Consider the following 288,358-nt stretch of genomic DNA (forward strand, 5'->3'; position numbering starts at 1 on the left):
TAAAGCATTCAGCTGATCAGGTCAAACCCATCTTATAGTCTCCCTGTCTGAAAGTTAATTGATTTTGGACCTTAATTACATCTGCAAAATCATTTCATAGTGGTTACCTAGATTACCTTTTTAACTTCTTTTCCTTTTTAATGAAGACAGTTGCTTTGAAAGATGCTATAAGTATTTCCCTAGGTAGTATGTGCTACATGGCATGTTTTGGGGATGGGGATGATAAATGGAAACAATGAATGGGTGGACATGTTTAAAAAAATTGTGAATTCACTTAGGACTAGATTCAAAGCAATGTTCTATAGCTAATTTAAAACCAAAGCATTTTATATCTCCTTATTTTGTGTAACATCTTTATTGACCTTAATTCATGCATCATAAAATTTACCCACTTAAAGTGTGTGTTTTGAAATTAATTAAATTTAAATATAATTCATATACTGTAAAAATTTACCATTCTAAAGTGAAAAATTCAGTAGTTTTTAGTATATTTAAAATTGTGCAACCATCACCACTAAACATTTTCATCACCCCCAAAGTAAGTCCTGTTCTCTATTAGCAGTCACCCCGTTTCCCCTCACCCCCACTCTCTGGCAATTCTCTAGTCCATTCTCTGGACTAGTTCCAGCATTAGAGCTTTAGAGCCCCAGCACAGTGATGAACTGCTGTGCCCATATAAAGGATGGGACTCCAGGGGGTAGATACCAAGGAAGGCAACAAAAGCTGCTTTGGGAAGCTCTGCCTAGGCCCTGGAAGGATGGGCTGTACATGAAAGGTGTGAATCTGTGGCTTGACACCTCTTTTGCTGTGTGTGGCCCACTCCCTGAGGATCTGCCTGCGTCTGCATGTGTTTTCCTGGGTTTCAACACCTTACATAGACAGAATCATACACTATGTGGTCTTTTGTGACTGGCTCTTTCACTTAACATGTCTCAAGATTCATTCAGGTTTTATTTTGTGGCATTTCATTCCTTTTTATTGCAGAATGATGTTAAGTTGTCTAGATATACTATATTTTGTGCATTTATGAGCAATTAGGTGGTTCCCTAATTGCTTTGGCTTTTAGGCTATTGTGAATAACTTTGGCTATTATGAATAATGTTGTGATAAACATTCATATACAAGTGTCTGTGTGGTTGTATGTTTCCAATTCTCTTGGCTATATAATTAAAAGTTTTATTTCCAGGTCACACGTTAACTTGACATTTAACATTTTAGGGTCTGGCCAAACTATTTTCCGAAGTGGGTGAACAATTTTTATAGTCCCATTAGGGACGTGTGAGTGTTCTCATTTCTCCACATCCTCCCTAAATCCTAACACTTACTGTCTGTCTTTCTGATTTCAGTCATCACAGTGAGTGTGAAGGATATGTACTTGTGGTTTGGGTTTGCATTTCCCTACTAGCTAATAATGTTGAACATTCATTCATGAGCTTAGCACCCTTTACTTATCTTCTTTGGAACTATTTAAGTTCTTTACTCACTTAAAAAATTAGGTAGTCTTTGTACTGATGAATTGTAAGAATTTTTTATATGTTCTAGATCAGAGGTCCTCAAACTATGGCCCACGGGCCACATGAGGTGGTGTGATTGTCTTTGTTCCTGTTTTGTTTTTTTTACTTTAAGATAGGTGCAGTGTGCATAGGAATTTGTTCATAGTTTTTTTTTTTTAAACTATAGTCCAGCCCTCCAATGGTCTGAGGGAGACAGTGAACTGGTCCCCCGTTTAAAAAGCTTGAGGACCTCTGTTCTAGATAAAAGAATTTACTGGATATACAATGTGCAAATATTTTCTCTGTAGGCTGTCTTTTCACTTTCTAAAGCATGTTGCTTGAAGACATTATTAATTTCTATGAACTCCGACTTATATTTTTCTTTCATTGTGTGTGCTGTTGGTGCCATATTTAAGCATGCATTGCCAGATCCAAGGCAATGCAGTCCTATCATATTTGCATAGCAATAGAATCTAACACGAACACATGAAGACGTTTGACAAATGATGACCAAGATGCTTGTATTATACAGGACCTGAATTCGTTGAGATTCAGTTACTGAAGGAAGGCATTTCTTTGTGAAAAGTTCTTTCAGGAGGAGAAGTCACTACTCACATTCATTTAGCTAATATCTATTGAACGCCTTGTACATTCCAGGTAGTGTTCCAGGTTCAGAGGATAAGGCCGGGACCAAGACCAATTCCCTGCTCTCCTAGAACTTCTGTAGAGTTGGACATGAAATGCAAGAGCAACAAACATATAATGAAGTTTCAGATAGCAACAAATGATCCTGAAAACACAGTGGAGTCGGAGGCAGCCCTGCTGTGTGCATGGGGCTCCATTTCGATTGGGTGTGAGGGGAGCACTGGCTGGAAGTGACACATGACTAGAGCCCCGAGTGAAGAGAAGCAGGCCGCTATGATGAGGTCTGGGACAAAGCTTTGGAGGCAAGAGAAATATCAAGGGAAAGCAGAACACAGTGGTATGTACGAAAGGGCAAGCGGTGCTCTGTACGTGACCGTGGGAGGGGCAGGTGGAGCAGAGTGGAGAGGGGAAGCTGACAGGTGAGAGACCGCAGAAAGTTACTGGGGTTCAGCCATCGGCCTCTTAAAGAACTTTCTGGAAGCCCTGTGAAGAACAGACTTAAAAGGGGAAAGCGAAGGAGCATCCTTTAATTATTATAAAGCAGTCACCTTATCCCCAGACTTCCCCACAACTCCTCAGTCCTCAGAGGTAACCGCCTACCTACCTATGTGAAAGTGACCCGCCCACCCCAAGGTTTCTGGCAATTACTGTCTTCAGTTAAAAGCAGGTTCCCCAGTCTGCTGCGACCGGCCGTCGGGCCCCAGGAGGGAGTGTTCCTCGCCCAGGAGAGGACGCCTTCCTGTGATGGGTGCAGGGGCTGCTTCCCAGCTATCGCCTCCTCTCCCCCAGCGCTGCCCCCTCCGCCCCGGAGCTGCCTCTCTCTTCCCTGCCTGTCCCGGGTGCTCCACAGGCGCCTGTCTCCGCAGTTCCCTCCATCGCGCTCTCAATCCCTGGCCGTGCCTTTTCCGGTACTAGCAAGATTTGAACCGAGCCTGTTTCTACCAGGCTTTCACGAGCAGTTCGCCCTTCCAGATCCAGATCCAAAACCCACCCTCTGGCCCCCGGCCCAGGAAAGGGGGCGGGTGGGAGCCGGGCCTTATCTGCGGCTCCGCCTGCAGGGGGCTGAGCGCGCCTTCTCCGCCGCCGCGGGGACACGGCTCGGGCGCAGCGCTCCCACCCGCGCCAGCCCGGGTCTCGCCGGATTGGGCTTGCCACCCCCAGGGACATCTCTGTGGCCCTGGCGCGACACCTAGCTGGCTGCGACAGTAACCCCGAGCCTGCGTGCCGCACCAGGTAAGGCGACACCTCCTACTCCCCTCTCCTGCCAGAATGTCATCTGGGGGCCTGGTTCTCCAGGGACTGCAATGTGGCACTGAATGGTGTCCAAAGGTGCAGTTTTCTCCCTGCGTTGGGGCTCTTGGTGAATTCCGCGCGCAGGCTGGAGGCTGCGAAGTCAGCGTCTGTCTTGCAGAGTGGCTTGGTGTTAATGCATCTTGGAAGCTGCGCTGGGAACTCTGCGGTAAAACGTTGAAGTGCTTTGCTTTTATCTCCTTGGAAGGGTCTCCAGCGTCCACACGTGGCGTGCCTGCCAGGGTGACAGGGAGCGCGCAGAGCCGTCGGTCTGGGGCTGTGTGGGCTGGATGGGAGGCTCTTTGAGGTAGTTGCGGAGTAGACGCACTCCTGGAACTTTAAAAGAGTCAGAACTTCAGCAGCATCCGGGACCAATTACTCCGAATTTCTGGGGATAGGACTTTGGGTATCAACATTTAAGAAAACGGTGCCCAGGTGAATCCAGTGCGTAGTCAAGCTTAGGAACCGGTGAGTTAGAGTAGCGATTCTCTGAGTGCTCTTTGATTAGCAGCAGCGGCGTTACCTGGAAACTTTTCGAAATGTCAAATTTAGGGTTCTGGCTCCACCCGAGTCCAACAGAACTGGGCTGGGGTCCGCCAGTCTGTTTTAAGGAGCCTTTAGGTGATACTAGTCCAGGGCTAGCTCAAGTTTGAGAGCTATGGAGTCGGATCTCAGTTAAAGTCAGGGAAAACACCTGCAAACACCCCCCTCCATTGAGAGGGGAGGAAACCACTTTTCAGAAAAATTTAGGCATTTATCTGTAAGATTTTTCACATATATAAAAAAAAGTCTTATTGTGGACTTTAGAGGATCCTATAAAGGATAGAGACATAAACCATCACCTTGAGTAATCTTTATGTAGAGTTTTCATACTTGTTTTAGGAGAGAATAGGAATCATTATTTTTCCAAGAGTTGAAATTAAGCCAAGGAAGAACTATACCTAAGAGCCTTCCAGCTGTAATAACATGAATCTTTGACCCCCATGAGATGATCCCGGATCAGCACTGTCATCAGTGGAGGCTACGAGAATCATATGCAGCAGCCCTTTCCCTCCCTAAAGCAGTTGTGTGCGTGTGTGTGAGTGAGTGTTAAGGGATTCGTGCCAATTCTCCCAAGTGATGGGGGATTCAGCACTGCAGGTCTCTGGGTCTCTGCAGGTCTCTCTTAAAGTGAAATTGCCTCCCTTCCCCCCTTTTTTCTTTTTATAGAGATCTGAGGTTTCAAAATTCTGGCTAAAATAATCCCAGCTGTTTCTAAGCCATTAATACAAAAATAGAATGACTTTGCAAATGGGCTTAAATGGATTAGAAATCTGACATTGGATAAGAAAATCTAGAATAGGCTGGAGTCCCAGCACATGTGTGCTGCAAAGAGTTCAGTGCTAACTTTACCAAGACTGGCTGTACAGGGGACAGTCCTTTTCCAAGCTGCTGTTTTCTGTGCCAGTTTGTCTGTGGTACAGAGGCTTGTTAAGAGATTAGGTGCTGAGCTTGTGCTTCGAGAGCTGGGTGAAATATAGGTACCCGTTAGAAACAGGGATCTTGGGCGGAGGCAGACCTGGATTCCAGACTTGCTTTTCTGTTCCTCTGTGCTCTTTCTTGGACAGTTGCATAATTTTTCTGAGCTTCACTTTCCTCATCTGTAAAATGGGAACTGTAGCAACACTATAATTACCTCATAATTCATATTGCTGGAGTTAAGTGAAATAATCCTTCTAAATTGTGTAGCATAGGAAATAAAATGGTAGATCAAAATACAAATACATGTACATAAACCAAAAAAGCAAGACCCTAATCCTCAAACTTCTTAAAGTAAAAAAAAATACTTTGTTACAGGGTTAGATATTCCATACATATGCCAGCTGCACCCTTACAATTAAACAGAATTTTCCTTTTTACCAGAATGTGAACATACAGGTATTCTCAAATTATCTTTGTAATTTTATTGCATGTTTTACATGGAACTTTCTAGAAAAATTTTTAGTAGATTAGCATCGAATCAGTAGCCTAGTTTTTATCTAGTCACTATCTGTGGTTATAGATTACACTGTCTGATAGGTTTTATAATCTATTATCATTCACACTTAAGTAGGCTTAAAATTTGGCTCTTCAGAGTACCATTCTTTATGGAAGAAAATTCAAATGCTGAGAGAGAATCTAAATTGGCATGGTATGGTCTTCAGGGGAACCAGTTCAGACATAGGTCCTTGATAGAATAAAGGAAACCCTATCCTATTACATCATGGTTTGTTCAAGAAAATATAAGAGAAAGCAAATTGAGGACACAGAGCTTGAACAAGCCTAAACTGGCAAAAAGGGTGGGTGAGGTAATTGAAGAGTCCTTTTCTTCTTTAACTGTAACAATTTCAAAATGTGTCAAAGCAAACACCACACACACACAATTCCTTTCACATTATTTGATTGGAACCAATCTGTATGATCTTTTTAGGACCAAATAATTAAATAAAAAATATTTATGATGCCAAATTCTGTTATTTGAAATTAGTCTTGATTCTCTTTAATTTTAGTAATAAGTTAAATCTTAGATTTTTAACTAAAAGTATCTTTTTCCAACCCATCTAGCATTTTTACATGCAAGAGGTTATAACTTGCCTATAAACAATCTTATGTGACTTCTGTAAGAGTGAACATAAGACAAGTTCCAGCATATGAGCGTCTTAGTAACGCCTCTGTTCAGAAAATTAAGTCTTCATTAGGATATTTTTAACATTACAATTTAGTGTTATTAAGTTGCATAGAATTAGAATTTGATGTTTACTAAGTCAGATGTAATTACAATTTATTCTAAGTGGGTTTTTTGCTTGGCTTACTATGGAATGAAGAGTAGCTACTAGGATGCAAAAGGAAGATCAGAGCCACTTCTCTCGATGGGAAATTTGAAGGCATGTGGAACAACTTCAGACTCTCAGTAATCACATTACGTGTTCTGGATAATTAACTGAAGAGCCAAGAAAATCTGTGATGTTGCAATTCAGAGTGACAGATGTGGCAGCCTTGCTTGCAATGAGTGGTTAATTAGGAATGATCGATATTGTAATGCCACGCAGTGACTTCGTGATTCTCTGTTTATAGCTATAGGGCCCAGAGCGGAAATAATCACCAAGAAGTTAGCTTAATTGCACTTGGTTTACATAACCTGGCTCACTTGGAAAGGTTTTGATGAGAGTTACCTGGCATTCATTAAGTTCACTTTCAGGGCTCTCTTTGTTGCATAGTGGATGGTTTTTCTATTAAGGCCAATCTTGAAACCCTTGTGAATAAAACATATCACAGGAAACAAATACACGTTTTTATTTTGTATTTATTATTTTTGGATTATGTTTCTTAGCATGCAATAGTAATTATTTTTTTTTTTTTTTGAGACAGAGTCTCACTTTTCTGTCCTGGGTAGAGTGCCTTGGCATCGTAGCTCATAGGGCAAGTGATCCACTTGCCTCATCCTCTCGAGTAGCTGGGACTACCGGTGACTATCACAATGCCTGGCTAGTTTTTATTTTATTTTATTTATTTATTTTTTAATTAAATCATAGCTGTGTACATTAATGCAATCGTGGGGTACAATGTGCTGGTTTTATATACAATTTGAAATATTTTCATCAAACTGGTTAACATAGCTTTCATGGCATTTTCTTAGTTATTGTGTTAAGACATTTATAGTCTACATTTAGTAAATTTCACATGTACCCTTGTAAGATGCACTGTAGGTGTTTTAAAGATGGGGTATCACTCTTTCTCAGGCTGGTTTCGAACTTATGAGCACAAGCAATTCATCCAACTTGGCCTCCCAGAGTGCTAGGATTACAGGTGTGAGCTGCTGCACTCAGCCGGCAAAAGTAATTCTTTAGCTTGATTCATTATCATTCATGTGAGAAACAAAATTGGAATGTTTATTTCTGGCATGTGGTCCAGTCTCACAGGAAAAAAAAACTGACCATGGAGGCTGAATTCCCCAACTTTTTGCATAGACTCACAGTGAAAGAAACTCACTCTTCAGCCATAATGCCTATCCTTGAATCCTGGCCCTATCTTTTTCTTGTTGTTTGTGCTCTGACAAGTTACATGAGCACTTTGTGCTTCCGTTTCCTCTGTAGTACGGTTGGGGTGATAGTAACTATCTCAGTGGGGTCGTTGTGAGGAGTAAATGAGTTAACATCTATAAAGTTCTTAGCACAGTGCCTGGCTCATAAAAAATACTTACTAAGAATTTGCTATTACTGCACTTTGAATAATAATGAATGGGTTTGAGCAGAAGCTCTCTTTTCTTCACCCCTGAAATGGAGACCTAAAGAGGAAATAGTAATTTAGGTTACTAACAGAAATGTTCACTTTATGATTTTTCTTTTTTTATGTAGTGGGAGCATTTGTTTCAGAATAAGTGCTTCCAGTTTCTCAGGAAGCACAAGACTTAGAACATGTCTAAAATTCCCAGTTGATGCTGCTGTGTCTGGCCAGCAGACCACAACTTAGAGAATCACTGCTTTCGCTCACTGGCCACCAAACTTGACTGCATGCTGGAATCACTTGAGCACATTTAGGATGCTTAGAATTCATGAAAAGGAATAAAGTTCTTTTGTCTTTTGTAAACATGTCTGCATGTTAAATGTATTCCTGGGATTTCCATGGACTCATAGCACTTTTAGGATGGTAAGGGATTTTGGAATTTAAATGAGGGAAAACAGAGGCTTGGAGACATAATTCTTAGCTAATAGTTCATGAGTAGTTAGTCATGACACTGGACTAAACTCACATTCTCTGTGTTTTACTCTGACTATTTCTTATTCAACTGTCTTGCTTTCTGAAATGTCAAGTAATATTAACAAAGAGGCATGTACCCCCAGCTGCAGAGTACCATGAGTTATGTCTGTCCCACCTACCCCAGTTTGATTTCAGGAATATTTATTTGAAACATTTCTTTAATTAAAAAGTACTCAAAAGCAATATGGTCACAATGCCAAGAAAATAAAGCTATAGCAATTAGTTGTGAAAGGATGATTTTTTTCCACCTTTGTCTTTTCTTTTCTTCTTCTTTTTTTTTAATTTATTTATTTTTATTGTTAAATCATAGCTGTGTACATTAGTGTAATCAAGGGGTACAATGTGCGGGTTTCATTCAGTTTAGATTTTTTTCTTTGTTGTTTCTTTGGTGATTTGATTTTTTACTAATGAAACACTCAGAGATATCTTTGAACATTTCAGGAAACACTGACAATGTTCTTAAGTCAAAGTTTGGTGACCTTCTGGGAATCCTGCCAGTTGTATGTGTTTAATTCAATGCTTCGTTTTAGTTTGGACTTGTTTTGTTTTGATCTAGGTCAATTTAGCCATGATTGCAGTGGCGTGTTACCCGTTAATTGTTTGCTTGTATAGTTATTGGTATCAAGAAAAGGTTAAGGACCAAGAAGATTTCCTTTTTTATTTACTGGAAGTGAAAAGAAGTTCTAGTGAAGTTGGAGCTTTATAGAAAGTTTGTTCTTTTAAAAATATTCTTTAGAAAGTTAGTGTTTTATGTTTATTATGGAACAGGAGTAGATAAATAGTCCAAATGTACAGAATCTATTTTTATGGTAACTTTCAAGTCCTTAGGTGATTCTATGCTTGAAGTAACTTATTAAAATATTCTTTGAAAAATTTAAAATCTTGTTGTATATGTATTTTGCTGCTTTATTATTTATTTCACTTGCAGGGTGTGTCTAGGCACATGTTTTGTAGCAGAATCCGGAAGACAGAATATTAAAGATAAAACAGGGAGGAACATTCCTCATAAGTGTCCAACCATTCATCAAATAGCTACCTGCCTACCACAGGCTTAAAGGGGATTCAGATAGAAAGTTGCTAGGTTTAGTTTAGTGAGTCAATTAACAGTCAATTTGCAGGTTTAAAAATATTTTTAATGGAAACTTCCTTTAATTTATTATGTAAAAATACCAATTTGTAAATATGGATTGAAAAACTGTGAAAAGCAAAAATAGCTCCGATTTAAACTTAGAAAACCAAGCATAGTATGACAATATCACGTGATTTCTTCTAACACCATTTTTGATTCTCATGTGACATAACACTGTATATCATCTTTAGAAAGGGTTCAGTAAGATTTGAAGTAATATCTTGGCAAGGAATGGGGAGGTTATCCCAGAGAGAAGCATTGTGAAGAAGAGAAATGCAGGTAACTCTCCCCAACGTCCCTCTAGAATATCACCCTTCACCTTTGTCGGTTTGCCTTTTGACCTTACAGCTCCTTTCCTTTCCCTTCTCTGTTCATATCCCTTGTTGGCTAGCAGCTCCGGGCTAAGGTTTGGAATGTTAAAGTGAAATAGCAACTGGGGAGCAGGGCTGACATGTGTCTTAGTTAGCTTGCTCTGCTAAGACAAAATGCCAGAGATCAGATGGTGTAGACAACAGAAGTTTATTTCTCAGAGTCCTGGGATGACTCAGGTCTTGATGGGAGCTGTCTTCCTGGAGTACAGTCAGTGGTCTTTCGCTGTCTTCACACGGTGAGAGAGAAAGCAAGCTCTGTGGCCTTATAAAGACACTATTCATCCTGAGGGCTCCACTCTTATGATTTAATTACCTCCCGAAGGCCCCATCTCCAAATACAGTCATATTAGGGGTCAAGCCTTCAACCTGATTTTTGGGAGGGTACCTCTAAGTTCATAGCAATGTGGTTGTCTTACCTAGAGTGGTATAGTATGGACAGAGTTCCTACTTGGGTCCACACAAAATGAGGAACGAGCAGGGCCGAAAAGTGAAAGTGAGATGTAGAGCATTTTAATGGAACGTAGAGGCACCTGGAAGCTAATTCCATCTCTGGTGTTTTTGTAGTGGCAGCAAGCATGAAGTAGGAAATGTGAGCAGGTGGGTACCTGTCACTACACGATGTGTCATTTCTGTACTACCATTTCAGTAACAATAGCATGTCAAGTACTGAGTAATATTCTGAGTACTGAATGAAGGCCAAGAAGGCCTTGGACCAGGAAATGGTCTTTCACCCTAGCCTGCCACTAGTAAACTACTGACAAGCTGATAGCTTAGTAAAGGAGACTTAGACGTGTATGACCGTAAAGTTTTCTTTCATTTTGCTGTTTGTGTTTTATTCATTTTCTTGGTTGAAAGAACCATTAGAGGCCATCATGGAATATGTAAAGAATCCCATCTTGGAGCACCTCTATATGGAGTTTACATCAATGTGGAGTAGCACAGTCCCAAGGGAATTAGCCTACTGAGAAATGTCGAGATAGTTTATTTCTAAGATTTCCATGGACATCTGTCTTGGTTTATTTTCTACTGCTATAATAAGATGCCAGAGACTGGGGTAATTTATAAAGAACAGAAATTTATTTTCTTCACAATTCTGGAGAGTGTGAAGTCTAAGATCAAGGCTCTGGCAGGGTGGGTGGTCTGCTGAGGGCTGCTCTCTGCTTCCAAGATGGTGGCTTGTTGCTGTTTCCTCTGGAGGGGAAAAATGTGTTCTCATAAGGGGGAAGGCGGGAGGTGGAAGGGCAAGGTGACTGAAAGCTGCATGAAGCCTTTTTTGTAAGGGACTCACTCCCCCTCCTGAGGGAGAAGCCCCTATGGCCTGATCATCTCTTAAAGGCCCAGGCTTTAGTGGAGCTTGTGTGAAAAAGCTTGGTAGTAGGGAGAAATCACTACTTATAATAATACCTACTTTGATGTAATTTTAGTATTTTTTTTATCATCCAGGAAATTAGAATCAATTATTTTTAGGCTCCACATCTCAGAACACTGGAAAAAGTGTGACTATTTTTGCCCTTTGATTCATTCAAACTTAGTTCATTAAATGAATGTGTAGCCAGTTACCTCCGTAGAATAGAGGCATTTGTGTATATGTGTTTCCTTTCTCTAAACATTTTCAACTTTTAGCTGGATAGTGTAGTGTCACCTTGGACAATTTTTGGCCAGTCCTATTACAGTATTAAAGACTGAGCTTGAATAAATCAGTAGGTCTGTGCCTTTTAAATGTTTCTGCCCCATTCGGGATTTAGTGGCTAAGTTAAATTCCAAATCTCCCTTCCAGTAACCAGCCGTATTTTTAAGCTTTGGGTTTAAAATAGCCCATGTAGGATTAGAGAAGCAATTACAATTTTACATATTCAAACTTGATTCGAATCTAATGACTTAATTTAAAAAAGAAGTGTGTGACTGCACTCACTTTTATCTGCTCTTCCATCTTATCCCCAAGGAGTAGCGTGTATCTGGAAGTTAGCTGAAGAAAAAATGTTCTCCCTTTCTTTCATTATTTTAGTATTGCCAATCCTTAGATAATGCAAACCTTTCTTACCCAAGGGAATGTCCTCAGATCATCAATTTACAAGAGACTGCACATTTTCTAAACTGCAGTGCAGCAGACTTGTAGCCCTGGTTCTCTAGAATGCAAGACTTTGTTGTCTGTTACTGCAGATTCTAGAGAATTTCAAATGTTGGCTTTTTTCCCATTAAAATCTTTCTTCTCCTGGGGTTTCTATTTTCTATTGATATGTTCTCAAGTAAAAGGGGATGGGAAAAGGGGTATTCACTATTTTCAAAACCTGTAAGAATGGGTTCCAGTTTTTCAAGCCATTATTTTCAATAGGGGGTTGGGAAGTTTTAAATGGAAAAATGCAGAAATTTTGATGTATCAAGGTAGGCGGAGCAGGGACACTCCTTGTGTCCTCCCTAGGACATTCATATGCACCCTTAGAAACTCTCAAGGAAGCCATTTGTGTGTATTTTATCACTTTCTTAGCAAGGAGATGTGGCTAATTGTATGAATATGTGCTGTATGAAAAACAAGTGAAGCAAGGAGCAACTTGAACTTCAGCAGCTACCAGGTTCTTAGTAACTGGGGCAAGCCTTGACTACAGGTTCTTTATGAGACAGTTGTGAAATGGGCTACTTCACATACAAGTTCTAGAAGGCAAACTAACACTCTGTATAATTGAGCTCCAAACGGATTAATACTAGAGATAAGTACTATTAAAGGTATGGTGTGTTTTTCTCATGATTTGCTTCATGGAGAAGGCGGGGGTTGAGCTGGCCTCTTGAAACCTGGTTCAGTTTAGACACACACTCAAGTCAGTGCAAATCACAGGGCTGTAAAATATTTTACAAATAATTGTTTGCAATAGATATTGATTATACCAACAATACTCAGTGTTTTAAACCCCTCCCAATAGTATAAATATCGGACTTACTCTCCAGGGCCAGACACCTTCAATGATAGGAAATTTTCAGTTTTAGAGAAATCTCCACTTATGAAAATTTAATTTTCCTTAAATTTCCCTTAAATTTAATTTAATTTTCCTTAAATTAAACTGAAAATTTCCTCCCTGGAGTTTCCAGGATTTAGACCTAATTCTGTACTTGAGAGTGACAGAAATAAGCCTCATTTCTTTTTCCACGCGGCCAGTATTTGAAGACAGCTAATACGCTCCAAGTGGAACATCATATTCTAAAACCATGTGTTTTCTGAGATGGCTTGTAGTTGTACAGGGAATGTTGACCTGTCTCCATTCTGCTCAGCCTTCCATGGACACATTCAGTTTTTATTCTTTCTGGCCCTTAGTTGCTGAATAAACAAGATGTGGCCCTATTCTTATCTTACTGTAGCCCAAGAACAAATTAACTTTTTTTTTTATCCTATTTTCTTTTTATTTTATTATTATTTTTTATTAAATCATAGCTGTGTACATTAGTATGATCATGGGGCACCATACACTTGGTTACAAGGGTCTATGAAACAAATTAACTTTTGACAGTCACGTCATACTAATTACTTCAGTGTACCCTCTGCTGACACCTTTTAGTGTACTCCCCCATGATGCTGTTGAGCAATTTATTCCTTTTGAGCCATCTACATTCCAGATTTCAGATCTCAGACTCCTGTGTTGCTTTTGAAATTTTTCTTGTTGGACTTGGTCTATTTATTTAGTTAAGATTTTTTTTCATCCATTCTAAAGTCTTTCATTCTATCAGCTAGACTTCTTTCTGGGTTTGTTTTGTCTGGAAATTTGATTTGCAAGCCATCATTGCAGTTATTCAAACTACAGATGACCAAAGAATCAGACAGGGCAAAGGGCAAAACACTAAAGGCATAATCAGACAGGGCAAAGGGCAAAACACTAAAGGCATCAGGTGTTAACTCCTTAATTAAGGAGCCATTTAATTAGTTTTACATCCAGCTTACCTTTATCCATTTCTATTTTTGAAATCTCATGAGCATAGAGTTCCCCTGATAGCAGCCTCATGCTCCTGTTAAAGAAGTATTTATTTTCGCTCTGTACCAAGCATGGCAGAATGTTCAGTGACTCATTCCTTTTTGTAAATTTTGTAAGTGTTCACTACTGTTGGTTCAGCTATGTGTGAGGCTACTAATATTTAACAATTAGGATGCGGTGGCGCCTGTGGCTCAAGGAGTATGGCGCTGGCCTCATATGCTGGAAGTGGTGGGTTCAAACCTGGCCCTGGCCAAAAAAAAAAACAAAAAAACAATTAGGCTCAAACTGCAACCAACCAGACTGGGCACTGGCTCTGTCAGAATAGATGTGCGCGCACAGTCTGCACAGTAGCCCTGCTTGGTACCAGCTGATCACGATGGTTTTTAACCCTTAGGCTTGTGAGTTTACTGGAGGTACCTATGCTCTTGATATTCATAGCTATTTCTGTTCCCTCTTGCCTCTGTTCTTTTTTATTACATACAGCTTACACCAAGTTTCTGTAAGTTTATGATTTTTTTCCCCCAGACCCTGAGGACTAATATGTAAGTTACAAATTAAGGTATGTTTTGAGTAAAAGATCTAGGAATAGACATGGCTCATTCTTGGAGCTGGATATAATTTGCCTGATAGGAACAGAGGGTTTAGTATGGTGTTTTTCAATCATTTTTTTCTCATGGTACACTTCAACCTATAGTTAAACTTGCACTGTACCCTTAAATTATGTAGATTAAAAAAAAGAGTAAAAAAAGAATATATTTATGTGCTTTGAACTTCTTTCGAAAATAATTTGATTAATGATATTTAAAAATTTTCACTGAACACTGGTTGAGAATCACTGGTTTAGTATGCAGAGAAGTCGGAAATGTTTCCGTAGGCAGCGGCTGGAATCCTGGGGTAGAAGCAGTGACCATAGCAGTGGAGGTTGTTGTGCTTTTTGGCTGAGAGGCAGTGGTCAGCTGGCTGAGAACACATTTATCAAAAGCCTGCCAAAACCAAAAGAGTCCCAAAGAAGATGACCAATCAAGAGAAAGGATAACTTTCAAGACGTGACTATAAAAACTCCTGAGAACAGTGATTCTCATGCAGTGGGTGACCTTAAGCAGAGGGAGGTCCAGAAGAGAAGTATGGGAGTATGGATGAGGGAGCCATTGGTTTGGGAATTTGAGGATGAAGACTCAAATCTTCCTATTTTATTACTCTACAAATGAGCATTTCCATTATTTATGGGGATGGAAGCACCACTCTATTGCATTTTAGAAAAGAAGTGAACAATGAGCTTTTGAGGCTGTAAGAGGCATATAATGCTTGGGACGTATGGTGAATGGAGGACAATGGGAAAACATTTAGAAAGGACAGAAGATTTAAGGAAAGAAACTTATCCTTTCTGCCCTTTTAGTTCCAGTTTTGCTATTATAAAACAATTCTTTATTAAAAAAAAAAACAACTCATTTGTCAGCACTATTGTATAACTCTCCTAAGTACTATACCTTGCTTGGAAAAATCCTTGTAGCTCAATTAATCAAGTGCTTATTACTTTGTGAAGTACTGGCCAAGCAAAACTGTACAGATTTGTGCCCCTCCATCTTTTAAAAATTCATTCCTATCCATCTGTAAATGGGTAAAGGAAGAGGGATTTTGAATATAAAGAAAAAGGAAGAGGCTAGGTATAAGAACACATTGAGGAAGTATGGAAAGCATTCAGTAGTTGTTGTGATTGGATTTCAAGTAAATCCTTCCAAATGTATCTTCCTTTATGAAGGCTATCATTGGTATTAATGCATTAGCCTTCTTCAATACCTGAGCTAGGGCTCTCTTCTGCCCTGAATTCTGCCTTGAACTTGTTTTACAAGTTGTCATTACTAGAAATGCTGAGAGGACAGGCGAAGATTTGGTATGTATGATTTAGGCTTTCAGCCTTGTGTATTAATACATTTCCTCCATGTCATGAGGGCAGCACGGTGTCTGACACAGCAGGTGATAACTGTTGACTGGTATGAACACGGTGTGCATGTTCTTCAAAGTATTTGTGTAAAAAGTGATGAGTCCTTATAACAAAAACAAAACACAACAACAACAACAAACAAAAGTGTCTGTGTTGAGCTGGGTAAGATAAATCAATTCCCATGTCCCAGTATGACTTTCTCTTTCAGTCTGTTGGCCTGAGGGTGTAAGAGTCTGACTTCGGCTGTTTGGGGGTCTGTCACTCAGATTGTCAATCTTGCTGCCTCTCTATTCTTTTGTTTTAGAGAGACTATCCCTAGATATTTAGATAGTTTATTATCATACTATTTGTATAAGTAAGATGTTGAAAACATCCTAAATGTGCACTATTAGAGAAAAGATTGCATTTGGATTCCAAAACAGTGTTAAAAATGTTTAGCAATAACTTTGTCGTTAGATATAATAAGTAGAAAATACAGAAAACATTGATATCAAAATATATGGAAACTATGTTAAAGTAGAGAAAAATGGATATAGTTTCATAAATTATGTCTCAGGAAGTTTATCTTCAATAAATACGAAATATTCATTTCTTGGTTATGTTAAAGGCTTTTACCTTGACTTCCATTTTATGTATTACATCTATTTTCTTTTATTAGCATTTTCCTAGCAAATTATGTTTGTGCCTCTTTATTTTCCACATTTTCTGAGATTTCTTTTATTTTCTATATTCATGGAGTTTAAGGCAGGTTTCTTGTAAACAGCATGTAGACAGACCAGAATAAAACACAACGTGGAATTCTTCTGAATTCTAAATAGGCGAATGGACCCTTTACACTTTATCACGACTGAATGCTAATGTGTTTGGACTCATTCTTTGCTGTTTACTTTATGTTTTCTGTTTTTACTATGCTTTGTTGTTCTTCATTATAATTAGTGCAACTATTTTTTTCTGTCTCTGTTTGGAATTCCTTGTTTTCATTTTCTTCTACCAGTTATCTCTGGAGGTTATACTCTTATTTACATAACAGTGTTTACCATCACATTTCTATGTATCAATTAAAATATGTTTTCCTACTAATAGCTGGTTGGTATCACCCCCCAAGACAATTATCATGTTTACATAATTTGCATCACTTTCCCTGTGTCTTCATGCCTTTAAACTCACCTACCTACCTCCCAGTTCTAGAGCTCGTATTTTATTTCTAGAATGTTATTTACTTTTTTTGTGGTAACAAATTTTGACTGAAGTTTATCTTGGGAAAGTTGGAGGAGGGTTGTAAGTGTGTTGATTTAAAAAAAAATTCCATCTCAAACATAGCTCTTAGTTTTTGTCTTCTAACAAAAAAAATAAAAAATAAATTAAATTCCTTTGGAGAAGGCAGAAAGTAAACTTTTGACTTCTTTAATGTTTAAAATGTTCAAAAATGAATATTTCCTTGGTTTGGTCTAAAATTATTTTCCTGTAGAATACTGAAGATTTCGATCTATTGTTTTTTAGCTTCACTTTTGTGACATAAAATCTCTAGATAATCTAAATTTCATTTTTTTAGGTATCCAGTCCACACTCTCCCCTCCAGAAACCCTTAGAATTTTTTGCTATACTGTTTATAGTTTTTAACCAAAAAATGATGGAAAGAGGCCTTTTTTGGATCATTTAACCTGCTTAAAATTTGTGAAATCCTTTTAGTGTGAAGACTTAAATCTTTGCTTTGCACTGAGAACTTTTACTTTACCTTTTCCTCTCATAGTTTCTCCATATGTTTCTTATCAGTTTTTCCTTCTCAAAATTCTTTGTAAAAAATATTTTGTAAAATCTGTGCTTTTTGCATTATAATGTGGTAGAAGTCTTCAACTTGATTTTCCATCTAGCTATTTTTCTCTTTAACTATGTTCATTTTTAAGTTTTCAATTTTTTAAAGACAGTACTTTATTCTTTCTCTTTTTATTCATTGGTATTCTTACATATACATCCAAGTATCTCTAAATATAGTAATTACATTTAATTGAGTTGTCTTCTTTTTACTGTTATTAATTAACTCTATTTCTGTGGTGTTACTGGATTTGCTGAATTTGTGGTCTTCCTGCGCGATGCTGGTTTTGATTGAATATTTGTTCACTTTTATTTGCATGCCTATCTTTGTGCTTTCAATCTTGTGTTTAATACTATATGGATTTTTTTTCATGTTTACTGTAGCTTGCCCCCAGTGATTGCCGAGTTGGACAGTGTACAAGTCCCTCTTAGACACAGCTACCTCATGCTTCTCTTGGGTTGTGCATAGTGTCCAAAAGTCCGTTCTTCCATATTTATACAAAGCATTTCCTTCTCAGTCTGAGAGGCATCTACCTCTGTCAGGGTCCTTTTCTTCCTTCTGCCCTCAGAATCCTTTTTCTTCCAGCTCTGAGTATTATTTTTCTTTGATCTTCCCATAAGAACAGAATACTTCCCAGTAATACAGGCCATGGGATTAGGATGGATCATGTTCAGTGTTAATCTGACAATATCCTAAAGTACCTGTAACTGCAGAAAGGAACAAAAGTCATTTTGGTGTCTGCTTTATTATTTCCGCTATAAAGTGAACATTTTGGACCAAATAGTATGTGGACAACTGCTATTGCTCCCTTGGACCATTGGTTAATATGGCTCTGGGGATCTTGTTTACATTTTCTTCTGAAAAGCATTTGGATGACATAGTAAAATAAGAATATCTCCTTTTGGAGAAAGTCTGTCTCACTGTAATTCTGAAACTGCACTTGGCACTGACTTGAGAAATGTCTGTTTTCCAGGATGAACAAAGTCCAGTGCAGCTGTTTCTGCTTTAGACCATTGAGTCTGAAAGTCTGTACAACAGCATGTAACCAACTGACTTTGGAATGAGCAATGAGGCATGAAAGTTTCCCACCTCATGAGTTTCTTGCTTTGTAGAAGGCAGATTAGATTTGATAATAATAATCATCTCTTAAGTTTATATAACAGGATCCCCTTTAGGGCTCCTTTCTGCAAGAATTTTTATAAATATTTAACGACAGTATTTACACCTATAATTCAGTTTATCATACTAGTGGAACATAACAGGTTAAAAATATATTTTCAAACATTGCATATTGCTCTTGTTTTCCAGACTAGAATGTTTTTCTAGTTCTTTTGAGTTGGTCTTACATGGGATGTTTTCATTACTTACCCAGTCTGAAGTACACTATTGAGAATTTCTAGAATTCCAGGAATAGTTTTGTTCAAATATTACATATAAGAATCAAATACATTCCTATGCCCAACTGTACATTTTCTCCCTACTCTCCATCATTTCAAATATCTGTAATAGTTCTGTCTCACCATCCCACTTGGCAGATAGTCAAAATTTCATGGTGGTATTTATTTGTTAACATTTTTTCCCTGTGTGTTGAGAACAGTTTAAAATAGTTTAAGAAATCCTAGATTTTAGGATTCAAAACCAAACATTCAGTTGGATTTGTGTAGTACTTGCCATTTAAAATCAAGCATATTTTCATGAGATTCTTTTTAGTATTGTTAGCAATAAAAAAATCAAAAAAGAATGAGCGGAATGTTACTGTGCATATCTTTGGATCTCTCTGAATTTAATAGAAGTATTGTAAAATGTTATTTTATGGAAAATTCATAATATATTCGATATAGTAGATCCAGTTTTGACTAATGGAAAGAAATGACTTTTGTTTTAGAAGGCTAATTTTTGTTTTTTTTTTTTTTGAGACAGAGCCTCAAGCTGTTGCCCTGGGTAGAGTGCTGTGGCATCATAGCTCACAACAACCTCAAACTCCTGGGCTTAAGCGAGTCTCCTGTCTCCGCCTCCCAAGTAGCTGGGACTACAGGCGCCCACCACAACGCCCGGCTTTTTTTTGGTTGCAGCTGTCATTGTTTTTTGGTGGGCCTGGGCTGGATTTGAACCCGCCAGCTCAGGTGTATGTGGCTGGCGCCTTAGCCACTTGAGCCACAGGCGCCGAGCCAGAAGGCTAATTGTTAACCTTGTGTTTTATTGGTACACATAAAATACTTTAGAGGATAAACCATAGCCAATTGGAAATGAAGAGACCCTTCAGCTTACTCATCTCCTCACCCCCTGGTTTTGCAGAGGAGATGCTGGCGTCTAGCCAGGCTTGTCTTCTTGCCCCAATTACTGCAAAGTCTTAGTGACCTTGCTGAGTCTGGGATACAGTAGTGTAGCTCCCAGTACAATCTTCTTTTCCCTACACCTAGCTGAGTGAGACTCCAAGAAGGAACTGGCTCTTCCGACTCATCACTTTTAAAGAAGTTATTGTAACTGAACTGAATATAGCATTTCCTTTACTAACACATGCAGGATGTTTATCATTTTTCCATATCAGAGCTTCCTTTTACATGGTAGAAATCTGCACGTTAGTTATTTTTGAGAGGATAGCTTTTTTGTTTTCCGTTCTTTAAATGCAGTTAGTCATGCTTTATTTGGTTCTCTTGAATGTCAGGATAGTAGATTATATTAGTTCACATTGATTTCCTTTTCCTCAGGAAACCTCTCCTGGCATCCCTAGTAAGTGGCAGTGGAACCATCTGGGAGGTGAAAGAAGACAGGAGGGTGTTTTGTTATTCTTGGCTGATTAGCAAACCATTTTTCTGTAGAAACAAAAGGCTGACTTTTGAACTGGCAGTGCTATGAAGGATAGGTAGGAAAAAGTATGGCAATGCATTTATTTGAGAGAAGGATAGAGAACATTGAAATTGGTTGGAGCCCCTGAATTTAAGTAAGTAATTATAGATTTTTCATATGGGTGACAGAAAGTAAGAGTTCAGATGAATTCATTTGGGAAATGAGGAATTCAAAACTAAAGTCATGAACGTTGTACTTTCCGCATAAGAAAACATAGAACTAACACATTTCAAACTTGTATTTTCTTTGTTGAAAATAAGAAATACAGCATTAGAAACTGGTAATTACCCTGTTTCCCTGAAAATAAGACATCCTCCGAAAATAAGACCTACTTACAGGAAAGATAAGACGTCCCCTGAAAATAAGACCTAGAGCATCTTTGGGAGCACACATTAAAATAAGACACTGTCTTATTTTCGGGGAAATAGGTAGTAAGCCTGTGACAAGGCATTAGATACTTGTACAATTGATGTTTTGAGATTGGTTGTGGTTTTGAAGTGTCTTTTCTTTCCTTAAACATCAAAGAATAAGCCAGATAAAAAATCACCACCTTATAAAATATGAAAATATTTTATGTTAATAGCAGAATAAAAATATTATATTACCATTTATCCTAGCCCAGATGCTACTTAAATTAATGTAAGGAGTGTGCCTATTAACAAACCAATAAAATGAGCCTCTCTAGTATGCACTCGAATGTTGATAGCAGCCCAATTTATGACTGCAAAGATGTGGAAACAGTTCAAATGCCCTTCAACACATGAATGGATTAATAAACCATGGTATATGTATACCTTGGAATACTATTCATCCATAAAAAGATGGAGATTCTGTATCCTTTGTTACAACTTCGATAGATTTGGTAAACACTCTCTTGAGTAAAACATTACAAGAATGGAGAGATAGGCATCACATTTACTCAATACTAATTTGAAACTTGTAGGTTAACAGCAATATGCTCACATGAGAGAAAAACTCAATTGAATCCAAGAAGTGGGAGGGAAGGGGATTGGTGGGTTCCTTCCCAGCAGGAACCACGGATAGGTGTATGGCACACTTCTGTGCAAGGGACATAGCTACAACTTAGACTTTGCCTTACACATGTAAGCAATGTGGCCTAATTGTATGTATCTTCTTGTTAATCAAAAATTAAAAAACAGAAATGGTGTTTGTTCTTTTCTTATCGATTAATTTGAGTTCTCTGTAGATTCAATCCCATTTCTTTGTGGGCAAGAGACTTGCACAGAAACTTCTGTGAAGATGATGGGCGAATGGCCAGAAAAACATGAAAAAATGCTCATCATCTTTAATTGTCAGAGAAATGCAAATCAAACCCACTTTGAGATATCACCTAACTCCTGTAAGATTAGCCCACATCACAAAATCTCCAAACTATAGATATTGGCGTGGATGTGGAGAGACGAGATCACTTCTACGCGGCTGGTGGGATTGCAAACTAATACAGCCTTTTTTTTTTTTTTTTTTAATACAGTCTTTTTAGAAAGAAATATGGAGAATTCTCAAGGAACTAAAAGTTGACCTACTGTTTGATCCTGCAATTCCTTTACTAGAAATCCTTTACTCACTGAGCTACAGGTGCTGAGTAAAGAATTTGAAGAATGGAAAAAAAGTATCCAGTGTATTCAATACTATTATGGAACCAATATATAATCACTTACAGAGTCATACAAATGCTAAACACAAATCTAGTCCAGAAAGGAGGGGAGTGGAGAGAGAGTGGAGGGGGGAAGGTGAGTGGAGGGAGGGTGTTTGGTGGGATTTCACTGAATGTGCACAATGCAAGGATACATTTCAGTACAACTAGGAGTATATTATAAATGTCTTACCACAAAAAATAAGTAAGTGAGGTGATGATTATGTTAATCAGTTTGGTTTAAGCATTCCACATTGTACATAAATCATCACATTGTATCCCGTAAATGTATGCAGTTATGATTTAATAAAAATTAAGTTAAAAAATTAAAGAAAACCTGCTTTGAAAGCTTGAAATTTTCTATTTTAGGAGAAATAAAAGTAATGATACTCTTAGTAATTGGAAGATGCTAAAATTGAAGTTGCTTCGTGATATTTCTCAATTAATTCATTATTGAGAGAACAGAATACTAAAGTAAAATTTTGACTCAGGTTTTTCAGGCTTAAACAATGGAAGATGCTCAAGTTTCCTCTCGTTTTTCATAGTCATCATAGTTCATTGGACTAGAATAGCCCAGTATGGAAATTGCAATGTGTCTATATATCTGACTCAGCCAGTGACCCCATAGAATAATCACTTTCAATTTTTTTTTTACAGGACTCCTAGGTAGAAACCAATTTTACATTGTGACACATCTGTATCTATTTGATATGTGTATATCAAATGATAATTCATGATATTATTATAATATGTACCTTTTATACATGCAATATTCTCTGACATTTTCCCTTTCCTTCCATTCTATTAAACAATATTGGTCATAGACCACTAAACTGAATTCACAATCTACTGATGGATCATTATTTGCATTTTTTAAAGTTTCAAAATATTTTTTATTACATGAAGCACTTTTGTAATGCTTGAGTAGGGCTGTAAGTATGCACATAACCCAAATAGTGTTCACTGCACCTGTTAGGAAGGTTTTTGTCCCTCCCCTTCACCCCTCTCCCCCTGCTTGATTTCCAATGACTAGTCTGTCAGTACACACGTTGTGTCCATCAGTTAGTTCCAATTTATTAGGAAGCATGTGTGGTGTTTGTTTTTCCATTCTTGAGATACTCGCTTAGGATAATGGTATCCAATTCCTTCCAATGCAGAATTTGTCTTTTTATATGGCTGAGTAGCACTTCATGGGGTTGTGTGTGTGTGTATTTATACACACACACAACATCTGTGTGTTGTGGATTGGCTTATGTTAATTGATTTATGAATTAATTGATCGGCACAAGGATTGATTCCAGATCTTTGCAATTGTTCTGCAATAAACGTTTGAGTGCAGGTGTCTTCTTGATAAAATGACTTTTCCTTTGGGTAGCTACCCAGTAGTAGGATTGAATAGTAGGTGTACCTTCAGTTCTTTCAGAAACCTCCATATTGTTTTCCACGGAGGTTTTACCAATGTGTTTTCTCACCAACAGTGTATAAGTGTTCCTTTCTCTCTGCATCCAAGTCAGAATCTGTTGTTTTTGGGCTTTCTAATAAAAGCCATTCAAACAAGAGTAAGGTGATAGGTCATTGTGGTTTTATTATTATTATTCTTTTTTTTTTAGATACAAAGTCTCACTTTGTTGCCTTTGGTAGAGTGCTGTAATGTCACAGCTCACAGCAACCTCCAGCTCTTGGGCTTAGGCGATTCTCCTGCCTTAGCCTCCTGAGTAGCTGGGAGTACAGGTGCCTACCACAACGCCTGCCTATTTTTTTGTTGCAGTTTAACTGGGGCTGGGTTCGAACCTGCCACCCGAGGTATATGGGGCTGGTGCCCTACTCACTGAGCCACAGGCGCTGCCCAGTCATTGTAGTTTTAAATTGCATTTCCCTGACGATTCATGATGTTGAGCATTTTTCGTGTATTTTTGGCCATTTGTTTTCTTTTGAAAAACTTTTATTCATATATTTTGCTCAATGGGTGGGTTGTTTCTTTTCCTGCTAATATGTTTGAGTTCTTTGTAGATTCTGAATATTGTTATATGTACAGTTTGCAAATATCTTCTCACATTCTGTATATTGTCTATTTGCTCTGCTGATTATTTTCTTAGCTGTGCAGAAACCTTTTTAATTTGATCAAGTCCCACTGCTGTAATTGCCAGTGGGATCTCAGTCATAAAAGTTTTGCCTACGCTGATATGTAGAACAGTTTTTTCTACATTTTGTTCTAGAATGTTGTGGTTTTATACCTTGTACATGTAAGTCTTTTATTTATATTGAATTAATTTTTGTGTGGAGTGAGCAATAGGGGTCCTGTTTCATTCTTCTGCATGTGGCTATCCAATTTTCCTAGCACCATTTATTGAAAAGGGCCTCACCTCCTCAGTATACATTGTCTACTTTTACAAAGATCAGTTAGTTGGCTGTAGGTAGATGGTTTTCTGTCCGAGTTCTCTACTATGTATTCTGTTCCATCAGTCTACGTCTCTATATTCACACCGATGCCATGCTTCTTTGTTTACTATAGCCTCGTATTATAGTTTGAAGTATTGTGACACTTCCAGATTTGTTCCTTTTGCTTAAGAGCGATTAAGCTATTTGGGCTCTTTTCTGGTTCCAAATGAAGTGCAGAATTATTTTTTCTAGATCTGTGAAGAATGATGTTGGAGTGCACTGAATCTGTAAGTCACTTTGGGTAGTATGGACATTTTAACAATGTTGATGCTACCAATCTATGAGCATGATATATTTTTCCATTTGTTTATGTCATATTCAATTTCTTTCATCAGTGTTTCATAGTTCTCCTGGTGGAGATCTTTTGCCTCCTTGGTTATGTATATTCTTAGGTATTTTATTTTCTTTGTAGCTATTGTGAATGGCATTGAGTCTTTGATTTGACTCTTAGCTTGACAGTTATCAGTGTATAGAAATGCTGCTGATTTGTGTACCTTGATTTTGTAATCTGAAACTTTGCTGAATTTATTGTTAATTTCAGGAGTTTCTTGGTGTGGTCTTTGAGGTTTTCATCCCAGGATGCAGGGATGGTTCAACATCCATAAATCAATAAATGTGATTCAACACATAAGCAGAAAAAAAGCAAAGACTATACAATCACCTCAATAGATGCAGAAAAAGCACTTGACAGAATCCAGTACTCTTTCATGACAAAAACCCTGAATAAAGTATGCATAGAAGGAACATAACTTAAAGTTATAAAAGCTACATATGATAAACCCATAGCCAGCATCATGCTGAATGGGGAAAAGTTTAAAGCATTTCTACTAAGAACTGGAATAAGACAAGGGGTGCCCATTGTCACACTTCTATTCAACATGGTGCTGCAAGTACCAACTAGAGCAATCAGGCAAGAGAAAGAAGGGCATCCAAATTGGGAAAGAGGAGGTCAAATTATTGCTTTTTGCTGATGATGTAATCTTGTATCTAGAAAAGCCCAAAGATTCCGTCAGTATTTCATTTTAAAAAAGACTACTCTTAAAATCTCCTTACAGTTTTTTTTTTTTCTGATGCTGTTGTTGGAGTAGGAGATGTATTTGTAGTTATTTGTGATTCTTGTTTAGTTCTGTTTATCAAATAAATTTCAGGTACATAGTAGGATTACATCTCCTGATTCCATGCTAGTACTAGAAAATGAGTTGAATGGCAATTGACATATATTTTTGGACTAGAGCATTTAATTCCAATGTGAGACCCTTTAGAGCTTTTGTCTCTGTCATGGTAAGTGTCTATTCTCCTTCCACTAGATCTTAAAATGAGGAATGTAGAGCAGGGCCATTAGCCAGCTGATAGTGGACTTATGGTATGAACAAAAAATAAGTCTTTGCTGTTATAAGACACTAACTATGAGTTTTGAATATATTTATTATTCAGCATACCCTAATGTCTGCTGATTGGTATAAGATAATTAAATTATGTGTTCTGATAGTAGTGGAGAGCATCTCCTGGTGAAATATTAACTTCACCTAAAACATGTATAGATTTAAAAAATGTTTATCTCTAATTGTAAAATAATACATATTCTTTAGTGAAAACTTGGAAAATACTAAAAAATTAAAAAAATAACATATCCATAATTCTATTATCTGGAGTAACGATTTTTGACATTTCTACAGAAGATATATTTTATGCAATTAGTTTACTATATCCGTTCTGCATTTTGTTTTTTTTCTCTTGCTTTTTTATGTCTTTATGTGTTCTTGGAACACATGAATTTTTTTGCTACTCCAGTACTCCATCATGTGAATGAGCCAGCAATGAACTATTCTTATACTGTTAGTTATTTAAGTTTTGTTCAATATAAAGAGTTTTATTGGGTTAAAATCTTAGCCTTTGACACTCAAGAGCAAACAGTAAACCAGAGCAGGATCTACCTCGACTCGCTCTGCTTAGCATCCATTATCTCTCCCCATTACTCCAGTCCTGGCACATAAACAATAATGAACTTTAAAGACAAAGCCCGGTCCCCTTTGCATAGAATGCCTTCATGTTCTGTTTCTGAATACCCTCTCCATCATTCATTCCTCTCACTCCCCATACCTCTTCCCATCTCTCCAGGCACGTCAGTCCAGAAAGGCTGTTTTACTGAGCACATACATCATGAGTTTTAGTGTTTCCAAGCATTTTTTTTTTGACATCCTTCTGTCATCTTCAGGTCATCTAGCAAATCCCTGGTTAATCAGGGGTCCTCAAACTGCGGCCCGCGGGCCACATGAGGCAGTGTGATTGTATTTGTTCTCGCTTTGTTTTTTTACTTCAAAATAAGATCTGTGCAGTGTGCATAGGAATTTGTTCATAGTTTTTTTTTTTTAAACTATAGTCCGGCCCTCCAACGGTCTGAAGGACAGTGAACTGGCCCCCTGTTTAAAAAGTTTGAGGACCCCTGTAAATGAACATTTAAGTGAAAGTTTACCTCCTCCTGGGAAATGTACCCATTTCCTATCAGACAAGAATTAGGTATTCATTCCACTGATTTCCCATTGAACTTTACACATACTTCCATTAACATCCTTTACTATTATAGTTGCATATCTGATATCGTTCCACCAAAATCCCTATACTTGTTGAGACCATTACTAGGATTTTTCATCTTTGTATTTTCGATGCTTAGATGATCACCTGAAAAATATTAATAGTAGAGGACTGTAAATAATTGTTGAATGAATGGATGAATAGACAAATAATAGTGGTAAATTATATATTAACTTTTATCTCTTGGAGACTTTTTCCATCTCTCTTACAATCTAAACAACCAAACTTCATGTAATCTTATCAGAACCAGCTGTTAAGACAGGATCTGAAATTCATTTATGCTGATGTATAACTGATAATAGTTTATGTCGCCTGAGAGGATTTCCATTTTACAAGGATAGAATTTTTAATGTAAAGAATGAAATCTTTCTTAGTAGAATTTCAGGTTTAACAAGCATATGGGATTAGTTTTAATTGGGGGTTGGGAGTGGGGCTTAGGAATTTTCTCTTTGCTCCAATTAATACCCTATAGGCTCTGCCTAAATATGAGACAGATTCTGTTGCCTACTGGCTCACAGAATTAATTAGGATGTCATATTACACAGCACATTCAATGTTGTTTCTGTTACACAGCATAGATCATATAAACTTCACATCTGGTAAACATTTGTACATATAATGTGCAGTTGCCAAGAATTGTGGTTTCCTGGTACATCCCACTGATTCTGAGTCAAGGTCACAAAACCAGCATTGCAAAGTTTTGGTGATCTGGAACTCTATTCTGCTTTTACTTATTAAGAAAAATTGGTCTCAGTTTTTTAAAGACCTTCCATGTCACCAATATAAGTTTGGAAAAGAATTTGGGTGATTCAAAGTCTGTTATGCTAGTCATTGGATCCCCCTACAGAAACTAACCTTCCAAGATGAGAATCTTATCTACTTTTTCAAAATCTGCAAATAAAATGTTTTTCAATTTTTCTCAGTAACCCGTTTTCAAGGTTGGTAGTCTCATCGAAAGTTTCATGGTCGTACCAACTTAACTCCTCCCTTATTAGTTTTGTCACTTTGTTCTGTTCTTTGCAGAAATGAGGAACATATGATTTTCATGTAAACTGCAATACCAAGGATACCAAGCAGTACATTGTACCATAAAAGCAAACCAAACAATGCCATCACATAAACAATTCAAGATAAGTTAGGAAAACAGGGTTTTCCGAACACAAGGCAGATCTGCTGCTTAGTAATTGCTCCCAATGGAAGTCTGATAGTTTGGTATGCTGTTCATATTCTCAACATCTCCAGTGAATTCCGTCCTCAAATGTCAGTTTAAATTCATATAACCGAACTGGTTTATGCTATACTGATCTAATTCATGGAGTTTTAAAAATATTTTGTCGTGGACAGCGCCTGTGGCTCAAGGAGTAGGGCGCTGGCCCCATATGCCAGAGGTGGTGGGTTCAAACCCAGGCCCAGGCCAAAAACTGCAAAAATATTTTGTCGTAGCTACCTTTTCCCTCTGACATTATGAAGGAGAAGGGCAAATATCTATTATTTTCCAAAAGTAGAATCATTAGTAGGGGCATTAAATGATGAGGGACATTTTGTAAAAAGTTATGCTGCTTTTGTTTCTAGAAAGGAATACTATAACATCCCTGTTTTTCCAGGTGACAAAAACAAAGTGACTTACATTACTATAAACTTGACCATAAAAGCTACCGTCGAGGGCATTCAGCTATGCCTTATCCTATAGTTATTTTTCTTCTGGATGGCATATAAATTAATTATTGGCAATATTTCTAATGTTAGGCTTGAAAAGTAAAATCCAAGCTAGGTGGATTCTATAAACAATTCTGTTTACTATTTGTACTCTGTGGATTCTAGGGAAGAGTATTTGAGATGAAGCGAAAAGACAAACTAGCAGGCCTAATACTGATTGTAACTTCTATAAATACAAGATGATAAAGGCAGGATGTTCTGTTAAGTGATTAATATATTTCAAAATTAAAGCCCACGAATATATTTAAAATTTTCAAAATTTTGCCTCTGATTTACATCAGTGGTCCATCCTTGCCATTTGAAGTCTTTTTTTTCAGAAAGGCCTTTTGATGTGAAAGTCCTCACCAGATTCTTTTCTGATGTAGGCTATGTTTATTTCCCATTGCATACCCCCAAACAGCACAGGAGCTGAAAGTTGACCCTGATGACAACCTATAGGCAGCGAAATGCCAGATTTCTGCTGTTAGAGGTTGTTTTTCTTGCCTTCCTTCCACAATTACTGTTGATCCCCTCCATTGAGCAGAGAACTTAGCTACCTACAGGCCTTCAAGTTTCCTTACTTAGGAAGGAGTAGCAGGCACTAACAGTGAAGGTATGAAAGGGGTTACAGATTTTGAGTCATTGTATCACTAAGCAGCAGGTGTTCAAAATCACTGAAGATCACTTGACCTAGTAATTAGTTTATCGCTTGGGATCTCAAAATGATTTAAAGAAATGGACATTCAGCAGAGGGGAAGTTGTTTGCTTTAATAGATGCCTGCTTTTAACTTGCATACTAGTAAAGGAACATGGAATATTTTAGGGATTTTGTGGGGGAAAATTTTAAATTTATGGTTTTGGCAGAGTCAGTGGTAATTAAGCTAATTGGTTAAAATGATCATTTTCAGAATTTGAGAGAAAGGAAATTTTTTTCTTTTTTCTTTTTTTTTTTTTTTCTCCCTGGCAGGTCAGGATTTTCCTTTTTTCCCTCTGTTTATTGATTTATTTTTTAGTTTTATGTTATAGTTTACATTGCATGGTATCTTTCATTGCTGTTCTCACTATCATTTGAAAGAGAGGAAGGAAAAGTGGTTGGTGTGATTCGATTCACTAGTTGTGATAGACTGAGCAGTACTTTTTGTTAACAGAATGGGGTATTTTCCAGCTGTAGTATTTCAGTGTAATTGTCCAGATGAAATCTACTCTGTCATTATTTTTATCTAATGGCCCGTATGATACATTTTCTTTCCATTAAGGGACTTGGTAAAGCAGAGCAATGTCAGGAAATGTCAGCTCATTGTGTCACTGTTTTTGTTTTGGTTTAGTTAAATCTGCTAATTTTTAGTGATGCAATTCTTTTTTGATATAAATATGATTAAAAAAATTTGTGCATGTCTCCCTTATTCCAAAAAAAAAAAAAAAAAAAGGATCAAGACCTGTTAAATAGTACTACTAACATGAGGTATATAGGTATTATAATAGCATTAAATCAGTATTTAAAAATTTTAATTGTGTACAACAGAGTATCAACTGTAGCATGCTTTAGCTAAAGAAAATTGTAAAACTTCATCCTAAGTAATGGAGTTCAGTTTTACATGGTGGTTTGTATTCTTTAATTAAGAAATAATTGCTATCTACCTACCCCGTTTCCCCGAAAATAAGACATCCTCCGAAAATAAGACCTACTTATAGGAAAGATAAGACGTCCCCTGAAAATAAGACCTAGCACATTTTTGGGAGCACTCCTTAAAATAAGACACTGTCTTATTTTCGGGGAAACAGGGTAACATTTCTATGTTCAAGATTGTGAAGAGTCTGAGATTTTTCCCTACTTGTAAGCTAACAAGTTAATCTGCCACAGTTTTATAGATGTTGGCAGACTGGGGACTTTGGGGTGTGAGGCAAAGGGCTTTGTTACTCACAACACAGAAAACAGCATGTACTTCAGGTTTGCATTGGTTCTCTTTGCTCCTCAGTCCTGTGGGGGATTGATGTGGCAGGACCCAAGTGGGTGCTGTGTACACCAGTGGGTTTGTGCCATTTTATAAAAAGGAAGCTAGAAAACCTTCCTAATATTTGTACTGAAGGAAAAAAATTACCTTTATCTTATAGTCCAGAAACAAATCTTCCCTTATCCTGGGAGAGAGAGACTATTTTACATGGATGTAGGGGATATTTCTCAACATTCTTGGGAAGAAAGTCTTGAGTGTAAGCTGAGACAAGATGCATGGAAACTCTATGCCAGATTATTTTCTAATACTTTACAGTGAAAGGCAAAATATTAATGTATTTATTAATTTAGTTCTCATAAGATAAAACTCTTTTTGGTTATTATCAAAGTGAACCATGGTATGATTTGTTACTCTGGCAATAAGAGCTAATGATAACACATTCTTGAGCACCTTTGATTTAAAGGTAGTTTATCATGAATATATTATGCAAAAATAGTTCTACATAGATTAAAATTTCTATGTTTTTGAAATTAGAATTATTCTAATACCTATAAAAGAACCAATGTGGCAACTGTAATTATCATCAGAAATCCTTTATTGGTGCCCTCCCAGAAAATTTTAATTTTTTTTGCCACATATAAAGAAAATTACGTGAACCTGGTACCTAAATTCATAGAGGAAGTTAATATTATTTTTATTTTTTAAATTTAATGACTCAGTTATTTGGAAATCAAATAGGTGTAGTGAGTCATGTTATGGAATGAACAGGATTGCTTATGACATCCAAATAAATAATCGATAAAATGTGAAATAAGAAAGTATAGGACTTTCCTTTAATACTGAAGAAACACTTTCATTTTTTGGTAGCAAGGGAAAGATAGAATCAAGACAATAAATAAGCAAAGAATATTTAGCCATAAAATAGATGGAGACTTTACATCTTTTATATTTACCTGGTTGGAGTTGAAACACATTCTTAGTAAAATATCACAAGAATGCAAAAATAAGTATCCAATGTACTCAAAATTAACATAAAACAAATATATAAAAAACTATATGCCACCACAAAAGAAAAACACAAGTATATTCTAGTGAGGGGAAGAGGGCAGTAGGGAAGGGGAGGAGGGAGAGTGGCGGGATCTCACCTACTGTGTACAATGTGAAGGTGTTCAGCACGCCCCCCTGGGAGAAGGGCTCAACTACAACTTGAACTTTACCTTAGAAATGAAAGCAATGTTACCTAAACATTTGCACCCTCATCTTAATCTGAAATTTCAAAAAAAGGGGGAAAAATGCAAAGAATATAGGAAAAAATGTGTTGACTGTTCTTTGATTTATTGATGTTACTGTCAGTCACTATCAGCCTGTCTTCAAATGAAACACAACCAATACACTAACTGATTATCATGGAAAGTGATATTAGAAGAACTACTGTTTATCCAGAAGTGATTGGGACAATAGCAATAATAAAAGCAGGGCCAGGGATTCCGAAATATTTTTCTGAATAGACCAAGGATATCTTTTCATTCAGTATTGCTCCTTGTCAGCATTTAATAAAAATTAAATACACAAATGACTCACATGATATCTCATTGGTAAGGGAAAAAAATCTAAAGATGATAGATGTCAAGGACATAGAATCAGTTCACTCACCCACCATTGCTAAAATCACCAAGCCAGCTTTAGTTTTTTATGATCTGGAAATACTGATCCACTTAGAAATTCTCTCAACTCTTCCCTAGGAGTCCCTTTTTGTGAAGAGTACAAGATTAAATCGAATAAAAATATATCTGATTGACAATCTCATGAAAATCCTCTAGGCTGAAAGCCAAGGAATCTTTTTGTACATGATTTTTTTTTGAACCTTAACTGTAACCAGATGTATTTTCTTTTAGTCCTATCCTACTCAACTGATTTAAATGAATGATTTTTCTTCTCATGGGAAATCTGCATTTCATCACAGAGATAGATTATGTGTATTAAATTTATTTACTCCATGGAGAAGAAGTGCCTTTTCTGTATTATATTCTTTGAGTATACTAAAGGCCTAAAGGCTTACGTAACAATTTTATCTCAGGAATGAGATCCTTGAGGATCTCATTGGGGATGTATGGACTGAGAAACATAAAAAATATAACCATCATTGTAAGTGAATTAAGTATAATCAAAGTCCTCACAGGCAACATTATTAACTCCCTGTTTTACAGTTGTCTGTAAAACTAAATTAAAATAACAGGAAAACAACTTTAATTTCATAAATCTCTATTTTTTGCGGCTTGAGAATAAAAAGCAAATGTAAGCATGACTTTGTTTCTCAATTTGCTTTAATTTTTTTTGCAATATCCAATCTATTTCAAAAGCAATACATAATAGAGCTTGCTTCTCAAGAATGGAAGAAAAAGTATCCAATGTACTCAGCCCAACTATGAAACTAATTTATGGCTTTCACATAAAAGCCAGTTATAACCTAAGAATGTGGGGGAGAGGGAATGGAGGGAGGGGGGAGGATGGGCAGAAGGAGGGTGATTGGTGGGATTACACCTACAGTGCATCCTACAAGGGTACATGTGAAACTTAGTCAATGTAGAATATAAATGTCTTAACACAATAACTAAGAAAATGCCAGGAAGGCTATGTTAACCAGTGTGATGAAAATATGTTAAATGGTCTATAAAACCAGTGTATGGTGCCCCATGATCACATTAATGTACACAGCTATGATTTAATAAAAAAAAATAGAGCTTGTGTCACCTCTGATTCTGAGAAGGCTAACCAACAAATTCAAGTCTTTTCAAATGTTTTAAGCAAACTGATGCCTTTTATCTTACTGCCTTATTGTTTGGACAGAAGATTATGAACATGGTGGTTGATTCCTAGTGTGGAATCTAGGACTTATGAACTTTAAATTTGGTTTCATTCATTCATGTCAAATTATCAACCCTTGAAGCAAGCTTCTGTTGATTAAATCAGTAATTTTTAATAGGGGAAGTTAGTGCCCAGATACCTTTGGCTATATCTGGGAATGTTTTTTTTTTTTTTTTTAATTTTTTATTGTTGGGGATTCCTTGAGGGTATAAAGAACCAGGTTATAATGATTGCATGTGTTAGGTAAAGTCCCTCTTATAATTATGTCCTGCCCCCAAAAGGTGTGTCACACACTGTGACCTCCCACCCACTCTGTCCTTCCCTCTCTCTGCTCTCCCCTTCCCCTACTTCCCACCGTGTACTAGGTCATTAATTGTCCTCATATCAGAATTGAGCACATAGGATTCTTGCTTCTCCATTCTTATGATTCTTTACTAAGAATAATGTGTTCCACTTCCATCCAGGTGAATACAAAGGATGTAAAGTTTTTTAATGGCTGAATAGTATTCCCTGGTATATATATACCACAGCTTGTTAATCCATTCCTCGGTTGGTGGGCATTTAGGCTGTTTCCACATTTTGGCGATTGTAAATTGAGCTGTGATAAACAGTCTAGTGCAAATGTCCTTATGATAAAAGGATTTTTTTCCTTTTGGGTAGATGCCTAGTAATGGGATTGTAGGATCAAATGGGAGGTCTAGCTTGAGTTCTTTGAGGGTTCTCCATACTTCCTTCCAAAAGGCTTGTACTAGTTTGCAGTCCCACCAGCAGTGTGAAAGTGTTCCTTTCTCTCCACATCTATGCCAGCATCTGTAGTTTTGAGATTTTGTGAAGTAGGCTGTTCTCACTGGGGTTAGATGATATGTCAGGGTCATTTTGATTTATATTCCTCTAATAATTAGGAATGATGAGCATTTTTTCATATGTTTACTAGCCATTAATCTGTCATCTTTAGAGAAGGTTCTATTCATTTCTCTTTCCCATTGATATATGGGATTGTTGGCTTTTTTCATGTGGATTAAATTGAGTTCTCTATAGATCCTAGTTATCAAACTTTTGTCTGATTCAAAATATGCAAATATCCTTTCCCATTGTGTAGGTTGTCTATTTGCTTTGGTTGTTGTCTCCTTAGCTGTACAGAAGCTTTTCAGTTTAATGAAGTCCCATTTGTTTATTTTTGTTGTTGTTGCAATTGCCATGGAAGTCTTTCATAAAGTCTTTCCCCAGGCCAATATCTTCAAGTGCTTTTACCATGCTTTCTTTGAGGATTTTTATCATTTGATACCTTAAATTAGGTTATTTATCCATCTTGAAACAATTTTTATGAGTGGAGAAACGTGTAGGTCTAGTTTCAGGCTTTTACATGTGGATATTCAGTTCTCCCAGCACTGTTTATTGAATAGGGATTCTTTCCCCACAAGTGTATGTTCTTGTTCAGTTCATCAAAGATTAGGTGGCTGTAAGACGTCAGTTTCATTTCCTGGTTTTCTGTTCAATTCCAAATGTCTATGTCCCTATTTTTTTGCCAGTACCATGCTGTCTTGACCACTATGGCCTAGTAGTACAGCCTAAAGTCTGGTATACTGATGCCCCCAGCTTTGTTTTTATTACTAAGAACTGCCTAAGCTATATGGGATTTCTTCTGGTTCCATACAAAACGAAGAATTATTTTTTCCAAGTCTTGAAAGTACCATGTTTGTATTTTAATAGGGATGATTAAAATACCATACCAATACTACAGCAATCCCTTGTAGATTGCTTTGGGAAGTTTCGACATTTTAACAATGTTGATACTTCCCAGCCATGAGTATGGTATATTCTTCCATTTGTTAATATCCTCTTCTATTTCTTTTCTTAGGGTTTCCTAATTTTCTTTATAGAGGTCCTTCATGTCTTTTGGGAGGTATATTCCTAGGTAGTTCATTTTCTTTGAAGCTATTGTGAAGGGGGTTGTGTCCTTAATTACCTTCTCATCTGGCTGTTATTGGCATATACAAAGGCTACCGATTTAGATTTAAATCTAAAACACGTAATTATAAAAATCTTAGAAGAATGTGTGGGAAAAACTCTTGCTGATTTTAGACCGGGGAAGGATTTTATGATAAAGATTTTAGCAGCCATCGCAACAACAATAACAATTAATAAATGGGACTTAATTAAGCTGAAAAGCTTTTGCACAGCTAAGGACACAACAAGTAAAGCAAAAAGACAACCTTTAGAATGGGAAAAGATATTTGCAGAGTATGAATCTGACAAACAGTTGATAAGTAGAATCAACAAAGATTAATCAACAAAAAACAAGCAAATAGTCCATCTACCACTGGGCAAGAGATATGAATGGAACCTTCTGAGGAGGACAGATGATTGGCTAACAAACATTTGAAAAATTGCTCATCATCCTTGATCATCCGAGAAATGGAAATCAAAACCACCCTGAGATATTACATTACCCCAGTGAGAATAACTCCCTTCCGAAAGTCTCAATGTTACAGATACTGATGTGGGTGTGGAGAGAAGGGGACACTTCTACACTGCTATTGGGACTGCAAACTAATTCAGCCTTTTTGGAAGGAAGTATGGAGAATCCTCAAAGAACTCAAACTAGACCTCCCATTTGAACCTGCAATCCTATTACTGTGCATCTACCCAGAAGAAAAATAATCATTCTCTCATAAGGACACTTGTACTAGGCTGTTTATTGCAGCTCAATTTACAATCACCAAAATGTGGAAACAGCCTAAATGCTCACCAACCCAGGAATGGATTAGCAAGCTGTGGTATATGTATACCAGGGAATAATATTCAGTCTTAAAAAAAGATGGGAGACTTTACATTTTTTTATTAACCTGGATAGAGTTGGAATACATTCTTCTTAGTAAAGTATCACAAGAACGGAGAACGGAGAAGCACGAATGCAATGTACTCAATTCTAATATGAAGTCAGTTACACACTCATATAAGAGGAAAACTCAATTCAAGGTGGGGGATGGGGGAACAAGGGAATTGGGGGAGGGGAGGAGGGAGGAGGTTGTGGTTACAGTGTATGGCACACCTCTTGGGAGTCGGACCCAACTATAAGAGGAACTTTACCTAGCAAATGCAAGCAGTGTAACCTAATTCTTTGTACCCTCAACGAACCTGAACCAACTAATATTAAAAAAAAGAATTTACACATTTGATGAAATGTATACTACTGAATATTGTATGTTTGCTTAATAGAGAAAATACTTGTAAGTGGCTTTGGAATATGTAATCATGACTCACTTTCTAAATGTACAAATTTGTTTTCTCACGTTCTTAATTTTCAGAAAGAAATGATTCTGTGGTTATTTGTTATTTTAAAAACAAAAGATATTGAGGCAGAGGAGTACATAAAATTTTCATTGTTTAAAAATATAAGCAGGTATAGAAAAATTCAGTTTAGCTCTCTGTGTTAAAAGAACGAGTGTCAAGAAATTATAATGTAAAGAGTTCTATAGGTGTTAGAGAAAGGAATTGAAGTGCAATCTTCTCTTGATCAGAGGCTGTGAATAATGCTGACCTAGCTTTGGCTGTAACTAGTGAGTCTCATATCTGTCTGATGTTGCCTCTAAGCAAGAGCCTCTGTTGATGATTCCAGTGAGAATTATTTGACTAACAAAGAGCAGAGTAAAAGAAGAAGGGGACAGGATTCTCAGCACATCTTTATGTTATCCTGGCATGAATGAGATTTTAAAAGACTTTCTTGGTTAAGAAGGAAAGTCATGTGTGTATGAGCAGAGGAGAGAGATCTTTTTTCTGTTATTTGTATATTTGGTTGTATCATCTTTTGGCCGTACTTGGTTCATAACTTCAAAGCTTAAATATGGATTTCCTAAAATTAAATTGCTCTCCAAAATAGTAATGTTTATTTTCTCTGTGGAGCTGGATGGTATCTGGTTTGGTTTGGCTGGACCGTGGCCACTAAAGCATCAATAGGTCCCACCTCCCAGGGGACTATATAGCCTTCTGCAGCCACATTCTGTACGCTTTGTCCTAGCCAATCATTCCAACCATGTGTGGCCCTAAAAGAAGTCATCTCAGAAAGTGGAGATGGATTAGCCTAAATCTATGATCACTGTGAAAAAAAATGAAATTAATCTTACAAGTGATGGGTGAACCATTAAAGTATTTAACTGATTACCTATAATATGTAAGGAATTGTGTGGCTTAGCAAATTATTGGTTTTAAACCTTGCCCTCAAGAAATTCACAGACAACTAGGCAAGCAATTGGGAAATACAGATATACACATTACATTACCTTATAGGAAAGGTGCTTAAAATGGGCAGATAATGTACTATGGGTATTCACCAAAAGGGGCTTCCTTTTAACCATAACCATCCCTTGTTTTTGCAAATCCTGGTATTAAAAATTTAAGGGAAGGGACGAAAAAAATATTTATTTGTTTCTTACAGTGGGTTAGAGACTGTGTATAGTGTTTTTATGCCATCTTAGTCACACTCTGTCAAGGCAGATAAGGTAGATTCCTTCCTATTTTAGAGAGAATTAAGATTCAGAGAAAATTAAGAAACTTGCTTTAAGTCACACACTGAGGGGTAGAATGAGAATTTAAACCAGTTTTAACTGAAAGCCTGTAGTTTTTCAACTGTGGTTTCTAGCATTATGCATAGGAAAGTACAAATGTACTTTGATGTGGGAAAATCTCTAAAAAATATTTTCACCTGATCAAGAGGTAGTTTCACTACTAGGTGAGGGTAGGGGACATGTCCTCAGGTAAAAGGTGTGGGCCAGGAGTGGGAAGGGGGTGTCCAAGAAAATGCAACTACAGCTACAGCTAATACCAGTCTTTGAAAACCAGTTATCTGGGATAAGTGAGAGTACGGGAGGAGGAAGGGAGTCCCCCCGAACTCTCGGAGAAATTTATTGTAATGGGATGAAGATTTAGCAGGAGGTGAGGAAATAGAGGAAATCAAAGGAAGCTCTCTGTCTCCTAAGGTTTGGCCATGAAAGGAAGGGGAAAAAACGAGCATGCAAATACAAAAGTCAAGGAAAGAATAATACGTTAGGAATTAATTGTAAGTGTCTCCATTTTGGAAGGGCCTGTCATATGTGTAGAACATGGGAGGTTAAGGATCTGTGACATACTGGAAGAGAGTTACGGGATCTGATGAAGATCAAGGTTGTATGACTGGTCATTTTTAATTCAGAGTTGATTGTTCAGGTACAGCTTTGCCTGCCCTTTGGTTCTTTTTACTTGTTGTGTCTAAAAGCATTGAGTCATGCAAAAGAAATTCATGTGAAGCAAATTCAAAGACTGGAGCCAATTTCTATTCAATATTGGGGTATTTAAATAGGGTAAATGTTTACATTTATATAAATGTAAAACATAATACAAAAGTATTTTAAAAATCATTAATATAAAACAGAAACATTTTTTTTTTTTTTTTGCCTAACGACCACATACTGTGATCAAACAAATTTCTTGGCTGTTTGGGATAGGGTGTTGAGTCTATTTTGGTTATCATGATTCAGTACATGCTGTTAAACCCACAGGCTGCTAGTCTAAACGAGGAGATTCTTGTCCCTGTTCTTGCTCCAACACTGGAATCAGAGGACAACCATATTCTAGATTCTATTTATTCTGGCACAACTTAGATCATTGGATTTGCTTCCAATTTAAATGGATCTCTTTGCCAGGTGAAGTTGGTAATAATTAAAGAAATTAAAAATATTTTTAATTCAGGGAGATATTTTCTATATAGAAATATAGTACCTATCTTTAGCTATCATTTGAAAATGACCATCATAAGATGGGTAAATTTTTTCAGTTGCCAAATTTATTTTTATAGTGAAAATTAGCCCAATTAGCCCAAACTGGTCTGTTGGATTTCAACAGACCAGTTCAGGGTTTCCATGGAAACATGATTTCATCCCATCTCTGAAAACCATTTTCTTTTTTCTCCTTTATCGTGGTACTTGAAACCTTGAAATATTTTCCCTGTGATTCCTGCTCCAAGAAAAGAAAAACAGGCTTCTAATTAGACAAATATTCACATTTAGCTCATTAAAGTTTGACTCCAAAAGGCATTTTCATTGAGGGAGATAAACAATGCCCGTAGCCTAACATCTTTCCTATTAAGCTAACACTGCGTATTTGTTATTTTTGTTTAGTCTTTTTCAATACTTTGGTCACTGTCTAGTCACAATTATTCCAGCTATGTTAAAATTACTTCATAGTTCTAATACCCTTATTATTTGGCATTTATCAGACCTATAAATCTTCAGTGAAAGAGCTCTAACATTCTTCTTCATTTTTACTTTCTTCCGAGTGTCCCTTAAAGCCTGGCACAAGCGGGGTCTCAGTAAATGTTTATTGAATAAATGATGCAACTAGTATTTGAGTATCTTCTGTGGGCTGAGCAGAGCTAAGGGCCTTGTAGGATACAAAGATGTATATAAGACACTTTTCTATCTGTGAAGCAGGGATTTAAATAGGGTAAAAGATCATTGAAATGTATGTGCTTTCTACTTGTTATTCAATCTCACATATGCAGAGTTTTACCATTTTATCTTGTTTACAACCATCCTATAAGGACTGTTGTATTATACGGTTTCTTTAGAAGAAGCTATGACCCGAAATGGCATAAAAGATGCTTTGTTAAAAAACAAACAAACAAAAGGAATACATGTAAACTGATTTTACTGTTTGTCATAGCTTTATGGAATATCAGATTGGTCAGCCCTCTACTTTTTATAGAAAGCAAAACCAAGTCCAAGAGAGAGTGCCACCTAACTTTTCCTTCCCTGCTTGCTTAGATTTCTGTAATGAGAGTCAGGCTAACTCCCATCTTCCAAAATACTGTTTAATATTCTTTAAGCCCCATAATGCTTTCACTTTTTCCTTTATGGCATATAGGTATATATTAGTGAATAAAAATAATTGTAATAATGTTGAATATATATATTGTTCATTTCCTCAAATGTCTTACTGTGAAAACCAAGTCTTTCACATCCTTGTACAAAATATTTTTAGATATCACTGAGACTTTAAGTACACTATTAAATCAGGCGATAATGATGTTCAATATCAGTCTGTTAATTTCTGTACCTTTTCTTGGTCGATGTTTTGTTTCTTCACTAACTCCAAAGTCTGACTTTTCCCTGGGTCTTCTCTTGGGTTATATGTAAGTGCTATGCATTTTTTTTTCATGATTAGTTGTTTTCCTTGAAAGGGAAAAGTTTTACATTTAGAAAGATGATTGTAATGATTCTTCTACTTAAATGCTAAGTCTGCATCAATATATCATTATCCTTTTTTAAAATGTTAAATTAATATATGGGTACAAATGATTAGGTGACATTGTTTACATTTGTTATTAGGTAAAGTCCTAGTTGTAGTTGAACCCTTGTCTCAGGAGGTGTGCCATACACCCCTACATGTGCCCATTAGCTGAGAGCTTACCAAACCCCTCGTGCCTCCCCTTTCCCCTGTTTGAATTTAAATGTGTGTTTTCCTTGTGTGGGTAGATAGTCGTTCATCAACCACATCCTAAGTTTCATAGTAGTATTTAGTCCATTGGATGGTTGCTTTTCCATTCTCATGATATTTTATTTAGGATGTTCTCCAAATCTATCCAGGTAAAACACTACAATTCCTCCTGTAAACCTAGAGCATCTCAGGGTAGGATCAGATATTATATTTGTAGCAAAACTGTGATATAAAATCACTTATGAAGTGGTTCATATTTACAGTAGGAATATTATTCTTCAGTGGCTGTGCTCCTCATTAGCAATTAACACTAAACAATGTACAACAGCAATGGTGCTCTCACAACAGCAATCACAGAGCCATGGTAATTAAAAATGGAAAAAAAGATTATTCAAACCTTTAAAAATGAACGTAATGACAGAGTACAAGTCAATTATATGGGGCTCCATGGTATCATAAAGCATGGCTAGGAAACCCTCTAGTGCAGTGGTTCTCAACCTTCCTAAAGCTGCAAACCTTTGATACAGTTCCTCATATTGTGGTGACCCCCAACCATAAAATTATTTTTGTTGCTACTTCATAACTGTAAGTTTTGCTACTGTTATGAATCGTAATGTAAATATCTGATATTAGGTGACCCCTGTGAAAGGGTTGTTCAGGTCGTGACCCACATGTTAAGAACTGCTGCTCTAGTGTATCCCAAGTACGATTACGATTTGAATATAAGTAATGTTAATGAAATACTTAGCACTACTAATCTTATTCATCCTCTTAGAATTAAGAATAATTCAGGTTAGACCAAGTCTCTTAAATTTTCCAGGAAATCTGGGTTGATGCCGTATTTTCTTCCAGTGCCCACTTGACAATTTCACAATTTTTGAAACTCATCAAACTTAGAGAGATCTGAAAAAATACTCACATAACTGCCTGCTTAGAATTGCATGTGTATGCACATTTATTGAGTTTTGATAAAAGTGGTACAGATTGGGGTGTTTTATTAATTAGACAATTTTAAATTAGTTCAATCTGAAGCTGGGGGCTGGGAAAAGGGGTGCCTTAGTAAAAAAAAAAAGTACCTTGAACTTTAGAGAATGACTTAGTGAAATACCATTTGTTAAAAAACATGTTTACAAGCACACTAGTTTAATTATGTACATCACACATTTAAGCAATACCTCCCCCTAAAATTTGGTTAATTAGTCTAAGAACACTGCAGATCAGCGGAGGGTTTTGTTTTGTTTAGTTTTGAATTGAGCGAATATTTTACTCTGGGCTTTCTTTCCTGCCTTGGCATTTCTACGGGACATGATCTGTGAGAATCTTGCTGCTATTATCCGCACCTAAGATTTTGTTTCTGACATATTTTTTAGTGACTCCAAATATTAAAAAGGTTTAAAGAGAAAATTAAAAACTGTATTTACTGTTCATTTTAGAAAAAAATTAGAAAAGAATAAAATGTGTATTCTGAATACAAATTCTTTGTTGATTATATATGTTAGAAAAATATTTTCTCCCATTATTGGCCTGTCCCTTTATTCTTTTTATATTTTCCATCTTTCCATTTGAATATTTAAGAGCATAAAGTAAAACATAGCCATCATGATACTTTCACACACAGTGAATTTTAAAAAAGGGTGAATATCATCTAACACATTCCATGTTCCATTTTCCCTGTCAGGAGCCCATCGTAGTGCACAACTGCATGTAACTGATATCTTTAAGTCTCCATCCATTTTGTTCACCATTTACTTATTGAATAATTCTAGAATTTCTAGATTTCACTGATTTCATCTTTTTGGTGTCATTGAACACATTTCTGATTTTCTTATAATTGGGTAGCTTTAGAGACTTGGATAGATTCATGTTTTACTTTTTTTTTTTGCAAAAATAATTCCCAGAAGGTGATGTGCCCCTCCTCCTGTCTTTGGAAGAATGTGTCCCTTATTTTACTTTAATAAATTTAAGGCAGTTGAGTGGGTTCACAGATGTTTTAAATTTCTTCTTTAACCTTCTATCTAATAGATTAGCAGCCTCTGGAAAGCCTTGCCTAGATTCAGTATTTCTGTATGGGTTGTAAAATATGATTTTATATTTCTATTGTTTTTCTAGAATGTATTATTTCCTCATCAACTGTTTTATTACCCTGAACAATCGTCCATGTAGGAAAAGTAGGATTGATGCTTGATTCTTTCTCTATTTGTGCCCTAGCAACCTTCAAAGGTGACCCAAAGTGTTTTTTTATATTTATCATTATGAACTCATGTATTTAATAAATATTTTAATCCATTGTGATTATTTTTTAATGATCAAATGATTGTATTGTTAGTTAATGGGAGCCTTTCCCATTGGTTCTCGGATCCCTGTGATTTAATCCCAGTAGTTATTGAATGTTTTCTTGCTATCAGAATGAATGAAAAGCTTTCTCTGCCTCATATCAACATATGCCCCAGCTCTGGAATCTGCTATTTTTCCAAAGATCCTTGGCTTCTTTTATGGAATATGGTATTTTGGAAACCACAATTGGAGTGCCGGTTACTTACTGATGATTTTATTCAAATCACTTGAACATAAATGGCTCATTTCTATCCATTTCCTTTCACATACTGTAATCCTAGTGTTCTAATTCAGACAGACCGGAGAGAAAGTCAGGCATGGAGGGCAGGTGCAACATACTTATTCAGCTCATGGGAGGCTGGTGAGGGAGGTCTGCCCTTATCTGCTCCTGGCAGCCAGGAAGCTGAGTTACACAGAAAGTCCACATTCTGAGTTCCATAATCTGCACAAAGGGAAGTTCCTCACACCTCATACCCAGAGATAAGTGGCAACATGGATAAGATAAGTGGCAACATGGCAGGCAGCAGTTACACAGAGTGACTTTACTGTACGTGGTTATGGCTACCTAGGAACACGGTGAGCTCCATGTGTGGGAAGGCCCAAACTCAAGGCCATGGGTGAGAAAGCCCAAACAACTTTCTCTGGCCCTCAACATTGTCTATGTCGTTTATTTTGGATTTGTCACCCTGTATTATTATTCCACTTTGAATATGCTAATATTGAATTTTCTAAGTAGGCAAACAATGCACATCTAGAAATCCCATCACTTGACTTGCTACCTAGGATTCTTTCTGGATGAATTAGAATTAGAGAATTAGTGGAAAATTTTGACTGGAGTGAGATATTTAAAGCTTTATTAGTTTTCCCTTTGGAAGTTGATGTCTTTTCTAATACTTTATTGTCAAAGTGAGAACTAAGTTGATTTAAAGAAAGAAATTAGACTAAGAAGCATTAATATTAGAGGAATTTAGGAACAGAGAAAAAGGACACATCATTTACAAACACAGTTTAAATCACCAACAGAATCCCCTGGCCTATTTTCCATGGATTTGCTGGCACAGGTAAATAAAATGCATTGCATTCCATTTCCTTCACTATCGTTTACTGGTCCCAATTTGGAGTGATTATATAAACATGTATATTCTTCTATTGCTTTAGAAGTTGCTATAGCTTGATTGGATTTTTAAACAGCCCCAGACAACCAAGTTACTGCAGTTTCCTTTTTTCTGTGTGCTTTCAGTGGATACTATGATATGAAAGCTACAAACTAATCAAGAAATTATTCACCCACTCTATAGAGCGAGAGCAAATTCTGGAAATACCAGTTTAGATTAGATGGAGGTATGACAGCAGTTAAGAGACTGCTCCGGTAAGGATTATTGTAAGAGTAAGTGTGACCTGAGAGAGGCGTCATCAAGAAGATGGACAAAGGGAAGGGTAGAAGAGACGTTGGAAGTAGAAAGAACAGGATTTAATTAAGCCGGCATCACAGAGTGTCAAAGATATGCCCAGTGCTATTTGAGGCACTAACTATGCAGTGAAGAGAAAGAATGTCCAAGTTCTCCTCCTCCTTATAGGTCATCAATTATAATGGAAGATAAAAATGTTGGATGTGGGCGGTGCCTGTGGCTCAGTGAGTAGGGCGCCGGCCCCATATGCTGAGGGTGGTGGGTTCAAACCCAGCCCCTGCCAAACTGCAACAAAAAAATAGCCGGGTGTTGTGGCGGGCCCCTGTAGTCCCAGCTGCTCGGGAGGCTGAGGCAAGAGAATCGCGTAAGCCCAAGAGTTAGAGGTTGCTGTGAGCCGTGTGACGCCACGGCACTCTACCCGAGGGCGGTACAGTGAGACTCTGTCTCTACCAAAAAAAAAAAAAAAATGTTGGATGTGTGCTCCTGGGCTTTTAGCATCAACAAAAGGATAGAAGCAAAATGCTATTAATGTAATTGTGAGAAATGCTGTGATTCCCCCTTTTTCTCCTGAAAACAAACATTGAATTTGTTGGTTTTTAATTAATTGCCTGGCACTTCTGTAATGTTTTTATTCCTATGGCTTTGGTTATCTATTAGGTTGTTAAGTATGAAATGTCCTATTTCAGATCAAAAGTTTATTATATCTCAAGAAGCAGTACAATTAATCAACGTGTTAAGTAGTTAGCTAGATATGAACAGGGTGGATGATGGATGAAGTTAGGCTATTTTGGACTGGTCTGGGTCAGGCTGACCCCTATTACAGGAATGAGGGTGATTAAGACCTTGCAGGTGGGCTGTTTTGGGGTCAGAGTTAATTAAAACCCTGGGAGACTTCCAAAAAGCAGTTGATACTCCTCAAAGTTGTGTCTAAAACTCCAAACTGTGCTTTCTATGGGGCCTGCAGTCACTGGGATGGAGCCTGACTTGCTTTGTAGGTTGTTGATAAACGTCCCTTTTCTCGCTTAAACTTTAGTTGCTCTTTAGTTGACTATCTCAAGCCACCACACTGCTCTAACAAAAGTATGCACCTAAGCTATGGACACAGGGTGTCCTCTTAACAGGTATCTCCTATATGCCAGCTGCAAAGAAGCCTAGAGAGAGAGTGATGAAGAAACTGCAAAAGGCGTTTTCCACAGCTTGTTGAGAATTGAATATTTTTCCTTGCAAGAAGTGGTCCAATGCCTGGAAGAAGTGGCAGTCACTTGGTGCAAAGTCTGGTGAATATGGTGGATGAAAGAGAGTTTCCAAGTCCAGCTTCTGTAGTTTCAGCAGCATTGTTTGTGTAACAGCAGTCTCTTGCAAGAGAATTGGCCTGTCTTTATTGATCGATCACAGCTGCTTAATTGCAAGCAACTTTGTCATTTGATACATTTGGCTGCAGTAGACTTCCACTGTTTTTGACTGACCAGGTTCCATGAAACTGTAGTGGGTACTCCGGTGCTGGTCCACCAAACAGACACCATTCGCTTTTTTTTTTTTTTTTTTTTGATAAGGATGCAGTTTTGGACTGTGTTTTAGCACTTCATCTTTATCCAACTATTGTGCTGAATACTTGGGATTGTCAAAAAGAATCCATCTTTTATCACACATAACAATATTAGATTAGATGGAGCTATGACAGCAGTTAAGAGACCGCTCAGGTGAGTAGTATTGTAAGAGTAAGTGTGACGTGAGAAAGGCATTATCAAGGGGACGTGACTGTTTTGGAGCTCTCTGTTCTCTGGTTTCCTTGTGGACGTGCTGTTGCTGACATAGGGCATAGCCCTTATAGACTTTATGTCCTGGGACAGCATTTGCTTGCTCTCCTGGCTCAGACCCACCATTTGCTGGATGTCATACTTTTCTCTTTCTTGATTTACATGTGTACTTTTTAATGAGAATGTATCTTTGGGTATCTTTTTAAGGTCTACTTTTTAGGTTGCAAAAGTCCTAAGTCATCATGCGACACATTTGTCTTTGTTGCTTGACATCCTTTGGAGCATAATGTCATGGTGAATTGCCATTAAGTGTGCACCCACCTGTTTCTCCTCCCCGCCAGACTTCTCAGCTCAGGTGTGGGGAGAATGTTTTGTTTCCTTAGTATGTAAGACAATGGGTAATATAGTACTACAGTTTCTTTGAACCTGTTAGCCTATTTATAAAATGGAGATTGTAATTACCTGTCTTGCCTGCTATACTAAATTTTTGTTTAGTTAACCATAAATAGTTAAACAAGGTGGCATTGATTAATTATGTATTTCTTTCTTTCTTTTTTCCTTTTTCTTTTCTGCAGCGGCATCATCACTGCGACCTCAGATTCCTGGGTTCAAGCAATCCTTCTGCCTCAGTTTCCCAAGTAGCTGGGACTATGGGCTCACCATGATGCCTGGCTAATTTTTCTATTTTTAGTAGAGATGGGTTCTTGCTTTTTGCTCAGGCTGGTCTTGAAATCCTTCTGCCTCAGCCTTGCAGAGTGCTAGGACTACAGGCATGAGCCACAGCACCTGGCCTGATTGATGACATATTTCTGGGGATAAGACTTGATTAATGTAATAATTCCAAAAGTTATAATCATAATTCTATTGTTTTGATAATAACTCAAACAGATCAAACTCTACATATACATGTGCACCCCCCACACACAAATACACATGATTTTTCCTCAAGGTTTGCCAGCATTTTGCTCTTCTAAATTATATTCTTTTCTAACTGATTATTCCTTCTAATACCTTGATGTCAGAACATAGAACACTGTAAATATGGATGTGTAAAAGAACAGGAACCAGAATTTCCGTTTACCCAGGTTTTCCTGCTTTACTATTTAGCTCAAAGACAGAGCCTGTAAATAAATATGAGTTAGTGTCTCGTGCTGGTACTATTTTTAGTCTTCACTTTTATTTGAAGATTTTACAGCCAAGCCCAGAAACACAATTTTGAGATGATATCTTTCCTGACCATCCCTCATTTTGAAAGCTTTTGTTACATTCATGGCAGCTCCTCAATGCCAGTCCCCAAGCCTGTCCGCTGATATATTGCACCAAAAGATATATTAATAGCAAGGAGATGAGCAACTTGCATTCATTTGTGTCTGCTATTCTGAGAAAGTTACTCATATATCTATTTTGATTTAATAAATTATTAGCAGTGACACACGTGAATATGATATAATGCATAAGGTAAGGGAATGGAAACAATATGGAAGGCAAGAGGGGTCAGCATTGCCTTTATTCCCACTTCTCTTGAAAACAAAATAATTCTTAAGCTTTATAGCAGCGGTTCTCAACCTGTGGGTTGTGACCCCTTTGTAACAATGAAAATACATCGTGGCATTAGGAAGGTTGAGAACCACTGCTTTACAGAGCTCTGGTTTTGAAAATGGGATGGTCTAATTATTCTGAAAACTAGATCATGCTTAAAACACTTTGATAGATGCACTTTGCATTTAAGATAAACAATTCTCCACTTGACACACCACTGTGCCGCTCTTGCTTAAGTTCAGCCCCTGCTAGGCTTTCTCTTGAAAGAGACCTTCCGTCTTTTCCTGGATTGAGCAAACTTACTCCATCAATGGAATGGAAAGTTTGTCCCCAGGTCCCATCAAGTGTGGCTCTTTCATGTTACTTATGGGTCAGCTCAAGTGTTACCTTTCAGAGAGAACTTCTGTGACCTCCAAATCCAAAGGGCTCCTTCCTTTCCTCCTGGCTTTATGATATGTTTTCATTTCTGTAGACATTTGCTGCTGATAGTATGTAATTTATTTAGTTTCTGGCACATAAACTGCATTAAAGCACGTTCCTTATCTAGCTTGGTCACCTCTGGATTCTCAGCATCTAAAAGTATGTGTTACGTGATAGAGCAGGTACTTCTTAATAAATGTTGGTTGTGAATGAATATAACAGAAGAACTCTGATGTCTGTGAACCCTATTTTAAGCTTTGGAACTGTTGCTTATCAGAGTACACGATGCAGGAAAACCATATGACCTAAGTAAGTCTTATTTTCTTCAATAATTCTCAAAATTCAACGAACTAAAATTCTTTCAAGGCAGTTTTTAAATTATACATTTTCATAAACACAGTCCTGTAAGGACAGAAATGATGGATCATTATTTTCATGGGTGAAAGGGATATTACAGATAATCAGTTTCACCTCCTTTTTTTTAAAAGAAGGATGTTCTTTATATTGTAATTAGTTAATGGCGGTGTTAAATCTATAACTTGGGTTACCTGGTGTATATTTAGCCTAGGGTATATTCCATATTAACAGGTGAGCTCAGTTTAAATTCCTCCATTCCTATATCCTGGAAAAAGTGATTTCTTATTTTTCCATTATTCATTAAGAATGATTTATGTAGAATTAAAAAAGCCAAAATTTTCTAGAACAGAATTTCATATTTGAGAAGGTAGCACATATTCCCATATGTTATAGAGGCCCATTCACTAGACGTGAGGTGAGGAATTATGGGTTTTCTGTTGTTAAGAACTCAAGTATCATTTACCGAAGACCCTGACGCTGCGATAATTACCACTACCAGCAGGTTCTCAACAATTTTGCGTGCAGGGTAGGCCCAATTCTCATGAATTGCAGCACTGTACCTGTGTCTCTGTGGTAGGAAGGGGCAGAATCAGCATCTGTGCCAGGATCTTGGACCCAAATGTTAGCCTAGCCCTTCAGTATCTGTAGAGCCACTTTTCAGTTGGTGAACAAAGGAGACTTACTCAGTAGTCTGTTTCTTGAGGGGAGCCATTATTTTCCAACTTTGCTCCCTCCTGCCACCATATTTGTTATTCCAAATTTCTATGAAAACAATATTTAAGCATGCATATTCTAAAGCTTTTTGAAAAACAGAATTGAGACAAAGTTTCAAATGACTCATTTTAGTTTCTTATTGAGAGGATAGATGAGCTCTGATCAGTATGCCCTCATGGTGTGTGAAATGGCCCTAAAGCCTGGCCTGCTCAATCTCTTTCTCTTCTTGTTCCCCCTTAATATGTCGTCAGCCTGCTGATTGTACTGTAGACATTGCTGGCCTGTTATTTTTGGTCTTCTTCTCTTTTTACTTATGAGGGGTTACACATCCCTCCCCCCATCTGTTGAGGTATGATTGACAAATAAAAATTATATATGTTTAAGGCGTACTGGCATGAAGTTTTGATATGAGTGTACGTTATTCAGTGGTTAACACAATCCAGCTATCATATCCATGACCTCACCTAGTTATAATTTTGTATGTGTGGCAAGGACACTTGAGATCTATTCTCCTAGGAAATCTCAAGCAGATAGTAAAATACTATTGACTAGGGTCACCATGCTGTATAGCAGGGCTCCAGAACTTACTCGTCTTATAACTGAAAGTTTGCATCTTTGGGACCAGCATCTTCCCCCTCACCCCATCCCGCAGCCTCTGATAATCACTATTCTACTCTCTGTTGCTATGAGTTTGTCTTTTACTTTTTAGATTTCACATATATGTGAGATCATGCAGTATTATCTTTCTGCGTCTGGCTTATTTTACTTAGCGTACTATCTTAAAGATTTATCCATGTTGATGCAAATGGTAGGATTTCCTCTCTTCGTAAAGCTGAATAATATTCCATTGTGTGTGTGTTTGTATGTGTGGGGACATGTCACAGTTTCTTTAATCATTCATCAGTTGATGAGCATTTAGGTTGTTTTCATGTCTTGGTTATTATAAATAGTGCTGTGATGTACATGGGAGTGCCTCTGTGTTTTTGAGACAGAGATTTTATTTCCTTTGTGTTATACCCACGCATGATATTGCTGCCTCAGGTATGGCTGTTCTATTCTCAAGTTTTTTGAGGAGCTTCCTTACTGTTTTCCATAATGGCTGCATCAATTTACTTTTCCACTAACATTGTAAAAGTTCGCCTATCCTTACCAACATTTGCTATCTTTTGATTTTTGTTAACAGATGTTAGGTGATGTCATTGTGATTTTGATGTACATTTCCCTGATGATTAATGCTATTGATTATCCTTCACATAGTTTTTGATCATTTATATGTCTTCTTTGGAGGAAATGTCTATTTGCCTATTTTAAAATCATGTTATTTTTTGTGTTTGCTACTGAGTTGAGTTTCTTACATATTTTAGATATTACCCTCTTATTAGATGTATGGCTTCCAAATATTTTCTTTTTTTATATTAAATCATAGCCGTTTACATTAATGCAATCATGGGGCACCATATACTGGTTTTATAGACCGTTTGACACATTTTCATCACACTGGTTAACATAGCCTTCCTGGCATTTTCTTAGTTATTGTGTTAAGACATTTACATTCTACATTTACTAAGTTTCACATATACCCTTGTAAGATGCACCGCAGGTGTAATCCCACCAATCACCCTCCCTCCTCCCCTCTCCCTCCCCTCCCTTTCCCCCTTTCCCCTATTCTTGAGTTATAACTGGGTTATAGCTTTCACGTGAAAGCCATAAATTAGTTTCATAGTAGGGCTGAGTACATTGGATACTTTTTCTTCCATTCTTGAGATACTTTACTAAGAAGAATATGTTCCAGCTCCATCCATGTAAACATGAAAGAGGTAAAGTCTCCATCTTTCTTTAAGGTTACATAATATTCCATGGTGTACATATACCACAATTTATTAATCCATTCGTGGATCGATGGGCACTTGGGCTTTTTCCATGACTTAGCAATTATGAATAGGGCTGCAATAAACATTCTGGTACAAATATCTTTGTTATGATGTGATTTTTGGTCTTCTGGGTATATGCCTAGTAGAGGAATTATAGGCTTGAATGGCAGATCTATTTTTAGATCTCTAAGTGTTCTCCAAACATCTTTCCAAAAGGAATGTATTATTTGCATTCCCACCAGCAGTGTAGAAGTGTTCCCTTTTCTCCACACCCACGCCAACATCTCTGGTCTTGGGATTTTGTGATATAGGCTAATCTGACAGGAGTTAGATGATATCTCAAAGTAGTTTTGATTTGCATTTCTCTGATGATTAAAGATGCTGAGCATTTTTTCATATGTCTGTAGGCCGTGTGCCTGTCTTCAGAGAAGTTTCTCTTCAAGTCCCTTGCCCAGCCTGCGATGGGATCACTTGTTCTTTTCTTGCTTATACGTTTGAGTTCTCTGTGGATTCTGGTTATTAAACCTTTGTCGGAGACATAACCTGCAAATATCTTCTCCCATTCTGAGGGCTGTCTGCTTGCTTTACTTACTGTGTTCTTGGCTGTGCAGAAGCTTTTTAGTTTGATCAGGTCCCAGTAGTGTATTTTTGAAGCTGCTTCAATTGCCCAGGGGGTCCTCCTCCTAAAATACTCACCCAAGCCGATTTCTTCAAGGGTTTTCCCTGCACTCTCTTCTAGTATTTTTATAGTTTCGTGTCTTAAGTTTAAATCTTTAATCCAGTGAGAGTCTATCTTAGTTAATGGTGAAAGGTGTGGGTCCAGTTTCAGTCTTCTACAGGTTGCCAGCCAGTTCACCCAGCACCATTTGTTAAATAGGGAATCTTTTCCCCACTGAATGTTTTAATTGGCTTGTCAAAGATCAAATAACGGTAAGTAGCTGGGTTCATCTCTTGGTTCTCTATTCTGTTCCAGACATCTACTTCTCTGTTTTTGTGCCAGTATCATGCTGTTTTGATCACTATTGATTTGTAGTATAGTCTGAGGTCTGGTAGCGTGATTCCTCCTGCTTTGTTTTTATTTCTGAGTAATGTCTTGGCTATTCGAGGTTATTTCTGATTCCATATAAAACGAAGTATTGTTTTTGTTTTTTCAAGATCTTTAAAGTATGACGGTGGAGCTTGAATAGGGATTGCATTAAACTTGTATATTGCTTTGGGTAGTATGGACATTTTAACAATGTTGATTCTTCCCAGCCATGAGCATGGTATGTTTTTCCATTTGTTAACATTTTCAGCTATTTCTTTTCTTAGAGTTTCATAGTTCTCTTTATAGAGATCTTTTACATCCTTTGTTAGATAAATTCCCAAATATTTCATCTTCTTTGGCACTACTGTGAATGGAATAGAGTCCTTAACTGTTTTTTCAGCTTGACTATTGTTGGTATATATAAAGGCTACTGATTTATGAATGTTGATTTTGTAACCTGAGACACTGCTGTATTCCTTGATCATTTCTAAGAGTTTTGTAGTAGAATCCCTGGTGTTTTCCAGATATATAATCATATCATCTGTGAAGAGAGAAAGTTTGATCTCTTCTGACCCTATATGGATACCCTTGATTGCCTTTTCTTCCCTAATTGTGGTGGCTAAAACTTCCATTACAATGTTAAAGAGCAGTGGAGACAATGGGCAGCCTTGTCTGCTTCCTGATCTGAGTGGAAATGATTTCAATTTAACTCCATTCAATACGATATTGGCTGTGGGTTTGCTGTAGATAGCCTCTTTCAGTTTAGAAATGTCTCTTCTATACCAGTTTTCATAAGTGTTCTGATCATGAAGGGATGCTGGATATTATCAAAAGCTTTTCTGCATCAATTGAGAGAATCATATGGTCTTTGTTTTTTAATTTGTTTATGTGCTGAATTACATTTATAGATTTACGGATATTGAACCAGCCTTGAGACTCTGGGATAAAACCGACTTGTTCATAATGTATAAGTTGTTTGATGTGTTGCTGGTTTCTGTTTGTTAGGATCTTGTTGAATATTTTTGCATCTATATTCATTAGTAATATTGGTCTATAATTTTCTTTTCTTGTTGGGTCTTTGCCTGGTTTGGGGATCAGGGTAATCGTTTGCTTCATAGAATATGTTGGGCAGTCTTCCTTCTTTTACTACATTTTGGAACAGGTTGAGTAATATAGGTCCTAATTCCTCTTTAAAGGTTTGGTAGAACTCTGATGTGAAACCATCTGGTCCCGGGCTTTTCTTTTTAGGGAGGTTTGTATGGTTGATGCTATTTCAGAAGTTGATATGGGCCTGTTCAACATTTCCACTTGATTCTGGCTAAGTCTTGGAAGGTGACGTCCTTCCAAGTATCGGTCAATTTCCTTCAGATTTTCACATTTCTGAGAATAAAGTTTCTTGTAATATTCATTAAGGAATTTTTTTGATTTCTGAGTAGTCTGTTGTTATTTCATCTTTGTCATTTCTGATTGATGAGATTAGAGATTTTACTCTTTTTTTCCTGGTTAGGTTAGCCAATGGTTTATCTATTTTATTGACCTTTTCAAAAAACCAACTTTTTGATTTATCGATTTGTTGTGTAATTCTTTTGTTTTCAATTTCATTTAATTCTGCTCTAATTTTGGTTATTTCTTTTCTTCTACTGGGTTTGAGGTTGGAATGTTCTTCCTTTTCCAGTTGCTTGAGATGTCCCATTAAGTTGTTAACTTCCTCTCTTTCCGTTCTCTGGAGGAAGGCTTGCAGTGCTATAAATTTCCCTCTTAGGACTGCCTTTGCCATATCCCAGAGGTTCTGATAATTCATGTCTTCATCATCATTTTGTTCCAAAAAATTTGGCAATTTCCTTCTTAATCTCATCTCTGATCCAGCTATCATTCAGCATAAGGTTATTTAACTTCCATGTTTTTGTATGAGTATGCAGATTCATTTTGTTACTGAGCTCAACTTTTATTCCATGGTGGTCCGAGAAGATGCATGGAATAATTTCTATTCCTTTAAATTTACTGAGGTTAGACTTGTGACCTGAGATGTGATCAATTTTTGAGTATGTCCCATGGGCTGATGAGAAGTATGTGTATTCAGTTTTTTTTGGATGAAATGTTCTGTAGATGTCTGCTAAATCCAAATGTTGGATGGTTGGGTTTAAATCTAAAATTTCTTTGCTCATCTTCTTATTGGAGGATTGATCCAATACTGCCAAGGGAGTGTTGAAATATCCAACTATTATGTAGCTGGAGGAAATCAAGTTGCTCATGTCTGTTAGAGTTTCTCTTATAAATTGAGTTGCATTCTGGTTGGGTACATAGATATTAATAATTGAAATGTCTTTATATTGAGTATTAACCTTAACAAATATGAAGTGACCATTCTTATCCTTCCTTACTTTTATTGGTTTAAAGCCTATTGTATCTCCAAATAAAATTGCAAACCTGCTTTTTTCTGATTACCATTTTCTGGAAATATGGGCGACTGTCCTTTCACCCTGAGTCTATATTTATCTTTTAAGGTAAGATGTGATTCTTGTATGCAGCAAGTATCTGGCCTGAGTTTTTGTGTCCAGTCAGCCAACCTGTGCCTCTTTAGAGGACAGTTTAAGCTGTTCACATTAATGGAGAATATTGATCAGTCTGGTAAAATTTTGGGCATCGAGTTTTTCAAAAGTCCAGTGGACATTTTTAAGCCTTTTGCCACTGTGGAAGTTGGAATTTGATCAAAAGTACCTGAGTGTGTTTACTTTTGTGGTAGAGGATTGGGCTGGTCATTATGGAGTATAGGTCTGAGAATATCCTGAAGAGCTGGTTTGGTTATAGTAAATTTCTTCAACATATGAATGTCATTAAAGTATTTAATTTCTCAATCATAAATGAAACTCAGTTTAGCTGGATACAGGATCCGGGGTTGAAAGTTATTTTGCTTTAGGAGATTAAAAGTTGATGACCACCCTCTTCTGGCTTGAAAAATTTCAGGAGAGAGAGCTGCAGTCATTCTAATATTCATCTCTTACATCTGGCTGCTTTCAGAATTTTCTCCTTCATATTAACTTTAGTGAAGTTAATTATGGTATGCCTAGGGGGTGTCTTACTGGGATTGAGTCTTGCTGGAATTCTGAAACTGTCTGCTATCTGAATTTCAGAATCTCTTGGCATGTCTGGAAAATTCTCTTTCATAATTTCATGGAGAATGGCCTCTGTGCCCAGCGAGGCTACTTCATCAGTTTCAGGGATTCCAATGAAGCGGATATTAGCCTTTTTTGAATTATCCCTGAGCTCTCTTAGATCCATTTTTGCTCTCCATTTCTCTTCCTCTTTGAGAGTTTGGGAGCGTTCAAAGGCTTTGCCTTCAATGTCAGAAATCTTTTCTTCTGCTTGCTCCACTCTGTTACTGAGGGATTCTACTGTATTTTTCATATCTTTGAGGGCTGCAAATTCTTGCTTTAGTGCATCAAAATCTTTGGTGGTTTTGTCTTTAAATTCGTTAAATTCTTGGGACAACTTTTGAATTTCTCCTCGAATTTCTAATTCCAAATTTTCCTGCATTCTATTGATCTTGTTTGCAATCCAAATCTCAATTCAATTTCTGACATCTTGGCCAGCTGTTTATGAATGGGATCTTCAGTTACATCTGCCATATCTTTCCTTGGGGGTGGGGGGTTGATTTATTCTGGTTATTCATGTTACCAAAGTTTTTCCGCTGATTCTGCCCCATGATTGTTTTACAACATTTGATTTTTTTCCCCTGGAGCTTTGTCGAGGACCCGTACAGTGTTATGGCCTGAGAAACTGGGGAGCTGTTTGGTGTGGCGGGGCTAAGTGGTTCTGTCTTGTTTTTAGCTGGTTTCTGTTCGACCCTAGTGAAACAGCTACTCTGTGTTGAAGTCTCAGCTGTAGAGACATACCAGCAATTAAGTCACCACGCCCCCCACAGGCAACAATTGGAAAAGGAAAATCAAACCTTCCTACATCCATGCACCCAGGGCACCACTTGAATTGTCGTCAGGTGATTGGCTCAGTTCAAAAGGTCCAAATCAATTGTCTCAGTCAACACCTGTCTCAGGTGGGAGAGTTTAAAAGGTCTGTGGCAATTGGATCACAGGGGTCTGGTGACGACTATGATATGGCTTGCTCCAGTGCTGCGTGGAGTCAGGAGGAGGCACCAGCAAATAGATCAGTCTGGGAAGGTTGATGCCTCCTTCCTCACATTGCACCTCTGTCACACCCAGTCACTGATAGCCCCGCAGTTGGTTGACCCAGTTGCCTGTAGTGAACAGATACTCCAGGGGTTTGCACCTGCCTGAATCACAAGGAAATCTATTTCTGCTCAGCCAGGCTGCTGCGCTCTGCCTGTATCTAGCAGGGGGAAGTGAGGCCTGAAAACCTCAGGCGCTTGATGGAGGCTGGGGGGTGTTTACTCAGTTCCAGCCCCGCCCCTGATTGATGTTACTAACAGAACAGAACAATTTTGCGGGAATTTGTTTCTGTCCCAGCTAAATTCCCCTGCAGAAGAGAAGCTGTTGTGAGTTCCCAGAGCCTGCGCCTCAGGTCCTGTCTTTGTTCCTGCAAGTTTGTATTCAGTTACCTGTCAGTTCTGGCCTCCTGTCTTCCTTTGTCTATAGGCTGATGATCCCCTGAGGGCCGGGTGCGTCTTAGGCTCAGTAAAGCGGTCCTCTGGGTCAGCCCTGCCCTGGGAACTTCCCGGGTCTGTGAGTGTGTTTCTAGTCCCTGCGCTCCACCCAGGTTGGTACCGCCTCAGGCAAACCCTTTACTCATGGGGCCTGCATTTCCGTCCCAGATCTGTTCCATGGTGGTTGCCACCTGAGTAGATGCCCAGCCTCCTCTGATTGCCCAGGGAGACAGGGGGTGTGGCTTCAGAATATCCAGGAGTGAGCCCTATTGTTGCTAAAAGACGGCTGCTTCTCTTCGCCTCAGGGCACTGCCGTTCCAGTGTGGTTCCCTCTCAGCCACCTGTCCTCTCCTCACTCCCGTGCCGCAGAATCAGCACTGACCAGCTGCAGTTTAGGCATTGTCCACACCCCTTGAGAAATCACCCAAGAATCTGGACTTCTGGGGGACAGGCCTCCAGACCTGAGAGTGAGAGTGGAGGGGAGTGCTGGGAGCTCAGAGTTGCAGGTAGAGAATATATACAGTTTTATGCCTGGGAGGAGAAACCCGTGGCACCCTAGTAGGGGAGGTAGGTCCAGTTTTTGGAGGGTCTCTTCTGTGGATTGTAGTGGGAGGACCTTTGATCTCTGCTCATTTGTTTGTGGGGCACTCCTAGCCGTTCTCATGGGGGAGGGGACTCTCATCCACTTGTTGATGGGTTTTGTAACTTTTGTTTATATCCTTGGGGTCGCAGCTCGCCTCAGTGGGGTTGATGTGCGTTCTTCAACTTTCTCTCAGTGTAGCTCCAATCCATGAGGATTCTATTCTATAGGTTGCCTTTTCATTTTGTCATTTTGTTCCTTTGGTATGCATAAACTTTTTAGTTTGTTACCTATATTTCTGTGAAATCCAAAAAGCTCTCGCCAAACCCAATGTTATGAAGCTTTCCCTCTGTGTTTTCTTCTAGGAGGTTTTGGGTTTTTTTAAAAATTTCAGCTTAATATAAGGGTACAAACTATTAGGTTACATCTTTTGCATTTGTTAGGTAGAGTCCAAGTTGTAGTTGAGCCTTTCAGCTGGAAGGTGTGCTATATACCCCTACATTATGCCCATTAACTTACCAAACCCTTTTCCTCTTCTCCTCAGCTCTCTCTGTCCTCTACCCTCCTCTCTCCCCCTGCTGTCCTTTCCTTTTCCCGCTTCTAGGAGTTTTGAGGTTTCAGATTTTGTCTTTAGTCCATTTTGAGTCGATTTCTGGTGTATGATGTAAGATAAGCATCCAATTTCATTCTTTTACATGTGGATGTCCAGGTTCCCCAACACCAGTGATTAAAGAAATTTTCTTATGAAAATTCTTCTTTTTCCATTTTGTATTCTTGGCACCTTGTGGTGTTGATTTCTGGTGTTTAATGTAAGATAAGCATCCAGTTTCATTCTTTTGTATGTGGATGTCCAGGTTACCCAACATCAATGATTAAAGAAACTACCCTTTTTCCATTTTGTATTCTTGGCACCTTTGCCCAAATGTCGATGGGCTTATTTCTTGGCTCTCTATTCTGTTCTATTGGTTTCTCAGTCTTTTTTATGCTGGTAGCACACTGTTGTGATTATTACAGCTCTGCAATGTAATTCACAGTTAGAATGTGTATACCTCCAGCTTTGTTCTTATTCAAGATTGCTTTAGCTATTTGGGGTTTTCTGTGTTACACAACAAATTCTAGGATTTTTTTTTTTTCTATTTTTGTTAAGAGATGCCATTGGGATTTTTATAGTGATTGAATTGAATCTGCACATTGCTGTGGGTAATTTGGGCATTTTTAATGACATTAATTTTTCTAGTATCTGAATGTGGATACCTTTCCATATATCCCTTTGTTGTCTTCAGTTTCTGTCATCAATGTTTTATAGATTTCAGTGGACATATTGTTCACTTTCTTTGTTATTTTTCACTTTTCTTTTTGAATATATTGTAAATGGAATTGTCTTCTCAATTTCTTTTAGGATAGTTGGTTGTTAAAGAAATGTAACTGACTTTTGTATGTTGACTTTGTATCCTACAACTTTATTGCATTTGTTTATTGTTTTAGCATTTTTGGTAGAGTCTTTAGGATTTTTTTGTAATAAGATCATGTCATCGATGGGCACTTGGGCTTTTTCCATGACTTAGCAATTATGAATTGGGCTGCAATAAACATTCTGGTACAGATACCTTTGTTATGATGCTATTTTTGGTCTTCTGGGTATATACCTAGTAGAGGAATTATAGGATTGAATGGCAGATCTATTTTTAGATCTCTAAGTGTTCTTCAAACATCTTTCCAAAATTGATTAATAAATTGTGGTATATGTACACCATGGAATATTATGCAGCCTTAAAGAAAGATGGAGACTTTACTTCTTTCATGTTTACATGGATGGAGCTGGAACATATTCTTCATAGTAAAGTACCTCAGGAATGGAAGAAAAAGTATCCAGTGTACTCAGCCCTACTATGAAACTAATTTATGGCTTTCACACAAAAGCTATAAACCAGTTATAACCTAAGAATAGGGGGAAGGGGAAGAGGGTTGGGAATGAGGGGGAAGGATGGGCAGAGGAAGGGTGATTGGTGGGATTACACCTGCGGTGCATCTTATAAGGGTACATGTGAAACTTAGTAGATGTAGAATATAAATGTTTTAACACAATAACTAAGAAAATGCCAGGAAGGCTATGTTAACCAGTGTGATGAGAATGTGTCAAACAGTCTATAAAACCAGTGTATGGTGCCCCATGATCGCATTAATGTACACAGCTATGATTTAATAATAATAAAAAAAAAACAAAAAAAATCATGTCATCTGCAAATAGAGACAATTTTATCTCTGCCTTTCCAATTTGGATATGTATATATATTTTAACCTAATTGACCCGGCCTGACTTCCATTATTATATTGAATGTAAGTGATGAGATTGGGCACTTTTGTCTTGTTCCTGGCAGAGGTCCTCAAACTTTTTAAACAGGGGGCCAGTTCACTGTCCCTCAGACCGCTGGAGGGCCGGACTATAGTTTAAAACAAAAAACTATGAACAAATTCCTATGCACACTGCACATATATTATTTTGAAGTAAACAAAATGGGAACAAATATAATCACACCGCCTCATGTGGCCTGCGGCCCGCAGTTTGAGGACCTCTAGGAAAAGCTTTTAGCTTTTCACTGTTGAGTATGATTTTGTTTGTGGGTTTGTAATATATAAGCTTTATTATGTTGAGGTTTATTCTTTCTATGTGTAGTTCATTGAGTTTTTTAAATTATAAAAGGATGCTGGTGTTTTTCAAATGCTTTTTCTGTGTCTATTTAGATGGTATGATTTTTATCCTTCATTTTATTGATGTGGTGTATCATGTTTACTGATTTTGCATTGTGGACCATACTTTCATCCCAAGAATAAATTCCACTTGGTCATGATGTGTGATCCTTTGAATGCACTGTTGAATTTGGTTTATTGATATTTTATTGAGGAATTTTACATTTATATTCATCTGGGATATTGGCCTATAATTTTCTTTTCTTGTAATATCCTTGTCTGGCTTTGGCATCAAGGAAAACCTAGCTCATAAAATGAGTTTGGAAGTACTTCCTCATCTTCAATTTTTTGGAAGCGTTTGAGAAGAATTTGCATTATTCCTCTTCAAGTGTACAAAGAAAAGCCCCAAACAGATGGCTTCATGGTGAATTCCATGAATTTTATGAAATAAATAAATAAACCTCTTTATTTGCTAAGACTAAAGTTCTGGAAATTCTTCTACAAAGCAATGCAAAAGTGATAAGTGAATGTTTAAAAGTCATATGGTTCCTAACCCCTAGTTAATAAATAAGTAAATTAGCAACCCCACATAGGAAAGCATAACGCAAATAATTTCGTTATGAAATTATTCATGGCTTCACCATGAAGCCATCTGTTTTGGGGCTTTCCTTTGATGGAAGATTTTGATTACTGATTTAATGTCCTTACTAGTTACAATTCTATTAAGAATTCATATTTCTTCATTATTTAGTTTCAACAGATCCTAATTTTCAGCTTGGTGCCTGTAGCTCTACGAGTAGGGTGCTGGCCACATACATGAGGGCTGGCGGGTTCCAGCCCAGCCTGGGCCAGCTACACAACAATGACAACTGCAACCAAAAAACAGGTGGGCATCATGGCAGATGCCTTTCCCAGCTGCTCAGGAGGCTGAGGCAAGAGAATCGCTTAAGCCCAAGAGTTTGAGGTTGCTGTGAGCTGTGACACTATGGCACTCTACCAAGGGCGACATGGTGAGACTCTGTCTCAAAAAAATAAATAAATAAATAAAAAATAGATTCTAATTTTCTAAGAATTTGTCTATTTCTAAGTTGTTGGTATATAATTCATAATACTAATTCTGTGGTATCAATTGTAATACCACTTAATCTATAATTTATTTATTTGAGTTTTTATTTTATTATTATTTTAATTGAACTGAAATAGTCATTGTTAATATGTACATATAAAATACTCTTGGTTAATGCTACTGGGGTTGTAATTCTGCCTACCTCTCCTCTATCTCCACCATCACATTTGTTTCAGAAAGGCAGAGATACTGGGACTGAGATTCTTAACACTGGAGATTGTATTTCATGTATAAAGTGCACCATTATCTTTCCTTTTTGGAAAAAAACGTAATGACAGACAAAAACTGGAGTGCCTTAGAGCCTAACTGCTCAAAGTTTGGTCTTTAGCATAAATCAGCATCATCTGGGAGCTTGTTATAAATCGTCTTAGTTGTCAATGTTTTCTGTTAGTTAGAATAATTAAAACTGAATATTTATTTCCTATAGTTGTGGAGGCTGAGAAGTGCAAGGTCAAGAGGCCAAATCTAGGCGAGGTGTCTTGCTGGTGGGGCTTTTTATGGAGTCCCAAGGCTGCACAGGGCATCACAGGGTGAGGGGGCTGAGCCTGCTAACTCAGATCTCTTTTCCTCTTTTTGTAAAGCCATCAGCCCCATTCCTATGATAACACATTAATCTATTCATAAAGACAGAGCCTCATGGGCCAATCACTTCTTAAAGGCCCCATCTCTTACTACTGCTATGTTGAGGATTAAGTTTTGACGTTAGCTTTGGAGGGGACGAACATTGAAACCACAGCAGAAATGAGGATTCTTCAGCCATAAACGAAACATACTACATCAGAGTATACATTTTACTAAGATCTCCAGGTGATCCGTATGTACTTTAACATATGAGAACTGGAGATACTAAGGATTACCTGATCACTCTGAGGAGCAAGACTTTAGAATGTTTTGGTTCTAGAAATTATTTGCGTTATGCTTTCCTATGTGGGGTTGCTAATTTACTTATTTATTAACTAGGGGTTAGGAACCATATGACTTTTAAACATTCACTTATCACTTTTGCATTGCTTTGTAGAAGAATTTCCAGAACTTTAGTCTACTTTAGCAAATAAAGAGGTTTATTTATTTATTTCATAAAAATGCTTGGTCCCTTCCCCTAAAATCTAAAGCTGTTGGATAGGGTCACATTTCCCAGGTGATTCAAGCAAGTACTAAAATTTAATGAGCCTAACCTTATATGCGTTGTACATAAACATATGCATGATTAAATGTCAACATACCAGTTTGTTTACAAAACTTGGCAATAGCACATCTTTAGTGCTTTTTCATCCCTTCCACTTTAATGATCATCAATCTAGAATACAGTAAAATTAGGGAACTAACTTTAGCTCAAGAATTCTGAATGAATTGTATATTACATAGAAATACTGAGGACGTTTTTGGTAGAGAAGCTTAATAACTTAATTTTGAGACTTTTGGGGAGGACATTGGTCAAAATTTACTAGTACATTGTTGTTGCCATAGAACAGTACAACCTAGTGATGACTTTGCCAAAAATGCTTCTCCACTGACAGTTTGAACATTTATAACTCTTTGCACAGTGCGGCCGGCCTAATTTGAAAAATGACAGCAATTCTGTGGGACTGATTATTTTTCACCAAGCAGATGTAAAGCACCTGGATTCAATGGCCTTAGATAAATTCATACAGCTGAAAAGTGACATCACAAATGTAGAATATTGCTACGACTCAGCAAACTTACAATACTTGTGCCACTTTCCGGTCAACTTCTTCTATCAAAGGCAAAGGTTTCTTAATTTCTTACCCTACAGATTAGTTTTGTCAGTTTTGAGACTTCAAATAACTGCATCGTACTGCATGTATGCTTTTGTGTGTGTCTTCTTTTATTAAATAAAATCTATTTCAAATGTATTCATGGTGTTTGGTATAAAAATTGTTCACTATTTTTTTTTAAATTGCTGAGTAGTATTCCATTGTGTGATTATACCATACAACTTATATATTCATTCTCTTGTTGATAGCATTTGGGCTATTTTTAGTTTGGGACTTACTTTAAACATTGTTAAAGCCTTTTTCTGTCTTCCTTTTTCTTCTTTTCTTCCTCCCCTCCCCTCCCCTCCTCTCTTCTCCTCTCTTTTTTTTTTTTTGAGACAGAGTTTCCCTCTGTCCCCTGGGGAAGAGTGCCTTGGCATCATAGTTCACAGCAACCTCAAAATCTTGGCTCAAGAGATTCTCTTGCTTTAGCCTCTGGAGTAGCTGGCATCTGCTACAACACCTGGCTTGTTTTTCTATTTTTAGTAGAGATAGGATCTCACTCTTGCTCAGGCTGGTCTCAAATACCCGAACTCCAAAAATCCACCCATGTTGACCTCCCTAAGTGCCAGGATTATAGGCATGAACCACAGCTCGTGGCCTATGCTAAAACCTTTTTTATGGACACATAATTTCATTTCTCTAGGTTACATACCTAGCAGAAAGAATTTTTGATTGCAGTTCACAAGAAGTTGTATCTAACAATTCTTTAACATGGTCAGTTTTCACTCTCACCAACGAAGGATGAGTTTCAATTTCTTCGTATAATCTTGTAAACATTTGATAGTATCAGACCTTGAGTTTTAGCTATTTTTGTAGATGTAAAACGTTATTTTATTGTCGTTTTAATGTGTACATTCCTGATTACTAGTGATGATGAGTCCCATTTTATGTGTTTATTGGCAATTTCTGTGTCTTCTTTTGTAATATGCCTATTCAAAATCTTTTACCCATTTAAACCAATTGGGTTGGTTTTCTTTTAATGGTGGATTTGTAGCGTTTAAAAAATGTATATATACGTGTATATGTGTGTATGTGGGTGTCTGTGTATATATACATATATACTGGATATAAATCATTTATCCAGTTGATTCAACATCACTTTATTATAAATATTTTCCTTTCCCATGTAATTACCTGGACACCTTTATGGAAAATCAGTTGACCATCCAAGTATGTGCCTATTACTGGACTCTACTGTGTTCTAGTCTTTGCCTGGTCCTTTGCCATTACAATACCTTACTCTCTTGATTACTGTAGTTTTATAGTAAGTTGCTAGGTTTGGATATTCGTGTCCATACATCATCCATCTTACTCACTAGATCCTTTAGCACATTTATCATAGCCATTTTATGAATACTTTTTGTTACTCCTGATAATTTAGATAATCTCTGGATCTGCTTATACTCAGTGTTTTTCTCTTGATCAGAAATCAAATTTTCTTGCTGCTTCTCACATCTTGGGAGAAACTTGGGAGTTTTATTGTCAGCACCATCTCCAAGTTTTTGGATTCCTGGGAGAAGTCTATATTTCTTTTTAGTTTGTCCCCTGGCTTTCTGCTTTTTGAAATCTCCCTCTTTACTGTAGTAAAAGCCTAGAGAGCCCTGGGTGGGACTTTGTGCCACTCCGCTCCTTCCACTCCAGCCTCCAGCAATCCACTGCTTTGTATTTGAAGCAGAAGTCTCTGTGTACCTGGGCAGGAGAAGGTAGGGAGAGGTTCTCTAGGCTGTCCTGCACTGCTCTCAGCTTTCTATGTACTACCTGTCCATATGTTTGGTTAAGGCTCATGGGAGAGAATTGCTGGCTAAGGGCGCACTTGTTCTGTGGCTAGCACCCCTCGGGATTGTAATCTGTTGCACCAGCTTTGAGTGTCTCCCACACACTATGGCAGGTACTTTCTCAGGAGGATTCCCTTTCTGATAGGTATGAAAACAGTTGTCAATCTCTTCTATCCTACAAAAGGTTCACAACTTCTGGAATTTAATTTGTTTATGTTTCTTTAAATCCTTTCATTTCTGCCAGATTTAAAAAGACTATGGTTTTGTAGTTTATGTGGTGTGTTTTAACTGTTGCAAGTGAAAATCTCTTGCACCTTTCCACATTCTAACCAGGAATGAAGTCCCTGGACTTATTTTAGAAGGTATATTAAAGCCATATCATTGAGTTTATGAATTAAGTGAAATATATCTTGGGCTTATAATTCACCTCATTTAAAAAATTAAGCTCTGTCACTCAGGTTTATCATACAAATATTTTCACCAGATATCCTTTGAATATTCTTTATATGCAAATTTACATTTTAAAAAATGTTTGTTACCATTCATATATTAAAAAGAATGTGATAAGGTGCTATAGGCTATGCCAGAAAAAAAAAAAAAAAGAAAGAAAAAGAAAAATTCTAGTAAATGTTTTGAACCAAGGTTAAAGTTTAAACAAAAGTGTATACTTTTTCTAAGTCTTCAGCTTTTCTTTATTGTCTTTGTGCATTTATATGTAAGATTTGGTTATTTTAGACACATCTAAATTCTAAGGATAGTCATAAAAATAACTATACTCCAACTGGGTATTATAATTTAAAAATTTAAATGTATCTGTCTTCATTTATCTGATATGTTTAACTTTTTCTTCCCTCTATATTCCTAGGAATCCTAAAACCAAAATATCAGAACAGAACAGAAACATGGCTCACCATCTTACGTTTCCTTGCATAGTTCTCGTCCTGCTGCTTCAGAACTCTGTAGCTGAAGATGGAGAAATAAGATCAAGTAAGCATTGTCAGCACTGTCAGTTTTTTGTTATCAATACATTTTTTTCTGGAACTCAAACTAGGAGAGTTCAGATGATGGTTTTAAGGATCTCATTTTCATTGTCTTTGATGTTCCAGTTCACTAAAATAAATCAATTTCTGTGTTGCTCATTAGCAGAGAGAAAAAGCTTCTCTCAGAGATAAGTTTGAGATGATTCTATGATAATAGTTTATTCAGTTAACTCATTAAGCATTGGAGTGAACAGAGTCCGTGCTTAGCACTTCAAAGCTCATTTAGATAAAGTACCTGCCTTATAGGTTGGTTAACAGGACTGAGTGAGATAATCCAGGAAATGGCTTAGCATAGGACATCTCCGTAAACTCTGACTGTTATCACCATCAGGAAAGCTGGTGTTACAGATCAGGATTTGTATTAATTGCAGTTCTGCTACCCAGACCATCATTTACAGATAGCGTACTTCTTTCTAGAAGTTTTCTGATATTCACATTTTATAACTTATAAACATGCTGTTATAAATTAACTATGGTTTCTCTGATAGTTAAATCAGATATTTTGACAATTTGATTCAACTTGGCTGAAAATCTATTGAAACAATACTATTTAATGTTTGTGTAAAACTTTATAGTTTTATCTATCCAAATACTCTATAAGGTAGAAATAAATTTTTTTTCTGTTGTTGTTGTTTTTTTTTTTTTTTTGGTTGGTTGTTGGTTGGTTGGTTTTCTGAGTGAGAGGAAACTCACAGAATGTAAGGGGCGTACCTAGAGCCACGCAGCTGTGAGAAGTGGTAACTAGTATTTGAACTATGCTTTTGATCTTCAATCCCGTTCCTTTTCCATAATGTCACTCCTATGTCTGTGGAGGAAGTCTCTTGGAGGGGGGTTTTGTCTGGGGCTTATAAATGGCAATACTTGCTTGTGAACCCATGCTCTTGGCTAACCTTACAGTTATGAAATACATGCTCTGCAGCTCTGTGACAGGGAGAAGGTAGGAAGAGCCAAGAATAACCCTATGAGAGCTAAAACCACCGAGTCAGGTGGCACACCAACACTATCAGGTCCACACAACAATAAGTCTCATTATTCAGGAACAGCCAATACAGAAGAGCTCTGCAAACACAACTTCTCTGTCCTGTCTCCTCTCAAAACATAAAGCATAACATAAAAGCATAACATTTTAATCCCAGTTCAACTTCCAAAAATAACAGAAGAATTGCATTCCCTTGGGTTAGCAAATTTGCCTCTGGGCAGAATGCCATTTCTGCTGTCCCTGCCCTGAACTCTGGCAGAGGCCACCATGGCAGAGACTTTTGGAATTGTGTCCCTGCTACCCTGCTGAGGAAACTACCACCTATAGGAGAGCACCTTAGGGGTAATGCCATGAGCATTCAGTTACATTTTTGGGGACAAAACCAATGTTTTGATAATGTTTTTTTTTTGGTAACCTTTTAAATGTTACCTACCCAATAATATTTATTTAGGGTGGTGACTGTGATGAGTGAATTAAGATAAATAAAATTGGGACTTCCTGTGAGACTTGTCAACATTCTAGATACGTAAATAGACATAGATAAGGAAGGAAAATCAGGAGAAAAAGGCAAGAAGATTGATTTATTCCTAAGGAGACGCAAAATTACTAAGAATATTAGTCACCACTAGACATTTTTTCTTTAGTATCATGATTTCCTTGCAATTATGATATTCTATTTACAGATATGTACAGAAAAATAAATCACTGTATACCTTTAAGTTGAGCATCTAAGGGATACCTAATGGAAGGGACACATAGTAATGTAAGGGATACTGTTAATAGGAGTAAAAGCATGAGACTTAAAATTGGCTGACATATTACCTTTATGTGCTAAATCCAAAACAAGGCATCAGTCTAATAAAGTCATTTCATATGTGCCATAAGCAATAGCTATTTTCAATGCTTTGAGTGTGAAAGTTAAAGGACAAAGTAAATACAGCCGCCCCTTTCCATGAATCCTGTTGGCCATTCCAAGTGGTTAGTATTGCCCCAAACCAGTTTTTTAGCCTACGTTTGTCTCTTATCTTTGAGGCTTTGCATTTGCTACTTACTCCCTTTGATTTGAAATCCTCCTCCTCCTCACCTGGCTGAAGCTATTATTTTAGTTCTTTTACAGCCTGTCTACTTTTTGCATAAAACCTTCCCTGAGCTTCCACAGTTAGATTGTAACACTGTCGTAAATGTTCTCATGATATTTTGTATTAAATACTTTGCCTACCTGTTTAGTGGTCTGTCTTACTAGACTTTGAGCTTGTTGAGATATCTAATATATATTTGAACAGAGTATCTAGTGTGACATCAAGAAACACATACTGGAGGAATGAAACAAAGTTAGAGACTTGCTGTGGGTGCCATACAGACAAGAGAGTCAAGGTTTTTTTTTTCTTTTATTTTCATAACTACTTATAACTTGTTCAGGTGTAACTTGCGTGAAAGACTGTCCTTTTCTCCCCATGATAGAATTCTAAAACAGTTGACCACAAGTGTTTCCTGGTATCTTGAAATAAGAATCTTTACCTCTACAAAGCAAGAAATAGTGGTATACCCCTGAACATAGATTCAGCACAAGCCAATAGTTTGACTATATTATTGGCTAAAGATGACATATCAGATTTTTAGAAACTCATCTTGGATGTAATGCAAGAGTTGAGTCTTTAGCGATCATGGTTCATTTAACTTTTATCAACTATACCAAAGAGTATACAATTTTATTGTATTGGTTGAGTCCTCAAGTTGGCAGGTTTGTTTTATTGTCTTTTCTTCCTATTCATCGGTTTATATGTATTTTTTGTAAATATTTTGTGTTAGCTTAGGCTAAATATATTTCATGAATAAGTTAAAATAAGCAGTGTCATTAGAGTGTAGCTTAAAATCATGTATTTAAAGCCTCCCCCATTTCCCTTTCATATAAAAGACGTGTTCTGCTGGTTTTCTTTTGTGTATAGGTTGTCGGACTGCTCCAACAGATTTAGTTTTCATCTTAGATGGCTCTTACAGTGTTGGCCCAGAAAACTTTGAAATAGTGAAAAAGTGGCTTGTCAATATCACAAAAAACTTTGATATAGGACCAAAGTTTATTCAAGTTGGAGTGGTCCAGTATAGTGACTACCCCGTGCTGGAGATTCCCCTTGGCAGCTACGATTCAGGAGAGCACCTGCTGGCAGAGATGGAATCCATACATTACTTAGGGGGGAACACAAGGACGGGCAAGGCCATCCAGTTTGCACTCGATTACCTTTTTGCCAAGTCCTCACGATTTCTGACGAAGATAGCAGTGGTTCTTACCGATGGGAAATCCCAAGATGAAGTCAAGGACGCAGCCGAAGCAGCAAGAGACAGTAAGATCACATTATTTGCCATTGGAGTTGGGTCAGAAACAGAAGATGCGGAGCTGAGAGCTATTGCCAATAAGCCTTCGTCTACTTATGTGTTTTATGTGGAGGATTATATTGCAATATCGAAAATAAGGGAAGTGATGAAACAGAAACTTTGTGAAGGTAAGTCTTAATATCATTTAGAAACAATAATGATACTTTTATACATCTCGGTGTAATCTCTTCATCAACCCTGGTGTAGATAATTACATTTTAAGTCACATTATTTATAATCACAGAATTGCTATAAGCGTAAATATTTGTGTTATGTTTATTCTGGATAAATTTTGTTTTTAGAAATACTTATCAAATCTAAATATGAACAATGCAGTATTATTTTACATTTATTGTCTTTCCTTTTACTGACAACATGTTTACTGCACAGATGTTAAGAAAAAAGAGAAAAGAATGAAAAAATAGGAGTTTTTTCATATTTTTCATTCTAATCTTTTTCATTTGCAGTGTATCTTAGAGTTTATCTTTCTGACTAAATCAGGATACTATTTTATATATATAATTTCATACTCTATTTTTGTATTATAACCAATATTGTGTATATGTTTCATACTCTGTCAATATGATAGACATCTATAATTTAACAATTTCTCCATTTTTGAACACGTAGTTTATAGATTTTGTTGATGTAACTAAGAGTGAATATTCTTATACGTAATTCTGAGTGGGAATCTGTCATCATTCAGAAAAAAGGGTCAAATTACTGACATTCACTGACAAAGATCTGGAAAATGTTAAAAATTACACTTGAAAAAGGCTTAAATTCTCTTTCAAAGAACATTTGAAAATAAAGTACTTAATTTATTATATAATGGTTATATCAGGTTATAAAATCTAACTTTGTGTTCATGATAACTACATTGCATGATATGGGAAAATTCTAATTTTTGTTAAGTACTAATCCCGTCAGGGCATAGATATGCCTATATTCAGATTCTTTTAGGGGAGAGTAATCTGTTCATATGCTTTATTTTTAATATTATAGATACTTAATATGTCGTATACTTAAAAAATAACATTTATATGAAAGAAAAAAACATTTTCCCCCTACTTTGACTACAAAAACTCCAAAAGTATTCGGTTCGTGTTATATAGAAAAATTCCTTTATGTTTGGGGGCTGGGAAACAAGTTGTATCATTAATTCCTCTATTTTTTTCACATTTGCTTGAGAGATATGGTAGAGAAAAATATTTAAGAGATTTTCTTTAGATACTTAAGAGAGTGTCAAAAATTAAGCATCTCTTATAAAACTTTAAAGGTACTGTAACAAATGCTAACATTCATCGAAGTTATTCTTTTTATGAATCTCTAAAAGTAAAACTGTGTTGATTTTTATCATCCTGAATGGGCCAGAGAGATTTGGATTTTGTTTAATATGTTGCCATATTAGTCATAATTCTTTGGTTTTGGAGCCAGCGATATTTTACCATTAAAACACTTTTCCTAGAGAAATTTCAGTTATTCATTTTTATCCAAAAATATAGACTTAATCAATTGAAGATGTTTGTTCAGCACTCTCTTCAGAGACTTTTTCTTTGGATATGTATTTTGGAAAATGCACTCTATTTTCAAAATTCTAATTACACATGAAAGAGTAGCTGTGTTTAAAAGAGTTAAAAATTCAGCTAAAATGTACAATATATAAAAAAATGAAACTTGAGATCTTGCCAAATACTTTTCATCCACACTCAAAAGAAAAAGAATGTAAGTAATTTCTGTGTCTGTTCAGTTCATATGCACGCTGTACAATAGCTGTCTTTTATATATAGATTTTGAAATGAGGGCATTCATATGGTTCATTTTTACACTTTTTATACAGTATTAGACTGTGATTAATGCCCCAAACCAATGTCTTGTTGGTTCAACTCATTTAATTTGTATTCAAATCATTTGACACATTCAGGTGCTTTTTGAGGAGGGGATCCATAATTAAATTTCTATTTTGAAGTGCTTAATATACAAAATTACTATTTCCTAATAGTGTTTTTTTACTCTAGTGTGGTTGATCCACAATTTGCAAAATGTTATTTACCTGTTTGTTTCACACAGTTTCTTTCATCTTCAGGGACCTATTGTCTCTGATATTTTTCTTTTTTATATTTATTGTTTGTTTATTTATTTATTTATTTTTGAGACAGAGTCTCACCACGTCACCCTTGGTAGAGTGCAGTGGTGTCACAGCTCACAGCAACCTCAAACTCCTGGGCTTAAGTGATTCTCTTGCCTCAGCCTCTGAAGTAGCTGGGACTACAGGCCCCCACCACAATGCCCCGTTATTTATTTAATTTTTTTGGTTTCAGTTGTCATTGTTGTTTAGCAGGCCCATGCAAGGCTCAAACTTGCCAGCTTCGGTGTATGTGGCCGGTGCCCTACTCACTGAGCCATGGGTGACGCGCGGCCGGTATTTTTCTTATATCAGGACCACAATTACATGATGAGCAATGTCTTTTTGTGGACCTGTGTGAGAGTCTATTACTGTTTTTGCTATGCTTCTTCCCCTTCCTTGTATAAAACATATAACCTGAAATCTACCCCCTTAATAAAGTTTTACGTGTACCGTACTGTGAACTATACCACAATGTCATACAAGAGATGTTTATAATGTTTTATCTTGCTTGATTGAAATTCTGTACCTATGAAATAAAAATTTCCCATTTTGTTCCTTTCTAGCTGCTGAAATCACTCTTCTATTTTCTGTTTACATAACTTTGACTGCTTTAAATCTATCTTAGAATTTGAATCATGCAGTATTTGTCCTTCTGTGACTAGGTTATTTTGCTTAGCATAATGTCTTCAAAGTTTGTCCATGTTGTAGCATAGGGCAGGATGACCTTCTTTTTTATGGTTGAATACTACTTCATTGTATGTTGTATGCCACAATTTCCTTACCCATTTATTCATCCTTAGACATCATTACGTTGTTTTCACCTCTTGGCTATTGTGAATAATGCTGATAGGAACATGGGAGTACACATCTCTCTTCAAAGTCCTGTTTTCAATTCTTTTGGATAAGTACTCAGAGATTTGCTGTCTCATATGATAGTTATGTTTTTATTTTTTGAGAAATTTCCATACTGTTTTCCACAGTGATTGTACCATTTTACCTTTCCATCAGTCATGTCCAAGAGTTTCAATTTCTTCACATTCTTGCCAACTTTTGCTACTTTTTTCCCCCTCTCTGCCTCCCTCCTTCCCATCTTTTTCTTTTTTTTTTTGAGGGGTGGTAATAGTCAACTTACTATGTATAAGGTAACACTTCCTTGTAGTTTTGACTTGTATTTCTCTGTTGATCAGGTGTATTGAGCATCTTTACATATACCTGTTGATGACTTGTATGTCTTCTTGGGAGAAATGTCTAGTCAAATCCTTTGTTCTTTTTTTAGTCTGTGTTTTTTAGTTATTGAATTGAAAGAGTTTCTTATTTGTTTTGGATGACCCTGATGAGACATATGGTTTGCAAACGTTTTGGCCCATGTTTCAGGTTTCCTTTTCACTCTGTTGATTTTTTCCTTTCCTGAAAAGAAGACTCAGTTTGATGTAGTCCCACTTGTCTATTTTTTATTTTATTGCCTGTGTGTTTGGTAGTAATCCATATAATCACTACCAGACAGATGCTATGAAGATTTCCCCTGTGTTTTCTAGGAATTTTAGTTTCAGGTCTTATGTTAAGTCTTTAATCCATTTTGTGGTGATTTTTGCATAAGGTAGAAGATAAGGCTCTGATGTCATTCTTTTGCATGTGGATACTCAGTTTTCTCAGCACCATTTGTTGAAGAGACTATCCTTTCCCCACTGTGTAGTCTTGGAACCCTTGTTAAAGATAATTCCATTGATTGATGTGAACAAAAGTTGTTTTCTTGGTTGTCTAGCCTATTCTGCTGGTTTTTGTATCTGTTTTTATGCCAATACTATACTGTTTTGATTACCATGGCTTTGTAATGCATTTTGAAGTCAGAAGGTATGAGTCTTCTAGCTTAGTTCTTTCTGAAGATTATTTTGGCTGTTTGGGGTCCTTTGAAATTCCATATGAATTTTAGAATTACTTTGTCTATTTCTATAAAAAATACCACTGGGATTTTTTTATAAGAATTTCATGAAATTGAATCTGTAGATCACTTTGGATAGTATGACTGTTTTAATAATATTGTCTACTAATCTGTTAACACAGGATATGTTTTCATTTGCTTGTGTCTTCTTAAATTTCATCACTATTTTGTAGTTTTCAGTGTAGAAGGCTTCCATCTCTTTGGTTAAATTTATTTCTAAGTATTCCTTTTGATGCTATTATGAATGGGATTGTTTTCTTATTTTTTTTTCTAATTGTGTGGTGGTATTGTATAAAATCACAACTGACTTTAGCACATTGAATTTGTATCCCACAAGTTTGCTGGATCAATTTATTCTAAGAGTTTTATTTTGCGTGGGATCTTCCATATGGAATCTATAGGGTTTTCTATGTATATGATCATGTCACCTGTGAACAGAAATAATTTGCTTTCTTTTTTTTTTTCTTGTTTTGGTTGCTTTTTATTTTTGCCTAATTACTCTGGTTAGTACAATGTTAAATAGAAGTGAGAGTAGACGTCCTTGTTTTGTTCCTGATCTTAGAGGAAAAGCTTCTAATTTTTTACTATTGATTATGCTGCTAGCTGGAGGCTTTTAAATATGGCTTTCATTATGTTAATTTCCTTCTATGGCTTCTTTGTTGAATGTTTATATCATGATGGAGTTTTAAATTTTATCAAATGCTCTTTCTGTATCTTTTGGGATGATCATGTTATCTTTATCCTTAGTTCTGTTAATGTTATGTAACATTTATTGATTTTATATGTTGAAATGTTTTTCATTCCAAGAATAAGTCCCATTTTATCATGGTGTACGATCCTTTTGATGTGCTTTTGAATTGAGTTTGCTATTTGGTTGAAGATTTTTATATCTATATCCCTAAGGGATACTATATATTGGCTTATAGTTTTATTTTATTATAGTGTCTTTTTTCTGACTTTGGTTATCACAATAATGTTGGTCTTATTTCAAAGGGTTCATTCCTATTCAATTTTTTGGAAAGAGTTTAATAATGATTGGTATTTCTTTAAATGTTTGGTAGAATTCACTAGTGAAATAATCTGTTAGTAGGCTTTTCTTTGTTGGGGTGTTTTGTTACTGATTTAACCTTCTTATTATAGGTCTGTTCAGATGTTGTATTTCTTCATTTTTCAGTTTTGGGAGGTTGTTATGTTTTCAGAAATTTATCCATTTTTTCTAGGCTGTCAGTTTGTTGATATATAGTTATTCATAGTATTCTCTCAAAATCCATTTTGTTTTTATGTTATCAATTGTAATATCTTTTCTTTCATTTTCAATTTTTATTTGAATCTTCTCTCTTTTTCATAATTTTGCTAATGATCTATTAATTGTATTGACCTTTCCAAAAAGAAACTCATAGTTGTGTTAGCTTTTTTCTACTTTTTTTTTTGGTATTCTCTATTTCATTTATATCTTCTCTAATCCAAATTATTTCTTTCCTTTTGCTAACTTAGGACCTAGTTTGTCCTTCTTTTTCTAGGTCCTTCAGGCCTAAAGTCATGTTGTTTGAAATCTTTCTTCCTTTTTAATGAAGGTGTTTATTGCTATAAACTTCCCTCTTTGTAGTACTTTTCCAGATCTCATAAATTTTACTTTTATTTTCATTTATCACCAGATATTTTCTGAAGCTCCCTCTGATTTCTTTGACTCAATGGTTTTTCAAGATATTTCTACATATTTGTGAATTTTCCAGTTTCCTTCCATCATAAATTTCTAGTTTCATTCTATTGTGTTTGGAAACTATATTGGTATGATTTCAATCTTTTTAAATATTTGTTTTGTGACCTAACATGTACCCTATCTTGGAGAATGTTTCATGTGCATTTGAGAAAAATGTGTATTCTGTTGATATTGGGTGGAATATTCTGTATATGTCTGTTAGATTCATTTTGCCTATAGTATTGTATTAGTCCTCTATTTTCTTATTGATCTTCTGCTGGGATGCTCTAATCATTATTGAAATCTCCTACTACTATGATGTTCCTATTCTTTTTCCCCTTCAGTTCTATAAATGTTTGCTTCATGTAAACACTTTGGTGTCATGATGTTGGATGCATATATTTTTATAATTGTTATATCTTTCTTGTGAATTGATCTATTTATTATAACAGAATATTCTTTGTCTCTTGTGATGGCTTTTTACTGTGTGATATAAGTATAGACAGCTATTCTATGTTTTGGCTGTCATTTGTATAGAATATCTTTTCCCATTCCTTTACATTTAGCTTATGTGTACCCTTAAAATGAGTCTTTTATAGACAACATATAGTTGGATCTTTAAAAAAATCCATTCAGCCTCTTTATGTACTTTGGACAGTACAATCCATTGTATGTAAAATAATACTGATAAGGAAGAATTAATATTGCCATTTTACTAATTGTTGTCTGTCTGTCCTATGGCCTTTTGTCCATATTTTCTATTTTGCTGTTTTCTTTTGTGATTCCTTGTTTTTTTCTTTTGCTTATCTTTCATGGGCTTTTTAATGTGGTTACCATGGAGGTTACATAAAATGTCATTTAACAATTTGTATGAAGCTGGTAACAACTTCAACTGGATATACATAATCTGTGCTTTTACTCCCTGTCCATTACGTTATTGATGTCACAAACTGCATTTTATATTTTGTGGCTATTAACATATTTTTATGCTATAGTTATTTTTTATGCTTTATCTTTTACTTTTATACTAGAAGTAAGTCCTTTTTGTACTGATTGTAGTATTATGCTATTCTTTGTCCATATATTTACTTTTACCAGAGAGTTATATGTTTTTATGCTTTTGTGTGGCTCCTAAATGCCCTTTTCTTTCAACTTGAAAAACTTTTTTAGTATTTCTAAATAAGACAGGTCTTGTGGTAATGAACTCCCTCAGCTTTTGTTTATCTAGATTAGTCTGTATTTCTCTTTATTTTGAAGGAAGCAGATATAGTATTCTTGGTTGGCAGGTTTTTATTTTCTTTGAGAAGTTTGAATATATCATCTCACTCTCTTCTGGCTTACAAAACTTCTATTGAGAAATCCCCTGACAGTCTTACAAAGGTTTCCTTGCACATAACAAATCTCTTCTTTCTTACTTTCATAGAGTGTTCTTTTTAACTTTTAACAATTTGATTGTAATGTGTCTCAGTGGATTGCTTTGGTTTCAACTCAGCATATATTAGGCCTCTTGAATTTGGGTGTCCATATCCTTTCCCAGATTTGGGGAGTTTTTGGCATTATTTCTTTAAATAATCTTTCTGTCCTTTTTTTTACTCTCTTCTCTGAAACTCCCCAAATGCTTGCTGATGTACCATACATCTTTTAGGCTTTCTGCACTCTTTTTATTTTTTTCTTCATTTTTGTTCCTCTAAATTTCAGCTGACCTATTCTTGAGTTTGATGATTCTTTTTCTTCTGCTCGATCAAGTCTGCTGTTGAACTCCTCTACTGAATCTTTCAGTTCAGTTATTGTCTTCTTCATCTGGAAGTATATCATATATTTATTACTTACATCAGTGTTTTTCAACCTTTTTTATCTTATGGCACACTTAAATTAGGTTGATTTTAAAAAAAGAGTAGTAAAAAAAGAATATGCTTACAGTGCTCTGAACTTCTTTCAAAAATAATTAATGGTCTTTTCACATTTTCATGGCACAACAGTGCCATGTTAGGGTTAGAGTTAGGGTTAGGGTTAGGCACACAAGTTGAAAAATCACTGACTTACATAACTGAGTATATAACATTAATGATCTTTTTAAGGAAATATTTATAAATATAATTAGTATATATAAATTAATCATGGATGAGATGTTAGTCCCATCTGAAGAATTTTCATGAGTAGGTAATATGCAGGTTACATTTTAACCAAGGTGATAGACTCAATGATGTTTGCACTGCAAAATTATAAGTTGCTTGATCTGGAAAGAACACAAAGAGTAGCAAGTGCCTTTTACCCCTCACATGCTGGAAATACAAGAAAGGAATCTTTTAATTCATCTTCAAGATATAAGAAAATTAAGAGTATTGTCCAAGTTAACATGTCTAATTAATAACAAATCCTCGGTGAGAAATATGAACATTGTTCCAGTGTTTTCTTCCTCTGTAGGTATTAGGTTGCTTCATGTTGGAAACTTCAGTATTTGCTAACTTAAAGACATTCAATTAACACATGTTCCCCTTACATTTTTCCTTTACTTTTATCCCCTTTTGGGGAGAAAAAGACAGTTGAGACTCTGCTTTCAAATGCCTAAAATACTTTCACATTTTCTCAGAAAATATATTTGTATACATACAGAGTTTTCATAATTTTTATATGCCCTAGTAATTTTCTTCCTTGATTTTTCTCTTCTTTTTGGAGTAGTTCATGATTAAACAACTTTACTTATTTTTGCCTTGTAGAATCTGTCTGTCCAACACGAATTCCAGTGGCAGCTCGCGATGAGAAGGGATTTGATATTCTTTTAGGTTTAGGTGTAAAGAAAAAGGTAAAGAAAAGAATCCAGCTTTCACCAACAAAGATAAAAGGATATGAAGTAACATCGAAAGTTGATTTATCAGAATCCACAAGGTAAACGTATGTTGACACAACATTTTTTAAAAAATTAATATTAAATCATAGCTGTGTACATTAATGCAATCATGGGGCACCATACACTGGTTTAGAAACAGTTTGACACATTTTCATCACACTGGTTAACATAGCCTTCCTGGCATTTTCTTAGTTATTGTATTAAGACAATTATATTCTACATTTACTAAGTTTCACATGTAGCCTTGTAAGATGCACCATAGGTGTAATCCCACCAATCACCTCCCTCTGCCCATCCTCCCCACCCTCCCCTCCCTATAACACAACATTTTGTATATGTCTATAGATATCTTAAGAATGCTTTACACTTACACATGTTCTTCTTTTTTCAGCAATGTTTTCCCAGAAGGTCTTCCTCCATCATATGTATTTGTCTCTACTCAGAGATTTAAGGTCAAGAAAATGTGGGATTTATGGAGAATATTAACCATTGATGGAAGGCCACAAATAGCAGTTACCTTAAATGGTGTGGACAAAACTTTGTTATTTACAACAACCAGCATAATTAATGGATCACAAGTGGTCACCTTTTCTGATCCTCAAGTTAAGGTAAGGATGCCTGGGATATACCATAATTATAGTATTTATGGGAAGTATCATTGAGTTTGTGTGTGTTGGAGAGAGCTATAATTTTAATGTAACTAGAAAGATTTTGACTTCACATTTTAATGTTGCTCTATTGAAGAAAAACAACAGAGGAAGGAAAATTGTTTCTTAATCAGGGACGGGGCAGAGGGGAACTAACATCTTTTGAATACCTACTATTAGGTGTCAGGCACATTTAATTATGGTAGCCATCTAATGAAGATGCTACTGCTTCCATTTATAGACAAATAAACTAATATTCAAGGGTATTAAGTTCTCCCTCAAAGGAGCACAGCTAGTAAGTGATGATATCAGGAATTAAATTTTGGTCTGGTTGTTTTTGAAGTCCATGGTGGTCTCTTTTATACTGCATGTCCTGCAGGATATTGAGATAAAGACATGTCTGCTTGAATATTATATATCTGATAGAGTCTGAGCATGGTGGTTCACACCTATAATCCTAGCACTTTATGATGCTGAGACAGAAGGATTGCTTGAGGCCAAAAGTCAAGACCAGATTGAGCAATGTAGGAAGACTCCATTTCTACCAAAATAGAGAAATTGGTAGGGGATGGTGACACACATCTGTAGTCTCAGCCACTCAGTAGGCTGAAATAAGAGATTGCTTGAGCCCAGGAATTTGAGATTGTAGTGAGCTTGAGATTTTATGATGATGCCACAGCACTATAGCCCCAGCGACAGAGTGAGACCCTGTCTGAAATACATACATATATACATACATAACGTGTAGATACTGGGTACAGGATCTACCCTAGTTCGGAGGACATTTTATTTCCTAAAAGGGAGTATGGGTTTAAATACGTATTTTAAAGTTGAAATAAACTTTAAAAATTTTTATTTTCTAAGTCATGTTTTCAGAATACAAATGCAATAATAAAAATGATTAAGTTGTGTTAATTATTGTAATCATGGTAGTCTAAAGGTGTATAATTTGGGATGTACATGGTTATATATAAAAGTTATACATTTATGCAATTTCTTCACTCAGTAAGTATATTAAATTAAAAAATGTTTATTGTATGCTGTCTTCATGAAAGCCAGTATGCTAGGCTAGCCAGTGAGTAAGGCATGTTTCTAATCTTTAAGGGGCTTATTTATAAAAAGATATTCAAGACGACTCTTACCAAATAAAATACAAAGCATTAGTGGAATGTGAAAAGGAAAATGGTTCTTTCAATGTTTCTTGAACATTGGAAGATGTTTAAACTCTTCCAATATTGGAAGATTTAAAATATTGGAAAATATTGGAAAATTGTCATAAATGAGCTATTTTTGCACTGGACCTTGAAGGATATATATATAGGATTTTGGTGGAGAGAGATATAAAGGAACATTAAGTCAATTGTTCAATAATTGGCAGTCACGTGTGAAGTGTAGTAAAATGCAGGGTCTTTATTTAGAGAATATAAAGTGTTACGCCTATGTTTGGAGTATAAGATGCAGGGAAGAAAAGGCTGGCAAGGTGTAAGTACTATCTGTGAGGGGCCTGGGAGGCCATCTGATGTGGTGTGTTTGTTCAGTGAATGCCAGGATTCCATTAAAAGGTCTTGATCATGGGTGTATCATGGACAAAGCAATCCTCTCTTCTCTTTTCCCTTCTTTTCTTCGTGACAATAGTTTCAACTTTACTCTGGAATTATGCCAAGTCCTGAGGATACAGAGATTAATAAGAGGGAGCAACTCTACTTACAAAACTCTAGTGAAGAGAGATGAATTCTCGTGGCAGTATGAAGGATGCTTTGGAGAGGAACAGGAAAGAGACAGGGATATATCTGAAAATTATTGAAATGGAAGCAAGATAAATTAATCTAAATTATGGTAGTGAAAATGGAAATGGAGAAGTGGATTTGAATCATGCCGAGGAGACATATTTGGTAGAACTTTGTGTGTGACTAGTTATTTTGATTCATGGAAAGAAAGTTTATTTTGTTTTGTCCTCTGTTAAGCTAAATTTTGAGACATCCTAACAAAATTATTCTAAACCAGTATTAGAATTATAGGGTGCACATGTAGGAGAGAGGTCTGGGCTGTTGAAGTGGATTTGGAAGTTGTTGCGTAAAAGTTATAATTGGCCTACAGGAATGCATGAGAATGAAAATTGTGAAGGGCAAACCTGTGAAGGAGAGGTCAGGTTGAAGGAGAGGAGCCCTCAAAGAGAGGGTGTAAGTGAGCAACTGGAGAGGAAGAGTAAAGATGAGCAAGATGGTTTGAATCATGGAAGTTGAGTGAGAATATCAAGGAAGATGGACTTGTTATGGGGTCCACAGTTGCAATGAAGGAAACAGAAGAGGAATAAGAGAACCGGTTGGATTCCAAGATCAGTGACTCATTTGTGACTATGAAGGAGTTGGTTTAGTAAGTCCTGTGGCCCAACCACTTCGAGATACATAAAAATAACTCAGAAAGGGATCAACAAAAGAAAAGATTGTTAGGGATTTTATTTATGGATCTTCTATACTTTCTTCCAACAGACTGTATTTGATGAAGGCTGGCACCAGATTCGTCTTTTAGTAACAGAGGAAGAAGTCACTCTGTTCATCGATGATCAACAAATTGAAAACAAGCCCTTACACCCAGTGTTAGGGATCTTCATCAGTGGGCAAACCCAAATCGGAAAATATTCTGGGAAGGAAGAAACTGTGCAGGTAGATAAAGGATGATTCGGTTTTTGCATTGTATCAAATGACACTTTTGCTGTCTATGCAATGGCATTTACCGTATTTAACTGTGTTTAACTTAATCATGAATTCCCTTAGGATATTTAACAAAAGTGTGGTCAGTTCATTAGTGAAATTATACGTTTATATGTATGAAAATGGAAAATTGAACTCTTCTATTTTATAAGCATACTTAGAAAAATGTTCCCCTAGATTCAAAGTAGGATTCTACATTTCCAGGAAACATTAATTTTATGTTTCCCAGGAGATACATAGTTTAAATAATGAATTTGGAAACGAGAATATAGTTTCCACTGTAAATGGAGGCTGTAAAAATTTCTTTGCAGCTGTGAGGATAAAATTAGATTAATACATGGCAGGGTTTTCCATAAACAAAACTGTTAGTTAAAAATAAAGTGATTGTAATATGTGCAAATCAGACCGAAAAAGGTTTTGTTTTGTTTTATTTCAACTTTTTTGATATCTCTTTAAACTGGAGTATCTATGTTTGGCTAGAGAAGTGCATATGTAAAAGCCATTTTTAGAATAATCCTTCTTTTTAAATGGCATGTCTCCCCCGCTCTGTTCCTAGAAACGGAAGATGTCATATTCAAATGTGTGTTTACACATGTGGTCACTGTGTATTAATACTACACATCAGATGAAGTAAATATTTAAGCAGTAACAGGTGCTGGGCCTGCTTATCAGACCAGACTCAAGGCCAGCAAGTACATCTCTGAAACTAAAGGAGCCAAAGATGGGTTCTTGGGTCCACCACATGCAATCAGGAGTGTTGTAGAGATTTAGGATAAACACAGAAAACCTGGGGAAACTTTCAAGTATCCTAGAAAATGCTTTTTAGACCCACTTCTAATACAGAGGTGCTAAAAAATACTGGGTTACAGAGGAAATTTGAGCTTTGATCCTGATGCTATTGGGGGTGTCCAACCTTTTTTCTTTTCTGCCGCACACTGCAAGTCTTGGGCCACACACTAAATGCACAAATGAAAGCCGAAAACCTAAAAAAATAGGTCCATGCATACTTTCTGTTGTATCTGACACCATAGATAAGCAAAAAAAAAAAAAAAAAATTCTCACAAAATCATCATGCAGCCTGTGGGGCACAGGTTGGACACTGCTGTTAGGTCATTTTTTGCCAGGAGTTATATTGCATTACATTTTTACAGTCTATGTCAGGTATTCAAATTTTGTGTTTTTAATGCTTTAGGCTAAATGCCGTGACTGCAAACCTCACACAGTTACTAACTAGAGTAGCTGCTTCTGGGTATCTGAGTTGCTCTTACAAAGCACTTAGCTCCTGCCTCAGCTTTAACTCTGCTGGGTTTATCTTCCTAGTTCGATGTCCAGAAGTTGCGAATCTATTGTGACCCAGAACAAAACAACCGAGAGACAGCGTGTGAGATTCCTGGGTTTGTAAGTAGGATGGCTTATTTTCCCCCAAGTGTTGCATTAATACTTTGAAGGTAATAAATGCAAAGTGGAGGGATATCTTAGTCTTACTTAATTTAATATGTAGAGGTAAATTTTTTGTTGTCAATGGAAGTAAGGTTACATGGGACAAACATATTTTGAGATTCATACTGAAATCAAATGATAATGTGTCACCATACAAGAGTGGATGAGAGACCAGGAGGAAACGGTGTTTACCCAGGCCAGTGCTCAGGTGAGGAGGACTGGACCTGCTCCAGAAGGCTCCGTCTGGACAGCAGTGTGTGAAATACATTATTACCTTTAATTAAATGTGTGGACAGAACAACCCAGACAGCATAGTTTTGAGGAGAAAGAAATAATTAGTTTTATTTTTCACCAGTGTTTTTCTTCAAACCATGATGAATAGTTTTCTTTCTGTTGTTTTTTACCTAAGTACATTATTTTTTACAGTTTTAGGATATAAGCAATGTTTTATTTAGCTATTTTTATTAATGCTTTAGGAGGAAAAGTATCATATATGTGTTTGTATGTGAGAGAGTAAGAGAGAGAGTGAGATCAATACCTTTTCCCCTGGGCAATAAATAGTGTATTGTTGCTAATGGAACGATGGTAGAATGCTGTACAAATTTTTGACGTGTGGCTTCCCAGTGATATTTGAGTATTCGTGGTTATTTTCATTTTTATCATCATGCATGCTGTCATCATCTTTTTTCCTTTTATTTTTATTTATTTTATTTTATTTTTCTTACAGTTTTTGGCCAGTGCTGGATTTGAACCCATCACCTCTGGCATATGGGGCCGGCACCTTATTCCTTTGAGCCACACTCAGGCACCACCCCATCTTTTTTCCTTTTTCCTATCTAACTTATGAACATGCATGTTCTGAAAATTTGAGGATATAGAGAAGCACATAAAATCACATGTAGAACCTTCTAGAAATTATTTATTCTGGGTTTTCTAGATAATTGTTTAAACACTATAGTTTTATTGCAGGTACTTGTAACTTGTGATAAAAATCTCTCCTAAAAGAAGTAATAAGTCATTGCATTTGAGAGTCCATGGTACATACTTTATTTATTGATATCGCTGCCCAGACACGTGGCCCTTACTGTTCCCCTCCCATACAATACAAGCACAGATTTAGATTACAGAGTTTGAATTCTTATCTCCATTTTTTACTATTTTTATATGTCCTTTCTTCCTTTTAGCTGTGACTTCATATGACTTATTTCCTTTTGACACTTCCATTGCCACCTTCTTGGGTTTTGATCTAATCTTTTATTGTTTGGAATTTTTAATTTATTGACCTATTTAAAATTGTATGTTATTCACTAAGAACCTGTTTGGTGAGAAACTTTCCTAAAGTAAAGTGCATAAAAATTCAATGAAGCAGGTTGTGACTTTCTCCCATGTGTTTTGACTTTTCTTTTTTCTGGTTCTTAAATGATTTCCAAGAAGTTTAAGAGCACATAAATCTCACCTTGAGGTATTTTTGATTTTGCATGGCTATTATATCAAGCAGCTATGATGTTTTAATTTTCTTCTTGCCCTCTTCACTTTTATTAATTTCTTTTTTTATCCTACAATTAAATGCAATAGTATCTTAGGGTAGATGAAAGAAAACATTTTGGCTCTTGCTGGTTTTGAGACTTCATACATCTCTAATCTGGACAATGAACTATCTATAAATAAGGATGATAATTTAGAAATTTAATTAAAAACACATTTTGAAACACATTTATTGTTTTTCTTTCAGAATGGAGAGGTAGGCTTGGATGCTATTCTTCTCTTTAAGGTAATAGTTGCATTGTGGGACTGTTTAGCTCCTTTCTATCAACTGTAAGTATACTGGACAAATAGAACCCATTTTTATATAATTTAAATGTATTTCGTATCTACAGAGTTTTATAATGTGGAATTTCTTATTGTATTGGGCTAAATAAAATCGGAGAATGACTAAGATATCTTTACCATTTTACGCAAACATACAGATGCATACACGCGGCTGGAAATATCACCGCGTGCTGGCTGTTCATTCCCACTTCTGTCTTTGTAGTGCCTCAATGGGCCCAGCGATGTAGGTTCCACTCCAGCTCCCTGTATTTGTCCTCCAGGAAAACCAGGACAACAAGGACCCAAAGTGAGTAATATGGACCTTGCTATTTTTGTTAAAACACACAAAGAAGGGCTGAGTAAACTCATAAAATTCCTAATCACTCTCGACCCTATTAGGAAATGTCAACCTAATCTCTCATAACAGTTTACAACCTAAGTTTTAGTGATCTTTTTAAAAAAGCATATTCTAAGCTGAACTAGTTTTGCACGTGAAACTGAAGCACACAGTAAGATGAGGGAGGATTGTTTATTTGTTTTCCCTGATGCTGCTGCTGGATCCCGAAGGTGATATTTCCTTACCGCCTGGTAAGGAATGCAGAAGGGGGTTTATTAAGAGATGGTCTAAATTCTTCAATGTCTATACTCTTAATTGGTCAAAATGATTTTCAGATGGAAAAATGAAGCAGGAGTCTGAAATTGGTTTTAATATTGTGAGTTTGATATCTAATTCTAAAAGCAGAGGCATTTTATTTCACTTAATTATCTAATAATTAAGGAAAGAATATTCTTTGAGTCTTTTCCATACATACATATGTTCCTGTTGCATTTACAGATTTATTTGTATACGTATGTGCACATATGTATTTTTGTATGACTACAGCCATGGTGTGCTTACTATTTTGTAATACGTTACTTTTTACATAACAATATGATCTGAACATGCTATTTAATATTTTTAATTATGTTGATACTTATTGTGGCATCACTTAGGCACAGCCCAAAATACTGAGAAGTGGTTTTCCCACTATAGATAAATCTTATTTATCATTATTTAAAGATATCACTTACATGAAAAAAGAAGTGTAATATGAAAGAAAGCATGATTTCCTAGCCAGAAAAAAGTGTTTATGCATAGTAATCATCTCTTAGTTGAAGTGACCTTAATGATTTTTGCTCAATATGAATCGCAGTGTTCATTTAGACCTAATTTTTTAATCAATGGTTCAATTACTGTAACTGAAAAAGTTTTACTTTTGGGCTGCTGAGCTGAAATAATTTCATTCTTCTCCTCTTTTGTGCATGTTTTGATGATCATTTTTATCCTTAGCTGTTAAAATTAAGAAATGTAGTGTAAGAAGTGTACATTTAGTATCTCCTTCAAAGGGAATCTCTGTTTGACTTGGAATTTCGCTACAGTTCACAATAATGAATTTATTCTTATAAGCTACTTTTAGATTGCATTTAGGAAAGTTAATTCAAGGGTTCTTTAGTTTACGTAACCACGTATTATATAAAATGCCTTGAAATAAAAGAGAATGCCTCGTAACATTCTCCTATGAGAATATATAACCCCATAAGATAGCTCAGTGTGCCCTACCAGTAGGTTCTTTTAAAAAATAACCAGTGTACGGATACTAATATGAAACCAATATATAAACAATTATATGCCCGCACGAATGAAAAAACACAAGTATAGTTTTGCATGGGGGAGGGGAGAGAAGAAAAAGAGGGGAGGTGAAAGGTGGGAGGGTAATTGGTGGGATATCACTTAATGTGCACATTGTGAGGGTGTTCAGCTTGCCCCCTGCATGAAGGGCTCAACTGCAATTTACTTTACCTTAATTGAAAATAATTTAACCTAAACATTTACACCCTCATATTAATTTGAAATAAGATAAAGAAATTATATAGTTTGTTTGACTTGGAATATTATACATCAAAATGATTTCGTCTGCAGGAGCTATAGTGTGAACATGAGAGACCATGTTCTGACATCTTAAAGCCCAGAGTGTTTTCCTGACTGTCCGGGAGGTTCAGGCCACCTCCAGAGTCTTGAGAGGGCTGCCCACTTTGGAATAGGCACCTGAGCAAACCGCTGATGTTTCCTGATTCTTCCCATATTTGTCTTGTAGTGACACTTATCTTTATTCACATAGTTTCTACACTAAATTTTTAACACACCCATTGTCTTATCTGGTGGAGACTTTAATTCCAACCTTTTCAAGATTCGTGTGTTCCTCATTTTCTTTCTCTTTTCTTAGTCATAATCTAACCCCATTGCCACCTACTCCTCTAAGTGAAATTGCAGTTTTCCACCAGTCTTCAAGTTGGTGTGGCTTCTTGATCTGCTTTCCATTTTCTTCGGAGAATCTGGCAGGAGGACAGGAACACACACACACTCTTCCATCCTTTTAGGGCTCTTTACTCTGGAGGTGGTTCCTTACCCAGATCAGGGACCTTTACGCGAAAAATAGAATCCATAGTAACATTCAGAGATGCCTTTCTGTTCTGGCTTCAAAAGTTGATAGGATTTTAATTAGTTCAACAGAACCTGACCTAAAACAGATCAGACAATTTCACTTTAGCTCCCCCATTTCTGAATAGAGTCACATGTAAAGAACAGACCTAGCCTTTCTATTAAGCAGAAATAGAGTTTGGGGAGTTGGGTGTTGAGTCATTAGACTGAAACAGATGAGAAATTATTGTGCTGGAAAGTGGCTAAGTGATTATTGTAAGAGAAAGAAAGTCATCCCTTTAAAGCTAAGTTCTGAAAAACGTGACAATCCTATTGTAAAACCAGATCAAATCGACTAGCTGCTCCACACTCAGACTTACCATGTCATCGTAATACTTTGTGAAGCATCAAAATATATTATCTGTTATTAAACTGTGAACCTCTTGAAGAATTACTTATTCATTTTTTTATCCCTAATGCCAAACAGGGAATGACTAAACTGGTAAATCTATTGGAATCATTTTTAATATGTAAGCCCTTCTTTTTTCACAATGAAGGTTAATTAAAATAAAGTTCTCCTTTGGAATTCTAGTGTCTGGCACACTGCTTAACAGTAATAATTTTTGTTGAATAAATTATGAAATCATTGGAAAAATAGGATTTACTTCTCCCCCGAATTAGCCTATGTAGGTTGTTTCTGTTCTCTGAAAGATCCAGGCAATTTCCCATTTGCAAACAAACTCCCTTTCAAAAGACCCATACCTGCAAATGGCAGCATCTTCCCCCACTTTGGTAGCCATCGGGACAATAGTGGAGACAAACCCTTCGCCCTTTAATCTAACTTTATGTGTTAGATCTATTAGTTCAGAAATGGAAAGAAGGTATTTTTTTTTCTTTTGGGAACAATTTCTTCATAACTTCTTGGCTCTGAAAATATTTCCTTCTCAGGCTATGTTAACCAGTGTGATGAAAATGTGTCAAACGGTCTATGAAACTAGTGTATGGTGCCCCATGATCACATTAATGTACACAGCTATGATTTAATAAAGAAAAGAAAAGAAAAGAAAATATTACCTTCTCTACAGCCATATCCCTGTGGGTGCCCTTTGTGTCACTATAATAATTCTACAAATTAAAGATTCATTTGGACTTCAAAGTACCTTCTGTGTAAAACACAAAAACCTTTGGAAAAATTCAGGGACCACTGGCATTTCCACTGGGCATTTATACTTTTATGTTAATTTTCCCACAACAAGTGGATTCTTTCTAATCTTAGGGAATATTTAGATTCCTAGGGAGGGAAGATGTTATTTTTGAAGAGTGAAAAAGGTCTTAAGTCAGATACTTCTGTGGGTAGCATAAAGGCATAGGTTTTTGAGAAGAGGTCTTGAAAACATGGTATTGGGGACTAAGCGAAGAGTTCCAAAGACATTTTTCTTGGATGAACCACTTAAAATCTTAGCTTACTTTTGCAAGCACAGCTGTTTCTAACTTTATTATTTATATTGACACTACTTTAGAGGCCATATTCAGAGATGTTTTAGTTTAGTCCATGACATTCCCACCCCTGGCAACAACTCAAAAATCCTATGGCACAAATTCAATTAAACATACATATGTATTTTGCTTTTTGCTAAATACATATTCTTAAAAATGCAAACTGTGCAAATGTTTCAATTAAATTAGAATGAAGTGTATTGGAAATTTAGTCCCAGTTGTAATGAGTCATATGTCCAATTTAATGTATTTGGAAAATTTTTTCCATGTTAAATTTTTTAGCAGTCCCCAGGTCTGGTTCTGATCAGTTTATACATATTAATGTGGGCAGGAATTGTAGCCTTTAGGAGCTTGGACCTGAGAGCTGAACAGGCCGGGCTTGAATAGCATCTCTACTACTGCTGGGTGACCTTGGCCAAGTTACCTAACTTCCCTGGGCCTCAGTTTTCCTATATAGAAGGGAGAATAAAAATACCTGCTTCATAGGATTATTGTGAGAATTAAGTAATTCAATATATGTAAGCCTTTTAGATCAGTGCTTAGCATATAGTAAGCAATAGAAATTGGGTGTCAGCTTTTATTACAGTAATAAAATTAAATTTTTATTATAATTGGACTTGTTGCCAATCAGCTAAATATATCCTTCCAATTTTATGGAAACAACATCAAACCCACCTGGAATTTTTTTTGCACATAATTCAGGAGGGTAATAGTCAAAATAACTAGTAAAATCTAACAGTAATAATAGAACCTACATAAAGATAATTTTCCCTCTGGGGCTACTAATCAGTCTTGAAGTCCTTATGAAGTTGCTTTAGATTTATCTTGTAGGTGATGATTTAATTTGGGAACTTAATTTTGATTAATTTAAAACATAGTAGAACTTCCATAGTTGATCACCTCCTGACATTGACCACCTCCTTAAGTTGACCTAAATTTTATAGACTGGACATGCACCACATGTACACATCAGTACAGTAGGCCTGGTTCCTTATGTTGACCACCTCCGTATGTTTATCAGCATGTCCCTTAGGTGGTCAACTTATAGAGGTCCTGCTCTATTATTATTAAGTATGGTTTGTAATTTCATTTGTTGCCTAAAAACACTAGTCCCTTTTCTTTTGGTGCCACAATTTGATTTTAGCCTATCATAGTAGATGTTAAACCTTGTCAGATCCTTTTGATATCATAGGTTTAGCTGATATTAATATTTTGCTAGTAAGCGAGTCATTGCCAGGAGATGTGATTTGAAATAATCAATCATAAAGTAGTTATTGAATCTCTACTTGATAGCCAACATTGTGCAAAACTAAAGTAGAAAATACAAACCTTCTTATAGAGCCTCAGTCCAACTGATAGAGACTTCACTAATGTAAAACTTTGAGAAAACACTAGTTACTCATATGAATAGGTGATTAGTAATATAAGAACTTCCATAGTGGTTCAATAGAAAAAGATACGGAAAAAATTCAATAACAAGAAAGGAACGGTGATAGGGAATTTTGTCATGGTGACACTTAAGTGGAAAAGGAAGAAATTCTTTTCTCCCCAGGAGAAGAAAAAGATGGAATTTTTTGGAAGGCAGCAAATCCAATCTGAACATGGATAAGGAAAAATGACAGGAGATTGGAGATTAATGAGGATCTTCTCAAAATAAGAAGATGGAATTTCTCACTCCCTAGAGACTCTGAAAGTCGCTCCCTAACACTCAGCCAGCACGGCAAGTCCTTGGATTAGAATTACAAATTATATCTCTTTAGTAAGACATTACATGCTGCAGAATTATTTCCCCCATCCTCTCTGTTTTTATAGCTCTACTTTCTCTCTTAAAAAGAAAAAAAAAAAGATACTTCCCTCTTCTCAGCCTTTTCTAATGCTCAGCGTTGCAGGATGGCTTCTAAACGAATAGCCCATCCCTTCTTTATTGGTTCCTTAATAGAGTTCACTTAGTTCTTTCCATTTTCCCTGTTATATTTCAGGAACAAATCTCTCTGGCCAGGAATCTGAAGTACTATTTCACAGCAGCAACTTTGGCTCTGTAAAAGTACCCTTCATCGCTGGGGTTCTCTGTGAATGACTTCTTGATAACAATAATGAAGAATTATTGAATGAAAATCTGTTGCCTCTATGTGGGAGGTGGAGACTGATGGTGGAGACTTCATATTTTTCAGCAAAGTGTCCCACATGGATTTCATGAACTCAGGATATATAAATATGATTATTTAAAAATTTTTCTTAGAATTAAATTATAAAATACCCTTATCTCCCAAAGTGTTACTTTCATTGCCTTTCTACATGGATGGTGACCATGTGAATCCTCAGTAATGGCCATAGAATGTGCCCCAGGCTGTTACAATATTGTATACAATAGTCTTCTTTGAAGATCTTCGGTTTATGAGGACAAAGGTCATTTTTTCATTTCTAACATACTCCATGTACTCAAGGATTATGGGGGTTGACAGAAAGTTACTTGGACTGGGCCTTCCTCTCACAAAAATATCAAAGTTTTAGGATTTCAGTATTATATTAAAATTTGAGGTTGAAAATAAAGACAAAGTGACATATTGACAGGATTAAAAGAAGTGACTGGTATACAGCTTTAATCTTGAATCTTGCATGTGAGATCACATGGTCTGTGGATTATTTTTAAAATAATTATGAATTGAATTATTATATTAAAGGATATTGATATTTGTGGTACAACATTTGGGACAGAATTAAGTCTGAGTCAAATATTGCTATCATGGAAATATGAGTCAAATATTGCTATCATGGAAAACACATTTTCTATGACACTTCATAGTTTGTTCAAAATTCTAAAAATGTATCATGTCAAAAATATTGATATTTCACATCAGTGAAAAGTACTTGTTATGCCTCATGTGATCACAGAAATCAATCACTGAATGATACAATAAAAGTTCTTATTTTAAGTTCATATTTTATAATTTGATATAGTTTTTATAACCCCATTTTGGGACTTTTGTTTTTAAAACATATGGAAGCCTCAAGTAATGGAATTGGCCTTGAACCTCATTGGGTCCTGATTGTACCAATGTGGTTGGTTGTTTTGTACTGAGAAAATTTTTTTTGTCCCTAGGGTGACCCTGGACTGCCTGGGAACCCTGGCTACCCTGGACAACCTGGTCAAGATGGTAAGCCTGTGAGTACTGAAAGCTTGGTCATCTCCAGTACTGGGATTATAGTGTCAAAGTAAAGACTGCACTGGTCAAAGTTAAACATGCACAGAGGACTTTATTCATGGCTACTGCCTTAATAGAGAGACTGAATTCTGCTGAAGCAAAGGGAGGGAGAGTTTTTGAGTGCTTTGGGTGAACCAGTGGAAAAATACTAGAAGACTTAAAATGGAAGGTTGATTAATGGGATGAAGCACATTGAGTTAGTCCTCAGTTTTCAATTGCTTTTCCCTGTTAGGCTATCTGTGTTTGCTGAATGGTGCCCACCAAAGTTAGGTTCCTATCTGCCTACAGATACTGGAAGATAGGGCACGATATTCCTTGATAATTATATTTCAAAGGAATGGCTCTCAGATCCTTAAGAAAGACATTAGACATTCCTGGGTATAAAGTTGGTAAGAATCTTTTAAAAAGATCTACATCTTAAGGGGAAAGAATACAGAATTACAGGTTCTCTAAAGTACATGCTCTAAGAACAGGGAGGCATGGAATCGGGAAGACTGCCTGCTTAAGTTAGTCAGGCTAAGGGTAATGTTAAGGCCAGCTTGGTCAATAGAATTAGCCTTCTAGTAACTTTTTAGTTATATTACTTCAAAATTCGATATGTCTTTTCTACAATTAAAGATTTTCCAGTGAGTTTGTAGCACCATAAAGGACTAGGTTTAGAAATCCTATTCTTATTTTCCTGCTTAACTATGGAAGTAATCAAGTAAAAAATTTTTTAAAGTTGATATTATTTTCCCAAAGAATATATGCACTAGAACATACTTGCAGTCTGACTTAAAAAAAATCCTCCAAAGTTCAAGAGAAGTCTAGAGACATTTAAAGGGAACATAAATTACATCAGCTTTAAGCCATTTAAGGCAAATTTTATAGGTAAGTCACTGTCAACAAGTTTATAAGAGTAAATAAACATTAAGAAGTAGCTTTCAAATGTTAAATAATAATTGCCACGAAAGGTAGCATTTCCTAAAGACTTTATCATGAAACATTAACTCTTACCCTGAAGGGATGGGAATGTTGTATCATGAATCAATAATGTTCAAGAAAGGAAAAAACTGCAGACATTATATTAAATCATCAATACCTCAGACTTCAGGATAGAAGAGTTGCTTAAGTTCCTGAGAGAGGTTTGCTAAGAAATTAACACAAACCCACTAGCCAGCTTTTGAAGAGTAGTGATACCAGTATTGCACAGGATCCGGGATCCTCTCTAGAGAAAATTTATCAAAGCAGGGAGGCTGGAGATATAAAGTGGTGAGGAGAGAAGCTGGCAGTGGGCTGGGCTTAGGGCTCTTTATAGAGCAAGAAGAGGAGGAGGAGCCAAAGAACTGCTGTGTGATTGGCTGCAGAGCATGATGGCCGTCCATTTAGGCTTTGAGAAATGGAGTGCCTAGTTTTGGTTTATGATTTAATATGAATATGAAAGTTATCTGGAGAGTAGATTTAAGAGACAAGAGTGGAAGAGGGAAGACTATGAAGAAGGATATTTCATGATTCTAAATGAGGGATGAGAGTAGCCTGGACTGGGGTGATGTGGTAGAATAGAGAAGTGATCAGATTCAGGATTATTTTTGAGGTAAATCTGACCAGAATTGCCAAAAAATGTAGATATGTGGGGTGTGAAATAAAGAGAAGGATCAAAGAAGAATCAAAAGATTTTAGCCTGAGCAACCAGGTGGATTGTGGTGCCATTTGCTATGCAGGAGGGACTGAATGAGATGTAGGTTTTGTGGGGTATCTTCATCTATTTTATGTTGCTATAACTGAATACTACAGATTGCATAATGTATAAAAAAAGTTTATTTGGTTCATGGTTCTGAAGATTGCAAAGTCCAAAAGCATGGTGCCAGCATTTGGTGAGGGTGTGCCTGGAGGCCATGTGTGGAGAAAGCCTGAGCTAGAAGGAGGAGTGTTGGGGGAAAGCAAGAGAATAAGAGGGCAGAACTCATCCTTTCTTACCAGGAATTGAGTCTTGCAATAATTAGCCCAACTCCAGATGACAACCTTAATCCATTCATGGGAATGGTGTTCCTGTGACATAATGATCTTTTAAAGGCTCTGCCTCTTAAAACTGTTACAGTGGCCATTAAATATCCATGTGAGTTTTGGAGAGGATAAATATTCAGATCATAGCAGATGGGTTGAGAATGCATTTTTGAACATGTTGGAGGTACCCAGTTGGGTACATAGACATATATAAAGAAGTGAGAGTAGGTGAGATCATTTAGGAAATGAGTACAGATAAACAGAGGAGAGGAACCCACAGTGGACTGAGCTTAGGGCTCCCTTACAGAAGAAACAGAGGGGAGGATCCATCAAAGGAAACAGGGGAGGACTGGTTAGTGAGATAGTAGGAAATTCAGGAGAGTATGTCATCCTATCAGTTGTGTCACTGTAGTCAAGAGGTCAAGAAAAATGAGGCCAGTGACTAAACTATTGGATTTGCCATATGGGAGTCATTGAGGATCTTGATAAGTGGGATTTCAGGAAGGGTTAAAGAGAAAATAGAAGATAAGGAAACAGTGATAGTGAATACAGATGCTTCTGAGAGATCTCAAGGGATTAGTAGAATGGGGGTGATGTGGGGCAAAAGCAGAATCTTTAAAAGATGGGAGATATTTTAGCATGTTTTTATGATGATGGAAATGAGATGAAAGGGATGGGTGGAATACAAGTTTGGGAAGTAGGTGATATTTGCAGGAAGAAAATCCATGGGTAACCAGTCCATGGAGGGCATTGGTTCCAGTCACCAGGGAAAAGTTTGGCTGGGATTAGAACAGGGGTCCTCAAACTGCAGCACATGGGCCACATGAGGTGGTGTGATTGTATTTGTTCCCATTTTGTTTTTCTACTTCAAAATAAGACATGTGCAGTGTGCATAGGAATTTTTTCATAGTTTTTTTTTGTTTAAACTATAGTCTGGCCCTCCAACAGTCTGAGGGACAGTGAATTGGCACCCTGTTTAAAAAGTTTGAGGACGCTTGGATTAGAGGATGGGCAATGAAACCTTCTATGGTGTAGGGGGCCAAACCAACAGCACAGAAACAGGTGGTGTGTTTTAGGGGAAGAGGACAAGGACATTTTTATCACCAGGCAGCTTCTCTGTTAATTGAATCAAATTGAACAGACTTAAAACCTAATATCTTCCCTTTTTATTTATCTTCGACCCCTGTGGTATGCTAACATTTGCCTTATTATTTCTTTTATAACCCATCCCTTTCTCACTTTAGCCTAAGATGTTATATGATCTTGTTGCATTTCCTCACTGCAAATCCTTTGTTCCACTGAAGGTACTTCCCTGAGGGGCTGCATGAGTTGTGTCCTAATCACACTGAGGGAGGTAATTTTTCTAAAGGGGAGCCTCCTTTGCCTGGAGACCTCTTTCCTGGGACTTACTTTTTCTGAGGCTAGCAGCGGAAGGGCTGCACCATCTCTGAAGCAGAAACACTTCACAGGCTGATATGTCATCTGCTGGCATGTCATAATCACACAGCGTTCCCTAACAGCACTGCTAAATAGGCCTTTTGCATTTTCAGTGGTGAAGATTCCTGGGCAGTGTTTGCAGGGGAGTGCTTCCACAGGCTATCGGCCTACAGTTCAGTATCTTCCCATGAATGAACTGCTGGAGATTAATTATTGTTAGCCTGATATAATAACCGTGGATATTACTCTATGACCGATTTAAGTTATAATGGACTTATTGCTTCATCTTGTTCAGCACATGTATGTATGTGTTTTTGTGTATGTGTCTGATTTTGTGTATAAGTATAGCTACTGTAGTATCTGATAATAGTGTCAAAGAAAGAAAAAAAACATTGTAGTAAGCACAATAATGGTCCCCCTTCCCCAAATGTCCACATCCCAATCTTAATACCAGGGAATGTTTCTTTGCATGGCAAAAGGGACTTTGCAGGTACATAGGTCACCATGAAAGTTATGAGACAGACTGTGTTGTGGTCCATTATTTCACTTCCAAGAAACACAGTCGATTCACTGTGCAAATTTTTGATTCACTTATGCAAATTTCAACTTGCTCGGCTCATCAGTGTTGCTGGGAGGCCTTCGTTTCTTTCTGTCCATGCGGATTTTATATCTCTTGATTTTCATGTACCTCAAAACTTTCATAATGACCCATGTATGGTTAATTTAAGGATCTTGAGACGGGAAATTGTTCTTCTTTATCTGGGTAGCCGTATGTAATTAAAAGGCTCTTGATAAGGGGGAGGCAGGAAGGTCAGTGTTGGAGGAGGAGTTTCAGTGGCAGAAGCAGAGATCACAGTGAGGCAGCCAGGCACCAAGGAATGTAGGTAGCCTGAGAAACGGAACAGGGAAGGAACAGATTTCCCCCTACAGCCTCCACAAGGAATGCAGCCCTGCTGACACCTTGATTTTATTCCCCTAAGATCCATTTCAGACTGCTTAATTCTCTAGAATTGTAAGACAATTTTTGTTGTTTTAAGCTACTGCGTTGGTTATAGCAGCAGCAGGAAACTGAAGCAACAACTCAAATTCTGTTTTCCCCTAAGGTATGGATTTTTCTTAAATACCTCCCTCCATTTCCACTCCTGTTTCTTTCTCTCTGCAGGAGATGTGAGGTTGGGTAGCCCAGCAGGAAGGGCAAGCCAGCCTGGGAGCCAAAACAGCTGAGGGCCATTAGTGTGTGTTCGTGGCCAGCGGGTGTGGGAAGGTGTGGGTGGGGCCTCTGGCTGGCTATTGGAGCCATCTGGACCAAGGAAACTTGGATGGAACAATTCGAAGGGAATTCTGCTTTGTTTGGACTTGTTTCTGTGCAACCCCCCTCAATAAGCAATTTGAATCTTTTTCACACATTATACTGAGGCCAAGTCAACTGAAGCTTTAAATAGGAAATTATTCCACTCTGGAGAAATACTAATTTTCATGAGGAAAGAACCTTCCACCAAAATTAAAGGGCTATTTGAAACTCTTCCATTTCTTTCCCATTTCTCTATCAGTTAAGTAACTTCTATCAGCACATTGTCTGAGCACATGATCAATTTTATCATTATAAGATAGAGAGAGAGAGAGAGGGGTAGGGGAAATGGGTAACTATGCTGCTGTGTAATTCAGAGGTGCACAACGACTAAAGGCATTATACTGATATGACATTGACTTTTAAAAAGACGATCATATGTGGAAATAGCACTAGTTTATGATTGTATACAAGTTTGTATTTTTATAGTGCTTATTCCTGTTTTCTGTCATTATCAGTTACTTTTTATCAAGTCAAGTGTTTGACTAAAACCAAAGCCCACACTGATCATTGGTGAGATATGGGGTTGTTTTGCTCTCTACTTGTCAAAGTTGCTTTGCTTTTATGGGGTTCAGTTTCTGCATCTGGAATATGAGAAGATGCCTCCAGATGAGGCCCAGGTTCTCTCCAGTTTGACATTCTAAGATTCCACGAAGTTCAGCTTGTTTGTTAAGAGAGAGGGAGTCCAAGCTGTAGAATTCTGAGATAATTTTCCATATTGATGGCTTGAAGAAGGGAGTTGGGAAGACTGATAGCATGCTGCTATCAAGAGACCGAAGAGTAGGCTGGTCTGTGGGGTCAGTGGGTCACACTTAGTGATCTCCTCTTGTCTCTGTCCCCTTCAGTGTGCCACTGAGTAGACTAGCCGTGCCAGGATATGGCCAGCTTTCCATGGAGGATTAAACCTGGTAGTTAGCACAGGTGGAGAATTTCAAAATTGTATTTCTTATCAAACCACACAATATATGCACGTTGGGGGAGGATTAGTAGGGATTGAATTTGAATGGTTAGGAGGGAGAAAGGAGGGAAGATTACCTGGAGTTTTTCAGGCCATTGTGATGAACTTGGCTTTCCATTTAAGTGAGCTCTGCAGCCATGCAAGTGGCACATGATTTAACATATTTTTAAAAGGAATGACTTTTGGCTTCTAAATTGAAGCCTCTTCTAATATGAAGATGAGGGCAAACAGAAGGAAAATAGTCAGGAGGTTCTTGTAATAATCCAGGAGTGAGATGATGGCAGCTAGGATGAGAGTGGCAATGGTGAGGGGAGAGAACTGCTTATGTTCTGGGGATATCCTGAAGTTAGAGATGGCAGGATTTGCTAATTGAGTGGGTGTGGATTTGAGAGAAAGACATCAAAGGAAGTTCTAATGATATGCGCAAAAATGAGGAGTGAGAGCTGGGTGAGGGAAATCAGGATTTAGTTTTGACTGGCAAATATATATGTTAGACATTCAAGTAAAAATTTTAAGTAGGAAGCTAAATGTAGAAGTCTGATCTTCAGGGTCAATTTCCCTTTTGTGAAGTGCCTTTTCTTGTCTTTTGTCTGTTTTCCACAGGGATAATGGTATTTTTCATATTAATAAGATCTTATGCATTAGGAAAATTAATCCTTTGATGTATATGGTGTACATATTCTTCTGTTTATTCATTTGGTTTATAATTTTGTTTTTAAGTTTTAAAAATGTAATTTTTTCCAGGACCAAGTATTTTCTCCTTTCATTTTTTTCCAGTATTTTTTTTCAGCATTACATATTTTACTATATGTTAATTTTCATTTATCATGATTTTTAATTCTTGATTTCATTGGGAATTTAGTTTTATATTTGGGGTGACACAAGAAGATTTGGACAACTTGAAGAATAAGCTATTCTGATGGTGAAATTTAACTGGAATAAATGTATAGCTCTTACTCATCTCTGAGATGGGATTCAACCTTGATGAAGATGATCAAGACATATAACAGGGCTGCCTAAAAGGCTGATGCAATTTTTGGCCCAGTTAATAAATACGTGACATCTGTATTGAGAAAGGTGACACTCTTGCCTCTGCAGGGCTGGGATTTGGTTTAGGACGCTCTGCTTGAGGGACGTGCAGGAACTGGAATTCATTCAGTAGAGTGTAACTGGGATCATGTAAGAGCTCAGAAGACGGCCTGTTAGAGAGGGTTTACTGAACTTCGGCCATAATTCAAACACGAGAGGCTGCTTTCAGCCATTTAAGAATGGTGGTGGAGAACAGGAGGGCAGGGAGGAAAATGAGCTCTTAGGCCTGCAGAGCAAGCGTGACGGGGAGGGGACGGTGAGTAGTAAAGCTAGTGGATCCAGGAGACCTGCTTTTTATGCTTTCCTCCTGTCAGACATGAATGTGGTGCCAGTTGTGGACTCGACAGTTTAAGAGCTGTGGGGAACGTGGGGCCGAGTGCCATCGAGTTTAAAGAATTGGAAAATGGGATACATTCAGATGAAGGCCAAAGCAATGGCTATTATTTAGCTTGGAGAGGAGAATTGCAAGAGGCGGTTTAGTAATGAAGTGTGTGAAGCATCCTTCTGTCAAGAACAGTTTCCACCTGAACTCTCTCTTCGCCTCCATCTGGGCTTCTTAGCAAGCAGATTTACTTGTTTATTTAGTGTGTTACCTCTTCTTCTCTCACTCACCCCCCTTTTTTTCAAGATTTATTGCCTCATTTTCTCCCACTGCTATTAGACACACACTACTCTCTCCCCTCATGAGAGACTTGCTCGCTGATAAGCTAAAATATAGACCATTTGTCTTGAACGAACTATCCTGTACTTGCATAGTTCATCTCTTTTTTCTGTAATAAAATATTATTTAAATCTTGTATCTCTGTAAAGCTTTCTTAGACAAAGCCTCCACCTTGGTGAAAAGGGATTGACATATGTAATGGGCTGCCTAAAAGGGTGATGTAATTCTTGGCATAGTTAGTAGATTTATAACATCTGTATTGAGAAAGATGACAGTCCCTCGGGAGTGTCAGATTTGGGTTAGGATTCTACACATGAGGGGCATGCAAGAACTGGCATTTATTCAGAAGAGCATAACTGGGAGCATGTAAGAACTCAGAAGATAGCCCAAGAGGGAGGATTTACTGAACTTTGGGTGTCATCCAAATGAGAGACGCTGCTTTCAGATAGTCAAGAAATATGGTAGAGAGTGAGCAGACAGGGTGAAAACTAGCACTCAGGCCTCCAGAGTAAGCTCGGTGGTGTGTGTCTGCTGGGTGTGAATAGTTAGCAGTCAAACAAGTGGAACCCAGGAGACAAGCCTGACCAGCTAATTCATTTTTCTTTGGTACTCTCCTTATGTAACAATCACATGTGGAACATTCCATGTTTATCTTACGTGTCTCTGAAATCATGTACTTATGTTGTACATATTGTGGGTGGGTAGCTTATATAATGTGTGTAGACATGGTATATTAACAGATATGCACACACTTATTTGTATATTTCTGAAATTCTTCAAAGACTTGTGCTGTGACACATCTAGCATTTGTGATTTTACTATTTTTATTTCTTTCCTCTTGATTTCTTTATTAAATCATAACTGTGTACATTAACGCATTTATGGGGTACAATGTGCTGATTTGATATACAATTTGGAATGCTTACATCAAACTGGTTAACGTAGCCTTTGCCTCAATTACTTAATTATTGTGTTGGGACATTTATACTCTTTAAGTTTATAAATTTCTAAGTTTAAGTTTATAAGTTTACGCTTATATGGTGTCTTCTTTATATTGTATCTTCGTGCAGATTGTAATCTGCATGAAAGCAGATTACTTTTCCTATGAGAGTTCTCCGTGGTGGGGACTGGTTGGATTAGTACATATTTGCCGCACCCCCGGCATCAAGCCGTGGCGGGATGGCTCTGTCCGCGTTGTAAAAACTGTGGTAAGGCGGTGAGTGCTCCCCGGAGCGTTGCCCCCAGTCCCCCTGGCTTGCGACAGCAGCGCATAAGTTGCCTAGCATGCCTTTTGGTGAACGTAAAAACTCACGAGGTACGGCATAAAAGCCTAAAGGACTTTTACCCTGAAACCTGTCTGTTCAGTTGAATGACTGATTATTGCCTGATTGTTTTGAGAAACTAAGAATAAACACAGTGACTTACTGATCCACAATTAAACACAGCAAGTATGGCTGTGCCGGACTCAGTGGCTCCAAGAGAGCCTGTACAACAGCACGTCCCCACCATAAATGTCAGTGAATTGAAATAGTACATCGAGAGAATGCAGACACGGCAAACAAGATGTTCCAACATGACACCTCCTGCAGTAAAACTTTACTTAGAAAAACATCTGACTTCACTAATTAGTAAAACTTTACTTAGAAAAATGTCTTACTTCACTAATTTTCATATGTAACACAAATCAATAGAGTAGTTTAATGTTTAATAAACAATTAACTATGAATCAAAATATAGTTACTAATTAGAGTAAAAATATATAGAAGTAGTCAAACATTATACATAAAAGAATATGTTCAGCTGTTTTTAAAAGAGATCATAAGAAACTGAGAACAATTACAGAACTAAGAGAAGTTACAAGCCTTGACATTCCTAGATAAGGGAAAGCAACCAGGTGTTACTAATGAAACCACTTCTTTAGAACAAAAACCTTGAAAATATACAGTGCATCAAAAGAATGTAAATACCACAAACAAGATGTTTCCAACCTGATATCCACCCACCCTTTCCCCCTATCTCTAACCTTGTCTTTCCTAACCTCACTTTCAATATAGTTTAGTTTTCATACAATATCCTTTTATTTCTCATGTTTCCTTCACACTCTAATCACTTATATAATTCATAATACACCTCTAATCATAACAACTATATATAATCATGAAACTAAAACTATGAAAGAAAGTAGTGTTGTATGTTAAAAAACACATTCAACTTTAGATAAAGGAAGTTGAAAAGTAACTGCTGCTTATCAGCTACCTCACAGCTGCCTTTGTTCCCCCTTGCGGGCAAAACACTGTGTAAGATAGATGGTTGAATGCTTACATTTGTAAGACAAGATAAGAACTTGTGACCACCTGCAAGTCATAAAAATGTCTTTTGTGATTTGTAATGCTTTGTCAAAAATGTATAAAAGACACTCTTAAAATTCAGTAAAGTTGCAGCTACTTTCCTCATCACTTGTGGTGTCTAGTAGTCTGTCAAATCACCCTGCGTCGACCTTCCAATCAACCTGAGCCGTTCGCCCTGAAAGCCCTCGGACTGAGACTCATTCGACTGGCGGTCCGCGACACATATTCATCTATTTGTTTGCTTCTTTATTCATCCTGTCATTCAGAATGATGTATTTGTTATTTGTTGGCTGTTTACTGTGTTCTTTTCTAGGCTTAGAGAATATAGCAACAAACAAAACAACATAATACCAACCTATACCCTGCCATTTGAAAGGTCACATTCCACTGAGGACATAGATAATAAATATGAAGTATTAGATGGTGTTAGCACTATGGAAAGTGCCCATACTCCCAGGATTTGGGAGGCTGAGGTGGGAGGATCACTTAGCCCAGGAGTTCAAGGCTGCAGTGAGCTATGATGAGCTCCAGCCTGGGCAAGCAAGACCCTGTCTTCAAAAAAGTACAATGGAGAAAATATAGCAGGGCAGCAAGAGAGAGAATGAGGTTATAAATATCAACTGATCACCTCCCCTGGAGCATGAAAAGCATAATTACTGGAGATTTAGGTTGAGAAGTAAGAATTACTAAAAATGGTATCAGCTACCTTAAAAGGTTGTACATTTTCCATTTGAATTAAGCTTCGTGTAACTTTACTCAGGGAATGAGGCAACTTACCAAAGTTTAACTAAATTCTATGAACCTAACAGCCTAGCTATACCTGCAGAGATTGTCCTTTATGTGCTTAGCTCAAGGCACATATTAAAGGAAACTGGATGATGTTATTCTCTATTTATCACCCATCTACCTTTCCCTGAAGGAGAGAGGATTAGATTTAGATTACATTTCGTTAACAGTGAATGTACTTCGCTTTAATTTGAAGGACAAAATCTGTTTACTGCATAGCAGTGGCATATCTAAATTAGTCCATAAAAATGTTTTTTATTGTGCTACTTAATACTCATAACCAACTGAACTATATTTCCCTCCAGAGCCTCATCTCAGTCAGTGATATCATCAGCCATCACCACTGCCCGAGCCAGAAATCTGGGCATCACTCCACAACTCCAAGTCCTCCCCTCTCATAACCCATTGTCATGTTAGACTAAATACACCTTGAATGAACTCCAGTTGTACCTACCATTCTCTCTTCCCTGCAGGAACCTCCCACCTGGACTCTGTGCTTTTATTTACCTGCTCTAATCCATCTTCTAGCAGGAGTGTCCAACCTGCAGCCTGCAGGCCGCATGTGGATTGCATGAGGACTGTTTTGCATATCTGTGGTGTCAGATATTGGGAAAATTATGCACTAACATTTTTCTTTTTCCTTTTTCTTTGCTCATCAGAGTTTGTTAGTGTTTGTTTATGTAATGCGTGGCCCAAGACAAAACTCTTTTTCTTCCAATGTGCAACAGAGCAAAAAAAAAGGTTGAACATCCCTGACTGAGTATAGCAAGTGATTTTTTTTTCAGGTCTTTAGTCTTGTGTGACCTCCTGGTTTAAATGACTTTAGTGATTTGGATAAAGATCAAGTTTTTCCGGAGGAGCCACAAGCTGTGCAGGTGACCACTAGTCTACTGTTCAGTGTTGTTTTGATCTCCCTTTTGGCTCTGTGGATTTGCACACCCTCTCCTGTGGCCTGGCATATGGAAGAAACTTCTATGCACCGTGCTTCCTGTAGAGTTGTCTTTTAGGAAACTTTCTGACCGATGTTTCTTCCCCTCTCAGAGAAGCGTCACTTTTTCTTAGGAGTTAGCTTAGGTATAATTTTACATATGCTAATATAACCGTTTAGTCAAGTAATGTAAGCAATCAGTGAAAGCATATAAACTTTGACTAATAGTTGGGTTAGGCAGTGCATTACTTTTTACATTAGCTATACAAAGAGAGAGATTTATGAATTTTCTTGGAATTTAATTGTGTAGAGCTATAAAGTCTGCCAATGACTAGAAGATTCCACAGTGCACATTAAAAATACACACTTGATTTGAGTTACCTAGTTACCATGGCTGCGTACCTAAGAGTATCTGTTGGAATTTTGGAAAAATTCGAAGAAAATTATGTAATAGAACAAACTTTAAATCATATTCTTACATTTTGAAAAGAAGGGTGACATTTAATATTATTTCTCTGGATTTTATTCTGAAGTTGAGAGTATTTAAAAGAAGCCAGTATTTCTACCCTCCTCACTTCTTTGAAAAAAAAAAAAAACATACATATTTATATTGGCAGAATATTTTATGGTATGATTAGAATTGGACTCAGCTGAGATGGTGACCCTTGCACATTTTAAGATTTTATTTCCTTAATTTCCATTTTCAATGCTATACATCTTTCCTGGAGCTTTGTAACTATGAATCATGGAAGAAAATGAAATTGATTCTGTCTTCTTTTCTTCAACCCTACAATTTGGCAGTGAGAGTATTTTTTTCCCTAAAAAGTGACTCATTTATAAAGAGGCTTTCTGTGAACATGGAAAAGACTTAAATACTGTCAGAAATCTTGCAGATGAGGGTAGGGTGGATATTTGGACCTGCTAATAATTGCAAAATGGCAAAAATTTGTGTAAAACAGTATTAATCAGGCAAAGATCATAGGAAAGTTATAGTTCTGCAGTGAAACACAGAAACTTGTGTGTTCAGAACAATAAAAACTCAGTAAGCTATTTAAAAAGCTTATCATTTTTCCTGTCAGAGGACATTTTTCTTGTTCTAAGATACCCTGTTATGAGTCAACCCCATGTTTTCTTTCTTTCTTTTCTTGGAAATTGTTCTGTTTTGTAATAGTCTCCCTGTTAACTTTTATTTTCCTGATCATCATTCCAAAGCTGGGTTTTGGAGTTTCATCCAATTTCTTCTCGTGTTTTGCCCTGGGATCCCCAGCTTGGATGTGATTGGGTTCTCTATATTTTGTTACTAGGCATTGTTTCTCTAGATTCTAAAATCAACTTTGAATTTCTTTCTGCAACTAAGTGCATTGGTTGCAGCTAAGTAGATTTCAAGTGCGTGTCATTGTTAAGTTTAGAGAATAAATATGCCACAGTATTCTTACATTGTAGGGAGCAATTATTACTCCTGTATGGTAATTCCTTTGAGGATAAAATAAGCAGAGCCATTATAAAATATACAGAGGTAAAGTTTGCATGTTGAGCATTAGGGGTGCTATGGTAAAAGACTTTGCTAGGCGAAGAGACGTTGCCAAAATCTCATAGAAAGTAAAGGGAAGAGTAAAATGTGAACTCAAGGTCCTTTCAAATTTTATTTTATTTTATTTTATTTTTTCTTTCGAATTTTAAAATTCATTGTCTTTCCACTTCACTGTGTTGCTTCTCAGGATTTGGGGATTTGATGACTTGAGGTCACATCATGAGTCAAAGGTGAGGTGGGAACACAGCCCAGGGCATCTCCATGTTGTTTTAAGCTGTTAAAAATGTAACGTGTCCTCTCTAACAAATGCACCATACCAACTTCTTTGTAGAGGAAAGGCAACACAGTGACTTCTGATCTTTTGTAAAAGATGACTTTTCTTAAAAAGGTAAAAAGGCAGATATGACATTTGGCTTAACTTTTGAAAAAATGGGAAAGAAAAGTAATTCATTATGTGTGAACTTTGCAGATGACTGACCATTTTGATTGACAGCCAATCTCCATGGTAGTTTTCTTTTGAGGAATTTTAGGAACATTCCTTTCCTCTGGGCACATAGAATTCTAAATAATTTAAAAATAGTCGTACAAAATGAACTTCTTTGAATATGATGAGTCATTCTAGAATGATCAGATTTACTCCACCAAGAAGCACTTTCTGGTAGATGATGTTCCCACTGGCGCTGTCAATTTACTGTGTAACTTTGGGCAAGTTACTTAACCTTCTGCGCCTTACTTTCCTCATCTGAAAATGGGGATGATTTAGAACCTACCTTAAAGGGTGGTAGTGAGGAGGGAATAAATTAATATATGTGAAACATTCATGATAAATGTCACATAACCATTACAATTATTATTTTTTCCAATTACAGCAGCCTATTCTAAATTATGTCAGATTATCCAGAGGATATGTAGAGAGTTTTGAAGGATCTAAAAAATATTCTTCCTGGTGGCATTAATAAGCCATCTAGTTTATTCACTGCTAGCAGTGACAGAGTTGAGATTTAGTTTCAGGCCTATCTGATTCCAAAGTGGTTGAGAGAAGGAGATTCAGTGAACAACTGGAGTGGTAGAGATATGGGGCTGAGCAAGCTCTAGGTGGATTAATTTTCTTCTTTTATTTGACTGATATTGAGACTAGGAAACACATGATATCACTAAAAGTTTCAATTTTCTACTGAAAGGTGCATGAACACAGAAAGGTTCCTGGGGGAAAGAGATATTAAACACTTTCATGCACAGTGGCTGACTTAAAGGTTAATTCTTCCAATGCTTAACCAATAAAAATGTGCCCCCAAATGTTTTCAATGGTGTAAATTCAGAAATGAATTAAAACTGGTCCCTGATCTCGAGAAAGCACATAATCCAGTGACAGAGACAGTGCTAGTCCAAATGCTAGTCCAGACAGCATGTTCTGGGCTTGAAAATTGCAGATTGTTTTATATGGAGTGTGGACATTGATGATGAGACTTACTGTTCACTGGCAAAGTGACATGGTTAAAGATTGGGCAAGGGGACTCAAGGTATTTGAATGCCATGGAGAAATTATGATGATGTACTCTAGGAAGAATTGAATGCAGTATGAAGGAAGGGATGATGGTTGGCGGTAAAAGCTGTAGAGTTGGCATAGTTCTGGAAGTAGCTGTAAAAGCATTTTACAAAATAGGAAATGTAAATGGACGTAAAAGGAAAACAGTCTAACACTGATCTTTCAGAGATAATCATTATTTTTAGTGTAGCTAGCAGATTGTATTACAAATATTATTTGAAAAGGTGGGAAGAAAAACAGAATAATGATGTCTCTATTATAGTTAAAAATGAAGGTCAGCGCAGATGGCTATGAATAGCCACTTGGAAATAAAGCTCTTGGATCTAGGAATAAAGATGTAATTGGAAACCTCAATGAGATCTGTGTTAATACTGTCAGCACCAGAAACCGGTACCCAAACACTAAGATCCAAGAAAGGTGGAATCTGAATAGCGACTGGAACTGAAATGGAATCTGATAGTGGCGAATGTGTTTGCAGGGGCCAGGTGGCTCAGGTTAGCCTGAGTGGAGCCTGGGAAACTGGGTAAGTGTTCATGGCCTGCAAGTTTTTTTGGAGACTTCAGTAGTCAAGTTCTGAGTGAAGAATGAACAGTTTGCCTTTTTTAAATCTTTTATTTTTGAAACAGAGACTTGCTGTGTCACCCGGGGTAGAGTGCTGTGGAGTCACAGCTCACAGCAACCTCAAACTCGTGGGCTTAAGTGATTCTCTTGCCTTAGCCTCCCAAGTAGCTGGGACTACAGGCACCTGCTGCAATGCCCAGCTATTTTTTCTTTTTACTGTTGTTTAGAGGGCCCAGGCCGGGGTTCGAACCCACCAGCCCCAGTGCAAGTGGCCAGTGCCCTAACCACTGAGATATGGGTGTTGAGCCAATAGTTTGCCTGTGACTAAAAAAAAGCTGTGCTGTTCTACCAAGGTTCCAGTTTCTATAAGGATATGAAAGAAAAAAAAAAAAAAGCAGTGGAGATGAGACTTTCCCCTCCATTAGCAGACAGCTCAGACCTGGGGTTAAGGATCAAGCTGGACATGTCACAACCACATTCTTAAGTTAACATAAGCAACTTTCTAAAGCAACAAATCAGAAGGTTACTATAGACTTAGTCTAAAGAATAACATTCATCAAAGTTTAATTTATTCCAGGGATTAACTCAGATGACTGTTCATCAGGTAGTTTAAAAATATATTACATTTGTTTAATCCGCCAATGTTCTGAGGGTTTTTTTTTCCTTAAATATGTTGAATGTGTTCCTAATATATTTAGAACCTTTCTTTGGGAGCTGTGAACAGCTCTTTATTTTCATCTAAAAACTTTCCTTTTGACTTAAGACTTTCTGCATATTTGCACTTGAGAGATATTCGAGATCTTTCCCTGTACATTTTAAGGATTTCATAGTGGAAGGGTGTGATTGCCTTATTAAGCATTTGATACTTTATTATTTTGGAAGAATCACGAAGTCAAGTTTTAGGTATAAGAAACTTGAGACAAGGTAAATCCTGAAATTGATAGCTATGTGTCGTAAATATGGTGAAATATTAATTGTTTATTGTTTTATTTTTCTTTAGGGATATCAGGGAATTGCAGGATCACCAGGCGTCCCAGGATCTCCAGGAATACAAGTATGCAATTCTTTTATACACATTTTAGGAATCTAATTTACAGTGAACAAAAAAATCATAATTAACAGAATTTTATTTTGTGGTTAATCTAGGGAGCTCAAGGACTGCCAGGTTACAAAGGAGAACCAGGGAGAGATGGTGAAAAGGTAAACACACCCCAATAAAAATGTAATCAGTGACTTTAATCACTCAAAGACAAAGGACATTAGCTATGATGGCTCCCATTCAACAACGTTCACCATGGCTTTCACCTAATAGGTACAACATTATAAACAGTATGCGGCACACTGTCTGGGTGAGGAACACAACTGCATCAGGGCCCTTACTTAACAAATGCACACATTGTAACCTAATTGTTTGTACCCATATATTAATATGAAATTTAAAGAAAGAATTGTGGGCTTGGAAATTTGTCAGTGGCTTTTAGCCAATAAAGCTCACAAAGGCTTTCTCACTTGATAAAAGCGATATTCACTGATGACTGTCAGATGGGATAGAAATTGACTCTGCCTTGAAACCATATTTTCTGTGGTTAAGTTCCTTAGAAAGTTACCATCTTAAAAGAGAGTGAATTACATGAAGTGAATGTGTTACCCCAGTAGCCTCAGATAGCCCAATCTCCACAACAGGTGGCTATCTCCACAATAGGTGGCTATCTGCAGGTGGTCTATTGGCTTAGACTGAATGGACTTTCTTTTAGGAATGGGGACAAACAGGATTTGTATTAGTGACTCTCTCCTTTTAATTTTTTTTTTTTTTTTACCACTCTAAGATTTGCCAAGCTTCCTATTGAAGTATATGTTCTTTAAATATGTCAAATATGTTTAATATTTTAGTACTTTCCCATGGATCTAGTCAATAGCTACTGGCCCTGGTGGCTAGTCAGTGTCTGAGATGCCTACCATTTGTATTTGCTCAGATCTCCATGTTGATTTATTACCTTAATTTCTAAAATACGGTTGTATTTTCAAAGTCTTTTCATCCAAAAACTTTCCTTTTGATTTAGTCATTTTGCCTATCTTAGGCATTTTGCTGCTTGCTTGTGCTATAGTAATTTTTGAACTGCCATCTGCAAAATTCTAAACCTTGTTAAAATAACGTGCACAGTATTTATATCTGATCTAGATATAAATACTAGACCATGTCCATTTTATACTTTTATACTTTTATGGTTCCTTACTTTGGTTGCAGAAAATTGTAGTTGTTGAAAGTATCTTACCAAGTAACTTTCATACTGTTTGATCTTGGGCAAGTGTTCAATGTCTCTAAATCTTATATTTAGATTGGCAAAATGAGGATTTAAAAAATAGTGTGAGGATTATATGAGATAAATATGGAAATCATTGTAGTATGTTCTTGGAGTAGAGTTTTTCTTATATCTGTGGTTATTTCTTACGTTCTGTCTTGTTTATCAAGTAGCATGGTGGCAATGGGTGGTAGATGAGTTGACCTGGCAAGAGTCAAGAGCAAGCCCTGGATGAGAGCAGTCACCAGAATAGGCTTTACAATATAGGGAGAATCAGAGGAGGTAACGCAGAAGCAGTAGTCGGTATAATTCCCAAAGAAGATGTATGAAATCCTCTTTACACTGTGTGGCTCTGGGTCTCTATGAGTCTCTTTAGTCACTGAGCGGTCTCTGCCAGTTTGAAATGATGTGAGACTCTTTTGAGCAGCAGGGAGCAGACCAGGCCACAGGCATACGCGATGTCTTATATATCCGTGCTCTGGGGGTTTCATATGAGATAGAATGAACTTCTTCAGGTGAAAGGGAGATTTCCCCTGGATGGTAAGGACACCAGCTCTGAGGAGACATGTGCCAGGTACCTCCCCTGCATTGCAGTCCACTGGAGCATCTCTCATCCATCACTGCCTGTTTATATTCTCAAAAACAGTCTGCTGATAGAGCAATGTATGAGAATGTGTGTCACCATGATTATATCAATGTACACAGCTATGATTTAATAAAAAAAAAAGAAAATGTGTGTGTGAATAAATTAATGAACATGTTTATTTTCTTTTTATTTATTTTTAAAATTTCTTTATTAAATCATAACTGTACATTAATACATTTATGGGGTACAATGTGCTGATTTGATATACAATGTGGAATGCTTACTTCTAACTGATTAACATAACCGTCTCCTTGCATACTTATTTGTTGTGGCAAAAACATTCATATTCGTGGTGGTGCCTGTGGCTCCGTGGGCAGGGCGCTGGCTCCATATACAGAGGGTGACAGGTTTGAACCTGGCCCCAGTCAAACTGCAACAAAAAATAGCTGGGCATTGTGACAGGTACCTGTAGTCCCAGCTACTCAGGAGGCTGAGGCAAGAGAATTGCCTAAGCCCAGGAGTTGGAGGTTGCTGTGAGCTATGACGCCACAGCACTCTACCGAGGGTGATAAAGTAAGACTCTGTCTCAAAACAAACAAACAAACCATACTTTATTCTTAATAGTATAGAAATATATCATTGCATTATGCACATTAGGTTGGATCCCCCCAAAGCCCCTCCCTCCTCTTGGCCTTCACCCTCCCTTCTCTTTCCTCTTCTCTCCTTCTTTCTGGACTATAGTTATGTTTTACCATTCCTATGAATGTGTAGTTGATTATATACTAATTTCACAGTAGTACTGAATACTTTTTCTCCCATTCTTGAGATACTTTACTAGGAAGAATATATTCCAGCTCCATCCAGGTAAACATAAAAGGTGTGAAATCTCCATCTTTTTAATGGCTGCATAGTATTCCATGGTGTACACATACAACAATTGATTAATGCATTCATGGGTTGATGGGCACTTGGGCTGTTTCCACATCTTGGCAATTATGAATTGGGCTGCAATAAACATTCTGGTGCAAATGTCTTTGTTGTAAAATGATTTTTGATCATCTGGGTAAAATGCCTAGTAGGGGATTGCAGGATCAAACAGTAGGTCCACTTTTACTTCCTTGAGTATTCTCCAAACTTCTTTCCAAAAAGGCCATATTAACTTGCATTTCTTTATACTTTTAAACTGGCAGATAAAATTATATGTATTTACTGTGTATAATATGATTTGTAAAGTTTTTATACATTGTGGAATGATTAAATCTAATTATTAAAAACATTACCTCACATGGTTATTATTTTTCTGGTGAGAGCCTGTTAAATCCACGTTTAGCAGTTTTTAAGAAAGTAGTATATTACTAACTGTAGCAGGGGTGGGGAACTTTTCATGTTGGAAAGCCATATTTAGCTATAATCAAATAAGGCCACCTTCAGGATACTTCGATTAGCTATACTTAAAAATGTGCATTGTTTTGTAAACCACTAGCAATGTGCTTAATAATTAAAAAAAATGAAAACTATTAATTTTTAAATTAACTAACCTTTTAATGACTTTGTTGTGTCTGCTTTTTGTTGGAAAGCATTTGAATATTTGGTTGCACCATGGAGGTCCACAGATTCAGCTGATCCTCTAGCTGGGTGCAGTCATTTACGATCCATAGAGTGTCTTTATTTGGGGTAGGCAGGAGAATGTAGATTCTCTGCAATAAGTGGTTGAAAAGCAAGAAAGCATTCTTCAGGCATGTTGTGGGTATCCCACCACATTTTCCCATATTTCAATTGGGTCATTCTTAGCATCAAACAATGGCTTTAAAATGTCATCTACTGAGAACTTAATTCCATCTGTAGTTCTCTGGGTGCCTACCTGATATCAACTAGGTGAGACTGAAATATTAACGTCAGTGTGATGTGATGATTTTAAAAGTCAGTAAACTTTTCATCATATTATTCATTTAAAAGGTCTATAACAGCTGCATATTCTTCAAATGATTCATATAGACCATCCTGCTCATCAGGGATCTTTTCTTACTGGGGAAAATATTTATCTGAAATTTTCTTTTGAAGAAGAAGTGAAGAAGTGTTTTGAAAAAAGACTTCCCCCCCTTTTTTTTTTTTTTGAAATGCTTGAATTTTTTGCCAAATATCATGTATAGACTTAGTTTTACTTTGCCAAGAAATATCTGAGTCACTTTAACTTGACAGGGTATCACACAGAAATGCTGCGTTCCTATGGAAAATCACTTCAGTAGTTCCCATTGCTGATTCTATTCTTCATAAAATGTAACTGTCTGTTCTCACAGAGATGAAATTTTGGCTAACACCTGTCCCAGTCAAAGCCAGTGAACTTTAGAATGATAGGGCAAGTCCATACTGAATAGCTCAACCTTATCGCATTACAAACAGATGCAGTGTTGCATTTGCGTGAATATCGTTCGCAACGCTTAATAACACATTGCAAAATGTCACTTAAAATAGTAACTTTAGCACAGAAATTCTGCTGATGCAAGATACAAAAAGAGATGAGAATGGATCTGTTAATTTTTTTTTATCTATGCAATAAATGTTTTCCAAACATGCATTCACTAAATTTACCAAATTCAGTCCAATGTCATGACATTTATCCTGGAAGTTATTGAAGATACCTATTCCCTGTGTTCTGTTCACAAGAGTGCCCAAAGCAAGTAACTCTTGGTAGCAAAGAAAATCTTCTGTGATGACCCAAATGAAGTATTAAACCTGCCCCAAACCAGTAGTAACAGTTGATTCATCCAAGTGATTGAATAATATATATTTTTCTTTTGAAGTATTGCATGACGTTGTTGTGTTGAGTTGAAGGCTAATTAATTCATGGTGCTGATCAGTTATGGTTCGCCTTGAAAGAGGCAGTTGTTCATACTTTGAAACATGATTGGGTTCTAAGCATCCTGCAAGTGTGATGCGGTATTCTTTCAGGGCGGCACCTGTGGCTCAAAGGAGTAGGGCACCGGCCCCAAATGCTGGAGGTGGCGGGTTCAAACCCAGCCCTGGCTGAAAACTACAAAAAAAAACAAAAAAAAAAAGACAATGTATTCTTTCACAATTTCTCCTTCATGGAATGCTTCCCTTTTTCTCCAGTACATAAGCTACTTTATAAGTTGCCTCCGCAGCATTATCTCCAGGTCTTATTACTTGCTTGAAAAAACTGTCTTTGCTTTTGTTCTTCATCTATTAATTCCTGGAGTGTAAGCTTTCACACCTCTCCCTCTAATTTACGATATTTGTGGTTCTTATGAGTGTTATAAGGCTGATGAGCATTGAATTACTTTAATATTGATATTTTTCAGTATCACAAAGTAAGGCAATCGGTTGATCTTTAGCAGAAACAAGATAATTTTGCAATTCCCAATCCTCTTTCAATAATCTGTTTTCTTCCTTCAGTTTTTATGGTGTACTCACTCCCTGTAAACTCTCTACCACCAGCCTTGTGTGGTAGCTAGTAGCACATAGTCTGGGAGAGGGGGAAATTTAGAACTAAATCATGAGTGTAGCAGCTATCAGTGGAGCTCTGATGACTTACTAATGTTCTCTAAGCGTGCCTGTCAGTCTGGGAAGATTGTGTTGTTGAAGGTTATTTTCTTCTTTGGTATCTTAAAGGCATTCGTTTTAAAAATAAAACAAAAATACAAAAGGCGAATGAATATGTATTAATAAAAATATGAGTATTCTTTAAAATTTGGATCCAGTTGAGAGGCTACATTTAAGGACCTAGAAGCCTACATGTGGCCGTAAGGTTGCAGATTCCCCACCTCTGAACTATAGTCACCATGTTGTACAATAGATCTGTTGAACTTACTTGTCTTACCTAACTGAAATGTTGCATACTCTGCCTAGCATCTCTTCAACACTGCCTCCTGCACCTCCCCAACCACCTCAGCCTCTGGCTGGTAACTACCACCCTACTCTCTACTTCTATGAGATCAGTGTTTTTGGATTCCACCTGTGAGTGAGATCATGTGATATTTTTCTTTCTGTACCTGACTTATTTCACTTAACGTAATGTCTTCCAGGCCCATCCCTATTGTAAATAACAGGATTTCCCTAATTTTTTATGGCAGAATAGTAATCTGTTGCATGTATATGCCACATTTTCCTTATCCATTTATCCACTGAAAGACACTTTGTTTGATTCCTTATCTTGCTATTGTGAATAATGCTGCGACAGACATGGGAGTGTAGGTATTTTCTCAACCTACTTACTGCATTCTTCAGTTGAGTTTTAGAAAACAAATATAAAAGGGTTCTTTTTATTTATACATCTTAAAATAATTGGAATACATTTTTGTGGCAATGAATCTACTTCATTTAAAAATAATGGAAAAAGAATTCTACCAGGGGCATCTTAAACTAACTATTGTTTGATCATTGTGCTGTCTTTTAAATAAAGGTGTGTGAATTTTACAAAGTCATACATTTTGCTGGATAAGATAAATATATGCATGTTTACGCAGCAGTCTCTGTTTTCGGGTGAGTAATGATTTTATTCAGAGCTGGTTGCTCTCTGAAGTTCACTGTTGGGGTTAAATAGATTTGACACAGTCATTGTGGGCCTCAAATCACCATGTGCTACTTTCCAAGTCCTCTCCTCACATTCCATGTGGCTTTTGAATGTTCTTTACCCAGAGTTAAAATAATTTAGAAGTTAATTAGAGGTTTTCCTTGATTATTCTTTCATGACACGGTTCCTTGATTTCAGAAATGGGAAGGTTGGAGAATCCACCCCGGACAGCTTTGACTTGTGGCAGTGCAGGGCATTTTTTCCAGGCGTCACATAGTGGCCCTTGGGAGATTGTTCCACACAATACTGTTTGTTCTCCATCAGGATATTTTCCCAGAATAATTTCCATTTTGTGGATTTTCTCAAGTTTCCCACAGAGGAGTTTCCCCTTAAGATAATTAAAATTAGATGCACTTTCTTGCTGACTTTAACAATCATTCTTCATATATTGGACAATAGAATGTGTGTATATTTTAAAGAGTTTTTTTAAAGTAAATTTATAAAGTAAAAAGGAATACTTAGCAAGGTGGTCTTCAGTTGGCAACTAATTTTATTGCATGCTTTAAAGATAGTCTTTGAAATCTAAAAATTGCTTTAAATGCTTTGCAATGCTTCCTAAAGCCTAAGGAAGCCAAATACATTTAACTTATATGGAGAAACATATTTTGTTAAAATTTATTGTAGGCGTAGTTGGTTAATAGATGGGTATTTATGAGTTTTCAAATTGGATATGAAATTTTTCTAGGCCGACTTCAGTTCTGGAGATGAAGAAAGTATGAATAATTTATTCTTTAACCTATTTGGACTTGGTGCAAACTCATTACTCTATTTTTCTGGGCATAAGAAATAAAGGACATTAATTACATCTAACATGTTATTATTGGACAAATTATACATTTGTTTTCTTAGTCAGAAGGTTTAATGTGTAAGGGGTCCTCCTTTGAAGACCATCCTTTCTCATTGTCCTCAGCATCCAGACCACGGTATCATGTGATGAGAAGAGAGTTCCCTCCTGACTAAGTCCCTCACTTCTGGGCTTCCAGCAGCAAAAGACTTCGTGGCTTTACAGTGACGTCTATAATGTTATACAGTCAGTCATAACCAAGGAACTCCAACATAGGTTTTGGGAGAACAGTAATAAAAAACCAAGTGAGAAATGTTGTTAGGGAATGATATTTTAAAATTTAGCATGTTAATTGTGTTACTTCTGGAAAAATTTACAAAATTAAAACAAAGCCCAGAGGAGGCAGGAATAGATCTGGCTTAGCACCATTTCCTCCTTGTTCTGATTTCTCAAAAAGGGAGTGTAACATACCCATGTACCTTTCTGATAGCACCATGGCCCAAGCACTGTGTGTGTGCACATATGTGATGTCCTGCACACGTATGTGAGTAGGGGCTTAAAGCATTCACAGGTTACAGGCTTGGTTGTGAATTCAGACTGCTAACCCCCAAGTCATGCTTCTTAATCTCCTTAAACCTGGTTTTGATCATCGAGAAAGCAGAGGTTATAGTGTGATATCATACGTCATGAATATGCTTGGCATTAGTTAAGCACTATAATTTTAGTGATGATGATGATAATGATGACTCTTTTATTGGAACCACCCATCTGCTGATTACATAAGGTAAAATTTTGGAAATAACTTTGGTTTATCCTTAATCCTTTCTCTAATGTTGAAGTGCCCCAGCTGAAACGATCAGACAGGAATTCTACCCTTATACTTGTACCTGTACCTATGTTCTGCCCTCCCTCCTGTGAATACGAGTGAATTGTCCAAGCATAATCGATAGTCCACAAGCCTCTTCTTATACTCTAGATCCCGTCTTTCTCTATTTCTTTATTGATTAGCTCTTCTCTTCTGTATCATTCATTTTTTCCTGTTCCATTTTTGCAACAGTTCAAAGGAAGACCCATCTGAAACCCACTGAATAAACCTCTCCTTCCTCCATGGTATAGACTCCTTCCGCGGCCAGACTCCTCCTCTGTTTTCCAGCATGGCCTAGGCACTCTGAAAGGTTCGCCTGGGTTCTCTCTACCTTCTCACTTCCCTTTCTCTGTCTAGACCACTCCAGTCAGACTTCATTCCAATTTGACACACTTGACTCTTCTCTCCCTCTCAGAATAGTCCTTCTCTTGGTTTCTGGGATACCAGGTGCTCCTAAAAGTTCACTTTCCCTTACTAGGTTCCTTTCCATGTTTACTGGTTGGCTGCCCCCCTTCTGTCCATTCCCTAAATGTTGGAGTGTTCCAGGATTCCGTTCTGTGCCCTTCCTTTTCTTCCTTAATGCAGTCTATTATTGGAATATTATTAAGTATAAATTACATAGATACAAATATACACATTAAATATGTAACTATATACATAATTTATAATTAGAATTACATCAATTATTAATACATTGATATAATAACAGTATTATACACAAACATGCAAATATACACACATATATGCTTCCTAAAAAATATTTTCCTTTATCTAAATTTGTAGAAACCTTGAATTTGTTATAACCATGGATTTTTTTTTTTTTTTAAGTTGTCCTAACCTTTTGGCTTATCGATTTAAAAATTTTTTTTTAAATAATTAATTAATTATTTATTTATTTAATTAAATCATAGCTGTGTACATTAATGCGATCATGGGGCACCATACACTGGTTTTATAGACCATTTGACACATTTTCATCACACTGGTTAACACAGCCTTCCTGGCATTTTCTTAGTTATTGTGTTAAGACATTTACATTCTACATTTACTAAGTTTCACATGTACCCTTGTAAGCTGCACCGTAAGTATAACCATGGATTTTAAGAAAAAAAGTCAACCTTCTCTACTTTTTGGGAAAGAACAGTACCACATTTTCTTTCCTTTTTCTTTTTTGCATTCTTCAGAAGTTTTTCTTATAAAGCAGCTGTGTCCTCTCTAAATATTCTCTGATAGTAGGATTTATTGACTCGATCTTCTGTACAGGTGAGGCTCATCAGTGTGTGCTTAGGTTTTTATTACTTCTGTGGCTGATTTTGCAAAGTCTTGATTATTTTCTGACTGTTTAACCTCTTTTCTTTATTTTTAAAAAGTTTACAGAGTCTGCTCTATCTCTTAGGCTGGAGTGTTACGACTATTCACAGGCGTGATCATAGCTCATAGTTTGTGGCCTTAAACTCAGGGTCCCTCTGAGTAGCTAGGACTACAGGCATATACCAATGCATCCATCTCTTTTTGTTCTTTTAAAACCATATAATAGATTCAGCATCTTAGTTTATTATGAAGAACCATTAATTCCGTGTCCTGCCTCATTTATTGGCTGTTCTGTTTTCTCTTTTTCTACTGGAATTGTTAGGGTATTTATAACTTTTATTGAATTTTCATAGAGGGCTTCATATGTTATTGGTTCCACATTTAATTTTCCATCTCTACTTTTGGTGTACTCTGTTGTGTGGTCATTGAGAAACAAGCACAGTGAGTCACTGGTGAGCACTAAGGCATTTACTTCCTCTGTAGGCCTGAGTTGGCCAATGGTAATCCCTCAACCCAAAGGGAATGCCCATAACTGTGTTAGGGAAGGAAAGTATTTTAGTGGATTTAACCATTTCCCAGTAAGTCGTCTTACTTGAGGCTGTGTAAGATTCAGCTTTTGTGTTTTCTTTCTTAATCTGAAAGGAGCAGGAAACACAGTTATGTGCAAGGCTTAATGTATAGCATGCAGAGAGGGTTTTACTGTGGTGTGCACACTTGCCCATTTTATTCCTAGGTGTGTTTTGCACTCGTGTTATCCATAGGCATCCTTCATCACATTGAATACTCTTAAAAAGTCCTACGAGATTAGTAAGTAAGTCATGACATACTCATTTGACATGAGCTGGGAAGTAAATTATTCTTATTTCATGATTTGGAAAACTGAGAAATGAAGAACTTGTCATTTGTTTAAAGTTACTCAAGGATCAGGGTGTTGAAATAAAAGACCTTGCCCTAATCTGGCTTCATTTCCCCTATATATATTTTTTTTCTTTGGCTAGAAAAGTTTTCCTCTGTGTGACTTGTGTCTTATTTACTCTGTTGCCTGCATTGTGAGAAGAATCCCCAAATGCCTGTCAGTAGCCAAGAGGACAGGTGGGGGTGGGCACAGGATGGATGAGTCTCTGAGTACTGATAAGGCATGAGAGAGTATTCATGGTCTACTTGTGTCTCTATGGAAGAAGATGGGTCACTGCAGATTAGGGGTGAGGAACCCACAACCTTAAGGCCTTCTAGTTCCTGAAGCAGCCTTTTGACTGGATCCAAATTTTAAGAACAAATACTCTTATTTTTATTAATATATTTGTATCCATCATTTATGTCTATGTTTAAATGAACACATTTAAAATACTAAAGAATAAAGTAAGTTTCAACAAAATGATCTTCCAAGATTGGTTGGCATGTTTATAAAGTAAGTTATAAGCGCTAAGCTGACAGGTGCTACACTCATGATTTAATTCTCACTTCCCCCACCTGACTGACTCCATTACCCCAAGAGGCTGATTGGTGAGATTCTTTTATGGTGGTTGAATCTGCCAGTCTGTTATCAGCATTTGACAATGGTGCATGGTATTTCTGTTTGAAGTGGAATTCGTGAATAGATGCAGAGCTCTGCAGTATTTTTTTTAACTCTGTCTGCTATAACCCATCATGTCAAAGAAGACCAAGAAAACACTGAAGAAAGAAAGCAGTTTTTTAAAATGAGGGTTGAGAACTTCAATATGGTCTGGTTTCTGCTAAACATAAAATGATTTGCTTGCTTTGTGATACTATAATATTAGCATTAAAGAAATTCGATGCTTCTCAGCATGGTAACACTCATAAGAACCACAAATATTTTAAATTAGAGAGACAAGTGTGAAAGCTTACGCTGTAGAAATTAAAAGGTGAAGAGCAAAAGCAAATACAATTTTTTTCAAGCAGACAATAAAACCTGGAGATAATGCTGCCAAAACAACTTATTATGTAGCGTATATGCTTGGGATGGGGTGGGGTGGGGAGCAAAGCCGTTCAGTGAAGTAGAAATTGTGAAGGAATTTATTGTCACACTTGTGGGATACTTAGAACGTACTTGTTTCAAAGTATGAACAACTGCCTCTTTCAAGAGAACCATGACTGATCAGCACCATGAATTAGCCTTCAACTTAACACAACAACTTCATGCAATACTTCAAGAATAAAATAAATATTTTTTCATTCACTTTGGATGAATCAACTGAAAAAATGGTCTTGGCTCAGGTTTTATACTTCATTTAGGTCATCACAAAAGATTTCCTTTGCTACTAAGGTTACTTTGGTTACTCTTGTGAACAGAATATGGAATAAAGGTAAATGTTGTGACGTTGGACTGAATTTGGTAAATTTAGTGAGGATAGATATAAACAGTGCACTGTCCATGACAGGAAAACATGACTGGTTTATTGCACAGATTTAAAAAAGTTTTGGCAGATCCAGGTGGTCTCATTGCTTTTCATTGTCTCTTGCATCAGCAAAATCTGTGCTAAAGCTACTTTGCAACAAGTTGTAAATATTGTTAACTATATTGTTAATGAAATCATCTGCTTCGTAACGTGCTGAAGTTGAACAATGAGGTAGGTATTCAATGTGGATTTGCATTATCATTCTGAAGTATGTTAGCTATCACAGGGACAGGTGTTAGCCAAAAGGACAGATAGTTTAATTGTATGAAGAACAGAATCAGCATTGTGAATTACGGAAAGAGTATTTCTATAAAATGCAGCATTTCTGTGTGATACCATGTAGAATCAAAGTGACTTGAATATTATTTGCCAGGGAAAACTATGTCTATATATGATATGTGCAAAGAACTGCAAGCATTTTGGGAAAGAAAAGCTGTCTTTTCCAAAGCTCTTCTTCAAAAGGAAATTTCAGATGAACATTTTCCTCAGTTAGTAAAGGTCACTAATGAGCAGGGTGATATATAGGAATTATCTGAAGAATATGAAGGTGCTATAGACCTATTAATTAGGCAATACAATAAAAGATTCACTGACTTTGAGAATCATGACATCACATTCAAATCAGCATTTCAACCTCACCTAGTTGATATCACCTACACACCCAAGGGCTACAGATGGAATTGATTGGGCTCCCAGGAGATAACATTTTAAATTCGCTGTTTGATGCTAAGAATGACCCAATTGAAATGTGGGAAAATTTAAAGCACAACAAAGATACAGAGCCATTTTAAAAATTCAGATTTAAAGAAAAATAGTTGTTCTTATATTCTTTTGCTACCCAAGTAGATAGTCTTGACCTGTTTTTATCCCCTTAGTTCTATATTTTTGTCTAAATTTGTCTGCTGGTCCAGAAAAACATTACAAGTAGTACTGAAACTGGGGAACTTTGTATTTCAGGTCTTAGGCAGACATTCTTTTAGTCCAATTTGGTGGCTCTGTGGTAGTATAACTCTCAGCAGCATACAGTGTGTATTTTGTGTGCTATATACATGTGCCATTTTTGTCTTTGACATTTGATTCTAGCTACTAGCAGCATCCAGAGTCAGTTCTCTCTTAGTCCAGGTCCCTCTCTGCACTTGTTAATAGGCGATTTCAATTTATCACTGTGCTTTGTTTCTTTTTCGTGAGCCGCACTGTCCAGCTTGAAAAGATTTATTCAACTCGCCTTAATTGATGCAGACATTTTAAGAATGGTGTGTATAGCCACATCCTTGATTTCATCTTTCCTACAGGCAGAGTTTTAAGCGGAAAGGCATTCTTCAGTTTTATTATTTACCTGTTAGAGATAAAACAACAGTTCTATTTCCCAATCCTAGTATTTTTAGGCTTAGTCTGTTTCTTGCATCCTGGCCAATTCTTTTCTAAGCTCATGTTTTGTTATGGCATTTTGTCAAGTACAGCCAACACCAATTTATAATACCAACATTGTTATGTCAATTCGTTAGCTTTGGTTGTGAGCTTATTTGATGAATTATTTATCTTTGAAATTGCAGCATTCTCTAACAGTTTTGCTCACAATTTCTTTCTTCATGCAGCTTACATGCTCTCTCTCTCCAAGTTATGTTGACATAGATACTATACCTATTTATTTTAAAAAGGTACTCTTTTGCCCATGTTCAAGTGCAGAGCATCATCACTGTTTAGACATCCTCAAATGTCTGAGCTCAAGCAATTCTCCTGTGTTAGCCTCTTGAGTAGCTGGGACTACAGGCACATACTACCAAATTGGGGTGTGTGTGTGTGTGTAAATACATAAATATATTTATTTATTTTCAGAAATACAGTCTTGCTTTAATGCTCAGGCTGGTCTTAAACTCCTGGCCTCAAGCTATTCTCCTGCCTTAGGCTCCGAACTGCTAGGGTTGCAGGGATGAGCCACCATGCCCAGACTCATACCTTTTTATTTTACTTAAAAATCTTGCACACATAAGGGTAGCTTTGTCCACATCTTGTATTTTTTATGTCTCAGTGTGAATGAATGCTCCTAGTTTTTTCCCCACTTCATCTGAGATCTATTTGTCATCTCCAGTACATTAAAATTTAGAGGTTTTCTCTTTTATAACCTTTAGCCAGAGAATGGAAGTCTTAGCTAGGACTCTGTTCAGCCTTACTAGGGGATAGTGGTTCACCCCTTTCTGTAGTTTTATTAAGTACTCATTTCTAGCTAATTTTCATCTTATCAAGAGTTTATCTTAGTCTAGACTGGCCTTCAACTGGTTATCACAATTCAGTGTTCTCCGAAGAGTCAATTCAGGTTGTTCTCTTAACTTCAATTCCCTATCTCAAAAAATTAGTTTTGGTTCTTCTGTTGGGAGTCCCCAAATAGAAGAAAGAATATTTGGTTTTCTTGTTATGTTTCTTGATTTCCCCTTCAAATTTACTTTTTTCTTTTGTTCTTTATTTGGGTCAATTGTTGAATTTTGGGAATAACTAATTCTAGGATGTTGTAGTCTTTTTATGGTTTCCTCTCCCTTTCTCTTCTCTCTCTCTTTCAACAGATTGTTTTTAATCTTTAGTGGTAAGTAAGTAGTCAGGAGCTATAACTCTTGGCAAGGACACTCATCATAATCTATAAAAATACTATTGCTGTTTAGACTGTAAATAGTTATTCTTTGTATACCTTAACTTGATGGCTAAGCTCCACGACAAATAAAACCCCAAATGCAGCAGCTTAAATGTGAGAGTTTATTTTTTCATATGATTTGTTATATATGAACTCATTTAGGGACTCATGTTTTTCTATCTCTTTGCTCTATTCTCCCTAAGAATATTTTTCTCCTTTACACAGTCAATGCTGCATCGCTAGTTATTATCTACATTCTAGTCTGATGGCAAGGAGGAAAAGGAAGTCACAGAAATAGATTTCTTTTTGATAATGTGGAATTTGTATATTTTAGTTTCACACACATTCTGCAGACAAGCTAGTCACATGACCATGCCTTGCTGCAAAGGAGACTGGGAAATGCAGTCTCTAGCTGGGCAGCCATGGGCTCAGCTCAAACTCCTTTTTGCAGTGCTACGAAGTAAATAGATTTTGGCTGTAACTATCAATCTACCATACCTTTTATACCATATAGACTTATAGATCAAGTAAAAGAATCAAATATAACACAGATATATCTAAAATGTTGTCATTTTTGTTTTCAGTTTTCCATAATTGTTATGGGAGAACATTGGGGGATTCCGGGACTTTTATGCTTGGTTTTCACTCTGTGAAGATGTACCTTATAATGATTGCCTTTCTCTCCCTAATGAAAAATAAAGGGGTATTTCTATTTGTGGAATGTATCAATGTTGAAATTAAACGTTAGGTGTGTTAAGTGAAGAAAGCTGATAGCTTATAGGTTTAGTCAGATAAGGGTATTTCCAGATTTTCCTGCAATCATTAACCTGAGTTGATCAGTAGTGAAGTTGATTCAGTGAAATAGAGAGCAGGTCATGAGTGTTAGACCGCACAGAGGAGGTCACAGTAACCCCGCTCAGGAGGCTAAAGGCCTCCCACTGGAAAGTATCCATAGGGACAGCTGGAGATTACGCATTGCATGAATCCTTTCTTGATTTGTGTTGTCCTTGCCTTTGTCTGTCCTGTTGTCTCTTGCCAGTAGACTATTGTGAAACCACCTCCCCAGTAGCCAAGATGCCCTGAATGTTACTGCTGAAGCATCAGTAAATCACTAGGGCTTCTTGATGAGAATGAAGAGTTGAACACAAACATTTGCCTTCTTTCTCTTTCTCTTAAATTTCCATGGAAGCAAAAGAACAACTACAAAAAACTATAATAATAAAACCTAACATGACACAAATAATTACAGAGGAAATAACAGTTCTACATTTTTGCATGTGAAAAAGACTCAAGGAAGCTGAATCCTAAAATGAGAAGTGATAAGAATTATAGATGGGAGGCCCCCTTCACACATATATGATGCACACTCGTGTATATGCACGCACACATATGCACAGATGTGGGAAATGGTAGTAATAAGTATTTCCTGGAGTAGATGTGAAAGTAGAGCTGAAGATGGATGCATGGTTCAAGGTCTGTTTAAGGTATAAGAAAGGGTAAATCCCACCAGTCTTTCCTCAACTCTACATAGCTAAATGAATGTCCCTTCTTCTACCTTGGAAGGAAAATAAAAGTGTACTTTCTGGAGAAGTTAAAACTTAGGGTCTCTAGACTGGGGGAAAAGGAGGGGTTGTACTGACATTGAAACAATGGAATTTAGGCCATACTTGCCTGTGCTGAGACCTCCTACTTCCCTTCCCATACCTGGCCTCCAAAATGCTGTCACCCAGTCCTGTAGGCTGTATTATGAATAGAATATCCTTCCGTAGGGAGTCCACTGACATCTAGAGCTATGCAGTGATACGGTCCAACCAGACCAATTACAGTAAATCTCAGAGTCATCAACTGCTGTATGAGCTGACAATAAAGAATCACCTAGTAAAAAGGGAAGTTAAAAATCAAAAAATAAAATATCTTGGAAGAAACTTTTACAAGGTACGGAGGGGAAGACTTTAAAAGTATGTTGTCATGAATGCCTTCAGAGAGCCAGATCCCCTGTGCTTCTTGGTGTTGAGTGAAGAGTCTGAAGGGCTCACCTTGGGGTACACGTGTGGCCCAGGAGACCCTTGTAGACTACATTTCAGATCCCAGGTTGTGGAAATCCCTGCATAATCACTCCAGGCTCATCTCCTAGGTTTACAGTTCTCTTTTGGTCCTCCTGAAAGCCTTCCAACACACTTGTGTGTCTACCTTACTCATAGAAGTAGCTGAGAAGAGGGTGTTTACGTAAAGAATGGATAGAGCTGGAAAGTATGATCTGGGATGTCCATGAGTATGGACATGAGGTCCCTATAAATGAAAAAACCTACATATAAATGGTCAGGCATCAGATCAGAAAGGCATAAAATACCTTACCAGTGACATGGAAATCATGAACTGATTTCAAAGCCTTCAAAAGTCTGATGAAAAAAATTCTAAATTATATTTCTATACGTGAATTATCAACTGCATAAGTGAATAGAATGAAGACATTTTCAGAGACATTTTCATTGAAGGTCTTAGAAAGTTATCTCTCCTGAGTTTCTTCTCATGAAGCCATTGCATGATAGATTCCCCTAAACAAGAAAGTAGTACAGATAGAAAAAGCAAAAAACCCATAGTTAAACAAGATAGCTCTAGCAGGGATTTATTAAAAAATATGAAATTTTCAATGGCTGTGAGCACCTTGAGAAGTGATTTTGACAATTGACGAGATTTTGGAGTTGAAAATAGCTATAAACTTATAGGAAACCAAGCAATTTATAAAGGCAGTGTTTGACTCCAGGAAAAACAAATATTGGGCAGGAGGAGGCAAGTATTTGGCGTATATTTTGGCTTATCAGTGAATCTTAATGTAATGAACCCTGACTACTGATTTAAACAAAGCTGAAAAGAAGGTTAAAGGGATTTGTCCCTGTGGGGAGGGATGCTGGGGAGGTTAATACTCTTCATTTGGCATGGGAAGTCAGTTGATAATGCTGAAAATTGTAAGTGTAGTTGTAATGTGACACACGGTTTGGTGATTTGAACTCCAGGAGATACGGAACTTTAGAGTATATAAGTTTTGAATAACTACACCGCTCTTTAAAATAAATTTCATAAAAATTATATCAGTCATAGGTAACTGTTTTCACATGCCTCCCTCTTCATTACACAAGCTAAGAGTCCAATTACTTCTTTGCATGTGGTATCTTCATTTGCCTAGATAAAAGTGAACCTGACCCAACTCTTGGCATGATCGTCATTGGTTCTCTCTTAAACTTTGTCTTGACAATTAAGATTTTGAAGCTAAAGCAATAGCATCCAACATTTCCCACTAGTTACTAAATCTGTATGTACTATTCTTATTCTTTTGGAGGCAACTTAGGTATTTTATCTTCACAGACACATAGGAACAGATATCTACTATGAACATATTGTAAGGTCAGCAATTAAAAAAGAGAAATCTCGGGTGGCGCCTGTGGCTCAAGGAGTAGGGCGGCAGTCCCATATGCCAGAGGTGGCGGGTTCAAACCTAGCCCTGGCCAAAAAAAAAAAAAAAAAAACAAAAAACCAAAAAAAAGAAAAATCTCCACAGAGTCTTAGAGTGTAGTGAGAGTTTGAGTTGAGGATCTTTCCTAACTGAGTTAGATGGGACCTCAGAGGATGATTCTGTCACACACAGACTGCACTGACACTAAGCCATTTCAATTAATTTACGTATCTTGCCCTTGTAAAAGCCTGAGTCATTTTTTAGAATAGGTGATGGCTCACTTAAGGTGGAATCAGGATTGCTGGTGAGATGCCACTACCCTGTTTTCCCGAAAATAAGACAGTGTCTTATTTTAAGGTGTGCTCCCAAAGATGCGCTAGGTCTTATTTTCAGGGGATGTCTTATCTTTCCTGTAAGTAGGTCTTATTTTCGGAAGATGTCTTATTTTCGGGGAAACAGGGTAGATCCAAACTACTTTTGTTCTTTAATCATACATAAAACCCTGATAAATGGGGATTAATCTTTTGTGGAGATAGGATTTAATGCAGATATGAATTTAGCTGTTCATAGATTTATTTCTGATGGATTTTAACAAGGGTAAAGTTGAAGATAATTGATAATATTGTTAAGGCTGAAACATTTTTTTCTTTAATTAATTTCAATTTCATTTTCAGGGTGATCGTGGACTTCCTGGTTTTCCTGGGCTTCATGGGATACCAGGATCAAAGGTTGAAGAAATTTGTTCTTTTTAAATGTAGCAAGACCACATTTTAATTCGATTGAAAGAACTTTTATATTATAAATGTGTTACAAATAAATGCTCATATGTAATTAAAGATAAACATATTAAAATAAATAATTGGGCCAAGATTAATATCATACTTTACATAAAACAGAAAAAAGTTCCCTTTAATGTTTCTGGTTATAAATGTATAACCAAAAAAAAAACATAAAATAAAAAATAAATGTATAATCTAGGCTTGGTGTGCATCACACAGTGGTTATGGCACCAGCCACATACACCAAGGCTGGCGAGTTCGAGCCCAGCCCGTGCCAGCTAAACAACAATAACAACTGCAACAAAAAATAGCCGGGCATTTTGGCAGGCGCCTTTTGTCCCAGCTACTTGGGAGGCTGAGGCAAGAGAATCACTTAAGCCCAAGAGTTTGAGGTTGCTGTGAGCTGTGATGCCATGGCACTGTACCAAGGGAGACATAGTAAGATTCTGTCTCAAAAATAAATAAATAAATAAATAAATGTATAATCTAATAGTATTTAAAAATTATTGAATAGATTCACTATATACAAGTTTTATTAACTGAAAATCCCTAAACTATAAACCCTGTTATAGTACTAATTATCCTTATCTTTTTGTTATTTTTCTTTATGAAGTCTAGAAAAGAAGACTTTTGTAAACAAATTTTAAATTATTTTATTTCTATTTTGCTTTGCTGTTGGCATATTAAATGCTATTGTTTATAATTTATTTTTTTCTTTTATAAGGAAAATATTTATTTTTCTCTAAAATTCAATATTTGTATTTTGTCATTTAGGGTGAAATGGGTTCCAAAGGAGAGAAAGGATCACCTGGATTTTATGGCAAAAAGGGAAGTACAAATCACACAACAAAGTATCTATATCGACCTGTTAATGTAAAGGAAGTCAAAAACTTAAATTGCACTTCCAGTCCAACATTAAAGCAATTTGCCTTTTCACCCTTTCAGAGGATTAATTTAGAACAATGGGGAAGAAAGGAAAAATAACTGGTGACTGCTATGGTTGGTATTATACAGGCCTACATTGCATATTGAGCATTCTAACTTTTGAAAAGATTTATAGTGGGAGATTCCTTGGGAAGCAATAGCTATGTAAAACCATGTCCATTGAGAATCGATGTTATGAGCCTTCCTATATCCCCATGCTGAAGGAAGATTATATTCTCTACTTGTTTAAAATGTGCATTGCTTTTCAATTTTGCCAAGATATGGCTTTTGTGCCTAGATGCTTGTCATAATTCTCCATCTATCAACATGGTTAGTGTCCACTTGGCTGATACAATAATGCTTTGCAGAGCCTACATGAGTTATAGTTCCAAAATTCTTTCATTACATAATGAGGTTAATTTATTAGCTTTTCTATTTGAGTTGGAACCTGAAAAAAAATTATTGCAAAGATTGTTTTTTAAGTGTTTCTTTTTAATACAGGGTGCAAAAGGTGAAAAGGGGAATGCTGGTTTCCCTGGCCTTCCTGGACGTGCTGTGAGTTTGATAGAATGAAAGTTCTTGAGTATTTTAATTGAAATAAAAACTATCTTATAGTATCTTTCTTTAAAAAGAAAAAATTAGTGCAAACACATATTGAAACACATGTACTTATTTTTTCAGGGAGAACCAGGAAGACATGGAAAGGATGGATTAATGGGTAGTCCTGGTTTCAAGGTATTTACAAAACAAAGATTTTTGTATGTGAATGCACATTAGAAAAGTGTACCAATAATAGAATCTTTTACAAATGGGACTGGGATAAAATTAATAAGCTAAAACTTTTTAGTGTAATTTAAAAATGATACTAAATTTATCTGAGTTTATTGTGAACATCAGTTCTAACAGCTTTATTGATATTCCATACAATTCACCTATTTAATATGCACTGTTCAACAGTTTTTAGTATTTACACAGTTATGAAACTATCACTGCAGTCTGTTTTTAGAATATTTTCATCACCCAATGAGAAAAATCCCATTTCCCCATTTCCCTCCAAGCCACTTCCCCCCACCTCCAACCATTGGCAATCATTACTTCTGTCAGTATGGATCTCCCTATTCTGCACAGTTCATATAAAAGAAACTACATGTTGTCCTTTTTTGCTGACTTCTTTTACTTACCATAATGTTTTTGAGGTCCATCCATTCTTTGGTATATGTCAGTATTTCATTCCTTTGTAATCCTGACAATACTGTATGGATATGGACAGGGATTGACAATTAAGTTTGTGAACTTGCCCCTGTGCGCATATGTTGGCAACACTGTACAAACAACTCAGTAAGGTTTCATAACCTGGGTATATCAGTGTCTCACAGCTGTGTTTATATCAACATGTGGCACTGTCTTGCTGGGTGAAATTCATTATTGTTGCTGTGTGCTTTTGTGTGTCATTGTGAGAATGCCGAATTAGAGCAATAAACAAACATTGGATTTCTTGTTAAACTTGGCAAGAGTGGAAGTGAAATCAGAGAAATGCTAGTCCAAGTTTATAGGACTAATGAAGAAAACAGCAGTACACAAATAGATGAAACATTTTTCTGAAGGGTAAGAAAGTGTCATTGATGAAGAGAGGTCACAGTGGCCAGTAATGAGCAGAACTGATGAAAAAATTGTAAAAATGTGTTAAATTGTGCATCAGAATCAGCAGCTGACTGTGAGGAGCATAGCAGATTAGGTAAGTATCAGTAGAGAAATAGGAAAATCTGAACCGAAAATCTTGGCATGCAGAAGGTATGGCTCTTGCATCATGACAGTGCACCAGTTCGCATGGCACCATCTGAGAGGGAGTTTGTAGCCAGCAAACAATAATTGTATTGGAACATCCTCCCTACTTTCCTGCCTGATATGGCCCCCAAAGCCTTTTTTCTTTACCCCAATATGAAGGAAATATTGAAAGCAATACTTTCTGAGGATTGACATGTGGGTGCTTAACGAAAGAGTCATCTCTTGGTGTGCTTGCATTGCTAGAAATAATGATTTAATAATTCTAAAAACAATTTTAGAATAACCAATTTTATTATAAGTAGGTTAGGAATTGAATTAAGAAAGTGATTGCAGATGATGGGCAAAAGAGAACAGAGACAGGAGAGAAGTGGATCAGAGGAAAGCATTTACACATTTAGACTGCAGAAGCAATACCAGGAATCTCAATTCTGTTGCAAAGTCCCCAACACTTTCTGATGACATTAAGGTCATCAAGGGTAATGCAATGATAGCTCTGATGGCTACTCCAGAGAAAGAATTCCAAAATTTCTTTGAAGGGTGGCATAGGTGCTGGTGTTGGTATATAGTTTCCCAAGGGGAGTACTTTGAAGGAGGTCATAGTGATATTCAACAAGAAGGTATGTAGCACTTTTTTCTGGGATAAGTTCATGAACTTCTTTGTCAAACACATATATCACTATGCTTAACATTTTGAGGTCAGTTCACTCTTGATATTTGCTTTTCTAATAGGTTCCCACCCTTCATGTTTAACCTTGGTTCTATCTTCTAATTTCTGATCCATGTGGATCTCTGCAAAGCAATTAGGTTTTTTCCATCTTGTTGCTTATAAATATTTTGCTGGAATCATTTGCAAAATTTTAAAGTGTGTATTTACATTTTAATATAGACTGCATTTTTAAAATAGTTGTAGGTTAACAGCAAAATTGACATGAAATTATTCTATAAGAGGTCACAGATTCTTTATTATTAGTTAATATTATATCCATGTTAAAGTTCTGGGATTCTGATTGTTTCCTTATGATTGCAATTAGGTTAAACATTTGTTAAAAAACATGAGATAGGTGATATCTTGCACTTTTAAAAACATTCTTATCATTGTCATTGGTAAATTTGCACACTTGTTAAGATAATGACAATAGCTATCTGTGTATAGGCAGATGTATGTTTTTTTTTTTTTATAGCATATTGATGTATTTAGGTTATCTTTAAATGTCTCTCAAAGTTTAATAATTGCCTTCATCTTTTGTTATTTTTCCCAAATATCAATATTGTTGATCCTATTATAAATGCCATGTTTATAGCTTCATGAGTATAATTTCCATATTATAAAATTTATACATTATAAGTACAATTTGATAGGATTTGATAAAGATATACATTTTTGTGACTGCCAAAAAATTCAAGTTTTAGAATTGTTTTAATATCAAAGATTTTTTTTTGTTCTACTTGGCACTCAGTTTCCATACCCATTCCTGGCAGTAGGCATCTATTACTGTGCAATCTCATTACTTTGGGAGGCGGAGGCATGAGGGTCACTTGAGGCCAGGAGTTTGATACTAGCCTGGGCAAAAAAAAAATCAAGACCCAGTCTCTGCAAAAAATAACTTAACAAAATTTTTATCTGGGTGTAACTGTAGTCCTAGCTACTCAGGAGTGTTGCTTGAGCCTAGGAGTGCTTTTTGTCACTATAGTTTTACCAGTCTTACACTTTCAATTAAATGAAATTATATAGTATTTGGTGATATAGATATATGACAGTTGGTTTATTCATTCATCACTTGATGAATATTTGACTTGTTTCCTATGTTTGCCGCTTATGAATGATATTACTATAAATATTGTTACGCTCATCTTGTTGTAGACGTGTTTTCATTTCTTTTTGGTTGATGCCTAGTTGAATTGCTAGGGTGCGTAGTGAGTATATATTTAAATTCTTAAGAAACTGTCAAACTCTTCTCCAAAATAGTTGCATGATTCTCTATTTCTATTTGCAAAGTAGGAGAATTAAATTTTTGTAGCATCCTGTCAATAATTGGTGTCATCACCCTTTATATATTTTAGCTATTTTAGTTGGTATATAATAGTATCTCACTGTGGTTTTAATTTGCATTCTCTGATGACTGTTGATGTTGACATTGTTTTTATGGACTTGTTGAGTATTTATATACCTTCTTCTATTCAAAACATTTTCTCATTAAAAAATAAATTGGTTTTTTTTCCCCTTCTTAATAGTTCAAGAGTTCTTTACATATTCTGGATATAAGTCCTTTATCAGACATGTTTACAAATATTTTCTCACAATCTTTGGATTGTTTTTCATCTTCTTAATGATATCTTTTTATGGGGAAAAATTTATAATATGGATCAACTCCAATTTCTTAAATTTGTTTCTTATGGTTCTTGCCTTTTCTGTCTTACTTAAGAATATTTACCTAATCTAAGCTCACAAAGTTTATCTCAGCAAAGTTTTCTAGTTTTCAATGTTTAGCTCTTACATGTCTTTTGTTAAATTTTTACCTAAGTATTTCATCATGCTTTTCTAAACTCTTATGAATAGATTTTTAAAAGTTTGTTTTGGATTTGTTTGTTGCTAGCGTACAGAAGTATTATTAGTTTTGTTGCATTGGTCAGGTAATTTGCAGTTTTGCTATACTCACTTATTTGTTTCTGTAAATTTCTTTGTAGATTCTTTAGATTTTTTGTATAGATTATCATATTGTCAGCTAATAAAGGTAATTTTCTTCTTTTACACTACTTTATATAAATTTTAGTTATTTTAATAGTTTTATTGCAGTGATCTGGCCCTCAAAACAATATTGAATAGAAATGGAAAGAGCATATATTCTTGCCTTGTTTCTGACCTAAGCTAGAAATCCTTTAGTCTTTCAAAAATGAGTGTTAATTCTTGGGTTCACATGGAAGATCTTAATCAGATTGAGGAAATTCTCTTTTATTACTTATTTCCTGAGAATTATTTTTAAAGTCATAATTAGGTGTTGAATTTTATAAAGAAGTTTTTTCTGCATTTATTCAGTTGATTACATGGTTTCCCTCTCATATTTTCTCAAAGTTATATAACATTAATTGATTTTCCTATGTTTATTGAGATAAATCCTAATAGGTCACCTTATAGTATTCTTTTTATATATTTCTGAATTCAATTGCAAACATTTCATTAAATAAAACTGTTGTACCTTTGTCCATTCCTATGTTCATGAAGAATATTTGTTAGTAGTTTTATTGTGATATTTTTGTCTGGCTTTGGTATAAAGATAGTATTGGCTTCTATTTTCTTTAAAGAATTTGCATAAGATTGGTATCTTTTCTTCTTTATTTATCAGTTTGAGGAGACTCTTGGTAGAATCTTTGGACTTTTCTACATAAAAGATCATATTATCCGTGAAGAGCAGCAGTTTGACCTCTTTGTTCCCCATTTGGATACCCCTAATTTCCTTCTCTTGCCTGACTGCTTTGGGTGGACTCCCATCACCTGTGTTGAAGTGATGTGGTCATAGTAGACATCCTTGTCATCTTCTGGTTCTTAGGGTGAAAGTTTTCACCTTCTCCCCATCAGTATGAGGTTGGCTAGGGGTTTCTCATATATGGCCTTTATATAATTCTGAGATATGTTTCATTTATGCCTTGTTTGTTGATTTTTTTCTTTTCTATTATCAAAGTGTGCTGGATTTTCTTATTTATGTGTTTGTTAGAATTCACCAGTGATGCCATCCGGGCCTGAGCTTTGTAGGTATGTGGTATGTATAAGGAAAACTTTAGTCATTAATTAAATTCCCTTTCTAAATATACAGCTATGTAGATTTTCTCATTCTTCTTGAGTAAGTTTTAGTAATTTGTGTCTTTCGAGGAATTAATCAATTTTCTTTAATTGTCAAATTTATTCACATAGTTTGTTTATAATAATTGCCTTATTCTTGTCATTTTAATGTGTGTAGGTTTTGTATTGATATCCTATATTTCATTTCTGATATATGTTTTATAATGATGGTTTCTTATCGATATAACTAAAATCTAGCACTGCTAGGTTTTTTCTTTATCTTCCCCTCTGTCATATGGGCCTGGTGCTTTTGTGTTCTTGGATAACTTTATCTTATTTCTTATATGGGAATTAGTTTCATAGGGCAAATAACAGTGTAAAATTCATTTTTCTAGGAAATTAGCATTTCATCTGGATTTTTCAAGTCATTTGTATAAAATTGTGCAAATTCCTGTCAAGATTTTTCAACAGTTTTCTCCATTTTAATGATTATTCTTCCTTTCTCATTTCTTACTTTGAATACTTGTGCTTACACTTTGTTTTTGCTTAAATATATACACTTACAGTTTCTCTACTACTATTGTAATTTGAGCTCGTTTTTCTGTTTTATATTTTATTACCTGCCTTCGTTCTCTTTTCCTACCTTTTACAACTGAGAATTGAATTTACTTGTTTTCATTTTTAATGCTGACTTTACTCTAAGTAGTTAAATGATAAATATTTTCTGATCTTTGGTTCAATTGTATTTTAATGTGCAATATTTTCCATAACATTATTTCTTAGATGTTTTGTAATTTTGGCTTTTATTTATATTTTTCGTAAGAGTTGTTTAAAAAGTTAAGTTTTTATTTTGTTTTGTTTTGGTTGAAAGGGCTTCTTTTGTTTCTGCTGCAAATTTCTGGTATTATTACATTGTAATAGAGAATGCTGTTCGTATAATTTCTTCTTTACAAGTTTAATTGAATATTTTCTTTTCTTTTGTTTTTTTTTTTTTGGGGGGGGATATCTTACCACAACCATGTTTATTTTTCTCTCTCATGCTACATATCTAGCACAGATCAATAGTGGGATGCTGGTAATCATAGTGACTCTGGAGCCTGGGCTGATGGAGCAATCACCAGCTTGAATACTGCTGGTCACTGTACCAGAGGGATCAGAGAGAATTCTGGAGAGTGTCTCACTGGATATTAAATGGTACAGCCCAGAAGTTCATATGATATGCGTACTCACAATTCTTTGGCCAGAATAAGTCAGATAGCACCACCCAATCACAAAGGAGCTTGGGGGCTCAGTTCTCTGGGTACCAGGAAGAGAGGGGAACTAAACATCTGTGATCACCAGTCTGGTTAAGCAATCTTCACAACCTTCGCAGGGTCTCACACCTACCCAGTTCTCAGCCAAGATTAAAGTCAGCTGCAGACCCCGGAGGTCAGGCTCCTAACCCCTAACCCCTGAGCTATTCTGTCTTCCAGTAAGATTCTCAGAAACTCAACCAAGCAGGGAAACTATTCTCACCTGGATATTTCTAGGGTTCCCTGAGATGTACTGAGAGCGAGAAAGAATCCTTAACTTGCAGCCCTTCAGACAGAAGAAGATGAGGGTATGAAGCTAAAATAAAAAGGGTCATTCTCTGAAGATCCGCATTCTGTTAAATGACCATAGAAGAAGGACTTATTCATGTTAATAGGCTCAGCTATTGCCAGCTTCTATCTCCTAATCTCAAGACAAAAATGAAGAGTAGTTTGACTATTGCTGATTGATAGCCAAAGAGAGTGATTTCCTAGAAACGTGGTCATATTTTCAAAGTTGTCTATGTTTTTCATTTAGTGTATTGTTTGAAACCAGAAGCGTCAGTTACATTGATGGTTTCTAAGAAAATGGCCCAAAAGTCATTGAAAATTTGTGGGAAACCAATAGTTTAACTAATTTAGATCCTGGGGTGGAAATTAGATGGTAAAAATTCCTAGTCTGTTCTACCATGGCCTGGATTTTAAGGCCTGGCTCCGGGATTCCTTTTTCCTCTGCTCAGATTAATTGCATCATCAAACCACTGACTCTTAAAGGGCTTATTTATTAAAGCAGAGGTCCTATGTTCTTATTTTGGCCCACAATGTGCTAAGAGGTATTTCTCTTATCAGAGGTTATACCTAGACCAAAAGGATGATCCCCTCAACTGACCAGAGAGGGGGAGTATATGTCAACAATAGTTTCCAATATCACAGGCATTGGAGTATGAATTACTGCCCACCCCTAATGGTGGGGAACCTGCAGTCTTCTAATTTCAAGACTGTTCTTTTTTAGGTCCTAAAGGAAGGAAGAAAAGATTACCTTTTTTAGCTGTACCCTTTTAATAAAAGGATTTGTTATGTAAAATTTGGATTCAATGAAAAGACCACACTTAAGGACCAGGAAGTCACAAGTTTCCTTAAGGCCGCAGGTTCCCCAACCCTGTGACTTGCCTGGCCCTGTGACTTGCCTGGCTACTGGGATGTTCTTGAATGTGATGTGAGCAAAGGCTTGTAATGTATCGCATGGTTGTGCTTACTCTCTTCTCTTGCCCTCTTGGCTTTTTGTTAATGCAGACTTTTTTTCTTTATTTTAAAATATTAAGGGAGTACAAATGTTTTTGTTACACGGATATACTTTATAATGCTTAAGTCAGAGCTACTAATGTGCCTATTACCCACATAGTTTTTATTGGACCTGATAGGTAGGTTTTTAGGCCTCCTTTTTCTCCTCTTGCCTCTTTGGATTTCCAATGATCTTTACTTTTTGTACTCATGGATGCCCATCGATTAGTTCCAAATTACTAGGGAGTACATGTGGTGTTTGTTTTTCCTTTTCTGAGCTTCTTCACTTAGGACAATCATTTCCAGCTCCATCCAAATTGCGGCAAAGACATTATTTCATTCCTTTTTATGGCAGTACTGAGAAGTACTGCCTGGTGTATATATTTACCACATTTTGTTAACCCACTCATGAATTGATGGGCACTTAGATTCCACGTCTTTACAATTGTGAATTCTGAATTGTGCTGCAATAAACATTCAAGTGCAGGTGTCTTTTTGATAAAAGAACTTCTTTTACTTTGAGTAGATACCCAGTAGTGAGATTCTGGATTGAATGGTAAGTCTATATTTATTTCTTTTAGGAATTATCATACTATTTTCCATAGAGGCTGTACTAATTTGCAGTTCTGCCTACAGTGTATAAGCATTCTTTTCTCTCTGTAGCCACACCGGCATATATTGTTTTTCAACTTTTTATGAAAGACCATCCTAGCAAGGGCAATGTGATATCTTGTGGTGGTTTTACTTTGAATTTTCCTGATGACCAGTTATGTTGAGCAATTTTTCATATGTTTGATAGCTATTTATCTTATTTTGAAAAACTTCTATTGTGTCTTTCCCCCACTTTTTAATGGAATTATGTTGTTTTTCTTACTGATTTGTTTGAGTTCTTTATAGATTATGGATAATAGCCCTGTATTGGATGTATACTTTATGAATATTTCCTCCCATTCTGTAGATTGTCTGTTTACTCTTGATTATTTCCTTCACGGTGCAGAAGCTTTTTATGTTGATTTGATCAAGTCCCAATTATTTATGTTATGTTAATTGGTTTTGAGATCTTAGTCATAAATTCATTGCCTAGGCCAATGTCTAGAAGAGTTTATCCTATGTTTTTTTTCTAGAATTTTTGTGGTTTCATGCCCTAAATTTAAATCTTTTATCAATTTTTAATTAATTTTTGTTAATGGTGATTGGTATCCTGTTTCAGACTTCTTCAATGGCTATCCAATTCTCCCAGTAACATTTAATAAATAGGGCTTTCTTTCCCCAGTGTATATTGTCTGCTTTGTCAAGGATCAGTTGGTTGTAGGTAGATTGTTTTATATCCTCATTCTCTATTCTGTTCCATTGATTTTTGTCTCTACTTTTATACCAATACAATGCTGTTTTGGTTATTGTAGCCTTGTAGTATCATTTGAAGTCTGGTAATGTGATGCCTCTAGATTTGTTCCTTTTGTGTAAGACTGCTTGGCAATTTGGGGTCACTTTCGGTTCCCAATGAAGCATGGAATTATTTTTTCTAGATCTATGAAATATGACATTGGTATTTTGATAGTGTATTGAATCTATAAATCACTTTGGGAAGCATGGACGTTTTAATAGGATTGATTCTACCAATCCATGAGCATGACATATTTTTTCCATTTGTTTAGGTCATCTGTGATTTCTTTCATCATTGTTTCAAAGTTCTCCCTGCAGAGATCTTTTACCTTGTTGGTTAAATATGTTCCTAGGCCTTTTATTTTCTTTGTAGCTATTGTGAATGGTTCTAAGTCTTTGGTTTGACTTTCAGTTCTTTGCTATTGGTGTGTAGAAATGCTATCATTGCTTGTGTATTGGTTTGGTAACCTGAGATGTCAGTGGATATCTTTTTTTTTTTAGTTAATTAATTTTTTTTTTTGGTTTTTGGCTAGGGCTGGGTTTGAACCCGCCACCTCTGGCATATGGGACCGGCGCCCTACTCCTTGAGCCACAGGCGCCGCCCAAACTTATTTATTTTTTTATTGTTAAATCATAGCTGTGTACATTTGTGCAATCAAGGGGTACAATGTGCTGGTTTCATATACAATCTGAAATATTCTCATCAAACTGTTCAACGTAGCCTTCATGGCATTTTCTTAGTTATTGTATGTAGACATTTGTATTCTGCATTTAGTAGGTTTTGCCTGTACCCATTCTAAGATACACTGTAGGTGTGGCCCTATCCATTATCCTCCCTCCACCCTGACTTCACCCCTTCTTCCCCTCCCTTGGCCCTTTCCCCATATTCTTGTGCTATATTTGGGTTATAGCCAGGGCTGAGTACATTGCATAATTTTTCATCCATTCTTGAGATACTTTGCTAAGAATATTTTCCAGCTCCATCCATGTAATCATGAAAGAGGTAAAGTCTCCATCCTTCTTTAAGGCTGCATAATATTCCATGGTATACATGTACCTTAATTTGTTAGTCCATTCGTGGGTCGATGGGCACTTTGGCTTCTTCCATGACTTAGCAATTATGAATTGGGCTGCAATAAACATTCTGGTACAGATGTCCTTGTTATATTGTGAATTTTGGTCTTCTGGATATATACCTAGTAAAGGAATCATAGGATGGAATGGCAGGTCTATTTTTAGATCTCTAAGTATTCTCCAAACATCCTTCCAAAAGGAATGCATTAGTGTGCATTCCCACCAGCAGTGTAGAAGTGTGCCCTTTTCTCCACATCCACGCCAACCTCTCTGGTTTTGGGATTTTGTTATGTGGGCTACTCTTACTGGGGTTAGGTGATATCTCAAAGTAGTTTTGATTTGCATTTCTCTGATGATTGAGGATGATGAGCTTTTTTTCATGTGTCTGTAGATCATGCGTCTGTCTTCTTTAGAGAAGTTTCTCTTCAAGTTCTTTGCCCACCCTGAGATGGGATCACTTGTTCTTTTCTTGCTAATATGTTTGAGTTCTCTGTGGATTCTGGTTATTAAACCATTATCAGAGGTATAACCTGCAAATATTTTCTCCCATTCTGAGGGCCCTCTACTTGCTTTATTTACTATGTTCTTGGCTGTGCAGAAACTTTTTAGTTTGATCAGGTCCCAGTAATGTATTTTTGATACTGCTTCAATTGCCTGGGGAGTCCTCCTCATAAAATATTAACTCAGACCGATTCCTTCAAGAGTTTTCCCTGCACTTTCTTCAAGTATTTTTATAGTTTCATGTCTTAAGTTTAAATCTTTTATCCAGTGAGAATCTATCTTAGTTAATGGTGAAAGGTGTGGGTCCAATTTCAGTCTTTTACAGATCGCCAGCCAGTTCACCCAGCACCATTTGTTAAATAGGGAATCTTTTCCCCACTGAATGTTTTTAATTGGCTTGTCAAAGATCAATTAACAGTAAGTAGCTGGATTCATCTCTTGGTTCTCTATTCTGTTCCAGACATCTACTTCTCTGTTTTTGTGCCAGTACCATGCTGTTTTGATCACTATGGATTTATAGTACAGTCTCAGGTCTGGTAGCATGATTCCTCCTGCTTTGTTTTTATTTCTGAGTAATGTTTTGACTATTCGAGGTTTTTTCTGATTCCGTATAAAACGAAGTATTATGTTTTCAAGATCTTTAAAACATGACAATGAAGTTTTAATAGGAATTGCATTAAAATTATATATTGCTTTGGGTAGTATAGACGTTTTAACGATGTTGATTCTTCCCAGCCATGAGCATGGTATGTTTTTCCATTTGTTAATATTTTCAGCTATTTCCTTTCTTAAAGTTTCATAGTTCTGTTTATAGAGATCTTTCACATCCTTTGTTAGATAAACTCCCAAATATTCCATCTTCTTTGGCACTACTGTGAAAGGAATAGAGTCCTTGACTGTTTTTTCGGCTTGGCTATTGTTGATATATATAAAGGCTACAGATTTATGGGTGTTGATTTTGTAGCCTGAGACATTGCTGTATTCCTTGATCACTTCTAAAAGTTTTGTAGTAGAATCCCTAATGTTTTCCAGATATACGATCATGGCATCTGCAAGTTTGATCTCTTCTGACCCTATATGGATACCCTTGATCGCCTTTTCTTCCCTAATTGCATTGGCTAAAACTTCCATTAATCAGTGTTAAAGAGCAATGGAGACAATGGGCAACCTTGCCTGGTTCCTGATCTAAGTGGAAATGATTTCAATTTAACTCCATTCAATACAATATTGGCTGTGGGTTTGTTGTAGATAGCCTCTATTAGTTTAAGAAATGTCCCTTCTATACCAATTTTCTTAAGTGTTCTGATCATGAAGGGATGCTGGATATTATCAAACACTTTTTTCTGCATCAATTGAGGGAATCATATGGTCTTATTTTTTAGTTTATGTGCTGAATTACATTTATATATTTATGTACACTGAACCAGCCTTGAAAGCCTGAGATAAATTCCACTTGGTCATGGTGTATAATTTTTTGATGTGTTGTTGGATTCTGTTTGTTAGGATCTTATTGAGTATTTTTGCATCAATATTCATTAGTGATATCGGCCTGTAATTTTCTGTTCTTGTTGGGTCTTTTCCAACCTTTAGGGATCAAGGTGATGTTTGCTTCATAGAATGTGTTGGGTAGTATTCCTTCTTTTTCTGTATTTTGGAAGAGGTTTAGTAATATAGGTACTAGTTCTTCTTTAAAGGTTTGGTAGAATTCAGATGTAAAGCCTTCTGGTCCTGGGCTTTTCTTTTTAGGGAGATTTTGTATAGTTGATGCTATTTCAGAACTTGATATAGACCTGTTCAACATTTCCATTTCATTCTGGCTAAGTTTTGGTGGGGGGCGTACTTCCAAGTATTGGTTGATTTCTTTCAGATTTTCATATTTCTGAGAGTAAAGTTTCTTGTAATATTCGTTAAGGATTTTTTTAATTTCTGAAGAGTCTGTTATTTCATCTTTACCATTTCTGATTGATGAAATTAGAGATTTTACTTTTTTTTTCCTGGTTGGGTTGGCCAAAGGTTTATCTGTTTTATTGACCTTATCAAAAAAAAAACTTGTGTATTTATTGATCTGTTGTATAATTCTTTTGTTATCAATTTCATTTAATTCTGCTCCGATTTTGGTTATTTCTTTTCTTCTGCTGGGTTTGGGGTTGGAATGTTCTTCCTTCTCCAGTTGCTTGAGCTGTCCTGTTAAGTTATTAACTTCCTCTCTTTCCGTTCTCTTGAGGAAGACTTGCAATGCTATAAATTTCCTTCTTAGGACTGCCTTTGCAGTATCCCAGAGGTTCTGATAATTCATGTCTTCATTGTTGTTTTGTTCCAAAAATTTCATGATTTCTTTCTTAATCTTGTTTATAACCCATGTATCCTTCAGCATAAGGTTGTTTAGCTTCCATGTTTTTGTATGAGTATGCAGGTTCCTGTTGTTATTGAGTTCAACTTTTATTCCATTTTGGTCTGAGAAGATGAAAGGAATAAGTTCTATTTTTTTAAATTCGCTGAGGTTAGATTTGTGGCCCAAGATGTGGTTGATTTTGGAGTATGTTCCGTGGGCTGATGAGAAGAATGTGTATTCAGTTTTGTTGGGATGAAATGCTCTGTAGATGTCTGTTAAGTCCAGATGTCAAATGGTTCAGTTTAAATCTAAGATTTCTTTGCTTAGCTTTTTTTGGAGGATCTATCCAGCACTGCTAAAGGGGTGTTAAAATCTCCAACTACTATGGAACTGGAGGAAATCAAGTTGCTCATGTCTGTTAGAGTTCCTCTTATACATTGAGGTAGGTGTCTTCTGGTTGGGTGCATAAATATTAATAATTGAAATCTCATCATATTTAGTATTACCTTTAACAAATATGAAGTGTCCATCCTTATCCTTCCTTATTTTGGTTGGCTTAAAATCTATTGCATCTGTGAATAGGATTGCAATACCTGCTATTTTCTGCTTTCCATTTGCCTGGAATATAGATGACCATCTCTTCACCTTGAGTCTATATTTGTCGTTTAATGTAAGATGAGATTCTTGTATGCAGCAGATACCTGGTTTGAGATTTTGTATCCAGTCAGCCAACCTCTTTAGAGGACAATTTAAACCATTCACATTAATTGAGAGTATTGATAAGCCTTTCGAGAGACCGGTGGACATTTTTAGTCCTTTTGCGGACTGTGGAAATTGGAATTTGTTCAAAATTTTCTGGGTGGGTTTACTTTTGTGGTAGAGGATTATGCTGATCTTTATGGAGGATAGTTCTGAGAATATCCTGGAGAGCTGGTTTAGTTGTGGCAAATTTCTTCAACATGTGAATTTCATTAAAGTATTGAATTTCTCCATCATAAATGAAACTCAGTTTAGCTGGGTACAGGATCCTGGGTTGAAAGTTATTTTGTTTTAGGAGATTAAAAGTCAATGACCATCCTCTTCTAGCTTGAAAGGTTTCAGCAGAGAGGTCTGCAGTTATTCTAATATTCTTCCCCTGTACGTAATGGTTTTCTTTTGTCTGGTTGCTTTCAGAATTTTCTCCTTCATATTAACTTTAGTGAAATTGATTATGATGTGTCTGGGGGATGTCTTATTCGGGTTGAGTTGTGCTGGAGTTCTGAATCTGTCAGCTATCTGAAATTCAGAATCTCTTGGCATGTCTGGAAAGTTCTCTTTCATAATCTCATGGAGAAGAGACTCTGTGCCTTGTGAAGCCACTTCATTGCTTTCGGGGATCTGTATAAGATGAATATTGATTTTCTTCGAATTATCCTAGAGCTCTCTGAGAGAGTGATCTGTTTTTTGCCCTCCATTTCTCTTCCTCTCTGAGAGTTTGGGAGCATTCGAAAGCTTTGTCTTCAATGTCAGAAATCCTTTCTTCTGCTTGTTCCATTCTGTTACTGAGGGATTCTACTGTGTTTCTCAGATCTTTGAGGGCTGCAACTTCTTGTTCAATGTGTCAAAATCTTTAGTCATTTTGTCTTTGAATTTGTTGAATTCTTGAGACATCTTTTGGGTTACTGCTGGGAATTTGATCTTATTTGCTATCCAGATTTTGAATTCAACTTCTGACATCTCAGCTATTTGTTTGTGCATGGGATCTTGCTGTGTCTGCCCCATTGTTCCTTGGGGGAGTTGATCTACTCTGATTATTTATATTGCCAGAGTTTTTACTTTGATTTCATCTCATGATTGTTTTTCACCATTTCCTGTGGCCATCCTCAGAGTTGGGGTGGTGTCTCTCCAAGATTAGATCCCAGGGATCACTCTATTGTTGCTGGATCTTTGTAGGGAGTGACCCTGTTTAGCTCTTCTGGGGCTGCCCCAGCCAGGGAGTTCTGGTTGTGGGAGCAGCTCTGGAGTGGGTGATGTGGAGGCAGGGAGGGTACAGGAGGGAGGATGCGGGGTTGTGCGACTCCTGGAGTTGCTGTTCAGAGAGTGGGGAGGTCCGGTCGGCGGTGTAGCGGGTCCTGGCACAGCTCTTGCCAGGGTCTGGGCAGGTGTAGCTCTTCTGGAGGTCTGGGAGGGTGTCGATCCCAGGTTGCGGGGCAGCTCTTCTGGAGGTCCTGGAGGGTCCCGGTGCAGCTCTTACCGGGGTCCGGGAGGGTGCCAATTGTGGGTCACAGGTGATCCGCACATCTCTTTGGGAGGTCTGGGAGGGTGCCGATCGCAGGCAGTCTGGGAGGGTCCCAGTGTAGCTCTTCCAGAGGTCTGGGAGGGTCCCTGCACAGCTCTTACCGGGTCCGGGAGGTTGTCAATCACGGTTCCCGGTGCAGCTCTTCTGGAGGTGGGAGGGTGCCGATCACGGGTCCAGATTTCTTTACTAATTCTAGGAGTCCTTTGGTAGATCATTTGCTGATCCATCAATGATGAAATGATCATTTCATCAGCAAAAAGGGATATTTGACCTCTTTCCCAATGTGGATTCTCATTATTTTTTCCTCTCCCCTGATTGCTCTGGCTTGGACTTCTAATACTATGTGGAATAGAAGTGGTGACCTTGGGCACCCTTGTCTTCTTCCAATTCTTAGAGGGAAAGCTTTCAACTTTTCCCCATTCAGTGTGATGTTGGCTATGGGTTTGTCACATATAACTTGTAATTTTGAGGTATGTTTGTTGAGGATTTTTATTATGAAAGTGTGTTAAATTTTGTCAGATGCTTTTTCTGCATCTATTGGGATGATCATATGATCTTTATTTTTGTTTCTGTTTATGTGGTGAATCACATTTATTGGTTTACTTATGTTGAACCATTCTGTGTCCCTGGGATGAAGCCTACTTGGTTTTGGTGAGTTATTTTTTGATGGACTATTGAATTCACTTTGCTAGTATTTTGTTGAGAATTTTTCTATCTATATTCATAAGGGATATTGGCCTATAGTTTTCTTTTTCTTATTGTATCCTTTCTTGTTTGGGGTCAAGGTGATTGTTAACTTTATTGAATGAGTTGAGGGAGGATTTCTGAATCCTACAGATTTTTTTTTTTAATCCTATAGATTTTTGATAGCTTGTGTCCCCTTCCTCCTTCAGTTGGAGGAATCTTTTGATTTCCATCTTAATGCACATAGCATCACTGACCCAAAGATTGTTCAACAGCAGCTTGTTTAATTTCCTTGACTTCAAGTAGATTTGCATGTTTCTTTTGGAATTGATTTCTAGTTTTATTTGACTGTGGTTTGAGAAGATGTGGTATGATTTCAGTTTTATTGAATGTATTGAAGCTGGTGTTGTGGGAGGTTGCTCTAACATGGGGTATTCCTACAGAGGAGACAGTGGCAGCTGGGTGATGCTATCTAGGCAGTGGTAATGGGTGTCCAGGGTGTGCTTATTTGCTTGAATCAGCTCAAAGTGTAACGGTAATTGAGGTTGGAGGTGTCCCCAGCAGAACATTGGACTTTAGGGTTGTTCTCCAGACCCGGAAGCAATGGTGGAGACTTGGGGCTGGAGTATGGGGATCCAGGGGTAAAACTGGAATCTTGGGTGCAGAATTACAAGTCTAATAGGAGCCTTGGAGCCACAGGAGAAAAACCTTGGTTCCAAGGGGAAGCACTGGCACCTCAGAAGGGTGGAGCTATGATCCCAAAAGCTATGATGAAGCCTCAGGGGTGGAGCCATGGGCCTGGGTGCAGAAGGAGTCTTAGAGTTGGAGCTGTGGCCTGGAGGCAGGGCAAGAGCTGCATGGGTTGGGCCACAGGGTCAGATTGCTGCATGGGGACTGCACAGAAGGAGCCATGCTGGTGTGTGGGGAGTGATTCTAGCAGTGTAGGGAGCATGGAGATGGAGCTGTGCACTATTGAATTTTTTTCTTTGACTTATTATATGTTTGATTTTCAGGAATGGGTCCTGTGCATATGAGAAGGTAAATCTATATTTTTAGAATGTAAAATTCAGTATACATTCATGAGATCTACCTTAGTGAATATCTTATTTAGATCTTATCTATGTTTAATCTTTTGTTTGTTTGGCTTGTCTTTAACAGAGAGTTGTATACTAGCATCCTATTATTAGTGCATTTTTTTCTATTATTCAATTTTCTGTCTTATGAGTGTTGTTTCTGTGTTATTTGTTGCATAGATTTTCATAACTACTGCATCTTTACTTTGAATTGTAGCTTTAGCATTATAAAATATAATTTTTGTATCCTTTTATCATATTTAGTTTATATTTTACATTGTCTTATATCAGGATCATACCTTTCCTTTCTGATTATTTTTATTTGCTTACTGAAACTTTGCTCATTCTTCTATTGTTTAGCTTTAGCTTTTTGAAACAATTTTAGCTCTCTTGTATCAAACATATAGTTGGTCTTTGCTTTTGAAAGCAATTAAAATATTTCTCTTAATATACTTTTTATTTTGAAAAATGTAAAAAAATACTGTTATTCATTGAGTCATAGGATTGTTCTTATCTCTATCATAATACTTACATCATAATTTTGTTAATACTTTGTGTATTATGCTATATTTACTATGCTTCTTTCTCAATGTGTTCTATTGTCTTTTCTTTCTTTTTAATTTTTTAGGTATTTAGGATGATTTATGTTTTTGTTTTGTGGTCTTTATACTGATATCTTTGCTAATCTTTATACAGGGTAGCCATAAAGTTCATGTGCAATTTAAAATAGAGTGCAATTTAAAATTGCATAATGAACTTTATGGCCATCCTATATACACTTCAGAATTCTTTTAGCCTTCCTTTGTGTTACTTAGAAATCAACTCTTTGTTGCATTAAATTTAAATTATAATGTTATCTATGAATTTATTCTATTTCCCCTTTCCTTTATCTATTTCCTCTTGTTTAATTGTATTACTTCTACTTTGTCAAATCATATTTATGAACTATTTTTCCATTCTTTTTCCACCTTTGTGTGAGATCTGTAATTAAATATACTCGATGTTTGTTACCAATCCCTTTACCAATATTCCATAATCATCATTTGTGTTAATGAAAACTCTCTTCTAATGTATTTATTATGAAGGAGTTGTGAATATAGCACTCCCTGCATTCTTATTTTTTAATGTGTTTTTCTGGCTTTTTCTTTTTGTATGGAAGACAAAAGTTAAAAATACCTTTACATTTGAAGTCTCTTAGCATATGTATATCTCAGAATTAAGAAATCCAGTTATCTCAGAAAATCTTTGAAAGGTAAATTCAGGCATTCTTTTAATTCTAGAACATTCTGTTGGATTATAGTATTTAATAGAAATTCTGTTACACTGTTTTGACTCATAGCTCAAGGATTTCAATTACAAATATGTTGCGATTTCTTTGTCTTTTACCTCTGTCATTTTCTGATCCTTGTAATGAATTTAAAAAATTCATTATTTTTTTTTTTACTGGCTATGTTTATTTGCTCTAGTAATTTAAGCACCATAAAGATCATGGGTGAGATGACTTTGTCTATTTTATTTCTTTTCTTGAGTTAATTTAATTCTTATTTTGTATTGTCCCTTCTTTCGTTTTGATTCTGAGTTTTGTTTTTTTTTTTTGTAGAGACAGAGTCTCACTTTATGGCCCTGGGCAGAGTGCCGTGGCATCACACAGCTCACAGCAAACTCCAACTCCTGGGCTTAAGTGATTCTCTTACCTCAGTCTCCTGAGTAGCTGAGACTACAGGCGCCCGCCACAACGCCTGGCTGTTTTTTTGGTTGCAGTTCAGCCAGGGCCGGGTTTGAACCGCAACCCTCGGTATATGGGGCCAGCGCCTTACCGACTGAGCCACAGGCGCCACCCGTGATTCTGAGTTTTTAATTTCTGTGTTTTTCAAATAAGTTCAAATGGTTGCATAATGTTTGTTAATCTAGGTTAAAGTATTTTGTTGCAGTTTTCTTTTACATCATGTTGAGTTTTGTGTGAGGAAAATTCGTGGCAATGTTTTGGTTCTCATTTTTTCTTTTTTCTTTTATAGTCTTGTTTGGATATTGTCTGTCAATTCTTTTCAAGTTTGAAATATCTTATGTATATTTAGACCTGTAATAATAGGTAGGGGTGTAAAAGTTTGGATGGCTGACTAGGCTTCCTAGTTCTAGAGCATCTCCACTTTTATGTATAGTGAAGTTAGCAGTTTCTTTAATCAATGAGATTTGGAATGTTTTCTGCTGGGGAGGTGGTGTAGTAAGAAACATTATGTGTCCATTTAAGATTCCTGTGTCACATCCAAGGAATGTTCTGGAAGTAGTTAGATATAGATAAAGAGCTCCATCTTGTTTGCAGGGAGGAGAAGGAATAGGATACAGATAAGGGCAAGAAGCGATTATCTTAGGTTGAATAAGGGACACCTCTTCACTGTAATAAAAAGAGGAATGGATTGGTGCAAATGCAGGTAAGTGTGTTGGTTTGGTGGTAGAATATCTTCTGTTGTTTTCTAAGAATGTGGGAATTGTCACCTGTTGAAGGGAGGGAAAAAGACAGTTTATGTTGATTGGACAACTTTTGATAGAGCAGAAGCTTTCTATGGGAAAAATGTGGCAGAGAGGAGATGTAGGAAATATAGAAGCACCAATGAAGTCCATGTGAAGCTGGAATTTATCTGTGTGATTATGACAGCATTATTTGCCCACATACTTAGGAAAAAAGCACAGGTCTGAGGTGGCTTTTAGTTGGGTTTACTCAATATTGGAATTTGTATGAAGCAGTACAGTGGATGCACAGTGAAGCAAAGGGGTAAAAATTATAGTTAGAGAGTGGTGGAAATAATGAAGCATGTTATTTAAGTGGGGTATGAAGAGAAGTGAAAATAAAAGACATAATTCAATGGATACCATACGCTTGGATCTTTTTGCAGCACTTTACATGCATTTTTCACTAATCTCATACCTTTATGAGTTATAATGTGGTGAAAATTTATGCTTTTACAGATGAGGAAATTAAGAACTAGATTAAATAACTTGTCTAAATTCAGATAGACACAATTTAATAATCAATGAAAATGCTTTCCACCAGCTTATTAAGAAGTCATTCTAAACCCAAATAATCTTTCTGAAATATACAAAATAATGATGAAACTATTGAACCTACTGCTTTTAATGATATTTTAACTAAATTAAAGCATGGATTGACCATATTATAAAATATATGTATTTTTCCAAAACTATAACAATCAACATAACAGTTAAAATATAAAAATAACATGTGACTTGAAAATAACACAAGCCTAAAACACATGATGAATAAAGAGTTATTAAAACCTCAACTCCTTATTGGCAATGGATCTCTCCTTCTGAACCTAGAGTTGTGTGCAACACTTTCACAAAGGCACTTATTTTCCTAAAAAAAATCTGTGAAGTTGAGGGTATTTTTTGAAAGATGTCTCTCTCCTGCCCAGGCTAGAGTGTAGTGGCATGATCATAGCTCATGATAGCCTTGAATTCCTGGGCTCAAGCAATCCTTCTGCCTCAGCCTCCCGAAGTACTGGGATTACAGGTGTGAGCCACTATACTTGGCCAAAGTTGAGAGTATAAATGGCATTTTATACACAGTATCAGTTTCAGAGAAAATAAAGGATTTATCCAAATGTGTACAGTTAGTTCCATGGCAGAGTGAGAATTCTGAAGCGGAGCCATGTTGTATGCTTTTTTCCAAAAGCCAAAAAAACTAACCTGTACTAGATTTCCTAGGTTATGAAAACGATCAAGTGATCAAGTTCAGTATTAGTTACAATATTGAATTTAACAGGCTCGTTGTATTGTATACTACATTTGATTATTTTAGGGAAAATGGCCAAGCAGAAAGTATCCTTTTATCTCCTGATGGAAAATTATTAAAATCCATTATTAAAAGAATGAAAAGCATATTCCTAGATAAATATTATGAGAGATCCTCTTATTATAACTGTCTTGAATAATCTCTGAACAGCAAATGATAGAGCCTTATTTATAAATATTTTTACTATTTCTCTTATCCACTTGAACTAGAGCATTTAAGAATAAATATTCGTAACACTTTCCTTGATATGTTCCAGTGGTTTTAAAGAATTGTATGTACGGTCTTACCTTATGTTTGGCATAATTGTAAGTTTGTAGGTGATAAAAATGCATGTAAATTATGTTTCCTGTCTGTAAAGAATGTGCAAAGCAGAAAACAATGGTTATGTAAACAAGTCACCTGCTGAACAACATGGCCATCCTAAAATGTATTACTAAGAGTTAAATTATACAATGATGTTGGGAGTCATAGAAGCAGGGAATTTGTAAGAGCAGAGAGGGTCTGTAAGTTTCCATCTTGCGATCTGGGCTATAGCAGTACTTCTCAAAGTGTGGTCCCAATTTGGGGATCTACCCTAGACCTTCTGAATCAAGAACTCTGAGATGGGGTTCAGCTAAGAGACCCTTCAGATGATTCCAGTACAGCTAAAGTTTAAGAATCACTGCTGTAGGTGATAAAGAGTGGTTGATATTTTCCTTATTAAGTTCCATATTATTCTGATTAGCTGTCTTCAAAAGTAGGAAGAATAAAAATAAATTAAATTCTGAAATAATTTTGGAACTTCATTATTGATAAACTTGATGATGGCTACTTAAAAAAACCCACAGAAACTCCTGCTAATTAAAATAAAATAAGATTAGGGCAATGGGCAGAAGTAAAAGGAGAGATGTTTTAATAGACCAAGGTAATCATGCAGTTCCAAATTAGTTGTTTCTATTGTTTGGCAACTCCACCCCCACCCCCCCAGATTTGCTTAAGAAGTGAAATATTATAAAACTTGAGGTTAGTCAAAGTTCAGTGGTCATGGCAGGGCCCTGGTTTGCAAATGGCTACATCAGAATCAGATGGGGACTTGTTAGAAAACAAACTGCTGAGCCCCATCCCCAAACTTCTGATTCAGTAGGCTGAAGTACAGCCTGAAATTTTGCATTTTGAAGAAGTTCCCATGTGAAGTAAAGAAGCTCATCTACATGGTGAAGACCACGTTTGAGAACCACAGGTGTGGAAGTTTTCTCCAGTTGATAGAAGCATTGAGTTCAGATAAAGATACTGAATTATTTTCTAATATTTAGGGTCTTTTCCCTTGCCTTGAGTTGTTTAGGATTTTAAAACTGTAGCTTTCAAAATAATTGGACTCAACATACATTTTTGCTTTGTCTGACATTTTTATAAGCTTTTCTATATAAAACCATTGGCTCAGGAGAACCTTCCCTCCTTCTCCTTTGGTTAATTTCTAAGAAAGCATTATTCTTTGTTCTTTCTATCCTCAACTGTCATCTAGTGTCTGTAAATAAAACTGGAACAGATGAAATAATTGGCTTTTGCTGCTATTTCAATGTGCTGATGAAATGCAGGAATTCATATAAATGGGAGAATGATTTTTATATAAAATGATGTGGGTGAATTTTTTAGTGCTGATTACATTTGCAAGTTTTATAGAATTTTCTATGCTTCATTTTCTACAATTTCTGGAAATTCATCAGGAGGTGAAACTATAGATGATAGCAGTAGATGATGCTTCAGTGCTTATATTCTGAGACTCTTTCCCCCTTAAACTTATTTCATCTCATATATGTTTTTGAAACATTTATAAGAAAAATGCTTTTGTTTTACTTACTCTGTTGCTCTCATTTAAGATAAAATGTTCTTCCTAGTATGAAACAAGTGTGGCCTAATTATTTGCAGAAAACTTGCTTGTTGGGGGCAGCGCCTGTGGCTCAAGGAGTAGGGCGCCAGCCCCATATACTGGAGGTGGTGGGTTCAAACCTGGCCCAGGCCAAAAACTGCCAAAAATAAAATAAAATAAAATAAAAAACAAAAAGTGCTTAAAAAAAAAAGAAAAGAAAACTTGCTTGTTATGATAGAATACTTTGCTAGACAGAAAAAACTCAGGGATCTTAATGCCTGTTAGGTTTCAAAAAATCTAAATATTTGAGTGTTTCAATAGGTTCTTCCCCTTGTCACCCATTATTTTGTTCAGGTAATTTAATAGCTACCTAAAATTTTAGATGTTTATTTTACACAGCTATATACTAAATTAAAGCTCCAGATAATTTTGACAAATAACCTATAAGTAATTTCATTCCTACTGAAAGTTTTATTTTGAGTTTAAAATGTAACTCTTGGAAGGTAAGGTCAAATTAGGTCCAACAGGATGATAAATATTAAAGTAAAAATGAAAATCAAAATAAACATGAAAAGGATTGATACAGAATGTTGATCACACTTATTTTGAAGATAAGAATGCCCTATTCTCATAAGAATGACTATAGTATACCATAGTTGTTTTGTAACTTAATTATCTGCCATGAGATATAGGTGTAGATATAGATGTTAATGTTTATATAGTCATTTTATGAATTTATGAAAAAGTTATTTGATGTCAGACAGTTATTATCAATAATCCAAAAGGATTTTTAATTTTTCTGCTTATATTGAATGTGGTTTGATATGTAATGTTATAATAATATATACTGTTATTTTTGGTAAGCAGACATGAAAATGGAATTTTCTATTTCTTCTCTTCCTATCAAATTATTAAAAGGGAGAAGCAGGATCCCCAGGTGCTCCAGGGCAGGACGGACCTCGGGGAGAGCCTGTAAGTACCTTCTTAATTCAGTTCTAAAGCGTGAAGACTTTTTCCTGTCATGAGATCCTGTGTCTATTTAAATAATTCTCCTGGAAGATGTCCTATTTGTGTGACTTCCACATCTTAGATGTAGAAACTTTCTGAGACATCATAAAATACTGAAATCCTGGGTCCTTTTTTAGAAGCCTGGAAGGGTTTTGCATGTGCTGTGAGTCACACCCACAAGCACTCATGCCCAAACAAATGAGTGGTAAACAGAAACATCGTGGGCTTGAGTCTTTAGTCGATGTCATTTGCCACCAGTGTTCTGTAGTAAGTTGTTTGGGATCCTATGTTCAATGAAAGTCAGGAGTAGAGAAACATAATTAAGGAAATACTGAATTGGATCGTAGATATTGGTGTTTTTAGCAAGTGTCGCCGATGATTCTTCACTTCAGATGAGTTTTAGAAATATAATTTGTCCTCACCTCTTACTCATACAACTCATGGCCAACATGAGTAGATCTCATTTTGTTAATCAAAGGTAGATATAATCAGGAAATTTGCAATTCACTTAGAAGGGAGCTAGGTCAAGAAATGAAATAACAGCTCAGATATATTGTCATTTTATCGGTTTTGAGTCCAGAATCTAAATATTGGACATAAGAGAGAGAAAGGTATCACTGAGGCTTCTTAAATGGGGTGGAGGGATTGAACTACTCTTAGAATTTATCAAATTATTCTGGAAGTTTCTTCTTGTGTGTTACGATGCCCTGGGGAATGTTGCCTTCAATGTGCTTATAATCTAATATGGAAGACAGAAAAAAATGATGAAAATGATTACCTCATGCCCAATGTTAGACTTGATAATATGTGCCAAATATGAATCTGATGTAGAATCTGAAGGAAGAGCTTGAATATGTGAGCTTGGATAAGTACCTCACATCTCTGGATATCTTTATCTTCATCTAGATCAGTGGTTCTCAACCTTCCTAATGGCTGTGACCCTTTAAGACAGTTCCTCATGGGGATGGTGACCCCCAACCATAAAATTATTTTTGTTTGCTACTTCATAAATGTAATTTTGCTACTGTTATGAATCGTAATGTAAATATCTGATATGCAGGATGTATTTTCATTGTTACAAAGGGGTCGCGACCCACAGGTTGAGAACCGCTGGTTTAGATAATGTAGATATTTACAATGCCTGCTTTACACGGTTGTTACAAGACTTACATAGGACATTTGGTAAGGAATGAAAAATATTGCATAAATTCATGGGGTTATCCTAAATGCCAAAGGAATATAGGAAGACAATCCTGTAGCGTGGGATGGCTAGGAAATTTTTACCAAATTTTACCAAAATTTGGGGCCAGATTTGCTTGTGAAAAGATGAATGAAAATGCAAGAAAAACAAGAGAACTAATTTGAGTGAAGACATACAGGTGAGATCAGTAAAGATGTGCCTAGTAAATAATTTTGGTGAAGTTCCAAAGCTGCAGCAAAGGGTCCCTGGTGAGTGATAGGAAGTGAATTAAGAAGGTGGGTGGTTCGGTCCCTGATGTAGAGACACTTCACTGCAAGTTTGGAAATTAACTTTATTCATTGGCCATTGAAATTTCGCAAGACAGAGAGAATAACATAATGAAAAGAAATGCTTTAGAGGCAGTTTATGAGCTTCTGCTGTGTGCAGAATGGATAGACAAGAAAAGGGACTAGAACAGTGTTTGTCAACCTTTTTTATCTCCCCAAACACTTGAACCTATAGTTAAACTTCGGTGACACGCTTAAATTATGTTGAGAAAAATGAGTAAAAAATACTGTGTTTTGAATGTCTTTCAAAAATAATTTAATTAACGATCTTTAAAAGTTTTGGCAGCACACCTAAGGTCCCTCTCATAGCCCACCAGTGTGCTGCAACACACGGGTTGAAAATCTTTGGGCTGGAATCGGGATGTTAATTAGCACCTTAGTTTGGAAGAACAAATGTGAGTTAGGAGCCCCTGATTAGGGTGCTAATAAGGCATGAGTGAGTTCAGTAGGGATAGTGTGAGTTCAACATATTTGAGCCATACTTTTTATTATTAGGGAAGAATTATAGGACTTAGTAACCGGATATGAGGCTGGGTGTGATTCTTTGTTTAAGTTATCATTTCAGAGAGTATATAAAATATATGTGTGTGTGAGAGAAAGAGCAGTGAGAGAGAAGGGAGCAGGAAAAAGGGGAGGAGGGAATAAGAGACAATGGACATGAGAGGCAGGTTGTAGTTTACGACGTGACTGTGTCTGAGTGTCTGTGTGTCAGTTATTTGGACTCTAACTCATTTTCCCAGGGAAGCAATGTTACAAAGGGCAGCTTGACCAGCAGGTGTGTGTAGACCACAATGTAATGTGAGAAGCGTATATTTACTTTGAAAATAGTACTATTGAAATCTTGTTATAATAAAGCTAAAACTGAGAAAGGAATGTTAAATAGGGAAGGAGGAATGCTAAGGGCGTGTTTTCCTCCCCCAAGACTGCCCGCTTCTTACTGTTACCCAGAAACAGGTTTGCTCCTACCCTGCTCAGCCCCACTTTATTCAAGACTCATTTCTGTCTAAAGCCTTTGCAATAGGATCAATTTCCATTCCAGGAACCACGGCCTTCAAACTGTAACCTTTTCATTCTTTCCTTTCTTCTTCACCAAATTCACTGGGTCAACCCTTTAATGTATGGTTCAGGGGTGAGAGAAACACAGGGACTGCCTCATCCATGGAGGGCTGTACCCTAGTGGGGGAGATAGATGGTAAATGGATAAAGAAACAAAAATGAAATTGCAAAGTTCAGAAAGATAAGCAGACAAGGTGCTAAGGCAGGGAATATGGGGATGGGGTGGTGGAAGTTATTGAGATGCAATCTCTACTCCTAAACACAGAAGACAGAAAACTGAGAGTTAAGTGAGACTCTCCTGCTCTAGCCCAACAGATTGGGAAAGACAAGAAAACCTCTCTTGCCCCTTTTCTTCTGTTCCCCCCTTTTTCCTGATGAATGGTAAAGAGGAAGCCAGGTTTCCTATGCCAGGAAATGCCCTATGAGAGCAACACAATGAATAGGCTGAGCATCTGAAATGTGCTGATGTTGTCTGTATTTAATTCTTTTGGTGCTTGCATTTTCTTCCAAATAAGTAAACATAGCATCAAAGACTATTCTGTTATTTTGACAATTAATGAAAAGTTGGTTGTTAGAGATATTTATGCTATGAAGACTGATCCTTGTTATTTGTGGAAAAGCTTTCAAAACAGAATAAAATCCTTAAACTTTATATATTTTTTGACATAAGAAATGAAGATGTTCCATGGTGTGTGACTACTGGTTTTGAGTGTTTATAATGAATGATTTGGCTTCACTAAAAAGGTCATGTTCACTTCATGCCACAGTGTAGTACCCAAGAAAATGAAACTTAGGTTGGAAAGACAGAAGCTTTCCATCTTTCCAAAAGCATTTTGGAATTTTTTTAAAATTTAAAGCATTCCAGAAAAATACTTTAAAATTAATTAAACACAGATTATGGCAGCCTAATGGTGATTCATCCCTGCAAACAGATTGATACATATGACCACTAACTCCTAGATTTTGAATTGAAGGAAAAGGCTGTATTTCATTGAGAAGTGATTATAGTTAAACAATATAAGTATAAATATATTTATTTGTCAATGTTTTGAATTTTAAAGGCTAGCATTCATCAAACATAAAATCCTAAAAATAATTTACTTTTTAAGAGGAAATTATACCCAGTTAACTTCAACCCAGGTGACTGCAAACTCATTTCTCACACTGACTGGTTTTATTATAATTGGTTTTAAACTGTGTATCACTATGTTGAAGGATCTTATTGCTTCAGTTATTTCTTCCACCAGCATTTATCATTTACTGAGGGTCCACTTTGTATCAGACATCAAACTAGTTGAGGACAATGTAAAGATTAATCAGTCATGGCCTGGTCCTCAGAGAGTCAGACGAACAGAGGACAACACGGTAGGAGAGTTATGGGAGTCAGCTGGGGATGGGGTGGAAAATTAGAGAAGACATGCATAACTCTAGATCATTTGGGGGGTATTGCTAAAAGGGATGTAATGCCTTCTTTATAAGAGACAAACCTTAGCATCACTGAGATATAAATCAAATACTATACAGTGCACCTGTTTCAAGTGCATAGGGATGCATTATTCAGCAAAGCACTCTCTTGGTCAAATTGTAGCAGATGAATATGAGTTGCCTAGTTGTATGGACTGGTAAGGCAGGAGCATGTAGCCAAAACAGAGAAGAAAGCATGATTCTCTGGGAAGAGCAGACACTAGTTTAGGCTGCCTGGAGTGCGTGGTGGTGAAGGGACAGACACAGTAGATGAGGTAGTGGGGGCAGGGAGAGGCCAGATAAAGAAGGACCTGCTTGGACTTAAATCTGAGAGTAATGGAAACTTTTCAAAGGTTTTATGGAAGTGAGTTGATCAGATTTAGAAAGTTTTAGGAAGGGCACTCTGACAGCAGAGAATGGGTAAGAGATGGATCACGGTGGACAGAGCCTTCTCTGTCACCTCTAGGGCCAACTAATATGAGAACTTTCAGAGTTGGAGGGGGGAGTGGAACTGATGTGTAATGGATTAAAGAGGCAATAAGAGAACTTGAGGATCAACTGGTTGTGTGTGAAATGAGAGGAGATGACTCCCAGAGTCTTACTGCGTGAATGGAAGCAGCGGAACCCCAACCAATAATCAGGGAATAAAACAAGAAGAGGCATTTCTGGCTAGGGGAGGTGATCCTAAAATGTATTCAGATGGAACATAACTAAATAATAACAAAGGCATTTAAAGAGGAGGCCTGTGTTTTTGGATAATTAAAGAATAGACTTATAAAAATTTGGGTTAATAAAATTTCAATAAGAGATGGTGGGTCACATTTAAGGAAGTTTTAGATGAATTTCCCTGAATACTAGTTGTAGTCCATTAAATGCCTCCTCCTCAAAAATATCAAATACTAATTTCTGAAACCTATAAATGTTATTTCATTTGGATAACAGGTCTTTGTAGATATGATTAGTCTTGTGATAGGGAGGTTACCCTGGATTATTTAGTGGGCCTTATTCAATCAGTTCAGTTGCAAGTTCAAAGAACAACTGAAGTTTTCTAGAGAAAGAAGAAATTTGTCCACGGACTGCAGTGTCAGCTCCTGCCTGAGAGTTTCCAGCTCATCATTTCTAACGGCTGCCCTATGGATTTGGTACTTGCCTAACTGAGCTCTGCACTTGCATAAGACAATTCCTTGCAGTAAATCTCTGTGGGGTGTGTGTGTATACACATTCAGACCTATGAACTGGTTTTGTTTTTCTGCTGGGGCACTAACTGATACAGGTTTTGGTTCCAGGAAGTAAATACCTAAATACCTGAAAGTGTGGAAGCGGACTGGGAATTGGGTAATGTGTAGAGATGAAGAATTTTGAGGCACATCATGGAAATTGTCTCTATTGCTATTGGTAGAAATACTGGTAGTGATGGTAAAGAAAGTCTTTTTAATCTCAGAGAATATGTAAATCATTATAGATAAATGAACCTTAAAGGCATTGCTGGTAAAGGCTCAGGAGGAAATAGGAATATGTTAGAGGAAACTGGAAGAATGTTGATCATTGTCATACAGTGGCAGAAAATTTAGCTAAATTGTATCCAGCAACTGTGTGCAAAGCAGAAATTTTCAGAGGGGAGCTTGAATATTAAGCTGAGGATATTTTCAAGCTAAGTGCTGAAAATATGACATGATTTATTCTTAAGCTGATCTTAATAAAGCGTGAGGAGAAAAAATAAGGTGAGGAAAGAACTGTTAAACAGGAACCAGAACTTGATGATATGGGGAATATTCAGTTTCTCCAGATTGCAGAAGATATAAAAATTAGCAGATTCACTGTTCGAAAAAGCATTCTGGGAATAGGCCTAGGGATATGGCTGGACAAACTTTTGTTAGTGCTAAAGAGATTAGGTGGATGACTTATGAATCCATTCAGCCATGCCAGTGGAAGCTATAAATAAAGATTAGATAGTACAGAAAAAAATTGTGAAGGAGCCTATTGTCTGTTAGTAAAAATGCTTATGATATACACAGAAGACCAACAAGGTTTTTGAATATTATGTCAGCAGAAACACTACCAGTTTGGACTGAAAGGCTTGCAAACAGGACGAAATGAAGGAAGGCTGTTAGACTCCCCAAATTCTATAGGCAGGGATCAAGCCAGTGGAACTGCTTGGCTGAAAATATGTACTATCTTTTAAGAAAAAAAAAAAAAATAATAATAATGATTCCAAGGCTGAAGTCACGGGCACAGAGGCCAGAGCCTGTGGACCAGAAGACAGAGCTTCCATCCCAGAGGACTATTCCCAGAGCTTGAAACCTGGTGGATTTTGTCCTGTTGGATTTCAATATTGCTTGAGACCAGTGATTTTTTCTCCCTTCCATTTTTTCCCCTTTCAAATAGGGGGTGTTTATAACTATGATGCTCTGCCTGCATCAACATTGTATTTTGGAAGTAGGTAACTTAGACAACCTCTAGTTTAGAGGTTCATAGGTGGAAAGGGATTTTGCCCAAGAATGGATAATACCCATACCTGATTTAGGATACGAGATTTGGGATTCACGTAGGATGAATGTGAATCTTTGGGGGCCAGAGAGTAGACAATGTTGGGTTGAAAATTGCCCTCCACAAAGACATTTGCTTGTAATTCCTGGTGTCTGTAAATGTTACCTTACTTGGGCGGGGGGGAAAGAGGGTCTTTGAAGTTGTGATGAAGTATCTCACGAAGGGGAGATTATCCTGGATTATCCCAGTGGATCCCAAATGTCATCACTAGTGTCCTTAGAGAGACAAAGAGGAGTTCACACAAAAAGGAGGAGGCAGGGAGACCTTGGTGGCTGAAATTGGAGCGATGCATCCAGGAGTCTAGGAATGTTGGCAGCGGCCAGAAATTGAAAGAGGCAAGTAGTGGAGTTTTCTGTAGACCCTCTGGGAGAATTACGACTGGACCAAGACTTTGACTTCAGACGTCTGGCCTCCTGAACAGTGAGAACAAAATTCTGTTTTTTAAAGCAATCAAGTTTATGGTAATTTGTTACAGCGGCCACCGGAAACTGGTATGCTAGGGTTTTCATTTAACGATTATTTTATGTAATGATCCTGTGTAAAAACACATGTGAATATAAATATCTGTCATAAACTGTTGGTGGCACATGTATTGTCAAAAACATCTGGACTTTGAGCAAGTCAATGCAGAACTTGTTTTAAATGACAATTTGGTTAAAAGCAAGGCTATCAATAAATATTTTCCATGCTATCAATTTTGTTAAGTTCTCATGTACTTTTTAAACTTTTAAAAAATTTGCCTTTAAACTTTTAACATTTAACTCTAAATTTTTTGTACTTTTACAAACTGAACGTGTCCATTTCTCACTTTTCTACGTTTTCACTATTGTATTTAGTAACTTTTAACCCTTATTTATTCTATTTATCATATTGTAAAGTTGAAGTAATTTAAATGTATGATCCTTCCTGTACTATGTACATAAACTATCGTTAAGAAATACATGAATATGTATAAATAAATAAGGATCTGCATGGATAAACATCCATGGTTTCATCATGTTTCTGTGACTTTGCTTATTTTTTCCCACAGGTGGGTTTTTATGTCTGTTATGTTCCATTTTTGCTTGCCTGTATTTTATTTTCTCCCACAAATATGTTATTGTTTTTGAAATACATTATAACAAAATTAAGGCCTGGATTGTGAGCGCTTTTTGGTGTTTTTAAAAAGACGTCAAGGTTGCCAGACTGCATTTTAATGTTTATGCCAAGAAATGAATGATAATCAGGTTGTTTCAAAGAATCTTCAATTGTTGTAAATGTTTTTTTTTCTAACTTCTCACGAAATCAGTGTGATTTTATTTGGGCAGCTAGGTGGATGGTGGGAACAGAGAGCTATGAAGGCAGCTGTACATCGAATTTACCAGTAAAGCAGTAACAAAGGAATATTCATTTTCAACAAAATCAGCTTTTAGAACAAAGTATCATTTTAGACCATTTTGGCTAATTCTTGCCAACCAAATTACCCGCAGCCTTAAGCTTTTCACTGCAGCTTTGTCTGGTTACTCAGGTCCTGATGATGTGTGTATTTAGTGTAACATTTTTCATCAGGCAGTTCGGACCATTTGTTTGCTAGTCCACTACTCACTAGCCAGCCCCATCACATGTGTCCGCAGGGGGCTTTATGGCTCCTGGTGAAGATTTATAGAAAGGGACTGGGTTCCACTTTGAGCTGAGATCTCAAGGGCTCCACGAGGAAGAACCACGTTTTCTGGATTTACAGAGGTGAGCGCTTACTTCTTAATTAAGGATGTCTTTAGCTTTTTTATTCTGGAAATGTTTGTTGTCTCATTGTTCCAGGAATAAAGACATGGGGATCACTGTAGTATGTTTGAAGACACTGGCTTATAGAAGCTTTTCTTGTTTCCTTATTTCTTTTTCTCATGTCTTTGGAATTCTTCTAAAATAATTTAAATCATACATTATGCTTGTTTTTACAGTGTAATGCTAACTGCTGAGCTGGTCCAAATCACCATTTACTTAAGAGACAAGTAGATCCTTTGTTTAATCACCTTTTCTATGGCGTGATTATTCGACATATCATTTTTATGCATTTGGCATTTCATTTTAGGCTGAAGACCTGCATAAAATTCCTAGAGACAGTTAATATTGAATTGCTATGATGATTTCCCATGTGGAGTAGTCCACTTGCTTATGCTGGTAAAGTGGAGGGGTCTTTACTTGCTCACTTGAATATATTTTTTTGTTTAGATTGAGAAGAAAGGTAAGAGGACAACCTGCCACTAGTTCTATTGTTGTTCTTATTTGATTTGCAATTGTATGATAAGGTTTTTAAGTCTCCCGTACAGATTGTAATACTTTTTCTTACCCCTCTTTCAGGCTGCAGAAGTGGCACATCCTTGGTATGTGTTGTAAAGCAACTTTAACGCGAAACTCCTGTGTACTGTTAAGAATTTCACACACCTCTAAATGTGAAGCTAAGCCACATTTAACAATTTAGCTAATACAATTTGAAAACACAATTGTATTTATAATTGTAATAATCTCTTTCTAATTCTAGTGAGTATGATTTAAAACATGATTGAAAATAACTCTTACAATGCATTTTGTAATATGCTTGATTTAAATTAAATAGAGTAAATGTCCAATTTATCTACAGAAGTGATTAAATTTGTAAGCAGTAGCTACACTTGTTTGGAATGCTTAAATATGACATTTGGCATTGTAATGACTGAAAATACTATATCTTAAAAAAAAAAAAAACTTACAAAGCAAATGTTGGCCCATTATCTGTACTTAGTTAATAAAAGTCCAAACAGGTTTAATCGTGGATCTGTTTGATTCTTTCATATCATAAATGACATAAATATTATTGGCACAGTGAAACTGGACCACCATCAAACAACTTTATAAAACAACATTGTGGATTTTAAATTTAGAAGCTCTGTGTCTTTGGCACTGATCATTTTTTGGGGTGGTGTTCTGAAAACCGTCTTTTAAAATTAAAATATCATAAGAACCATTGTTGATCATTAAACTATTTTATTTGAATTTTTCTCTTCTCTATTCATCGCTGTATAACTTGAAAGCAGCTCTATTGAGCCCTGAAATTACCAGGGTAATGAATGCAATTGAAAATATGAAGCTATGCATGATTAATTCTCAAAATCAAATGATGTGTGATTAGTCCTAAAAATGGCTAATGACTAATGAGTAAATAGACTCTCATTGTTCCTTAGGTAGGCCCAGTAGTCTCACTGACATGGAATTGATCACATTCTCTGTTTTAAAGAGAATAGGTAAGAAGAAACTTCTATTCAGGATATCAAGTCTAGATTTCAAGCCTTGATATCATGTAGGCAGCCTGTGGCTTTAATCTCATAAATTATGTTATTCAGTCATATGGGAACCAGGGGGCAATTATGCATAATTTTCATTAAAAATCTTTAATATCTAAGAGATATTCATATGAACTTCTTGAATTAGTTCAAATATAGTCTTCATTTTCAAAGCATGAAAAATGTATTATTAACAAAAAAATGTTGTTATGATCCATTAAAATGATTATCTTAGATGAAATTAGAATATTTTATATGGAGTACCTAGAACTATATTCGTTCTATATTCAAGGAGTCTAGAAACAACTGTATTTTTATATAAGCTGGAGTGCATATTCTTGTAATTAGCTAATTTTCTTATAAATATCCAATTCCTTTGTTTTAAGAAGTACTTCCAAAAGGATTGAATGTGTTTATCACAATGAACACTAGATGTGTTTGATGATGTCTTTGAGAGTTAGTACCAGAAAATATTTCATGTCCTTGGTGTGTTTAAGGGCTGTTAAAACACAGATGGAAAATAACAAGGAGAGCATTTAAAAATATTTTGGTTGTGGTGTGGCATCCATAGCTCAGTGAATAGGGCACTGGCCACATACACCAAAGCTGTCAGGTTTGAGTCTGGCCTGGGCCTATTAAATAGCAATGACAATTGCAACCAATAGCCGGGCATTGTGGCAGGTGCCTGTTGTCCCAGCTACTCAAGTGACTGAGGCAAGAGAATTGTTTGAGCCCAAGAGTTTGAGGTTGCTGTGAACTGTGACGCCATGGCACTCTACCGAGGGTGACATAGTGAGATTCTGTCTCAAAAAAAAAATTTGGTTGTTTGTATCAATATGCATTTTTATTTTTGATAATTCGGTAAGCACCTAATAATTAGGTAATCAACTGTGAATCATTCTAGGTACTTAAATGGTTTACAACAAGACTTTTATATTTTTTGAACATTGAGCTAAATGAAGTGTTCTATTGCTTGAAATACAGATGTCTAGTTAAATCATAGTTAACTGCTCATGCTCTGTTTTAATTTTGGTTCTTTAACATATTGAGGCTTTGAAATGCTTTTGATATAGGTATCTTTTTCAGGGGTTCTAGGAATATAAGACCCAAGGTATATTTTAACAAAAGATTAGATTAATCACTATTAGAATAGTATTTATTAGTACGTCCCAGAAGTTATATGTTACACTAATGGTGCACAATGAATTTAAGACAATGGCAACAGAAGATGTTAGAATATAGAATTAATTTTAATAATTTAATTAGTACATGGACTGGGCTTTTACATTGAAAAATTTTTCTTGTTAGTGAAGTATAAAAAGCAATTTAATAAACCAACATCAAGATGATTATTGATTCTAAAGACCATGAATCATTCTTTATCATGATAGAATTTTCTTCCTGTGTGCTATTTACATAAAAGGCACTTAATTGATAAATGTAGGTGAAGCATGAAGAACTCTGAACAATATATTTTAAAAGTGGAATGACTGACCACACAATAAAGAACCGTCCACTAGAACTTTAGAATTGTTGCAGATTTTTAGGTGTATAGTCAGGTCCTAATATTTGCTATACAATGACAGAATGTACAACATTGTACCAGGTGATTTGAAATGGAACATTTTTTCTCTAGTTAAGATAAAGAAAATTCACTCAAGAAACATACTTTAAATATGTATGCAGTTAATCCTTGAACAACATGTATTCAAACTGCTTGAATCCACTTACATAGAGATATTTTTCCCACTGGATATTGGAATTATTTTTGAGATTTGCAGCCATTTAAAACACTTGCAGGGGAGCCATATAGCCTAGAAAAAATATTGAAAAGTCTAAAAGTTAGGTTATAAATGCATAAAATGTTATAAATGCATAAAATGGATGTAGTTACTAGTTTCACTGCCATAAAATAGACACAAATCTATTACAAAAATTAAAATTCATCAAAATGTATATGTACACAAAAATGTATAGATCATACATAGCACCATTTCCAGTTGAGAGAAATGGAAACACGTATAAAGCTGCAGTATTAAATCACTGCATGAAAATGCCTATTTGCATATTGTTCCCTAACAATTTCATTGTCACTTCCCCTTGCTATTGCAGAGAGCTCAAGTGTGGCTAAAACACATTGTCTTGCTAATCATCGCCATGTGAGAGGTTTGTTTCTCTAGTAAATTGCTTATCACAGTAAAGTGATCTCTCAAAATTCTTTGTATACTTTATCGCATTTAGTGCACTTCTATAAACCTGGAATAATACCCTGAGGCCCATAAGAAATGCCATCAGGGATTCTGGAAGGGCTCCCAACATGCAATTCATGACATTGTAAGAAAAAGGTGAATTACTTGATATATACCACAGACTGAGGTTTATAACTACAATTGCTGAAAAGAAAGAAATAGAAAACAAAACAAAAGGGAACTTGTGAAGCTGTTATTGCATCTATACCAGCAGGTGTGAAAACCTTGAACTTTCTATAAAATATCTTCTTATCTCATGTTAAAAATGTAGCTTTCATGTGGGTATAAGAGCACTCTAAGAAAGACATACCTGTAGACTCTAATATGATTTGAGAAAAAGCAAAGTTGTCATATGATGACTTAAAGCAAAAGGAAGGTGAAGGATCTAACGCTGGAAAATCTAATGTCAGCAAAGGATGGTTCCATAATTTTAGAAAAGAGTTGGCTTAAAAAATGTCACGGTAACAGGTAAAGGAACTTACTGACCGAGAGGCAGCAGATGAATTCCCAGATGCCATTAAGAAAATCACTAAGGAGAAAGAATATCTAACTGAACAGGTTCTTAGTATGGACAAAAGTGCCCTATTCCAGGGGTGAGGGAAAAGCCCCAGAACTCTTATATTAGGAACGGAAACAAGCACCAGGATTTAAGACAAAAAAAGATAGGCTAACTTGGTTGGTTTGTGCAAATGCAGTTAGGTTTGTGATCAAAACTGCCCTTATCCCTAAAGCTCCTAACCCTTGAATCTCAAAGGGAAATGATGAAAATGAGTGGACAGCCTTTTGTTATACCATAAGAAGGTCTGGACAAGAACTCCTTTCTGGATTAATTCCATTGATACTTTATCGCTAAAGTCAGGAAGTACCTTGCCAATAAGGGACTACCTTTTAAAATAATGTTCTTTATTTTGAAATAAAGTATATTATAATCCTAGCACTCTGGGAGGCTGAGGCGGGTGGACTGCCTGATCCAGAGCAAAACCCCATCTCTAAAAGATGGGGTGTTGTGGTGGGTGCCTGTAGTTCCAGCTACTTGGGAGGCTGAGACAAGAGTATCACATGAGCCCAAGAGTTTGAGGTTGCTGTGATGCCATGGCACTCTACCGAGGGCAACAGAGTGAGACTCTGTCTCAAAAAAAAAAAAAAAAAAAAAATCTCTAATTCAGCCTCTGAATCAGGGAGTCACTTACACACAGTTCTCTATGGAGAGGATTATCGATGCTATGGACTAGAACCCTAACAGAGAGAACATCATGACAGTCTGGAAGGATTATACCATTGAAGATGCCATCGCTGTTATAGAAAAAGCCATGAAAGCCATCAACATCAAAACAACATTCTTGTGGGGGAAAATTTTGTCTAGACGCTGTGCATGACTTTATGAAAGAATCCATGAAGGAAATAGGAAAAAGAAAGTGAATTTGGTGAAAAGGTGGGGTGCGTGAGTGGCAAAAGTTTAAAGATACAGATTTTGGAGAAATAAAAAAGTTAAGAGACACCACACCAGAGGTATTAACAGAAGACAGCTTGATGGAGATAAATGTTTCCAAACCAGAGAAAGAAGAAGAGAAATGTGTCTGCCAGAGAAAGAAGCAGTGACAGAAAGTGGTTGGCATTAGACGATCTGGCAGAAGCTTTTGGTTAGTCAAGACTGCGGCTCGCTTCTTTAAGACTTGGACCCTGCTATGAGACAGGCACTGAAACCAAAGCATGGAAGAAGGATTGATGCCACATAGAAACATTATTTGCAAAATGAAAAAGCAAAAAAGACGAACTTATCAGGAATTCCATAAAGTTTCACTGAGCCTGCCTGCAGCTCCTCCTCGCCTTCCACCTCCACCATTTCCTCCTTTGCCACCCATGCTACAGCAAGACCAACAACCTCTCCTCTTCCTCCTCTTCCTCAGCTTACTGCGGAGAACACAGATTAAGACCTTTATGATGAGGCTTGGCACCTGTAGCTCAGTGAGTAGGGCACCCGCCACATACACCGAGGCTGGCAGGTTCGAGCCCACCCTGGCCTGCTAAACAACAATGACAACTGCAACAAAAAAATAGCTGGGTGTTGTGGCGGGCACCTGTAGTTCCAGCTACTTGGGAGGCTGAGGCAAGAGAATAGCTTAAGTCCAAGATTGGAGATTGCTGTGAGTTGTGATGCCACAGCACTCTACCAAGGGCAGCATAGTGAGGCTCTGTCTCAAAACAAACAAAAAGACCTTTATGATGATCTACTTCTATGTAATTCATAGTAAATATATTTTCTCCTCTGAAGATTTTATTAGCATTTTATTTTCTCTAGTTTATTGTAAGAATACAGTATGTAATATACACACGGTATGACATACAAAATGTGTGTTAATTGACTGTTCATGTTATTGGTAGTCTAACAATCAACAGTACACTATTAGTAGTTAGGTTTTGAGAGAGGCAAAAGTTATACATGGATTTTCCACTGTACAGGAGCAGAGGGTGTTGGTGCCTCTAACTCCCTTGTGATTCAAGAGTCAACTGTATGTAAAAATCATGTGGATAAAAACTCTTAAAAGTGATTAAAGATATATGAATTTAATCATGAGAGGCAGAATGTTATGAATTTTGATCATGGATTAAAGCTTGGTGGGAAAATTATATATAGTACTTTTTAAGCAGAGGGCCTTAAGATGGGTGGTATGAAATTTTAATTGGCAGATAATCCTAAGTCAAATTAAAAACTCCTTGATAACCATACTAACACCCCAAATACATATGTTTGAATATAGAGCATGCTATTTCTCAAGCTCTGATACACAGAGTACCTTAAAATCACCAGAGATGCCTTTTAAACTTCAGTTTGGTGGGCCCATCCCAGCCCTAATGAATCAGAGTCAGGAGCTGCAGTCCAGGTAACTGCACTTGGAATGGCTGCCCTGTGTAAGTCTGATGTAAAGTTTAATTACTAATGTAGAAGTTTAGTGACAGATTACCAAAAAGAGGAATATGAAGGTAGTAGGAAGACAAAGGTTATCTACTTGAAAGAGAATAATTTCCGTGACGTTGTTGAGGGAAAATATAATTATGACATTTTAAGATCCTTTTAGGCCATATGTGCTTTAATACCTTCCTCTGGTTAAATAAGCTTTAATATTGTCATGAATGATAATATGAAATTATATCCAAATAAATTCCATTTCTTTAGGGTGTATAAAATATTATATGCATTATTTTTGACAAAAAAAGCAAATATGTCTTATAGAACAAAAATGCATCTATATACAATTGAAGAGAATTAAACTTCTTTTTTTTATTTTATTTTTTATTGATATATGTGATACATATATATTTTTTATGTTCTTTTTTTTATTAAATCATAACTGTATACATTGATATGATCATGGGGCATCATACTAAACTTCTTTATATGAGTGAAAAATAAATTCTCAGATAAGTCAGGTCATTTAAATGTATATGTTCTATTATATCTTCAATTTTAATGAGTTTTTTGGTTATTTTCTGATAAATTTATATATTAAAAAAATAATATTTAATCTAGATCTGATATATTAACATTTTTGTTTTAGAAAAGTTAACTTCTATTACTGAGGGGAAAATGGGAAAATGCTGCCTGGTGAAACTAATTTTGTCAAATGCCAAATTCCTAGCTCTTCTTTTAGAGAAAGTTCTTCTTAACACGGTATTATCCTTTCCTAAGAAATAGTGATGTCGTTTTTCAATACAGTGTACTTAGAAATATTGAAAATTATCTGCAATAATCAGCCAAGGCATAAAAACTATGCAAATGTGTTTTACTCTGAGTTCACAGCAGTGAATTGTATTAAGATCCTTCCAGCCTTGATCTTTGAGTCTGCAGCATCTAGTTCTTCTACAAGGGGTATTTATAGACTTCATGTAATCTTTAGTTTTTTAATTTGAAAGGTAAACAATGTTTAACCATAGTTTCTTGGATAACTTAAATGTTAGGAAAAAGTTCTTAGACTTTTTTGAGAATTTAAGATAAGAAAATTATATGGACTCACTTTTCATCTATTATGTTATATTTTATTATATTATTTTACTCATGGTTTGTATTTATAATTTATTATTCATTCTTATTTATTTGATTTATCTTAGTACTCATAAAATATAGAAGTTGTGTTGCAAATTTGAAAGTGTGTCTTTACTTATTCAAATCCTCTTCCCATTCTCAGAGGTATAATTGTGACTCATTTAATGAGCTTTTTTTCTAAACTTTTTCTTTGTATATACAAATATATAAACAAAAACATGTATATATATTTTAACCAAAAAACTGGATCCAATGAAACCTTTCTTTATAACATGGACATTTTATCGTAATAAATTGTAAGACAGACTCTAGTATCTACCTAATTGCTAGCATGGCTATACTGCGTTTCACCTCTCTTTTGAAGTTGTATATATTGCTGCTTACTTATACAATGGCTTTATGAAGGATATATTCCTATAAATGGAATTGCTAGTATAAAATAGAGCCTATGCTTAATCCCCAAATTTAAGCCAGAATGTCTAGTGTTTTTACTAAGTATAATGTTTATAATCAGTTTCTGATTGATTCTGATTCCCGTTTACAAAATCCCTCTAGATTATTAAGGGTTTTTCACAAATAATGCATGATAAATTTTACAAATATAGATTTATTATCTTTTGAGTTGATTTTGTATGTTTCTCCTCTAAACTATTATTATAGTAATTTATAAATATATGAGAACAGCATATTACTTGAGTAATTTGAATACTCCTTGCATCCTGAAACAAACCCAACTTAGTCATGCTGTGCTTTTGTTATAATAAACTGCTATATTTGATTTACTAGTATTATAATAAATTTATTTACATTCGTATTAAAAAATTAGATCAAATTGTAGATATCTTTTTTAGATAGTATTCTTTTAACTGATTTCACTGTTAGTGGCCTCATTATACGAGTTTAGATTATATTCATCCTTTTAATGCCTGGAGGAGTTTAAATTACACAGAAACTGTTTCTTGGATATTAGATGTTATTTCTGTGATTGGCAAAGTAGTGACAATTCCCCTCCTCCCCAAAGATATCCACATTCTAAACTCTAGAACCTATGAACATGGCAAAGAGATGTTGCAGATGTGATTAAGAACAATGACATTGTGATGGGAATATTATCCTGAATTATCTGGTGGGGGGAATCCAGGGACAACCTAATCAAAAGGAATTAGAAGTGGAAAAATAACAGAAGAGTAGTGAGTCAAAAGATGTGACTCAAGAAGAACCTGACCCATGAGTGCTAGCTGTGTAGATATAGGAAAGGGGACAGTAAATCAAGGAATGTGGTGATCTTGGGGATCTGGGGGTGACCTGTTGGGGACCTTGGTCCAACAACTGCAAAGAACTGAATTCTACCAAGAACCTGAATAAGAAGGAAGAAGATTCTTTTCTCCAGGAAGGAGTAGAGACTCCAGGAAGGAGTAGAAATCTACTTACTCTTGGAATTTAGCCCGTTGAGACTACCATGCTGGACTACTGAAACTGTAAAACTGTAAGATACTAAATTTGTGCTATTTTAAAGCATTAAATGTGTGGTAATAATTTGTTGTAGATCAATAGAAACATAATATAATTTCCTTAACATTTTTACTTTTGTCAATGCTTATTAGTCTAGAATTTCACTATTTTTTAGTAGGAAAAATGAGGATAGATATTTATTATATAAGCATAAAATTCATAATGAGCTGAATTATACAATAAGTAGTACAAAGGTTTGGATGGAGTCGTATATACATGATATTAAAATGAGGTTATACATAAATGATATAGAAAATACAAAATTAGATATAGTGGTCAAATATTTATTTAATTTGTACTACATAATAAGTGTTAAAAGTTCATTTGTTAGTTTTCTTTTTTTTGAGACAGAGTCTTACTTGGTCACCCTCACTAGAGTGTCATGGTGTCATAACTCATAGCAACCTCAAACTCTTGGGCTTAAATGATTCTCTTGCCTCAGCCTCCTGAGTAGCTGAGACTAAAGGTGCCCAACACAATGCCTGGCTATTTTTAGAGGCGGGGTCTTGCTCTGGCTCAGGCTGGTCTCAAACCTAGAGCTCAGGCAGTCCACCTGCCTTGGGCTCCCAGAGTGCTGGGATTACAGGCAGGAGCCACCACGTGTGGCTCCATTTGTTAGTTTCCTTTATCTAACTGACTTCATTTTTGATGTGCTGTTTCAAAATATTTTTGTTTAATGACCATCAGTTATAAAATTCCAAAAAAGCTAATACAATTTTTACATTTCTCTAGAAAATTGTATTTAACTTTTATCTAGCAACCAAATCACCTATGAAAGTCTTTAGAAAATCCAAAATCAGTATTGTACAGGTTACTAGTGGGTTAACAAATTGCAGTATATGTATACCATGGAATACTATGCAGCTAGCTAAGTTTTTTCCTTAAGGAGTTTTCAATAATTTGTTTTGAGTCATACAGTTCCAGTCCCTATACCCAAAAAGCATAGTCTTTCTTTTTCAGGCTTTCAGAGGATCTGGTCTATTTTAGAACGACTCTGGTATCATTATGGAACCCTTTTTTTTTTTTTTAAGAATGAACTAATTCTCAGTGTTGTACGTGTGCATACAATGCCTGTTCCTTTTAACACACTGATGTATTTTTTACGTATTTCACTTTCTTTGCTGATAGAAAGAGGCAGGTTATTTTTCTGGATTTTTTTGGAGACCAGGTGGTCATACAACTTTCCCACAATATGGCACTGCAGCCATTGTCCCCTGGTCTCTTTATTCCATCCTTTATTCTCCCAGATAGAAGATGGTCTTCCTCTCTCTGGGTTTTCAGGTATGTTATTTTAATTGGTTAACAAATGGCTTTTCCTCCTTGTAACATCCTCACTTCCTTCTATAACTTAGTCTCAAACTGGTAATACTTTTTGTTATATATAAATATGAGTAGCCTAAAAATATTGACTAGAGCATTTCTATTTAAATCACTTACCTTTGGATAATTTGAGTCCAGTTCTACGTGGGTCCTGGTCTGTAGGGCAGGGTAAATAAGTTAGTTCATCTAAGATTTTTAGGTAATTTTTTAAAGATTAAGAGTATAATATGGAGGTAGTAAAACTGATAATTTCCTTATTAAAGGTTTATGGCAAGTACTTGCATAGCGGTTTCTTTTACAACTGTGATTATGAGCTACTTGACTTATAATTCTTTCATCTCAGATTAATAGGTTGTAAATCATTCATAATAATCTGTCAGTGTATAAATTTAAAAAAGGAATTGAAAAACATTGTGGAGTTCAACTACAAATGTATTTGAAGTTCACAGTCATATTTTTTGACAGTGATGAAATATAAATATTATTCTATAATCAAAGCAAAGATGAAAAGGCAAGAGGTACTGAATGAGGGGCAATGCTATGCTAACTTTTGGTGCCCCCAATGGGAAATTTTAGATTGCCAGAGTCATCCTGACAATGGAGACCTTGGTTGGGAAAGGGGGAGAAATCTTCAAAACAAAGAAAGATAAAATTTTGAGACATGGAATTAGGAAAGAACTGACTTTGTTGAGAAGCTGTGGAAAGACAGCTATAAAAATGTATCCATTATGGTACCAGTACTGAGCTAAGTACTTGTGAAAGGTAATCAATAGAATGTACCAACTCTATGAGATATGTTCTACTACTTTCCATGGTTGCAGAGATTTTTATAGTTTGAATAACTGGCCTGGAGTGGAACAGCCAATTGGAAATGGGTTGGTTGATTCTAGCATATAAGTTTTTAGCTGCTTCTATTATATTCTTTTGTGGCGATCATATTATCACCTTTGTAGCCAATAAGAATGATAATTTAAACATACGGGTTTTTCATTTACTGACTATTTAAGAATGAACATATCACTTCTTGATATGATAGAAGAAAACATGTCATATGCTTCTAATATTTTAATAACTGTGTGATATTAAACATCTCTACTATTCTGTGGAATGGTTGACCACTTCAATATAAAAAATTAATGGGTTAGATCTGCTTTCAGTGCATTATGAATTTTGCAGTACTTACATGCAGACTTGATCTAAGATGGCCCAGTTTCAGGAATAAAGTAAATACATTCATTGTGTATGTGGGAAAGTATAATATGATATTTTTCTTTTATTTTTTAATTTAATTTTTATTAAATCATAGCTGTATACATTTATGGGGTCTAGTGTGATGATTTGATATGCAATGTGGAATGCTTAAATCAAACTGATTAACATAACATCTTATTTACTTGTTTTTATGGTAAGACATTTATAATATGCTCTTAGTTGTTTTGATATGTACACTTGCATTGTGCACATTAGGTGAGATCCCACCAAATACCCTCCCTCCCCCTTGCTCTCCCCCCTCCACTCCCTTCTTCCTCCTCTCCCCTTCTTTCTGAACTATATTTGTGTTTTATCATTTGTATGAATGTGTAAGTGATTATATATTGGTTTTGTAATAGTATTGAGTACATTAGATACTTTTTTCCCATCTTGAGATACTTTACTAAGAAGAATATGTTCCAGCTCCATTCAGGTAAACATAAAAGATGTAAAAGCTCCATATTTTTATGGCTGCATAGTATTCCATAGTGTGTATATATATATATACATATATATACTGCAATATATATATATATATATATACTGCAATTTGTTAACCCACTAGCAACCTGTACAAGACTGAATCTCAACTTTTGCCACTAACAAAAATTGATTTTCACTGGACAAAAGTTTTAACTTTAAGACGTGCAATCATAAAAATACTACAAGGGAGTATAGGAAAAATGCTTGAAATTATTGGCCTGCAAAAATATTTTATGAAGAGAAACCCCCCCCCGGCAATTTAACCCTAGAAATATATTACTGGGATCTGATCAAGCTAAAAAGCTTCTACACAGCTAAGGGCACTGCAAGTAAAGCAAACAGACAGGCTTCCGAATGGGAGAAGATTTTTGCAGGTTATGATTCTGAAGAGGTCTGATACCTTTAATCTACAGAGAACTCAAATTAATAAGAAAACAAAAAACAACCCTATTTCTTTGTGGACAAGAGACTTGAATTATAACTTCTCTGAAGATGTCAGCAGAATGGCCAATAAACACATGAAAAAATGCTCATCTTTAATCATCAGAGAAATGCAAATCAAAACCACTTTATCATCTAACTCCAGTAAGGTTAGCCCACATCACAGAATCCCAAAACTACAGATGGTGTGGATGTGGAGAGAAGGGAACACTTCTACACTGCAGGTGGGATTGCAAACTAACACATCCTGTTTGGAAAGAAGTATGGAGAATTCTCAGGGAACTGAAAGTTGACCCATGTTTTATCCTCAGTTCCATGAGTAGGTATCTACCCAGATGAACAAAAATCATTTTATGAAAAAAAAAAAAATTGAACCAGAATGTTTATTGCAGCCCAATTCATAATTGCCAAGTCATGGAAGCAGCACAAATGCCTGATGTTTTTATTTTCTAAGTAATGTGTTACGGGCACATTCCTTCATTGTAAAGTAGTTTCTAGGAAATAGAAACTAAACCCTTTATTCTAAAGTAGGCACTTCTATTCTTATTAAATTGTTATACAGAAATGGTTAAAATGGTTACAGAGAAGCTTCTAGAACATTTTTTTTCATGTCAACATTCTTTCACCACATTATGCAGATTTTCCAGTTGACTTTCTGCTCTTCCCCAAACCCAAATTGAAATCACATACTTGAAGAAAATATGTCCCTTTACTCTTCCTAAATAAAATAACTTGTTTCTGCCTTTACTTATACATTGTCACAGTTGCCTGACCCCAAAACCACATTGGCTGAAGTGAAATACAAAATAGTTTGCTTGGAAAAACATTTCTGTGTGAAATAATTGTCACTAAATACTTCTGGATCAACAAACTGGTAACTTTCAAATCATTTCAAATGATAATGCTGCTAATGTAAAATTGGAAAAGTTTAGTCAATTTCAGTACCCATATTGGGAGTACCTAATTGGGAGCCTAGGAAAATACTATCTCGGAGAATTCTATTAACAAATATATCTCTGAATGGCTTCAGTTCTTCCGGTTAACCTCTCAATAGTTTTTTTATAACATGCATGCTTGTGGTATTACGTTAGTTTTGCCAAGAATTGCTTATATAAATCAGTTTTATGTTTTTCAATATTATATAGTATTTATATATTTTTACTTGGTATTTGTAAAATAAGTAATAATTCTTGGTGTAATTGGGCATGGAAGATATTATGACTTTCAAATGTATGAAATATGTATTAGTTTTTGACTCGTATGAAACAACAGACAGTAACAGAAGGAATAATTTTTCCTAATCTGGAATATTCCCCCAAATATCTCAATATCTGATTTATTGCAATAATGTAATATTTTTGGCTATATCTTAGCATAAATCAAGCTCAGTATTAGAATGACTCAGATAAAAGAATGTCAAATGAAACCCAGGGAATGAATTGTGGGGAAATGGGCTCTTAAGGGCTCCAGGGAGGTGGAAGCCAGGGTGGTGTTTATGGAAACTTGACCATAACTCTGTTTGTCCCCAGGACTTGGTGACACTAGGACCCGCTGCAGAAATAGGACTAGAGTCAGGATATCTATAACTACTTCCCACTAACACCATACATTGTGTAAAGGCATAGAGAGTCTTGAATAGCGATGAACAGACTTCATGCAGAAAGAAATACAGCTTATCAGGTCTGACAGAATCACGGGCAATTGCATTTCTCTTTTAGGAATTCTAAAGGCCAAAGTCTCTGTATTGAAGACATGATTGCAAGAGGGACTTTACCTAACAAATGCAATCAGTGTAACCTGGCTTATTGTACCCTCAATGAATCCCCAACAAAAAAACAAACAAACAAACAAACAAAAAAAAACAAAGAAAAAACTCTACCAGTTTTCTAGCATAGAAAATTAGATAGCCACCTTGCTCTGATAAGATTTTATAGACACATTTTTAGTTAAATTCAAAACTTAATATAAACTTACAGAGAATTTGTGTGTGTGTGTCTGTATTTGAATGAGAGAAAGTTGCGGAATGGTTTCACACCAAATCATGGCCTGTTGAAACAATTTTGAACAATATTTATCTCCATTGATTGTATTTATGCCTTGGAAGGATATAATTCATTTCAGTTTATTTTCTTTATTTCATAACTCAGTAATTTAATTTTGCTTTGTGTTTTAGAATGCTTACTTGGTATTCTGTGCTCATGTTACTTTAAAGTTTAAAATTGCTTTTCTATTATTCTTTAGGTAGTATGTTTATGAAAGCTTATCTTTTCAACTAAATTATTGAAAAGTCCCTGCTGATGGTTATTGCTCACATACAACATTTGTTCTCTTCGAAGAGTGAAGTGACAAACGGAATTGAGCTGAATAGAATCAAACTGAATTCCAGTAAAATGATTACCTTGCCTTGCACTATATTGTGATCAGCACGTTGAGCTGTGAGGGTTCTATTAACAAGCTCGAGATTTGAAAATAAAAAAATGGCAGACTATTCCTATAAAAGAATGTACTTTCTCATGGATAATGGCAGCTCCACCACCTGTCCTGATTTACTGACCGGCACCACTATTCTTTGAAAGCTCTGATAATGTAGAGGATTTTCAAAGGCATAGGGAAGGGCTTGACTTCCTTGTCTTTCAAATTTCCTTTTCTGCCAGAGAGTCAACATACATGTATATAAACAAATGTTAATTGTTTCATCTTAAGTGTCACCAAGAAAGGAGCTAATAAAATTGAGTGAGAAATGAAAAATGATTAGTGCAATCATTATTTGGGTGATCAGTTATCATTTTGGGCAAATACATTGAAAAGCTGACAGTAGAAATGCTTCTCCACTAATTGTGCTAAATTTATTCTTGGTAGAACTAACATTAATTTTTTCTGAATCTAGCTGAAGACGTGTACATTTGGACTAGTCATGTGAAAGACTTCTGTCTTTTTCTTTCTTCTTTCTTTCTCTCTCTTCAAACTTTGGTCTACCTATTCTTCATGATTGCATCAGCAAGGGAATTATTAGTACAAAAGATTTGCCTAATAAATAGGTTTATGGCTATTTCAAAGCTCAGTTTTGAGGAAATAATTTAGTTTCATTAATTTTTAACTAAGACTATGAGAGTCTGAGGGGCTTGAAACTGTTTTATTAAATCTGAACCAGTATCATTTGACAGTGTTTCCTGTACACTTCAATATGAGCAATACTTAGTATAAGAATGTGTTCAATGAAATATCCTTCTTATTTTACTGCTTGTGTTGGGCTGAAAGAAGAACCAAGATTAATTTCCTCATAGTTCCTTTTTTTAAAAAACTCTTTATTTAAAACTTAAATATCAGTAGATGTTTATATAATGCTATATCTCATAAATTGTCTTTTTTTGAAAATTGATTATAAGTAACAATGTTGTAATAAGCATAAATTTGGAAAATATACATTATTTACAAGTTAAAATTCCAGTTGTGACCATTTCTTCTTTAATGACAAACTCCATAATTTTTTAAAATTAAAGTTCTATTTTATTTGTTTTTAGGGAATTCCAGGATTTCCTGGAGACCGAGGATTAATGGGACAAAAGGTGAATATTAACAAACATTAGAAAATTTGGGTCTGTATCTGCTCGTTAAAAGAGTAAAATAGTGATGTGGGCCGCGCCTGTGGCTTAGTTGGTAAGGCGCTGGCCCCATATACCAAGGGTGGTGGTTTCAAACCTGGCCCCTGCCAAGCTGCAACCAAAAAAATAGCCGGGCGTTGTGGTGGGTGCCTGTAGTCCCAGCTACTCTGGAGGCAAGAGAATCGCCTAAGCCCAGGAGTTGGAGGTTGCTGTGAGCTGTGTGAGGCCATGGCACTCTACCGAGGACCATAAAGTGAGACTCTGTCTCTACAAAAAAAAAAAGAGTAAAATAGTGATGCATTATTGCCTTTCACAGAATATTTTTTTTACAGTATTTATGGTCATAATGAATTGTTCAAAAGTGATGTAATTTTAGAAACTGTTATTTTAATCTTATAAATTAGTTTTATTGTTTTTGTTTTATATAGATAATATTAATTAGGATTCATGCATCTTATTTTACTTGATTACCTTTCTATTTTGTCCCCTAAAACAGTCTTTTGGGGATAATTTTGTTTCTTTATGAATAATATCTTTGATTGTTCTTTTAGCACAAATATCTTGGTAATAAACTTTCAGTTTCTATTTAATTATAATTTAAAAGCTTTACTCATGTTTTAAAAGATAATTTTGTAGAGTATCCAACTCAAGGTTGATAGTTATTTTCTTTGAGTAAATTGAAGATTTTCTTCCATGATGTCCTAGCTTTCATTGTTAACCAAAACAAAATATGCTGTCATTCTAATTATCATTCTTTTGTGAGTTGATCTGGGCCTTTCTCATAAATTTTCTTTTTTTCCAGAATTGATTATAAGTAGCAATGTTATAATAAGAAAAGTTTGAACATTTGCATTATTTACCAGTTAAAATTAATATGCATTCATTAATTACCAGTTAATCTTTGAAGGTATTTTATTTGTTTTTAGTGTACTTAAAATTTCACTAGATGTGTTTAGATGTGGACATCTTTATTCATCATGGAGGGTATTCAGTTTGCTTCTTGGCTCTCTGGAATAATTTCTATTAGCTTTGGAAGCAATGAGCCATTTCCTCCGTGTTAACCTCTGTTGTATTACTTTTTTTCCTGGAATTCTGTTTAGGAGTATTTCATTTCTTCTGTTTTTATATTCTACATATCTTATTAGCATCACCATATTTTCATATTTTTGATTACTTTATATTCTGGTTAAATTACTTCACTTATATCTTCTAGTTTACTTATTCTTCTTTGATGATGTCTAATATTGTATTTAAACTATCAACTGATTTTTAAAAATTTATAAACATATTTTTCACTTTTAGGAGCTCTCTCTTTGTTCTTGGGTATTCTCTTATATTTTAAGTCTCATAGTCAGTATCATAGTCTCTCACGATTTTGTAAGTTGATTTTTGAAGATCTCATATGTGGTTATAGATTTTAACAGTTCTAATATCTAAGTTTATTATTTAGGCTGGGCACAATGGCTCACACCTGTAATCTTAGCACAATGGGAGGCTGAGGTGGGTGAACTGCTTGAACTCAGGAGTTCCAGACCAGTCTGAGCAAGAGCAAGACCCTGTCACTACTAAAAATAGAAAAAGAAATAAAAAACTAGCTGGGCATTGTGACAGCTCCTGTAGTCCTAGCTACTCAGAAGGCTAAAGCAAGAGGATTTCTTAAGACCAGGAGACTGAGGATGCTGTGAGATATGATGATGCCATGGCACCCTACTCAGGGCAACAGAGTGAGACTTTGTTTCAAAAATGAATGAATGAATGAATGAAGTTTATTATTTGCTCTTCCTGGTATTATTTATTATTTGTTATTCTCAGTCTTGTGTCTTGCTGTTTTGTATTTTCTTATTGTTGATTGTGAGTTCACTGCTTCCTCTCAATTTAATGGGATTTCTGTCAGCCTAACGGGGAAAGAAGAGCTGCTTCCTACTTGTAGCCATAGATGCTATATCAACCCCTTTTGAAAGTCTTGAGTCATCATAAGTATTGAAAATTTCTCTACCTTCTCATGGCTGGTCAACATTTAGCTTTCCAAGAGCTGACTACATACTCTCAAACACTCCATCCTTCCTACATCTCTACCTCAGGCAGGGTTTCTGCACAATTCCAAATCCTCATGATTATAGCCCAATTCAGGGTGTATTTTATTAAAATGAGAGCTCTTTAAATATGTCTATTAATTCTTGGAAGACTAGTACTCTCTCACAGAGGATGTCCCTTCTAGGATTTTCTGTTCTGGACTTAGAGGGTCCCTTAGAAGACCTAATCAGCAAGAATCCCAGAAGTTAAAGTCTAATACTATTGTTTTGTACCCTATTTTTTCCTTATTAATTTATGTTCATATGGGGCGGTGCCTGTGGCTCAAGGAGTAGGGCACCGGCCCCATATACTGGAGGTGGTGAGTTCAAACCCAGCCCCGGCCAAAAGCTGCCAAAAAAAAAAAAAAATTCATAATCATGTCTTCATCTCCATTATAAATAAGAAAATTACTCACTTAATATTTTTTTCTTCTGTTTTCTCACCTTACTAACTCTGTCTGAGCTGTTAGGTCGTCCTTTGAAAGAATGGCAAGTGCCACGACAGACTTCATAATGAAAATATTTGACAGTAGTTCCTCAGACCATGAGCCTAGGTCTTTAAGATGTTAGATTGTGCATTTTTCTGCTCTGTCCTGCCTTGCTCCTTTCTTACAGTAGTGGAAGAGAACACACACAAAAAAAATACTGGGCTGATTAGTATTGAATTTTTAGCCCATGTGCTTCGGAAAAAAATGCCCTAGAAATGTGTTGATAATTAGTAATTTTAAAATTTGATCTATAATTGATTTTTTTTTAGGGAGAAATTGGACCTCCTGGACTACTGGGGAAAAAAGGAGCTCCAGGGATACCTGTACGTTAATGTCATTATTATCGAAGTGTTTAAAACGTTGTTACTTCCTATCAGTAGTTCATGTTCATTCAGAAGTTCACAAACAAGATACAGCAATGAGACTTTTGAAGTCCATGAAATAATTTTACGGTCGGGGGTCACCACAACATGAGGAACTGTATTAAAGGGTCGCGGCACTAGGAAGGTTGAGAACCACTGTTTTAGATGCTTCAAAAATTGAAGGGACATATGAATCTGATGTAGAAATTATGAAAATCCTATGTGCATGTGCAAAATTCCAAAAGTAAGATAATTTATAAGTTGCTAGAAGTGATGTTGGTTTTAATCCATGACTCAAATTGGTTTAATAGCTTTTTTTTTTAAAAGAAAACAGATTGCTTTTATGTTTAAAATACATGACTTTCATTTAGTTATATAATTTAAAAATTGATTTTTAATCCGTGTTTGGTGAAAGATTTGGTGAATTTTGCAGGTATGAGTAAGGATTCATTAAATATGAATTCAAGTTTTGAGGCATAAAAGATGAATTATTATTCCTTTAAAAGGGAATAATCTTCTACTTCTACCATCACTACCAAGTTACTTATTGAATAAAATAGTACATTTGGTTATTCATTAGTTTCTAAGTTAGCCTTCAGAAAATGAAGGTATTGACTAGTATCCATTAAACCTCAAGAAAATCTGTATTTAGTGTTTCTAGTATTTTACTTACTATTCTAAGAACTAGTATATATTATGTTTTATAATTGCATTAACATCCTAAATTGACAACAAAGTGTAGTAGTGGTGACATGGTATTTTTATTAATATGGTCGTATTGAGATTATGTTTTCTGATGCTATTAAATATTTTTATCACATTTTCTTTGCCAAGTGCTTTAAAATATATAATAGTATTTAAGGTGTAATATACATTAAATCAGATTCTAACTTCTAGATTAGTTATCATTGTCTTATTTTGAATCATGTAGTTAGTTAAAAATATAGCTATTTTGTATCTTGAAGAGAGATTGTTATATTCAGAGCATTTATTAGATTGTAACTTTTCCAAAATATTGTTTAAGAGAATAGAAGTGATAAGTAATGTTGGTGAAGGTAATGCGTGTGAATGAAACTAACACTTAGCTATCATGACAAAAGTAAGAAGGTAGAAAAAATAAACTTTTCTTTACACCTGCACTTTACTTATTCTCTAGTCATTTTTGGTATTTATAGATTTTTGGAGTAACAGAATTATAAGGGCTCTGCTAACCTTCATGCTATCTTGTTTGGTTTTATTCATTTTTTGATACAAGATTTTGCTCTGTTGCTCATAGAGTTGATTCTTTTATTATCTTTTTGGATGTTTATGGAGAAATTTCCTCAAACTGCATTATAATTTAGTGGATTAATTATGAGAATGTGTGACTTGTAAATGAATTTGGTGTTATTTAATATTGTTTTCTAAATCATTCTTGAAATTCCTTTTTAAAAATATAGGGTTTGATGGGAATCAATGGCTTACCAGGTCAGCCTGGAACACCAGGATCTAAGGTAAATATAATGGAATTCATAAGATAAAGAAATTTGTGCAATCATTGTGGCCATTTATGTAATTGAGTAAAAATTATGATTACTACATTGACCTTATTTTGAATGAGGTTTTCATTCTATTAGCAATCACTTGTAAGAATGAAATCTTAGGCAAAAGCTTAGCTTATGAAAAAAGCTGAAGTGACCCAGGTATAGTTTAAGCTGGACAGGGTCTGGAATCCCTTGCCACCTGCTCCTGCTCCCTTTTTCATGTATAATAGGCCCTGAGAAACACTTAGAGCTCTGTGAAGCTCAGTGCCAAAAGCACCAATCCAGAGCATTAGTAGTTATGAATGAGGATAGCTCTTTATCAACTTTCTACTCCTATTTTTGGTATTTTAATTTAATGGAATGTGTGTGTAATTTTTATTGTAAAATGCCTTATTATGCATTCACTTAGGCTTATGGGTAGGGAGCATATTATCTTTACTTTCAGATTAAAAAAAAGTAAGACAAACTTGATAAACTAAGAGAACTGATTTTTTCTCACTTGATTAATTAGAGCATTAAACCAAGTTAATTCTGGGCCAGATTTGGGATATTCTTCTCAACTATTTAGCAAGTAGGATGGGGCATGGTGACTCATGCCTGTAATCCCAGCACTTGGGAGGCCGAGGTGGGTGGATTGCCTGAGCTCACAGGTTTGAGACCAGCCTGAGCAAGAGTGAGACCCCATCTCTAAAGATAGCCAGGTGTTGTGGTGGGTGCTTGTAGACCCAGTTACTTGGGAGGTTGAGGCAAGAGAATCGCATAAGCCCAAGAGTTTGAGGTTGCTGTGAGCTGTGTTGCCACCGCACTCTACCCAGGGTGACAAAGTGAGACTCTTGTCTCAAAATAAAACAAACAAAGAACAACAAAAAAAAACACAACTATTTAGCAAATAGAATCTAGCACAATTTTCCAAAAGGGAGGATGGAATTGCTGTTTTGCAAGCATTCGACTTTTGAGCAGATGTTGTCCCAGGAGAAAAGACCCTGGCTTACAAAATGAGTAGATTACCTCATCTATTTTACTTTTATTTTTTAAAGTACTTAGAAAAAGAGAATTATGGGAGCCCAATGATTAGGAAAAAGTAGCTGCTCTTTGATCAGTGGTGGACCATTGTGGACCCTTGGAGTATTGTGAATTTCAGCCATTGAAGGTGTGCACTGAGTTGGTATAAAATACTTGAAAGACTGAGATTTCTAAATAAAAGTTCTCCATAATTTCTAAAGGTCCTCTTGTAAAAAAATACCTCCTATTAACTGGGGCACAATGGGCTCTTCCATTATCCTTTGGATGCTCTAATCCTTAAGAATGAAGCCTAACATGTCATCAGCTTTTTATTATTAGTTACATTATACTATTGGCTCACACTGAGCTGGAGGTCCATTAACTCTGTTGTATTTCTCATAAAATATTTTATAACAATTCATTTATGGCATCTACCACTTGAGTAGATACAGGTGATTTGGCTGGGTTGGCCAGTGGGTGTTTACAGCATCAGCATTTATTTATTTTTTACATGAACTACTCTAAAGTTTGGTTTTCCTCATCTTGTGCTTGGGCAATTATTTTGTTAAAAATAGATCCATGATTTTAACATTATACCTTGTAAATGGAATCTTTTCAGTGAAGCGTTCAGTTTCTTTGCATGAAGTATATTAGCTCAGCTGCTGGAAACTGTTTCACAGAGAATGAGATAGTAAATATTTTAGTCTTTGCCAGCCATACTGTCTCTGATGTGATTGTCCATTTTACCAGTGTATATTCTGTACTTGGAGCAAAGGCACCATAGAACAATATATAAATGAGTGGGTATGGGTTGTAGCTGTGTTTTTCTTAAACATTATTTCAAAAACATGCATTGGGCTGGATTTAACCTATGAGTAATAATTTACTGACCTATGTATTTGCTGTTTTTCTGCTAGTTTTGTCAACTATATTTCTGGACTGTGTTGTCAATATCAGTCAAAGTTCTAGAGTGAGACAAAATTGTATTAGATAAGGAAGAGATGAGGCTGAAGTGATGATAAATCTTTAGAAAATGTCAATTTTGGTTATATTACTTTTTAAAAAAGCTGTCAAAACATCTATAAGTCTACTTTACCCTACTAAATTTCAGTTTTTAGAAATTATGTAAATGATATTATGATATATTAACATTGTAAAGTCATATAACTTACAACCAGTCTTACCTATGTGTTTCAGTTTAATCACTTGTAAAGTTAGAAATTTTAAGGAACCATTATTCTATTGTTCAATAATGCTATTATGTGTTAAATACTTCAGTTAAGTCCAATATCACATTCACAAGTTTCTTACCTTGAGTAACCTAGAAAACTTCTTAAAAACTGAAACTGAAGTTGATTTGCTTTATTAATTAGAAAACCCAAGTTGACCCTGGGTGATCATTGCCCTGCCCCTGCAGGTATCACACCAATCTGTTTAATTATGGGCTTTTGCCAAACACTGAGTTGAAACTTTTGGTATCAAGGTTTTAAAAACCAGAACTATATATGACAATCTCTCCTTATTAGCCAGCAGGCTTGGTCTCTCTTCTTCTATTCAATTTTCTCCTTGTATATTACATTCTGGGCTCTGTCAACTTCTTGTTCTCTAACTGCCCATCTGATTGAAAGAACTGAACTGGAATCCTGAAAAAGAGCACTAAGTAAATATTTTCTGATTCACATTTCTTTAGAAAAGCCATTGTATATATGACGCTAGTTTTATTTTCACTTGCATACTGAAAGTGAAACAGGACAGTGATGAGGAATTCAGCCCAGAGGATGCTATTAAATTACATGAAGTCCACATGTGCAGTGTGGAGCTGAACTTATTAATGCCATTCCCTAAAGATTTGAATCTCTTCCCTTATCCTTGAAGTTACTTCAAATATGTGGACTCACTTCCTAGTGTCAAAGAGTTTTTCTTAATAGATAAGCTTCATATACAGAGTCTATATTTCAAAGAATTAGAAATTTAAAAATGCAAAAATTACTTAAAATATATTCCCTTAAGTGTCTATCTCAGGTATATTGGGACAACAATTTTTTTTTTTAATTCAAATGTTTCTGATGCGCTAACAGGGGAACAAAGGTGAACCTGGATTTCAAGGAACGCCTGGTGCTTCTGGGCTCAAGGTAATTGTGAATTTCTGCATTTAGAAATATCTTCAAATAAATTATAATGTAACTTCCCCTCATTACTTTGGAAAATTAACATTTTGTATCTCTTTAAGAACAGGTCCCTGAAATTAAGAATTACCATTTTCAGAAAATTAAGATACATGAAAGGAAATATCAATGTGGGGTTTCATTTCTGTTCTTAGATACTTTGCTAATTAGGTAACAAAGACATAAAAAAAAAACTCTGGCATTTTTTTTCTAGAAATGATAAAAATTATGAGCATACTTTCTATCCAGAGAATGTACCTCTCTTGAACCTCTGAAAATAAGAGTGTGTAGCTCTCCCAACTGGTACTGGGAGAACTACACTCTCTTATTTCTTAATGTTCTTATTAATGGGACTTTCATCCTTGGTGTGGAGCTCAAAATTGCTTTTACGAGTTTCCTCTGAACCAAATTTTTGATATTTATTTCAATGGGATTTTAAATTCATTTCCCACTCTTAAAAATCTAGAGCAATATTCAATAGCTAGGGAGTGAGTTCAGTGAGCAAATAGAATAAAACTTGGTTTCCATAAAAGAAGAGTGGTAAAATAAAAACAAAACCAGAAAAAAAGTGAAGCATATTCAGAATTGCGTTCCATCCCTTAGATATGAATCTTAATATTGTCAATGCATTGTCAATATACACTGGCAATGAACTTATTTAAGCATTTTAAACAACCTCTATTTCTGAAAGGAAAATCCCAACAGGATGATGGAGAGTGAAGAAATTACAATAGCTCATGTAATATATCCTGTACTGAAAACATCTCGAGAGTTAATTTCTTTTTTTTTATTATTATTCAATCATAGCTGTGTACATTAATGCGATCATGGGGAACTATATATTGCTTTTATAGACCGTTTGACACATTTTCATCACACTGGTTAACATAGCCTTCCCGGCATTTTCTTAGTTATTGTGTTAAGACATTTACATTCTACATTTACTAAGTTTCACATGTACCCATGTAAGATGCACCGCAGGTGTAATCCCACCAATCACCCTCCCTCTGCCCATCCTCCCCCCTTCCCTCCCCTCCCTCTCCCCTTTCCCCCTATTCTCAGGTTATAACTGGGTTATAGCTTTCATATGAAAACCATAAATTAGTTTCACAGTAGGGCTGAGTACATTGGGTACTTTTTCTTCCATTCTTGAGATACTTTACTAAGAAGAATATGTTCTAGCTCCATCCATGTAAACATGAAAGAGGTAAAGTCTCCATTTTTCTTTAAGGCTGCATAATATTCCATGGTGTACATATACCACAATTTATTAATCCATTCATGGATCAATGGGCACTTGGGCTTTTTCCATGACTTAGCAATTGTGAATTGGGCTGCAATAAACATTCTGGTACAAATATCTTTGTTATGATGTTATTTTTGGTCTTCTGGGTATATACCTAGTAGAGGAATTATAGGATTGAATGGCAGATCTATTTTTAGATCTCTAAGTGTTCTCCAAACATCTTTCCAAAAGGAATGTATTAATTTGCATTCCCACCAGCAGTGTAGAAGTGTTCCCTTTTCTCCACATCCACACCAACATCTCTGGTCTTGGGATTTTGTGATATGGGCTAATCTTACTGGAGTTAGATGATATCTCAAAGTAGTTTTGATTTGCATTTCTTGAGAGTTAATTTCTAAGACAATAATATTGCATATGTATACATATGATAAGGAAAAATATAAATGTTGTTAAACGTATTTACCAGAATATTCATTATAACTTTGTTTATAAAAATTATGAAAACTTAGCCAGGTGTTGTGGCGGGCACCTGTAGTCCCAGCTACTTGGGAGGCTGAATCAAGAGAATCGCCTAAGCCCAGGAATTGGAGGTTGCTGTGAGCTGTGATGTCACAGCACTCTACCGAGGGTGATAAAGTGAGACTCTGTCTCTACAAAAAAAAAAAAAATTATGAAAACTGTAATATTTAGCAGTTGGAATTTTATTAAATGTAGTAGATTCATATGGTTGAGTACTCTTCTGTAATTAAAAATAATGTTCTAAATACAATGACATATGAAGAACTTTATAATATTAATATATTTTTAGCTTCAAAGTTATAAAATGCATACATAGTGAATACATTTTAGAAACTAAATTGTGCCTGTGAGTTTGTGAATTATAGTTAGAGAAAAAATATATCACAATAAAAAGACTGGATAATGACATTGTCAGAAAAATTTATTACTTCTGTTCATCTATCAGTTTTATAACAAGGAAATACATTTTATAGGGTACAATATAAAAAAAAACAGTTTCAAGGAGGAGAAAGAGTAAACAGACAGAAATACCTATGTTTATTAATTTTACTATGTTATTACTTAATTTATTTTTGAAATTATCAAGTCTAATAAAAGTATCAATTACTTATAAAATTTTAAAAGATAAAATGCTATCAGAAGTTTTCAATTGTAAAAGACAGAGAAAAACATAAGAAATTTTATTGAGATCCCACCAAACTCTTTACTATATCTACAGTAATAACTCTGTTAAGAAGTGTTTTAACCATACATTTTTCATTTGATGGGTTTATGTATAAATAGTTGGTCTCTGATGTCTATGGAATTTCTGTGTTACCCAGGGAGAACCAGGAGCAATAGGTCCCCCAGGAGAACCAGGATACATGGGTTTACCTGGAATTCAAGGGAAAAAGGTATGCATTGATTAGGATAATAATTTGAAACCACATACATGTAACTTTTCCTTTTTTGCAATTAGTATACTAAGATGGGTTATATTTTTAATGATGAAGTGCCCTGTGTTTTTGGTGAATGTAAAGCGTTTTTGGTCTCATGCTAATAGCTATGGTATCTTTCATATTCCTCTATGGGAATAAGTCTTAAATCTATTTTGATTTGACTTTTGTGAGTGGTGAAAGACAAGGGTCTAGATTCATTTTTCTGTATGTGGATATTCATTTTTCCCAGCCAATCTCATTGAAGAGATTGTCCTTTCCCCACTATAAATTCTTGACACCTTTGTCAAAGACAAGTTCACTATAGACATATGGATTTGTTTCTGTATACCCTATCCAGTTCCATTGGTCTATGTATGTTTTTATACCAGGACCGTGCTGTTTTGGTTACTAAAGCTCTGGAGTATAATTTGAGTCAGGTAATGTGATTCTTCCAGTTTTGTTCTTTGTGCTCAGGATAGCTTTGGCTATTCTCCATCTTTGATGGGTCCATATAAATTTTAGGATTATTTTTTCTATTTCTATAAAAATGTCATTGGTACTTTGATGGGGATGGCGTTGAACCTGTAGATTGCTTTGGGTAGTATGGGCATTTTAACAATATTGATTCTTCTCATACTTGAGCATGGAATATTTTTCCATTATTTTGTGTCCTCAATTTCTTTCTTTTTATATTTTTCGTTGCAGCATTTTTTCACTTCTTTCGCTAAGTTTATTCCTAGATATTTCATTTTATTTGTAGCTATTGTAAATGTGATTAGTTTTTTAGTTTCTTTTTCAGATTATTTGTTGTTGGCATATAGAAATTTCACTGTTTTTTATACTGATTTGGTATTAATGCCTTGCAATTGGCTCAATTTGTTTATCAGTTCTAGTGGTTTTTATGTGAAGTCACTGGATTTCTCCAGGTATGAGATTATATGGTCTGTGAAGAAGGATAATTTGACTTCTTCCTTTACAGTTTGGATGCCCTTTCTACCTTTCCCTTGTTTGATTGCTGTAGGCAGAATTTCCAGTACTGTATTGAATAACAGTGGTGAAGGTGCACATCCTTGTCTTGCTCCAGATCTTAGAAAAAAGGGCTTTCAGTTTTTTTCCTTTAATATGATACTGTGGGTCTGTCGTATATGGTTTTTATCATGTTGAGGTAAATTCTTCCTATATCCAGTATTTTTTGAAAGTTTTTTTAAATCATAAAGGGATATGTAATTTTATTGAATACTTTTTCTGCATTGACTGAAATGCTCATATAATTTTTGTTCCTCATTCTGTTGATATGATGTATCACACTGATTGATTTGCTCATGTTGAACGATTCTTACATCCTTGGGATGAATTCCACTTGGTCATGATGAGTAATCTTTTTACTGTGTTGTTGAATTTGTTTGCTAGTATTTTGTTGAGGATTTTTGCATCTATGTTCATCAGGCCTATAGTTTCATGTGTTTGTGTGTTTGTGTCTTTGTCTGGTGTCAGGGTGATACAGGCCTCATGGAAAGAATTTGGGAGACTTCCCTCCTCCTGGATTTTTTGTAATAATTTAACCAGGCATTTTTTTGATGGGAGACTTTATTACTACTTCGATTACTCATTATTGGTTTCTTCAGGTTTTGGATTTCTTCCTGGTTCAGTCTTGGTAGCTCGTATGGGTCTAGGAATTGATCCATTTCTTCTTGCCTTTCTCATTTATTGGCATATAGTTGCTAAAAGTAGTCTCTAATGATCCTTTGAATTTCTGAAGTATCAGTTGTAATCTCTATTTCTTGTTTGGGTCAAGTAAGGGAACCTTGACCTGCATGTGAAGTACTACTATTGTTCAGAAGTTTTCGGGAACAACTGATGCCCATGTGCCTAAGAAGCACACGTTATTGCTAATGCATACATTTCAGATTAAAAGTAACATACTGGCTTTTATTCTGGAAAGAATACAAACTTTTATGTCTCCATCTTTATATCCCTTGCTGTAGTTTTCCTACCATTCCATTTTCCATCCATGATGTATTATCTACTTGGCCCCTAGGTTATTATGTATAGTATAATCCTCGGCCTTTTTGTTCTAATGAGCAGTACGCAGCACTTCTTGAGACAGAAATAACCCCATCTAGCAGCAATTTAGTGTTAGACTCTCAGTGAATGTTAAGGAAATGGACTGTGGATATATGCTTGGGTTTAAGAGAATTCTCTTGTTCAAAAATTTGCCATTTACCAAAAAAAAAATCTGTATTTTCTTTGTTGTAAACACAAAACTGAACTCTATATTTAAATAGCATGATGAGGTAGAAAGGAAATTTGGAAACAGCGTCACAGCCCAGCATTGGGCAAGTGCTTATCTTTCCTGATCTGCAATTTCTTTGTTTTTATACAGGAGGACATTGTGCTAGTTCTCTAATTTTCCTTCTAGCTGAGAAATTCTATGAAACTTATTATTATGAAATATGAATTTTCCTCCAAAAGCTCATTTTGGAGCATATGTTTTCTAAAATATCATTGAAACAATATGGTTTACTTTGTCATTGTTTCCTATAAACTTGTGGCTACTAATGGCTTAATGGAAGATTTTCCGTTTGATTTCACAAAACAACATCTGTCAAAATGAGTGCTCTCTTGTTAGTTTGTTTAACCTCAGACTATGAACAATATAGAAAAGTTTTCTTTTTTCTGGTAAAATAAAAATTGTGGTGAATTTGCTTTGAATGCAGGAGCACAAGAAAACATTCTTTCGGAATATCATTTTGACATAATATGATGTTGCTCTCGTCCCAAATACGGCATTAGGATCAGCTTCTGTGTAGACAGGCACTTGTGGAATTTGTATGAGACCTTATATTTTTGTCTGCTGATGAAAAATATGTTTATTTGAAAGAACATACAATATTCTAGATTATGACATATATTAAATTGTTTTTTCATAGGGGGACAGAGGAAACCCTGGTGAAAAAGGTGATCAGGTATGTTGCACATTCATTCACTCCTTCATTCATGCATATATTTATGTATTTATTTTGCTTAGAAACAAAAGTGGGATTTTGTTCTTTTTAATATTTCATATTTAATAGATTTTTTTTTTACAATATTTGTTTTTATTATTGGGAATTCATTGAGGGTACAAAGAACCAGGTTACATTGATAGCATTTGTTAGATAAAGTCCCTCTTATAATTATGTCCTGCCCCCAAAAGGTGTGTCACACACCGTGACCCTTCCATCTGCCCTTCCCTCCTTCTCTCTCTATGCTCTCCCCTTCCCTCACCCCCCAACCATGTACTAGGTCATTAATTGTCCTCATATCAGAATTGAGTACATAGGATTCATGCTTCTCCATTCTTGTGATGCTTTACTAAGAATAATGTCTTCCACGTTCATCCAGGTTAATACGAAGGATGTAAAGTCTCCATTTTTTTTAATGGCTGAATAGTATTCCATGGTATACATATACCACAGCTTGTTAATCCATTCCTGGGTTGGTGGGCATTTAGGCTGTTTCCACATTTTGGCGATTGTAAATTGAGCTGCAATAAACAGTCTAGTACAAGTGTCCTTATGATAAAAGGATTTTTTTCCTTCTGGGTAGATGCCCAGTAATGGGATTGCAGGATCAAATGGGAGGTCTAGCTTGAGTTCTTTGAGGGTTCTCCTTACTGCCTTCCAAAAAGGTTGTATTAGGTTGGAGTCCCACCAGCAGTGTGAAAGTGTTGCCTTCTCTCCACATCCGCACCAGCATCTGCAGTTTTGAGATTTGGTGATGTGGGCCATTCTCTCTGGGGTTAGATAATATCTTAGGGTGGTTTCAATCTGCATTCTCTAATAATTAGGGATGTTGAGCATTTTTTCATATGTTAGCCATTTGTCTTCTTTAAAGAAGGTTCTATTCATGTCTCTTGCTCATTGATAGATAGGATTGTTAGCTTTTTTCATGTGGATTAATTTGAGTTCTCTATAGATCCTAGTTATGAAGCATTTGTCTGATTCAAAATATGGAAATATCCTTTCCCATTGTGTAAGTTGTCTATTTGCTTTGGTTGTGGTCTTCTTAGCTACAGAAGCTTTTCAGTTTAATTAAGTCCCATTTGTTTATTTTTGTTGTTGCAATTGCCACGGAAGTAGTCTTCATGAAGTCTTTCCCCAGGCCAATATCTTCAAGTGTTTTTACTGTGCTTTCTTTGAAGATTTTTAGCCTTTCATAACTTAAATTAGGTCATTTATCCATCTTGAGTCAATTTTTATGAATAAAGAAAGGTGTGGGTCCAGTTACAGGCTTTTATCTGTGAATATCCAGTTCTCCCAGCACCATTTATTGAATAGAGAGTCTTTCCCCCATTTATATGTTTTTGTTTGGTTAATCGAAGATTAGGTGGCTGTAAAATGTCAGTTTTATCTCATGATTTTCTATTTGGTTCCAGATTTCAATGTCTCTATTTTTGTACCAATACCATGCTGTTTTTATCACTATGGCCTTGTAGCATAGCCTAAAGTCTGATAGCTGATGCTCCCAGCTTTGTTTTTATTGCTAAGAACTGCCTTAGCTATATGGAGTTTCTTCTGGTTCTATATAAAACGAAGAATTATTGGGGGGCACCTGTGGCTCAGTGAGCAGGGCGCCGGCCCCATATACTGAGGGTGGCGGGTTCAAACCCAGCTCCGGCCAAACTGCAACAACAACAACAACAAAAATAGCCGGGCATTGTGGCGGGCGCCTGTAGTCCCAGCTACTTGGGAGGCTGAGGCAGGAGAATCGCCTAAGCCCAGGAGTTGGAGGTTGCTGTGAGCTGTGTGACGCCATGGCACTCTACCGAGGGCAATAAAGTGAAACTCTGTCTCTACAAAAAACAAACAAACAAACAAAAAACAAAAAAATGAAGAATTCTTTTTCCCAAGTCTTGAAAGTAATGATGTTGGTACTTTAATAGGGATGGCTTGAATCTGTAGATTGCTTTGGGAAGAACAGATATTTTAACAATGTTGATTCTTCTTCCTAGCCATGAGCATGGTATGTTCTTCCATTTGTTAATATCTTCTGCTATTTCTTTCCTTCTTTTTTTTTTTTTCTTTGCAGTTTTTGGCTGGGGCTGGGTTTGAACCCACAACCTCCAGTATATGGGGCCAGCACCCTACTCTTTTGAGACACAGGTGCCGCCCCTTCTGCTACTTCTTTTCTTAGGGTTTCATCATTTTTCTAATAGAGGTCCTTTACCTCTTTTGTGAGGTATATTCCTAGGTATTTCATTTTCTTTGAAGCTACTGTGAAGGGGATTGTGTCCTTAATTAGCTTCTCATCTTGGCTGTTGTTGGTGTATACAAAGGCTTCTGATTTGTGGATATTGATTTTTCTATCCCAAGACATTACTGTATTTTTTGATGACTTCCAGGAGTCTTGTGGTTGAGTCTTTACGGTTCTCTAAGTAAGTTCATATCATTGGCCAAGAGCAAGAGTTTGACCTCCTCTGCTCCCGTTTGGATGCTCTTTATTTCCTTCTTTTGTCCGATTGTATTAGCTAGAACTTCCAGCACTATGTTGAATAGTAGTGTCGATAGAGGACAACTTTGGTTCCAGCTCTAATTGGAAAAACTTTCAGTTTTACTCCATTCAGTAAAATAGTAGCTGTGGGTTTGTCATAGATGGCTTTGATCAGTTTAAGAAACGCGCCATCTAGGCCTGTATTCTTCAGTGTTCTAATTAGAAAAGTATGCTGGATCTTATCGAATGCTTTTTATCTGCATCTATTGAGAGGTCTATGTTTTTGCTTCTGTTGATATGGTGAATTATGTTTATGGACTTGCACATGTTAAAGCAGCCTTGCATCACTGGGATGAAACCTACTTGATCGTGATGTATGACTTTTTTGATGAGAAGTTGTAATCTATTGGCTAGGATTTTGTTGAGAATTTTTACATCTGTATTCATTAGTGAGATTGGTCTGAAGTTCTCCTTTTTTAGTTGGGTCTTTTCCTGCTTTCGGTATCAGGGTGATGTTTGCTTGAAAGAACATGTTGGGGAAGATTCCTTCCTCCTCTGTTTTTGGAATAATTTCTGCAGTATGAGAATAAGCTCTTCTTTGAAGGTTTGATAGAATTCTGGTGTGAAGCCATCCAGACCAGGGCATTTTTTTTTCTTTGTTGGGAGATTTTTTATTCTTTCTTTGATCTCAGTGCTTGAAATTGGTCTTTTCAGGAGATCTATTTCTTCTTGGCTAAGTCTAGGGAGAGGGTGTGATTCCAAATATTGACCCAATTCCTTCACATTTTTGGGCAAAGAGTTTCTGGTAGTATTCAGAGATGATCTCTTGTAACTCCATGGCATCTGTTGTTATTTCCCTTTTATCATTTCTGATTGGGATTACTAGAGATTTTACTCTTCTATTTCTAGTTAGTCTGGCCAAAGGTTTATTTGTTTTATTTATTTTGTGAAGAAACCAACTCCTTGTTTCATTAATTTTCTGAATGATTCTTTTGTTTTAAATTTCATTAATCTCTGATTTAATTTTGGGTATTTCTTTTCTCCTGCTGGGTTTAGTCTTAGATTGTTCTTCTTTTTCTAGTTCCATAAGATGGCTTGTGAGTTGGTTGATGTGCTCTCTTTCTGTTTTTTGATGTAAGCATCTAAAGCGATAAATTTTCCTCTCAGGACTGGTTTTGCTGTATCCCACAGGTTTTGATAGCTTGTGTCTTCATTGTTGTTAATGATTTCCTCTTTTATCTCTTCATGCATCCCTGCCATTTAGCATAAGGTAGTTTAATTTCCATGCCTTTGGGTGGAGTTGAACATTTTTGTGGGAGTTGAGTTAAGCACCTTTATTGCTTTGTGATTTGAGCAGATCCAAGGTAAAATGTCAATTCTTTTGATTCTGTTGAGGTTTGTTTTGTCCTCACGTAGTCATAGTCAATATTTTCTTCACTGGTCCCCTGAGTCCATTCTTCTTCCTTTGCCCCATAATTTTACATTAGAGTTAGATGCCTCATGGTTTCCTCAAGTTCATACACTGCACATTATTGTATCATTGAAATTAATAAAATGTCCACATCCACTGGATTTTCAAACTGTTTTCATAGTTTAAAATGAATGTTATATTGTCTTAAGATGAGTTCAGAACATCCGTGTGTTAATGTGGACTCAGTGAAACATCTTTATTATCTAGAATTATTTCATGTTCATCCTAAATCAATTATTTGTTCCTGTCTCTTATTCATTTTAACTTTGATATTAGGTTGACTTTCCTTTACTACTTCTCTTTCTGTGAGCGACTAATTTTCCCATCTCTCACATAATTTGCATATTTGCATCATTGCTTTGTGACATTTTTTCTGGACTTCCAGTAACACACGGTTTGTATTGTATTTGTGATTACTTCATAAATTCTCAAACTAATTAATGATGCATATTAAATGTTAAAGGGCCAAAAGGGAGAAAGTGGAAGACAAGGAATACCAGGGCAACAGGTAATTTTGTTTTTCCTCTGATAAAAAATGAAATCATGAGTTACATAAGTGGGCAATGCTGAGAGGGGGTTACTTGCAAATAAAAGTAGATGGCGAGGAGAATAGATACAACACACGTTCTACGTGTACAGGATGAAAATGTAGGTATGGTGGTGATAACGATTTCCTTTAATTGTTTGTTTTATATTTTCACTTTCTATCCCGATAAAATCGGCATCTGTGAAACTTAGTTTTCAATGCTTCCTCCTGCCCAAGTAAATGCCAGAGGGTGGAAAATTCCACTCATATCTTGTAGTTGATACTGGCCTAAATAACAGTCAGCCACCCAATTGCAACATCTCTACACTTTCTGGTTAGTCTTGATATTCTTCTTGAAAGGTGAATGGTTAGGGTCACGCACAGTGTTGGAATGTACTTGTTTCTGTCCAGTTTGTTCAGAGGTACTTACTACTCTAGAGGTTTATTAAAATGTCTCCAGAGAGGAAGGGTTGTGGAATAGACACATTATAAGACTGCACTGCATCTTCCTGACTGAACTCTTCTCACTGCGTAGTGGTTCCCTGAGTTTGCCATGTGGCATGTGAGTTTAATCAGAGCCAAGGGGGACTCAGAAAAGCGTAATAAAAGTGATTGGAACGTAATAGCATGTTTGCTGCTGCACTACCTATAATTTGAGTGATGAGCTCAGTTCAACTTGGTCTGAACTGAAAGGACAAGGTAGGTGTGTAAGTCTTCCCATGACCTCTTTCTCTGAGTGTGAGTGAGAGGAAGATTCAGCAATTACACCAGCTCTGGAGATAGGGGGATAAAATCGTGTATCACTGTTACTAAGGATAAGGACATCTGTTCCTTACTTGGAGGAGTCTGTGGAGCCTTGGGGACTACCTTGGGGCCCTATGCTTCCAAACTCTATCTCCCATGATCTCAGATGAAAGATGTGTGCTCAATACTAAAAAAGGTTGAGAATTTGCAAGCTAATAGTAAGAGCAGAAGTAACTGAGAGAACTGAATAGAATTCACCTGAGTACAGTTACGTTCAATACAAAAATGTCTTCTAATTGTCATCTCCTCCACTCTGCTCAAACCTACTTGATTACACAACCAACCAACTCTTTCCCTATTCCTCTCTCTAGCCACACAGATCAACCCTCTGAGTTTCCTTAAGTTAATTACACAATTATTGCTAAATAGCTATTCTCATAGAACCACTGCTCCTTCCTCCATCCAGCCTTTACAACCCAGGTTTTTAACATAAAATTGTAGCTCACAATAACTATCTGGAAAAAAAGAAGATACTTCCTTTGGAATTTGAGCTAACAACTTAGCTAGCTCAGCTTAAGTAGATGATACTTCCTCCAAGGTTCAAGGTTCTATTAATTTGTTTTTTCCCCCTCACTTCTCAAGGAAACTAGGATGTCTACTCTCTTAAGGCAGAATTTGAGTTCCCTAGAAAGCTTCTGTCCTAGATTTGTTGGAAGCCACATCTCCCACTCTAGACACTGAGTCTATATGAAGTAACCAGGGGCCAGCACAGCTGTTGCTTTTCAATAGCTGAATCGGCATCCCAAGCTCTTCATGTAAATGAATCTTACCAAATGCTGCACGTGTATAATTTTTTGGCTCTAATTTTGTGAATGGAGTCCAAGTGCATGTTTCTCTTAGAAAATCATCTTAATAGATTGTCAGATGACAGCTGTTTTCAATTTCAGCTCTAACTCAGTTCTCATAATGAGAAATTACGATTTTATCTTTTCCCTTACATTGGCTCTAGTAGTAGAATTAGGTCTGGCAAAGGTAAGGGATCACCCCTGTATTTCTTCAGAAACAGAACTTGAGACTAGCCACATAGAACACCTTTTATTCACCAGTGGATTTTTATATAAAACTACATATTTGGTGTTTTTATGCTTAGATTTTTATTTGAGAATCCACTTTCTTTGTGACAATTTTACCTGATTCTTTCTTTCATTTGTCTAATGTAAATACCATATTTAAGGAACCAAAAAATCAAAAGATATGCCTAAACTCAAACTTCATGTGAAATGTTAGACATCAAATTTCATATTGAATTGCAGAACTTCAATTTCTAATTTTAAAATTGAATAATAAAACTGTACCGTGTTTATGAAAATTACACCTCTTTTCCTGACCTGATTGGGTGATTTTAGACCTCAATTATACAATGAACTTCAGAAGTGGACAATTTTCATGCCTTTCCTAAGAGATTTTTATCTATAAAATGTTATTGGAGTGAATATGTGAGTGTTGAGTGGGAAAGAATTTAATAGAGCCAACCAGATGCAGCTAGCAATTACAATGCTGAGCGAGCTTTGTGCTAGTGTTTATATGGCTGGGGAAAAAATCCATATTTTACATTACACTGCTTCTCTTGTCTCTTAATTACCAGCAGTGAGGGGTTTAGGCACAGGATGAATAGGTGTTTTCTCTCTTCCAAGCCACTTTTAATAGTATCTTCGCTTTTACTCATCTTTTATTAATAGTCCTCAATCAAAAATTAATTTCCATTTTCCTTAGAAATTGTAATATATTTTAAAGTCCAGTACAATTTCATCCTAAACTACAGGATTTGATTTGTATCTAAAAGTGAAGCAGTTATGCAAAGTAAATTTTTATAGTATTCAGTTAACATATTTCCTAGTGATTAGCCTCGTTTAAAAAGGCAAGAAAGGGTCTCTTATATGTATAATTCTATCACTAATCCTATCAATATTTTCCAAACTGAATATTAAAGTTAGATCAAATACATGGTAGAATTGCATACCACACTACTAGTACTGTGATTTCAACATTATAATTTTTTTCCTCTTAATTTCCAAAGGGAATTCAAGGCCATCATGGTATAAAAGGAGAGGTATGTTTTTTCATATATTAAGCACCCTTTTGTCTAGTCCTTATTGCTTGGATTTTGCTACTGTGTAAAGCTAGCTTTGAACTGCAAATGGAAAATGTCTTTCACATCCTTCAATAGATGTTCTTACTTAGTGATTTTCAGAATATATGTATTATACTGAATTAGATATGAAATGTCATATATTTGCCAATATTATTGGTTCTTCTCCAGACTGGGAGCTGAATTTTTCTGCATATTTTCAAGAAAGAAAATTGTATGTTTCTATATTTGTCCCACTTGAATTCAAGCTCCTTGGTAACATCGTCAGGCCCATTCTTTTATCTTGGGTTCTATGCATATTGGCTATATAACAGTCAGGAAATAGTAGATGTTTGCAGGACGGGCTGGTTGTCTGTCAGGATAAGCAACAGTTTAATATGATGTACTATTTCGCTTCTGGTCAATGATACGGTTTCCCACATAGTTTCTACATAGCTCATACATATATACATATGAATATACATGCATTCACAGTCATACTTTTAAGGACTTTTATGATGCAGTTATACCTACTGAAATATTTACTAGAATTTTTAAAGATTTCTTTTGGTTTTAGAGAGGTGAAAAGGGAGAACCTGGTGTCAGAGGTGCCATTGGACCAAAAGGAGAATCTGGGGTGGATGGCCTGCTGGGGCCTTCAGGTCCCAAGGGGCAACCTGGGGAGACAGGTCCTCCGGGCCCTCCCGGTTTGGATGGGAAGCCCGTATGTATTCTGTTTCTTTCACAGTTTTTAGGTTTTCATTGCTTCTTACTCCGCATGTACATGTTATAACCCTTACTAATTTGATGCAGGGGAAAGAATTTTCAGAACAATTTATTCGACAAGTTTGCACTGAGGTATTAAGAGGTAAGTCTCAAATGTGGAGTTTTAATAACTTGTTTCAAGTTACAAAAAAATAATAAAAATTCTTGGTAGAAATTGTAGAAGACATGAGTAAGATAAAGAAGAAAACAGACCATATTTCTAAGCCCTTGTCTATTTTTTATAATGAATAGCTTTGTAAAGATGGAATATTATATATATACTTGTAATCTTTTTAATAAAGCGATTTATCACTATTTTACCATTGCTTCAATTTTCTTCTGAAACATAATTCTTGATAATTTGATGCGTACATATGGGTGTCTATAATTTACTAATTTCTTTTGGAGGGGCAACTTTCACTTTTATCCCTATTTTAAGCAATTAGTACAATAAAATTATGGCACAGAGCAATGAATATTTCCATTGTTAACTCTTAGAAATGAAATTATTGGCTAATATATGCACATATTCAATGTTTATAGATCTCTTTCCCATAAAATGAAAAAATTATTAGGGATATTAACTTCAAATCACTATTTAAATATAAAGGGTGGGTTTTCTTTGTTTTTAAGCCCAGCTACCAGTCTTACTTCAGAGTGGAAGAATTCAAAACTGTGATCATTGCCAGTCCCAACATGGTTCCCCTGGTATTCCTGGGCCACCTGGTCCCATAGGCCCAGAAGGTCCCCGAGGATTTCCTGGATTGCCAGGAAGAGATGGTGTTCCTGGATTGATGGGTGTCCCTGGACGTCCAGGGGCCAGAGGATTAAAAGGTACTTAATTTGTTTGAATAAGCAAATGGAGGGTATTTTTTTTTCTATTCACATCCCATATTCATTAACTTTGTTTTCATGAAAAAAAAAATGTGTGACTAAGTCTTTAAATAATTTGTCAACTGAACTAAAGAGCAATTATTTTATATTCTTGATGCAGTATTCTCCAGTATAGAGGCCAAAATTATGAGCATGTGAAGTTACAAATTTGAAAATTTTGACAATGCACTTAGAAATTTTGCTTGAGTCTAAGAAGGTATTTAAATGGGAAATCGTGGGCCCCATTTCCTTTATTTCAACTTTGATAACTTTTTGCACTTTTACTTTATTCAATTTTTTTTCTATTATAGAGAGACTTATGTTTTGCAAGCAAACTTCCTAATAGCTCACAACTTACATCTCCTTGCCTGTAAATGTTTACATGAAATATTGGTTGACTAATATTTCCTTTTAGTTTAATATTATGTGAATAATTTAGATGTTTTGTGAAAGTAATACAAGAATAGCTATGGTGAACACAAAGACATAGTAATCCCAAACCATTGTCTTTTCTCAATATTTTATTCCCATTAAGTCTTATATCTAGATCACTGACAATTTTAGAAATTTTTACTTCAAAAATTGTTTCCCATTAATAATAAAAAATAGGTGACAAGCTATTAATACACATTGGAAAAAAATGTCTTTTAAAAATAGCTCAACACCTATTTTTAAAAGACATTTTTTCCCCCCAACGTGTATTAATAGCTTTGAAAGGAAGAACCTAGAAGGCAGTGATTTTATAGTAAAAGTAAGCTGGCTCACATTTTTGACACTCTGCAGGCCTCCCAGGAAGACCTGGGGCAAAGGGCAGCCAAGGGTTTGGGTATCCTGGAGAACAAGGCCCACCTGGTCCCCCAGGTAAGAACTGGTATGTGCTTGTAAGTGTGGCTGTACTTTTTGCTTTAAGAAAAATCATTGTAGATCTATGTCAAATAATTTGAAATCAAGAAATTTCTTTTCATTTTTGAGTGATTGACATTTAAGACATTGATGTCTAACTTTTAGAATATTTTTCATATATTATCATATACTCAAGAATAATTCAGGATTATCTCTTGCTAATTATTTAGACAGTCTGATATCTACTCCTTAGAAGAGCTCTAGAATGTTTTTAGTCCCTGAATCTTACCTACAAACATTCTAGAGCTCTTCTAAGGAGTAGATATTAGACTATTTACCTAGGGAGTAGGTATTAGACTGTTTACCCACTGTTTACCTAGGGTACAATATTGGTTAATCTTTACTTCTCGTAGGGAAGTAGAAAAATGCTGAAGGAAACTCCTAAATAACCTCTTATGTTAGTCAATGTAGCCAAGCCTCAATTTACTCACTTTGTAAAATGGTGATAATAATATTATATGCATCATGACATTACTGGAATATTAAATGAGTTGCTGTATGTAGTGCTTGAAGAACAGTACATGATAATCATAGTTATGTTTTCAATAAAGCTTTTGCTATTGGTATCAACTCATGAGGCTTTGAGTGGATTGAATGATTTTAATACTGTTTATGTAAAATACTTAGACCAATACCTACAACCCTAGTTAAGTTCTGACATGTTTGTTAGTAGTAGCGGTAGTTCAGTAGAGTAAGAGGAGACACTTCAAACCACTCTTTTCCATCCCCAAACCTGAATATTTTGGTTTTGTTATTTTGAATCATCTTTAAATGGCCAATATCTTAAGTTAACTTTCTTTCCTGGAACATACTAATTGAACTAATCAGGCAATGGCTCACAAATTAATGTTATAAAATATGAATGCTAAAAACATTAAAACAAAATTAATTTTATAAAATGCTAAAAGTATGTCAATGACCGTGGTACTGCAACAATGACAACGTAGTCGGGTATAGAAAATGTATGTATTTATGTATACATGTATATTTCTATATATAATATATGTGATAGACATACATATAATCTAATTATGGAAATAGTCATTTTTATTTCAGAAATGGCACAATAAAGAGTTTTAGAGCTTTAGTTGACCTATATATGCATGTATCACCAACTAATTTATGATTTTGGCAAAAGATAGGCTGAAAGGAAGAAATAAGTTTGGACAAGCCACAAATTAGAATATTAGAATCTCATCTTAATGTGTTAATCAGTAGCACGATTGATATATAAAAGGTCTAGCCTAGCTTTACAAAAAAATACTGATTATTTTTAGATGATTCTTTTCAGCAAGAAAAGCATATAGAATTAGCAAGAGGATTCTTCCTCTTTTAAATTAATGCAAATATGTAAAATGTTTAAGAGGTTTTGTTTTCAAGTTTAAATTTCATGCAGAATCAGATACTTTGCCATCAAAAACCGAAGTCCTCTGTTCACATGTTGCCAATGTCCTATCTTAGGTCCTGAGGGCCCTCCTGGAATGAGCAAAGAAGGTCCTCCTGGAGACCCAGGGGTCCCTGGCAAAGATGGAGATCATGGCAAACCTGGAGTCCAAGGGCAACCGGGCCCCCCTGGTATCTGTGATCCATCTCTGTGTTTTAGTGTGCTTGTTGGGAGAGATCCATTTAGAAAAGGACCAAACTATTAGTGTCCGCTGCCTCATTCAGCAGCCTGGGCATGGTGCTTTTCTTTTGTGGTCTTTTGCATCTCAGGAAGATACCCAACAGTACTCCCTTGCAAAGAAACTAAAGTACCTCGGTGTTTTTATTTTTTGGAAAATTATATACAAGGTCACATATGCTGATTTTAAAGGCTCCTCAGTCATTTGGAGTCTTTCGATTAGTAGCATTGATTACATCTCAAGGGTTTCTTGTAAAGTCCATTCGTGTTAATCAAAGTTGAATATAAAAATTCACCATTGCCTGTTAGCCAGTTGATTTTCATCACTGTGAAGTATTTCACATTCAGCTTCTGTGCAGTAGCAGTTTGGGTTCAATTTCATGTTCGTGTGAATTTCATGTCTCACATCTCATAGCTCACACTTCTACACTACTCAAAACGTATATTTGGTCATTGGAAATAAGATCAGGGCTGATATTCAGCTGGGTTAGACAATATGGCCCTATTTGTCATTAACTTCAGTGTCTGTGCCTGTTAGTTAGGGTCCGTGGACTGCTTGCTGTTCTATGTTTTAAATATCATCGCCGAATAAGATTGATGTATTTCTTATTTTATTTTAAAACTCTCAAACAGATTAATAGTCATGCTGAGAAAGAATACTAATTACATTGGAAATGGTCAAAAACAGATAATATTAAAAATATTTGAGAAAAAATGTTTCATTGTACAATATATTGAAAGAAAATGTAAGTTCAGAAGTACTAAAAGGACTTCTTGCCAATTAATTGAAATCTTTGTTGTACGCCTTCATTTTCCATTTCACTTATTATATGTGTATGTTCATTTATGTTAATTTTCATTGTAGCAAAGCTAATGGAAATAAATGCTCTAGTTGGAAGATAACTACACAAATTCTAGAATGTCTCCATTATTTTTAGCAGACTTTAAAATTATAAGTAGTCTTTGTGTATCATTCCTAATGCTTTTGTAAGGAATAGAATTTGTAAGGAATTTCATTTTTGTCATGCTTAAAATTGTGTTACATACTTGTCTTTTGGAGTACAATAAAGTTTTGTACAGCCCTGATTGCAGTATCTTTTTAAAAAAAACCATAATTTTAGCTGATTGGTGAGTGTATTATCATATGGTCATTTATTCAATGGACATAAGTAATAGATTGTTTACCCTATTCTTAAAAAATGTGTTTGTCTGAAATAAAAACTTAAAAGTTGAGTTGGTGTGCTGCTCACCTGAACAGGTGTAATACCTGCTTCCTAGTGATCAATGTTTCACTACATTGACAGGAAGATTCTACCACTTTCATGAGAACTTTGGAGGAGACTAAAGTCCATGAAGTTTAGTAGCTGAATGAATGTAAGGCTTGTTTTGATGTATAGATGTATAGATGTTGCTACCTATAGCAAAGTCCCAAGCATATGCTCAGGTCTAAGAATTTTATAACCCCAGTTTTAAGTATGATATTTGCTGCTGAGACCTGGTAAAGTAGCAGAATAAGGTGATTTTTATCATATCTTCAACCAACATTCACCCCATGGCCATAAAGTGCCAGATACTAACCCCGGCCTTGACCCTCAATGTGACTACATTTGGAGTTAGGGCTTTTAGAAGGTAATGAAGATGAAGTCATAGGATGTGGTCCTAAACCCATAGAATTGGGGCCTTTATAAGAGGAAGAAGAGCTTCCTCCCACTCCCTGTCTCCCTCCCTTCTTCTACCCTCCTTCCTACCCAGCGCCACACACAGGAAAGGCTATGTGAGCGCACAGGAAAAAGGTAGCTCTTTGCAATCTGGAAGAGGGCCCTCACCAGGGCCAGACTTTGTAGGCACCCAATCTTGAACTTCCAGCATCCAGAACTGTATGGAAATAAATTTCTGTTTAAGCCTCCAAGTGTGTGATATTTTGTTTTTTTTTAATTCCTTTTTTTTTTTTATTAAATCATAGCTGTGTACATCAATATGATCATGGGGCACCATACACTTGTTTCATAGAATATTTGACACATTTTCATCTAATTAGTTGACATAGCCCTCCTGGCATTTTCTTAGTTACTTTGCCAAGACATTTACATTCCACATTTGCCAAGGCTCACATGTACCCTTGTAAGATGCACCACAGGTGTGATCCTGTATGTATAACATTAGCTCTGGGCTTTTTGTAGATATTCTTTATCAAATTGAGGAAGTTCTACTCCATGATTGTTTTTCTGAGATGTTTATTTATTTTAATGTAAATGTTAGTATATTTTAGCACTAAACTAAGCAAAATCTGTCTTAAAACATATGGGTAATATGTCATCTTTTCTTGCCTAACCTGAAATTTTTAAAGTAATAGTATGTCCAATGTATGTTGTATTTTTATTTTTTTATTTATTTATTTTTTTAATTAAATCATAGCTGTGTACATTGATATGATCATGGGGCATCATTCACTAGCTTCACAGACCGTTTACCAAGTTTCACATATACCCTTGTAAGATGCACCGCTGGTGTAATCCCACCAATCCCCTTCCCTCTATCCCCCTCCCCCCTCCCTCCCCTCCTTTTCCCCCTTCCCCCTATTCTTAGGTTGTAACTGGGTTATAGCTTTCATGTGAAAACCCTAAATTAGTCTCATAGTAGGGCTGAGTACATTGGGTACTTTCTCTTCCATTCTTGAGATACTTTACTAAGAAGAATATGTTCCAGCTCCATCCATGTAAACATGAAAGAGGTAAAGTCTCCATCTTACTTTAAGGCTGCATAATATTCCATGGTGTACATATACCACAATTTATTAATCCATTCGTGGATGGATGGGCACCTGGGCTTCTTCCATGACTTAGCAATTATGAATTGGGCTGAAATAAACATTCTGGTACAAATATCTTTGTTATGACGTGATTTTTGGTCTTCTGGGTATATGCCCAGTAGAGGAATTACAGGATTGAATGGCAGATCTATTTTTAGATCTCTAAGTGTTCTCCATATCTCTTTCCAAAAGGAATGTATTAATTTGCATTCCCACCAGCAGTGCAAGTGTTCCCTTTTCTCCACATCCACGCCAACATCTCTGGTCTTGGGATTTTGTGATATAGGCTAGTCTCACTGGAGTTAGATGGTATCTCAAAGTAGTTTTGATTTGCATTTCTCTGATGATTAAAGATGATGAGCATTTTTTCATATGTCTGAAGGCCGCACGCCTGTCTTCTTCAGAGAAGTTTCTCTTCAAATCCCTTGCCCAGCCTGTGATGGGATCCCTTGTTCTATTCTTGCTAATGCGTTTGAGTTCTCTGTGGATTCTGGTTATTAAACCTTTGTCAGAGATATAACCTGCAAATATCTTCTCCCATTCTGAGGACTGTTTGCTTGCTTTACTTACTGTGTTCTTGGCTGCGCAGAAGTTTTTTAGTTTGATCAAGTCCCAAAAATGTATTTTTGAAGCTGTTTCAATCGCCCGGGGGGTCCTTCTCATAAAAAACTCACCCAACCCAATTTCTTCAAGAGTTTTCCCTGCACTCTCTTCTAGTATTTTTATAGTTTCATGTCTTCAGTTTAAGTCTTTAATCCAGTAAGAGTCTATCTTGGTTAGTGGTGAAAGGTGTGGATCCAGTTTCGGTCTTCTACAGGTTGCCAGCCAGTTCACCCAGCACCATTTGTTAAATAGGGAATCTTTTCCCCACTGGATGTTTTTAATTGGCTTGTCAAAGATTAAATAATGGTAAGTAGCTGGGTTCATCTCTTGGTTCTCTACTCTGTTCCAGACATCTACTTCTCTGTTTTTGTGCCAATACCATGCTGTTTTGATCACTATCGATTTGTAGTATAGTCTGAGGTCTGGTAGCGTAATTCCTCCTGCTTTGTTTTTATTTTTGAGTAATGTCTTGGCTATTCGAGTTTTTTTCTGATTCCATATAAAACGAAGTATTGTTTTTTCAATATCTTTAAAGTATGACAATGGAACTTTAATAGGGATTGCGTTGAAGGTATATATTGCTTTGGGTAGTATGGACATTTTAACCATGTTGATTCTTCCCAGCCATGAGCATGGTATGTTTTTCCATTTATTAACATTCTCGGCTATCTCTTTTCTTAGAGTTTCATAGTTCTCTTTATATAGATCTTTCACATCCTTTGTTATATAAACTCCCAAATATTTCATCTTCTTTGGCATTACTGTGAATGGGATAGAGTCCTTAATTATTTTTTCAACTTGACTATTGTTGGTATATATAAAGGCTACTGATTTATGAATGTTGATTTTGTAACCTGAGACACTGCTGTATTCTTTGATCACTTCTAGGAGTTTTGTAGTAGAGTCCCTAGTGTTTTCCAGATGTACAATCATATCATCTGCAAAGAGCGAAAGTTTGATCTCTTCTGACCCTATGTGGATGCCCTTGATCGCCTTTTCTTCCCTAATTGCGGTGGCTAAAACTTCTATTACAATGTTAAAAAGCAATGGAGACAATGAGCAGCCTTGTCTGCTTCCTGATCTAAGTGGAAATGATTCCAATTTAACTCTCAACTCAATATGATATTGGCTGTCGGTTCGCTGTAGATGGCCTCTATCAGTTTAAGAAATGGCCCTTCTATACCAATTTTCTTAAGTGTTCTGATCATGAAGGGATATTGGATGTTATCAAAAGCTTTTTCTGCATCTATTGAGAGGATCATATGATCTTTGTTTTTTACTTTGTTTATGTGCTGAATTACATTTATAGATTTACGTATATTGAACCAGCCTTGAGACCCTGGGATAAAGCCAACTTGATCATGATGTATGATTTGTTTGATATGTTGCTGGATTCTGTTTGTTAGGATCTTGTTGAATATTTTTGCATCTATATTCATTAGTGATATTGGTCTATAATTTTCTTTTTTTGTTGGGTCTTTTCCTGGTTTGGGGATCAGGGTGATGTTTGCTTCATAGAATGTGTTGGGGAGTCTTCCTTCTTTTTCTACATCTTGGAACAGTTTGAGTAATATAGGTACTAATTCCTCTTTAAATGTTTGGTAGAATTCTGATGTGAAACCATCTGGTCCCGGACTTTTCTTTTTGTGGAGGTTTTGTATGGTTGATGTTATTTCCGAACTTGAAATGGGCCTGTTCAACATTTCCACTTGATTCTGGTTAAGTCTTGGAAGGTGATGAGCTTCCAAGTATCAGTCCATTTACTTCAGATTTTCATATTTCTGAGAGTAAAATTTATTGTAATATTCATTAATGATTTTTTGGATTTCTGAGGAGTCTGTTGTTATTTTGTCTTTGTCATTTCTGATTGATGAGATTAGAGATTTTACTCTTTTTTTCCTGATTAGGTTGGCCAACGGTTCATCTATTTTGTTGACCTTTTCAAAAAACCAGCTTTTTGATTTATTGATCTGTTGTATTGTTCTTTTGTTTTCAATTTCATTTAGTTCTGCTCTGATTTTGGTTATTTCTTTTCTTCTACTGGGTTTGGGGTTGGAGTGTTCTTCCTTTTCCAGTTGCTTGAGATGTCCCATTAAGTTGCTAACTTCCTCTCTTTCTGTTCTCCTGAGGAAGGCTTACAGCGCTATAAATTTCCCTCTTAGAACTGCCTTTGCGGTGTCCCAGAGGTTCTGATAGTTCGTGTCTTCATTGTCATTTTGCTCCAAAAATTTGGCAATTTCCTTCTTGATCTCATCTCTGACCCAGTTATCGTTCAGCATGAGGTTATTTAACTTCCATGTTTTTGTATGAGTATGTAGATTCCTGTTGTTACTCAGCTCAAGTTTTATTCCATGATGGTCCAAGAAGATGCATGGAATAACTTCTATTCCTTTAAATTTACTGAGGTTAGATTTGTGACCTAAGATGTGATTGATTTTGGAGTAAGTTCCAAGTATGTGTATTCAGTTTTGTTAGGATGAAATGTTCTGTAAATGTCTGCTAGATCTAAATGCTGGATGGTTAGATTTAAATCTAAAATTCCTTTACTCAGCTGCTTGTTGGAGGATTGATCCCTCACTGCAAAGCAGTGTTAAAATCTCCGACTATTATGGAGCTGGAGGAAATCAAGTTGCTCATGTCTGTTAGAGTTTCTCTTATGAATTGAGGTGGATTCTGATTGAGTGCATAGATATTAATAATTGAAATCTCATCATATTGAGTATTACCCCTAACAAATATGAAGTGACCATTCTTGTCCTTCCTTACTTTTGTTGGTTTAAAGCCTATTGTGTCTGCAAATAAAATTGCAACACCTGCTTTTTTCTGGTTACGATTTGCCTGAAATATGGATGACCATCCTTTCACCCTGAGTCTGTATTTGTCTTTTAAGTTAAGATGTGACTCTTGTAAGCAAGATATCTGGTCTGAGTTTTTGTATCCAGTCAGCTAACCTATGTCTCTTTAGAGGACAGTTTAAGCCATTTCCATTAATGGAGATTATTGATAAGTTTGGTGAAATTTTGGGTATTGAGTTTTTCAAAAGTCCAGTGGACCATTTTAATCTTTTCACCACTGTAGAAGTTGGAGTTTGATCAGGAGTTTCTGAGTGAGTTTACGTTTGTAGTAGAGGATTGGGTTGGTCATTATGGAGGGTAAGTCTGAGAATATCCTGAAGAGCTGGTTTGGTTGTGGCAAATTTCTTTAACATATGAATGTTATTAAAGTATTTAATTTCTCCATCATAGATGAAACTCAGTTTAGCTGGGTACAAGATCCAGGGTTGAAAGTTATTTTGCTTTAGGAGATTAAAAGTCGATGACCACCCTCTTCTGGCTTGAAAAGTTTCAGCAGAGAGATCTGCAGTCATTCTAATATTCTTCCCTTTGAAGGTAATGGCTTTCTTTCACCTGATAACCTTGAGAATTTTCTCCTTCATGTTGACTTTAGTGAAGCTAATTATGTCTGGGGGATGACTTATTGGGGTTGAATCATGCTGGAGTTCTGAAACTGTCTGCTATCTGAATTTCAGAATCTCTAGGCATGTCTGGAAAATTCTCTTTCATAATTTCATGCAGAAAGGCCTCTGTGCCCATCGATGCCACTTCATCGTTTTCCAGAACTCCTATTATTCGTGTATTTGCCTTCTTCGAATTATCCCAGAGCTCTCTAAGAGAAAGATCCATTTTTGCTCTCCATTTCTCTTCCTGTTTGAGAGTTTGGGAGCATTCAAAGGCTTTACCTTCGATGTCAGAAATCCTTTCTTCTGCTTGGTCCATTCTGTTGCTGAGGGATTCTACTGTATTTTTCATATCTTTAAGGGTTGCAAATTCTTGCTTCAGTTGTGTCTAAGTCTTTGGTGTTTTTGTCTTTAAATTCGTTAAATTCTTGAGACACCTTTTGAATTTCTCCTCGGATTCCTAATTCCATTTTATCAATCTTGTATGCAATCCAAATTCTGAATCAATTTCTGACATGTCTGCCAGTTGTTTATGAATGGGATCTTCAATTACATCCGCCATTTCTTACCTTGGGGAGGTTGATCTATTCTGGTTATTCATGTTACCAGAGATTTTCCGCTGATTCCGCCTGATGGTTGTTTTACTCCCTTTGATTTTTCCCCTAGGGTTTTGTTGAGGGCCCGTTCAGTGTTGTAGCCTGAGGGACTGTGGCCCTGTCTGGTATGGTGGGGCTGAGTGGTTCTGACTTATTGTCAGCTGGCTTCTGTTTGACCTCAGTGAAGCACTTACTCTGGGTTGAAGTCTCAGTTCTCTGAGTCGGCCCTACCCTGGATGTTTCCGGGGTCTGTGAGTCACCTCAGGCAAATCCTATACTCAGGGGTGGCCCCCTCTGGTTTCCCAGTATGGCAGGGGGTATGGCTTCAGCTGCCTCAGGGAACTTTCACTCTGATGTGGGTCTCCCCCAGCCTCACTCCTGTGTCCCAGAGTCAGGACCAACCAGCTGCAGTTTGGGCACTGTCCACGCCCAGACAAATCCCTCAAGAATCTGGACTCCCGGGGGACAGGCCTCCAGATCCCAGAGTAAGGGTGGGGTGGAGTGCTGGGAGCTCAGAGCCACCGGCAGCCTCCCAATCTTTGGCTCCACCGCACTGCCACAGCCCAAGCCTCCAGGCTTCAGAGTTGGGGCAGGGTGGGGAGGAGCGGCTGGAGCCCAGAACTGCCGGGCAGTGAACAGACTCGGCTCCCCCCAGTTCCCTGCCCTGCTACATGGCAGGCGCTCAGGTCTCCGGACCACAGAGTGAGGGCGGGGGAGCGCCTGGAGCCCAGAGCCAGCAGGGGCTCCAAGCTGTAGGGAGCCCAGTCGGCAGCGAGCAAATTCAGTTCCTCCCAGTCTCTCGCCCTGTTGTTCAGTTGCAGCACAAACCTTCAGGCTTCAGAGTGGGGACGGGGTGGAGGGAGTGGCTGGAGCCCAGAACCCACGAGCAGTGAAAAACAGACTCAGCTCCACCCAGCTCCCTGCCCGGTCACACGGCGGGCGCTCAGGTCTCCGGACCACAGAGCGAGGGCAGGGGGAGCGCCAGGAGCTCAGAGCAGCTGGTAATGAGTTCGACTCAGTTATATGCCTGGTTGTATTGTTGCCCAAGGAGGGCTGCTGCACCTCGCCTCGGGGAAGCGCTGCCCAGGTGAGGGTCTCCCTTTGCTGACTGTCCTCACCTCTCTCCCATGCCCCAGAATCAGCGCTGACCAGCTGCAGCTTGGGGACTGTCCTCTCCCCTTTAGGAGTCACCCAAGAATCTGAACTCCTGGGGGACAGGCTTTCAGACCTCAGAGAGAGTGGAGGGAAGTGCTGGGTGCTCAGAGTTGCTGGCAAAGGATATTTACAGATTTATACAGTTTTATGCCTGGCAGGAGAACGCCTAGGCATCCTAGTAAGGGAGGTAGGTCCAGTTTGTAGTAGGTCTCTCCTGTGAAGTGTAGTGGGATGGCCTTTGATTTCTGCCCTTTTGTTTGTGGGGCCCTTAAGCCGATCAGGTGGGGGAGGGGTGATCCCGTCCGCTTTGTGATGGGTTTTGTACCTTTTGTTTTCTTCCTTGTGGTCGCAGCTCTCCTCAGCGGGGTTGATGTGCGTTCTTCAACTTTCTCGCTTGGTGTTGCTCGAATCCATCAGGGTACTTGCTAAATTTTCGTCCCCTAACTCTCCTTCAGGACGGGAGCCTCTGTGGAAAGCTGGCTTCAGTCTGCCATCTTCCCATCATCCATGACAAGTGTGTGATACTTTGCTATGGCATTATCTGCTGCCTAATGCAGATAAAGGTAAGCTAGGAGGTATCAGCGTATCCAAGTCATGTTAAGATAAGGAAAATGAGCAAAGGAAGGATAGAAAAATCATGGAAGCATGGAATATTTCAAGAATCATAATTACACAATTTATGGAAAGTAAACCATATTATTTACTTTGAGTATCTCTATTTTCCTTTTATTTTGAGATAGGGTCTTGCTTTGTCACCCAGGCTGGAGTGCAGTGGTGTGATCCTATTTCACTACAGGATTCTAGGGCTCACGCCGTCTCTGGCTATAGCCTCCCAAGTAGCTAGGATTACAGGAGCATGTCACCAAGCCCAGCTAACTTTTTAAATTTTTTGCAGATATGGTATCTTGATATGTTGTCCACTTTGGTCTTGAACTTCTGGCCTCATGTGATCTTCCTGCCTGGTTTAGTTTAATTTACCTGTAAAATCTCTTTCAGATATTGTAACAAAACGTTATCTTAAAAGCTCTGTGGAAAGTTTATTTTGCCCCAAATAACACATTTGAAATAAGGAATGTAACTTTAATGATAACCCACTAGTAATTCCTGGGTTATGCCTTCCAAGGTAGGTTTTCACAGAAAAATAGTGAATCAAAAGATTCCAAAATTCCCAAATTGATATTTTAAGCAAAAATGACAATTAGAAGTAGGTGACTAAAGGATCATTCTGAGTAAGGAAAGAACTGAGAACAGTAACTGTTTTTCCAGCCTGTCCCCAGTGCAGTTGCCATTTTGAAATAATATTTAAAAATCTAATTTGGAGAGCATCTATAGCTCTTTTTGACATTCAAAGTAAAATGATGACATAGATCATTTTGACAAAAGGTAAAAAGAGTTCTGTGACATGTGACCTTGAATGAATTTAATAACTTTCTGAATCTTTTTTTTTTTTTATTCTATAAAACAAAGGTTTGAGTTACGGTATTTTTCAACCCTAGCTATACATTAGAATCATCTTGGGAGCTTTAAAAAAAAATGCCCTCACTTGGGCTCTACCCAGAGGTTCTGGTGTAATTGGTTTGCCCTCCAGGCAGAAGAAATAGCTCATAGAAAGTCCTTGAGGCTGAGGGCGTAGCCCATGGAAGTGAAAGTCATTCCATAGTGCTGGGTTTTACAAAGCTGGATGAAGTGGGCTGCAAAAGATAAGGTTAGAGACGCTAGGGGTGGGAAAAGGAGGCGATTATCAAGGACTCTTGCTGGTATTTAAGAAGGAATTAGCTCGAAGAGATTTGCATTTTAGATTGGTCACTTGGCTATACAGGAGTCCTCCCTTATCTCAAGAGATAGGCGGGTTCAAACCCAGCCCAGGCCAAAAACCACAAAAAAAAAAAGAGATAGTTTTAAGACCTTTAGCAGTTGCCTGAAACTTGAGATAGTACTGAATCCTGTATATACGACTTTGTTCTTCAAAGTACAGGATTGTCCCCGGAATTCAAATGCCCCAGAACTCAATCCAAAGGAAAAATTCCAGCAAATTTTGCCTGAAATCCGAAAACCCAGCACGTTTTTCGTGCGCTTGGGCCATCCTTACCGTTTGTCATTTAGTTCCTTGTTAGAAGCTGTAGTGAAAGCACCTCATATGATTTTTGCTGCTAATTTTATGCTCTTGTGCTTGCTTTTTAAAATATAATAACAACTAAGTGTGTTTGCCATGGGTCCTAAAAAGTGTAGTGAGGAAAATAAGAGGAAGAGGAAAGCTGTTAGAGCTACAGATGAAGTTAAGAAAGATCTTAATCACTAAGCATAAAAGCGGTACACGTGTGGCTGATCTCACTACTACATTGCAGACACCTAAATCAACTGTTCGTATGATTTTGAAAAATAAAGAAGCTATCAAAGCAGCTGATGTGGCAAAAGGGTTTATGATGCTGAACTCTAGGAGATCGAAAAGTATAGAAGAGATGGAAAAACTCCTCTTCCTTTGGATTAATGAAAACCAGCTGGCTGGTGAGGTGATTTTCTGAGATGATAATTTGTGAGAAAGCCAAGGTCCTCCAGGATGATTTAGTGGAAGGTGCACCTGATACTAGAGCGCAAAGAGAGGAGTTTAAAAGGCAGGAGGCAGTGGTTTGAGAACTTCAAGAAAAGGACTGGGATCCATAGTGTTCTTCAACACGGAGAGGCTGCCAGTTCTAACTCAGAAGCAACAGAAGGTTTGTGAAGGAGTTTGAGGACTTTGCGAACAGGGAGGGTATGTTTCTAAGCAAGTGTTCAACTGTGATGAAGCAGAGTTTTCTATGTTTAGGTTTTTATATTTTAAATTTTATTAATTTACATTTTTATTCAAATATTATCATTTGTTAATATTTTACCTTAAAATCTAATGTATTGACTGTTAAAGTCATTTTGAAACTTCGAGTTTGTGGGACCCAGGAATGGATTAACCCAGTTTCTATTATTTTAAAGGGGAAAAACTGTCTTGAAACTCAAACCCTTTGGGACTCGAACGGGGCTCTGGAATGGATTAAGTTCGGATTCCAAGGTATCACTGTACATATCTCTGATAAAATGCAATGTATAAATTAGGCATAGTAAGATATTAACAATACAGTAGATCAATTATAACAATATCCTATAATAAAAGTATATTACTTTAGTATCTCCCCCCTCCTTCTCTCTTCACCTCTCTCTCAAAATATCTTATTGTATGTAAAATTTTCCAAACAAGGTTGGTGGCAGGTTGATTCCAAACCTTAAGAATCAAAACCATATGAAAAGTCGGGGAGCCCTGGTGATGAAACTGGGCAAAGTTGGAAGTGGAGAAGCTGATTGAATGTCAACAGAGGGGATAATGATGAAAATAATAGAGGGGATAGAAAATAAGGCCATCAAATTATTAGGTGTATGAAAATCATGGACACTTCAAGAATGTACCCACAGCCTTCTCTGTGGCTCTGGGAAGGTGAAGGCTTACTGTTAAATAGTGTGAAATCAATGGATGAACCCAAGGCTTTGCACCTGGTTGCTCAACATTGGATAAAGCTTGTTTGCAGGGCTCAGGGCTGCATCTTTGCGGGGTCTCTATGGAAAAGAGTTGGTGGGGTAGGAGTGCTGAGGCCTGAAATGTGAATGGGAAAGTGTTCATTCAGGCTGCAGCGGGGGCAAAACATGCTGTTATGTTCTCTGATTCTCCCTCTACAGTGACCAGACATCCTCACTCTCAAATCTTAGTCACACAGGCCTTTTACTGGGTGTAACAGTAAAATGAATCCATTTTTCTTTCTCTCTGATGCTTAAGGATTCAAGAGAATATTACCTTCTTTGTGGCTGTGGTCCTTTGGTTAAAGTGTGGTGGCATTTGTCAGCGGCACAGGTGTAAGGATGTGCAGGATAGGCTGTCCCTTTAGGACGTGGACACTACATTAAAGTGGGTTATATTTGATGAGGTGAAAAGTCTACGTGATGTGGGTGTTATTTTGGCTGGAAATGCATAGTTAAGCAAATTAGCTGCTTAAAATACAAGAATACACTACAGCCTCCCCAGATTAAATGCAGTGGGCCTAAATTCTAAGGAGGAAACACTAAAACCTTTAAACCAGAAATGGTAAATAGAAGTTTCTGGAGCCAAATCCCAGCAAAATGTTAGTGGTTTCTTGGAGAAACACAGCATTTAATTTAGCTGTGATTTTCCTTGCCTTAAGGATAAAGTGGTGAATGAAAGGGGTTGGGGAGTAGAAGAGAAAATGAGGATGGGGGGGGTGCGTTGGACTTGGGAAAAATCAGTTTCAAGTAGATTTTCTTCTATCTGTGACATCTCCCAGGGATTTTTGAGCAACAAAACTTGAATTTGTGACTTTAACAATACTTCTATTAATTTTGGAATTAGCTGCATAAAGCATGTAAATATTGTGCATTTTCTATATTAAAGAAATTCAGAGACAGGTTTTTTTTCTTTATGAGATAGTCTCTCTTTGTCACCCTTGGTAGAGTGCTGTGGTGTCACAGTTCACAGCAAGCTCAAACTCTTGGGCTCAAGTGATTCTCTTGCCTCACCCTCCCAAGTAGCTGGGACTGCAGGGGCTCGCTACAATGCCCAGCTATTTTTTTTTTTTGCGGTTTTTGGCCAGGGCTGGGTTTGAACCCGCCACCTCTGGCATATAGGACCGACGCGCTACCCCTTTGAGCCACAGGCGCCGTCCTAACACCCAGCTACTTTTTAGAGATGGAGTCTTGCTCAGGCTGGTCACAAATCTGTGAGCTCAGGGTGATCCACTCACCTCGGCCTCCTAAGTGCTGGGATTGTAGGTGTGAGCCAGATGCAGCTTTTTCACAGTTACATAATTAGGGGAATAACAAGCATTCAAATCTAAGTCCTCCTATATCTAAAAGCTGGACCATCTTCCACCAGATTGTCCTTCCCTATGAGAACTAAACATTTAGTGACATAGACCTTTTTGTTTCTTTGTTTAATCTTAAAGAATTTCCCCTACTTATCCTCATGGCGAATTTAGTGATTAAAAAAACCTTGCAACTCTGAGCTAACCTTAAGCATTATTAAAAAGGGAAGGGGATTGGGCTCCAGTGTCCAACTCACATGGGAGTCTTATGTGGTGACCCTGACAATACAGTAAAACAGAAATATTCCCAGATCCAGAGATTAAAATACATACATAACTTACCCTAAATGGCAAGTCAAGAAGTGATAGAAACCAAAGAATTCAGAGGTATTAAATGTAATTTCAGAAATATTGTCTATTTTCTCAGGATTCATTAAACTTTTGTATTTGAAAGAACTCAATGAACAATTGAGTTTTACGTGAGGACTGCCCTGTGCTTTGAAAAGATGATTGTTCCCTTCACAATGAGGGATAAAAGGGAAAGGGGGAAGTTTGGTAGGAATCAGCTCACTACTAGAGCACATCTTCAAGGTGAACTTGGAGAGGATTAATTAGGAAAGGAATGAGGAAGAACATAAGTAATCATGATTGGGGCTTGGATGGTTTTGCCATAGGGAGTAGGTTTTTGTGACAGCAGTGAACTTAACAACAACAAACCTCCTTATGCTCACACAAGGAAGGACTGAAATACAAGTAGAGTTCACATTCCCCCATGTTTTATGTCTATAATTATACAATGGGTCTAGCTATAAAAACAAAAATTGGGGGGATAGAAGAGTAAGGAGCAGGGTATAACTAAGATCACAGATCTTATGAGTTAAGACTGTTTCTAGATGCCAAGTGTTAAGGCTAATTCACATTTTGTTTCTGCAAACAAGTAATATGGAAGAAAAAGTCTGGTTAAAAGATTGTGCTTGTTGTGGGTCAAGGGAACACATGTTAAGAACCAAACGAAAATCTTCTGAATTTATTTTCTTTACAATTTTAGAAACATCTGAAATTATTTCTAAGGTAGTTGCCCAGGGTAAGTTGTTATTATCCTTTTGATAATATGTTTAATTGCATTTAAGACAACCTACTTGTCCTTTCAGCGTCTCTAATTTAAGTGGCAGCAGCTATTCCAGATTGGATTTACCTGACCAGCTCTTCACACCTGTGGAGTGGGGCAGACAGCTGGCTCTGATTAGTTTTAGGTCACATCCTACAGTGATTCTGTTCATTTTAAGGCAAACAATAGTAGTTAATTTCGGAGGCTTCAGATTCCTGCTCATTGATTAGTCATATCTAAGAGGGAGGTACAGAAGGCGGCAAATCTCCGTTCTGATTGATTTAGAGCTGGGAGGTGGGACGTACCAGGGAAGAGGCTGGGGTGGGCCACGGGAGTGAGGTACTGAGCTTAGCCAGTCCAGCCCCAGTGCCTCTGATCTCAGATTCTGGTTGCTGTGCGTGGAGTTCCAGGTTCCCAACGGAGGGGTCTGTGTCCTTGGGATGAGATTTGGGGTAGTATTAGATGGGGTCTCCAGGGGGCTTTGGGGAACTTCCTGGATTCTCTTGAGAGGAGAGGTCTCAGCTATTAGAACTCGATCCCTGGGGTGATATTTGGGATGATCTCTGAAGGCTGTAGGCTTGAGCTTCTGAGGCTGACCTTTGAGGGTATCTGAGATGCCATAGATATTGGGTCCAGAGAGCCTGAGATTTTGAAGGCTGACATTTGGAGACAGGTTGGGGTTGTCACAGGACTGCCTTGAGTCTTTCTCACTGTCATTTCTGGGCTACTTTCCCTGGATCTCTACTGGATTGAGTCACAGGGTCTGAAGGGCAAAAGTAATTCTCCGAGCCACCATGTGCCTCCTTCCTAGGGCTGCAAGAACTCGGGTGCAAGAACTCGGGAGGCCCGATTAACATGGTCCACCTACTGGTTTTGTCAGGTACCTGGGGCATGGAAATGTGGTCATGAGTACCCTGAGGTCATGAGTACCAGTGGTGGGGACAGAAGTGGGAGGGGGAAATGGAGGTATCCTTACAGGCTTGTGACCCCCTTACCCCACAGGCTTCCTGCTTTCCTGAGGCCTTCCCTGACGTACCTTTGGCCTAGTGCAAAACTCTTCCCTTTCTACTTTCACACGTCGATGGGCTGTGTCTTCGTCAACCTCTGCATCTTGGCTTCACAGCATGCCTGGGCTCAGCTCACATTCTGGAAGGCCAGCTAGGTATGCAGGCTTGGGGCCATTACTCTCTGGACAATTGTTCTCAGGACCCCAAATGTAGGACCTCCAATAGTTATACCTTTCTGAGAGAAAGTAAAGTCCCCATTCTTCCTGTTGGATACAAAGCTGGGCTCTGGATACCTTTGAGCAGTGCACAACCTGCACAACTGTCCCCACCAGCCCAGTCTATCCCCCCGAGTCCATCTGTTGGCTTCTTTTCCTTCTCCTTCCCCTGGCTGGGGCTGCCATGGAGCTGTGGTGACTCAGTTGGCCTGGGGCACTGACCCCAGCTCAGTTTTTTCAAAACCAGCCTGACTTGGAATTTTCAGTTTCCTACCACCCCATCTACACATTTCCCAGCCACAAGGTAAGGCACCATCTCTGTATCTCAGATTTCTCTACCCTGCCTGCCTCCTGCCCTCATTGTGTTCCTCAGATACGGACAGGTGAGGCCCAGCAGGTGTTTCAAGGGTAGTTTTACAGAGACAGGAGAGGATTAGGAATAACTGGAACTTGACAGATTTTTTATTTCCTTTCTCTGAGGGCCCAATGTCAGTTTCTGTGGTCTGGGCTGGGCCACAGAGGAAAGAGACCCTGCTCTGTGGATTCCCAACCTGCATATCCGAGGAGAGGGGAGTTTGGGGGGGGGGGGATAGAGGAGATGAAGATGGAACCTTTCCTTAGGAACTGCCAGTTTCAGGGTACAAGAGCTGGGGCTCTGCTTTGGGGACCTCAGTCTGAGCTCTGGGAAAGAGGGGGAGGCTGGCTTTGTCCAGTACCGTCCTACATCGAACTCTAGGCTGGGAGGATGTACAAGGGCCCTCCCTAGGGCCCCTGCTGTGTCCCAGACATGGCTCACTTTGTCATCCTGCCATCCCTGCCAGCTCTGTCTGCTGTTCCTGAGCTTGCACTGGCCACTATCAACGCGGCTGGCTGGAGCCCCGCACCACAGCTGCTATGTGGGCCCTGCAGACTGTGGAGAAGGAGCGGGGCCTGGGCAGGGAGATGGCAGGTGGCCACCAGGGCCCTGACCCCTATCGCCGGCTACGGGAGAAGGACCCCAAATACAATGCCCTCTGCTAAAATTTCTTCCGCTATCATGGCACGTCCTCCCTTTGCAATCGGGGTTGTCTCCTTAGCAATGGGCTCTGTCTCGCCAGTCCTGCCCTGAGCCTTAGGAACCTCTAGTATGGACCCTGAATGTCAATAAATTTTTCTTTTGGAAAAAAAAATTTTGGAGGCATAAGCTTACGTAAGAACTGGTCATGGTCTCCAATAATACCCAGAAAGTAAAACAGGTGAATGCTGCTGTCTGTCCCCAGGAAATGTTAATGGCCCCCTGCAGGTTCAAGAGTCCTGGAAACCTACAGGAAAAACATGTATACTCTTGTTGAGCTCTCTCAAGGAGGACAATTGTGTAAGGAAGCTAAAACAGACACATTAACAACAGATAAAATAGACTCAGTGATTTTTGAAAACATTCTTTCTTTGGTCTTCACAGCTCCCTAGGAATAGTGAGTTTCATGCTACTGGACAGTGACGAATCCAGAATTCAAACCCAGCCCTGCCAGGCTCCAAAGCTTCTGTTTTCAGACTCACTGTCACTAAAATGTGCTTGCCCCATAGTCCACATGGCATTACAATGTTTAGGAGGCGACTGGAAGCTAATTAATCATTCCATGGCTGTGTTTGTCTGGCAGAGGTTTTCAATGCCTGTTCTTTTTTTCTAATTCATTCATGAGTCAAAAAGGAGGCCTAGCTCTTTTTTTTTTCCTCTTCTTTGGCATGTCCTTTGCAGTTTTCATTCAGAGTGTCCCAGGTCAATTTTGGGACCTCTCCCAAGTGTTCTACTGACATCTTTTACAATCGCCCATGGTGACATTTTTGTTTTTAACCCTATGTTGCAATTGTTCTTTGTGGCTTCCCACCATGAGACTGTGAGCTTGTTAAGGGCAAGTCTCAGCGCGTTGAATACTACTTTGCCAAGGTTGATTTGAAATTCTTTTTGAATCATATTTGTTAGTATGAAGATTACATAAGGGAAGGTTACGATGGTGCCTATAGTCCTAGGAAGTTGGCGATTTAATAGAGAAAAATCCTTAGAAGAGTATCTGGAACATAGTAATTATCCCATAAATGTTAGCTATCATTATTACAACATCTTCGTGATTGGCTGGTTCTGTTTGGCTCTCCCAGACAAGAAATGGAACCAGAAGTTCTTTAACACCCCAGGTTATCGTACAGACCCACTACCATTTCCTAGCTTTGTAGCCTTGAAATTAGCTGTGATTAACCCCTGTATTCTGATCTTTGAAAGGAGAATGGCAGTAGTATTTTGGAGGATTGTTTTAAAATGTGACAATTAAAAAATATGTCACGAGAGCCCAACGCATAGTGAAGCTGTTATGATTCCTAGCGGTCTTAGGCTAGACAACTATATCATTTGTGGCTAATTGCTCAAGTTTTGGAATACATTTGACCTGGACAGACAATTATCAGATCTCATCTCTGGCTATGATCTAAACTCTTTCTCGTTCTCCATATCGCAGAATTAATGTAGTCTCTTCATCAGGACATCCTGCCATCACCTAACTGTGAACGTGTGAGGCAGGATTTGGTCTTTTCACCCTTGCTGCTTCAGTGCTGTCATCACTGCCATCTCAGAGCAGTTAGGAAACTGCTGTCTCTGTCCAGTGACTGAAGAGCTGCCTGCAGTATAGATGTGGCTTCTGTAGTTCCTGTTGGCAGGGCCACCATTTGTCGCTCTGTTCCTCTGCTTCCTGAAATATGTGATGATATTTTTTTTCCTTGAATAAATCCATCTGACTTTACGAGGATCATGTAGAATCAAGTCTCATTGGTGCTGAGAATTGCAGCTTACTGTGAATTTTTAGGACTCTTTGGGGTATGCTTTGTAGATAACCATCCCTATTTATCATGTATTCATTCATTAAATTCACTCATTAAATAACTTGGAAGAAAATGAAAGCATTTCTTTTCTTTTGTGATTCTGGCAAAACTGATCTTTATTATTAAAATGGAACTTAACTACAGCTATGTATTAATAAAAATGATGTACTTAAACTTCTTTTCCTTTTAAAAAATTTTTTTATTGAAAGAATGTTATCTTAGTGTTCCTAGGAAAGAACTATTTTAATTTTTAAATTTGTGAAATACAAATTTGTTAATGTTAATTAACATTAGGTACTTTAATCTTTGTTAACATTTCTAAATCTTATGCTGTTTTATAGTAAATAGAAAAATAGGTTTTAAGAATTTTAAACATCCAGGCCAATTGAATACTCTAAAAACATTAAAAACTAATATCCAGAGGAAAATTAGTAAGTTTGGAGAAAAAGTGGAGGAGCCGGTAATAGGAAAAAAATACCTATATTGCTAAGGAAAGTCATAATTCACTGTTTTATTTTCTCTGATGTTCTGCTAAATTAATATTGGTATTCTAAGGACATGACCACATGATCTAATTGTCAATGGAATAATGTAGATTTCTGGTGCCAAATTCTGCATTCCACAAGACTAACTGCTGATGGAATTGTAAGAGTTTGTTGAATATTAGAGATTCTGGTCTTTTGGCAGGGAAATTAAAAGTATTCAACCACATATTTTTTTTATGCCTAGTATTATCTAATTTCTACACTGGAAATTGGCAAGAAAACATTGTTTCCCAAATATGTATTTATATGAAAATCTGTCTAAATGCCTATGAAATGAAATTCGTACATAATGTTACTCAAGGGAAAGAAAATTCTGAGGACAAAAATAATTGCAATAGTTTTGAGCTTTTGTTTACACAAAAGATATTTGAAATAAAAATAGATAACTCCAAATAAGTCAAGTAACTGTTACCCCCTTACCATTTTATAGTTTTGAAATAACCTGAAATTGAACCCGGATTCTATTTTTTCTACCTTCTCTTCTCTCCTTTCCTCTTTTTTGCTTCCATAAATCCCCAAACATAAATTATAACTTGATTTTATTTACTGTATATATTTAATAAATTGGTTAAATTTTTTAAGAATTAACTTCATCGAGGTATATAATTGGGATACAATAAAATTCACCCATTTTTAAGTTTGTATTTTGATGAGTTTTGCCAAATGTATGCACCATGAAACCACCACCACCACAATTAAGTTATAGAGCTATTGAACATTTATTTCCATCACCCCCAAAAGTTTCCTTTTCTTTTCCAGATAACTTACTATTCCTCTAGCTCTAGGCAACCCCTAACCTGCTTTCTATAACTATAAATTAAAATTTTCTTTTATAGAATTCCATATAGATGAAAAATTGTACTTTGTTATCTTTTGTTTCTGGCTTTCTTCCTTCAGTTTAACATTTTTGAGATTTATCCATGATATTGCATCTATTGATAGCTTATTCTTTACTATTGCTGAATAATAGTCATTGATCAAACTTCCATTTGATTATCATTCACCTGTTTATGGACAGTTGGTTATTTCCAGTGTGGGGATATCATGAATAATACAGCTATGAATACTTATTTTTTTTTATTGTTGGGGATTCATTGAGGGTACAATAAGCCAGTTACACTGATTGCAATTGTTAGGTAAAGTCCCTCTTGCAATCATGTCTTCCCCCATAAAGTGTGACACACACTAAGGCCCCACCCTCCTCCCTCCATCCCTCTTTCTGCTTCCCCCCCCCATAAACTTAATTGTCATTAATTGTCCTCATATCAAGATTGAGTACATAGGATTCATGCTTCTCCATTTTTGTGATGCTTTACTAAGAATAATGTCTTCCACTTCCATCCAGGTTAATACAAAGGATGTAAAGTCTCCATTTTTTTAAATAGCTGAATAGTATTCCATGGTATACATATACCACAGCTTGTTAATCCATTCCTGGGTTGGTGGGCATTTAGGCTGTTTCCACATTTTGGCAATGGTAAATTGAGCTGCCATAAACAGTCTAGTACAAGTGTCCTTATGATAAAAGGATTTTTTTCCTTCTGGGTAGATGCCCAGTAATGGGATTGCAGGATCGAATGGGAGGTCTAGGTTGAGTGCTTTGAGGTTTCTCAAAGCACTCAACCTAGACCCACACCTTTCCCCACTCACAAAAATTGATTCAAGATGGATAAAGGACTTAAATTTAAGGCATGAAACAATAAAAATCCTCAAAGAAAGCATAGGAAAAACACTGGAAGATATTGGCCTGGGGGAAGACTTCATGAAGAAGACTGCCATGGCAATTGCAACAACATCAAAAATAAACAAATGGGACTTCATTAAACTGAAAAGCTTCTGTACAGCTAAGGAGACAATAACCAAAGCAAAGAGACAACCTACACAATGGGAAAGGATATTTGCATATTTTCAATCAGACAAAAGCTTGATAACCAGGATCTATAGAGAACTCAAATTAATCCACATGAAAAAAGCCAACAATGCCTTATATCAATGGGCAAGAGACATGAATAGAACTTTCTCTAAAGATGACAGACGAATGGCTAACAAACACATGAAAAAATGTTCATCATCTCTATATATTAGAGAAATGCAAATCAAAACAACCCTGAGATATCATCTAACCCCAGTGAGAATGGCCCACATCACAAAATCTCAAAACTGCAAATGCTGGCGTGGATGTGGAGAGAAGGGAACACTTTTACACTGCTGGTGGGACTGCAAACTAGTACAACCTTTCTGGAAGGAAGTATGAATACTTATTTACAGGTATTTGTGTGGGGATATGTTTTCATTCCTCTTGAGTATTAGGAAAGAAGTTACTGGTTTACATTCTAAGTATATTTTTAACTTTGCAAGCAACTATATTTTCTGGATGCAATCTTCTTTTATATAGTGCAAACATTTTTTTTTTTTCAAATTTGTAGCTTGCATTTTTATTTTCTTTCCTTTTTTGAGACAGAGTCTAACTCTCATTCCTGGATAGACTGCCATGGCCTCATGGCTCATAGCAACCTCGAACTCTTGGGCTTGAGAAATCATTTTGCCTCAGCCTCCTAGGTAGTTAGGACTACAGGCATGCAACACCATGCCTGCTAATTTTTGTATTTTTAGAAAAGACAGCGTCTCTCTCTTGTTCAGGCTGATGTGGAACTCCTGAGCTCAAGCAATCCCCCACCTTGGCATCCCGGAGTGCTAGGATTACAGGACTGAGCCTCCGCACTTAGCTGCATTTTTATTTTCTTAATGTAGTCCTTCAATGAGTAGATGTTATAAAATTGTTGTAAAGTATAACTTTATTGAAAGTTTTACTTTATAATATTTTGTGTTCTATTTAAGAAATCTTTGCCTATCCTAAGACTATGAAGATTATTTTGTTTTCAGCTGGAAGAGCACAATCTGATAGAAATTTCTGTGGTGATGAACAATTTCTAAATCCTTGATGTTCAAATCAGCTGCCAGCCACATATTTAATTTTAATGTTAATTTGTTACTAAATTTTTATTTAAATTTAGTTACCTGTGTGTAGTGATGACTACATTGGATAACACAAGTCTAGAAGTTTTCTTATCTTTTAGCTTTTGTGTTCATGTCTGTGATCAATCTATTTTAAGTTTTGTGTAAAGTGTGAGATAAGGCTCACTAGTCATTTTTTTTCCCCCAAAGGGTGGTCAAGCACAATTTGTTGAAAAGATAATAATTTCCCCCACTGAATTACTTTGTTATTTTGGTCAAAAACCAATTGATCATAAATGTTTGGTTTATTTTTGATGAATATTTATATATTTATATGTACGATCAGTTGTTCATACGTGGAGGGTATGTATCCCTATGCCAACAACACACTTCACTTCAATGATTACCATGACTTTATAAGTAAGACTTGAAATCTGAGTCTTCCAATTTTATTTTTCTTTCCCAGAGTCATTTGACTATTTTGAGTTTTTTGCGTTTCCATACAATTTTAAAATCAACTTGCCCATTTCTCAAAAAAAGCCTTGTGGGATATTTTTTTTTTTTTGTAAGTTGGGGTTGCGATGAATCTATTGATCCTTTTGGAGAAAATTGTCATTTAAAAAATCTAGTCTTCCCATCCCTGAGCATATTATCTCTCCATTTATTGATCTGTTCATTTATTTCTTCCAAAAAAATTTTACAGTCTTCATTATATATGCTTATAGATATTACTTAACAAACTTTATATGTAACTAATTCATATTTGTGGATGCCATTGTAAATACAATGTTTTAAAAATTTCCTATTTTTCCTTACTAATATCATTCATAGAAATATTGTTGATATTTTGTACATTGATCTTTTATCTTGGGACCTTGCCAAATGTACTTATTAGTTCAAGTGATTTTTTTTTTGTAGAATTTCAAGGAATCAGATATTAATTTTCTGATCATACCTTTATTTCATTATTAAACTTAATTGGATTTAATTTGCTCTTCTCTAGCTTCTTAAGGTAGATTCTGTTTAATTGACTTTCTATAGATCTTTCTTATTTTGTAATAAAAGCATTAAAGTTACCATTTGCTTTTGCTACATCCTTGAATTTTTATATGCTACGTTTATAATTTTCATTAGGTTCAAAATATTTTATAATTCTTCTTGCAATTCATTCTTTGACAGATAGTATCAGTCAGTTTTCTGCTTCTTATAACAGTACTTGACCAACCTGAGCAAGTACAAGACCCCGTCTGCAAAAAATAGCTGGGCATTATGGCAGGGGCCTGTAGTCTCAGCTACTCAGGAGGCTGAGGTTGCTGTGAGCTACGGTGTCACAGCACTCTCCCAAGGGCAATGACAAAGTCTCAAAAACAACAATAACAAACAAACAAAAAAACAATACTTGAAATTGGGTAATCTATAAGGAAAACAAAGGTATTTATTCTTGCAGTTATGGGGGCTGGGAAGTCCAAGGTTGAGGGCACACATCTGCTGAGAGCCTTTTTGCTGTGTCACATGGCAAGGGGTGGAGTAGACTAATATGGTTGTCAGATGTTTCTTCCTCTGCTCATGAAGCCACCCGATTCACCCCCCTAATAATCCATTTGCCATAATACATTAATGAGTGAGAGCCCTCGTAATTCAATTACTTCTTAAAGGTTCCAGCTTTTAATACTGCCACATTGGGGATTATATTGCCAATACAAGAAATTTAGGGGACACAATCAAAGTATAGCAGATGAGTTATTTAAAACTATTACTGTGGAAATAGCCTAAATGCCCCCAACCCAGGAATGGATTAACAAGCTGCAGTCTATGTATACTATGGAAGACTATTCAGCCACTAAAAAAGATGGAGAGTTTATATCTCCATCTGTGCATTAACCTGGATGGAGGTGGAACACATTCTTCTTAGTAAAGCATCACAAGAATGGAGAAGCAAGAATCCAACATACTCAATTCTAATATGAAGGCAGTAGATGACCTAATACAAGAGGTGAGAGAGCCAGGAGAGGGGAGGGCGGGGGGATGGCGGGCATGGTGTATGGCACAGCTCTTGGGGGAAGGACACAACTATAAGAGGGACTTTATCTAACGGTTGCAATCAGTGTAACCTAATTCTTTGAAAGCTCAGTGAATCTCAAACACAAAACCCCTATTTAATTTTTACATATTTGGCTATGATTCAGATATCTTTCTATAATTGATTTCTAATTTAATTTCATTGTCAGAAAACAAACTATCAATTCTTTTTAATAAGTTTTATTTCTGAAGCAGCATAAAATCTCTTCAGGAAATACATCCTTTACACTTGAAAAGGATGTGTATTTTGCTGTCTTCAGATTGAGTGTTATGGATTAACCCATATTGGTTAAATGTATTGTTCATGTTCAATGGTTTTTATCTATTTATTCTCTTAATTTACTGAGAGAAGAGAATGGAAATCTATAATTATGAGTTTGTCTTTCTTTTTGGTTATATCAATATTTTTAAGCTCTGGTAAGGATGCACACATTTAAAAATGTTATATGTTTTTAATGAATTGATACCTTTTTCAATTATCCCTGATAATAGTCCTTTTTCTAAAGTATACTCTGTCTAATGTTGACATAGACATCCCAGCATTATTTTGAGAAGAGTTTACACGGTAATACTGTCTTCATCCTTTGGCTTTTATCTTATCTTCATCTTTATAGTGAATAGTTTAAGTTTTGCAGATAGTAGTTTACGATTTGCAGGCCACATGGTCTCTTCTTGAATCTACTCAACTGTAGTGTGTAAATAGTCATAGCCAAAGCATGAAGAAATGAGGATGGCTGTATTCCAATAAAAATTTATTTACAAAAATAGATACCAGGTTGAATTTGGCTCATAGGCCAAAGTTTACTAACTCCTACTTTGCATCATTTAAAATTAGAATAATTTTTAATATGGTTTGTGTATAGCGTCAGTTTTTTCTTTGTTTTCAGTTTCAATCTGTTCTATCTTTTCTCCTTTATTCTTTCCTTCTGGTGGATAGAGCATATTTTGGTATTATATTTTGTCACCATTGTTGAGTTATTAGCTATACTTATGAATTTTATTTTTCTACTAGTACCTCTAGGGTTTGCACATGCAACTTTAATTTGTCATAGTCCACCTTAAAATACATTATGACATTTAACACATAATAAGTCATTGCCATACATGTTACTTCTACATGTTTTATAAACCAAATAATCCATTGTTATTTTTTATTTAAATGGTCAATATTTTAAATAACTTAAAAATGAGAAAAAGTATTTATCCATGTTTTTGCCATTTCTAGAACTATTCATTCCTTGTGTAGATTCAATTTTCCATCTGCTATCATTTCCCTTCCTTCAGAAGAACTTCCTTTCATGTTTACCATAGTGTGGGTCTCTGGTGAGAACATTTTGGCATGCATATTTATGACAATGCCTCTGTAGTTATTTCTCTTTGATCTTTTGTTTATAGTATCTCTTTCTGACTGCCTTTTAAGAGCTTCCCTTTATCAAGAGTTTAAAATATCTTATGCTGCTCTTTGTATATTGTGTGGGTATATGCCTTTTAATTTTATCTTGCTGAAGATTTGTAGAGAGATCTGGATCTGGGATTTTATAGTCTTCATCAAATTTGTTTTTTTATTTATTAAATCGTAGCTGTGTACATTAATGTGATTATGGGGCACCATACACTAATTTCATAGACCGTTTGACACATTTTCTTCATCAAATTTGTAAGATTTTTCACCTTTACTTCTTCAATGGTCTCCTCCTTGCATTGTTCTAGATTCAAATTTCGTGTATGTTTGAATAGACCATGCATTATTTTTCTACTGATTATGATGTAAGCATTTTGCTTCACTTTAGATAGATCCTATTGCTATGCTTTCAAGTTCATTGTCTTTTTTTCTCTGCAATGTTTAATCTGCTCTTCTATCCAATGAACTTTTTATTTTGGATACTGTATTTTTCCTGTCTAGAAGTTCCATTTTTTTATGTTTCATTTTGATCTGTTTATGCATCTACTTTCCTTTACATAGCTGAAAATAGTCATGATGGTAGTTTCATAACCTCTGTTCCTTTCTTTTCATTGTTTTCTTAACTGACTTTCCTGTTGCTCAAGGACTCAAAGGGCTCCGAATGAAGTGAGGGCATTCTTCCTGACTTTTGCAGAACACGTTAGCATATTTAGCATGTCAGTGACTGAGTTTGTTACATGTACTGTGAGACTTTAGCTGGTGCACTCATGATGGCACAACGAGAAATGACAAGGACCAGAACTGATGAAATAGATTTGTGGGCCCCAGACATTCTGTGTCTAAGGGGACTCTGAGTAAAAATGAAAGAATATGTGGATGCTGGGTGTTGTCTGCAACTGATAACGACTCCTATGAGCATTTGTAATAGATGGGTAAAGAAATGCTGAAAATGTTAGTAGGGGAAAACCCACAAACTTTGGTTTCTTGGGGTTGTGACTTTGTATCTGCAGATAAGTATCTGGGAACATGTACAATTTTAAAGTGGGAATGTGGCAGACACTCCTGATCCCAACCTCAAAAGATATCTCATCTTCTTCCTTTCTAACATAACTCTTAGCTTGCTCAGGCAGCAATAATTCAAGCTGAAAGGAGAAGTATTTTAGGTTTAAGTGAATCACAGCCATCCTCGTCCATTTTGCCAGCTCCGAACATCTGCTGGGAGGTTCTGGTCAAGATTTTTATGCTCTGAAGAGTGAGCAGCACTGGGGACTCTCCTCTGCCCCTCCTTTCCTACTGTGATTTGTTGTGTGGGGGCACAATGCAGTTAGCTGCCAACTCACAGCATGAGGGGAAAGTGTTTCTGACACATTGGGATGGAAGAGAAGAGAAACATAAACATCATTGAGCTACTAGACCAACTCGGGTCTTCCTACCTCCACACTTCTTATTTACTCAATGGCAGATATTCTTTGAAAAGTTTGAATGCTCTGTGAGGTTATGTCGTTTACATTGTGGCCTAAGTGATTCTGATATAACTTGGGGCAAGGAAGCTAAAGACCTATGTTAAGCATCTTTCTGATAAAACTCCAATTAGTATACTCTTGTTTCTATAATCAGTGTGTAAATTGTACATAAAAACAACTGACTCCACTGTGTATATTCCTCTTGAGGCTGTGAATAATCCATCCCAAAGTTTTCCTTGCTGGTAGGTACAATTACATTAATTTACTATTTCTTGAAGTGTGTTTCATGAAATGCAATTTTTTTTTAAAAAGGCTCATCATGTAAATACATTAGTGAACACAATGATTAAAGGTAAACATGTTTTTGAACTGCAGATCTTTTTGGAGTCATGAATATGCTGATAAATCCTGAGAAACTCTAAAGTGGGGATAGATGTATATTTCTGAAACTTAATGGGTAGTGAATACTATTCTCATAAAGGTCTTATTGTGAAATAGTGTTCTTCAGAAACAATCATGTTCTTGAGAAACACGAATGATACTTGTTCACTTTTTTTTTTTTTTTTGAGACAGTCTCACTATGTTGCCCTTGGTAGAGTGCCCTGGTGTCATAGCTCACAGTAACCTCAAACTCTTGGGTTTAAGTGATTCTCTTGCCTCAGCCTCCCGAGTTGCTGGGACTATAGGCCCCTGCCACAATGCCCAGCTATTTTCTTGTTGCAGTTGTCATTGTTGCTTAGCTGGTCTGGGCTGGGCTCAAATTGGCCAGCCTCAGTGCATGTGGCTGGCACTGTAACCCTGTTCTATGGGTGCCGAGCCTATATTTCATTTTTACCAGAACAAAGAAAATCCTATGTGCTATAGTATCTTTACTTCATAAAGAATGTGTTTATTCCTCATATATACTTACATTTTTAAAAACATTAATGATATGTTTTATTTAAGGTAGCCGAAAAAGCAAGCAAATTCATTACATTATTTGATTTTGGAAGCATTAAAAAGTAGATAATAGAAAAAAACAAAACAACCAGCAGCAAGCTGGCAGACAGTTGAAAATATTTTTGCATATTTAGCAAACGCATTTGATTGCTACATAGCAAAGCAATAAGGAAAAAAGCAATGAAAGAAAATATTGTTTAAATATGTGATTATATTAGTAAGAAAAATAGAAGAACCCACAACGCATGAAGCCATTGTAACCCTAAATGAAAGAGAAACAATTCTGAATCCAAGAAGAACAAAAGAGATTCTAGAAGTATGATGAAAACTTCTTCTGTATCAAATTGTGAAATTTGATATCAAACCCATTTTACTGCCCAAAAAATGGGCAGTCAGGAGTAAGAAATAGATTCAATTGATCCTTTGTCTAACTTTTTCAAAGGCGTGAAGGAAAACTCTCAGATTTTCATCTTCAGTGAACCCTGGATTTGTTGTAAAAGCCCTCCGACCCCTCACTGAATTAGCCAGCTTTGGCATCTGAATCCTCAAATGCTCTTCCCTTAAATTTGCATCTGTGCTAGCCTAGCCTCTGATTCAGCTTCCCTGAATCACAGCCAGGTTATATCTGACAGTCTCTGTGCCCACTTCTAGTGAAGCTCACCTCCTCTTGTGAAGAGGAGGTTTTAAGCCAAATTAAAAGCAAATACAGTACCAAGTTATGTAGCAAGGTATAAAATTACAAGATTCATTATCCCAAATAATGGTGAATAAATAAGATAAAATTTGAGAGAAAGGTTTGAGGGACTTCAAATTGAGAATACACTGTGAAATGGTACTACAATGTTGGGATTACCATCAGCTCTTCCCAAGGTGGCCTTCAAGAGAACTTCTGAGAGAACTGTAGAGGAGCTTGGTGTTTTTTATGCAACTACTTAGAAAAGTAGAGAAGATAGATGAGGGAGGGGAAAGAGAGAGAGATATATTGGTTATGAAAAGAAAGGGAATGAGAGTAACACTTATACAGGAATACTTTCAAAGTCAAGTGAAGTCCCATCCTATTTGTGAACTTGGGTAAAGAACACAGGAGTTGGCTGAACTTTGAAATGAGGACAATGGGTGTCTCTAATGTTGCTGTGAGAGCCACAACACTGTATTTCAATCAGTGTGTGGACAGAGTGGTGAAATCCTCTTGGATGTGGCTAGGACTGGAAAGAATGACCTTAGCCCATTGTAGAAGGCCACAGCTCCCTCAATGTTTATAACCACCAAACACATCACGTATCAAAAACACATCATGTATGGACTTCAGAAAACAATCGCTTTAAATTCCAAATTATGTGCACATATCTGTAAGTTTTGCAGAGAAAGGAATAAAATAAAAGGAAAGGAGTGAGTTACAAAGCACTTGCATTTGTTGAATATAGCCTGTTAAAAGATGATGTGTTTGGGAGGGAAATGTTTTTGATATCTTTAGAAAATCTCACTTTACAAAGGAGGTTCATAATCTTGAGAACTAAATAGGAGGAAAAAAAAGGAAAAATATAAGGAAAAATCCTTATATTTTTATCTTATTTTAGAGAAGGAGGAAGAGGCATAGAATCATTGACTATCCCTAATGTTAAGTACCTAGGTAGTAGGAGAGAAAAATGCAGAACTTTTATCTCTTAATTCCCTGTGCAATATATTTTCTTGTCAACTCTGCAGCTTCACTCTGTGCTTATGTCAAAATACCCTTTAAAAGTCCTGCTTAACTGTGTGGGCCTTGGAGCCGAAGGTCATATTTTAGTTGTAATAGCCTCTGAATAGGTGCAGCATGGATTGTAGACTCACCCGGGAGCAGTCAGAATTGAATAAATGTCTTTAATAAATTGGTATGCACATTGACTTTTTGCTGTAATCATTTTTCCTGGTCGTGAGCTCCAATAGATCATTCCTTTTTAATATCAGGATTAGAGCATATTTGATTTTTTTCATTGACATGTTTTAGACAATGTAGTAAATTTGTATGAACTTTGAAGCTACCCACTTGGGATTACAAGTATTTTTTTACTTGGATTTTCAAGATATTAGAATTTTGGCACACTTTCTGTAGCTCCGTATTCCAATAAAAGTCTGAATAAGAGTGATACTGAAGAAAGATCTAATTTGGGGGTGGCAAAAGCAAAGCAAAGGAGTAGGGCACCGGCCCCATATGCCAGAGGTCGTGGGTTCAAACCCAGCCCCCAGCCAAAAACTGCAAAAAAAAAAATTTTTTTTTGGAACTAATTTTACTTCAGCTTTGCTTTTACAGACTATGCATTTTTATAATTCCTTTGAAATGCATGTAATTCCTTAGGTCTTTGAAACAAAATATAAAGATATAATATTATAATGTTATAAATAGACCTAGAAAGTTAGAATGAATGGCGAAAATTACTTAACTATTACTTTTTTTAAAAAATCCTTCCTTAGACCTATATTCAAACATATCAAGCATAATAGGTATCTTTGGGATAATGGGCAATTGGAATATGACCTTGTATTATATGATACTGTTAACTTACTGTATTTGATGGTGAGATGTGTCTGTGTTTAAAAAATTACTTATTTAAAGGTGCAGACTGAAATACTCTTATCATATGTATATATAATATAAGATTACGACAATGTTGGTAATTATTGTTTAGATGATAGATGAAAAGTCTTTATACTATTTTCTAATCTTGTGTATGTTTCAAAAATTCCACAATACAAAAGTTTTTGAAAAATATAAAGCAAAGAATGGAGGTGGCAAATAGGATGTCTGTAAGATGTTGCAAGTCCAAGCAGGTAGATCAGAGATGGCCTCACTAAGAAGGTGACATTAGAGCAAAGATTTGAAGGAGGTGTAGGAGAGAGGTATGTGGATCTCCTGGGAGGAACATTCCAGGCAGAAGTAGGAGCTAAAGCAGAACCTTGAGGCAGGAGTGTGTCTGTTCATGTTCAAGGAACAAGAATGTCGATGGCTGGACAGGAATGAATACATACCTTATAAACTAGCAATATATTCAACAGAAAATCTTGCTTACATTCATCAAAAGAGCACTATTTGTAACATTTGAAAACTGAGAAATACCCAAATACTCAGTAGTAGTAAGATGCATAAACAAATTGTGTTATAGTCACATGACTGGCTACTGTACAGCAGGTAGAATAATAAACGGTATAGATAAATCTCACCATGACTGAGCAAAAGAAGCAGACACATAAGACGTAATGCCATATAGTTCTTTTAATGTAAAGTTCAAAAAACAAGCAAATCTGTGTTGTGAGAACACAGAACAGTGGTTACTAGTGTGGAGGAAATGATTAGAAAAGAGAATGGGAGGTTGAATGTAAGTGAGCTGATAATGCTGGTTCTTGATTTAGTGCTACCCTATTTCCCCGAAAATAAGGCACTGTCTTATTTTCAGGTGTGCTCCCAAAGATGTGCTAGGTCTTATTTTCAGGGGACATCTTAACTTTCCTGTAAGTAGGTCTTATTTTCGGAGGATGTCTCATTTTCGGGGAAACAGGGTAGTTAACTAGGAGAGTTCAGTTCAGTGACCAAGCTGTCCAATGATTTGTGTACTTTCCTGTATTTCAGCCGTCCTCAACCTGTGGGTCATGACCCACAGGAATTGTGTTAAAGGGCTGCGGCATTAGGAAGGTTGAGAATCACTGCTTTATTTAGATTATACTAGTACTGATGATGTTGAACTGGAGAGAGACTTTATGAAAAAGACTTCAGCAGCCATTGCAACAACAAAAATTAACAAATGGGACTTAAGCTGAAAAGCTTCTGCACAGCTAAGGACACAAGTAAAGCAAGAAGACAGCCTTCAGAATGGGAAAGGATGTTCGCAGGGTATGAATCTGACAAAGGGTTGATAATTAGACTCCAGAAAGCTCAAATTAATCAGTACTAATAAAAAATTAAAAAATAATCATGTAGGGGCATCTAGTGTCTACCCCCGAGGGGTAGATGTCCAACACCCAAATCCAGCTATGTGTGCTGAATAAAAGGGACATGCAACTTGATAGTGTGCTGATTTAAAAAGAAAAGAGAAGACTGGCTTTCTCAACACACAGCTGTAACTCTGCATTTAAAGACAATGAAAGGTTGATAGTGGCTGGTGCAAAGGAGGACTCTATTCCAAAAAACTGGGATAAACCACAAATAAATAAAAATATAATGACATCTATATTCCCGTCAGCTGTTCAGATGTTGTACATTGTGTATTATGTAACAAAAGATTTTTCTTTTAATTTTTTTATTGTTGCAGTTTTGGCCAGGGTTGGGTTCGAACTCACCCTCAGTATATAGGGCCAGCACCCTACTCACTGAGCCACAGGTACCACCCGTAACAAAAGATTTTTGAGGAGTTTCATGTTAGTTAAACACTAGCATCATCTGGGGATCAGTTCAAAGTAAAAGGAATTTTATTTTAGGTATAGACATTTTGAGCTTTTTTTTTTTTTTTTTTTTTTTTTTTTGGCCACAGCTGGGTTTGAACCCACCACCTCCGGTATATGGGGCTGGTGCCCTACTCCTTTGAGCCACAGGCTCTGCCCAGCTCTTTAATAGTCAAAAATTATAACTTTCCAAAGTAAAAGTGAAACTGTCACTGAAACATTCTATAGGTTAATTTCCAATAAAGTTACTGATACCTATAACTCATGTAAAAAAAAATCTCTTTGGGATAATCAATTTTTTTTTTAAGAGTACAGTGTTCTTGAGACCAAAGTGTAAGAAAACCACTGTGGATTATCCCCAAACTTGATAGGTCCATTTTGTGACATTGTTATGAGATTCTAAATCCTCATTTAATTCATTGGCTGGGCCAAGAAGCTGGTGGTCAATGACCAGAGGGACTTTGACCATTAGGAGAAAAGTTAGTTTGTTTCTTCCTTGGCATTTGAAGTTTTTGTCTGTTTTGTTATTACTATTTTTCCTTTTTTCTTTACCTTTAATTTTTTACTTTTTCTCTAATTTATTATTATTTTTTTCTCCTTTTCTCATTTTTTCTTAATTTTTAAAAACTTTTGTTTGGTATTGTGTTTTGATTCCATCATAAATTTTAGTTCATCAGATGGACTTTGGAAGTGGTTTTCTTTTGAGGTGATCGATGTCAAGTTTTTCATAGCTTTTCCCAATCTTCAACTCACCTTGGTACACCTCAACTCCAATCCTAGGAGCAGGGCTAACATGCTGCCAAGCCTCTAGCAGAGCCATCCCTGTTAAGGGAGAGACTCATATTGCAGCTGCCAGTTTCTCAAGACCATACCCAAGGGTCACTTCACCAAAGGGTGAAGCACATCCTGACTGGGAAAAAGGGAGCTGTGAAGGTCACTGACAAGACTCAATAGAACTTCAGCCTCCAGACACCCTCTTGTGAAGTAAGAATCATAAAGGTTTTGAATTATGCTAACAATGTAAAATTATTTGAAGAGTGATTGAGAAGACACTATTTTATTAAAGAGCGTGTTAGTGGAAGAGAAGTATTTGAGTAACTGGGGGCTCATGGCAACAGGAAAGCAAAAGAAGCCTGAGCTGGGTTCCTATAGACCAGTGGTTTTCGACCTTCCTAATGTCATGGCCCTTTAATACAGTTCCTCATGTTGTGGTGACCCCCAACTATAAAAGTATTCTTGTTGCTACTTCATAACTGTAATTCTGCTACTGTTATGAATCATAATGTAAATATCTGATATGCAGGAGACCCCCAAAGGGGTCGCGACCCACAGGTTGAGAACCGCTGTTCTAGACAGTGTCTCTTGTGAAGCGTTGCCATCAGAGATCATTGTCCACAGAGACTTAGAGGCAGAAAGTCTACTCTTGGATGCCAACACGAGACTTTGGCTTCATCATGGAACATTTAGGCAACAAATAATTAGTCCACTTTTGATCAGTCTTCCTTATGCTGCCCCAGAATTCTTTGAGGGCCACAAGGAGGACGCAACCCTGGGAGTCATTCTATATACACTAGTCAGCAGATCCTTGCCCTCTGATGGGCAGAATTTCAAGAAGCTGTGGGATCGGAAACAAAAAATTCCATATTCCCTTTTACATGTCCATGGAGTATGAAAAACTGCTGAAGAAATTTCTTATCTTAAATACTAGCATGAGAGTCACTCTAGGACTCTTTGATGATCCATAGAATGTAGGTTGTCAAGATGATGAGCTAAAACCTTACATGAAGCCACTTTCCAGCAGAGGACCCCAATCAGACTGAGCTAATATTCATGGGTTACAACAGGAAGAGAACGAGGACTTGCCAATGGGCCAGAAATACAATGAAGTGATGGCCACTTATCTTCCCTATGAGAGATCTGAACTGGAGGCAGCCTAAAGCCCTTGCCTTCCGCTGATCTGCCTAACCAGCACTTCTTTACCATCTTATAAGATAGAACATAGTGTTTCTGCTAATTATGAATAGAACATAGTGTTTCTGCTAATTATGAATAGTGGGATTTCAGCCAGCACGCTATTTTCACCTCTAAGTCCTACCTACTCTAAGAATACTCAGAGTAACAACACAGGAAACAAGGGGCCTAAGGAGTGCCCCCTTCTGTCAGGCGAGGAGCACTGCAAATGTGCCTCTTAGCCCTGCCCTGGCTCAGGGGGGAAGACAAAAATGCCTTTTGCTTCCAGGAATAGCAACCTTTCCACCAGCACAAATTAAAGCAAAATTTACCTGCTTTCGGGGGACAATCAGCTTTGGTCAGCCTCAACTTGGCAACCTAACTGTGCCAGCATCTGAGATGTCCACAGCTTCTGTTTCCATCAGAGAACCCTGGCCTACCAGCCTACACCAGGGATCCAAGTCAGCTTTGATGCAGCCCACCCAGGCCGTTGAGCTGTACAAAGAATAACTGAGTTGTTACAGCCTAGTATAGTCTCTGGATGTATCTCTGTGACCTCCCCATCTTCTCTCAATGTCAGCAGCAGTGGTATAGGCCTGGACCTCCCAAACTTCACATGGTATGTCCAAAGGAAATTCCATTCACCCACACTTCGCATCTGGGATACATGTATGATCAGCAGAATTTGCCCTCTGTTGTGTTCCCAGCCTTTCCTTCTGGCAACCTCCAGGGTGGTAGAGAGCCACTAGGAGCTGCTTCAACAAGTTCAGCCTCAAATTTAAATGCAGAAATTTGTGTTTCGAGTTTGCCAGAAAGAATCTGAATGAACCTGAAATCAAAAACTGAGTGGAGACACTCAAACCTCATGTGGTGGGCAGTGGAGACAGTGGTAAAAAAAAAAAAAAAAACAAACAGAATTTCCAGAATCAAGTTGTGCTTATTATGTTTTACATGGAATATAAAGATCTTCAGCTCCTCCTGGAGCCCAAGGAAATGATGTGGAAGGTTGGTAAGGTACTGGAAGTGACCAGCTGCTGGTGTAAGTCAAACCAGAAGTCCTTGCAGCTGTGTGTCCTGGGCCAAGAGAACCGCATGCTGTGAAGGATGGAGCCATTCAAACTGCTGCAGAGGTCTCTCAGTGGGGTTCCATTTAAACAGGTGTTTGCTACCTTCATGGCCTTCAAAAGCATTTCCTCCAAAATAACTAATGAGACTAACCTTTACAAGGCTATGAGAGGCCACATGTAAGAGAAGAGGGGCCATCTAGCCCCCTGCTGCCCACTGGCCACTCTGCCCTACCTGGGCTATACTGCAGAGCTCAGACTGCTGTGTTGTCCCTTCCCCTATCTTTCCTTTTTTCCTCTGAGATGGCTGGGAGGGGAGATAATTCTTCACAACAAATAATTCATCTATAGTCTTTGGCAGAGAAGGGGTTTTCCTCTTATCTTAGAAAATAGAACCACAGGTATTAAAAAACATTTATATGATATTATGGCAGCTGACTTCTACCACATTGCTGTTTGTCCACACAACTTCTATCATTTGAAGAAACTTTAGCTCAGAGAAGTAAGGAATGAAGATGAAGACAGTCCTCGGATGATGAATTTTTATTTTATTTTTTTATTTTGAGACAGAGTCTCAGTCTGTCACCCTGGGGAAAGTGACATGATTTCATAGCTGTCAGCAACCTCAAACTGTTGGGCTCAAGAGATCCTCTTGCCTTAGCCTCCCAAGTAGCCAAGACTACGGGCATCCACAATGTCTGGTTGGTTTTTTTCTTTCTTTCAGTTAGAGATGGGGTCTTGCTCTGGATTAGTCTGATCTAGAACTCCTGAGCTCAAACAGTCTACCTGCCTCACCCTCCCAATGTGCTACGATTACAGGCATGAGCCACCATGCCCCACATGATGATAAATTTTGAACTTACATTTTGAATTCAAAATGTAAAACCATAACACATAAGGATCTTGAGTGGTCATTTGTAGCTGTAAATATTTCTAACATGTACTATTAATAAGAAAATCATCTACTTTTCCTTATAATATCACTGTTGGGACTTCTGGTTTCCAGTATGGCATGCGAGAGTTGGGAAGTCATTGGTACATATTCACAGTAAGTAAAAAGCTAAACAATCTGAAAAAACAAAAAGACCTGTTCTCAGATACCTAGGAAAAGTGAAGTAACAGCGCATGCCAGTGCTCCCCAAATTAGAGAAACTGACAGGAAAAAACAGAGGCAACTTACTTGAGAAACTGCCACTAGAAACCTCTGAAATACAATTGACGTATTACTAGAGACTCAGTGGGTGCAAATTTGAGAGAGAAAAGCAGCAGAGGGACTGAGTCCTTGGGCCCTGCAGCTTTGTGATGTTTATCTTCTGGAGCTCTATCAGGCGCTCTCAGTGAATATCAGAGAAAAACCCATCTGGTGATTCCAGCAGAAAGGGGAAAGTAACCATTTAGAAGTCATCAGAATATTCTCTTCTAAACAGGGTCTATTCTCAAAAGATACTATTTGGTTTTTGCATTTTATTAAATCATAACTGTGTACAATAATGCAATCATGAGGTACAATGTTCCATATACAGTCTGAAATATTTTCACCGAATTGGTTCACATAGCCTTCATGGAATTTTCTTCATTATTGTGTTCGAAAAGATACTATTTAATCTGGTGTTTTATCAAAGCCTGACTGACCTGGGGAAGAAAATACCCAACTTCAGCCCCTCTGGCCATCTATTCCACCTAAGGGTGTGAGGGTAGAGATGTGCAAACTGAGATGTACTTGTGAAATTCACAGTCCAAGGGAACAGGGTCACAAGGACTAAGACCTCATTATAGGACCTAGAAAGCTTCTCTGTCAGCCACACCTTACCAGCACATTCCTGAAGGCCTACTGGAAAAGTTCCTTTTACCCATGCATCACGTCTGGCTATTAAAGAAATTATAAGACACGTTGAAAGTCAAAAAACACAGTTTGAAGAGAGAGAGCAAGCATCAGAATTTAGACTCAGCTGTGGCAGGAGTGTCAGAATTAGGAGGCTGGGAGTTTAAAACAATTATGATTAAGATTCTAAGGATGGCAATGTATGAAGTAGACAGACTGCAAGAATAGATGGGTAATATGAGCAGAGAGATGGAAAGTCTAAGAAAGAATAAGGAGAAATAAGACAAAAAACACGGCAACACATAGACCAAAGAAGAAATTTCAAGAGAAATTTAAAAATATTTTGAACTAAATGAAAATTAAAACACAGCTTATCAAAATATATGGGATGACACAAGAACAGGGCTGAGGAAAAAAATTATAGGATTGAATACATCTATTAGAAAAAGAGAAAGATCTAAAATCATCTAAGTTTCCAATTTAGACCACTAGAAAAAGAGAAAATTAAGTCAAAGTAAGAAGAAATAGTAAGCATTAGAGCAGAAATGAGTGAATTTGAAAATAAGAAATCAATAGAGTAAATCAATGAAACCAAAATCTGGTTCTTTTAAAAAGATTGATTAAATTGATTAGTCTCTAGTTAGGCAAACTAAGAATAAAGAATATAGATTACTAATATTAGAATCAAAAAGAGGATATTGCTACAGAGTCCACACACATGCTAGATTAAATAAACCAATTCTTTGACAGACACAATCTGTCAAAATTGTACAAGAAGAAATGTACAATCTAAACAAGCTGTAACTATAAAGGAAATTGAATCAATAACATGCCAAAATAGAATTCGCTGGGGTTTAGTGGTAAATTTTTTCCAAACATTTAAGTAATAAATTATACCAATCTTCTGCAATCTCTTTGAGAAGATAAAAGCCAACGAATTATTTTCAGCTCATTCTATGAGGCCAGTATTAACCTAACACCAAAACTAGACAAAGATGTTATAAGAAAAATGTATAGAGCAATATCTCTTACATATGTAGATACAAAAATTTTGAACAAAATATATGTATTAAATTTGATTCAACAATATGTGAAAAATTACAGTATAGAATATGAAATCTCTGTGCCTGCCATTCAATTTTACTATAAAACTAAAGTTGCTCTAAAATATCAAGTCTGTTAACAAAACAAAACTCTTCTAGTTTTTAGACAGAGTCTCACTTTGTTCCCCTGGGTAGAGTGCCATGGCTTCATAGTTCACAGCAACCTCAAACTCTTAGGCACAATTGATCCAGCACAATGCCCAGCTATTTTTAGAGAAAGGGTCTCCTGAGCTCAGGCAATCCACCTGCCTCTACCTGCCAGAGTGCTAGCATTACAGGTGTGAGCCATCACACCTAGCCAATGAAACACTTAGACCTGGTGTGTAAGACCACAAAATATCTTTAATCTATTTTTGCCTCTTACACAAAGACAATAAACTCTCAAGAGCTAGGGACATAAAATGTTCTAGCTTCCATTTCATGTTAGAAGACTTTTGTAGGCAGATCAAGCCCTTTGTGTCCCTGGATTAATTTTTAATGTCATTCACCACTTTTGCTAATTTCTATTTATAGGCAAAGTTTCATAAAAGAGGGAATTGTTCCCCTTGAATAGAGTAGTGAGTAGTTATAGCAGAAGAAATTTTGTGTTTCTAGTCATGTTCCCTTGTGCCATGGATTAAAGGCCAACAAAATACAATGAAATGCTACCTGGCAACGATTTCTTCATTGAGAAGTAATTTTTCTTAGCCTACGTAACAATTTGCTATTCTTTCTTTCTTCCCTTTCTAAAAGTGTAAAATGAAGCCAGTGAAATATATGAATCATTTCCATATCCAAAGGCATATAAAATGATAGAGCTCTGTTACTGGGACAGTTTGCTTTTGAATGTGTTCATAACATCAGTTTTCCAATTCAGAGCCATGAGTTTTCCATTTCCCTTCTACCAAATTTTCCTGGGTGAGTGGTTTGCCCTTCATGGTTGGCTAAGTTATCTGTTCTCATAAAAGACACAAGCTTACCAAACTGCTGTTGCTCAAGTTTTTTAAAAAGATATTTAAAATCCATTATCATTTTTACAAGCTGTCTCTGTCCCACTTCAACTCCTGAACCTCACTTTGCTTCCCATAAAATGATAGGTCTTTCTGTAAAATAGTTCTATTATATAGACACATGATATATTTGCTAATGAAATATTTTTTTGTTGTTAAATGTCTCATTGACCGATAACTAAAATAGAGCTGCTTAAGTAGAAGCTTATTTTGCACCAAGGAGGGAAACTATTGGGCTGAATTTTCCTAGCAGGGGACTTGTTAAAGTACCAATTGTGCTATAGGGACTGCACTGAATAGAAATTTCCAGTCAAAGACTGAAAATGCACCATTTCAGTTGGCATGATCAAGTCAACATCTGGTTATGAAAGTTAGAGATGCTCATTATCATCTGTGGAAGTTTAGTAACAAAACTCTTTAAGCTGAATATCATTTATAGACTGGGAATACTCCCATTTTAATTATTCTTTTCAATGGAATAGCGTGAAGACATCCACAATCGTATCCTGCCTAGAGCACTTGTTGGAAAACACATAGTCTCATTTTGGCTTTCCTGGTACGTAAGATAGCATCATATTGTAAACAAATGGCTCTTATTCCCTAAGCTCCAAAGTCATCATGCGAATGTGTGACAAAGTGAAAAGAGAAAAGAACTAGGACTTGGGAAAATTGAGTTTCAGCTTTGTGACTTCAGACAAGTCAACTTGTCTTATGTTAGTTGTGAAGATTAAAGGAAATAAACAAATCTCTTTAACCACGGCTTGGTAAATGGAAATAAATGGAATTTTAGCTCAAGACCATGTTACCATGGATATATCATGTTTGAAAACTCAGCCTTCCATCACTTATTAAGCATTTTATTGGATTAGATATACTCAGCAAATTTTAAAAATGGAATGAGGATTATTATGCAAGAAGAGTCAAGTAGTAGATATCAGAATACTAATTCACTTCCAAGATATAAGAAGTAGTACATTTCTTAGGGAATCGTAGAGATTAGTTTGATGAAAGAGGCAGGTGTGGTTATCCTTATTATTAGCTTACCTGTTTTACTGGTTTCAGACAAGGCACATTTAAATCCATGCATGTGTTCCAGTAAAACCAAAGTCCTGGACAGAACGTTTCCAGGAAGTAGGCTGCTATTAATCGGCTGCCAATCCTCAGGATATGTAACTGTATTTTGGCAAGGTGGGATATGGGGAGCCGGGAGGGAGGTGAACCGAGGTTCTTAGCAGTATCAGTAATCTGGTCAGCTTTTATGAAGGAGAATGAAGGTTATGAATGTCATCCTAATGAGGCGGGAACTCCATCACAAATAGTCTTTTTACCAGAACAAATTAACACAGCCCCTGGTGCTTGATAGGGAGCTATTGATCTGAAAAATGCTGCCTTCTCACCCCACTCCCTATTTCAAAAACTGATTCTGAAAAGCTGTCTTTCATCCAGGAGACACCAACGAACCTTCAGAGTCAACAGGGATGGGATCTGTTAGCCTGACTCCAGATATAATCAGTGCTGTCAAGGAGAGCACCTGAACCAAGGAGGCCAAGGTTGACATATGAACCTTTGATAATGAACTGTCTGATTGAGATTGATAAATTCTGCCTATTTTAGATGGTGTATTTCCTGACACATAGGTTAGTGTGTGCAAAGAACTTCTCAAGAATAAAATACACCAGATTGGGCTGGAAGAGGAGCATTGGAGCTTTTAGAAGTTGTAAATTTCAATCAGATTTTTCACATGAAATTATTCCCTCTTTTAGGGGAATGTGGACATTCATGTTGAAATCTATTAAAGAATTATCCAGATTTCTTTGCAATATTCTGATTACACTAACTTTTTCTGTAGTGAGATAAGAAAACCATACTTAGACAAGCAAACCTTATTGTCATGTTTATTTCTGCTTTCATCATCAGTTTGGAATGACTGCTAATATTTTCTAATATGAAGGTTTCATAGCTCAACATGGATATTCCTTCACAAAAGCTGACCAGGTTACTAACACTGCTGAGAACTTAGTAGCACTACTCAAGGCTGACATCACTTCCACCCCATCCCCCATCTTCTACCTAGCCAAAATACAGTTGCATACCCTGGAGGACTGGCAGCCAACTGACTGCAGCCTTCTGTTATGGAAACCTTCTATCAGGGACTTTGTTCCTACTGGAACACACGATTGGATTTAGGCCTTTCCTGACCACCATACTTCTGAAAGTCCTCCCATCAGATGCATCCATGCAGGTCTTAGACTTAGAAGTGAGCACTGTGTGGAAGTGACCATATCTGGGGGAAGCAATTTTGCCCGGCTGATGCCATAATGCACCGCCTGCTTCCAGATCAAGGCCCTCATCTCACTGTCGCCAGAAGTGTTGTGGCTGATCACTCAGCCTCTGTCTCTGGGCGATGTTTTTTGAGTGCAGCTGAAAGAAACTATCCCTGCCTCCTCCCCAGAGACAGCTTGTGTCCAGTGAATGATCAATTCTGGGAGTCCTACCTCTTTGTCTAAATTGGGGACAACTCTGAATGTCCAAAGCTTCCTGTAAGATTGAATGAGGCCTCTGTGACAATTTTCTTATGGTTCTACATCTACTCAACGTTACTTCCTTCACTCTCTTGTAAGTGTTGTTTCTGGAACTATTTCCAGGTAAACTTTTTGCGTAGAAATCTCTGCCTCAGAGCAGAGATTAACCTGACCTAAGCTGTCAGGCCGGTACAGAGGTGGGGTATGGTCTTTTTAGGAAGAAGCATTATTGGAATTTTTAGCATCTGGCCCCAGACAGACATTGTTGGGATTTTTTCCCCCTCATCTTTATTTATTTTATTCTGAACATACACATTATTTGTTCAGGATTACTTGATGCTGACTTTGGATTTTGCAGGAAGGAAGAATTTTGCCTGATAAAGGGTCAGACCATGTTGGTAATGTTTTATATAAGAATAATGGGTACAGTGTTAGTCCCTGTTTTATCATTTGTATCTGTATATCCATACCTGTCTGTCTGTATACATTGCATAATTTTAAAATATCTGCAGAAAATCTTGTAGTACAAAACTTAAGCTACTTCAACAAATAGGCTCCCAAATACTGTGGCTTAAAGAAAAAAATTATTCCTGTCTCACATAACAACCTTTAGAGAAACAATCTAGATTTGGGGGGAATCTCAGCTCCAAGTGATGATGCAGGAACCCAGATCTAATTTTCCTTTTACTTCATCTTCCCCTAGGCCGTTGTCCTCACCTATATGCTTAGAACCAGCTCAGAGATATGTATGCTTCAGCTCCTAGGAAAAGAGAAAAGATCACATGTGTCCAATGTTAAAATAAGACAGAAACCAAGAAATAGCTCACATACCTCTTCTCATCTTTCAGTGGAAAAATGGGATGCACATAGCTAGACCAGGCTGCAGGGGAGGCTGCAAAGTGTCTTTCTGGCTAGATGATGTGCCCAGCTACAATGCTCTTATAGAAGAAAGGGGGAGTGAATTTTGATGAAAATCAGCATCCTCTTCCAAAGGGATTTTAGGAAAAGCATAGACAAAGAATGAATTAATACACTGTAAATACCTGAGTACAATTTTCTTCCCTGCTCACAAATCTGCAAATATTGTCAGCTACCATTTAATCCTGCTTCAGTGGCAACATTTTGCATGTTAGAGCCAGAATAACTCGGAATATGCCTCGTCTATCTCTTAGTGGGCTCAAGGACTTCATGTGAGTAACAACCTACTTCAGATTTTTGAGGAAAGGAATTAAGACTTTTTATAACTCTCTAAATTCAATCTCTTGCCACTGTTTGTCAACACCCTAGATTTGTCTGCTGTACAAGTCTTGCTCTGCTTTATTTGGCTTGGTTTTTAATTTCCCTTTCAAATGTATGCTCTCACTTATCTTCTCAAAACAAAGAATAAAGAGAAGAAAAATGATTTTCTTTGAATGTTGTAGAAGTTGTGATATACTTCTTAAATTAGGAAAAAGCTATCTTGGCAGTGGTCTTTCTAAATTATTTCTTCTAGCTAACTAATCCCAATTCCTGTTCATGGTTAAATAAAAGGACTGGTGTGCTGATACTGAATTTCAGTTGCTTTATAAATTAGTTTGTATATTCAGCACAAATTTTCTCTAAATAGTTCCTGTTTTCTCTCTGTGTATTTTCACCATTTTGGGATAAGAAAATTATTAGGTAGAAAAATGTGGCTGTTCCCATATATTGTTCTCTTTTAAGGTATAAAAGAACCAAATAAAAGATGATCTCAGTAAACAAGAGGCATCCTGCCCCTACCCTATTCTACTAGAAAGGCTTCAATAGGTTTCAGACTTGGAGGACTTAATTTAGAGCCATAATTTCAGGTTTTGGGGTAATACAGAACCACAGATACCATGGCTTCAGGTATTAAAGTCCAGAATTTCAGATGACTTAAATTTGAGTTTAACTGAGCAAAAAATTATTCCTAAATCTAAAGTCCTTAGAACCAGAAAATGTTCAGAGCACTCTACTCTGCAATGTGGGCAGCCAACATTTGTAGACAGAAAACAGAAGTGAGATACAGGAACAGCTTGTTTGGTTACAGCCCTGCATCTGCCTTATTTGAACATGATCTATTCAATTGGCAGCCTGTGATTGACTGATGTGAGGCTGCTGTGATTGGCTGAGACTCAGCTATTTGTTACAAAGCCATATTCCTAAATTAGGCTTCCAGTTATTTTAAGTTCTAAGTTAGGTTGCAGTTCATACTTAAAAACTCAAAGTGTCATCATTGGGCCAAATTTAGTTCAATATGAGTTTGGCTTAAAATACTCTAAATTAAAATACCTGGCCATAAATTACTACAATTTTTCTTTCCTTTTATATCTTGATATCCTTTCCTCTAATAGACTACATCTTTCTCTTAAAGATTGCACTTAAACAAATTATTGGTAGATTTCTATTTTAAAAATCGACTATGTTAAGTGCCTTACAGATTAGTACAGGTGGTATGTAATCCTTGCTTTCTGAGGCAGATCTCTAAACTGTGCTCCATTTTTTTATGTTGTTACTGTCATGAAACTTCTTCATGGAATTATTCTAGCTACTGGTGTGAAAACAATAAACAATGATTTCTTCTGGAAACACTGACATTTTGTTTTAGTAAAAACATGTGTGGAGTATGATTGTAATGTTATCCAGTAAGCACAATTCTTAACAAGCTTTCGAATCAGATTTTATGACAATGAATATGGATTATTTCTTTTCATTCAATTTTTACACAACAAATGCGGAGTTATATATTTACCATGTTTTTTATGTTATGGGTAATCTTAAGTGTTTATTCCTAAAACACATGAGTATAATTTGCAAAGATTTAAAATGATAGAATTGAAAACAATTTTGAATATGATGATATAGTCCAACCCTGCTGTTTTACAAATAACAAAACTGAAAAAAGTACTTGGAAAAAATGAAGTTGGTTAGTTGTGGGCAATATTGCTTAGGATAGCGATGCCACACGGTCACCACTCCCTCCCTCCACTGAACATTCACTGCCTTCTCTACCTACCTGTGGCAAAATGTTCCTGGACTGAACAACTATTAACCTATCCTACTTTCAAAATGCTTTGCATGAGTTTGGTCTTTTTCAGAATATGCTAACAGATACTCTAATACTGTAATAAACAACAGTTAATGTAATATCTATTCGACCAGAAAAATGTGATAAACAAACAAACAAAACAATCCACCTAAGAGCATATTGGGTCAAATTCTAAAATAAATCCACACAGGAGACTTTCTGTAAGGTATTTTATCCACGGATAAAATACATAGGTATTTTATACTTCTCTCAAGAGCAAAATTGAGATCTTGATGGTCTGTGAATAGCCTGAGGAGTGAAAAAAGAAGAGTTTGCATTAATTCAGAGTTCCTCCATTGTTCCTTGTTATGATTTTGGTAGACTTTGTAAATAGTTTGAATTAGTCTCTAAGAAAAAAGACTACACAGAAAAACAGTCTTTCATCTTGCTCCAATTTTACAAGTCAGTTTCTCCATTTCTTTTGATAATAAATACACATTTAAGACAAGGAAAGTGGTTATCGAAATTTCCATGCTCTCACCATCCAGCTAGAAATGCCATGCTAATTGGATTACAGTCTCTGTGTCCAGGGTAACTGCTGCCTCCTGGTGTCCTGAATAAACCATTAAAGTTTTGTTATCATTTAATACCTAACTATGAACCAAGAATACGATTTCTTTTAACTAGGAAGGAACCTGAAATTAATTTATGTCTCTGTTAGACCACTGGTGATTTTTGTGTATTAGTAACTGTGTTGATATATGATTCAGGATTAATTAAAAGTTAAAGTAAATTATAATACAGATTTATACCTTTGTATTATACAAAAGATGGATTCTAAATGTTTGAGTTTTTCTTGAATTCAAACATCTCTTTATTTTATTTTTATTTTTATTTTTTTTAGGCAGAGTCTCACGTTGTCACTCTTGATAGAATACTGTGGTGTTATAACTCACAACAACCTCAAACTCTTGGGCTGAAGCAATTCTTTTGCTTCAGCCTCCTGAGTAGCTGGGACTACAGGCACCTGCCACAATGCCTGGCTATTTTTAGAGACAAGGTCTTGCTCTGGCTCAGGCTGGTTTCCAACCCGCCTTGGCCTCCCAGGTGCTTGGATTACAGGCATGAGCCACCATACCAAAACACCTCTTTCTTTCAATTCGACTTACTTATGATAGTCAATGTAAGTAGGTTTCCAGGAACTTAAAAGGCCTACTATGTTCTTTTCCACCTTATAATTTGATGCTGCCCTCTTTTGGAAGAGGATAGAGTTCCAGCAGTGTAGAAAATGTTTTCATGCTTTTGGTTTTTTTTGGTTTTGTTTTTTCCTTATAGTAAGTTCTCTGTATTAAAGTATGTTTAAAGGAAGTGAAGAATACATTATGTGCAATTTAATAATAATATAAAATTAAGTAGTGGATTTTTATTTCATCTTATGCTTTTTTAAATTTTCATTTCCTGAAAGAGGATACCTATGTATTTTTCATATTATTCTCTAAATGTTACCTACAAGTAATTTCTATCATCCTCCATTGCAAGCTCATAGTTTATCATTAATTTCTTTCCCTAACCACAGTCTCATGATCGAGAATGTATGTTCCATATTCTCAAATTTCTTTTAATGATCAAAAAAATCATTGTCCACAAATTTAACTCAACACTTCCCTAAACATAAAATAAAGTCATTAAGCAAATTAGATTATTTTTGAAAACTATGAGTTAGATAATTCTGGTTATGAGGGTATACATTCCAACCATTATTATTACAAACCTGAAATATGATTGACAAGGTTGAAATCTACACACTTTGCCACTGCCATTGGTAGAAATGTGATTTACTGAATTATACTTTTAGGAATGGGAGTTCTTCAACCATTTTCTAGAGTAGAATTAGTAATGTGATCTAATTTTTCTTTTCCAAGTGTTAAATTATTGGAAGACAGGTTATGAGTGGTCCAGTTTAGGTTAGGAGACCAGCTATGAATTAAGTAATAGTATGGCCAGGGTGCCTAATCACTAAACCAAAAAGGGTTTCTGTATACCCATGCATATATGTTTTAGTCATTCTCAGAAAAATGAATCTGTGTGAATTGAGCACCTCTATACTAATTATCAATTGCTATGTAAAGAAATTCTCATAAATGTAGTGGCTTAAAACGATTTACATTTAATACAGTACAGTTACTATGGGTCAGAAGTCTGGGGATGGCTTCACTGGGTCCTCTGCTTCAGGGTCTCTCATAAGGCAATAAAATGTTGGTGAAGGTTAACATCTTGTTGGAAGGCTTGCCTGGGGAAGCATCTGGTTCCAAGTGGAGAATTTGGCAGAATTCAGTTTCTCAAGGACTGTTGGATCTAGGGTAATAGAATCTGGCTGGCTGTTGTCCATACTTTACATTGCGGATCTCTCCAACAGTGTATTATGCTTCATAAAAGCATGCAAGCCAAGAAGGCAAGGAGTCCACTGCCAACATCACACTGAATAGGGAGAAATTTAAAGCATTTCCCCTAAGAACTGGAACAAGAAAGAATCCCCACTGTTACCACTTCTATTCAAAATAGTGCTGGAAGTTCTAGCTAAAGCAGCCAAGAAAAAGAAAAAAGGGTATACAAATTGGAAAAGAGAAGGTCAAACAATCACTTTTTGCTAAGGGTATGATTTTATATCTACAAAACCCAAAAGACTCCTAGACTTGATAAATAAATTCAACAAAGTCTCAGGTTACAAAGTCAATGTACATGAATTAGTAGTGTTCCTATACACCAATATAAGTGAAACGGAATGTCAAATCAAAGACTCCGTACCATTCAGGATAACTACAAAGAAAATAAAATACCTAAGAATATACCTGACCAAGGAGGTGAGAAATCTCCACTAACAGAACTAGAAAACACTGAAGAAAGAAATCACAGATGACACAAACAATTGGGAAAGTGTATCATGCTGATTTATAGACTCAATGCAATCACCTCCAAAATGCCAACATCAGATTTCCCAGATCTAGAAAAAATAGAGCCTATGGTTCATAGAAAAGAGACACCTGAGTAGCCAAACTGATCTTAAACAGAAAGAACAAATCTGAATGCATCACATTACCAGACTTCAAGCTATATTACCAGGCTATAGTAACCAGAACAGCATGGTATTGGCACAAAAAATGATTCATGGACTAATGGCTCAGAGCAGAGAACCCAGATGTAAAACCACACACAGCCAACTGATCTTTGACAAAGCAGATAACAATATGCCCTGGTGGGAGGGGGGATCCTATTCAATAGATGGTTCTAGGAGAATTGGATACCCACATACAGAAGAAAGAAACAGGATCCATATCTCTCACCATTCACAAAAATTAATTCAAGATAGATAAAAAATTAAATGTAACTCATGAAACCATAAAAATTCTAGAAGAAAACGTTGGAAAAACTCTTCTGGATATCAGCCTAGGCAAAGAATTTATGAAGAAGACCCCACTGGCAATTCCAGCAACAACAAAAATAAGTAAATGGGACTTGATTCAATTAAATAGTTCTTCACAGCAAAGGAAACACCAATAATCAATAGAACAAATGGACAACCTATAAAATCAGAGAAAATATTTGCATGTTATATATCTGATTAAAGGGCTAAGAACCTGAATCTACAAAGAACTCAAGAAAATCAAGAAATCAAGAAAAATAATCCCATTAAAAAGTGGCCAAAAGACATGAACAGAATATTTTCAAAAGAAGATAGACATATGGCCAATAAACGAGGGAAATAATGCTCATTACTAATCATCAGGGAAATGCAAATTAAAACCTGAATGAGATATCACCTTACCCCAGTTAGAATGTTTTTTACTAAAAACTTTATAAACAATAGTTGTTGCTATGGATTCAGAGAGAAAAAAATGCTTATACCCTGTTGGTGGGAATGCAAATTAGTCCAACCTCTATGAAAAACAGTATCGATATTCCTCAAAGAACTAAAAGTAGACCTACCATTTGATCCAGCAGTTCTACTACTGGGTATTTATCCAAAGGAAAAGTAGTCATTTTATCAAAAAGACGCTTGGAGTCCAATGTTTATTGCAGCACAATTCACAATTGCAAAGATATGGAATAGAACCCACGTGCCCATCAATTCGTGAGTGAATTAACAAAATGTGGTATATGTATACCATGTAATGCTACCTAGTCATAAATAAGGATGAATTAATGCCTTTTGCAGAAATTTGGATGGAGACCATTATTTTCAGTGAATTATCTAAAGAACATAAAGACACACACTACATGTATTTGCTAATAACCAAAATTAAGTGATGAGAACAGAAGGGCATAAACTCGGTAGCAATCAAGCAGGGAGAGGATGATGAAAGGGATGAGCATAAACTTAGTAACTAGTACAGTAAACTATCTTAGTGACAGGCACACTTATAGTCCTGACTAGTACAGTAAACTATCTTAGCGACGGGCACACTTATAATCCTGCCTAAGCATTACAAAAGCCATCCTTACGTAACCCAAACAGTTTATACCCCTGTAATGTTTTGAAATAAAAAAAGTGATAAAGGCTTTTGTTAAAAGCTTGTGGATCAAAAAATAAGACAAAAGGACAAGTTTCCTACGATTGCCCTCATAAAATTTGTAGTCTAGCACTTGCTATTTCCATAGAATCTTAATATAGGAATAGTAGATTAGACCGTAATTTCTCTGTTTAACACCTTTCAATAGTTGCGGGTTGCTCTAAAATTAAAATAAAATGTCTTATCACAGCTCAGCAGGGCCGGTGTGACCTAGTCCTCTCCCATTTTGACTTTGACCTTCTCATCTGTGTGTCTCCCAATTTTCCACCATGTTTTACTCAGCTTCTGTAATATCCAATCTGGGATACGTGCATGTTCAAAAAATGTTTCAACTTTACACAGTGGCAGTCTTGTAGTCTACGAGGTTTTTCTAAGATGTGATTATTGCTAATTAAAAACTTTTTCTGACCCCCTGCAGGATGACTTTGCAATATAGTCAGCCTTGGTTGATTCTGACAGTCTCTGCAGAAACTGAATTTAAAAGAAAAAAAAAGCTTACAAAATGATGTCATTGAATTCTTACAATTAAAACCTCAATCACCCAAAGAATGTCTAGCTTTACACAACATAATTTCATATTCTAACCTCTTAGATAAACTACATGACAAAATGTACTCTTTGGTAATGAACTGCGCTGAATTGTTTTACAGGATTGTTAGTTGTACATTGGTCGATTGTTGAAAACAGCCTTCCAGAGACAAATGTTTTTATTTAAAGGAGTAAACTCAACTAGACCTCAGTTCCTTGGAATACTTTGGAAGAACTGTAAAGACGCTTCCAGGCTGTATATACCAATTTTATTCATGAAACATCCAATTTCCTTAATTACCAAGTTAGACAGTTATGTCTGATACTTCACTTCGACACTTCTTGTTTTAATTTTATTGTGAAGGTACATCCTCATTCTTTCGATGCAAATTTCAGCTTGTGATTATTTTTCAAATTTTATTTTAGAACAATTTTGGTGAAATTGTTATTTTGCATAATTTGTGTTATTTTCTTTTTTTTTTTTAATTTTTTTTATTAAATCATAACTGTATACAATGATATGATTATGGGGCATCATACACTCACTTCATAAACCATTTGACACATTTTTATCACAGTGGTTAACATAGCCTTTCCGGCGTTATCTCAGTTACTGTGCCAAAACATTTACATTCTACATTTACCAAGTTTCGCAAATACCCCTATAATATGCACCACAGGTGTGTGTTATTTTCTAATATGGTTCCCTTCTGGAAGCCGTGCAGCACAGACAACTCAGCATATCAACAGTGTTGGGAAGGACGTGGTTAGTGAACACACAGGATTATCAATGGCTCAAGAAGTTCCATTCTGGTGATTTTAATCTTGGAAATGAGCCACGATGAGCTGAAAGCTATGGTGAAAGCAAATCCATCTCAATCTACACATGTATTAGCAGCAAGGTTTGATGTCACTATTCCAAAATCATTGGACTATTCGAAACAAACTAGCAAGGTAAAGAAGCTGGATAGATGGGCTCCACTTGAATTAAATGAGTGTCAGTAGAGGATCATTTCAAAGCTCACCTTTCTGTGCTGTCACATCATAAAGGCAAACCACTTCTACGCTGTATTATTAAGTGTGGTGAAAAATGGATTCCTTTTGATAATTACAAATGTTTGGTATGATGGTTGGATAAAGTGCCAAAACACAGACCCAAACTGAATATTTACCAAAAAAAAAAAAAGAATGGTGTCTGTTTGGTGATCTAGCACTAGTATTATCTCCATGATAGCTTCATGAAACCTCGTCAATCAATTACGGTGGATATCTACAGCAACCACGTGGATGACGTGGCGAAGATGCCTGCAATTACTCAGCTGAGACTGGTCAGTAGAAACAGGACAGACCTCTTTCCAGACAACACTGTTGGACAAATAACACTACTCAAACTACAGAAGCTGGACTTGGAAACAATCTGTCATCTGCCAGATTCACCAGCCCTTCCACCAAGTGACTGCCACACTTCTTCCAGGCTTTGGACAACTTCTCACAAGGAAAAAGAATTCAATTCTCAACAAGCTGTGGCAAACATCTTTTGTGATTTCACCGCCACTCACTGTCTGTGCTGCTTCGTGGCTGGCATAAACAGGGACTATTAAGACGGCCAAACAGTTGGTCGTTTAGGAGCACACGTGGGTTAATTGTACTGCTTCCTGTTTGTGGTATAATAAACTTCTGATTGAAATCAAACATTGCATAATAAATCAACTAATATTTATTGTTTAGGGCTTTTGGTTTTGTTTTGTTTTTCCTCCATCACATAATGTCTTCTTACTGAGGCACTTGGAAGAAATTCTCTGAGTTATTAAAAAGCTTCTATTTGATAATTGTTTTTAGTTCATCACATGGATAGTTAATTCTATAACTTATCAGAATCTGGTGTTTCTTTGTCAAAAGACACTTGTGGAGTCATAGCTACAACTTACCCCTACATATTCTGACTCCAAAACTGCTGGTGTTTTCCTCATATGGAGTTTATATATGTTTACCTAAGTCCTTGCCTAAATTAATGAGAAATTCCTCCCTTGTACAAGTTCCTCTTCCTTTTTAGTTTAGAGTCAATCACTATGACTTGATCTATTTAAGGTTCTGAAATTTTTGGGGTGACATATATGTTTAAGTAGAATGCATAAACTTTGAAGAAAAACAAACAAAATCCTCAGGCTTTATCATATAGGATAAAGGAGTTGTCAAAGTGTCTGTTCCTACACACATGTGGCCCTCCTTCCTTTTCCATGTGAGTGGCATGTTACATGGAAATATTTTAATAGATGTTTCCTGGTACAGAAGAAGAAAAAAGAGAAGGAAAAGGAAAGAAGAATGACTTCATAATTAGCTTGAGGATAAACGCTTTCATAGTGTGAATTACACATGGAATGTTGTTTTCAATCAAGTGAAAACTGACTTAGAAATGGATTTAGCTACACGTTTTAGGTCTCAAAGGGACTTTAACTTTTACTTATGTTCTTTAAAGATGATCACTCTCTTGTGAGCCAAAGTAAGGTCAAAAGAACAAGGCTCCCCTGGCTCTCCTGAATGTGTTGAGATTTATTTCTCTGGGGTGGCCTGAGTCAGTATTCATTCTTTCCTGCAAATCATCCTGTTTTCATTTAGAGATTAATACATTACAGTATAACACTCAAAGAAAACCAGAGGAATTAGTAATGATATATTTTGAGAACCATCTTACCATAAAATAAATTGAAAACATAGGGCTTGCTGCATGTTTAGATACATAAAAAATTATATGAGATTACCTAAAGGAATAATTCTGAAACCGAGGCTAGAACACTTCAGAATTAACAGATGTCCCCCCACGGATTTACAAGAAACCACCAAGGAGTGAAATTGAGGACTAACAATCTGTGTTACAGATTTCTATTTTTATTGTTAAGATTTATTTATAACCGACTCATTTAAATATGATTTGTTCACTTACCTAATTCCGTTGATTCCAAAAATCCTTACTGTGCCAAATACTCGCGGGGTGCTTAGGATAGGAAAACATATGGGTTGAGGCATCCCGCTGCAAGGAGTTTATGGGGCGGTGAGGCTGAAAGTCTCTGAGGAAGCATGTTCGCTCTTTTCGCCTCTCCTTTTCCCCATGGTGGGAGTAGGGGAGAATGATGATGACACAAGATCTAATGCTATTTTTCAATTCAAACATCTGTACATCTAGAGTATGATCATATATGGTCATATAATTTAATTTTCTCAAAATCACCCAATTCTGTACTTATTATATATGGGCCGGATCCCTTACATTTGGCCTTCTGAGTCTAGTCCTAGCATTGAATGGTTTCCTTGATTTCTGGCTTCCTCAAGCTGGAAGGCAGATCAGATGGAGGTAAGAGAGTAAGGTCAGGTCTTCCCTGGGGGATCACCCTGGGAAAATGGTGTACAGGCAGATGCTGGACATGACCATCTGACTCCAGCTTCTGTTCCCTGCTCTCATCCCGTCCTTGAATGCTGGCATCATAAAGCTCAAAAGTCACTAAGTCCAAGTGCTGCCATATTCTTATGGTTCTCCTAGTCTCTGCCTAGGCTTTTGAAAATCCTTCCTTTGTAAATAAATGCTCCTAGAATTGTTTTGCTTTGAGTTCTAGGACCTTCAGTACTGCAGCGTCTATCCAGTTATCTTAGTGGGTCTTACTCACTTATTTGTTTTCTGTTTTGTCCTGAAAAGACCTAAGAGAATTTATGTAGTATATTTTGTTTTTAAATACAAAATTTTAACTTTCAAACTAATCTAACTAAAGATTTACAAATTCGTCCCATGAAAATAATATTCTTTTCATCATCCAGTAAGTATTTTCTCACCTATTTTCATACATATTATGGTGGTAATCAGTATAAACAACAAAAATACAGATCAAAATGAAATGGAGAAAATCATACTCTAACCAGAAATAGTTTTCCTCTTTGCCCTTTCTGGAATTTCTTGTTCCTGATTTGTTTTCTTTTCCATTCTTCAAAACAGAAGTGAAATAATGCCTCTTTCATTTCTTACTTTAACATTAATATGGTCTTCTCTGACTTTTAATGGAGCATTTGTAGCCTCATAGTGTGACAAATTTGGCAAGATTTCTTGAAAGAAACAGAAGTAACACTGATTGACCAACAGGTGTTTAATTATTCTCCCAGGCTGTATCAAATGACTGAGTTAAAAGTTCAAATGAAGTTTAGCAAACTTGCTTCAGACTAAAGAGCCTTTTTTGTTAAGACAGCTCAACTAATATTTCTGAAAATGAAGCATAAGTCATGGCAGATCAGATAACTCTTTAAACAATGTTATAAATGTTTAATACATTCATTATATTTATTCTATGGAATGTTTTGAAATGTTTACAAACAGATTAGGTTTTATAATCAGCAGAATTAGAGTACATTCTGGTTTTCTTAAAATATGACCTTTCAATTCTATGAACATTTATACACCCCTCTGAAATTTCCCCTGGCCCCAGAGCTATAAAACATTAAAGCTATTTAATCAGGGGATATTAATCTAGAATATATGGCCTCTGGTTTGGGGGCAGATTACAGAGGCTCCACAAAACCCAGGACATTATATGAAGAATATTTATATTTGTTACATCTTTTAATTTTTCTGGGAAGGGGGTACAAACCTTCATGAGAATCAAAAGAGGATAAGAAACACTAGTTTAATTTTTATTGTTCTCAGTATTCAGAACTTTACATATGGGCTCCTCCTGACAGGCCCCCTCCAACCCAGATGAGGATAAATATGTGACTAGTTTGGTCAATAAAATGTGGGTGAACACGGTTTGTCCCTTGTCTGAACAGAAGCTCAGCACTTAACTGATTTTCCTCTGCCATCCAACTAGATATATCCCAGCAAAGGTTGTTCCATCATCCTGGGTTCTATGATGGAGCAATAAATAAACTCTGGAGTGATTGCTTTGTCTCTGCAGCAAAAATTACCCTAAACTTACTGATGAGCTTACCATCTTAGGTCAATTTCCCCTTGTTTTCTGAAACAGACTAAACCAATTTTCCCGTGCCTGGATTAAACAATAAATCAGTTAAATTTTCACTCATATTTTCTGTGTTATTCCATAATAACTAGTATGTCACCACTTATAATTCCTCAACATAAGACTTTCCCTCTTTCAAAAACGATTCATGAATCCTTTCTTACTAAAATAAATTCAAATAATTCAGCTTCCAGCCTGAAAGGAATAAAAGTGCCTGAAATTGTCTCTCCTCTGAAGCAACAGCAAGAAAAACATTGACAAAATATCTGAAACAAAGGTTTTCAAGAGAGTATGCATCAGGCAAAAAAGGATAGTGGTCAATAACATCATGTAGATTATGGTGGTCCCACAAGATTATAATACTGTACTTTTACTAGACCTTGTTTATGTTCAGGTATGCAAATACTTACCATGGTATTGTAATCACATATCCCCATCATTAAGGGATACACAAGTATTTATCCAAGGGAATCACAATTAGTATATGGAAGAAATATTTGCATTCCCAGGTTCATTTCAGCATCATTCACAATAGCCAAGACATGAAAACCCACCCAAGTGTCCATTAACATAAAAATAAATTGTAGTACAAATGTGCAATGGAATACTACTATGTAGACAACTTTAAAAAGAAAATTCTGTCATCTGTGACAACGTGGACAGAGCTAGAGGACTATGTGTTAAGTGAAAAAATCCAGGCATAGAAAGACAAATTGTGTTTGATGTCACTTATGTGGAATCTAAAGAAGTCAATTACATAGAAAGAGAGTAGAAAGGTGATTATGAGTGGCTGATCAAAGGGTACAACATTTCAGTTAGACTAGAGGAATAAGTTTTAGTGCTCTAACACTTCATGGTGCCCACAGTTAATAACAACAGTTCAAAGCTGCTGAAATAGATATTTAACAATATCATCACAAGTAAATAATAAATTAGTAAAATGATAGTTATGTTAATTAGCTGATTGAATCTATTATGCATACCTAGATCAAAACATTACATTGTACCCTATAAATATGCACAACTATTATTAGTCAACTGAAAATTGAAAATATATAAAAAAACCATAAAACTTTCTCATATAAAAAACTTCCGCATGAAATTGGGTAGCAAGATCCTTTTCCCTGCTGCGTTTTGAAGCTCATTTCATCCTAATATTGAAATAGGACAATTTTTCGGCGCCTGTGGCTCAGTCGGTAAGGTGCCGGCCCCATATACCGAGGGTAGCAGGTTCAAGCCCGGCCTTGGCTGAACTGCAACCAAAAATAGCTGGGCGGGCACCTGTAGTCCCAGCTACTCGGGAGGCTGAGGCAAGAGAATCGCTTATGCCCAGGAGTTGGAGGTTGCTGTGAGCTGTGTGATGCCATGGCACTCTACCTGAGGACCATAAAGTGACACTCTGTCTCTACAAAAAAAAAAAAAAGAGTAAGAACAACTAAAAAATTCTTCAAGTTTAAAGAACTTATGACACTATAATTCTATTAAATACTAGGAAATACATTTGAGGAAATTATTAGTTGGTGTTTTTATTTAGAAAATCACAAAAGTAGAAAATTTTGACATTTGAATGTGGAAAGTTGCTCTCAAAGATTATTTACATATAAGAATAAAAAATCAGAATGTAAAATACTTCTGAAATTTTTTGACATTTATTTTGAAATAGAAAGATCTTAGTAATGGGACACAAAGCAGGAGAGAAATGGGATGTGCTGTGGTGGGCACCTGTAGTTCCACCTACTAGGGAGGGCAAGGCAAGAGAATCCCTCGAACTCATGAGTTTGAGGTTGCTGTGAGCTATGATTGCACAGCACTGTACCAAGGGTGACAAAGTGAAACTGTCAAAAGTTAATTTTTTGTTGAAGTCCCAATTGCAAGGCCTGCCAGGCAGCCCCTTCATTGCCCTTCCTTCAGTCTGCAATCCACGGGCCCAATCTTCTTCTGTCCAGTAGCTCCAGCATCTGAGAAAAAGGAGCGAGGGCGTGTGAGCGATGGCACAGGAAGGTTTTTTTTTTTGTTGGGGATTCATTGAGGGTACAATAAGCCAGTTACACTGATTGCATTTGTTAGGCAAAGTCCCTCTTGCAATCATGTCTTGCCCCCATAAAGTGTGACACACACTAAGGGCACAGGAAGTTTTAGGGCCAGGCCTGCCAGTGCCAGACTCCTCTTTCCCCCGCACCTCAATGGCTGGAATCAACTCCGATGGCCTCAGCCTGGGAAAGCCATTTCCTGACATCCCAGGAAGAGGAAGTAGGACCAGAGACTGTCTAGCTAGTTTCTGTCACAAGGAATCAAATAGTAACATTTTTTAATCAATATATTTTCATTCTTCTCTAAATTTGTGTTTCCCATCAACCACTCTTTCTCTAGCAAAGGAGAATAACACTATCACTGTCCAAGAAAGAGCGAAGAAAGCATGAGAGGGCTCGGAACCAACAAAAAGGAAGTAACAGGTGTTTGCAGGGACCCTGTGAGTAGTAGGGAAAAAGGGGCACAGATGTTAAGAGGGGGCATCTCACAATTTTCTGAATTAAAACCCTGAAAATCTTCTGGGTATGACACACACATACAGCATTCTTTAAAATGGATGGAGGAGCTCAGAAGAAAGTTAGGGAAACACCGAGGCACCGAAAAAATGGAGTTTTCATGGTACACATATAATGCTCTTTGTGTTCTGGCCATAGCAGGGATGCAGGTTTTTTTTTTTTTTTTTATTAAGTCATTTGTACGTAGATCATAAATACATTTATGCCATTATGAGAATCAATGTGTTGATTATTTGTATAAATTGGAGTGCTTCCATCCTACTAATCAACATAGCCTTCACCTCATTTACCCAATTGCTAAGACATTTGTGTTCCACATCTGATCCAACTCATACTTGCAATATGCCCCATAGTTGTGGACCCCTATTAACCCTCTATCGACCCACCCCATCTCTTTCCCTTCCCCTTCCCTTCCCTCCTTCATCCTAGGCTATAGTTGTGATTAATCTTTCATATGAAAGTGTGAGTGCTTGTAAATTGGTTTCATAGTAGTACTGAGTACACTGGATTTTTTTCCATTCCTGAGATACTTCACTAAGAAGAATATTTTCCAGCTCCATCCATGTAAACGTAAAAGAGGAAAAGTCTCCATTTTTTAATGTTGTATAGTATTCCATGGTACACATATACCATAATTTATTAATCCATTCATGGGTCGATGGGCACTTGGGCTTTTTCCATGACTTGGCAATTATGAATTGAGCTGCAATGAACAATCTAGTACAAATATCCTTATTGCCAAATGATTTTTGGTCTTTTGGGTATACACCTAGAAGAGGAATTGCAGGATCAAACAGCAGGTCTACATTTAGATCCCTGAGTGTTCTCCAAACTTCCTTCCAAAAGAAACGTACTAGCTTGCATTCCCACCAGCAGTGCAGAAGTGTTCCCTTTTCTCCACATCCACGCCAACATCTGTTGTTTTGGGATTTTGTGATGTGGGGTACTCTTACGGGAATTAGGTGGTATCTCAGAGTAGTTTTGGTTTGCATTTCTCTGATGATTACAGATGATGAGCATTTTTTCATGTGTCTGTAGGCCATGTGCCTGTCTTCTTCAGAGAAGCTTCTGTTCATGTCTCTTGCCCACAATGAAATGGGATCACTTGTTTTTTTCTTATTAGTAAGTTTGAATTCTCTGTGGATTCTGGTTATTAGACCTTTGTCCAAAGGGATGTAGGTTTTAATATTCCAGAGATTTGGGTTGGTATATTTATATGGTGATAGGATATTAGGTCCATGTAAAGTATGAAGTCAAAACTAAAATCTCAATATAAAGCCAAGTCCCTTGGAAGGCCGGAATAAATTTATCCGCTGGGAAAGGAAGCTGATGAAGTTTGTCTATAATCTAATTCATTTTAGATTAAAATTTCCTTTTCAATGTTAGACCACTTTCTATCGATTTCATCTCTTTTATTTATTACTCTTATTTGTTATTACAGAGGAGAAAGTGCTAGAGTAGAGGAGGGTGGATAGGATAGGGGAGGTGAATACTAGTAAGGGAGAAAATTATATTCATAGTTAGTCATTTCATACTAGCTGTATAACTTGGGGCAAGTTACCTGGTTTCTTCTATAAAATGGGATAATACTATCTCAACAATATTACCTCAATTAATTATATATGTATGTAAAGTGCTCACAACAGGGCTTGGTACAGTGGGAATGTTAACTACAAGTATTAACATACTATGTGCTTTATAAATATTTGAAGTAAGATATTAAGATAATACATTTAAAATATTGAAATAATTTAGAAGCACCCTGACAGCTTATTAGATTAGATTGTGCATCAGTTTATCTGAAATGCCCTCATCTGATTGTGGTTAAACTGAATGATTTTGCTTTTCTTTTATGAACCACACATTTCCAGTGCCAGATGTAATAGGACACTTTGGTGTGATGATCTTTGAGTCTTGCAAATTTGTGCCTGATACTGGATGAGCTGGAGCAGTCAGACAGACCCCAACAGCCCCGAGGGGGTTGACAAGCATTCCACTAGCTGTGAGGGGAATTGCAAACTACGGGAATACATGTGACTAAACCAAAAAGTAAAGGGAATCTCCAACTGAGCATCTTCTTAGATCTCCTAATGCCCATGGTCACTCCAATACTCTCTGATAGAGAGGAGAGCCCTGTGGAAAGAAACAGGTGTCTTCCCTGGTTGCAGCTAAGTTATCACCAGGTAACTAAAAGACATTGCTGCAGTCCCTTCAAGGGCCTTTCAAGAGACCCTGACCCCCAAATGATTCTGAAGTTCAAACTTTGCTGGTGTTCTAGTAAATATATTTTGGGTAGAAAGCTTCATAAATAACAGAATTTGATAATTCTAGGTGCAAAATCTAGATGAACCACAACTAACCATTATGTAAGCTCCTGGGAATTAAGGTGCAGACAATCCAATTTGCTTTGCACAGAGCCAGGAATGATTCTCCCCCTCCTGAACATTAAGCAGTTAATTTCCTGATTATAGCCAAAGACTGGTACATTTTGTTGTTGAAGGGCATATTCTGTTACTGCAGTAAAAGGGAAAGTTGTTATTTTTAACTGCTAGAATACACATTTTTCAGGATTTTAATTACTGTTGGTGTCCTGTGATTTGTATTAGGCCTTAGAAGATCTTCTTGGTCATCAGCTGAGTGGATTTCTTAAGCCTGAGTCGTGAATGTCACCTGGGGATTTCTGTGTTTAATTGCTAGATTAAATAGTTGATCATTATTGTTAGGATATTTTGCAGAAATTTAAAAATTCCACTTCACACTTTTTAAAATCAAATTAATATGCAGGTACAAATATTTAGATTATTTGTTCTCACTTCCCGGGTAAGGTTCCATTTGTAAAAGAGCCCCTCACCCCAGGGGTGTGTTATACACCCTCACCATGTGCACATTAGGTGCGATACTGCCACACACTCTCTCCCCTTCCCCTTTTCCTCCCCTCCCCCCATATTAGATTATATTTGTATCTTACTGTTCATATGTAGTCAATACTAATATGAAACCAATATACAAATAATTATACTTCAGACTTTTTGACTGCTATTCTATGAACCTTGATTTGGGAAGGTGTTTAAGAGTTTTTTTTTTAAATAAAAACATTTCTGAATGTTTTTCGTTCTTGAGAATATAGTTTATTAAAAGTTTCATATTGTAAATTCATAATATACATTAATAACATTTATAAATTCTTAATCTGGTTAGTAATTATTATAATCTACTTATGCCTATGAGTATTTCTGATTACTTTTCTCTTTTTTTGAAGAAAATATTTACTATTAAGCAGATATTGGCCTGTAAGTGACCTTTGTCACTTCCTCGTCCCTTGCTGCAAATGAAGTTAAATCCCTTACGGAAACACTGGGCTGCCTTGATTTGTTATAAATGGATGCTCTACCTCTCTGGAAATGATTTTCTCCCACCATGTATTTTGAGCCATCACCCATTCTAAATGTGGATTAGAAAGTAGAAATATGTAGAAAACACATAGTAGAAATATGTTTTCACCCAAGATCTACAAACACATTTGAACTGAGAGGTACCGGATGCTTGTGTAACTTCATTGTGGGCCCTGCTCATGAAAATAATTGACACAGTTGATTTTTTTTTTTTTCTGATATGTCAAAATTCTTCGGTGTTCAAAAAATAGTGAAAGAATTGGTGACAAAGATCTAGTGAGCAGATTGCTCCTGATTCTTTCTGGGAAAAATCTTTGGCCAATTTTACAACATAATCTTCTGGGAATTGGTGGGGAGTCATTAATCTTTCACACGAGGATGTCAGAATGTTCAGGAAACACCGCACATACGTAAGATCTTTCTACACTTCCCAGATTATGTAGAGCTTTCAGAGATTTGTGTTCAATACATGAGGGAAGAAGAACTTAGTTGAGAAGCTCTTAGGAATAAATTTGGATTCACCCATCACTTACCCAGACAACTTCAATAAATTCTTAGAGTCTGTTTGACAAATTGTTCAACTCCAGAAGGTCAAAGTGTATCTAATTCACTTATGAACTATATATAGGAATTAATTCCATAAGACAAGCCTTCTTAAAACTCTTACTGTTCGCCCATACGTACTAAGAAGGTTGTTACCATCAATGATGGTAGTGAGTAGTTAAGACAGAAAAGTTGGCCATTTGAGTGAACATTTTATTTTTTGTATCGCCAAAAGTCAGATGTCTTGTTTGCTCATGGGAAATTGCTTTAAAAAACGTCTCTCCTCTGGGAAAGGCTTTGGAATTCACACACCAAAGTTAATGCAGAATCTCTTGGACAGTATTATAGTCATTTTTAATATATGAAGGAAATCATGTTGTGGGAATTCTGAAATGTGAAATCATAATTCTTTCTGCAATCTTATCCTAGGTAATAAAAATAGGCAATATCCATTCATTGAATCCAATTTTTGCTTTTTATAAATTTAAAAATACCAGTTCTGTCTTAGAGAATATAAATTCATCATCAATGTTTATTAAAATGAATGAAGTTTGTAGTAGCAAGTGTTTAAGTAAATTAGATGGAATTAGCTCTCAGTGTAGAGAAATAAATTCAGCATCCTCTCTTCCCATTTTTTCTCACTACCTAATCCCAACTATGTAAGAATAAAAAAATGAATTAGGCATTTAACAGGTGTTCTACAAATGATGAGATATTAGCAGAAGTCAATATTCACTCTTTTAAAAGATAGCAAACTTATTGCTTATTTCCTGATTTAAAAGGAACTACTACACACATATATCTTTATAGTAGACAATTTGGAAAATAGAGGAAAGGACCAAAAAGAAAAAAAAAATTCCCCCAAAAGAAAAAAAAATTCCCATTTAAGCTACTAGCCAGAGAAAACTATTCCTAACATTGATGTACAACTTTGCTGACCATTGGTGTATGTGTGCATCTGAGAATCTTGTTTTTTTTAAACTGAGTCTTATTCCTTTTTCAACATATTAAATTTTTATTTAAATTCAGGAGAGCTGATATCTTATCTCTTTCATTCACTGGTATGTCTCAACGCCTGTCGCATAGTAGACTGTTAATAATTACTTATGGAACTTACTAGTACAATATGGCTTTTATTTACATAGCAAATTATTCTCTGAAAATGTCATCTGCGTATATAACATCTGATAGTCAATTGAGGAATGCATTGTAACTCACGTAACAAACATACCATCGCTGGGGATTTAGTTCAATTTCTTGTGCATGATTCATTTTTGGCATAACTTTGATACTTGAAATAAGTTAAAATGCTGAAAATGTTCGAAATTTGGTATAAAAAGTCTTCTTTATAAGTTAAAATAATTTATATCTCTCCTTCAAGAAAGTAGTATTCCCCATTTCCTTTGATGAACCTTATGTTCTCATGGGGTGGGGTGGGGAGGGGCTGGAAAGATTGGCCCCATTTCTGAAGCCATCCTCCTGTCCAGATTGAATGGCTCAGGAATAGAACAACTACTTAACTCAGGGCAGGGGGTGAGAAATACTTATACTTTTCAGGGATATGGGGAAAATCATTCTCTTGCCTTCTGGGTATGGAGGAAGATTACAGCTGTGTTCCGTGGCATGTGGGGAGCCATGTTTAGGGGAAAGTGGAAAGTTGAGAGAGGAAGAACCTGGATTTTTACAGGGCCAGTCTTCACTTGAAACTTCACCTAACTTTGAACATTTTAGATTCATGGGCCCAAAATGTCCTTCCTTATTCTGGTATGGGGTAAGTTTTCTATTAGCTTAAATGTAAATGTATGATGTATGTATGTATGTAAATGTAAATGTATGATGAATCCCCCTTGCAGCGTGTAAAGGGATTGTTTTCCCAAACTCTATTCCGCATTGGCTATCGTTGTGAATTGGCTGATTTCATAGGAAGCACATTATAGCTCATGTTGACTTGTGTTTCTTCAATTGCTAGTGAAGTTGAACACTTTGCATATGATTATTGGAACTATTAAATTCTTTTCTGGTTTCAGTTCCTAGTGAGGCATTTCAGTCACTTGGGTTCCATGAGACATATTGGTATCTTTTTATTTGTTTTTGTATAATCTCTTATTTTGGAAAAATGTTATGATTATACAAAAGATGCAGTGATATTAATGGGGTTCCTATACACCTTTACTCTCCTTTTCCTGACATTAACATCCCACATAACCAAGAACTAAGAAATAAATATTAGTAAGTACTGACTAAACTACAGACAATTTGAGTTTTAAAGTTTTTAAAATACTACCTGATACCCTTTTTATACTTATAACATTTGTCCTTTCTACTTCTCTCTGAAGACAAACTCTTGAAAGCAAGTTTCACTTGCTGGAGTTACTCAGAGCATAGAAAGTGCTACCTGATCCTGGATATTCAGCAGATATGAGCAAGAACTCTGTGTAGTGGCAATTCCTGCCAGTGGCAATGCTGGGTAGTGTGCAGAATGACGCAGAAAGGCTGACTCTGTATGTGGTCAGTGGCGAGGCTAATTCTATGCTGCGGATACAAGATGAACATGATCATTTCTGAGGTCCTCTCCAATGTTGGATTCACTTTGGAATAAGGACTGAACTTCAAATACTAGAACACGTAACAGACTCTGTCTGATCCTTGGCGAGCTACCCAGTAATTGTCTTTGGGATTCTGTCTGTAAACTCTGACTTCAGAAGGCATTCCAAATGCAATGTGCTTAACTAGGAACGCTTGATTTCCTCTTCCTCCCTTCTCCTTGTGCTCTGAACTGTTTTTCCTGCTGGTTAGTAAACAGTATCATCTTCTACCCTACTGGAAGCCCAGCACAAAATACAGGTGTCACCCCCCATTTATCAATTCCTCCTCCCTTACGTTGAATCCACTCACGGGCCCTTTCAGGTGAGTTTCCAAGTTACACCTCACGTTTATCAATTCCTCTTTGTTTCTTCTGTTAACAACCCTCGTTCAGGGGTCATTACCACCTGTTTAGTTGACTGTAATAGTTGCCTAATTTCTCTTTCTGATTCTACTTTTTTTTAATTTTGATTTTTCCTTTTTATTTTTTTTTCCTTTTATGAAATCATATACACATAGATCATGAATACATTTATGCTTTTCTGGGGTACAATGTGTTGATTTTTTAAATACAATTTGGAGTGGTTACATCAAAATAATTAATATAGCTTTCACCTCATTTACTTAATTATTAAGTTAAGACATTTATGTTCTTTACTTCGTAGATTTGACTTGCATCCTTACAATATGCTCCGTAGGTGTGGTCCCACCATTTACCCTCCCTCTATCGAACCTCTGATGCTACTTTTTAAAATGTATTCACCTTTGGTAGCTGGAATAGTATTTAAAAATGTAAAACATACATTGGTTCCACTTTCTGGCTTAAACATCTACAATGGTTTCTGATTTCATTTAGAAAAAAATCTAATCTCTTTATTGCTGCCTGAAAAATACTGCAAGATCTAGATTCTGACTACCCCTTGACTCCATCTTCTATGGTTCTTCCCCTCACTCAGAAGGTTCTAGCTATGCTGACTTTTGTTTCTCAAACATACTCTGCTTGCTGCAGCCTTAGAGCCTCCTGAGCTGCTGTTTCCTCCGCCTACAATGCATTTCCTTCTGTTTCAAGGCTGGATTTTTCGTGTTATTTAAGACTCAGATCCAGCTGAGAGAGACCCCTCCAATTTAAAATTTTAATTTTTATGATGCATATTTGTGGAATTATTTGCTCACTGTCCTCTGCCTCTAGAGTACAAGCTCCATGAAAGCAAGAGCTTGTGACTATCTTTGGTGCTGGTACAGAGCATAGGACCTAGAGGGATTCAGTCAATGTTTGCTGACTGAGGGGGAAAGAAAAAAATGATCTCAGTTTAGCCATGTGAGAACAATCTGCTGAATTTGAGAGGAGAAAGACAAAAAATATATATAAATACACAAAAGAATATATATAAATATACAATATATATTAATATGCAAAATTAATATATATTAATATACAAAGGAGACTTGCTTATTGGATTTTTCATGGCAAATTGAAATTGTCCAAATCCTGGGCGGCACCTGTGGCTCAACGGGTAGGGCGCCGGTCCCATATGCCAGAGGTGGTGGGTTCAAACCCAGCCCTGGCCAAAAAAAAAAAAAAAAATCGAAATTGTCCAAATCCTTTCCTTATGGCTAACTGATGGGCTTCACTTCTGTAGGGAGACTCACGTTTTCTAAGAGCATTTATCAGATGTGAACAAACAAGCAATTGATCAGTGATTCATTTTCAGAAGCAGAAACTCTGTGTATCTGGGATTATGAGGTGGATATGTATAAGGTAAAATGTGTTGGGGAAATTGTACACTTTCGAAGTGGTGGGTCTTTGGTCACTTCAGGCAACTGCAGTTAGGACTAGTGTTTCAAAAACCTGATTAGAATGTATAATCCTCTCATCAGCATTTGTTCAAGGTAGGAGACAGAATGGAATATATGCTGCTAGGGTTTCATCTACAGGATGTTTTGAACATTATTAATTTCTTGGTAATGTGGTTCAGGTTTTATTATTTGTTAAACATTTTAATACATAAAAATAAATTCCATTCCTCACTATGTAATTATTTATCTGTATCCTTTAAGAGTCCCCAAAAGGATTTAATGCTGGTTTTTCTGCTACTATAATCTTCCTCAAAGACACAGATGTGGGGGAGAGGAGACAAGATGGCTGACTGAAGCCAGCTTTCCACAGAGGCTCCCATCCAGTAGGAAAGTTAAAGGACAAAAATTCAGCAAGTAACCTGGTGGATTTGAGCTGCACTAAGAGAGAAGGTTGAAGAACGCATGTCAACCCTGCTGAGGTAAGCTGCGACCACAAGGATACAAACAAAAGGTACAAAATCCATCACCAAGCAGACGGGAGTCCCCTCCCCCATGAGAATGGCTCAGAGTGCCCCACAAACAATCGGGCAGAGTTCAAAGGTCCTCCCACTACACTCCACGGGAGAGACTCTCTACAAACTGGACCTACCTCTCCTACTAGGGTGCCACGGCATCCTCCTGCCAGGCATAAAACTGTATAAACTGTATATAGTCTCTACCTGGAATTCTGAGCTCCCAGTGCTCCCCTTTACTCACACTGAAGTCTGGAGGCCAGTCCCGGTCAGCGGAGAGGGGACCGCACCGGAGTGGCAGTTCCCTGAGGCACAGTGCAACAGCTGTCTTTTGGTGACAATACGGCCAGGCATCAAACTGTGTAAACCTGTGTGTGTTCTCTGCCCGCAACCCCAGGCTCCCAGCGCTCCCGCACTCCCCTCTGCTCTTGCTCCAAGGTCTGGAGGCCTGTACCCCAGGGGTCCAGACTCTTGGGCGATTGCTCGAGGGGTGGAGACAGTGCTGGGCTGCAGCCAGTCGGTGCAGACTCTGGGGTACGGGAGCTCAGAGAGGACGGTTGGCTGGAAGGGAGCTACACCGGAGCAGCGGTTGCCTGAGCCATAAAACAGCAGCCCTCTTTTGCTAGCAAAATGGCTTACTACCAAATATTCTGAAGCCACACCCCCTGTCTCCCTGGGCAACCAGAGACTCTGAGTATAGGATTTGCCTGAGGCTACTCCAACTTGCAAACCAGGGAAACTCCCAGGGTGGGGCTGACCCAGAGGTCCGCTTTACTAAACCTAAAACGCACCTGGCCCTCAGGGGATCATCAGCCTATAGACAATACAAGAGCAAAGACAAGCTGATTTGGAACTCAATTCAGATTCTCTTCTGCAGGGGAACTGCAGAGTTGTTCTGCTCTGTTCTGTTAGTAACATTAATCAGGGGCGAGACTGGACCTGAGTGAAAACCCCCCAACCTTCATTAAGTGCCCAAGATTGTCAGGCCTCACCTCCTCCTGCTAGAGAGAGGCAGAGCGCAGCGGCCTGGCAGACTTCCTTGTGATTCAGGCAGGTGCAAACTCCTGGAGTACCGATTCACTACAGGCAACTGGGTCAGCCAACTGCAGGGCTATCAGTGACTGGGTGTGACAGTGATGCAAGGTGGGGAAGGAGGCATCAACCTTCCCAGACTGATCTATTGGCTGGATGGCTTCTCCTGACTCCATGTAGCACTGGAGCAAGCCACACCAGAGTAGTCACCAGACCCCTGGGATCCAGTTCCCAGAGACCTCTTAAACTCTCTCACCTGAGACAGGTGCAGACTGAGACAATTGATTTGGACTTTTTGAACTGAACCAATCGCCTGAGGACAAATCAGGTGGTGCCCTGGGTGCACAGTGGTAGGAAGGTTTGATTTTTCTTTTCCAATTGTTTGCCAGTGGGGGGTGGGGTGACTTAATTGCTGATATTTCTCCACAGCTGAGACTTCAATCCAGAGTATCTGTTTCACTAGGGTGGAACAGAAACCTGCTGAAAACAAGACAGAACCACTTAGCCCCATCACACCAGACAGGGCCCCAGTTTCTCAGGCCACAACACTGTACAGGCACTTGGCAAAGCCCCAGGGGAAAAACATCAGAGGGAGTAAAACAACCATGGGGCAGAATCAGCGGAAAACCTCTGGTAACATGAATAACCAGAATAGATCAACCCCCCCAAGGAAAGATATGGCAGATGCAATTGAAGATCCCATTGATAAACAACTGGCTGAGATGTCAGAAATCGAATTCAGAATTTGGATTGCAGACAAGATTAACAAAGTGGAATTAGGAATTCGAGAAGAAATTCAAACGTTGTCTCAAGAATTTAACGAATTTAAAGAAAAAACCACCAACTGGTGGTTAGACACAACTGAAGCAAGAATTTGCAGCCCTCAAAGATATGAAAAATACAGTAGAATCCCTCAGCAACAGAATGGAGCAAGCAGAAGAAAGGATTTCTGACATCGAAGATAAAGCTTTGAATGCTCCCAAACTCTCAAAGAGGAAGAGAAATGGAGAGCAAAAATGGATCATTCTCTCAGAGAGCTCTGGGATAATTTGAAGAAGGCAAATATCCAAATCATAGGAGTTCCAGAAACAGATGAAGTGGCCTTGCTGGGCACAGAGGCCCTTCTGCATGAAATTATGAAAGAGAATTTTCCAGACATGCCTAGAGATTCTGAAATTCAGATAGTGACAGCTTCAGAACCCCAGCACGACTCAACCCCAATAAGACATCCCCCAGGCATATCATAATTAACTTCACTAAAGTTAATATGAAGGAGAAATCCTCAAAGCTGCCAGGAGAAAGAAAACCATTACCTTCAAAGGGAAGAATATTAGAATGACTACAGATCTCTCTGCTGAAACTTTTCAAGCCAGAAGAGGGTGGTCACTGACTTTTAATCTCCTAAAGCAAAATAACTTTCAACCCCGGATCTTGTACCCAGCTAAACTGAGTTTCATCTATGATGGAGAAATTAAATACCTTAATGACATTCATATGTTGAAGAAATTTGCCATAACCAAACCAGCTCTTCAGGATATTCTCAGACATATCCTCCATAATGACCAACCCAATCCTATACCAGAAAAGTAAACTCACTCAGAAACTTCGGATCAAACTCCAATTTCCACACTGGCGAAAGGATTAAAAATGCCCACTGGACTTTTGAAAAACTCAATACCCAAAACTTCACCAGACTTATCAATATTCTCCATTAATGTGAACGGCTTAAACTGTCCTCTAAAGGGGCATAGGTTAGCTGACTGGATACAAAAACTCATGCCAGATATCTGCTGCATAGAAGCGTCACATCTTAACTTAAAAGACAAATACAGACTCAGGGTGAAAGGATGGTCATCCATATTTCAGGCAAATGGTAATCAGAAAAAAGCAGGTGTTGCAATTTTATTTGTAGATACAATAGGCTTTAAACCAACAAAAGTAAGGAAGAACAAGAATGGTCACTTCATATTTGTTAAGGGTAATACTCACTATGATTAGATCTCAATTATTAATATCTATGCACCCAACCAGAATGCCCCTCAATTTATAAGAGAAACAGACATGAGCAACTTGATTTCCTCCAGCTCCATAATAGTCGGAGATTTCAACACTCCTTTGGCAGTGTTGGATCGATCCTCCAACAAGAAGCTGAGCAAAGAAATCCTAGATTTAAACCTAACCATCCAACATTTGGATTTAGCAGACATCTACAGAACATTTCATCCCAACAAAACTGAATACACATACTTCTCATCAGCCCATGGAACTTACTCCAAAATCGATCACATCTTAGGTCTCAAGTCTAACCTCAGTAAATTTAAAAGAATAGAAATTATTCCATGCATCTTCTTGGACCACCATGGAAAAAAACTTGAGCTGAGTAACACCAGGAATCTGAATACTCATACAAAAACATGGAAGTTAAATAACCTTATGCTGAATGATAACTGGGTCAGAGATGAGATTAAGAAAGAAATCGCCAACTTTTTGGAACAAAACAACAATGAAGACACGAATTATCAGAACCTCTGGGACACTGCAAAGGCAGTCCTAAGAGGGAAATTTATAGCACTGCAAGCCTTCCTCAAAAGAACGGAAAGATAGGAAGTTAACAAATTAATGGGACATCTCAAGCAACTGGAAAAGGAAGAACATTCCAACCCCAAACCTAGTAGAAGAAAAGAAATAACCAAAATTAGAGCAGAAGTAAATGAAATTGATAACAAAAGAATAATACAACAGATCAATAAATCAAAAAGCTGGTTTTTCGAAAAGCTCAATAAAATAGATAAACCTTTGGCCAACCTAATCAGGAAAAAAATGAGTAAAATCTCTAATCTCATCAATCAGAAACAACAAAGATGAAATAACAGACTCCTCAGAAATCCAAAACATCCTTAATGAATATTACAAGAAACTTTATTCTCAGAAATATGAAAATCTGAAGGAAATTGACCAATACTTGGAAGCATGTCACCTTTCAAGACTCAGCCAGAATCAAGTGGAAATGTTGAACAGGCCCATATCAAGTTCGGAAATAGCATCAACCATACAAAACCTCCCTAAAAAGAAAAGCCCAGGACCAGGTGGTTTCACATCAGAATTCTACCAAACCTTTAAAGAGGAATTAGTACCTATATTACTCAACATGTTCCAAAAGGTAGAAAAAGAAAGAAGTCTACCTAACACGTTCTATGAAGCAAACATCTCCCTGATCCCCAAACCAGGAAAAGACCCAACAAGAAAAAAAAAATTATAGACCAATATCACTAATGAATATAGATGCAAAAATATTCAACAAGATCTTAACAAACAGAATCCAGCAACACATCAAACAAATTATACATCATGACCAAGTCGGTTTTATCCCAGGGACTCAAGGCTGGTTCAATATACGTAAATCTATCAATGTAATCCAGCACATAAACAAATTAAAAAACAAAGACCATATGATTCTCTCAATCAATGCAGAAAAAGCTTTTGATAATATCCAGCATCCCTTCATGATCAGAACACTTAAGAAAACCGGTATAGAAGGGACATTTCTTAAACTGATAGAGACCATCTACAGCAAACCCACAGCCAATATCATATTGAATGGAGTTAAATTGGAATCATTTCCACTCAGATCAGGAACCAGACAAGGCTGCCCATTGTCTCCATTGCTTTTTAACATGGTAATGGAAGTTTTAGCCACTGCAATTAGGGAAGAAAAGGCGATCAAGGGTATCCATATAGGGTCAGAAGAGATCAAACTTTTGCTCTTTGCAGATGATATGATTGATATCTGGAAAACACTGGGGACTCTACGACAAACCTCATAGAGTGATCAAGGAATACAGCAGCGTCTCAGGTTACAAAATCAACATTCATAAATCAGTAGCCTTTATATATACCAACAATAGTCAAGGTGAAAAAACAGTTAAGGACTCTATCCTATTCACAGTTGTGCCAAAGAAGATGAAATATTTGGGAATTTGTCTAACAAAGGATGTGAAAGATCTCTATAAAGAGAACTATGAAACTCTAAGAAAAGAAATAGCTGCAAATATTAATAAATGGAAAAACATACCATGCTCATGGCTGGGAAGAATCAACATTGTTAAAATGTCCATACTACCCAAAGCAATATATAATTTCAATGCAATCCCTATTAAAGCTCCACTGTCATACTTTAAAGATCTTGAAAAAACAATACTTCATTTTATATGGAATCAGAAAAAACCTTGAATAGCCAAGACATTACTCAGAAATAAAAACAAAGCAGGAGGAATTACACTACCACACCTCAGACTATACTACAAATCGATAGTGATCAAAACAGCATGGTATTGGCACAAAAACAGAGAAGTAGATGTCTGGAACAGAATAGAGAACCAAGAGATGAACCCAGCTACTTACCATTATTTAATCTTTGACAAGCCAATTAAAAACATTCAGTGGGGAAAAGATTCCCTATTTAACAAATGGTGCTGGGTGAACTGGCTGGCAACCTGCAGACGACTGAAAGTGGACCCACAGCTCTCACCATTAACTAAGATAGACTCTCACTGGATCAAAGATTTAAACTTAAGACATGAAACTATAAAAATACTAGAGGAGAGTGCAGGGAAAACCCTTGAAGAAATCGGGCTGGGTGAGCATTTTTTTTATTTATTTTTTATTTTTTTATTGTTAGAGATTAATTGAGGGTACAATAAGCCAGTTTACACTGATTGCAATTGTTAGGTAAAGTCCCTCTTGCAATCATGTCTTGCCCCCGTAAAGTGTGACACACACCAAGGCCCCACCCCCCTCCCTCCGTCCCTCTTTCTGCTTTTCTTCCCACCCCATAACCATAATTGTCATTAATTGTCCTCATATCAAAATTGAGTACATAGGATTCATGCTTCTCCATTCTTGTGATGCTTTACTAAGAATAATGTCTTCCACGTCCATCCAGGTTAATACGAAGGATGTAAAGTCTCCATTTTTTTTAATGGCTGAATAGTATTCCATGGTATACATATACCACAGCTTGTTAATCCATTCCTGGGTTGGTGGGCATTTAGGCTGTTTCCACATTTTGGTGATTGTAAATTGAGCTGCAATAAACAGTATAGTACAAGTGTCCTTATGATAAAAGGATTTTTTTCCTTCTTGGTAGATGCCCAGTAATGGGATTGCAGGATCAAAGGGGAGGTCTAGCTTGGGTGCTTTGAGGTTTCTCCATACTTCCTTCCAGAAAGGTTGTACTAGTTTGCAGTCCCACCAGCAGTGTAAAAGTGTTCCCTTCTCTCCACATCCACGCCAGCATCTGCAGTTTTGAGATTTTGTGATGTGGGCCATTCTCACTGGGGTTAGATGATATCTCAGGGTTGTTTTGATTTGCATTTCTCTAATATATAGAGATGATGAACATTTTTTCATGTATTTGTTAGCCATTCGTCTGTCGTCTTTAGAGAAAGTTCTATTCATGTCTCTTGCCCATTGATATATGGGATTGTTGGCTTTTTTCATGTGGATTAATTTGAGTTCTCTATAGATCCTAGTTATCAAGCTTTTGTCTGATTGAAAATATGCAAATATCCTTTCCCATTGTGTAGGTTGTCTCTTTGCTTTGGTTATTGTCTCCTTAGCTGTACAAAAGCTTTCAGTTTAATGAAGTCCCATTTGTTTATTTTTGTTGTTGTTGCAATTGCCATGGCAGTGTTCTTCATGAAGTCTTTCCCCAGGCCAATATCTTCCAGTGTTTTTCCTATGCTTTCTTTGAGGATTTTTATTGTTTCATGCCTTAAATTTAAGTCCTTTATCCATCTTGAATCAATTTTTGTGAGTGGGGAAAGGTGTGGGTCCAGTTTCAGTCTTTTACATGTAGACATCCAGTTCTTCCAACACCAGTTATTGAATAGGGAGTCTTTCCCCCAAGGTATGTTCTTGTTTGGTTTATCAAAGATTAGGTGGTTGTAAGCTGTTAGTTTCATTTCTTGGTTTTCAATTCGATTCCAAGTGTCTATGTCTCTGTTTTTGTGCCAGTGCCATGCTGTCTTGACCACTATGGCTTTGTAGTACAGACTAAAATCTGGTATGCTGATGCCCCCAGCTTTATTTTTGTTACAGAGAACTGCCTTAGCTATATGGGGTTTTTTTCTGGTTGCATACAAAACGCAGAATCATTTTTTCCAAATCTTGAAAGTACGATGTTGGTATTTTGATAGGAATGGCATTGAATAGGTAGATTGCTTTGGGAAGTGTAGACATTTTAACAATGTTGATTCTTCCCATCCATGAGCATGGTGTGTTCTTCCATTTGTTAATATCCTCTGTTATTTCCTTTCTGAGGATTTCATAGTTTTCTTTATAGAGGTCCTTCACCTCCTTCGTTAGGTATATTCCTAGGTATTTCATTTTCTTTGAGACTATGGTGAAGGGAGTTGTGTCCTTAATTAGCTTCTCATCTTGACTGTTATTGGTGTACACAAAGGCTACTGACTTATGGACATTGATTTTATATCATGAAACATTACTGTATTTTTTGATGACTTCTAGGAGTCTTGTGGTTGAGTCTTTGGGGTTCTCTAAGTATAAGATCATGTCGTCAGCAAAGAGGGAGAGTTTGACCTCCTCTGCTCCCATTTGGATTCCCTTTATTTCCTTGTCTTGCCTAATTGTATTGGCTAGAACTTCCAGCACTATGTTGAATAGTAAAGGTGACAGAGGACAACCTTGTCTGGTTCCAGTTCTAAGAGGAAAAGCTTTCAGTTTTACTCCATTCAGTAAAATATTGGCTGTGGGTTTGTCATAGATAGCTTCAATCAGTTTTAGAAATGTGCCACCTATGCCTATACTCTTCAGTGTTCTAATTAGAAAAGGATGCTGGATTTTATCAAATGCTTTTTCTGCGTCTATTGAGAGGATCATGTGATCTTTATTTTTGCCTCTGTTAATATGGTGGATAATGTTTATGGCCTTGCGTATGTTAAACCAGCCTTGCATCCCTCGGATGAAGCCTACTTGATCATGATGAATGACTTTTTTGATGATAAGCTGTAATCTATTGGCTAGGATTTTGTTGAGAATTTTTGCATCTATATTCATGAGTGAGATTGGTCTGAAATTCTCCTTTATGTTTGGGTCTTTTCCTGGTGTTGGTATCAGGGTGATGTTTGCTTCATAGAATGTGTTGGGGAAGATTCCTTCTTCCTCAATTTTTTGGAATAATTTCTGCAGTACAGGAATAAGCTCTTCCTTGAAGGTTTGATAGAATTCTGGAGTGAAGCCATCTGGACCAGGGCATTTTTTGGTTGGAAGATTTTTTTATTGTTTCTTTGATCTCAGTGCTTGAAATTGGTCTGTTCAGGAGCTCTATTTCTTCCTGGCTGAGTCTAGTGAGAGGGTGTGATTCCAAATATTGATCCATTTCTTGCACATTGTCAAATTTCTGGACATAGAGTTTCTGGTAATATTCAGAGATGATCTCTTGTATCTCTGTGGGATCAGTTGTTATTTCCCCTTTATCATTTCTGATTGAGGTTACTAGAGATTTTACTTTTCTATTCCTCGTCAGTCTGGCCAATGGTTTATTTTATTTATTTTTTCAAAAAATCAACTCCTTGTTTCATTAATTTTCTGAATGATTCTTTTGTTTTCAATTTCATTGATCTCTGATTTGATTTTGGCTATTTCTTTTCTTCTACTGAGTTTAGGCTTAGATTGTTCTTCTTTTTCCAATTCCATAATATCTCTTGTGAGATTGTTGATGTGCTCTCTTTCTGTTTTTCGAATGTAGGCATCTAAAGCGATGAATTTTCCTCTCAAAACTGCTTTTGCAGTATCCCACAGGTTTTGGTAGCTTGTGTCTTCATCGTTGTTATGTTCAAGGAAGTTAATGATTTCCTGTTTTCTTTCTTCCTTCACCCATCTGTTATTCAACAGAAGATTGTTTAATTTCCATGCCTTAGGTGGAGTTGAGCATTTTTGTTAGAGTTGAGTTCCACCTTTAGTGCCTTATGGTCTGAAAAGATACAAGGTAAATTTCAATTCTTTTGATTCTCTTGATATTTGTTTTGTGTCCCAGGATATGATCAATTTTGGAGAATGTTCCATGGGGTGATGAGAAGAATGTATATTCTTTATCTTTGGGATGGAGTGTTCTATATGCATCTATCAAGCACAGTTGTTCTAGGGTCTCATTTAAATCTCTTATATCCTTGTTTAATTTCTGTTTAGAGGATCTGTCCAGCTCTGTAAGAGGAGTGTTAAGGTCCCCTGTTATTATGGTATTATCGGATGTCATATTGCTCAGACTGAGTAAGGTCTGTTTCAAGAATATGGGAGCATTTAAATTGGGTGCATAAATATTTAGAATTGAAATGTCTTCTTGTTGTATTTTTCCCTTGACCAATATAAAGTGACCATCTTTTTCTTTTTTGACTTTAGTTGCTTTAAATCCACATGTATCTGAAAATAAGATTGCAACTCCTCTTTTCTTCTGAATTCCATTTGCCTGAAAAATTGTCTTCCAACCCTTGACTCGGAGCTTTAATTTGTCTTTTGAAGCCAGGTGTGTTTCTTGCAGACAGCAAATGGATGGCTTGTGTTTTTTAATCCAGTCAACCAATCTATGTCTCTTCAGTGGGGAATTCAAGCCATTAACATTTATTGAGATAATTGATAAGTGTGGTAGTATTCTATTCGTCTTATTTGGTGAGAGTCCATTGCTTAGTTTTATCTTTTGCATCAGTGTGGAGGTTAGGTTCTGTCCTTTAATTTCTGAGTTCTTACTTTGCTGCTGATCCATTGTGGTGGTCGGTGTGCAGAACAGGTTGAAGTATTTCCTATAGAGCTGGTCTTGTTGTGGTGAATTTCCTCAATGTTTGTATATCCATAAATGATTTGATTTCTCCATCAATTTTGAAACTTTTCAAGCAAGAAGACAATGGTCATCTACCTTTAATCTACTTAAACAAAACAATTTCCAGTCCAGAATTCTGTACCCTGCTAAGCTGGGCAAGTATTTTATGAGGAGGACCCCCTGGGCAATTGAAGCAGCTTCAAAAATACACTACTGGGACTTGAGCAAACTAAAAAGCTTCTGCACAGCCAAGAACACAGTAAGTAAAGCAAGCAGACAGCCCTCAGAATGGGAGAAGATATTTGCAGGTTATGTCTCCGACAAAGATTTAATAACTAGAATCCACAGAGAACTCAAACGCATTAGCAAGAATAGAACAAGGGATCCCATCGCAGGCTGGGCAAGGGATTTGAAGAGAAACTTCTCTGAAGAAGACAGTCGCGCAGCCTTCAGACATATGAAAAAATGCTCATCATCTTTAATCATCAGAGAAATGCAAATCAACACTACTTTGAGATACCATCGAACTCCAGTGAGACTAGCCTATATCACAAAATCCCAAGACCAGAGATGTTGGTGCAGATGTGGAGAAAAAGGAACACTTTTGCACTGCACTGCTGGTGGGAATGCAAATTAATACATTCCTTTTGGAAAGAGATATGGAGAACACTTAGAGATCTAAAACTAGATTTGCCATTCAATCCTGTAATCCCTCTACTGGGCATATACCCAGAAGACCAAAAATCACATCATAACAAAGATATTTGTACCAGAATGTTTATTGCAGCCCAATTCATAATTGCTAAGTCATGGAAGAAGCCCAAGTGCCCATCGATCCACGAATGGATTAATAAATTGTGGTATATGTACACCATGGAATATTATGAGCCTTAAAGAAAGATGGAGACTTTACCTCTTTCATGTTTACATGGATGGAGCTGTAACATATTCTTCTTAGTAAATTATCTCAAGAATGGAAGAAAAAGTACCCAATGTACTCAGCCCTACTATGAAACTAATTTAGGGTTTTCACATGAAAGCTGTAACCCAGTTACAACCTAAGAATAGGGGGAAGGGGGAAAGGGAGGGGAGGGAGGGGGGAGGTGGGTAGAGGGAAGGGGATTGGTGGGATTACACCCTTACAAGGGTATATGTGAAACTTGGTAAACGGTCTGTGAAGCTAGTGAATGATGCCCCATGAATATATCAATGTACACAGCTATGATTTAATAAAAAAAAAAAAGAAAAGACACGTGTGTGTGTGTGTGTGTGTGTGTGTGTGTGTGTGTGAACAAATGCATGATTTTTAGTGGATAGCCAGTTTGGAAGTTACTGGTTAAAGGCAGAATTAAGAATTGTTCAGAAAGTGTTACTGACCACCATGGGCATCTTCCCCTAGGAAGATGTGAAGATGTGAATCTATATAGCTCTATATGAGCTGTATAGATTCATGAGAATAACTTCTAAAAACTTATCTGTTGCTCCTCATGGGATGCTGTAATGAGAAGATTTTGAACACAGCCAAAACAGACGGCTGATCAAGGCCGTTCAATGGGTCTGTTGGTATTTGGGCATCACATCACAATGGGTTTTGGTCTTTCTTCCTAAATGAAATAAGTAGAAGTAAAGAGAATAAGCAGAAGTAAGCCGCTTTGTTCAACTCCCCCAGAGGGAAAGCGAGGACATGGGTATTTGGCAAAGAAGTTTATTGAGAACTTGGTAGAACAATTATCTCCAAACGTTGTTTTTCCTAAGGGATCCACCCTTAAGAAGTACAATCACTGCTCTGTTTAATAATGTGACTCACTGGATCAGAGGAGCCAGTGGTGCCTCCCAGATTGCAAAGCACCTAGGAGGCAACAGGGAAACAATTTCATGCTTCCTATGGATTCAAGGTACACTGTCTGACAATTTGTCTTTGTCCTAGAGAAAAGGGACCTTTACTCAACAGGTCTGCCTGCAGTTAGGTACCCAATGGAAGGATTCCAAGGGCCTTGTGGAACTTGGAGCACCAGCTGGCCTTTGCTTTAATTCACACAGTATTTTCTTTGGAAAAGGCAGCTTATGTTTCAATTGCATCACTGCATTGCTGACTGTCCCATAGGCCCCAGCCGCAGTGCAGGACACGGATGGAATGCATCAGATTTAGGGCACTGTGCTACAGGATTGGGAGGGAGTAGAGAGAGCGGTTGGATACCAGAAGAAGAAAACTGAGTTTCAAAAAATAGGATGGAGAGTCTCACAGGGGAGCCTGGAGGGAGTTGTTCTGGAGCATGTGCAGAACACTTAAGGAGGGGGCAGGGTAAAATTTCTTAGGGTTTCTCTCTTGGACCCTAAGGAGTATCATGTTTAGATCACAGCCTTGTTTCCTGCGGAAACCGACCTAAAGACAGCAGTGTTCATGCAGCGTGCATGGGAGTGGCCAGATAGGAGCAGCTTAACTAGCAGTGTTCGCAGCCCGAGCTGGGTGTGGAGAGGAGGACGGTGAGGAGCAGGGCAGGGGTGCGGTGTGTGCCACAGGAAGGTACGTTCTCTGGGACAAGGTGAGAAGTGCTGCTTGAATTAGACCCGTAATGAAGCCGCTGAAATCCAAGTTGGCGTAAGTCAATACTACACCTTCATTACTTACAAATTCAGTCATCAAAAGAGAAGTTAAGGCCAAGAGGAAATTGTCAACGGAAACTGAACAACTCCGGTCAGCTTTCGTATCTTTTGACTTCTGTAAGGATTCTTACACTTCCTTCCGACTCCACATTACCAAATTTGCGTATCAATTTACTACTTACTGCTTAGAACCCTGAATCACCCCTTGTCAACAAATTGTGACTCCGTTTTCTAGATTTTCATTCCAATACAAAGGATCAAACAATGATAAATAAAAGCTGTACTTTTATCTTTATGAAAGAGAACCTAAACTTTTTGGGCAGAAAGTTGTTCATTTGTTGGATGGTGACATCTAATTGATACTGATTCTGGTCAGTGATGCATCGTGGTAGGTGGGAGTCAGGAAGAGGAAGGATAGAGGTCCATTTGGGTTTCCAATGGAGGTGGATAACATTTATCCTGATATTCTTAACCTACAGCTTCTCCCAAAAGTAGCCTCTCCTATCAAACTGTAAAGTATCTTCACTCTTTTTCTCCTATCTTCTCCAGGGAAGAAGTCTTGAAAAGGTAGACACTCACTCCTTACTCTCTGTTCCCACTTGGCCTGCTCTTTAACACGACTGCCTTGAAAGTCACATGTGACCTCCCCGTGACCAAATCCATGCGATGCTTCTAAGAATGTATGCATGTGACTCTTTTCCATTTGACTCAAGAGTTCTTTGTCTTTATTGAAACTTTTCCTTGGTTTCTACTTTCCTGATCCTTTGCCTACCTAACTGATGGCTCAGTCTCTGTCACCATCTTCCCTCTTATGCAAAAATGTTATTGCCCATGGTGCTGAGCTTAGCCTCATTCGTTTTGTACGGTATGTATTTTCTCTGGGTAGCCTTTTTGCTTGTATTGCCAGCTATACACAGAAGGCTCCCAAATGCATAATCTGGGTAAAACCTTCCTCCTGAGATCGTCACTAGAAGTTTCAAATGCTTTTCTGAAAGTTGCACATGAATATATTACAAAGATCCTCAACAGAACTTGTTCTTTATAGAATTTATCACTCTTACACCATATCCACAAATCCATTATCTTCTTGAACTCCTAATTTCATTTGATTATACTGCTATTCAACCAGCTCCAAACCAGAAAGGCACACCAAGTCAGTAGTCCCTATCTTCCTTTATATCCAATCTGTCACCAGGTCAAGTAGGTTTTACTTCTATATATTTCCTTCTATATTTCAAAAGCTATATAAGTAATATATAATTATTGAGTAAAAATTATCTGTTACAGAACTACAAAGAATAAAGAGAGAAAATTTGCTTTCAATCCTTCTAGTCCTTAAATCCCAGCCTGCAGAATAAAATTTTTCTTTCTTTTAAAAGAAATAGCCCCTTCAACCTCCCTGTGGGCCTAGGGTGTGCACACCAATGGCATAATTACTCTGAGTAAGACAGACCCAGAGAAATAGATCTACACTAGACCTGGACGTGGGCTTCAGTGACCGTGTCTGAGACACCCAGAGAGATTGTAGAAGGGTCACTATAACCTTCAGGTAGCTCTGTTGCGTTGACTACGGGAAGGAGGTCGTCCTAGCATGCTGCAGAGGGCTTTTGGCTGAAGGAGACCCAGATGAAGTGCAGGGTACAGGATAGGAGACTCACTTATCTAAAGGTAGTACTAGTTTGTAGTATAGTGTAGGTTTCATTTGAATTTATTTAAAAATTAAAGTAGGACTGAGATTATAAATCTTTTAATTTTTTTATTCATCAAATATGTATTGAGTTGTTACTATAAGCTGAGTCCTATCCATGTGCAAAAGAAACTATCGATAACCATGACACAGTTCCCAAGTTCCAGTTCTCATTCGCACAGAACATCATCTTTTACATAGATCTTAGTTTGTAGATCCTCAGCAATATGGCTGGGATCAGAACTAGGCAGTGATTGACATATTAAAATGGATAAGTCAGAAGTGGCTATTTTTCTATAAATATTCTATAAGTATTATAGATGAATGTTATACTGATAATATCATAATTAAGTTTTATAATTACATTAGAGTTTAAAATAAACTTATAGTCAATTGTTACTCTTACATGAATTTCTTCAAGACAAACTTTTGGCTTCATTGCAAGATTGCTGAGGTCCATTATTTGGAGTGCACTGCCCTCTAGTGGCTGAAACACAGTTTTTGTTAGTTTGTTTTGTTTACCGAAAGGCTCCCAAGAAAGGAAAGATCTGTGAGTCTTGTCTTTGTTGAAATTTTGACATTGTGAATTTTCTCGTTCATATTTGGTTTTTCCACATTATCTTTTTTCTTTCAAAACGTCTCATACTTATTAAATTTGTGCTAAAATAAAATTTTGCAAAACCACTATCTCATGGAGTTAGTGAAAAGTTTGAAAAGTTATTCTGAGAATTGCACAACAAATTTTAATAAATTTTGAGAAGCGATACCTGGTTAGAAGAGTTTAAAACTTACCAGAAGAAACAAACACAAAACAATGATCCAGAAAAAATGTAAATTTACAATCTTTTTTCCATTACAAATGTGGCATTGCAAAGCTATTGACTTATTTATCAAATAATATTAAAATAACTGGCTCCTTGGGAAAAAAAATTGAAGCTTACATTAAAACATTTGATGTATTGAAGTGTAGAGGACAAAATGAAGCTGGGAACTTTACAGAGAAATCATTATATTATCTTGAGTTGTCATTGGGCTTTGATGTGACACCAAAATCAGAAATCAAGAGGAAATTTTTTATAGATTTGGTTACGTAAAAGATAAATAGTGTTTATTGATGAAAAGTTACATAATGAATGGCTTTACAAAGAAATGTAAAAACAGAAAAAATTGTAAAATATGACAGAAAAAGGTACTATACAAGTGCATATAGCAGTATTACGTAAAGAATTCACATATTCCTGAGGAAAAGTTGGAGCAGGAAACAAGGAGCTCATTCATAAAGAACTATTGAAGGAAAATGCTTTTTCTTTTGCAATCAAAGAAATGCGAGTAAGAATAACAACACGAAGCTATTTGTCACGTATCACATTGATCAAGAAGAGAGAACTGACAAAGTGCCGAGGGATGTTTGTGAAATGAGAATCTCGTATGCTTGCAAATGAAGTGTAAAACAATATGGATGTTTCAGAAGATAGTAAGACATTCGCTATTCCAATGTAAAATTTGAATATATTAAATTTGAATAAATTAAAATGCAAATATATTAAAAGTCCAATTATGGTAATTTTCTAAGAATAGCATCACAGATCTGAGCAAACAATACGTTTAGTGTATTTCTAAAGCTTGTCCAAGTTTGCGTTATATTTATTTTCTTTTTTATATTTTCACTCATCATTTAAATTTCCTTTATCTTTCAAATAATCTTTTAAATAATTTTATTGAATTGACAATTGTAGACTCATGAGTCACTTAATGATGGACAAAGCTTTTGAGAAAAGCATCTTAAGGCAATATTCTTGTGTAAGCATCAGAAAGTACACTTAAAAAGCCTTGATAGCATCACTTGCTACATGCTGAGGCGATGTATCCTGGCTACTGTTCCTAGGCTGCAAACCTATGTGACATGTACTGCACTGAATCTTATAGGCAATTGTAACACACTGGTAAGTATTTGTGTATCCATACATATCTAAACACAGAAAAGATAACGTCTTGCTGTGTGACGTTAGGATAGCTATCATATCACTAAGCCATAGGAATTTTTCAGCCTTATTATAAATCTATGGGACTATGCTGTATATGTGTTTGCTGTTGGTGGAAACATTCTGTGAGCACAACTGGATGTAGTAAGTATTTATGGGATCCATTGAATGTCTACTGTAACAAGCATTGTGGTAACTGCTGGAGATATAATCAACAAGACAGACTGCTTCCCTGACTTTGAAGAGTTTTCTTTGGTACTTAAAACATTAGAATAAAGCTGTACAAGGGTGGCCATAAAGTTCACGTGCAATTTAAAATAACGCACAAACTGTTTAAAATAGTAACTATTTTAAATTGCACACAAACTTTATGGCCACTCCACACAATTACTTACAATTATGTTGGCAAATAACTTTAAAGGGTTTATTATAGCTTTATGTTATTTGTAGAAAAGAGACTCCATTAAATTTATAATGCATGAAACAATGCCTGTAAACCATGATCTATAGACTTTTCTGTGATCTTATGTTACATTCATGTATATGCACGCCTATCTCTCCTACTGTATAGTAAGTTCCTTTAAGGCAATAGCCACTTTTTTTTTTTCCCCAGAGCTCCTAACACAATGACTTCCATATGGAAATTGTTTCACAGATATGTGTTTAGGGGCTGAGATGTAAGCTAAAAAAACCATTCTGGATTAAAAACATAGAAATCTTGGCAAATAGTAAGTAATTCAGATGTTATTCTAGTGTTAACTTAGCCCGAAATACATACATATCAACTAGAAATCCTGTATCTTGGATTTTTATATTAATTACTTCTTTCTTAGTAAAGGATATTGACAAACCTTATTCTTGTGACTGAGGTTATGTCTTCTCACACGGGGTTCCACTGTCAGTCCATTCTTGCTTCTTATTAGGAAGGCGAAATGATCTGCGTCTTTCCTGATACACTTTAGCTATAGTCTTCATTAAGTGATTCCTATTAAAGATTTTGTTTCCATTCTGTTTTCTCAGTGCAGTTCTGCCTGAAAGTTTCAGAACTTAAAGAGAATAAGGCTGTGAAGCTACAGGGTCTGGAAATTTGGCCTGTGGTCTGTATTTTCTTATTGATAGTCAGCAGTTAGTCCCTGAATGTTGAGACAACAAGCACTACTTTAAAACTCTCTTTAGAAGTTGGGGTATAACCATATTTTCTTTTGAATATGATTATAATATACCCCCTCTCTGGAAGCAGCAAGAGGATTTAACTACATCATGACAGAATTTGCATAGATGACATATGCAAGGTTGGACAATTAAGATCATGAACTCATCCTAGAAAATGTGCCACGTATCTCACTGCGGAATATCAGTGGTCACCTTCACAGTACTCCCCTTGGGAAGTTACGCATCAATGGTAGCACCTAATCCACCCTTCAAAGCACTTTTTCTAGGATGAAATTGTAAAGTTAATAGTCTGATCTTGTACAATGACAACTCTGATGGCCATTCCAGCAAAAGAGTTCCCAGATTGCTCTGAAGGGTGAAGTAGGCACTGGAGTCGGTGCACAGCTCCCCAGGGGGAGGACTTCAAAGGTGACCATCGTGGTACTCAGCAATGAGGTAGGTAGTCCTTTTCTAGGATGAGTTTTTGAACTTAGCTAACTGTCCGACCTTGCACACACATCTATCAGTCCATAGGGCTACATAAACGGGAGCAGTCGTTGATTTGGAGAAGTACTTGTTGAACTGTGTCTAGTCTGCTTGTGTTCCTATGTTCCAAACATGTGCTTTATATTCTGAGACCCAGTGAACCACAGTCCCCTGGGACTCTGCTAGCAAAAATGTCCGGAAGATTCACAGCACATATAATTGATTGATGGAACTACAGTAACTCCTCTCAGTTCCTCTCTGCAAAGTAAAAAAAGGGATTTTTAAATCAATATGTATTCACAAAAAAATTCTGTACATAATAAATGAGTTCTGTAAGACTACAAGACACAAAATAAATATACAAAAATCAATTGCATTTCTATACACTAACCATGAACAGTATAAAAATGAAATTAAGAAAATAAGCCCATTGGGCGGCGCCTGTGGCTCAGTCGGTAAGGTGCCGGCCCCATATACCGAGGGTGGCGGGTTCAAACCCAGCCCCGGCTGACCTGCAACCAAAAAATAGCTGGGCGTTGTGGCGGGCGCCTGTGGTCCCAGCTACTCGGGAGGCTGAGGCAAGAGAATGGCTTAAGCTCAGGAGTTGGAGGTGCTGTGAGCTGTGTGATGCCATTGGCACTCTACCCCGAGGGCCATAAAGTGAGACTCTGTCTCTACAAAAAAAAAAAAAAAAAGAAAATAAGCCCATTGACAATAACAAAAAAAAAAAAAAAAAATGCTTGTGGGTAAATTTACCAAAAAAAGTTTCAAGAATTATGTATGAAAAACTATAAAATACAGTTGAAAAAAGTTAAAGAAGGTCGAAATAAATGGAAAAGCAGATGACTTAATGCCATTTAAATAGCAATGCTCCTCAAATTGATCTACAGATTCAATATAATTCCTATCAAAATCCTAGCTACTTTTTTTCTCAGAGAAATTGACAAGCTGATTCAAAAATTCATTTGGAAATGCAGGGATCCAGAATAGCTATAAAATCTTGAAAACAGGAATAAAGTTGGGAACTCATAATTTCTGATTTCAAAATTTATTACAAAGCTGCAGCAACCAAGCAGGTGTGGTACTGACATAAAGGTAGTCACATCAATCAAGAGAACATAACTGAGAGTCCAGCAATCAACTCTTACATTGAATGGTCAATTGATTTTCAACAAGGTTCCAGAACAATCGGGGGATGGGGGAAAAAAAATACTGTTTTCCACAAATGATGCTGGCACAACTAGATATTCATATTTAGAAGAGTGAACTTGCATCCTTTCTCCTGTGATACACAAAAATTAACACAAAATGCATCAGTGAACAAAATGTAAGAACTAAAACTCCTAGCAAAAATAAATATAAGCAAATCTTTATGAACTTGAATTAATGAGATCTTCATAAGTTGGACTTTATCAAAATAAACAACAAAAACCCCCAACCTTTTAGTGCAACAACACCAATTATGAAGTGAAAAGACAACCGGCAAAATGGAATGAAATATTGACAAATCATATAGTTAATAAGGGACTTGTACCCAGAATATATAAAACATTCTTACCATTGGATAACAAGAAAACAAATAACCCAGTTAAAATTGTTAAAAGGATTTGAAATAAACATTTCCTCAAAGGTAAAAGAATGGTTAGTATGCACTCTCATGGCTCCTCAGTGATACTGGTCATTAGGGAAATGCAATCAAAATTGAAATGCCTCGTCATAACCACCAGAATGGCTATAATCAAAAGAGACAATACAAGGATATGGGCAAATGAGAACTCACTTCCGTTGCCAGTGAGAATGTAAAATGGTGTAGCCACTGTAGAAAATAGCTTGGCGGTTTGTCAAAATGTTACACATAAAGTTACCATATGGCCCAGTAATTCCACTTCTAGGATTTACCCAAGAGAAATGAAAACAAGAGCATAAAAGACTTGTACGCTGAATGTTCACAGCAACATTATTCATGTGAGTCAAAGTGGAAAGAACCCAAATGTCCGTTAACTGATGAATGGATAAACAAAATATGTTAGAACCATACCGTGGAATACTATTGAAAACGAAAGGAAATGAAGTACCGATACTTGCAGCAATATGGATACATGTCTAAAACATTATTCTCAGTGAAAGAAGCCAGGCGCAGTTCCATTTTCATAAGATTCCAGAATAGGGAAATCTACAGAGACAGAAAATAGATTACTTGTTGTCCAGGACCAGGGTCCAGGTGGGGGAAAGGAAGTGACTGCTAATGACATTTCTTTTTAAGGGGACAGAATGTTCTAAAATTTGAATGTGTACAGAACCGTAAAATTGCTAAAAACCAATGGTGTTTAAAATGGATAAAAGTTATGGCATATGAATTATTTATGAATTATGTTTTAAAAACATGTATAGCGTGATTCTATTTTTGTTGGATAGTACATATTGTATGTATTTAAATATCTGTAACTTTTTGCTTATGTATATGTATTTTAATAAGCATAGAAAAAGATCAAAAAACATACATTCATTAAACAGTTAATGACTCTAGGGAGGAAGGAAGAGATATGAGGAGGGAAGTTCTCAGACCCTGTTCTATCCAGTTCTGATTTATTTAAATATGTTGTTACACACAAATTGATTCAGTGTTTCTTAACTAAGAATGAATCTGTCATAAGTAAACAAATGGTCAAAAGATGACAGTGATGAATTGTGAATGCAGCTCTAGTTAGTGATAGAATCTGTTTGAAAGCATGCTAAAACTGTATTTATTTTTATTTTTATTGTTTTTGAGACAGAATCTCACTATGTTGCCCACAGTAGAGTGCCATGGCATCACAGCTCACAGCAACCTCAAACTCTTGGGCTTAATCGATTTTCTTGCCTCAGCCTCCCAAGTAGCTGGGACTACAGGTGCCCACCACAATGCCCAGCTATTTTTTCGTTGCAGTTGTCATTGTTGTTTAGCTGGCCTGGGCTGGGTTCAAACTCGCCAGCCTTGGTGTATTTGGCCGGCACCATAACCACTGTGCT

General features: G+C 36.7%; 1 protein-coding gene, 1 non-coding gene and 1 pseudogene across 5 annotated transcripts; all 3 read left to right on the plus strand.

Moving 5' to 3' along the window:
* Positions 1 to 2,993: 2,993 nt before the first annotated feature.
* Positions 2,994 to 202,329, plus strand: COL21A1 (collagen type XXI alpha 1 chain). 4 transcript variants are annotated; one of them, XM_053603382.1, is made up of 31 exons: positions 2,994 to 3,371; positions 62,914 to 63,119; positions 65,788 to 65,909; positions 68,888 to 69,439; positions 77,795 to 77,963; positions 78,317 to 78,533; positions 81,062 to 81,235; positions 82,604 to 82,681; positions 84,456 to 84,464; positions 84,756 to 84,839; positions 91,588 to 91,650; positions 107,867 to 107,920; positions 108,013 to 108,066; positions 126,469 to 126,522; positions 127,348 to 127,399; positions 127,997 to 128,052; positions 128,179 to 128,232; positions 151,528 to 151,581; positions 176,327 to 176,371; positions 179,237 to 179,290; positions 180,769 to 180,822; positions 183,933 to 183,986; positions 186,606 to 186,677; positions 189,632 to 189,667; positions 194,108 to 194,152; positions 196,992 to 197,024; positions 197,620 to 197,766; positions 197,856 to 197,910; positions 198,441 to 198,641; positions 199,464 to 199,541; positions 201,045 to 202,329. In XM_053603382.1, exons 2-31 carry the CDS (start codon positions 62,998 to 63,000, stop codon positions 201,230 to 201,232), a joined length of 3,030 nt encoding a protein of 1,009 aa, XP_053459357.1. In that variant the 5' UTR covers positions 2,994 to 3,371; positions 62,914 to 62,997; the 3' UTR covers positions 201,233 to 202,329. The 4 variants fall into 4 exon arrangements, with proteins under 4 accessions (XP_053459357.1, XP_053459354.1, XP_053459355.1 ...); XM_053603379.1 differs by lacking the exons at positions 2,994 to 3,371; positions 62,914 to 63,119; positions 65,788 to 65,909; ... (4 more) ...; positions 82,604 to 82,681; positions 84,456 to 84,464 and having other exon boundaries at positions 84,598 to 84,839; positions 91,588 to 91,642; positions 201,045 to 202,325; XM_053603380.1 differs by lacking the exons at positions 2,994 to 3,371; positions 62,914 to 63,119; positions 65,788 to 65,909; ... (11 more) ...; positions 127,348 to 127,399; positions 127,997 to 128,052 and adding an exon at positions 144,893 to 144,917 and having other exon boundaries at positions 128,060 to 128,232; positions 201,045 to 202,321.
* A 9,765-nt stretch (positions 202,330 to 212,094) lies between these two features.
* Positions 212,095 to 218,114, plus strand: LOC128594646 (transmembrane protein 205-like; annotated as a pseudogene).
* Positions 218,115 to 251,005: 32,891 nt separating this feature from the next.
* LOC128594976 (U4 spliceosomal RNA) lies at positions 251,006 to 251,146 on the plus strand. The gene has a single exon (XR_008382675.1). It is a non-coding gene; the product is annotated as a U4 spliceosomal RNA (small nuclear RNA).
* The last annotated feature ends 37,212 nt before the right edge of the window (positions 251,147 to 288,358 follow it).

The sequence above is a fragment of the Nycticebus coucang genome, chromosome 9 (genome assembly GCF_027406575.1).
Source record: "Nycticebus coucang isolate mNycCou1 chromosome 9, mNycCou1.pri, whole genome shotgun sequence".
Classification (NCBI taxonomy): domain Eukaryota; kingdom Metazoa; phylum Chordata; class Mammalia; order Primates; family Lorisidae; genus Nycticebus; species Nycticebus coucang.

Bases quoted from the DNA above. Each gene is read 5' to 3' on its own strand.
- COL21A1 (XM_053603382.1), top strand. From the start codon at position 62,998: ATGGCCTTAGATAAATTCATACAGCTGAAAAGTGACATCACAAATGTA. The intron at 197,767-197,855 runs GTATGTATTCTG...AATTTGATGCAG, and splicing joins CCGGTTTGGATGGGAAGCCC to GGGAAAGAATTTTCAGAACA. The intron at 198,642-199,463 runs GTACTTAATTTG...GACACTCTGCAG, and splicing joins AGGGGCCAGAGGATTAAAAG to GCCTCCCAGGAAGACCTGGG.